The sequence below is a fragment of the Pseudorasbora parva genome, chromosome 4 (genome assembly GCF_024679245.1).
Source record: "Pseudorasbora parva isolate DD20220531a chromosome 4, ASM2467924v1, whole genome shotgun sequence".
Classification (NCBI taxonomy): Eukaryota; Metazoa; Chordata; class Actinopteri; order Cypriniformes; family Gobionidae; genus Pseudorasbora; species Pseudorasbora parva.
In genome coordinates this window covers 49,126,304-49,385,867 of record NC_090175.1, presented here as the reverse complement: position 1 = coordinate 49,385,867, position 259,564 = coordinate 49,126,304, and the positions used below count along the sequence as shown (strand labels likewise).

The window sequence follows — 259,564 nt, the reverse complement described above, 5'->3', positions numbered from 1 at the left end:
GTATCTATTGTATCCTACTGTATATATTCCTTTTGATTTCCTGGCTGCTGACTCAAGATGATTTAATTGCACTCTATGATGTCATTGACAATTTCCTTCATAACAATTTTCCGCCATATTTAATTTTCTAAAAAAAAAAAAAAAAAAAAAAAACTTTTTTCAAACTCCAATTTTTTTTTTTTTTTTACCAGATCATCTTCAGACTGTGCAGAACAAAAGTTATGAAATTCAAGTTGATTTGACGTGGAAAATATGCCTACTTTCAAAAAAATGTGGAATGTTCCTTTAAAGGATAATTCCGGTGAGAAATGAACCTAGGTGTAATTAACAGATGGTTACAGAGTAGATCGTTCTCTGGGATGCGTTTTCATGAAAATCGAATGTAAAGAGTTTTATCACTAAAAGCTTATAGCGCTATGGGGCACAGCGTGGTAAAATTAAATCGCTAATACCACTAACAAGGCTAAAAATAGCATCACACTATGGCAGCATAATGAGGGTCCCTACATGCAAACCGAAGCATTGAGAACTTTGTAAGTGTACAAACAGTTTAATAAGAAGATACTTTATAAAGACAGTACATTATGCGTTTACGGTCAGCAGCCATCTTGGAAAACAGTCTCGACTCATCGAGCTACGAGCACTGTTCTAAGTGATGAACTGTGACTTGGAATCTCATATGGTCCATTGTTTCCGGAAGAAAACACTGAACGCAACAGAGAAAATAAATAAATAAAACTAAAAATGTCCACGTTATTACATTTCACAAACTTAATTCCTATCGACCAGCTCACTTAGAACAGCGCTCGTGGATCGATTCGTCGAGAGTGTTTTCCAAGATGGCGCCTGTCCTTGAACGCGTAATGCCCTGTCTTTATAAAGTATCTTCTTATTAAACTGTTTGTACACTTACAAAGTTCTCAATGCTTCGGTTTGCATGTAGGGACCCTCATTATGCTACCGCGTTAGTGTGAGGCTATTTTGAGCCTTGTTAGTGGTATTAACTAGCGATTTAATTTTACCACCCTGTGTCTACCCTGTGCCCCATAGGCAAGCGCTATAAGCTAATCTGTTTTTAGAGATTAAACTCTTTACATTCGATTTTCATGAAAACGCTCTACTCTGTAACCATCTGTTAATTACCCCAAGGGTCATTTCTCACTGGAGTTGTCCTTTAAGGCCACTTAACATAAAGTGGGACCAATTTACTTACTTTTTTATATTCAAAAATTTATGGATTCTATGTTGATAGATAAAACCGTTTTCGTATACCGCATCAACAGAATTAACAGCATGATGCCAAAACGACTCTGAGGCTTTAACTCTGCAATGCTTTGGCATATTGACTCCAAACTTGGCATGTGTCATTGTCACCTCACTCTGACCACACCTTATCAATTTGGTCACAGTGCCACATTTTGGTCAAAAGTGATAAACCATTAAATCATTTATAGTGACAGTTTATGATTTTTCAGCCAATTTGTTTAAAATGATCTTAAAATGTCTTTAAATGCTCATTGTTGCAGTAAGCTGCCTAACTTATCATAATAATTGTAATATTTATTACAATTACAAAAAATAATTTGAATAGTTTTGGATAATAACAACAACACTGTACTGGACAGACCAAATGTAAACAAATGCATGATTTCCGCTATAGAGTTTTAGTCAAACATGATAATCATTTCATTATAAATCCACTTGCAGTTCACATACATCAGTTTGAATGGACATGGCTCTTCTTCGTATCGTAGTGAACTAAAATGAACTTCTACAATGGTGTGTTGTGTTGGATTGGCAGCGCTCATTCTTTTGGTTAGCGACAGAAGAAGCCTGCTGGTCTCTACACCCTCTTCCAACTGCCGTCAAGTTGCATATTACTCCCACGCATTCCCAGGCTCTTTGTCTTTTCTTCCATCCGAATGTCTCCAAAACCCCAAAGTAATCCCAAACCCCTTAATATATGTTTAATGAGTTAGCAAGACTGAACAACCTCTAACTATAGTACAGTAATTGCCCACTGCCAATTAAAGGAGGACAGGCTCCCCTTGGGTCTGATTCCTCACTAGGTTTCTGCTCGTTGCACTTCTCTATGGGAATCATTCCTCCCACAGGTCGCTTAAAGGTACCCTACGGCATCCTCTGAGGGTTTCAGACCCAGCATTCTGTGAAGTTTGCTCTCTGACAAGATCCATTTGAAGATGCATTGCAGTAGGAAGAAATTTAATAATGCATGCAGTTGAATTGTTGGAAACCATCAGTGTAAGCTGTTGTATAGAACTTGACATCCGTCTGAGATGGGGAAAGATCTATGATGGAGATGGAAAGCTGCTCATCTAGCATATCATGAGAGGAGAGTAACTAACTAAAGGTGGCATCCAACTGGCTGATTCGAAACAACTTGATTTATGCTAGGGGATGTCAGACATCCAAACTGTTTTTGCTGAAATCTTTCCCTGTTCTGTCGAAGTGACTTATCAGCTGCCTCTGACATTTCCCTGTCGCACAAAGCTGGCCGAAATGTGAATGGGAACACGGTGTGAACATAAGCAACTGTAATTCATGGAGTGACTTTTCACTGTGAACTAGTGTGATTATGTATTTGTCCCTTCGGGGCTGTTAAATGTTCATGTGCAGCTTCAGTGAGATGTTTTAGGCTACATTTAATAAATGGACTGCTCTGTCTCCACTTTCTTTTTTTATTAGTCATTTAAAGTAGGACAATCCCAGAAAATCATAAATCACAAAAGGGTGTTAGAGAAAAAGGTTTAAAGGATATCTGATCATGACACAGCAACAGTGGCTCAACCAATGACATGAACTTGGGGCGGGGACATCTATTTGCTGACCAATGGCAGACAGAAAAAGTGTGTTCAGAAAATTTCACAATTTTGAGTGATATTAACGGAGATTCATTCTGTTTTTGTGTCAAATGAATAGTAATCTGATTGCGCCCAAAAATCATTTTTTAAAAGGTGCCCTAGAATGATTTGAAACAATATGTTACATTTTTTCTCTAATGTCTAAATAGAGGGTATGTGGCTTATTTAAGGTAAAAAAAAATTGTCCAGAAACAGTTTTACAGGTCCATTTACACTGCTAGAAATTGTCCCTAGGATGTAATCCTCTGTTTTTGCCTTATTTGGAAGGGTCGTGAATATTAATGCAGAGTTCTGCTCTGATTGGCTGTTTCATTGCACTGCTGCTCAGTAACAGCTAACACATCTTTGTCCGTCACGGCAATGATTTTACAATGATAGCTTCTTAACTTTAAATCACAAACTGGACTGGGTAGCACGAAAATATGTTGTTTGCAGTAACGTTAAAGTTTGACAGTAGAGTACTGATTTAAAAGTCGATTTATCAAGCCAAACAAAGTAATGTAGATGCCACTCAAAATAGTCAGTGTAATGTTTACTACTCACCCGTTGCAAAATAATCATACTTCAGTTCTCAAAAATGTATATTTATTTAACAAAATGACTAAGTCTTGTCAAATGACTATCGTTACAACTTAGATGGTGAAGAAGGTGACGTTAGCTACAAGGCTCGACAGCGATCTGTAAGCAACTAAACAGTAGTAGTAAGCGTAGTTAGCTTCTGAGTTACATGTTAATGATGAAATATAGGCTAATTTAGATTTCAATCCGTCAAAAGGGATCGACATACACATCTACTGTTGTATTTTATAACACCACTGGCATGAAATAATATAAACCTTTGTCATTTGACAAACTGTTATGTGAGATACTTGGAGTTTCCAATTGTTACTTTAGCATCTTGTGTTAGATCTAGTAAACACAGGGTATATTATCGTAATGTTGTCTTACTAAGAAACGTTCAATTTAATCAGAGGGTTCGAGAGTCAAGAAGTGGATAAAATCACTACGGTTGGAATCGGCCCTTTCTTCAGTATTAGACGCTGGATGAGCGAATCCTGCTATATTGCCCCAGGTTAGAAAAACACTGCTTGGCGAAATGGGCCGAGCAAACAAATAACTTTGAATGAAATTATTGCGGTATCCGGTTGTGAATAAACATCAACCTTGACTGCTGACATTTTTTTATCTGTGGGAAGGCTACGAAGAGTCCTCACGTCCCCTGCACAGCCTGGAACATGACATTTATTTCCATGATCTGCCGTTTTCGCTATCCTCGCGTGACACTTGTTTATCTGACTGAACTCCCGACGGCTGCGCACCGCGTAGTTCCGCCTGACAATGAACATGGGCTGACATGCAAATGTACATATTAAGGATCCCAGCGATTGTGTCACGTGGCATTATGTTGAAAATAGGTTGTTTTTCCGTGGTGTTTTTCCACAAACAAGATTTACATATGAAGGAGGAGGCAAGGGTGTTTGAGACTCACAGTATGTGATGTCCATGTACTGAACTCTTATTGTTTCTCTATGGCAAGGTTAATTAAATTTTTCATTCTAGGGCACCTTTAAAGAATCATTACAATTACACCATTCAAATGTATATACTTTTCTTTTGAAAGAAGAGATTAAGTCTGTAATTTTAAAATAAAATTTTAAAATAACTGTTTTAATATATTTTAAAATGTATTTTATTCCTATAGTCTTTAGTATCACATGATCCTTCAGAAATCATTCTAATATGATGATTTGCTGCAAGAAACGTTTCTTATTATCAATATTGAAAACATTTGTACTGCTTATTTTTGGACACATTTTCAGAATTCTTTGATGAATAGAACGTTATAAATAGCATTTTTTTTTACAGAGATATTTTGTAATATTATAAACTCATTTTTATCAATGTGATAAAACCTAAATAAAAGTATTCAACAAAAAAGGAGAAAAAATCTTACTGACCTCAAACTTCTGAACAGTACTGTAGATTTTCAATTATAAGGATAGGAATTCCAAACTTGTGACAACATGGGACAGGGTTATAAATAACTATGGGTTCTGTTATCTATGTTAACTATGGGAAAATATTATCATTAACTCACTCTCATGTTGGTCCAAACTTGTATCATGATCTTTCTCCTGTAATTATATTTTGAAAAATGCAGGGGTCCCCACTGACTTTTATTATATGGAGAAAAAGAGAGAGAAATAAACATATATAAATAAATAAAATAACTAACTTTTGTGTTCCACAGAAGAAAGAAGGCCACAGCGGTTTGAACGACATGAAGGTGAGGAAATTACATTAGTGTGATTTATAGATGAAGTGTCCCTTTAATAGTTTAAGCATCAAAATATATTGTTAGCTTTTCTAATAGTTGACTTCAAGAATGTGTGATGCTATTTTTTAAACTAGCTTTGCCATCAAAGACGGCACATTAAATATGTTTATTACTGCACTGGAGTACCAAAGGCGTTCTTAGAAGACAAAGCCTGTATAAAACTGAAAAACCATGAAAAGCAAATAATTAAAGTTACAGACCTGTGCCTGTTCAAATACACATAAACACACACACACTCCCATTAAGGTCAACACCTGCCAAACTCGCAAAAATGTGCAGCAAAACTACCGGAGGTTGACAGCTTGAGTTGCAAGTGTGTGTGTTCTCATTTCGGGTCTGTCGTCAGGTTGCCCTACTTTAGTGTGTGTCTATGCGTGCGTGTTTATGGGCTACTGTTACAGACCAACTGGAAACTTTGGTCCATCTGTTACTAAAATGTGTTCTCTCCGCAATTAGGTCTAATGGAGATTCCCTAGTAGAGAAGTTCTAAGTGCCGACCTCGTCCCAAGCCTATTAAAACCTGCTAAAACACACACACACACACACACACACACACACACACACACACACACACACACACACACACACACACACACACACACACACACACACACACACACACACACACACACACACACACACACACACAGACCAACAGAGGTAATTAACTGTGACCAGTGCTTCATACTCTTCAAATTACTGATCGACCTTTATACCGTCCTGTGCCTGAGGAATGGATCCACTCGCAGTAGGTATAAGTCTACTAAGTGAAATGAAAGTAAAAATTATTCAAGGGTTAGACATCTGGCTCCCTGGAGAGCAATTAGAGAGACTTATATGGTATTTTAAGAAGATATCACAGGGCAAGTTTTTGAGAAAGATATAATCTGGATCAAAAGTGAATTACTTGACTGAATATTTCCAATTTACAGTGACATTTGAGGAAGTTAGAAAGTCACTTTTCTGCTTCCCACACACACAGTGTAATCAATTTGTAAATTATACAAATTATAATAAAAATATTTTTAGGACCTATTATGCTTTTTACATTTTCAACTTTCTTTAGTGTTTAAAGGTAATTTTCGGAGAGGTTGACAATAGCGATCTAGCTTTAAAAGCATGAGATTCCATCCTTCCTTCAAAGCGTCTCCAAAGCCACGCCTCCTCCAAAACACATGAACGCACACAGCAGGGAGCAAACAAAAGAGCCACGAGAATCGAAGTTAAACTACCTCATGTCTCAATGCACATAATTAGAATAATAATGAACATGAGCAACATAGAGAGCTCTGACATGTACCACCTGACTGCTGCAGATTCACTTTAGCCCTGATTAGTGTTGCCATTGAAATTCATAAATTCGAGTCCCAAACCCCTCACCAAATCGGCCCAATAGAATATATTAAAATAGAAAACAGTAATTTTAATTTGTAATGATATTTCATAATGTTAGTGTTTGTACTGTATTTTTGAATCAGTGCAGCCTGGGTAAGGATAAGACACTTTTTAGAAAAATCATAAATTACTTATGAGGATATGAATTTCAAATTTAAGACAAAATTAAAGATACAAGCAGCGGTGAAAGGGCCTTTGCACCCAGGACCACTGCAACCCGGTGGCCTTAGGAAAACAGTGAATAGTGGTGTGACATGCATTTGAGCAGGTATATAGGATAATTATGTCACTTCAACGTGCCACATTTCCTGCTTCCAGAAGGTGGCGTTATGACTGTAACTGAATATTGGCATGAAGATGTCTTCAGGCCAGGACTCTTATAATACATGTGAAGTTTGGGGCAGATCTGAGATGGTATACCTGACTTACAACATGTTTTATGGCGAAACATTGAACTTTGTGAGTCTGCCACGGACACGCCCTTCAGGAAAAATCAAGATCATGATGCAAAGGCGTTACATTAGACTGTGACAATATGATGATGATCTAATTAAGTCTCTAGGAGGAGTTTGTTAAAGTACAACATCTGGAAATGGCAAGAACTGCAACAATTTTGCTAAGAAAACTTCCTGTTGGGTTTTTAGATTTTTCACCCAGGGTCTTTATTGAAGGTATTGGGCTTTTACATGTGCCTACCAAATTTCATACTCGTACGTGAAACGTAGTTTGAACAGCGCTTAATTGAAATTTTGTAGGTGACACCATCGAGACATTTTGCCACGCCTAATTCTAAAACCCATATTAGAAGTAAATGTTCACCATTTTTGACGTATGTGGAAAGTTTTATGAGTTTTCCAGCATGTTCAGGCCCTCAAAAATGTGAGACATTAGGGAGAAGAACAATAATAGGCTAAGCAATATCAACAGGGTCCTCACACCATCAGTGTTCGGGCCCTAATGAGCCCAATGACTTCTATTGTATGGACCAAAAATAGCACTATAAAACACTGTTCAAAACATCTTTGTGTCCCATGGAAGAAAGACATAGAAGTTTACAACAACATAGAATTGACCACTGAAAACCCCATATTTAAATATTGGGCAGTCTATGGCAATCCCCCAATGTCCATGTATCAGTTCTAGCCCTGGTACTTCAGGTTTGAGGAGTAAAAATATGATTTTCGCAAGCTCAGCAGTAACCTTTTCAAAGGAAACTGAATTTCATGCACAAATGGCACAGTTTTTTGAGAACGACCCAATTGTTTCTTGTGACTGATAGGTACTGTGCGTGAAGTTGGCAGGACGTCATGTATTGTTAGGTATGATCTTGAACCTGGAGGGCTGGAAACAATCAAACAAAAGTTGTCAGCCATCAAACAGCAGCTTTTGTCCCAATGACCCAATATTTTTTTAATTGAGATGTTCTTTGTGTGTGTGTGTGTGTTGTTTCTGAAGTTTGCTCCACGGGTAGTCAAGATGTCAAGATGACATCATCGCTGCAGCCTACACGCTGACAAGTCAACACTCAGGAGATGCATATTAAATGTTGAGATATCACATTAAAAAATAAATATATAACACTCGCCATGAATTAAACATGTAGGGGGCCACCTGCGTAGTCTTCCAGACTTTCACTGTCTTGTCCCCATCCACATCTCTCTCTCTCTCTCTCTCTCTCTCTCTCTCTCTCTCTCTCTCTCTCTCTCTCTCTCTCTCTCTCTCTCTCTCTCTCTCTCTCTCTCTCTCTAACACACACACACACACATTTATGAGGGAAACTAGGTCTTTGCATCTACTGACAGCTACATGAAATGCTCAGCAAAACAGGAAATGGTTGCTTATTTATCCCCAAAAGGCCCAAGAGAGAAGCTAGAACAAGCAAGAGTAATGAAGTGTAGAAATTCTTTCCATTTTAATAATGATAGCTCTACAAACAAGAACTCATGCTTTTTTCCCATTATCCAATACACTAAAACTATGATGTACACTTTTTTTTTTTGTGAAATATTTTTACACAAACATATCGAGTACATTTTAAAGCTGTGAAATCCACAATTAATCATGCAACCCAGGCTCATTGGAAATACGTGACTCTGCCTACATTTTTGCAACACCCGAATTATGTAGCTCCAGGTACGTTTACCTGCACTTTTGGGGTAAAACGTCCACTGGAGGCGCTAAGTGGTAATATATTTTTTTCTCCATTCTAGATGCGCAACATGACATCATGACTTCGAGTAAACATACAAGCGCCAACCTGAACGAATATTAATCAGAATTAATATTTATAGCCTAATTTTATATTTTGGACCAACTAACTCCACTCCTACCCTAAACCTACCAACTCTCAACAATATAAAACACGTAACAGGCAAATAAATTTACAGTCACATGTATTTATTGCAAAAACTGACCAAAAAACTGTATGCCGCGATTGGTCACGAGACACACGAGAGCCAATGCTGTCAAAGCTGACGTGACGTTTCTTCCGGCGGCAATATTTGAAATGTATTAATATTCGGTGGATGGACTTGACGTTACTGATCGCTTTTGGGGATTTTCTTCACACAAATCAATCCTTTGGCCTCGGAACACTTGGAGTATTTGTACTTTCTGAATAAATTGTGCCTGCAGTCGTATCTGCCTGTTATCCTGTTTTTTTTATAATACACAAATGGGTAGGGCAGTGTGTGTGTCTGTGTGTGTGTGTATGTGTGTGTGTGTGAGCCTGTTTATGTGGTTTATGAGGACACAAATTTGTATAACTACATGGGTATTACACTATAAATGTGGTTTATGAGGACATATCAAATGTCCTCATAATTCAAATGGCCTTAAAAACATACTAAATGATGTTTTTTTGAGAAAGTAAAAATGCAGAATGTTTCCTGTGATGGGTAGGTTTAGGGGCAGGGGCAGTGTAAGGGGATAGAAAATACGGTTTGTACAGTATAAAAAAACATTACGCCTATGGAGAGTCCCTATAAACCACATAGACCAACATGTGTGTGTGTGTGTGTGTGTGTGTGTGTGTGTGTGTGTGAGATGGGTAGGTTTAGGGGTAGGGGCAGTGCAGGGGGATAGAATGAAACGGCATTGATAAACACACTAAAAAGCGATTATGCGCCTTGAATGGAGAAAAAATATTACCACTTAGTGCCTTCGGTGGACGTTTCACCCCAAAAGTGCCGGTAAACGTACCTGGAGGTACATATTTCGGGTGTTGCAAAAATGTAGGCAGAGTCACGTATTTCCATTGAGCCTGGGTTGTAATCATGGCTGAAGGGCATTGATAGGCACATACCTGGATCCACAGGCAGGGTTTAGACTAAGCCAGGAGTAAGCCTTTTAAATTAGGACATTTAAGCAGCCTAGTTTTTATAAACTTGCCTTAGAGAAAACATCACTGCTGTGTATCTTGAGATAAAACAATGGAACTGACATATTTTAAGAGATGTCAGAGCAAGTTGCTTTCAGTTAAAACCACTCAAACTTGCATTTTAGTCTGGTAGCTGAAACCTTGTCTGTGAGCCCAGGGGATGTGCTATATGCGCTGATAAACGCATTAGCTACGTATTTTGCCTTACAGCTGTTAGTGTTTTGTGTATTATTCACAACTGGAATTCTATATCGACCAATCAGCATCCAGGATATCTATATTTTAAAGGGCCCCTATTATGTTTTTTTTCCAGTATTCCCTTTCACGGAGTGTGTAATATAGCAGCTGTTTGTGAAAGTAAACGTTCTAAAGACAAAAAACAAAGTAAAAGTTGTAAAGTCTCCCAGAAGAAAGAATCAACTCCGAACTGCCTAAACAAGTCGTCTCTAATTGGAATCCCACTGTTAATGTCACGTTTCTGGTTCTGTTTTAAGCTGGACTCGTATTTTGAAATATATTCCCTATTGTTTATGTGTTCACCTCTTGTGATTAGTTCCTGTGTGCACTGGTGTGCAGTCATGTTGGAACAGGTAGGGCCATCCTCAAACTGTTCCCACAAATTTGGGAGCATGAATTTGTCCAAAATGTCTTAGTATGCTGAAGCAGAAATCTAGTTCCTTTCACTAGAACTAAGGGCCAAAAATAACCCCACACCATTCACTATAAAAAAAAATCCAACTTATGTTTTGTATGACAAAATCAGCTTTTAAAGTTTCAACTATTTACCATGAAAAAAGTTGAGATAACTCTACTAGATAAGTTTTTACGACTGTTGACCCTAAGTTGAGAAAACTCCAAAATGTTCTGCAGCTGGTTGCCTTAAACGTTTAAGTTTTCTCAATTTTTTTTTTTTTTTTTTACAGTGTACGCACTGTTCTTGAGCTAATCTGAAGGCCACCCTAAGTTTAGAGGTCTGTATAGCTATTGACTTCTGCACACTGTATGCCTCAGCATGCGTTGACCCCACCTGATTTTACATAGCCTACCAATTCATGGCTGAGTTGCTGTTGTTCCCAATTGCTTCCCCTTTGTTATAATACCACTAACAGTTGACCATATACAAAGGAAATTTCACAAATGGACTTACTGCACAGATGGCCTATTACGGTACCACGATTGAATTCACTGAGCTCCTGAGAGCAACACATTCTTTCACAAATGTTTGTAGAAGCGTCTGCATGCCTAGGTGCTTGATTTTTTTCACCTTTGGTCATGGAAGTGATTGAAACACCTGAAGTTAATGATTTGGAGGGGTTTCCCAATACTTTTGGCAATATAATGTAGCTCTACTGCGTTTTAGTCAGTCACCTTTGTTTTGGTATTCTTGTTCCCATTTAGGATTATGTTCCCATCCTTGGTTGGATTATCCTTGTTTCTGATTTTCTTTAATAAACTTTTGCTGAATACAACCAATTATTGATGTATATATTTCCTATCAGGTGTTGGAAATATGTAGATTTGTGTTTTATATTGTGTAAGTTACTCAAATAATAACACGTTATTACTGTCTCACTGAAATAGTTCTGCTAATCAGCTGTGGTCCACTATTACCTAAAACTGTGTCGATTAATGCAGATAGTAATTCTTACTATTTTAAGTAAAGATAATGGAGCAAGACTTGTTTAACAAACTTTAACGTTACATCAGTCATTCACATTAGTGCTCGGCTGTGCGCTGTTATTGATAGTTCCTGCACGTGCACTGCAATAAATTAGAAATATACTCGTGGGCTTGTTGATGGACGTACACTTGATAATGCTGATGGTGAGGAAATACAGCTGCCTGCAACATCTCATAATGTACCTCAAACTGAATAGCATATCACTAAGAAACATCCGGCTTAATTTGTCCTTACAATGGAGGTTCGGGTTAAATAACTAGTTCCTCCAATGTTTCATCAATGGTTTGTGCTTGGATTCATATGGTTAAATCGACGTTATCGTTACTGTCTTTACAGTGTGAATTTTCTCTGAGGTTTGAGGAAGCCTCGAGCTGAAGTTCAGTTATGGTAATAGCATTTAGCTTCCGACAAGCACTGTAAGCGGTAATCCAATCACAACAGACTGGCCCATCTGGCCAATCAGAACAGAGTAGCTTGAAGAAAGGAGGGATTTAGAGAGACTGATTCATCCAACAAGTCGTTTGAGAATCATTGAACAATGTGGTGTGCAATGTATATTATGAGAAAATGTGTTTTTTGACCTCTGATGCATGTAAACCTGCTGTAAGAGACCTCCAAAAAAAACCAAAAAAACTTTAAAATAGCATAATAGGGGCACTTTAAAATAAATAGCCTGAATTGAATTTTGGCTGATACAGAAAATATTTACAATGTTTATTTTTTTTAGAGTGTATAAGCAATTTATGGCTAAAAATATGTAAACAGCCGAACAGTTCACCGAAATGTGCTTGCTGAACATTTAACAGCTGCTATTCTTCTGGGAAGACTTTCTACATGATGTTGGAACATGGCTGCAGGGATTTACTCCCATTCAGATGTGAGGATCAGTGAGGTCAGATATTGATGTTGGGAAAATGTGTCTGGCACACAGCCGAATTCCTCCCAAAAGTGTTCAGTAGGATTCAGGTCTGTGCTTTGAGCAAGTTCTTCCACACTGGACTCAGTAAAATGCTTTGTGCATTGTCATGCTGGAACAGAACAGGCTTCATTCTGCCAAAACGATGATTGCATGACTGCACACTTGATTTTCTGCACCTGTTAATAATATGTGCAGCTGAAATATCTAAACCTGTTAATTATAAGTAGGTGTTCACATACCTTTGGCCATGTAATGTGTTTATTAGACACACTTCAGGCTTACCGTCTGATTATGCATCAATTGATGTCAATTTCATTCCACAGAATATTACTCTTTATTGTATAAAAATGCTATTTCATCACGTTCTGCTTGATAGAATGTCTAATGGCGTTATATTTAATCCAAACATTTTGACTTCTGCCTCCACCCGGGAACTCACCTAAAATAACACTAATTTGCGTGCATTTGAATAAACAGTTCCCATTTGGTGTTTTTTTGAATGCATAATTAGAGTCATAACTTATCTTTATTTGTGTGGTCTCTCTCCCAAGTGACTATGAATGAACATATTCTCATAGACTGACGCTCTCTGGGCGCATAAGAGTATTCGCACTCACACGCATTATTGGGTTCACATGCAATATATCAGATTTAATACTGATTCATTTTAAAAGGCTTCCAAATCTAACGTAAATAACTTGCACTGCACATGAAGCCAGTATGTATAATGCATTATGATGGGATTATTAATGCACTCATTATGCATAATAATAATCTGTATGTTATATAAAATTGAAATGATCTTTTGAATAATTGTGACCAGTCATAGTCATCATGAAAAATGCCCTGTTTATGCATCTTAAAGAGCGCATAACGTATTAAAACATGTTCAACCAACACGTATATACTTATAAGCTGTATTACAAGACATTATTAATGCATTAAGAAAGTCTTCATAATTAGTAATTTAATATAATGTATTACAATGTGTACTATAAAGCACTATGAAAATCTTTAAAATTGATGCAAACAGCCTATAATTATGAAGCTGGAGGTCATTGATAGGCACAACATGCAATATGCACTGATAAACACAGCTAAGTTAACAGATATTTTGCATTATAGCTGTTATTATTTGTTGTATTATTCACAACTGAAATGGACTGCATGGACTGCATTAAATGGACTGCATTTATATAGCGCTTTTATCCAAAGCGCTTTACATTTTGCCTCACATTCACCCATTCATACACCGACGGCGATGTCAGCCATGTAAGGCGCCATCCAGCTCGTCGGGAGCAGCTGGGGTTAGGTGTCTTGCTCATGGACACTTCGACACTTGGTCAGGTGGAACCGGGGATTGAACCACCAACCTTCTGGTTTGTAGACAACCTACATGAACCACTGAGCCACTGCCGCCCCAGATATATATATATATAGACCAATCAGCATCCAGGTTTATGTTGTAAAATACATTATTCATTTTAGGAATGCACTGATAAAATTCTGGCTGGTACAGAAAAGGAGATAATAGTTCTCATTTATGTCCAATGGCCGAGGCCATATCACCCTGAAGCTAAGCAGGGTTGAAAGCCAGGTCAGTACCTGGATGGAAGACCTTTTAGTAAAAACTAGGCTGCTGCTGGAAGAGGTATTAGTGAGCCTGTGAAGGTCCTAATGCCCCAGCATAGTGAAGGGGACACTATACTGTAGAAAAAAGGATGAGTATATTTTTTGGATCAGTTGAACCAAGGTCCTGACTCACTGTGGTCATTAAAAATCCCATGGCACTTCTTGAAAAACTGTAGGGGTCTATACCCAGCAGTGTCCTGGCTAAATGCCCTCCATTGGCCCTTATCAAATCATGGCCTCCCATGCTTTGAATTCTCTCTTTCACCCACCCTCTTCTCCATCTATAGCTGGTGTGTGGTGAGCGCACTGGTGCCGTTGTTCATCCAGGTGGAGGCTCCACACTGGGGGTGGGTGAGGAGAGACCCCTGATACGATTGTAAAGCCCTTTGGGTGTACAATAGTAAGTAATAAATCGCTGTATAAATGCTTCATTCATTCATTAACTGGATACACTTTACAGTAAGGTCTCATTTGTTAAAATTAGTTAATGTAGTAGTAACTAATATGAACTAACAATGCGCAATACATTTGTTACAGCATCTATTTAAGGGGTGATGAATTGAGAAATCAACTTTCCCTTTAGCTTTTGATATATAAAAGGTCATGGTAATATAAGAATATCCTCTAAGTTTCAGAGCTGAAAAACGTTCTTGTTAGTTAAAGAAATGCTTTTCTAGACACCACGCCCAAAAAACGATTGTGTGCTTCATCCTGACATAATTGAGTGACGAAACACTGGCTCTACAGATTAATAAGCACGTCTGATTCAGTAGCTCCGCCCACAGACTCATGAAGCTGTTTGGATTGGGCTAGCCAGCAGCAGTAAGTATGGCGAAGAAGATAGCAAGATATTGCGCTATTGCTGGTTGTGGAAGAACACAGTCATTGGATAAGCTTCCTTTAAATCCTAATATTATGAATGAATGGTTGAGTGAACTTTATTTTTAATGAAGTTCCAGTTCACGTGGGGAAGACGTTCGTGTGTTCATTTCATTTCACTTCGGAATCGTTCGTAAACAAGTCTCAGGTCGATGCTGGATTTGCAAATATATTGAGATTAAAACACTATGCTGTTTCTTCTATATTGGATCCGACAGGAATAGTGCAACACACTTATGTGAGTAAAATGTGTTTTTTAGATGTAATAGTATTGCATTCTTATAAATCTTTTTGATTATGTGTACGTGTCTAATTAAACACTATCACAGGGCTGGAGAATCCCTTATTTGTTGGTTCATTGCGAGAGTCATTCCGGTTGCCGCTTTCAAAACAATCCCTCATCTGAAATGACAGTGGAGCTGAAGCTTATTAAATATGCAAATTGTATCCAATCCTAGCCGTGGGGGTTTACTTCCAAGTCTTCAGTGCATCACGCCCATCAAAACCCAGCGTTTAGAAGAGAGTCTCAAAGCCAAAATGTATAAAGTCAGTTAATGACACCTTTAATCTTTGTTTATACCAGGGTCTGTCTGAATACTTGATTGTGATTGGCTCGAAGATGTTCAATAAAATCATCTAATGCACAGGTAGTTCCAAGTCAGTTTAATCACCGTTCTGTAATAACGTGCCGTTTTCATTGAAGCGCGCATGCGCATACACACACACACACACACACACACACACACACACACACACACACACACACACACAGAGGAGAACACAAAGACTTGTTATCAATGCTGCTCCACGACTTTATGTAATAAAATACCTTCACTACAGAATCGCAACCTTATATTTCTCAACAACAAGGGGGTCACACCACTTTTTTTGAAGTAATTAAAAACTTGTAGCTTCCTTGTTAATTGAGAGTGAGAGATGCTAAACAGGCGCAGGTACGAATCTCCCTCTCTTCTCTATAAGGTTAAGAGTAGCTCCTAACTTGCCGATTTAGGAGAAACTAAATAATGGCCGTGTAAGTCCAAATTTTAGGACTCCTAAGTTTTTGCTGTAAAAGTATTTCACAAAGCATTTTAGCACTAAAACTAGCTCCTAAATCTGCGAAACACTAGGAGTAGTAAAGAGGACTACTAAGTCACCAAGACCAAATCACAAACAATCATAATGGCTGTTGCAGACCTTTTTCCCCCTTTTCTCTCTCCCCATTAGTCAATCACTGTGGGCATAGTTACAACCCATTCTCACTACCAAGGCATCAAAATCTGAAGCAGGGTCAAGTGCCTTCCACGTCACAATGAAACGCAAAAGGTACCCCTAGGCGTCATTTTTTCAGTTTGCTGGGTGCTCCATTCATTTCAATGAGAGACCTTTGGCATCATACACAGACGCACTGGGTATAGGAACGTTATCGTCATGATGACATTTTATTGGTTTATGATTTTGCCATTATGACATGTTGGAGTGTGATTCTCAATTTAATCAGCAAGCATCATTTTATTTACATTTATTTTATTAATGCTTATAGACACGATTTAACATGTAACCCAACCCCATCCCAAAACCTACCCATTTGTGTGAACATGATAAAAAAACACAGGATATAACAGGGAGATACGACCGCATCCATAATTTATTCAAAAAGTACAAATAATCAAAGTTTTCCGAAGCCAAACAATTGATTTGTGTGCAGGAAATCTCCAAAAGCAATCAGCGTCTCCATCCGCCGAAGATCATGAACACATCATATTTCAAATATTGCCGCCCGTTATGTCCGTTTGGCTCTCATATGTCTCGTGACCAATTGCGTCATTATGTCAGCACTGATTGTGAAATGTCATTGGCTCTCTTGTGTCTTGTGACCGATTACGTCATGCTCAAGAGTCGTATGCATCATTTGAATGAGATATGAATGAGTGCATTCACGGAGCAACGGGATCATCATTTCAGAGAATAAAACATTAAGATCCACTCTGTTCTTTACATAAAGATATCGTATGACTTCAGAAGACTTGGAATGCAACATGAGTTAATAGTTTTATATTGTTTTTGGTCAGTTTTGCAATAAATACCTGTGACTGTAAATGTATTTGCCTGTTATGTGTTTTATATTGTTTAGATGTGGGTAGGTTTAGTGTAGGAGTTGGGTTAGTTGCGGCAAAATATAAAAGTAGCCTAAAAGTAACTATTAATAAAATAATGTCTGCATGCTTTTACAAATGCAAATAATTAAATGTGTTTGTATATGATGGAAAACGTTTTTCAATTAAAATGAATGGAGCACCCAGCACGTCAAAAAAATGACACCTCGGGGCACCTTTAGCGTCTTCATTGGGACATGGAAGGGACTTGACCATGCTTCGGATTTTGACGCCTTGGGAGTGAGAAAGGGTTGATAGTTAATAAGTGTGATGACATCATTTAAGCAATGAGGTCAACCCCGCCCTTACTCTTAGCTTAAGACTTCTCTCTGTTCCTTATTAAAAGTTGCTCTCAGGAGATTTGTGAATAGGTCTTAAGAGAAAACTCTTAACTAAAAACTTTTACTGCTATTTAGGAGAACTCTTAGTGTTAAGATAAAATGTTTTGTGAATACAGCCCCCGATTCAGAATGCTAGATCTAACGAGCCGTAACTGAACCAAATAACCGTAAGTTTTACCCTTCCAGTCAAATATTGTGCTGCAAACATCAATAACAGCTTTAAGTGGTCAATGCTGGCAAATGACCATGGTAATCCACAGCTAGCTGTGCATTAAACTATTTTATTTTGGAAGGTTCTTTGCCTCCATGTTAAAATCGCTGAACATCGTGTCCTAACTTCACACGACGTGATAAGATTCCAATGAAAAGCAACATGTCTGTCCACACCAGACAAGCTCAATCAAAGACTGCGAGATGTGACAAATCAATCAAAAACCACAGCCAATCAGAACAGTTCGTGGGCAGGCTCTCGTGGCAAGTGCACGGCACCGGAGATTAATCTTGACTGCACTCTCAAGAAAATGGATAAGTACATAATCATTTACAAGTATTACACCATTTAAACATTACTAAATATACATTTTTAGTACATTACATACATTACAGTTGCTAAAAGAATCTTTGTCATAGAATATACTTGTTTGTTCATAGTTTAAATGTTCTTGTTTCTGTTTGTTTAATTTCAGGATCTGAGGTGAATTATCCTTTGTTGCTTTTAGAGCAAAGCTGGGAGCACTAAATTATATTTAAAGTCACATTACACGCTTTTTACACTAAATAAAGCACATAAACACTACCTGAGATTATCATTGCCATGTTTTGTGTTGTTGTTCCAGCCGCGACTTTGTAGAAATAGAAACCCTCAACAGAGTCCTTCAATTGTCCTCAGTTTGAAAAGATGGCTCTCAAGATAATACAGTCTCTAAGGGTGCTTTCACACTCGGTTCGATTGCCTGGACTGAACTGGAGTTTGATTACTCCCCCCTGCCCCTGCTGGACTGTGTTCATATTAGGGATGTAACGGTATTGAATTTTCACGTCACGGTTATAGTGACCTAAATTATCACGGTTATCAATATATTATCACGGTTTTGTTCAAATTAGATAAAGTGTTAAAAAAAACAATGCACGCACTGAAAACATGTCAACAAGTTTTATATTTGAAAATCAACAAACAACAAATAAATCAAGTAGTTCTATGCACTTTTTAACATTTGCAACATTGTATTCTGTGGGATTTCCTTCCTTATATTGGCCGTCATCAATAGCACCACATGCATAAATAATCATTTGGTGTAAATAGAATCTCTAACATTATCTCTATAAATATGTTCAAGCAATATTCTCATCAGTGTCCTATCAGCTATGACACATTTAAATCTAGCATATTTTGAGCCCAAACAGTATCACAGGAAAATAAATCATATCCATATTTTAATATAATTTGACAGTTTATTTTATTAAATATCAAAAATCAAAAAGGTGTGCATTATACCCGACACCTATGAACACTTTACAGTCAGTTTTATTCAAACGCGCATAACCAATGTATGTATCTTTAGAGACGGTCCTTAAATGATCTCGAACGTCAAGCCAACTTTATGCCAGTCATATCAGATGCGCTATGGTTCTGCGGTGTTTGTTTTAAACTATTTTCGCTGCTGAAATAGAACAAAAACATTCAACCGTATGCTGAATGAATCTCCTGCGTAGATCGCTCTGGACAAAACTCTGTTAATCTGAACGCATCTGATTATTAGACATCGCATTCATAAACTCAATAGAAACACGTGATAGGTTATAATGCGCAACGCGGTTATAATATATGGCTTTAGAGAAGCCTATAATAAGTAGGTGACTATAGCAACAGCGACGTGAGTGACTGTGTTACACGCCACAGCCGAAATACACAAACAAACGGGGGGGTCCTGATTATTATTCCATAAATGTCACCCTAGTCGTGTCTGAACGTGTTCGTTCGTCTTCACGTTATTATTTCCCAGACCTAGGTTGGTATTGAGGTCAAAGCCCACTTGCCTTGCGTTCGCAAATCTTGGCAGATTTGAAGTGTTTCCCCTATTACAGCGACTTTCTTCTGGCATGTTCTGCTGCACAGGGTGACCAGAGCCTCTTTGATTAATTTTCCCCTTTAGGACTTTTGTAAAAGCCAAAATATGGCCACACCTCAGATTTTTTACTTTTAGAAGGCTGGAAAATCTCCCGGTACTGTCACTGCCTTTAGTTATTTCTTCTCATTTAGAAAACAGCGTTGCGTCACGTGCTGCGCGCGCAGACTGGACAGGATTTACCACGAGTTTTCAAAATCGTGATAATCACTGACGGTTTTCATGATAATTACATTTTAAACGATATTACTAACCGTCAGGACATTTTATCGTGGTTTATCGTGAAACTGGTATTCGTTACATCCCTAGTTCATATTATAATTACTTGGGTCCGAACCGGGGTTCGTTTGTGTCATCAAAGCAGCAGCTGTTTACCCGGTTGCTTAGTAACGACAGTGAACGTGAAGGCGGCGAAATGCATAGCGCTGCACCCGTCATTTGCATATTTTTGTTTTTGAACCGTTGGTTTTGTTACCAAAGCTTCAGTACGTAAAGGCACTTGCGTCTCTCTGCCGCAAATGCACTGCAAATGCTATAAAGACTTCTGAAAATGAGCAGAAATGAGATCTACGGCTCTCTGCTTGCAGTATGTCAGTGACGCTCGTCAGGTAAATGAATGAAACGCACACAAAACACACATTTTTACCAAATCATGTCATTAATAGCGGTTCACTTCTGCGATTTAGTATGATTACGTTCACATCAGCAGCAAACTGTACCAGATTTCACATAAATACTAACCCCAGACCACCTTTTTAAGCGGACTTGGGTACGGTTTGCGGGTGCGCACCCGAGTTTGAAAAACCGTGTTCACATCATTTAAACGAACCAAACTCTGACATCGAACCCAGGTGCGCACCAAAAGTGCTGGTGTGAAAGCACCCTAAAAGAAGACCTTCTGCTCAAGTGGAGTTTGAGGGACCTGGAAGATTTTACTGAAGAACATTTGATAGTTTAACTGCTCAGGACAAACAAGGGACTCAAGAACAACCATCAAAAAAAAAAAAAAGAGAAGAGAAGAGAAGAAAACATTTTATGTAAAATATCTTATTTAGGACAGTACTACATAAAAAATTTTTTTTTTTTAATGATCCCATTTTTTCATTAAAATTATATATATTTTTAATTAATTCACAGATTCTGCAAGGGGTTTGTAAACTTTCATGCAGCACTATATGCTACAAATTAATTTGATTTTACTGTAAAAAAATCCATTGTATACTGTATGACATTATAATATTGTGATTTCTAAAGTGAACTGCAGGATATATGAAAAATAATACAAAATAATAACGAATTTTAGTAAAGATATTGATTACTTGTTTCAAGATTGGCAAAAAATGACATTCGGCTTATTAAATTAATATTTAGTTTTAAATAGAAGAGTTTGATTTTAAGATAATCAATATCTAACTACAAGAGGGAATGCACAATTAAATATCCAATATGTGAAAAAAAAAAGTGAATCGTTACATATATGAATGTCACCAAAATAAATGTTTGCTAACTTTACGAAAAATTACTTGACATTTTAAAATATTAATATAGTTTTTAAATAACGAATTTGCACGACAACCCGTTCACAGAACCCAGAACTTAATTAGGGTAATTTATGATTTAATGTTGACTTTAAATGTGCACTGGCACCAATATCCTGTACTTTGATTCGCCACATAATGTGACGTGTAATTTTGCCTGGAAGGAAAGTCTCACACATCCATATCAAACATGGAAACGCACACACACACACACACACACACACACACACACACACACACACACACACACACACACACACACACACACACACACACACACACACACACACACACACACACAATCATTAAAGGTTGTGACTCTGAGAGTGGAATTTGAAAAGAGAAACCCTTGCATGGTGTGCCACGTGTGCAGCGCTCCCCTGCTCGCCGAACGTCATCCTCTTCCTCCTTCTCTCTCTCTCTCTCTCTTCCTCCCTCCCTCTTTTGCCTCAAACTATCTTCCTCTGTATTTTTAGTATTGGAGAGTAGGCGTCGCGCCCTTATGAATTTTCATGGGTTCTTCTATGTGTAGGCAGAGCGCGCTCTTCTGGCAAAAGCTCAGAAATACTCACTCACAAATGCACACACACACACACAAACATACACTCATTCTTTCAAAACTGCAACCCAGAAGAAACTCATCATCATCTCTGTTCCTCCTGTTTGGCACAAACACGCACACGTATACACCCACCACAAGAGCGAGATACAGTACACACCTAACACTACATGCACATTCAATGTCTCACAGTAGATTAAGCCAATAAGAAATGACTTCTATCTAAATATGGATAGATCTGGGTCTCTCTCTTTCCTCGCAAGCCCCCACGCAGACCTTCACAGGAAAAAAATCCCTCGACTTCTTTACAAGCTTCATGTTAGTGACATGATAATACAATGTTAATCGTGTTTGGCGGCAGGCACACTTCAGAGATTTATTCGGAGTCATTGACCTCTCAGTTTAAGCTCACACGTATGTGCACTCGCACACTCGCAGTCGTGCGACAAAGTGCACACGCGTGATTACACGCATCCTGAACTTCCGCAGTACTTACTGACAGCAATCCGGCATATGAAAGTCATGTGTGAGCGTAAATGCTAATCTGTGAGCATATTATAGCCGTTCTTTTGCTCAAGGGGACATCGCATATGTCCACATTAGGGCCTTAATTATGCTAATTCTTCAAATTTGATTCATTTAGTTGCATTACTTTATTTTTTTGACATGTGCTTGTATGTGTGTGAGTAATTAGTATCTCCAGATCCTCTCTCTCTGATATGCATCAATGTAAACACGTGTCGGGATGTGTGTGCAGTCATACTGTAGGCTATAATGTTGTGCATATGGATCATGTCACGATTAATTAGATTAGGATGAACTGACTGCAGATTAACGTCCTTGTATTTGAGGCTGTTTGTTTAAATGACGATAAGTTATTTGATAGACTCTCTTCTGCCCTCCACACTGACTCCTCTTAGGCTCACCACAATACATCTGGACCTTTTAGTGCCCAATGATGAGTAAAAGTAATGCTTTCACCCGTGTGCATCACTAAACACACTATGACACATGCATACGCGCTGAGAGAGACAGACTCCAGATTTCCGGAGTGGGAATGTATGGAGGCGTTTGGTCCTTGATGTACATTAAAACATAACAGATATTATAAATATAACTGTCAGAAAAAAATAATAATAAAATAAATAAATAAATAAATATATATATATATATATATATATATATATATATATATATATATAGAGAGAGAGAGAGAGAGAGAGAGAGAGAGAGTCATAAAAGTAAAATAGAATAGGTTTAAAATAATAAATACAATTAGAAAAGGGTTTTAAGCACCCCAGAAAATAACTTAATAAAACTCTTGGTAACATTTAAGTTTAGAGCCCAATTGTCAATATTAGCGGCCCCAGTTTATATTAGGTGGCCTTAACTACTACGAACTTACATCAAAAAATAAGTACAATGTACTTACCGTGTTCAAATTGTATTGCAACGCACTTTTGCTGATATTGAGGTGGGATACGGCTAGAGTTATGGACAGGTGTGGTGTTGTGAGTAAGTTTAAGGGTAGGGTTAGGTGTAAGGGAAGTGCCAACTGTGTAATTACAAATGTAACTACAGAAATTATTTCCAGATGTAATTACATGCAGGTATTTTTAAAATGTAAGTACAATGTAAAAACATGTAGGTACACAATAAGCGCATTGTATCAAATTATTAATTACAATGTTAGTACATAATAGTTAAGGCCACCTAATATAAAGTGGGTCCTTAGCTAGTTGCTTATTAGCATGCATATTTCTAGGATATTGGCTGTCTATTAGTACTTAAGTACATATTAATGCCTTATTCTGTATGGGCATATTCTACAACCATAATCCAACCAAATCCAAACCAATACCTAAATTTAACAACCTTACTAAAAATGAATAAGCAGTAATTAGGAATTTATTGAGGCAAAAGTAGGTAATAAATAATATTTTGGGCAATTTAAATAAAACTGAAATTACATGAAATATACATATTAGATGAAATACTGCTCCTGCAGCTCCTGAGATAAATAAACTGAAGTACTACAATTACTCAAACATAAACAGATTTTCTTTCAAATACATTTAAAATAAACAAAACTAATATAAATGACAAAAGCACATGCATTTAAATTACAACGGGTTTGACCATTTTAAAAACGGTACAAATAAAGGATAATTCAAAATAGTAATAAATACTATAATACACTGAAAAAATGTCTTCAATTGAAAATTTTCTAGTGACTGATCACATCTAAATTTTTCAGTTGGCTGAATTTAAATTCTGAATTGATGCAATTTAATTCACAGAAATTCAATTCGGCCAACTGAGACATTTAGATGTGATCAGTCACTAGAAAATTTCTAATTGGAGACCTGATATTTTTATTTTTTACAGTGTAGTAGATAACACTGGATTGCTATGAAAAGCGGTCAATATCGCATACTTATAAAAATACTGCAAGTAAAAATTCAACTGTCAAAAACAAAAATACATAAATAAATAATAAAAAAGAGAGATCAAATAAAATAAAAAACAGTAGTTTCAATTACTTCCAAGCCGAGGAATACTGATGCATATTTGTGTCCAGTTCATGTAGGCACAGTAGGTATGCTCTTCATTAGTTATATAGGCTAAAATCATATAATGCTGTAGTATGGCTTAAAGTGTGTCAAATGACAACCCAAGTCATTATAAATTATAGCACTGAAAAACAAACTGTAGTGCACTTACATCCTCCCATTGAAGTTCTCTCATGAAGTGCATTCCCTGCCATTAAAGTGCTCTCAAGAAATAGTAGGTCACAACTGGTTGAAATCTGTAAAGCATGCAAAGTGGTCTTTAAGCCTCCATGAAACCAGTGATAGAGAAATAAAACTAGAAATTACCACTGTCCTTTATTTCAGACCAAAGGGTCTTAATGAATACATAAAACATCATAAAGCATAAACATACTATGAATGACCATTATGGAGAAAAATGTTAAGAAATATGTCTGTACATGTATTAGGCTATGGTACTTTATACAGTACAATTAAGCCAAAGGCAAGTGAATGCTTGTTAAAACCTTCCAAAACTGCTAAACAAGTTTATTAGACATATTTGATTTTGGAAGAGAAAAAAAAACAACATCAAAAAAACATCAATTTGTATTTTGAGTAACATTCTGAATGTTTACTGAACGTCTGATTTTAAATAAAATGATTTTTTTTAAATTCAATTCAACTATATGACATTGTAAAACTCGGCATGACTGGATATTAAAATGCTAATAAAGAAATACATTTAAATCTGAAGTGTGTAATTTCTGCGCCAACAAATGATTATAAAAATAACTGTTCAAACAGGTTTCCTGAAAACTCCCACCATCTTCTATTGGATGGACAAACACCCACTGAGTGTGGAGTCAATGCTGGGGTGTCGAACGAACAAAGAGTAATGTTTTGAAAGCAATTTTAACATCTAATAAAGTAACACATTTCACATTTAACCAGGACAGTTGGACTGTTTAATTATATTAATCTGAAAGATTAATCAGAGACATACTAAGACACACTGTCTTATCTGCCCAAATAGTCACATATAGACTACAGTGTTCACACATACTAGTCTTGGACAGCTGAAGGAACAAGTGAACATAAACAGTATTTGTCTACTTCCAGCGCACACACGCACACGCACACACACACGCACAGTCAAAGTCTGCACTACAGCGCATTAGCCTACTTGTACTATAGTTTACCTTGCACAAATATTCTGACTCTTTTATATATATTATTATATATATTATATATATTGATTTGAATTTATGAATACTAGTTGTGCTGGATTCAGAGCAATTCTTACTTCTCTGAGCCATTTGTTATGCCATGAGATTTGTCAGGGTCTTTTGGCAACTGCATATTACAGAAAAAAAGAATAAAATTCAATCCAAAGTTGTTTTGAAAGATCTGCCAAAAGCCTATCATGTATCAACATCATTTTGTTTAGTTCAAATGGAATGGGCTATTTATATGTTTCTCTGCAACAACATGACCAGGCTTATGACAGAAAAATTATGTAGTGTTGGTAATATTTAGACAGAACAGAATTTTTTTTTTGCTGCAGATCTTCGGCCTTAAGTGTGAACATGGATCATAAAACCAGTCATAAGTCGCATAGGTACATTTGTGGCAATGGCCAACAATACATGGGTCAAAATTATAATTTTTTTTCTTTTATGCCAAAGTCATTCAAATATTAAGTAAAGATCATGCTCCATGGAGATATTTGTCGTACTGTAAAATATATAAAAAGATTAGTAGTAATGTGCCTTGCTAAGGACTTGACTTGGACAACTTTAAAGGCGATTTTCTAAAAAATATATATTTTTTGCACCCAGAGATTCCTGATTTTCAAATCTCAGCCAAATATCATCTTATCCTTTTGCATACAGAATCACAGTGGTCTTCCCCTTTCATTTATGTTATGGGCAAAATTATATACCTCAAATCATTTGATTTATTAAGGAGCTGAAAATATTTTTTTTTTTTCCGAATCGGTCATGCTTACAATTTTAATCAACTGGACGATATATTTGGAGAAAACTTCCCTTTGACTTGCACTGAAGAAGGGACCGAGCAAATCTACAGACATTAGTAGACTTGGGTCAGGAAGCAAGCACTCACAATACCCGTGGCACTGCTCTTTGCATGGATAAGCACCACACAAGATTTCCTGACAAGTGGTATTATAATTAGCAATTTTCCAGTGATTATACGTTAGCTGATTAACTTGACAAAAAACTGTGATTTCTGCAATTGAGTTCAAAGAAAATCCTCACTGCAATTTCATATTAAGCTTAATTTTATAAAGCAAATATCCACTGTTATTCCCATTTTACCAAGATATGTGGAAAAAACTACCTTTTCGCTTCACTAGCAGGGGACTAGTCGTCTGCCAACCTGTCACTTTGATCTTTTGATTTACTTTCAAAGTTAAATTTCACCTAAAAGAACAGAAACATGTTACTGGTCATTTAAAAATAACCTAAATAGCCTCAAGTGACAGTAAATACATATTTAAAGGGAAACTTTGAAAAAATGGAAGCGGTTACATCTCACCGTTACCATTTGACGTGAACATTTTCTTCTGCAGTACATAAATGACTTGCTGTCTGCTAAAAACCTGCTGAAAAAAATAAATAGAAAAATGAATATAATTTTCTCATCCTGTGAAAATAATGCAAACAATACAAATAATAAGACAAAATAATATGTTGCACTCAATAGGCTATTAGCAGGTCTTGTGGTTTTAACGCACATTTTTTTTTCAAAAGTTCAAAGTAAGAACTGTAGGAATACAGTGCACTGAAGATTATTATAATTTAACATTATTACACTATTTTAATATAATCAATTGTAGACAAGGGATGACGCAATTGTAAATTTGTCTAAATTTGCATAATGGAAGTGATGCAAATAATGTAAAACAGATCAATGTGCAAATAGATTTATTTAGACGAAGGTCAAATCTACTTGTAAATACAAACTCATACTGGTTGTTTAAACCACTACAATCTAACCACAACCCATCTACTCTTGACACTGAAATATCCTACGGTGTCTTGGATCTGGATGTTGTTGTCTACATTCAAGTGAGATGTTGATACACACAGACAAGGCCTTCTCCATGGAGGCAGATATGAAATATGAATATGCTAGTATTTCCGTAGACATTAATGAGGTTAAAAACAAACAGCTAATTTGAATATTTCTTGGGAGTGTAAACACAAGAACGCCAGTCCGGATACATCGGCGGAACCAAAATGGTTTGAGGCAAGCGTGTAGCATATGACAGAATGACCTTATGAAAAAGCCACAAAATATACTATTTATCATTTTCAAACCGTGTTCGTGTGGGAAGTCTGATACCCATATACCCTGAAATGTTAACCTCACTTGCTTCAGACACGGCTTTTACTGAAAACACAGCAAAGAAAGGTGATCCAGTTAACATTTGGTCATACGACAGTTTTATGTTTGTATTCAAATGAGAATCAAAATCACATCTGAGATGAATCCATATTTTCACATTCACTGTAAACATATACTCCCATTCACATCAAAATCAAAAAGAACAATTCTAAAAGTTTGACCATAGAGAAGATTAACATGCTGTTATCTTTTTTTCTTTTAAATATATACGCAATTAAATCACATTAATAAATGAATTCCACATGTATAACAATTCATAAAATGAAAGGAACTAATAATAAAACATATTAAAACTAGGAAATTTCATACATAAATATAATATTGCAACCTGATATTGTGCATATCTCTGGAACGACCATTATAATTCAAAACAACCAAAAATATTTGTGAAATATGAGTTTGTGGTTGGATTCTACAGGAAGTGATGTGTTTGTGTGTTCGAGGCAAACAGGAACTTTTTATATCTCGGTGGTTCTGTATTGACATCATTAGTTGGTGTGGGCTTTTATATTGTCTACGCCTTCTCAAGAGTCCCTTACGACCACAAAAGAGACTTTTTCTGTCACTTCCCTGCATTTCTTTTCCTCCTCCCACAATAAATACACTTTGCACACCCTTTTCACATATTTGGCAGTGTATAAAACGGTGTAAAAATTGACTATCACTTTTTCAATATTCTAGACAACTATAGAAATATGCTCAAGATGATAAAATTTAGATGAATGAACACTGACACTAACTACACTGTTGTGCTGTGAGCAGAGGAGTGTCTTCCTGCATTTGCGCTCTGCATGCAGGCAAGGTGCGGACAGATTCAAGGGCTGGGAGGGTCAAAGACTTTTTCCTCTCTGTGTCCTCAGAGACACGAATGAGTCACAGGCCTTGTGTGCACAGAGTTTTCCTTCTCTGAAATTCTCTAACATACTTTATTTCAGAGATTACACCCGAGTCTAACCGTTCAGGTAGTGCATTTTGTCACAGTTCAGGTTGGAATGGAAATCTAATCTTTGTACTATGAGCAGTCTTTGTGGACTGCCTTTTTTTCCTTCAATTTTTTTTTTAACATCGAAATGCATTCGTACATGCATCTATAAGCCGTTCAAACGGTGTAACAGATGTTTTGCCACCTTTCCAAAAACTCAATTAGGTTTGGATCTGCTAAGCAATTATTTATTTCAGAGTATGTAATTGTGTGCAAGAGCACACCTGTCATTTATCCTGTCACATGTGGTATTTGTTTTTTGGTCAAGAGAGATTCTATTACTATGCCTAGCATTGTCCTTTCAGTGGTTTGAGATCATGTATTGTTTGTGCCTCTTGTATGTGCATGTGTATTTTTGTTTGTGTAAAAGTGCAGAATGTGGATATTCACGTATGTGTTTTATTTATTCAATTTTTTGGTTGCTCATGTTGCGTGAAAAAGGAAACTCTTTGGAGCTGCCCCTGTACTTCCAAGCAGCTTTCGCTGCTCTTCCTTCGCTCAAAGGCGCGAGAGCGTCCTGCCCACCATTTCTGATGTTTTCTGGAAGACACAGAGCTGCCGCTCGACTAGAGGGGAGGACCTGATGTAAAGTTGAACTCTGGTTTCTGTTCAGACAGATAAGTCCAAGAAGGGAAACAAAATATATTCCAAACTTGCTTGCCTTATAGTCATAAAGCTTTACAATTCTGCCAAGAGTTCCACGGTTAAGCCATATCCTGGTGGAAATATCCATGCATGTCTTTTCATAGTATCTCAGACTTCTCTCTCTATCAGACATCAGACTCGATGCTCGGCATCCTCTTGTAGACACGCCGAGCGCCCCCAGCGCTCAATGCCCTGGGGGCAGTGTATGTGCCAACGGGGGGAGGGGCTACATAAGGCATCACATGCTCGGGGTAATAGAGGTCAGGGGTCACCATCCCCACGCCGAGCATATTGCCATCAGCCTGGCCTAATGTGAGTGGCACCAGCTGCTTATAAATGTCTGTAGAGCTGCGGCCGTGAGCTAGACGCTGGTCGTCACGGAGCGTCTGGAGAAAGGGGTTTTCCGTCGGGCGTGCTGGATACATCGATTTGCTGCGACGGCCAATCCCGAGTCCGCTGACCCCCACCCCCGCGAGCGTGTGGTTTAGATGCGCAGACTGATTTTTTAGGGGCTTGTCTGGCATCAAAGTGGCCGAGGGAATGTTGGCGTACGGCGTGTTGTCCTGCAGGCTGACCCGCCGCGAGGTACTCTTCTGCGGCAGGTTCTCATACGAGTGCTGGCGGATGATTACGCCCTCGTTCTGGTAGTGACTAATAAGACCGTCACCCTCTTGGTCACTCTGGGGAAGATAGGCTGTGAAGGAAGCATCAGGCTGGGGAAGAAAAGGAGAAAAGGCCCTGTCAACACTTCCGCCACCAGTGCCCCGTCCATCTGGATGGAGAAACTGGTCTTCACTTATGTCGTACAGGTTTCCAGAGTGAAGGCAGGCATCACAACGATACTGAGGGGACCGTACAGTGTAAAGCCCAGAGTAACTGGACACTTTCGACAGGCAGCTACGGCAGTGCGTCTGTCGTGGATCCTGAGTAGAAGCAGGCCCGCTGGCGATGCTCCCCGCCCCGCCGGGCTTTCCATACGTGTTGTATTTTTTATCCTTAGCAACGGCAGTTTGCATCACGTCCGGTTCATGAGCCTGGGAGAGCAGACTGCTGTTGAGCTGCAGAATTGGCTGCTGCTCAGAGGAAGAGGGGGGCCGGTGCTTGTTGTCACGGTGGTCGCTGAAGATATCCGGGTAGTGCAGGCCATGCTCCTGGTCAATGGAGTCGATGGTATAAATCTGACTCCCCTGGCTGCTCTGAGAGTAGATCTGAGCACTGTGGTTACTCTGCTGACTGGGCTGGCTCCGCAATGTTGAAAGCTCAACGTCGCTCAGGTCCCGCGGAAGGCGGTTCCGTTTTCGAAGTGTTTCTTTTAATTTGTGCTGCTTTTGCAATTCCACCCGACCAGAGCAATCTGACATATCCGAGCGGGCGGGGGCATCTTCAGGCAGGTAGCGCTGGCTCTTCATAGGTAGGGTCTCGGTAGGCTGCGGGGCAGATGGTGGGGAATTCTCCCCAGGCCCTTGGTTCTGCCGTAGGGTCTCCACAGACTTCTTCCACAGGGCACGTGGCTTGGAGGCAGGAGGTCGTATGGTCTCACCTCCACCTCCTGAGCCACCATTTCCAGCAACACCTGGCTGAGCATCCGTCAAGCTCAGGGCACGTTGTCCAGGCAACAGAGTGTTGTTAAGTGGCTCTTTGTGACGGTTGCTGAGCATGGTGCTGGTATTGCTATAGGGCATGTTTTTCTGGGCAAGGTTGTTTCCTTTTCCTCCAACCATAATTTCCAGCAAGCCCGGGGTAGGAGGGAGAATGCTACTCACAGGGCGTTTGGGTGAGGTAACTCCAAGGGTGGTGATCTCTTTAGCCGATTTCAGAAGGTGTAACATGTTGGCCTGAGGGCTGAAGCCCAACTCTGGGGCTTTCTTCATTTCGATATGGACACCGTGAATGCAACTCCAAATCCCCTATAAGTGGAATGAAGACAGAACGGTTAAGAGAAAGAAGTAGTAGGGGCTAACACTAAAAAGTATATATTAGCACAATATTTCTCAATATAGTCTCTATGTATTTTTTCTGGGTTCTGAAACTCTATAAACTGATGGAATAAAGTAATATATCCTGCTGTGACAAACAACCGCACCCTGTAACTTTATTGTAGAGATGGTTGCTGGTGCTATTATATTCTGTTATATAAGCTCTTTCTTATTTCACAGCAAAAAATTTGTTTGTCAGCACATAAGCAGCAATCCCTACCCTGATGATGCTTTAAGACGACCGTGGTAAACAGCCACCATGACATGTTAATATGTCAAGATTAAGCAGATAATGGTTGCCTTCAGCAACGGAATCTCTCTAGTTAATTTACCGTAGTGTTTCTGTGACATACCCTGCTGATAGTGAAGAGAATTCCTGGCCGACCAGAACAGAGACCAGTGAAACAATAACGTAGCCTCCAGTAGAAGAGGTGCTCCCAGACAAAAGTAATTAGCGACAGAGCCATGGCAGCCGCAAGCATATAGAACACACCAGCCATATTATCCACATCTAGCTGACTGCTCATCACTTCATTCTTCTCATTATGACAGATACCAGTCAGCCACTGAGCCTCCAGCTCCTCCATCTCACCTAATACACAACACAAAATCACAGTCAATGCTTATGCATGGAAAAACAGGCTGGCTCTGTTCCAAACATTAGTGAGCTGTTTACCTGGGCAGCATTTTTAAGTATTTCAGGCAAGTTCCCGACAGAGCGCTGTTAAATAGGCGGCAAAATAATGTTGCCTAATTAAATATCGTATGAAATAAATAAAAAATAAACGGAATTAAACAATGATCTTTTTTAGATAAAGCGGCATCTCTTACACATATGCTTTATGGATAATGCACTACAAGATTTATGAGATGTATCATGCAAAATAAGAAAATAGTACAATAGTTAAATCTAAACGGCCTACTATAACTATTATTTCACACCTGGAATTTAAAAATAAAAAATAGTTTCAACATTACTCCAGTCTTCAGTGTCACATAATCGAAAGTAAAAAAAAAAATACATTATATCCAAAATGCAAGCTTGTGTTTACATAATATGTGTGTACTGTGTATAATTATTATGTATATATAAATACATTCATTCATATATATATTTTATTTTATGTGTATATCAAATATTTATACATAATATAAAATATATATATATATATATATATATATATATATATATATATATATACATACATACAGTATATACATGCAAATATTTCTTAAATATATACATAAATGAGTATGTATTTATATATACATAATAATTATACACAGTACACACACATATAATATACAAACATAAACTTTTGGAATTTTCGATTTGACAGCACAAAAAAAAAATCGTTTACCTTCTGTAAAAAGGTCCGGAATAATCCTGTCTGAATGTGAATGTCTGTGATTGCTAATGTTGTATTACCCTAATGCTTCTCCTTGTGTGTTTTTTCACCTACCGGAGCTTCCTTTTGCACACCACTCTTCAGCATGCTTTCAATACATTTCAATATGGATGGTATCCGATGAAAAAAATAAAATTATGAATAAAAAAAATAGAGCCAAACCAAAAAATAAAATAATGAGAAGACTCATTTTATTATCTGTATCAGATAAGAATAAGATGCTTGTCTATATTTCACTGCTCACTTATGTTTTTTTTTATATTCAGCCACTTCTATAAACTCATGAATTTGACTTAAATAGGGTTTTTATAATACATTTAAATTATATCAATAAGTAATAACTTAAGACGTTTACATCATACATGATGCACACAAGCACAGCACACGACCTACTGTAACGCCCACGTCTAGAAAACACACACTCCCACTTATGTAATAAATGGAAATGTTAGTCCAGCTCAAATCGCTGCATGAAATCACAGATGTCAAGTGATAAGAATTGTAATTTAAATGTCGTTTAGAAAACTAGTCCCCTCCTAATACGGCTAACTGTACATTATCCCTTACATTATGTTAATAGTTATAGTAATAGTTTTAAAGTTAAAATATATTCAAATCATGCACTATGTAGTGTGTTGAAAATAAATTATTTATGGAATTCCATTTCATTTAGAGTGCTGCCAATGTAAAGAGCAAGGAGTCTCACTAAGGTTTGGTGAGGAACAGAGATAGTGTTTAATACGGAGGTCATGAAATATGTGAAATAACAAGAGAGAAATGCAGGATTTTTCTTTTATACCATCTCCAATGATCCCGAGGATAGCAAGGTCGACCAGCCGTTTCCAGTAGGATCCTTTCTGCAGGGCAATGCCATATCCTGTTGTGGCAAAGATGTAGCCACTGCCAATAGTTACTAGCTTACAGCCATCATCCCGCCCTGCCATATAGTTGAGCACAGCCGCATCATATATGAAAGCATCCAATTTCCTGTATAAAGCACAGATAAAGCACAATTATTGGTATATATACTGTATTTAAAGAAAAATCAACATTTTGTCTACCAAAAATAACCTTTTTGACCATGCAAGAAAATTGCATATCCCAGTCATACCCAGTCTTGAGGCTGACCAGTGCATCCTGAACTCCAGTTTGATGGTATTTCACCATGTACTGGTGCATGTCTGGGTAGTTTTTCCTGATGTTTCGCTCTGTGCTCCCGTTAGGCACAGTCCCAAAGCGAAACGGTGGTGAATAGGAATAGGGACTCTGAAACTACGAAAGAGAAAAAAATACATCAATTACATAGAGAACTGTGAGGGCAGCTTATAAAGATACATGGAGAGAATCAATACAAGCTCAAACACAGAAATAAATCCATGGAGATAAACCTAGTAACTGGTGTAGTTCAGACGCTTCATCTTGTAAATTTATAATGACATGCGGACGCTTTCTTAAAACCTAGTGAGCTGTCAACTAGACAGTGCACTGTAAAATATATTTTGTCAGGCAGCCTAAAAACTGTGCTTCATGCTGTAACATCTAAATCAACTAGCTTTATTAAGAGAAATTATTTATTTTCACTGAAACAATTGAAATACAGTAGGTTACACCAACAAATGTTATTTTTAATGTAGAAATCAGGTAGACCTAATGAATCTTTTTACAGCACAATTTTAAGCATGGGCCTAAGTGTGTGTCATCCATGGGAAAGGTAATCTCACAATGGAGCTCAGCAACAAATCATAGGCAAGATGGCTGACAGATCCAAAGATGTTATTTATAAATGTATCTATATGAAGAGTTTTCATTAGCAAAAACCGATTAACGGCATGTAAAAAAACAAAAAACAATTGAATGTCTTGCGTTATTGTCCACATATAGCACGTTCTGAGCCCGAAAAGCGTTTTTGTCAGGCATTGCGATTTCATGTTTTACAGCAGAAAATCGACAAGCACCCTTGTTGTTTGTGAACACAAGCCGATAAGTTGTAGCGAATCAGCGTGCAGTATTCCAGTCAGGTGACAAGGGTGCTAGTCACAAAAGACGTGCTAGCTGAAGGGAGTTTTATCAAAGCTGACTAAAAGTGGTTGAGGATTTATAAGACTCCTGCAAATCCTTGTGCACCATTACATGCTGAACGATTGGTTGTCCTTATGCGTTGCGTTTGTGTGTGCGAGTGAGAGCGCTTGTGTCTGTGTATGCCCATCTGTCAGTATGTGTGTGTGTGCACGTGTTTTAAAGGCAATTACAAAGCAATTACTTCATTATCTGTTTTTGCAAATTAACTCTTTATATGTAGTTCAAAAGTTGGACTCAGTAAAATATATGTTTTTAAAGAAATTAATACTTGTACTATGTATCAAACAGTTAAAGAAATTAAACTGACAAAAGACACATTCAGTTGATAAAATTGTTTTTAAAGACATTTATAATATTATAATGTTTGAACTTTCATCAAAGAAGTCCCCCAAAAAACACTATATTTCATGACACAAAAAATTACCTTTCTGTCACTGAGGCCTGTGACTTGGTCAACAAACTCCTCTTGGATCATAAAGGCCGCCAAGTTAGCAGTGTAGCTGGCCAGGAAGATCACAGCAAAAAAGGCCCATACGGATACAATAAATTTACTGGTAGTGCCTCTGGGGTTCTGTACTGGGACAGAGTTGTTGAACACCAGACCCCACAGCAGCCAGACTGCCTTACCAATGGTGAAGGAGGGTCCATGAGGGTCTACAGAAATGTATAACAGAAACAGGGAAAATTAGTGAGTAGAAGTGAGGGGTGAGTAGAAAGTTACAAAACAAATAGTGGATCTACAAGTAGTTAAAGTTCTTATTGTTTAAATGTTCAGATTTTTACCATGCATCCTGACTGTTTTAGATCATCTTAAAGCAGAGGTTGGTTGACTGTGTAGTTGATGTTGTGTATCATACCTTTGCCCTGTGCCAGGTTTCTATTGAAACCGAGCGGACTGATGAATTCAAAGAGGAAAACAGCGATTGCTGTGACGATGAGTAACATGACAAACATCATAACCCACACTGAAGCACTGAAGGGTTCTGAGGGAGGAGAGACAATTCAGAAAATGCATGGGGGAAGGCAGAAATAAAAAATAAAAAACACTGATTCCAGAGGGATTTGCAAAGATATTATTTAATCTAATACCTAGAAATGCAGAGGGCGACACTGTTCCATTACTACGTGACACCATCACGCTGATGCCCGTCTCGACAAATGGGACAGAGAAGTCTATGACCTCTGACCGCTCTTCATTTATGGTCAGTGAGCCCACGGCCATTACCGCCTTTTTATTGTATACCTACAGAGCAGGGAAAAGAAAACACCTCAAAAAAAGAAACCACTGAATGAAACAGAAATACAAAAAGATGGATGGATGGATGGATGGATGGATGGATGGATGGATGGATGGATGGATGGATGGATGGATGGATGGATGGATGGATGGATGGATAGATGGAATAAAGAGATAGATAGAGTGATAGATAGACAGACAGACAGAAACATTCACAGACATAACAATAGTACAATAGACATTGACAGACAGAATGATAGAACTATTGATAGAGAAATTAATAGATGGAGCGATAGACATAATTATAGATAGAACGACTGATAGAAAGAGAATAACACAGACAGACAAACAAACAGACAGATAAATAGATTAACACAGACAGACAGGCAGGCAGGCAGGCAGGCAGGCAGGCAGGCAGGCAGACAGACAGACAGACAGACAGACAGATAGACAGATAGACAGATAGACAGATAGATAGATAGATAGATAGATAGATAGATAGATAGATAGATATAATAGAGCGATATATAATTCGCTCATTGGGTCTTTTAGAGCGACTAACCTCCCCCACCATGCCGTTCCAAACATTATTGATCTTCTTGCCATGTTTGCCATTTGTGACCAGGTAAAGATCATAGGTGAACTTTACATTTCTGGCAATCTTCTTCAGGATGTCTATACAAAAGCCCTTGCAGCACTGCTTGATATAGGAGCCATCCGTGGAATTACTGCAGCATATACAGGCACAGAGATATAGAAACAGCTGATACTGAGAAAGATTGAAGATAGCTCAATCTAATACATTCTAAATATAACACACTTAAAAGTTCATAACCACATTAGAGACAACACAATTATTTCTGTATTCCCCAGGAAAAGAAAGCTCTCATGCTAAAGGCTAAGAAAGGATGTACAATGCCTGCAGAACCAGTTGTTTTATTCAAAACTGGTATTATCTGCTAAAGTTGTTTTTAAAGTTAAATAAATAAATAAAACATAACTCACTCTTTAATGCGTTTCCTGCAAGGTACAGAGTTACGCATACATGTGCCAGTAAGAATGTCCACATCATCCACTATAACAAAGGGTCTTTCCTCTAGAGTCACAATGCTCAAGTGGTTCTCATCAGCGTCCATGTCCCCAAATGAATTATAGCGCGGCCATACTGGAAACTTCAACCTCAGTGTGTGGTTTTCCCATCGTCCCATCTGTAGAAATACACAAACAAACATTGACTCACAAATAAACAATGTTTGAAAAGGTTCTTCTCAAGTGCCCTCCATTATTATGTTTGGGGACAAAATGTGATTTTCCGCTCTTCAAAGCAAACCTTAAAAATGTTATTAGAGAAACACTGCATATTTTATCCAGCAAGCAAGCAAGCCACATTCAAACACTGGGACCATGTCTATCTTTCCTCCAGGCTTCAGTCGTCTCATTTTCTCTTTATTTACTAGTTGCTTATGAGTAGTTGACATAAAACATGTCCAAGAATGTTTTTGTTGTTGTTGTTTTGTTTTACATTTAAATTGTAGTTTTTTCCACCTGTTATTTATTTATATCTTTGTATCTAATTAGGATTAGTTTAAAAGGATTTTGAATTTTTTGCAGTACATTTAAATCATTGGTTCTCAAATGGAGGTTTAAGACCCAGAAATGGGTTATAGGGCTTTTCTGATGGACAGGGTTTTACTTTCAACAACTTTTTTAATGTAAAATGCAAATAATCAAATATTAACCTAACCATGTTGTCCCCAGTCAGGATAGAACAATAATAATGTGCTTAAAAAGTTTTAAAAGGGTGGAGAAAATGCTTTCTATATATTTTGTTGATTACTTTAAAGGTCCTGTTCCTCGCAATTCCATCTTTTAAACTTTAGTTAGTGTGTAATGTTGCTTTTAGAGCATAAATAATACCTGTAAAATTATAAATCTCAAAGTTCAATGCCAAGCGAGATATTTTATTTAACAGAAGTTCCCTTTCAAAGCCTACAGCGAACGGCCGGTTTTGACTACACCCCTGCACTTCCTGCTTTAATGATGTCACTAGAACAGTTTGTTGACCAACCCTCCGCCCACAAGAATACGCAAAAAAGGGGGCGTGGTCTTGTTGCTCTCTCACGTGGAGAAGAGGAAGTGTTGCGTTTGTAGAGTGTGTTTGTCGCCATGTCATTGAGCACTTGCATCTCCCCGTTATGGTAAGAGACGTGACCTTTCTGAGCAATGTGCGCTAAGCTGCTGTCGAATCACTACACGGCACACTACGCTGGCACAATCAGAACTCGTTACGTATTTCTGAAGGAGGGACCTTATAGAACAAGGAAATCATCAGGCCGTTTTAGGACAGAGAAAACAGCGGTATACAGATAAGTAAATTGTGTGAAAAATACTGGGTTTTTTTACACGCGAAACATGCACTCATGTTATATTGCACACTGTGAACACAATCAAAGCTTCAAAAACACATGAAAAACGGGACCTTTAAAGGCAATCCAATCCAACTTTATGGTATTCATCTATCACTGGTAATATGACTAAATACCAATATTATATTTTGGACCAGTATTTTTTCCATGTGTTAGGCTGGTAAATCACTCTTATGTTGCTGTTTAAGTATTAGCAAAATTTTCAGTTTTCCTTATTCAGCCTATGTCATGTTAATAACTTTGCACATTTGGCCTCTGTGGTGCATGCAAATATTAAATCAATGTTAATGTTGGGTTTCAACAAAAAAATGTTGGTACTTCTGTACAATAAACAATTTTGGCTACAGCAAGATAATATTGGGGTCCTCATATGAAAACCGGTTTGGAACCACAGATCTAAATGGCCCTGCGGGTAAAAATACACATTTAGAAGTGTCTCAGAGGCACAATATGCAAGATTTATGCATTCAAATATATATAAAAAATTAAAAAACATTAGCACAGTGTTATATATTTAGTTCACTTGTGTATTTACACCTGTTACTTGTTCCTGTTTCTTTTCTCTCCTGTGTCTGCTCCTTGCTGTCAGTAAATCATTTCATGCTTTGTGTCATGTGTTTTGTGGCATTGTTCTGTGTATGAACTGTGTCTAACGTGCACGTCACGTGTGCAGCATGTCCAGTATTTCAGGCGAGTGCTCCAGCGGCTGCTTGAGTCATTTATTTGCCAAGGAATTGTGAGCTCCATACACGGTCGGTTCCGTTCCCGGGATTTATTCTTTTACCTGAGGGTATCTAAATGAATCCTGCCAAGGTAAAAGCTGTTGTTGATTAGCCCACCCTAGATAATCGTAGAGCATTCCAGCAATTTTTAGGGCTCGCCAATTTTAGGCAAAATTGCGCAAATTAAAGGCAATTCATTTTGAACTTTAGCCAGGTTGCCCTTCCTCTGACTTCTCACCTCCATGCGAAAGCCTTTCTGTTATTCACTGCAGGCTCAGACTACATTTACAAATTTAAAGAGTCCTTTTGTTTCGGCTCCCATCCTTGCTACACCTGACTGTCTCGTCAGTTTGTTGTAGAGGTGTATGCGTCAGGGGTGGGAGAGGGGGCAATTTTGTCTCAGAGATCACCTCCAGACAACAGAATACCTCTACGCACCTTTTTTCTCATTGTCTAACCTCTCGGAAACTGGGAGTCAGTGGCTGTTATGCTAGTGCTGTAGGAGTGGCGCTACTGGTTAGAGGGTGCAGGCGTCCTTTTTATAGTTTCACTGATGCACCGATCATAAAAACCTAGAGTACATCCACACCGCTAAAAGGCTAAATTCTTGACAGGCTCGCTGAGGACTGTTTTTCGGTCGTTTCAGGTTTAATATCTCCTACCGCCCGGGGTCCAAGAACTGTAAGCCCGACATACTTTTATGGATCTCTGAGGCTGAGGCTAGATCCACCCTCCTCAGGTGGTGACGATGGTCACCTAGGGGGTGGAGTCCAGAACTTGCATGGCACTGTGCAACATCACGCCTCCTGTAGGGTGCCCAGAGGGCCTGTTGTTTGTGCCTGAATGATCCAAAGTAACGTCGTACAGTGGGACCACTCATCCGAACTAGCTTGCCACCCAGGAGCGACTCATGTTTGTTAATCAAGCAGTTTTTCACGAAGTTTTTCAGTTTGTGTCATCCTGTCCAATTCGTGCTGCTGGCAAGTGCTCCAATCGATCCCCAGCAGGAATAACCCAACTGCGGCCTGTCCCTTGACCCTGGTCATAGCAGTGGACTTCGTCACAGGCCTACCCCCATATAGTGGCAACATGGTAATCCTCACTGTGCTGGACAGGTTCTCGAAGGCAGCCCATTTTATTCCCCTGCCCAAATTGTCTTCAGCGAGGGAGACAGCGATTGTCATCTTAGATCATGCTTTCCATATTCACGGCCTCCCCTGGTCTCTGACAGGGGTCCCCGATTTGGGGGTGACTGTGAGTCTCTGAGATACCTCCGAGTATCACCCTCAGACTAACAGTCAGGCCAAGCGGGTTAACCAGGACCTGGAGAGGGTCTTGCACTGTGTGGCGTCTGTGGAGTTCAAGATTAACCATGGTTGAGTATGCACATAATTCCCTCCTGGTCTTGTTCACAGCAACCGTTATTCCCCTCCCAATAATCCTACACTGTTGTTCCTTCCACGCTTGCATCTATTCAGAGATGCCTCCGTATGAAAAGGATCGGCAGAGAAGCCCTCACTCAGACTGCCGACAGGAACAGGGCGGCGGACCGTCACTGTACTAAGCCCCCACTTTACGTGTGTTTGTCTTCCCAGGACTTTACTCTCCGACTTCCCTCACATAAACTGCGACTTAAATGTATTGCACCATTTTCTATCTTTAAGGTGCTCAGTCCGGTGTCATTTCGACTCAAAATAACCCCCCACAGTTTAAGAATATCAACTCGGTTTTTCATGTCTCTAAGGGTGCTTTCATACTTGGTTCGATTGCCTGGACCGAACCAGAGTTCAATTGCTCCCCCCTCCCCCTGCTGGACTGTGTTCATATTATATTATTTGGGTCCGAACCGGGGTTCGTTTGCGTCATCAAAGCAGCAGCTGTTTACCCGGTTGCTTAGTAACGACAGTGAACGTGAAGGCGGCAAAATGCATAGTGTTGCACCCATCACTTTTATATTTTTGTTTTTGAACCAATACTTTTGTTACCAAAGCTTCAGTACGTAAAGACACTTGCGTCTCTCTGCCGCAAATGCACTGCAAATGCTATAAAAAATTCTGAAGACGTGCAGAAATTAGATACAGCTCTCTGCTTGCAGCATATCAGTGGCGCTCGTAAGGTAAATGAGTGAAACGCACACAAAACACACATTTTTATCAAATCATACACCATTAATAGCGGTTCACTTCCGCTATTTAGTATGATTGCATTCACATCAGCAGCAATGTGATCAACTATTCAGCCCCAGACCTCTGCACCGCCACCTTCTAGACTCCTTAAGGGGTCCCGGCTTATACGGCACGTTGGCTTGAAGGGGTAGTGGTCATCAATACCTGGTAGACTGGGAGGGCTATGGTCCGGAGGAGAGATGCTAGGTGATTCATGGTTCAGGGTGCATCATCAGCTTCCCACTTATGTTGTGTTTGTCATGTTATTTTCTGCAGCTCGGGACCTGGGCAATCAGCGCTGATTGTGCAGCATGGTTGCGCACGGATCAGAAGCTGATTTTCCTCACCTGTCGCTTGTTCCAGTTTCCCCTTTTAATCTCTGCTGTGTCTGCCACTTGTCTGTAATAATTTCTTGCTTCATGTCATGTGTTTTGGGACACTGTTCTGTTTGTGATCTGTGTCTAACCGCTGTTCGCTACTGTGCCCAGGACGCATAGAGTGACAGCTGATCATTGCCCTCGCTGTTCTCTCCGTCCCATCTTGTTCCCCTACCTGTGTGGGCACTGTAATCTTGGGTGGTCTCCACAGCCTGTGCTGCCTGCTGAACACTTTACGGACAGCTCTGGAGCTCCCAGGAAATTCCTCATATTTTGTTCTTGTCAATTCTCTGTAGGTTGTCATTTTCCCAAAGTCAATAAACTCTGTTCATGTATATCCTCAGCATTTGAGTTCTCTGTTCACCCCTTCTGACATCATGTCCGTGTTATCCATGGTTTCTGCTTTTACTGCCATAGAAACCATGGCAACTCAGTGAGTCTCATGAAAATGTGGAAGTAGTAGTTTCTAGCACACCACTCTGTTGTTTATTTCACATAGACCACAATTATTCGTTATCACTTGCAGCAGGTTCGGTCGCCGAAACGTAAACATATGGGTGAATCAAATGACCCAAGAAGAGTTTAGGACAAGAGGAAAAATAAAACAAGGATTAATATTAGTGTTGGATATTGTAGATGGAGAGAGCTTTGTGACAAACTTGGACTAGATAGAGACGCCGATCTTGCATTCGTTCTATTACTGTTTGGATAACTTTATAGACAGAACATTTTTTTTGTTATATACCTCAACAGGGTTTGTTTTTCATTGTTTGAAAGGCTTGTTTTGTTAATTTACCGCAAGTAACATGTATGTACAGTATATGTATTTATTGAAGAAGTAATAACCAAGTACAGATATTCTGACTGATTAGTAATTATTTTTTTGCTGATATATCTAGACATTCAGTATTATTGCACTTGGTTTGCGCTTAAGTAATTAACACAGTTTAACAAGTCTATGGCAGTGTAATTATGTGTTATACATAAATTGTAAGTCAGCCTTTTTGCAAACTATGTGGCTACATTCAAATGTACCTTGACGATGATTGTTTTGAACACGTAAAACTGCACTGCGTCCCCCCACCATTTAATTTGATGAATAAAGTGACATGTATGAGTAGTAATTTAGCATTACACATTGCGTTACTTGCAGCTAATTTATTAGAATTAAATAAAATCATGTGCTCAAACGTAACGGTTATAAATCTTTATTTCATTACCTCATCCATGTACATGATTTGTAAATCCCGTCGGATTGATTTCCATCAGCAGTGGAGGTGAAGACGACAACTCCCATCATTCCTCGCTCCTTCACAGCATCATCAAGCTACGCCTTTGTTATTGTTTTGAATATGTGACCTCTAGCGGCGAAAATTACATACTGTGCCTTTAAAACTGCATGTGTACTGATTACAACAAAAAAATGTTGTTTAAAGTAGTTTTAGACAGCACGCCTAACTGTTGTTGCTACTTGAAATGTCATGTCAGCTACCGATGTAACAGCATAATGTGTCAAGTTTGCCCCATGTATGTTCTCTGTACTCTTTGCACAATACTTATGTGTGCAGTCATGTGCGTGTGCTCGTCTATAAGCTCTGATAACACGATCGGCTCGCACCCTGTTCTAGCCCCGCTGCAGTGAGAAATGATTAGTGTCACACTTTTCACACAATCACTGTAGGGTTTTAATGTGAGTGTGTGTGTGTGTCTTCACACACACTGCAGGGCACTGTCAAAACACACAGCATCCAACACACCTCAGAGAAATAACAACTCATTAAAAGAACGCATGAGTGAGCAAACGATTACGAAAACTAGTGTGTGAAGCACAGAGATAGAATAGAAGAACATGTAAAGCTAATTAGAGAAAGAGAGCAAAGACAGAGAATAGATTACTGTACAAAAAAAGAAGCAAATTATATATGCTAATAGTTAAAATAGAGAGTGAAATGAAAAAGGGCAACAACCAGCATAATCGAACTGGATGGAGACACGTGCACTCTTCTTCACCTTATTACTGGAAATAATTTCACAATAAATCAATTATGAAATCATTGCGTTAATAAGGGCTATTTTTATTCTTTATGACTAAGCAAACCATGTTTGAAGTCATGTGCATGGAAAAACCCCAGGATGTGAAATGGGAAGTACAAATGAAATGTTCTTTTCTCTAATAGCAAAGTCCAGTGCATTTTCAGTCACAGTCACAAAAAGGCTTTGAGCTAGTAAACAGTATATTGATTGCTTATGATTCCTGAATCCCCTTAAAGGCAAAGCTAAAAGAAAAAAAATGAAGATTCGGGGGGATATAAAGATTAAAGTCTCTTTATCTTACCTTCTCCCATTCCCTCTGTGTGTTCAGAACAATGACAACCAGTTTGGGATTGACTTGGTAGCCATCGTCCATGAATGAATGATCTTTACCCCCTAGATTGACTCCCATCATATATCTGTAACACACATAGACACAAAAACCCCAAACAGTTTAAACTCAGCAAGGATATAAGATGCTTTAAGGTTTACTTGGTATATTGGGGATTGTTAAATTGTTTGTAGGGAGGCATGCAATTCATTTAATGAAATATAAATTAAAAGCTTAGAGGTAAACACTATAAATCTGATTGAATGACATTTGGTGTCTTATTTATTTAATGAAGACATTAAATTACCTTTGTGATCTTAAATAACTTAAACAAATCAATTTATCCCAGTTCCAAGTTTCTGTAGGCAAAATCCCATATTAAATGAGCAAGCACTCACATAAACAGTCTTCCAAATGCATTTAGACCTCCAACTAATTCATTTTAAATAGACAAATTATGCATAGTTTTTTTTTTCTATGCCGTTTCAAATTTTAATGTGAAATTAATGTACATATAAAAGAAAAAAAAAAACACAACGACAACAATAAAGTATTCAATCTCCACAATTTAATATTTTATAGAACCACCCTTTGCTTCAAAGACAAACACTTTTTGGGGTGTGTTGGTATGAGCTTCACACACTCTGCAGGTGTTAATTTGCCATTTAATTTAATTCTGGCGGATTTGCTCCACATTGTTCAGGTTAATAGGATGACACTTATGCCGTTTGCGAATTTAGTTTGACATCGTAGACATTCACCTTTATGTTCTGTGATCAACAACTGGCTTTTTTTTGGTGCATAAATAGGCTAACAGTGTTACTCTACAGCTTTCTACTGTATAAGTAACATACATTTCAGTTATTCACTCAAATTTCCTCTGCATGCACTCACATTACTTGGAGAATGGAGAAATTGCAACGTGCAATATGGCGTAATAAGTCGATAAGAGCCAATGCTCACAAACTGGTAAAGTCATCTCATCACACCGCTGCAGCCACAGTTAAAAGCTCAGATTGCCATACAGTCTATAGGACATGCGCATTGGCTGGTCTAGTCTGAAAACCTGCACTGTGTAAACGCAACTGGCCTAGACTAGTTGTCTTTCACATCATACAGTCAGAGAAAGCCGCTCTTCGCTGCACAATGTATTGCAGGGTTTCATGTGTGGTTTCAGTAACTTACAGTGACTACTGTAGATCTAAAACCTTCAAAATGACACAAAGATCAAAACTCCATCACTGTTAATAAAGATTTTACAGATAAACTTGCGTCATATATGGAATCTTGTCAAGTCAGAAGTGATACGATTTTTGAGTTCTATGGATTCTGCCATTTTTTTATATTACTTTGGTCACTTTCGCTATGTTACTGCTAAGAGGATATGGACTTGACTCCCATTGCACATTCATACACATGCTACTGTAAGTTGCTGTTTGAACAGAACATTTGGAGACTCACACCTGTAAGTAAATGTGGTTGTCAGTCTCAAAAAGTGACATTGTGAACATAGCCTTTGAGCTTATGAAACCTTTTATGGGACAGTTCATATCAGATTTTGTCAAATAACTGCAGACTGGAGATCTCCCAAATGGGGGATGAACTTTAAAACTTCAAACTTCAAAAATGAGTTTCAAAAGTGGGCAGAACTTCCAAAAGGGGGTGGGCTCCCCAAGTGCAAAGACTTTTGCACTTCATTGTCATTGATTTACATTTCAAAATAAATGTTTGTAAATTAAACATCTGGTCGATATTACCGGCAGCCATATCACATTGTAGTCCAAGACTGGTTTCCCATTGAAGTTAAGCAGGGCTGAACCTGGTCAGTACTTAGAAGGGAGACCAACTGGGAAACTAGGTAGCTGCTGCTGAAGGTGTTAGTGAGGCCAGCAGGGGGCGCTTTCGTTTACGTTTTACGTTCACAAACGTAAACGTGTCTATTTAAGTGAGTTTGTCATTGTGAGTTGTTGTGTTTTTCATTAAGAATAATAGGCTAATCCCACAAGTCAAGCAACCCGCCCCCGAATCGGCGCTAATTCTAAACCGAAACTAAAATCTGCTAGGCCTCACAGAGCACGCATTTACTGACGAGCTGTCATTCATGGTGTGCGTGCACTGGCACGGTTTCAGTTCATGGATATGGAAGCTTAAAGGGGGGGTGAAATGCTGTTTCATACTGAGCTTTTTACACCTTTAAAGACTTGGATTCCCATCCTAAACATAGACAAAGTTTCAAAAACTAATGTTGGACGTTTGATGGAGTATTTCTGTGTTAAAAATACTCCTTCCGGTTTCTCACAAGTTTCGGCGAGTTTTTTTCGAGTATGGATCTACTTGACGTTAAATAGATCGGAAGGTCCTTGTATGGGCTGTACGGGCTCTTCTCCCGGGTAGGGTGCGCGCGCGCGTAACTAGAGGGAGAGAGAGGAAATGCACGCTGTTAACAGACTCTCAGATGCAAATTCAGTCGTCCGTGAACACCGCGCTCCACTTTATTCCTATGGGTGACGTCGAGCGACTTCAACGCTTCAGCACAGCATTCCGGGAAGGCAGCGCTGCATTTGAACCGATTTGAACGCAGAAATGACAGGAAGCTTCAAGGCATCGCTTCAGTCGCGTCGCAAAGTGGATTTCCACGGTCACTGCTGTCACAGGACTTCACCAAATCATACCAAAGAAGTGTGTTTTTGACAGAGCGGTCCTAGCGATAAAGGTTCAGTCCTTCTTTGGAAGCAGCCGATGAGTAAATCAACTTCAAATGTCTCTGCTATTGGCTACCGTCGCATGAGTAAACATCAGTAAACGATACGATCGCGTGCTTCGTCATTCAAATGCGCTAACGGTTACTCCATTGTTGTTCTATGTATAACGTTACACTATTCTGACTCTGACGTGCAAAACCGTTTTGCTTGCTACCTCTAAGGTCTAGTCACATACAATAGTCCATAAACCGAATCATGTCCTCATAAACTGCGCGTAAAGACACACAAAGGCCCCTAAATACAGTCCATACCACAGAGACGGACATCCTGATGTTGCCGTTTCTCCTGTTCAATTTATTTCAGCCTCAGATTTGATTGTGGATCATTATCTGTATTAGCTGAGATAGCGATGGGTTTCTCCACGCTTGAGGACATCACCGCTTTGTGCACATTCGTCATTCTTTAGCTCCGCCCACACGATACGCCTCCAGGCGCTCGTTTTTTTCCGGAAAGACTCGGTACAGCCTATATTTCTTTTATAAATATGATAAAACTAAAGACTTTTCGGAGATATGAAGGATGCAATACTACTCTATAGTTAGTCAAGATTGACATGAGATTGACTGAAACTGAGTGTTTCACCCCCCCTTTAACTTTCATAGGAATTCATTGAAAGTACTCGCTTTGCTCCGCTCCGTTATTAATACCGGAGCAGCCGTGTGCATATGTTCCTTTCAGTTAGATAGAATTAGTGATTTAAAAGCCCAGTCGGTGATACCGGTATTACCGGTGTTGTCACACGTTGATTAACCAGTGGGAAAATGTCCACACGTCACATCTCTATGCGTACCAACTCGTTTCATTCATTCCAAACGAATATATATATATACACACGTCCTTCTCAAAAAATTACCATATGTGACAAAAGTTCATTATTTTCCATAATGTAATGATAAAAAATTTAACTTTCATATATTTTAGATTTATTGCACACCAACTGAAATATTTCAGGTCTTTTATTCTTTTAATACTGATGATTTTGGCATACAGCTCATGAAAACCCAAAATTCCTATCTCAAAAATTTTGCATATTTCATCCGACCAATAAAAGAAAAGTGTTTTTAATACAAAAAAAGTCAACCTTCAAATAATTAAGTTCAGTTATGCACTCAAAACTTGGTCGGGAATCCTTTTGCAGAAATGACTGCTTCAATGCGGCGTGGCATGGAGGCGATCAGCCTGTGGCACTGCTGAGGTGTTATGGAGGCCCAGGATGCTTCGATAGCGGCCTTAAGCTCATCCAGAGTGTTAGGTCTTGCGTCTCTCAACTTTCTCTTCACAATATCCCACAGATTCTCTATGGGGTTCAGGTCAGGAGAGTTGGCAGACCAATTGAGCACAGTAATACCATGGCCAGTAAACCATTTACCAGTGGTTTTGGCAATGTGAGCAGGTGCCAGGTCGTGCTGAAAAACCAAATCTTCATCTCCATAAAGCTTTTCAGCAGATGGAAGCATGAAGTGCTCCAAAACCTCCTGATAGCTAGCTGCATTGACCCTGCCCTTGATAAAACACAGTGGACCAACAGTGGACTTTGACACTGGACTTCTCCACAGTCTTCCTCTAGACTCTGGCACCTTGATTTTCGAATGACATGCAAAATTTGCTTTCATCCGAAAAAAGTACTTTGGACCACTGAGCAACAGTCCAGTGCTGCTTCTCTGTAGCACAAAAGTGGCTTGACCTGGGGAATGCGGCACCTGTAGCCCATTTCCTGGACACGCCTGTGCACGGTGGCTCTGGATGTTTCTTCTCCAGACTCAGTCCACTGCTTCCGCAGGTCCCCCAAGGTCTGGAATCGGTCCTTCTCCACAATCTTCCTCAGGGTCCGGTCACCTCTTCTCATTAAGCAGCATTTTTTGCCACACTTTTTCCTTCCCTTTCCTTTCCTTTTTCCTACAGAGGTGCCTTGATACAGCACTCTGGGAACAGCCTATTCGTTCAGAAATGCATTTCTTTGTCTTACCCTCTCGCTTGAGGTTGTCAATGATGGCCTTCTGGACAGCAGTCAGGTCGGCAGTCTTACCCATGATTGCGGTTTTGATTAATGAACCAGGCCGGGAGTTTTTAAAAGCCTCAGGAATCTTTTGCAGGTGTTTAGAGTTAATTAGTTGATTCAGATGATTAGGTTAATAGCTCGTTTAGAGAACCTTTTAATGATATCAATTTTTTGAGACAGAAATGTTGGGTTTTCATGAGCTGTATGCCAAAATCATCAGTATTAAAACAATAAAAGACCTGAAATATTTCAGTTGGTGTGCATTGAATCTAAATATATATGAAAGTTAATCCATGCCTGTCTGTCAATGGGAGGAAGCCACGCCCTATTTTGGAGCTTTTTGTAGTTTTCCACTCCCATTTGAAGATCTCCAGGCTGCAAAACCTTCTCGGTTTTGATCTGATTTAATTCTGAGTTGGGCAAGGAGTTTCTGAGATTTCAGAATTCAAAGCAGATATGACTTGGTCTTAGATTGCCTGAAATGGCTGTCTGGAGGCCACAAATATGGCCACAGAGTGCACCGAGACGTTCCTTGAAAGGGACTCTGCGGTATAATTTGCAGTAATGCATATATAAGAACAATTAGGCTAAAATATTAAGTATCAAAAGCAAGTAATCATATGGTTTATAACAACACTTAAAATACATAATATATAAACAATCATCTTAAATGCATTATGTATTATAACAAATGCCTGCAGTAGGTGCCAATGGCCTGGGGTTACACTGTACAGCAGATCGTATCCTAGCTTCATATCGGTCAAACAATTTCATTTAAAATCTTTCAGATTTGGCCACTTCTTTACGATATAAATGCTACCGCCACTGTAATTTCTTGAACAAGAATATGTGGACATCAAAACATGCAAACTCAGAGCGAGGGTTTAAACTTTTATTTTGAAATCACGATGAGCAGTTTGCATATTTAGAAACATACTGATGTATTCTCCTGTGTTGGCGTAGGTTTATAAATGATTTACCTTACAAAACTGATGAGATGGCGAACATTACGTTCTCAGATGAACATTATAAGCAACTCGAACTCAAAGCATATGCAGAGACGGTTTTTTTTGAAAATGTGCTTCACGCATGTAAATGATAACAGTTCATCTGGAGGAGTATTTACTACGAGCATGTAAATAATTAAAACACATATAAAATGCGCAGGGCATATATTTATTTAATTGAATCGCAGCCTATGTGAATTCACAATGGCAATATGCTATAAAGTATGTTTTTTAAATGGTTTTAATATATTGGAAGCCTCAGAAATTGGTCTACTAATACAGTTCATGAATTCTCGCCTGTGGAATGCGCCACCTCTGGTATTTTGCCTGTTACTCGACTTGGGATAAAATTGCAACCAAGGATTTTATTAAATGGAGTACTCAAAATGAAGAGGAATCGTGACAGCCCTACTATTTTTTTTTATTTTTTAAATCTAAAATGTACAGACACTAATGAAAACATTGCCTAAATATTCTAAAATCTGACAAATTGGTTTTGCAACACCACCCACCCATATGGCGCTATGATAATGCTCGACTGCCCATTCCATCTTTTACTTTGTTCTCAACTGCTGAACTTTGTAACTCTTTCAAAGTGATCACTGGCCTCTCTCACAAATCCACTTATTTGTGCAGAGTTTTGAGGAATGACCTTTTCTAGATGGCGTCTGGGGGGCTTGTGGTAGTTTCCACTTCTTCATAATTGAACCAACACCGCTGGGACATCCAAAGATTTGGACATTGTTTTCTAACCTTTTCCTAAAGCATTTTTCTAACATTATCTCTGACATATTTAGAATGCTCTTTGGTCTTCATTTTCACAGCTGTCCTTTCGATTAACAACCTGAATAATTATCCCACAACCGTGACAATTTTGTTTATCTAGGAAAGGTTATAATGACTCGCAGGTATAATCCAATTGTACCTGTTTAAATCCTCATCCAGGAAATTTGTTTTAACTTTTATGGAGGCTGTCAAGTGATTAAATATGATTATTTTTCATCAAATACAATGCTCAAACAAACTGCAATGTATTAACTAAAACTATTAAAATGGTAACATTTCACTAATTAACATGAACTAATAATGAACAGCATTTTTTCATCTTTGTTAATTTCAACATTTACTAATACATTATTGAAATCAAAAGTTGTATTTGTTAACATTAGTTAATGCACTGTGAACTAACATGAGCAAACAATGAAAGACAAAGATGAACAAATACAGTAACACATTTATTGTGCATAGTTAGTTTGTTAGTTAATACATTATATAATGTTAACAAATGAGACCTTATTGTAAAGTGTTACCATTAAAATTGTTTTAGCAACTGAAATAAAATCAAATATAAATATTGGATGAGAAATTTAAAAACAAAAATGAGAATTGTTGCCTTGTCAACTCTCTTATTTACATAAAGTACTAAAACAGCAAACTAAAAGTGAAATAAAAATAAGGCTAAATGGAAATATTAACAAAAAAATTATACAAATTACAAAAACACATCAAATTGCTAAAACAAACCAATTAAAATGAACACTGAAAAGATAAAAGCTCTTTCAAAACATTACAATGTTATATAAATAATACTAATTATTATTTATAATAGTTCACCCAAAAATGTCATTTTTTGTCATTAATGCTTAACCCTCATGTTGACCACCCTCACTAACCCTAACCCCCAAACCCATGTGAGTGTACATGTTCAATTCTCTCTATATCAACTAAACTAACTTCATAACTTTTACTTGCATTGACGTATACAGTTGTTCTTTAAGTTGTCCTCTTTCATAGATAGCTCTTTTCTTCTCAGTGTGTAAATTAGTTTAAAATCGTAATAGGTTTCAGTCATGTAATATTCTGCAGTAGAGAGAAATGAATCTTAGTTCCACTGATCTACAACGTGTGATTGGCTTTCCACTACTGATGTCACAGCGTGTGATTGGCTGTTCACTACTGGTGTCACAGCTAAACTCCTGGATCAAAGCCTGAGTTGACAGAGAAAACTGATGATCAGCATCATGGGACCAACAAAGCCTGAATACTTTGGTTTAGTTTTGTCAACACATAACTAATCCTGTAACCCTGAGTTTGTTAAATGTCATCATGGTTAGGGGTTAGGTGTCGTATTTTTTTTTTTACAAGTCCGGTGCCAAACCGGTACTTTTAAAACAGTACCGGTGCCTAAACCATGCCTGAACCGATACTTAAAAAAAAAACGACAGAAGACATTAAAGAATGATTTTTTTTTATAGATTTTTTTTTAATTCTTTAAATTGAACAATTTATTAAAAGTTTAAATATACTTAAATATACTTAGTGTTTTATACAAAACACTATTTACTTAAATTCACAGTAAAAGCTAAGCCTTCTAACCCAACTACAATAGGCCTAATTTAACAATAAATAACAGCACTAATACTAGTGATATAACAGCACTTATAACAGCAAAGTAGTCCATGTTCTTGGTCTGCTACAAACCAGCTTCAGTTCAGCATTATTTTGCATTAATATGACCATATTCTCTGGCTAAATATTTTAGAACGCATCGCCTTATTGTTCCCATGGCAACGCGTCGTGCTTCTCGCGACACACAGCAACCACAATATGTATTGTGCTGTATGTATTGTGGTTTATTTTTTTATTTATTTTTTTATTCAAAATATTCACAAACTTGTTACCCATGTCATGAGCTATCTGATACTCTAATTTTCAAATATGTGTCAGTGAATCTGTTTTGTCATAATGATCATGCTAGTTGATCTATAATGTACGATGGGCGTCGCCATGTTAGTTTGCACCTCAGAGAATCGGATCTGTCGGATTTACATCACGTAACTTCATCCTCGTCTCACGAAATACATGAAAGTTAGTGACCAGTAAACTCGGAGAAGAATAGAGTAAAAGTAACTTATATAATGTGTGTCTGATATGATTATGAAAACACAGTCAAATTATAACTGTCAGAAAGGGGTTATTGCCACTTCCATAGACATCAGCATGTTTTTGCTGCTAAACGCATTTAAATGTCTGAAACCTAACATAAACATGATGTGGTTGAAAACACTGAATCTCTGTGTTATGTGACGAGCGCTGAGCACGTCTGTCTCTGGCTCAGTGCCAGCCAAAGCGTGAAAGCACGTTTGATGGCACGGAAATGAGGAACCAAAATCTGCGTTCTGATTTGGTCTGGTACATAACGGTTATATAGGTACCGGTGATATATTGGCACCAAGTTTCGGTACCCAACCCTATTCCAAACCCATCAGACCTTTCTTTATATTCGGAACACAAATAAAGATATTTTTGATGAAATCCCAGAGCTTCCCGACCCTCCATAGTAGACAGCTATAAATTCACAAAGGCCCTGACAGGAAGTAAAGACATTGTTAAAATAGTCCATGTGATTCCAGTGGTTCAACCTTAATTTAATGAAGTGATGAGTTAATAACATCTTTATTCACCAATTTCATTCTAGCCTGTGCCAGTCTCCTATGCAGTTTTCATTGCAGCTCCCACGTGTTGTGGAGCTCACGTGAACAACATCAGCTGCCATAGATCATCATTGGAAACTGTAGGAGACTGACACAGGCTAGAACACAATTGTTGAATGAAGTCATTATCTTTCTGCACAAATGGTATTCTTGTCACTTCATAACATTAAGGCTGAACAACTGGAGTCACATGCACTATTTTAACAATGTCTTCCTTTCTGGGCCTTTAAATTGTTAATTAAATGGCAGTCTATGGAGGGGTCAAAAAGCTCTCGGATTTCATTAAAAATATCTTAATTTGTGTTCTGAAGATGAACAAAGGTCTTATGGGTTTGGAACGACATGAGGGAGAGAAATTAATGACAGAATTAACATTTTTGGGTGATCTAACCCTTAAACACTAGATTATATAATATCTGGATTATATAAAGATGTAATGTGTAGCGTACGGGTCAGGGACCATGATTAAAAGTGATTCCTTTCTTAATGCTGCTTCATAAAATTATTAATTGTACTAAATTGGCAACCATATAATTCTTGTGAACTTACAGCATCTCCAACCTAATGGTTAATGAACGCACATGCAGAATACTTTAATTTTATAAAGGAACAATGTCACATTGATTTATTTAAAAGTAAAAATGTCACAGATACTATATCACCACAATGATTTGTAGTGAAGTAAAAAGATGGTTTGTTTTAAGAACTTGATCTCTTAAAAAAGTCTGTTATTTAGTTACCCTCATGTCGCTCTACCTAATGTTCTTCCATCCGTGGAAAACAAAATGAAATTAAAATCTTGACATCTGCCCTTAATCTCCTGGAAAAACAATCAGCATCTTTTCAATTAAATGTTGATCCAGTTCACAAAACTATTCTGACTCAACAGTTCACAGGAGGGGGAGATTATCATTACACACAAAGCTAACATATGGCTTCAGAAAACTTGGAATACAAGTTGTATGGAATACTATAATACTTGAACAGTGCTTTTGCATCCTTTAAAGCTTGAACGCTTCAGTCCCCGTTCACTGTAAAGACATGGAAATGAACGTTATTCAAAACATCTCCATCTGTGTCACATGGAAGACAGTCACAGGGGTTTGGCTCAACATGAGGGCGAGTAAATAATGACAGAATTTACATTTTTGGGTGAAGTAATCCTTGAAGGGTCTGAATACTTTCACACTTTCCTGTTCAATCACACACACTCCACTGAACAACATAAGCTCGGTACTGCATCTCTGCCGTCTCCATGTAACTCACAATAAAGCTTAGCTCAGCTGTGCACTACTCAGATGGCACAAACATACACATACTCTCTTCAAAATTTAATTAAGAAACAGGAACATAACTAGGAAATGAGGTTTAGCTTCAGGCAGAAATGAAAAGAACGGGGTCAGAGCTACACCTGCTACTCAAATACAGCTTCTGTTGTGCGTGTTTGTTTGTAAGTGTGTCTTATTCTTATATTAGAGATTTCCAGAGCAGAAATTGGAAATTGATTTTTGTCATAGCTGTCACAAAGTATTGCCTTAAACAAACACATCATTCTGTGCATCTAATCTCACTGATTAAGAACTAGAGACAGGGTAATGAAATAGACACTACGGAAGGTGACCTTTATTTTCTATAGTCTTCTAGAAATTATCGAAAGCTTACGACTAATTATGTCACTGAGAGTAGGTGGTTTATGAAATGTCATTTCGAATGGCTTTGTACACAGAGCCTCTTTATAATTTGCATGATCTCAATTAACAGTGAAATGTTAGTCCGAGATTAGAGGTAGTTAAATGCATATTAGGTGATGATAGTTCCACATGGAGTCACAATTGCAATTAATCTTTCTCTGGTCAGGTCTTTGTTAGTGCTATGCTAATCGTAACACATTATTGCAATAGACTTCAGTATATTAAGGCTTTGTAATACAAGTATTACACAGGGGTATAAAATAAAATGAAATGAATGAAAATGATCCCATAATTTACTCACCCATCCTAGGTGAATATGACATTTTTCTTTCAGACGAATATAATCGGAGTTATATTAAAAAAAAACGTCCAGCTCTTCCAAGCTTTATAATGGCAATCCAAAATATTAAGACCAAAAAGTGTACCCATCCCTCCATTATACACACATGGCTCCACGTGGCTCTGGGGGGTTAATAAGTGCCTTCTGAAGCAAACTGATGTTTTAAAAAAACAGAAAATTATCCATATTTAACATGTTATAAAGTAAAATATTGGACCGCTTTCCATGCTTATGAATAAAGTGTAGTGCCTCTTGCAGTTCAAAAGAATTTACACTTCGTCCGACACCATCGTCGCACCAGTTATGCTTTTTCCATAAGTGGATTACAGAAGACGGTCCATCGAAAGCTAGATATTTTACTTTAAAATGTGTTAAATATGTATATTTTTCTTACAAAAACCTATCCATTTTTTTTCAGAAGGTCTTTATTAACACCCTATAGCCGTGTGGATTACTTTTGTAATGAATGGATGCACTTTTTTTGGGCTTCAAATTTTGTGCTGCCATTTACTGCCATTATAAAGCTATTGGAAGAGCCAGGACATTTTTTATTAATTTTTTTTTTTATTATAACTTTGAATGTATTCGTCTGAAAGATGAATGGCTGGCTTGAGGGTAAGTAAATCATGGGATAATTTAAATTTTGGGGCGAACTATCCCTTTAAATCCATAAGCCTTTATTTCACATGAAAGAAGAACTTTGATTTTTTGTGTGTACTTCATGATATCTTTTCAACATATTCTTCAATCTCTCATTCCCTTGGAAAAAGAGCAAGTGGTTTATCTCCTCAGTTTCATGGCGTGTCATTGACTTAAGTAATGCTGCAGCACTCCATGTTCACATTGCATGTTACACCTTTTAAATTTAAAGCATAGTTACTGCAAATATCTGTGATCAGGCATTTATGTAATAATCATGACAGACCAATCACAAACTAGGATTTGAAACCTAGAAACAACCATGATTACCCTAGCAACCACATTGAAACTCATGAGAATTCTTCAGATCAAAAACAACAAGAAATGATGAATTATTAACTGAATAACAGAGACCTTTAAATGGCATTTCGCTAGCACAGAACACAGGTTTGTCACTAATAATACACGGGCTGACATATCCAATGCAACCAAAGAACTGGCCCAGTAGTTATTATGTTGTTTTGTGTGCTGAAAGACAATAAATAGGAGGTCAACAACGAGGGAAAGCCACAACATAATGCTTCAGAATCGATTTTCAGAGATCTAGCCTTGCCTACAAGCGAAGCAAGTAAACAAGGCCAGAATCAAAGGACAGCAAGCACAGAGGAAAACGTCTGATGGAAAACAGATCGGTGCTCTCATAATACAGCACTGCTACCGCTAAGGTGTTTAATGTTTTAACAGTATATCAAGTGTGGAAAATACTCCCAGATGAAGCCGACTTTAAATCTGTACAGTGAGAAATACAGTACGTGTGACTACATTAAACCTGAGCGAGGGGGAAAAAACCAAAAACCAAAAAGTGGTACTCAAGATGAGCTGATTATAATCGATGCCATTTACAGTTAATGTGTCAGACTGTGAATAATTTGGAGTAAAGCAGTTTGCCAAAACTCTGGCAAAACAAAAAGCAGACACTTTTGCCTTAGGCTGTGAAATCACTCAAGCGCTTAAAACATGAGACTTGTCAGCCTCATGGCAGCGTCTTCTGTGTAAAGGTGATAATGTTGCAGGAGGTGCTTATGAAAGGAGTTGTTGTGTTCATGCTTGAGCAGATACAGCAGGTCTGGGTTGGGCTCACAACAAACAGTGAGATAAACACAAACACAAACTACAGACAGAGCTTACAGAACTCTCCAACTTACTAAAGTTTACCCATCATAACTAGGAAAGCATGATATAATGGAGGCAGTATTGACTACAGATGTACAAAACTACAAAATCTGTGTGATCCGATATCTGACAACATATGATACAAAAATAAAAACATACTAATTATGACTAAAGACTGATGTCTGTATATGATGCAGTCACAACTATTTAATAGGTTAAAATGTAATTTCACTAAATTGCTATAACTTTTAATGCACAAAAACTGTAATTAAATCACATTCAATCACATTTAAAAATCAAATCCCACAAAAAACCTCCAGCCTGCACACTTAATTTTTCCTTGTGTCTGCTTTACGTGTTTCACGGTTGAGCAGCCCACATGCGCATGCTCTTGCTTAATAGATCGGTAAGTTTTAAAGATCTAATTAGTATCAACAATTAATCGATCGTTGATTAATCAGTAGCATCCCTAGTAGAGGTAGACCGAGGTGTATTTTGCAAATACCGATGACCACTAAAATTGGAAAATATGGCAAATAACAATAATAACAATAATATAAATAAATGAAAACTTTCTACTTAATGAATGGTCTAAAGTCAACAGCGCAGTATTTTTGGTGTTATTTAAAGGCTCATTACTAATATGCACCTACAGGCGGGTGCAAAACGCACATGCTTATTACACACACAGGGATCCGCAGCAGCACACAAACATTTTTAAATAGTACAAATAAAAGGATTCTCTCTGGAGAAGCATTCAGTCTCTCTGCTTACAAAATTCACCATGTAAATATCTAATCCATCATGGTGCAAGTGCAACTGGCTTTTAAAGGGAAAGGGAGATGAGACGCCCCCCTTACTCATTAAGAGACTAGGTGCGCTGACCAGGTTTTTTTGTTTTGTTAAACTTGCAAAAGTGGATTAGGACTTGGCCTTAGTGCACCTGTGTCACGTGCTGCAGACAATGTTCTAAGATTGTTGAAATAGGGCCCATTGTCTGGAAATGAAGGTGAAGGAATGCTGTCTGACCAACCACATTCAAGAACTGAAACTCTATCAAAATCCAGTGTTCTGTATTTTGCGTACTTGAGTTTTTGTTGTAGGTGGCTATTGTAGATTGCTCTTACAGGTTGTTGGCCTTGTTTGTTTCGTTGCTTCTATTGCTCTCCCCTTTTTTGTAAGTCGCTTTGGATAAAAGTGTCTGCTAAATGATTAAATGTAAATGTAATGAAACTATTTGTTTTATATAACTTATAAACATTTTTACAGCACTTTTTTTCTTGTGTGATTTTGCTAAAACTTAATTTCAGCCATAACAAAAATAACGTCCATCTGTATTTGCCAAAGGCTCAACAGTATATTTCTACTCACTACTTTCGACAGTCTGTACTATAAGGAGTAATTGATGCCATTGCTATTCAAGTGTAGCATCATGTATACATTTGCATGTGTGCATGATAAAATGTACAGACTTAATTAAGACAACACATACAGAACATTTGTCAGAAACAGGTTTAGCCCCTGGGCAGACAGAAGGACTAGGGCCAGAACCACACCTGCTACTCAGATGCTGCATTTTGGGTTTTTATATATATATATATATATATATATATATATATATATATATATATATATATATATATATATATATATATATATATACACATACACAGTGCCTTGCGAAAGTATTCGGCCCTCTTGAACTTTGCGCCCTTTTGCCACATTTCAGGCTTCAAACATAATGATATGAAACTAATTTTTTGTGAAGAATCAACAAGTGGGACACAATCATGAAGTGGAACGAAATTTTTTGGATATTTCAAACTTTTTTAACAAATCAAAAAAAAAATAATATTCGGCCCCCTTAAATTAATACTTTGTAGCGCCACCTTTTGCTGCGATTACAGCTGTAAGTCTGTGGGGTGTGTCTCTATCAGTTTTGCACATCGAGAGACTGACATTTTTGCCCATTCCTCCTTGCAGAACAGCTCGAGCTCAGTGAGGTTGGATGGAGAGCGTTTGTGAACAGCAGTTTTCAGTTCTTTCCACAGATTCTCGATTGGATTCAGGTCTGGACTTTGACTTGGCCATTCTAACACCTGGATATGTTTATTTTTGAACCATTCCATTGTAGGTTTTGCTTTATGTTTTGGATCATTGTCTTGTTGGAAGACAAATCTCCGTCCCAGTCTCAGGTCTTTTGCAGACTCCATCAGGTTTTCTTCCAGAATGGTCCTGTATTTAGCTCCATCCATCTTCCCATCAATTTTAACCATCTTCCCTGTCCCTGCTGAAGAAAAACAGGCCCAAACCATGATGCTGCCACCACCATGTCTGACAGTGGGGATGGTGTGTTCAGGGGGATGAGCTGTGTTGCTTTTACGCCAAACATAACGTTTTGCATTGTTGCCAAAAAGTTCAATTTTGGTTTCATCTGACCAGAGCACCTTCTTCCACATGTTTGGTGTGTCTCCCAGGTGGCTTGTGGAAAACTTTAAACAACACTTTTTATGGATATCAATAAGAAATGGCTTTCTTCTTGCCACTCTTCCAGAAAGGCCAGATTTGTGCAGTATACGACTGTTCCCTATCTCGAGGGAACTTCGAGCTGCGTCGAAACGCTAGGGGACGCCTCTGCGTGCCATGTCATGAAGCACTTGTGTAATCAGTCCAATAGCGGGACGATACGTCACGGGCGGGTGACGTCATCGACCAGGAAGCTATAAAGCATGCCCGGACCAAACAGTCACTAGCTTCTGTGTCTTCACAAGCGCTCTGTGTGAATTGTATGTCCATTATTGTGTGTGTGTTCAAAAAAAAAAAAAAATATAGGTGTTGTGTTCCTCCCTGCCCACGTTACATCACGGGTTGGGATACACACGTCCTAATGTGTGATGTGTTTGGGGCTCGAGCATGCCCAGTCAGCTCTCGAGGGGGTCGGCTGCGAGCATTGCGAGAGACTCCCAATGCGCATATCACGCCGGGCACTCTTCGAGGAGAGTGCTTTGGCTCGCGGTCCTCAGGGCTCGGGTCCCGCTGTTGCCGAGGCGCAGCGAAGGCTCGCGTCCTGGGGATCACAGTTGGATCTAGTGGCGGGGTTAGAGACGGGTGATCCCCTATCTCTGCCTTTACCCGCTGGATCTCATGCCTCAGTTAGCGAGCTGGAAGCACGCTCTGCGGTTTTCTTCCGCTCGCGCTGAGGCACAAACGCAGCGCAGCACTCCAGCTCCGAGGAACTGGATGTTGTTAGCGCTGATGGTGATCTGCCAAAAGAAAACGACACACACACACACTCATAAAAAGAGGTGCTATTGGTGTAACTCGCGCTGTGTCCAGGTTAAGTTTAGACTGGCCGGCCGAGTGTCAAGAAGTTCGCCAAAAAATAAATAAATATATAAATAAAATAAGAAAGAGAAAGAACAATATAATGGCGAGCAGACAGCATGTTTGAGATTACGAGGGGCTGAATCTAGTGGCTCGGATCTCGCGTTTGCCGAGGCAGCGTGTAGATCACGGGTCTACAATATAGATTCTATGACTCGATCGCGGATCTCGCGCTTGCCGAGGCAGCGTGTAGATTACGGGGTTGAGTTTAGTGGCTCAGATCGCGTGTTTGCCGAGGCATCGCGTAGATTATGGGTCTGCATCTATCATTCAGAAAGGGCGACGATGTCTCGCGGGGAAGAGACGCTTGCGAGCTATCTCTCCCCCGAGTCCGCATCGTCACACAGCCCCACAGCTGCCCACAACAAGCCGGTAAAAAAAAAAAAAAAAAAAGTCGGCTTTGGGGGTAGGGCATATTCGGCAGCAGATCAGGCGGCCGCCGGTTTGTATACGGCGGTTGCCCTGCAAGCATTTAAAACAAGCAGACCTGCTGGGGGATATTGATATGTGAAATATAAATATATATATATATATATATAATAAATAAATAAATAAATAAAAATGTCCCTCTGGGGCTTTCGGGCGGGGCAGCCTCAGCCGAGTACATCCTTTCTCAAACCTACACCGAGCAAAACAAAGAGAGAGCGTGGCCGCTCCAGGGCATTCGCGTGCTCAACTATATCGACGATTGGAACTGGTGTTAGCATAGTCGAAACAGTGGGCGTTCAGCATCGAGATGCTGTTCTCGCCCATATGAGAGTGTTTGGGCTAAGGTTGAACGGAAAGAAATGTGTGCTGGCACCTATAAGCTGCAGAGCACTACTTTTCTGGCGGTAGTCTGGGACACAAAAATAATGTCGGCTCGGCTATCCCCTCCCAGGATAAAAACGATCCTGGATACCGTGAACCAGATAAAGCTAGGTCAGTCACTCACTGTGAAACACTTTCAGAGAGTGTTAGGGCTGATGACAGCAGCGTCCAACGGGGTACCTTTTGGCCTGCGGTACATGAGACCCTTACAGTGGTGGCTCAGGACCAAGGGGTTCTCCCTGAGGGGAAACCCTTTTTCGCTTGATCAAGGTCACGCGGCGCTGCCTACGTGCCTTAGTGAAGTGAAAAGATCCTTGGTTCCTGTCCCAAGGTCCAGTTCTGGGGGCTCCTTGTCGTCGCGTAACGCTAACGACGGATGCCTCCCTAACTGGCTGGGGAGCGGTCATGAGTGGCCGCTCGGCCCAAGGTCTGAGCGGCCGTCAGCTCTCCTGGCACATAAACCAGCTGGAGCTGATGGCTGTGTTTCAATCATATAAGATCAAACACTTCCTCTCAGACCTGCGGGGCCGCCATGTGTTAGTTCGGTCAGACAACACTTCGGTGGTCTCGTATATAAATCACCAGGGGGGGTTGAGATCGCGTCGGGTGTGGAAGCTGACGCATCATATGCTAACATGGGCCCAAGGCAAGATGCTCTCGCTCAGGGCGATGTACATCCCGGGGGTCCTGAATGTAGCGGCAGACTCCCTGTCGAGGCAGGGAGTGATGCCGGGAGAATGGAGACTCCACCCGAGGTGGTGGAGGAGCTGTGGATCCGCTTTGGGCGAGCCCAGGTGGATCTGTTTGCGTCTCGAGAGACGACACACTGTCCAGCATATTTCTCCCTCACGCATCCAGCCCTGCTGGGGCTGGACGCAATGGTACAGACGTGGCCGAGGCTGCGTCTGTACGCCTTCCCCCCTCTGGCATTGCTCCCAGGAGTGCTGGAGAGCGTCCGCCGGGACGGGGTTCAGCTTTTATTGGTAGCCCCGCTCTGGCCGGGCCAAGTATGGCTCGCCGACATTATGTCTCTCCTAGAAGGTCCTCCCTGGGAAATCCCAGTCAGGAGAGATCTTCTTTCGCAGGCCGGGGGGGTCAGTACTGCACCCGCGCCCGGAACTGTGGAAACGATGGGCTTGGCCCCTGAGGGGGCCCAGTTCATAAACACGGGTCTATCTACTGAGGTGATAGAGACCATGTTGCACTCCAGAGCACCATCCACAAGGAGACTTTACGCACTCAAATGGAGAGTTTTTGTCGCCTGGTGTACGCACCAGGCTTTGGACCCTGTTAACTGCCCGTTCGGTTCAGTTCTTGAGTTCCTACAAGAAAAATTCTCCGCAGGGTTATCTCCGTCAACACTGAAAGTATACGTGTCGGCGATATCTGCTTATCATATTCCATTAGATAATGCATCATTGGGGAAACACCCTTGGGTCATGCGTTTCCTTCGTGGTACTTTGAGGCGCAGACCTGCGGCACGCTCGAGGGTGCCTACTTAGGCAGTGGCACCCTCTTGTCTGGAGTTTGCACCAGGAATGGTAAAAGCATTTCTCTTCCCGAGGGAAGGATATGCTCCCAAGGTCCCGACTAATGTGCCGGGACCAGTAATGCTGCAGGCTTTCTGTCTGCCTCCGTTCACTAGTCAAGACCAAGAGAAGCTAAATCTGCTATGTCCGGTCAGGGCCCTAGATGCATATGTCCACAGGGCTGCCCTGTGGCCAAACTCAGAACAGTTGTTTGTGTGTTTTTGGGTCCCCGAGCAAGGGAAAACCGGCTTCAAAGCAGATGCTTAGCAAGTGGATAGTCGAGGCTATTTCGCTCGCTTATGAGTCGGCCGGACATCCTTCACCAATGAGGGTCCGCGCCCACTCCACTAGGAGTATGGCTGCCTCTATGGCTCTTATTTCGGGAGTTTCATTGTCAGAGGTATGTGATGCGGCTGGGTGGTCCTCTCCGCATACATTTGTGAGGTTTTACAATCTAGATGTAGCCTCTACACCGGGGTCCCGGGTGTTTCTGGGTTGATTCACACATACAGACATTTGGGACTCTGGCGGCGTGGGTATTGAGGTCCCCTAGCGTTTCGACGCAGCTCGAAGTTCCCTCGAGATAGGGAACGTCTCAGGTTACGTATGTAACCATGGTTCCCTGAGAGGGAACGAGACGCTGCGTCGAGATGCCATACTCCCAGCATGCCTGTGATCGATTTGTTCGACTTTTCCAGAAGCTAGTGACTGTTTGGTCCGGGCATGCTTTATAGCTTCCTGGTCGATGACGTCACCCGCCCGTGACGTATCGTCCCGCTATTGGACTGATTACACAAGTGCTTCATGACATGGCACGCAGAGGCGTCCCCTAGCGTTTCGACGCAGCGTCTCGTTCCCTCTCAGGGAACCATGGTTACATACGTAACCTGAGACGATTGTTCTCCTATGGACAGAGTCTCCCACCTCAGCTGTAGATCTCTCCAGTTCATCCAGAGTGATCATGAGCCTCTTGGCTGCATCTCTGATCAGTCTTCTCCTTGTATGAGCTGAAAGTTTAGAGGGACGGCCAGGTCTTGGTAGATTTGCAGTGGTCTGATACTCCTTCCATTTCAATATTATCGCTTGCACAGTGCTCCTTGGGATGTTTAAAGCTTGGGAAATCTTTTTGTATCCAAATCCGGCTTTAAACTTCTCCACAACAGTATCTCGGACCTGCCTGGTGTTCCTTGTTCTTCATGATGCTCTCTGCGCTTTAAGCCGGGTGCACACTGTGCGATTTTGCCCACGATTTAGCCATCTGAGACAAATTTAGCAAATCCTAAAAGATTCCTCAGATCCTAGGCTAAAATCTGACGTCTTTGGTCGTTAGTTTGACATGTTCACCGGCCGCCGATTAATGAGCGCTGCGATCAAATTTGACCTCTGACGAAATTCTGGCAGTGTCAGAAGATTTGGCACAGAATCCTGCAGTGTGACTTCTCCTACGACAACAGTCAAATATCCCGTTTTTTCAAGACAAACTATGACCAAAACGAGTGCTAGAGATTTCTTTGTAGCCAGCATTTCAGTCCTGTGTGTAATGCAGCTCACTGTCACCGAACGCGTCATTCATTGATGATATAAAACTCCAGATGAGTTTTCATGCGCACGTCCGTTTTTAGCGCACTGTCACTATCGTGCAGTCTGACATTAATGCCAACTGAGATCTTACAGTGTGACATGGCTTACATCGGGGATCATGTTCGTACAGTCTGACAAGGGACATTCGCAAAGGATTTTGAAAAATCGCAGTGTGCATTAAACGGACCTCTGAGACTATCACAGTGCAGGTGCATTTATACGGAGACTTGATTACACACAGGTGTAATCAAGGTGTAATCAAAAAATTGATTACACACAGGTGTAATCAATCACACAGGTGTAATTCTATTTATCATCATTAGTCATTTAGGTCAACATTGGATCAGAAATCCTTACTGAACTTCTGGAGAGAGTTGGCTGCACTGAAAGTAAAGGGGCCGAATAATTTTGCACGCCCAATTTTTCAGTTTTTGATTTGTTAAAAAAGTTTGAAATATCCAATAAATTTTGTTCCACTTCATGATGGTGTCCCACTTGTTGTTGATTCTTCAGAAAAATTACATTTTTGTATCATTATGTTTGAAGCCTGAAATGTGGCAAAAAGTCACAAAGTTCAAGGGGGCTGAATACTTTCGCAAGGCACTGTACACACATAATCATATATATATATATATATATATATATATATATATATATATATATATATATATATATATATATATATATATATATATATATATATATATGATTGCCTTAAGATAGACAGCCAACTGTTCTATATTTTTCAAACTTTAACGGTCATCTTACAGAACATTACAGCAGCATTTTCGATTACAACATGACCATTCTGTTATATAAAATACCCCTGTTCACATTATGTGTACACTTGGCTATAAACAATATCACAACACATCTATCCATCTTTCTCGGAGGCATTTTGAAGGTTAATTCTAGCTCTGTGGATGGTGGCGTCATACAAAATGTTCCCACATTGAAGAGTCTGCAGTGTCCCAGATACAGACAGCCTTAGCAACGAGGGAGAGATCAAAAGGAACACCTACTCGGAGCAGACGGATACCAACGCTGCAAACAGCTACTGATGGTAACCCATGGCAACTCCTGATAACTGTGCATTCTGGAAAAAAAAGGCCACAGCAAGTGCCTTCGCAATCTATACTAACAGTAGATTTCGTTTCCGACTACCATGTGCGATACAGACGTCTTCATGGCCAATGCAGACATCACAAGGATGTCCTTGCAGCTCAGAACGGAACTGAAAACCAATCCAATCATTGAGATATAAAAGGAATTGGGCAGGAGGAATTAAATGGGATCCAAAATAGCAATCTTTGTGCTTCCTTAAATATCCAGCACCTCTCAAATGGAGCAAGAAAATGTGTTGCTTGAAAAAACTCCTTGTTTGTCACTGCTTAGTAAGCTGAGACTCAGAAAGGGAAAAAAAATTGAGACCTAAAAGATGAGAAAAATAAGGAAATTAAAGCAACAGTATACAGGATATCTGCAGTTTCAATTTTAATTAAATTAAATTTGCTTTTTGAGACCTTTTTTATGACCTGCACAAATAGAACCAACCAAACCAGCCAAACAACTAGGGATGTCAATTTACATGTATTACCATAATATAGCATTGCTTAAATTAATAATCAATTAATTGATTGATCGTCAACCTTAACCTATTAAATTCAGAGCAGGGGGCACTACCAAGTTATCATGTTACTTAACAACTTGCTTTACCAACTCAAAATAGGTGTCATTTTAAAGCTTAAGCTTAGCTTTACAGTGAATATAGGGAATAACAGGTGCTTTAAAAATTGCTGACATATTAGAAGTACTCCATTTTCATAGTGTGAAAAAATAACTGCTGTAAAATCATAGTACATAACAGAAAGGTCTCAACCACCAGAATACAGCAGTTAGAGACACATGGTCACTACGCCGTGACCCACATTTTTAAGAATTTGAACCAGGCAAATGTATGTCTCAAAAATTTGAGCATGAAGCAACTAGAGTCATCAAAAATATCGAAAATTACATAAAGTAAAAATAAATGGAATTTGGGTAAAGATTACGGACATTACAGTTTCCATGGTAAATACACAATACTAACATGACGAACTGTTAATAAAAATTAAGGACACGGATTCTGATAAATAGAATGAACATCATACATTTATAAATCCTTCCCAGCTAACACACAACGTACTTCGTGTTGACCGGTAGGCTGATAGACACCTGTATTTAAACAATCTGTAAGCGCTCTGTGAAAAATGTAATTGATGCACATTTACAACATGTTTGTGAAGCGGTGATCGTTGTAGCCAATCACAGATTTGATGAGTGTGAGAGCACAATGGTTTATGATTCTGCTCAAAGCGTCACATTTTTTAAATTTCAGTACCGATTTGGTATCGCGATCAGTACTTTTGACAACACAATTTACTGGTTATATAATTTATTGGTATTGACAATTTCATGATTAACAACGCAACTACGATGTTGCCTGCTCGCAATTTGATTTGATCTTTATTTATTTATATATATATATATAAAAAAAAAAATAAAAAAAAAATATATATATATATATATATATATATATATATACACACACACACATACACACACACACCTTTTTTCTGAATGCGGAAGTCTCGCCTGACTCATAGCAGAATTATCCTTTCCATTTCTGGTCTTTGTGTATCTAGTCAAATTAGCATATCTTCTGAGCTGATAATGTATGGACAGCATCCAAAAGTAAGTTAGACCATCTTGGCGGCATTCATAGTTTGTTCAGTGAAAAACTTTATTGTCTATGGGAAAAAAATAGTGAAGTGATATACAGTCCGCAGTTAAAGGTGCCATGTGTAAAAATTGAGGTATCCAAAAAATGACCTACACGCATCAAAAGAATGAGAAGAAATAAGGGCGATGATGTCATTAAAAAAATGTCAAGTTATAGTGCTGCAGAGATATCAACCTTAATTAGCAGTAGCATTTCTAGCCCCAGCCCGTCAGGTATCGTAATACCAGTCTCTGCGACATAACCACCAGCCAACCTGGCGTACTTGAACCTGATGTCAATCGTGTGGAAAGTACAGCCCACTACTTCATTTCAGTTCAGGGAAGAGAGTGGACTGATGGCCGAAGCCCTTGGCCCCTTAAATGTATCTGATATGATAAAAATTGCTGTTTTTACCTGACCGGAAAAAGCGGAAGTGCGGGCACCCGGCGGCTGTGTTCCGTCCCGTCATAATAAAAGTCCCGGTACTCGCGAGCCGTTTAGAATAGGTGCCCTCCAGTGGACGAAAAGTTGCATAGTGCACCTTTAAATGTTTTAAACCTTTTACAATATGATACACAAATTAATGAAAACAGCACAGCACGAAACTTGTACAATGCTATAGGCTACATATTTCTCTGTCTCACTCTCTCTCGGAGATGGCAAGCATTTAGGCTCTGTATGCTCTCTAGAATTTGTTCAGATTTGAAATTTCTATCAAATTGTTTAGCAGTTTTCAAGTATCGATGACATAAGGATGAAGCACACCATTGTTTCCTGGGCCTGGTATCTATAAAAGCTTTTCTTTGACTAAAAAGGAGGTTTTCAGCTCTGAAACTTACAGGATAATCTTATTTTACCATGAACTTTTATATATCAAAAGCTCAAGGGAAAGCTGATTTCGCAATTCATCACTCTATGTGTTCCAAAAACTAAATGTTCTCTAATCAGTTATTTATGGAGTTCAACTCCTCTTATTGAGGCTGTTTGATGATTGCCCTGACATACCATAAAGTTCCTCTGGAAATTTCTATTTTTTCCTTTTATTTAACACTTAGAAGATATTTAAATATATATATTTATCGGGACCGGGAAAGGTCACAGAGTGCAAAGAATAACCGCACAACATCTCGAAGCACTGCCCACGAGGCCATCAGTTCGGACATTTAGAAGATATAAAAATGCTATAATTATAATAAACAATAATTATTTTGTGAGTTATACAAGGAATATTTGTTAATTGATTGTTAATTGGTCCCTGCGTCATCTACCATCTTGCTTGTGACCATCTGACCCACCTGTGTTGTTGTTTGTGTTACCGGTTTCTACCGTGAGTTGTTGGAAATAAAGACCATCTTTGTACTTGCATCCTGAGCCAGTCTTTGTTACAACATCCAGTTAAAGCCCCAACTACATCCGGTTTTAATCAACTATATTAATGATTTTGAGATTGTAACAGAGACAGATACAAATATTTCCTCCACTGCTCACCCTGACTTCGAGTCCCCTATGGTGAGCCACGAACCCCCTGGTTGAAAACAACTGATCTCGAGACCTAATACAAAATCAGTGAACGAAAATAAATGCCATTGGCTATTTCTTTTTATTGACCTTTATGTTTTGCTGGCTCTAGAACACACTAAAAGACTTGCTTGTCACCCTATTATGTTTTAAGTCCAAGAACATCATAGATGCTTAAAGCGTGTGCTCTTGTGACAAACTCAGAGTAGTCACAAACTTTTTTTAAATCTAGCCAAACGGTCAGATATGTGCATTGGTGCGTCTCTGAGCAGCAATGACCAACAGCCAATAAGATTTCCAGAAGAATGAGCAGCAATGACCAACAGCCAATAAGATTTCCAAGAGAAAGAGTGCTAGAGGAACCCTAAAAAACATGGCATTGCTAGTGGCAGAAAGCTACTGTCCACGTCTGCACCACCACGGTCTCATCCATATTGTTTGGCTCTTTTTTTCCTGTTCTGTGCAGACGTTGTCAAGAATGAACTTACTATGGGTTACCATTCGCACAAATTTGTGCCTTGCGAAGGGTGCTGAGTTTGTGTCTTGTAGTGCATAGAGGTCTGTAATGCCTGGAGAAAGCTGTCCGTTAGTATTCATCTCAATGCCAGTTGCTCGGTCTTCTCGGAAGTATGCAATTTGAATTCTGCCATCTTTGCTCACAGCCACTCAGTTCCGGACACAATTGTTTACGAGTCAATCAGGGGCTAACTGGACCATGTTAAACAGCCAAACCTTGACCCCTTAGTGCGTGCCTGTCCATATTTGTCTCTCAAAACATCCAATACAATGGCATTAGCCTCTCTGTTTCTCCCAAAACTCCCAAATGCGTTCATATTTTATGTATAAACATTTCTTTTTAGAGAATTTATAACTCAATAGAAGTTCTCTCAACATGACCGCAACCATGAAAGGGTCACTTATGTGCAAAAAAACCCAGCTTTTTCTAGGCCCCTCATATACTGAACATCATTTTGACACATTTGTCAAAAGTACTACTCGTTTCTTTAAGCACTATTCTCATTTCTAAGTGCACCAATTGTAGAGCGGAATAATGTTCTCTGGAAACCCATGTTAGCCACTTTGCTATGTTCAGTTACAAGAGACAGTACTGATAGTCAGTGAAGGACTAGCAAAGGAACAGCTTGCCCAAAGAAATAGGTGGCCGAGTTGTAGTCCAGATAGACAAGGCAAAAGAGTGTTTACATAAAGTAAGTATGTTGCGATTACAGAGTCTGAAGAAGATTATGCATTATCATGTTAAAGGTGCTGTATATAGGAATGGCAGCTAGAGGTTAAAATGGGTACTGCAGTCCAAATTCAAAATATTGTTTGTCACTCTTCCTCAGATGTGATGCTCATGCGGGTTGCCAGTTAGAGAACCCGCAGCAGGAACGAGCGCAATTGACACCGGAAGGCGAGGAGACTTACACACTGTAAATTGAGTTGATTTATCCGCGTTTTAACGTGCTTCCTTTCATAGAGATTTTATGATGGATGCCACTGCTTTTAGGTCAAGAAGAATCTAGGATCTCTGACCCAGTTTGTTTGCTGGCTTCCATGGCAATAAGATGCGTTTTCCAGCAACTGGCAACCTGTGGTGTCGAAATACTATTGGGTAAATTGGCAATGTGCGTTTTGACCAAACCTAAAACAGACATTCTGACACGGTACGCAAATTTCAAAGTAAAATAAATGGCTGTAGCATTGTTTTTCAGAGACATGAGTATGTGAACTCAGCATGTTTCCTAATTATCTGCAAAGATATGATGTTTTTTTTTTTTGCTTTAGTTCAGTAAAAAAAAAAAAACGGCACCTTTAACATTGATGTTGAAGTATAACTACCATTGCAAAGTACATTTACTTCAGTTTGCTTCTATATTTGTGCATGTATGTCTATTTCATTATGCAGACAGATGCTTACCTGCGCAGCGCACTTGCCGGCACCTCTGGCTTCTCAGATTGGCTGTAGCAGCTAGCTGTACCGTCGGGTATTCGACCTTCCTCTCTGAACATGGCAGCGGCCGCAGAACTGATAATTCCTACAGCATCCTGCACGCGTGTCTCCAGGGGATAATCCCATTCGTCGTACGCCACAGATATCATCCCTGTAGGAAAGGCTTCCGGGGTATGTTCGATATTTCCTGTCGTCAAACTAGGAACAATCCACACAAAGCCAGCCCCGGTGAGCCCTAGCGAACGGGCTTCATCCATAACCAGTGCTGCTTCGTCTTTGGAGCAGTAGAGAAGGATGACAGGCGACTGGATGCGTTTAAGCTGCACGTGGGCTCGGTCCTCGGGTTCGCCAACACCGTCCAGTGTCACTACGCCCTGAAGGTCCCAACGAATGAAGCTGTGGTCCACCGTGACACGTATGGTGGCTATGAACTCCTGGAAACCTGGGAATTTTGTGGTGACCACCGAGAATACATGCCAGTCATACTCCTCCATTATAGCAAGCATCAATAGCGCCTCTTGCTGGAGGGAGGCCCCAAACTGGAAAAACGAAGAACTGGCATCCTGGAGGATAGAGAGAGAAAGAAAGAGAGGCAGCAAGAGGGAGGGAGAGCCAGAAAGAACAGGTGGTGGAAAAGAAAAGGAGAAAGGGAAACATGAGTAGGAGTGAAGACAGAAAAGGAAAGTTAGATAAAGAAATGCAGGGAAATACAAACCATGTGTTGTCACATCCAACTCTGATAGTTGGGTAATTGTACTTCCACCTGCATTTTTGCCAATGGACAGTTGTCAGTTCTGATAAATCAACTAAAATACCATAGCTGAACCTTAACTTTAAAACAACAGTTTCTTATTTCGACATGGTAAGCCTTTCTGTAAGCCTGTTATTTCATGTCGTGGTAAATAGGGAGGTGATTCTCAGATGGTGTTACTGAAGAAAAAAAACAAGGGAATTTGAGAAAAAACTGAGCTGCACAGTGTGAGGATTTAATGTAGTCAACTCAAGTCCAAAGAGACGATTTTAATGTTACTCCTAATGTTTCACTGATGCTGTTGCAGCACATTATTCTCCTTTTTATTTCAAACCTAATGCAGAAATAATGTTTCCATCGTCGCTATTATTTACACTGCATACATCATTTACACCAAACTCACATCATTTATCTTGTTTTATACATTTGGTCATTATACAGTCATGTTCACTTGGTTAGGACTAGAAAGATCCCTTTATTTGATGGGTTTTTAAAATGTCCATGGAAGTATATGGACTAAAAAGAGCACAAAAACAATGGGAACATCATTGTACACAGTAAACAATTATATTGCACAGATAGAACCATTTTTACTCATAAATGTATGTTTTCTGTGGTGTTTGCCACTGCATTTATCTAATGTTGTTTAATGTGCTATATGTGGTCTTGCTTATTGTATTTTCTTTTTTCATTTCTTTTATAACAAAATATTTTTGAACCGCTGTTTTCACACATACATTGGCCTCACACTACCGCTCAAAGGTTTCAAAAGGTTTGCCATTGCAGTAATAAAATACATTTTAAAATATAAACGTTGTTTTATAAGAGAGATAAAACAATTTTTTTGAATGGTAGTGTACTTTGATATTTTTTATGTAATTCATTAGTGATATTCATTCATTTTTAAGTGTTTATTTTTGAGGCCACTGTATGTTCTCCCGTAAACCATAAAACATCTGCTTTCATCCAGTCGTATAAAATGGAATTATTTAGCTTTGATTCGTCAACCCTGAAAATTTTTTGAAAACAGTGACACGGGTGTTTCTCAGTGCCGCTGATAAAGCAGACGTTTCTTTACCCTACTGTTGAAGCCTTCAGCTTTACAAACGTGGAAGTGTGGAAAAGGTCTATAGAGGGAACAGGAATGAGCAAGAGAGAAGAGCATGGATCAGGAGCAGACAGTGAACTGATGAATACTAGAGAGGGGAGAAAGTCAGAAATTGCTGCACACTGTCACACCGGAGTCACTGACTGAGTTAAGAATAATGACTGCATCCTTGTGCGGTGACAGCTTGATATCTCAGAAAACACAAACACATAAACGAGCAACAATGGAGCTTATGAATATCATGGTTCAAGCGCTGTGCAAACACACAGACACTGATCTGTCCACCACAGTGCTGTGAAAGATTTAAAATACTGAGTTTAAGCAAACAGTGACACACAAATAAACAGGTAAGGAGGAGGTATTTGCCAGGGGGATTAGCACCATACTTGCAGGAAAAAAAAATAGGCCAAAGGCAATTGAATTTAAATGAGGTAAATGTATGCTCATCCAAACTGTACCTCACTGTAACTGAACCTACTGAGAAAATTGAATCTACGGCATGTAACTGAGTCACAAAGCAATACATCTCCACTGATCCAAAACTGAGCGAGCACCAAACTTCACATAAACCAGTTATGTCACATTCTAAAAATATATCACAAACAATTCAAGAGACATTAAAACTGTGTCCCAGATACACTGAGGAGTTAATAAATCAATGCAAATGTAGTGGCTGCACTTAATGATTTGGATGGTCCCTTTTGCACTGTGTATGCAGCACTTCATGGTTTAAGAGGCTCTAGGATGAAACTGGATTAGAGGTATGCTCACGGCTCGGGCACGCTCATATTCATGAACACACGTACGAATCTCAGGTGTAAACAAATATAGGCAAAGGTACTAATCAAAAATACCTGCTTTCAGACCAGGTTTTGAAAATTAATCAAAAATATTAAATAGAGACTCATGTATAAGAATAGGTGGGGTTTTTTTTTGGTACTTGAGGTGCTGAGAGGTTTTCCAGTTTGGCAGGATGTTGATAAGCATGTGAAGAGGGTTAGGATTTAGCCGCAGAGCTGGAGGTTTGCAGGTAGATGCACACACAAACAAACACACAAAAGATGTGTGCGCCTGGAAATTGCTTTAATCAGAGAGGGTATGAGGGTCAGAGCGTGAAAATATCTTTCCATTAAAGCACTTCTTCAATCTTGTCACCCATTTGTCCACACATCCTGACCTTGGAGCTGCCATTTTCTTGATGATCCTGCATACGAATGTTGCTTAATGAAAACACTGTTTGATTGCCACTATAGTTATACATTATAATCATTGCAAAACTCTTTAATCTTTATTCAAAAAATAATGTGTGCTTTTTTTGTTTAACTTTTTGTTTTTCAGCTCTGGAATGTCATGCAAATTTAATAATAGAAGAAATGGAAAAAATCATATTAATAATTCAACATCCTCATGGATCTTTTGAAGTAATCTCAAAGGATACTGACAGACTCCAGAGTTTATCCTGATCATCCACACATACTTACTGATGGTTACTAAACACACATACTGATTAGACACCAACAGCGCTGAAATGCTCATTCATATTTGTATTTCCAAAATACAGTTTATCAATGTTTTTTTTTATTTGTTTATGATGGCTGTTAGCATTATGATTTAGAAGATGACTTTTGGGAGTTTGATGTCCTTAGGTAATATATATTATATAATTATATTAAATATAGACGTTTAAAGACATTAGAGAGAAATGAGCTATTCGGGCATTAAAGACATTTGGAATAAATCTTTCTGAATTAATGCTATTTGTCCCAAAGCAATCCCGTTTTTTTAAAGTTGAAATGCCTGTTGTTCTCACTTCGTCAAAGTAAGTAGAAAAAATGCTCACTGTTTCCCTTTTACTCAGCAGAGACCGGCCAGGGTTTGAACAACTGTTTGACTGACACTCCAGAAGGAAAAATCTGACAAAAGGACGAGGAAAAAAACAAAAAAAGAGACCAGCATCCACCACCATTACTTTTGTATAAGAAGAATGATGGAGGTAGTAAGCAGTCTTGCAAATTCAGGGTTGACTTGCTTCTAAATATTTTAGTTAAAATGTAAAGACATGTGTCACATACATACATATACATTTAGCCTATGCACAAGGGATGACTTATTCATTTCAGCTATTTAGAGAGGGTAAAAGACAATCCATGATGTTTATTAATTTAGACAGTACTCAGCCAATTATCTCCTCCAGTCTAATTTAGACCCAACAACAAAACTTGCCTTTTTCGGTTGAACAACCCCTTTAGCATCCCCAGCTCTGATGTGCTCTGATGATCATTGAAGAATATAGTCATTAATGACAAGACAGACTGGGACTACTTCCTTTCTGGCATGAAAGTGGTACTACAGGCATTCTGCTGGAAGAACTATCTCTCCCTTCACCACTGTGAGGTTTCCCACCATTGACCTCTCAGATCAGATCAACAAAGGACACTCAGCAAAGATCACCGTTTGTACACTGACAGTCCACACATATAAGCCTTCATAAAGATATATTCATAAAGAGCCTGGGGGTCCATCAGTCAGAAACAGCCCCTTGCAAAGTCCAGGCACAAAGAGGTACATGAAGCCTTAGCAATCAAGTGTAATGTCCTGGAGCAGTGATAAAATCTAAGAAAGTCATAGAAAACCAGACTCACCTGAGCATGATTTCTTGTGCATGGAGCGACCAGACAACCCTTGACCTCACCAACTGCGCCACAGCCACTGACCTGGACGCTTTCCAACAAATCTTGCAATCTTTACCTGTACCACTTTAATGCACGACAAGAAACCCAATGGGAACACCAGTGACATGATTTCCAAACAACTCATGTACACTGACCTTAGTATCACTATCTGAAATAGCTGCATTGCCATTTTGTGTAAAGTTCAGAGGAAAATAAATCCTTTTTGTTATAATACCCTGGAGAAAAATAAATATGCTAAGTATATTACATTTTGGTATACTCATACAATATTTTATGGTATAAAGTTAAGCTGACATGTCAGGAAAAATGTAAAATGCCCATCCACATTGAAATCATGTGCAGATGGATTTTGACAGTACACAGAAAAACAATCCTAAAACAACCCATGCAATTTGGTATTCTAGTTTGAAAGTCTTCTTTTCTGCGTTCAAGATGCAACAAAGCAACAACAAAAACAACCAAAATCTCAATGTAATCTAATACTTGGATTACACTGCGCAAATTCAAAGATTTCAATGTGCATTGTATCACAACTCAACTGTAGCGATAATATTGTGTCTTGGGATTCTTTCTGAATCCTTCCTCTATAAAGACTTACTGGAAGCAGCAATGAAACATTTTAGCAGTATAAAATTACTCTTGCTCTGAGATGGTACAAACAAATGATGAAATCTCATGAGTAGGAGATAATGAGCCAGTTAAGATAGCAAAACTGAGATAAATGAGATAAAGGCAGACCTAGACAAATTGACAGAGAGGAAAAATGTGCAGCAAGAAAGAACCTGACAGTATCCAAACCACACAATTTCATGGCCCAAGGATCAATGGTATATGGGTACTGCTGTTTCTCTCTCATTTGTCACCGTTGGCGATTAGACTGTTGGCTCTTATCAAGTTGAATGCCTTAAAAATCATTGGATGGGACTTTATTTGGCAGCTTGACTCTGCTTAGGCACCCTATGAGCATTCAGGCACAAACAACAAAAAATGTTTAAAGCAATTGTTTAATCTGAATCCAACTGTGTGTATTTGATATTAGAATGACAGCAAACAAGGAGGCACTGAAGGTGGCAACAGTACAAGCCTGGCAGAGCATCACAAAGGAACATGTCCAATGTCTAGAGTATTAGTTGTTACAGTTATTACAGTTGTTAGCTTCAGGTAATGAATAACTGCAGCTAAAATACAGTAAGGCAGAACGGGTTTTTGCAGTGAGAGGTGCCTTTTTTTTAATAGATTACTGTTGGCAGAGAGCGTTATGAAGGGTTCTTATGTTCCCCGGGCGCCTTGCATTTTAACCGCCTGCTGAGCCTCGTGTTTTTGGAGCGTTCTGAGCGCATGAAGTTGAAAATTAATAAACTCTGAACAGAAAAACGACCCGACGTCATTGCATTTTTTTTCTATTGTCCAACCGAATGAATGGAGAGGTGGGTCTTCTGTTGTGGTGACCAACACCTTGATTAAACTGACAGCACAGCTGATTCGAGGGTTAAATTCGAGCAAAATAAAAAAAACCAAGCACTGCTATTTTCTAAATTAAAAAATGTCAACCTAAAAAGGCCATTTTCAAACCTGAAAAGCGTGTTCTGTTTGATTGGGGCCAAAGAATACTGCTTTCCACAGTTTTGTGCAAAATGCAACTTTGAAGAATTGTCTCCCTTTCAATTTGAGAGTGGGAATTACAAATTACCCCAAAAAAAAAAAAAAATTGTTTAACAAAATTTCATTGAATATAGATTATTAATTGAATACAGATTCATCTTTTTTAAAGCCAAATTAATAAATCAAGTTCAATGAGTCAATTTCTCTTTTTCTTTTGTTCTTTGACTTTGATTAACATTAATGAAAGTCATCACAGCAGCAGGTTTATTAGGCTGCTGCCAGTTTAACATCTGACGCACATGCCGCGGATCTGACATCCCAATTCTAACAACTGTTTATGTTCATTTAAGGCTTTGTTTATGTTTTTGTCCGTTCAAGCGCTGTCAGAAGCACCTTTCTGTGCACATATAGGAGATTCACAGATGAGTAGGGCTGTAACTAAAGATCATTTTGATAATCGATTAGTTGGCCGATTATTTCTTTGATTCATCAGATTTAAAATGTTTTATATATATATATATATATATATATATATATATATATATATATATATATATATATATATATATATATATATACTGTCCTTCAAACAAACGTGCAAATCGAATGCTATGAAAACATATATGCAAAAGAGCTGTGCAAAAGGACAGTTTAAATCCCAACATAAAAAAATTAAGATAATAATAAAGATAGGAAAGAAAAACAAACACCTATATTTGTTAATAGATAAGAGTAATGTTCTGCAGTCACTCATGGACTCTGTAACCTCTAACTGCCATTTCTTTATCCTGTAAATGTAAGAAATGTCTTACATTTATATTCAATTACAGATATTTCAGCAAAATAAATATTTTTGCATTGAATATAAATTTATTTCACTCTCTATTGTGTCCCGTCTGTTTGACGCGCATGCGGATGCTGGTGCTCGTTCAGTGAAGTTTGTATTTTAAAACAGGCTGTCAGGACGAGCCTTCATGCAAAATGGAAATACTGGCATGAATTTGTAAAACGTACAGATCAGGATATAACCGTAAAATGAAAGTTTTGCATTGAGGAAACCTATCACACATTAAACAGAACACGCATCTGTCAAAGCGCCTGACAGGGCAAGCCATGTTAAACATTACGCTAATACATTAGCTGGAAGCTTTAAAAAAAAAAAGAACTCATGTTTTGGACAGCTTTCCTCCACTTTTGTTATAGATGCTTTTTGTCCACAGAAATGAATTACTTAGTGCTGTAATTTGACGTGAATGGAAGGAGTTTTCAATGCAGACACTACTAAAGGATAATGGCATTTGTTGTCAATAATTTTCAGTATCGATTTTAACGATCAGTTGTTGCAGCCCTACAGACAAACATCTATTCATCTATCATCTTTTTGGGGCCACTATTTGACTGTAACCAAAGGGACCTAAATGTCTTTACTCATGCAATACTAATCATATACCGTTCCTTTAACTATAGGTGTCAAAATAACTTTTTTTATTCCTTTTTTATTTAAAAGTTGTCTTAATAAAGCGTTTATGGTCTCTCCTGTCACTTTTGAAAGAACTTTATTTCTTCCTCTGTCCTATTTTTTCAAACATTTTCTTTTTCATTTACGAATCAGAATGCTCTTTTATTTCTAACATCTTTCCATCTGAACATGCCTCCATGAAGTACGTTCCTTCCACCACTCTACCAAAACATCCTTTCATCAGAACACTGTACTTGTTTATTCCAACCATCCATCATCCACCTAACCATACTCTCAGCCATCAAAACGTAACGTTTCTCACTTCACACACACCTCCACCCTGACATCTCTCCATTCCTAAAGCCCTTTATCACAACAACCACTCATCCATCAAATACCACTATGATACACGTACACACACAGTGAGAGATATGGGCAGGGTTTATATTTTGCCACATGTGTCACTTATCACTTATGTGTTCACTCTTTTGGAAAAAAGCTGGATATATTATATAATTTATTATTCAGTCTTTATACAGAAATACATATGAGTGTGCGTTTACATTAGTATTCAGTGCCGTCTCTATCTCTTTTTGAGCGGAAACACATTATAGTTTCTGCTTGCAGAAACAATGCCTTTTTAATGTCTCTATTATTCTCCCCTTAGGCCATTCAAACCCCCAAATACTCAAAATCCCAGAATTCATTAGAACTTTATTACTGTGGAAAACTCAAAGTCCAATAAACTGGTAAGAGCAGAAGCATCCTGCGACTTAAGGAAGACTGAGTTCATACCGTGAGGTGCCATTCAACCAAAGTAAGCATTACTTCCAATCCCTGCCCTTATTAGATCATAAGTAATGAGAGCTCCATGAAAAAAAAAAAAATTCAAATCCCCTATTAACCACTACCTATGACTGGGCCCACACACAATTTTCATGCCTTTGCACATTTTCTGCTCTGATTGTGATGGAAAATCTGCGGAACAGATTTAAAGTCAACATGAAACAGTATTCACTTCCTATTTTACTTCAATAAAGTGGCACATTTGAAACACAATATTAGAGGGTTAAAGGAACACTCCACTTTTTTGGAAAAAGGCTAATTTTCCAACTCCCTTAGAGTTAAAGGAGAACTCCGGGGAATTTTTAAGTTGAAGGGTTAGTTCACCCAAAAATGAAATTAATGTCATTAATGACTCACCCTAATGTCTTTCCACACCCGTAAGACCTCCGTTCATCATCGGAACACAGTTTAAGATATTTTATATTTTAGTCCCAGAGCATAAAGCAGTCAATGCCCACTTCACTGTCCATGTCCAGAAAGGGAATTAAAAACATCATCAAAGTAGTCCATATGTGATATCAGTTGGTTGATTCGAGTCTCTTGAAGCATCGAAAATACATTTTGGTCCAAAAATATCAAAAACTACGATTTTATTCAGCATTGTCTTATCCTCCATGTGCCTCCAAAAAGAATCAAACGATTAATGAATCAGTGAATCGATCAAAGATTCGGGTCGCCAATGTCACGTGATTTCAGCAGCGAACTGCTGAAATCACGTGACATTGGCGACCCGACTGCATTATGCTCTGGGACTAAAATATAAAATATCTTAAACTGTGTTCCGATGATGAACGGAGGTCTTACGGGTGTGGAAAGACATTAGGGTGAGTCATTAATTGAGAACATCAATTTAATTTTTGGGTGAACTAACCCTTTAATCTTGATCATTATACCTTTGTGAGTACAGTCGATAGAAAAAAAAGGGAAAAAAACAAAACAAATTGATGCTTGCAACATGGAGCTATTACAGTTAATGCCCAGAGCCCCCACTCAGCTAAAACGGCAGTTATGGGGGCATTAACGTAAAGGGTGTATTTGTGCCTCTTAACAGACAACATGCAATTAAAATATCTGTCCGACATGAACAGGTCCCTTACATAACAACAAGATGCGTTTAGCCATTTAGCCATTGTTTAAATTCACCTAAATAGTGTTTTAGAAGGCTAGTTGTATCTCGCGCTGAAGACCCGTGGGAGCTCAGTTGTGGTCGGAAAAGGGCAAGTTAAATAGTCCAGTTGGGAGGAGCGTCGTGTGTGTAAAGCATGATGATTTTATTGCTGCACATCTTATAGTTTTTGTCAGTGTTTATTTAAACCTCCTCACCTGCAGGCAGAGGGGGGCAGTAGTGGAGCATTTTTATTTTCTACTCAAGTAAATTTTAAAGTATATATTTTATTAGTGTTTTTCTTTAGAAAACTTGTACTTTACTGCATTCAAGAGCATAATATACAGTGCCTTGCGAAAGTATTCGGCCCTCTTGAACTTTGCGAACTTTTGCCACATTTCAGGCTTCAAACATGATGATATGAAACTGTAATTTTTTGTGAAGAATCAACAACAAGTGGGACACCATCATGAAGTGGAACAAAATTTATTGGATATTTCAAATTTTGTAACAAATCAAAAACTGAAAAATTGGGCGTGCAAAATTATTCGGCCCCTTTACTTTCAGTGCAGCAAACTCTCTCCAGAAGTTCTGTGAGGATCTCTGAATGATCCAATGTTGACCTAAATGACTAATGATGATAAATAGAATCCACCTGTGTGTAATCAAGTCTCCGTATAAATGCACCTGCACTGTGATAGTCTCAGAGGTCCGTTTAAAGCGCAGAGAGCATCATGAAGAACAAGGAACACACCAGGCAGGTCCTAGATACTGTTGTGCAGAAGTTTAAAGCCGGATTTGGATACAAAAAGATTTCCCAAGCTTTAAACATCCCAAGGAGCACTGTGCAAGCGATAATATTGAAATGGAAGGAGTATCAGACCACTGCAAATCTACCAAGACCTGGCCGTCCCTCTAAACTTTAAGCTCATACAAGGAGAAGACTGATCAGAGATGCAGCCAAGAGGCCCATGATCAGTCTGGATGAACTGCAGAGATCTACAGCTGAGGTGGGAGACTCTGTCCATAGGACAACAATCAGTCGTATACTGCACAAATCTGGCCTTTATGGAAGAGTGGCAAGAAGAAAACCATTTCTTAAAGATTTCCATAAAAAGTGTTGTTTAAAGTTTTCCACAAGCCACCTGGGAGACACACCAAACATGTGGAAGAAGGTGCTCTGGTTAGATGAAACCAAAATTGAACTTTTTGGCAACAATGCAAAACGTTATGTTTGGTGTAAAATCTCATCCCCCTGCAGCTCATCCCCCTGAACACACCATCCCCACTGTCAGACATGGTGGTGGCAGCATCATGGTTTGAGCCTGTTTTTCTTCAGCAGGGACAGGGAAGATGGTTAAAATTGATGGGAAGATGGATGGAGCCAAATACAGGACCATTCTGGAAGAAAATCTGATGGAGTCTGCAAAAGACCTGAGACTGGGACAGAGATTTGTCTTCCAACAAGACAATGATCCAAAACATAAAGCAAAATCTACAATGGAATGGTTAAAAAATAAACACATCCAGGTGTTAGAATGGCCAAGTCAAAGTCCAGACCTGAATCCATTTGAGAATCTGTGGAAAGAACTGAAAACTGCTGTTCACAAACACTCTCCATCCAACCTCACTGAGCTCGAGCTGTTCTGCAAGGAGGAATGGGCAAAAATTTCAGTTTCTCGATGTGCAAAACTGATAGAGACATACCCCACAGACTTACAGCTGTAATCGCAGCAAAAGGTGGCGCTACAAAGTATTAACTTAAGAGGGCCGAATAATTTTGCACGCCCAATTTTTCAGTTTTTGATTTGTTAAAAAAGGTTTGAAATATCCAATAAATTTCGTTCCACTTCATGATTGTGTCCCACTTGTTGTTGATTCTTCACAAACAATTACAGTTTCATATCATTATGTTTGAAGCCTGAAATGTGGCAAAAGGGCGTAAAGTTCAAGGGGGCCGAATACTTTCGCAAGGCACTGTATAATGTCATACTTTTTACTGCACTACATTTCATAAATAAAAGTTGTCGTTTTCTTACTTTCAATGTTTAATTACACTAAACATTTTTATTTTCTTTCTTGTACTGAAGCACAACTTTGAATACTTTTACTTGAGTAAAAGTATACAGCACTGCATGTTTAATGTAATTAATCAGACAGACACACAGGTCAGAATATCCTTCAACCAATGTGTACAATTGTTTAATTTTTTTCTGTTGTTTATTACTTACAGTTGATTTATTAACCACCACTAAATTAAACTTTTAGTTTGTTTTTCATTTGTTACATGTTTTTTTTTTATGTCTGGAATTAACCAGACCGGCTTCTATTCGCATGAAGCTTTGTTTTTGTTATCCAGAGTTGCCTTTTTGCTTTCTTTTGTATGATATTCTGGGTCTGCTGCATGAATTTAATGTAGTTGGCCTACCTGGGAATACTGGGAAGGCTGCTTGGCATGCCAGTGCTCTACTGACAGAAACAGAAGAAAGAGCAGCAACACGGGTGCAGCCAGCCATAAATGGTGTTTCTGGCGCTGACAAGGGTTAAGGGCATAACAGCTGTGGTTATAGGTAGGTCTGCATGGAATTGGGACCAGCAGAAGCCTGGACGGATATCCACATAATTAGCATATTTTCCACATAAAAAGTGTATGCATCTACTCCTTGTTTTTGTTTTTTCCATTAAATATTTTGGCCAATAGAGGTTATGTGCGTGACGCCACCGTTGGACGAGTGTGTGCGGTTACGCCCACTGAGTGGCAGCATTGGTTTTCAGCGTGAATTGCACAAAACACACCTAAAATGGAAAAGAGTTTTGCAATTTGACTGTACAAATAGATTTGCCAAGAAATCTGAGGTATAATTTTACAGACTACCGAAAGCTACAGAAAAGAGAAGCAAACGGATCACTGCAAATCTCAGAAACAACTGAACATGGATTTGCGGTTATCGTTTTGTGTCAGTATGTTGAATTTTGAGGTAAAATCATACCCTATATATTGTATTGTTTTGAATTGTTTTGACAAACTCATCAATTAAATATGTACCATCTTATATTATGCATAATTGGATGTTTTTTAAGTATTAAATGATATTCAATATAAAAATGTATTTCTGTAAAAAGTACAATATTATGTTTTGGAATGTTGTGAAGTAAAAGTTTTACAAAGAAGACAACTGATAAAGTACATATACATGAAAAACAAAATTACTTACAAAGTAAAAATACTTGAGTACTGTCCGCCCGTTATCCAACAGCAGCCCGTATATACCCGACCTGACCCGCTTTACATAAAGGCCACGACCCGTCAGGTAGACAAAAATGATTTATTTTCTCATGCAACACAAACAATCAAACCAACATGTCATACAAAATTGATGCATTTATTTACATTTTAGTTATATGTGAACAATCTGCCCATACAGGCATTTGTTTTGTGTGCAAAAACAGGCTATATACTGATGCTTAGAGGTCTCCATAAATTAAAGGTGTCATGAACTGGCTTTTCTTTTTTATATATATTGTTCTTGTGACATTTGCGTGGTTTTTACATTCAAAAACATCATAATGAATAAGTAATAGGCTATTTTCTACACTGGTTTTGAGCCTCTTTCAAGACACGCTCGGCTTTAATAAGCATGCCACACTGAAGACTTGGAAGTAAACGCCCACACCTATGATTGGATAAGCTTTGCATATTTAATGAGCTTCGGCTAACCAGTGAGTACGCATAAGGCATTGTTTTAACGCTTGATTCCGGAATTAATCATTCCTCAGGGCTCGAAAATGTCTATCAAACAAACACAATGATTTATCCCTCATCCACCCGCAATTAATATGAATGTTATTTTACATAACTTGGCCCGTCTAGTCGGTGGGTATAAATGTGAACCGCGCATCACACACACACACACACACACACACACACACACACACACACACACACACACACACACACACACACACACACACACACACACACACACACACACACACACACACACACACACACACACACACACACACACACACACACACGATGTACATTGCCCACCAAGTACATTGCAGACAGCAAAAAATTCCGCAAATGTATTTTTCCTTCAAACATCAAGTCAAGAGAGTGAACAACGCACATCCCCAGGACGTTGGGCTTTGTGAGCCCTGTGACAGCGTGGTAAGTTGTAACAATGCAATACTATCACAAATAAAAATGTTTTACTCACATTAGTGTGTTGCTTCATTCAATTAATGTAATCTTATCCTGTGTGTAAATCCAGTCTCGTTTACAAACAAATCCGTGATCAGACATATGTGCAATGGCTTTCCCACAGATATTCATTAAAAATAAAGTTCAACCACACATTTCAGCATCCGAAGGAAGCTCATGCATTGACTGTTCTTCCACAAGCAGGCACAGAGCAATATCTTACTCTCTCCGGCATGTTTATTGCTCGGTAGCACGCGATCTGTTTAGCTCCACGAGTCAGTGGACGGGGCTACTGAAGCAAGCGTATATATTTATCTGTTAAGGCGCCGTTTCAGCATTCTATGACGTCAATGGTCGACATATTCTGAGACCGATCGTTTGCTGGGCCTGGTGTCAATAAAAGCTTTTCTTTGACTAACATGGAAGTGTCAGTTCGGAAATTTACAGGATATTCTTATATCACAATTAACTTGTATATATCAAAGGCTAAATGTATTTCTCAGTTCATCATCAAAAGAACATATAACCAAATGAGTCCTCTTAGCAGCATGAAAAATAAAACTTGCTTCAAATTGAGAATAAATGATATACAGAAGCAACAAGCACTCTGTCACTTCAGAGCACAAGAGTGCTGTCAATACCTTCAGTTGCAGCATGCAAACGCTGCTGTGCTCATCGCTGCAAACCACGTTGCATTTAGAAACCTTTGACGGTCTTCAGACTACAGAGCATGAACACAAATAAGCACGGACCGCTTGAAAGTAGCTGCCTATTAGTGGGCACTGGTTTGAGTCAAAATACTCTCTTGGCTGTTGGACCCACAATCTTTCCGTGCCAATTGATATCCCGACCCACACTGCAAAATGACAAATGAAATATTCCACCAGTTACATCAAAATTAGCAGTTCTCCCGTCAGATACACACCCACATACAGGACTCTGCCCTCCAGTGGCGATATGTGACAAATATATATATGTATGTATGTATGTATATATATATATATATATATATATATATATATATATATATATATATATATATATATATATAGTGTACATGTGTACATTGTAGAACAAAATGTCAAAGTAGTCAAGTTATGTTTACTATTTGCTTTATTTTACTCATAAATAAAAATAAATAAAAATAAAAATAAAAACAAACCTTATAAAAACCCCATAGGAAAATCTTAGAAGAACCAGCGGCGAATTAAACCTGGGTTCTGATGTCATACCTGCACCACTCTATGAAGGGGGCAAAGAAACCAGATGAATGATAGCTTTAATTATAATCAACAAAATTTCTACACTGCAAGCACAGTTTTGTTGATTATAAAGGGAGCAATTAAATGTTGTTGCATCTCAGCAATATCTTATAGTTTAGGTAAAAAAGAATTCATCAGAATTCTCCTGCACTTTAAGTGTATTTAAAAGTACATCTTAATTTTAAACTCAAATGTTTTGCTTGATTTAGAGGTAAACCACTGTGAATGTTCAGCTAATTCCCTCAGGAATAGGAATAGAAAATTGTGTCATTTACTCACCCTAGCCTCATGTCTTACTAAACCCATATGCTATAGCCTAAGGAACTAATACAGTACATTAGCCAACTATAATTACTAAGACTAAAGCCGTATTACTATGGGATTAGTTTTAAAAACTAAAGAAGAATCACATTTTTTCATATAGGAAATTAGTGATTACATGTTCTAATTTGCTTTTATTACTAATAATAAATACAATGCCTAGTGTCTGGATAAGCAATACAGAAGGGCATGTGCTCTGGATGTATGTATATAAAAAAAAGAAACAAAATGTAATAAAGGTAAATTATATAAATCACAAATGTATCAATTAAAGGATATAATTAAGGTTATACTGATGCCTAACGTTGCTACAGTGGCCATTCTGAGCAATTTTTCCTATTGGATTATTGATTTAATTTTATTTTAATCAGATGGGATACCAGCTAAAACCACTAACTTTTCCCAGAAAGTTGGGGAAAAAAGTCTTAACTTTACTTTTCAGCCTTAGTTCCGCTACATGCTTACGATAAAGGTCAAATTAAATGGGAAGCATTGTGAAAACAAATTTATACCACAATCACATACATTTCTAAACCCGAAAGGATTAGATTTCTCAGAGGACCAAAGTTAGCTCAAAAACAGTACATAATTTGCCAACGTTACGTGAGAAAAACACAAATGCATTTGCTTTGGATGGAATTCAAATCACATCGGTGAAAAAATATATACCTGTGAAAATATAGTCCTGAATAGGGCTTAAGATACAAAAGTGAAAAACTGTGTCTGTGAAAAAACTGAAACTAATTAAAATTTTGTAAACCTGACAATACAAAACAATTTAAAGTGTAAAACTATAATAACCTTAACACACACAGGTAAGAAGATAAGCACGCATTTCTTCACCACATTCTTATGCCGAAAGTAAAATCATTAGTTAGATCAAAGTTTCATGTATATTTAACCTTTGAGTAATGTTTTGTCAACATGCTGTCAAGAGACGTGTATGACAACCGGCTCCTATCCGGTTCAAACAAATACAGACACTTTAACACGATGGCTCACAGACTGAAGAAAAGGCTTCATTCTGATCTAATCTTAATCATTCCCACCCCCACACACATTTAGTTATGAGACACTTCCCAATCTCTTCATCACATCGCAATCGCACATAAACCAAACTCGACAGGCCAATTAATTAATTAGACCATCAAACAATGATTAAAACACAGGCTGCTAAAAGAAGTGAAAGGAACCTCTTCCTCCTTACTGGCGAATTCCTAAAAGAGCATCTGCATATTAAGTGTGTCTGCACATAGTAATGACATGTTATAGCTTCTGAAATCTAAAACGCATTCACTGAATCTATCTAAGTGCTGCTGGTGAGATTGCTGAGGGCTAAATAGTTTTTGCATCAGCAGCAATGTAAGCAAAATGTATATTAAGCTTGATTAAAAAAGCCCATTAGGAACCACTTCCACAAAACATCCAGGTCCAATATCTGAGGCACTTACAAGAGAGCCTTTCTTTTTCAAAGGAACACTTCCCGTAATTTAGCTATCTGACTACTATGCAAATGATTATTGAACTGTTATTTGCATATTTCAATACTAAGATATTAAGTAGAAGGCATCACGCTTTAATATGTTGAATAAAACTATACAGTGCAACAAGAGTTCAGTATTTGTATTTCTGTTTTTGTTCACAAAACACAAGTAGTTTTCCAAATGCAAACTATTAGGCTGTACTGATATTAAAATTCTAGACAACAGGATAAGCTGTCCAAGCAGCTTTTATTGAAACTAAGCTTAATGAACTTTATTTTTAACATGTATTACACTGCTCGTTTGTTCACTTAATTTTACTGCAGATTAGTTTTTTAACAAGACACTGCAGGCTTTTCAGAGAGACTGAAAATAAAAGATGATGCAGGGATGACTATATTGGATCCTACAGTAATGTTGCAACACACTAGTATGAGTAACATTGTTTTTAACATATGTCATTTTTACTTTGTCTGTTACAAATCATGTGATATGTACTGAGCATTTATACTGTAGCTCCGCAGTCAAATTGTGAAAAGTTGTGATTTGCTGTTCTTTGCTTTGGCATTTATGGGGTTAATGCGTTGGATTATCGGATATAGGAGAAAGCACGAGAGAAAGCGTATTTTCTTATTGTACTAAGCCATTCACTGTAAGCCTGAATGAAAAGCTTCAGTGAGCGAGATATGAAGTTTTGACGCCTGTTTTGCATATGGCGCAAGTGCATAGAACAGTATTTCAGCTGCCTCAAAATAGTAATGCGCCAACAATGCACCTGAACACACCTCGTTTTCAGACCAGCACGCTCATGGGCGAACAGATGGGCGCAAATGCATTTACCATTTAAACAACGTGGAGCAGGACGTGAAAATGATAACTGCGCCAAGCTGAAACTAGCAAAAATCACTTGTGCCATGCCTGCCGCCGCATTGCGCCATGATAGGGCCCATTAAGTTAGCATTTTTCAACAATAACTGGGATAAGTACTTAAACTTTATTTGCCATCGCCAAGACTTATAAAGCAATATATAAAATTGCTGTCTTAAAAATGAAACCAGAGTATTGAATATTCTATTCTATTCTCAAATATTGTCACGTTGTCATCTTTCGAGCTAGATCCAACAAACATCCACCTAGTAATATGAGGAGATTCTCTCAACACCGCATTGGAATAATTGATGATAAAGATTATTACGCGTAATGCTTCAGACTAAGTGGGATAAAAGGGCGGCTAGAAAGACTAAGCAAGGGTGTAGATGATTACAGCAATGGAGAAGCAGCTGGCTCAGTTCAAGCTTGAATAAACACATTGGAGAAGCAGGTGCATGAAATAGATCACAATGATATTTTGGAAAACTAAGAGGAGAAAGAATGCACCATTTGTTGGGGAGAATGCTGCCTAGACTGAAAAATATTTTGTCATAGTCTAGTTCCCAAGCTTAGATTGGGAAATTTCCCCGACTGAGAAAATTAGATTTAAGATGGGACTCGACGCTAAAATAGTCAGACTCCTGTGCTGCTATTTAAGTTACACTAACTAAATGTGACCATTGTACTTGACTCCTAAAAAAATGACTCTAAAGAAGAATCATGTGCATTTATGAATCACTCAGAGTTGTAACTGAATCAGACTCACAAATAATGTAAAAAATATATATTTAAAGGGTTAGTTAGTTCACCCCAAAATTACAATTCTGTCATTAATTCTTCACCCTCATGTCATTTCAAACCCGTAAGACCTTCGTTCATCTTCGGAACACAAATTAAGTTATTTCTAATGAAATCTGAGAGCTTTCTGACCCCTCCATAAGCCCTATTTGGACGGTAATTGTTTCTCACATTCCGTAAGTCTGTAAAAATCTAAGTGATAAAACTTGTGCATTCGGATGGTGATTTATTCACAGTGGAGGAGCGTGTTTGTGATCCTTTGCTCCTGGGAACACGCTGCATATTTAATATAATAATAGGAAAATAATATCCTAATTATTATTTAATTATTTAAATCTATTTAAAAATAGGAAGACATATAGATGCACATTATAGTTAAAATGGTTTCCTGTCTTGTATTTTATCTATAAAAAAAAGGATGTGATTTTATTCCACATGGAAATTAGCTGAAATAAGTTAATACAGCCTCTTATTTAAAATGCAGTGTATTTACTTACTTGCTCCCATATCATCACACGCATTCTCGTCGCGTCATAAAATGAAGGCGGAACCACTGGAGTCACAAGGACTATTTTAACAATGTCTTCCTTTTGGAGCCTTGGAAGTGTTAATTAAATAGCAGTCTATGGAGGGGTCAGAGAGCTCTCGGATTTCATTAAAAATAACTTCATTTGTGTTCCAAAGATGAACGAAGGTCTTACGGGTTTAGAACGACATGAGGGTGAGTGATTAATGACAGAATTTTCATTTGTGGGTGAACTAATCCTTTAATATGTCTGAATTAACCTGACTATATTGAGTTACCGTGTGAAGGCAATTTTTCAGGGTCAGATGAGGTAGAAATAAGTAACAACTGCACATTTCCAGTTTGGAATCAAACCTTTGAAAAAAACAACCAATAACAGAGACAGAAAAAGCCTGTGGCCTCCCTGGGTCCAAGAGGTTCTGGGGCATATGGTGAGAAATGAAAATTTCAAAGGTTATTTGAGTAATTAGTGGCAGATACAGACCCTAGTGGACACAGTTTATAAATGAAACCAACTGTTCAAACTAAAACATAAATTTGCACTGTATTTAAAGGGATAGATACCCAACAAATGATACATCTCACATAATCTACTCAGCCACAGGTCATCACTTTGCATAAAATCTTTCAATCAAAACACATTCATTCTACGAATTTAGAAGTCATATAGTTTTAATAGTTTGTTCTGCCATTTTTAGATATCTGAAGTTAATGCAGACTATGTGCGTAAAACAGAAGAATGGATATCCTGCTGAATCGAAATCTCCTTTTTGTGCACCTTTGAGAAATAACAATCACACATGCTGAGCAATATGAGCGTGACAGTCAATGAATATCCAATTTTAGGTGAATCTTATATATTTATATATAAGCGTATATCCACATGTGCACAAAAAGATCCATATTGAAGCTAGCTAATTTGGCATATATGAAACGCCTGCATAATTCTCCAGATTAAGCATCTCCCTCTTGTAATCAGTCCTGCCAAATCAGTGAGAACTCACTATACGCCACGGGGCCATAAGCAAACCATCCTGGGCTCTACCTTTCTGGAGATGAAATACAGCCATGGTGGAGAGTGCACATGCTCCATGTGTTTGCTTGCTTGGTCGTCCTACCAATATAAATCATTTTTTATATTTCTTCATAGTAGTATTGTACTAGTAGTATCATACTAGTAGTATTTTTATTATTATTATTTAAACAAACTTACTTTCACAAAACTTGGTTATGCGTTTTGCTGCTACACCTTTTTTTATCTTTTATGAGGAGAAGAAAACGATAGCAGAGTAGGGAGGGTGCACTAAGCCCCTTTTTCTCTCTGTATCTTTCTCTCCTTTTTCTTTGACCTTACTGGCGGCACTGTCTCTCTCTCTGTCTTCTGTCATTACTTTGTGCCTTGCTTTCACCAAGGGGTTGTCTAGAGTCCTGCTGTCCAAAATCTATGAAAGGCGCTCAGCTTATGCAGCCTATATCATTCATTCTACAGGGCAAAACAGTACGATTTTTTTCAGCTGCCCCAGTACTCTCTCCGCCAACATTTCAAATAGCCCCACCATAAATGAAAAGCTGTATATTTTGCATGTATTTTAATTTTGCCTTTTTGTTGACTTTTTGAAATGCTAAGTTTTATTTACAAAAAAAAAAGATATATATATATATATATATATATATATATATATATATATATATATATATATTGCAGGGCTTAAAACAAATGTGCACGATCATCAGGCATAAGATGTAGTGACAGTGCAGCGACAATTGTGTCAACTGGCCTAAAACTCTCTCACACTGCCCCCGGGCCAGCGAACCATAATTGTTGAGCTCTGCTCTATGAATCGCTCTTCCTCTCGAAGACTAACACATGGTCAGAGCTATGATTCAAATATACTGGGTTTGATTAATCAAAAAGGCAGTGCTAACCTTCAGGAGCCTAAATTCAATATTCCACGCCTTTGTGTCCACTTTTAAATGTAGATCGTAAATCATAATTACATTTATTCTAAAATGCTGATGTGGTGCTAAAAAGACATTTCTTTATCATAATTAATGTTGAAAACAGTTAGATATTTTGATAATTATATCAAAATTTTGATAATTTGTTGAAATTGTAATAAATTGTGTCAGAATACTTTGATGAGTAAAAAGTGCAAATGAACAGCATTTATTTGAAATCAGAAATCCTTTGTAACATTAAAAATGTCTTAACTGTCACTTTACTTGATGCACTCTTGCTGAACAAGTATTAAAGACCGGCTCTGGTGAAAATAAAGTTTCTAATGTTGTTAATATCTATGTGAAGGTTTTAATATGCTCTGAGTTAAAACCATTGCTGAGTATTTTCTTCTTAAAGGGATAGTTCACCCAAAAATGAAAATTAGCCCATAATTTACTCCCTCTCAATTCATCTTAGGTTTATATCACATTATTATTTCAGACGAATACAATCAAATACCTGGCTCTTCCAAGCTTGAAAGTGCATCTACTCATCAAAAGTGCTCCACACGTCTCCGGGATGTAAAGGACTTTAAATATCCATTTTTAAAACTTTGCCAACTGTAATCTCTAACTTCTGTTAACTGTCATATGTATTTTCACGAGAGACTGCTGTTCCAGTGCATGACTAAGCAGCAACTTCTCTTGAAGCCAATACAGAATTCATAAATTAAACTGCAATTCATCGACTGGCCACTAGGGACATGCTCCAGAACGGAGCAGAATCTCATTGAGACTCATGTTAAACTGCCCAACTTTACAGCAGAAAAAGACATCAGCCTGGTACAAATTTTACAACCTGTTACAGTTTAAAGCCTAGTACAAATTGTGGTTTTGGTCTATACAGCTAATTGTGTCCTTCATGACAACTGTGAGAGGGGTGAATTTTTTTAAATTACTCATTCGTTTACATTATATAAAGCCTTAAAGTTCTGCATAATTAAGGGCATGGTCACTTTGAGTGACAGGTGGATAGCCGTTTGTCTGCTGTCTGTTAGTCATCACGTCACCCCAGCTCCGCCCATCTCGACCCTACTTTACGCTTCAGAAATGCTCTTCAGAATCCTGTGGGTGATGTCATGGACACTACGTCCATATTTTTTATAGTCTATGACATAGGATGCTTTGGTGAGAATATGCTAGTTCTTGCAAGAACCAGATTTTGTTATGCTCCATCCTCTGCGCTTTCGTGTTCATCAATGAAACTTACGTTACGCCTGCGTCCTACATCGTACGCTGGAACGCCACTCTTGTGAATGCACATATGACAGTCCAGTATGTATATATGTGAAACAAAAATGTCTTATACACCTAGGATTACTTGAGGGTGAGTACATCTAATTTTAAGATCATTTTCATTTTTGGGCAAACTATCCCTTTAAAACTGCAGTGAAAAAGAACGTTTCTAATGTCACAAACTACCCTGCAGCCAGTCATGTCAACGTGCAGGCAAGCTTTTAACATATCATTACTATGGTGCTGTCACTGAGGGTTTTGGTGTTGGGTTCATGGTTCATGTTTTTAGGTTTTCATGTTCACTGGCATGTTTTGTCATGCACTTCCTGGTTTTGTCTTGTGGTCTATTGTCATGTGATTCCATGTTCCTTCCATGTTCCTGTGTCATTGGTTTATGGGTTGATCATTGTTCACAGGTCTCGTCTTGTCATTAGCCATTGTGTATTTAAGCCCTCATGTTGCCATGTGTATTTGTCTGATATTAATTGTTGTAACCCACTAGTTGGTGAGTCTTTGTGTTTATGTCAAGGCAAGTTATGTTTGTTTCAGTCAAGTCTTTTGTTTATTTCATTTCATTTTTTCCTTTCATTTTCTGCATTTAAGTTTGATTTAAATTAAACTGCATTTGGGTTGTAAACCTCTCCTCCCAGTGGATTATGTTACAGGTGCAAAGCAGGGGAGGCTCAAGAGAAGCCAGGTTATCCAAGTATACCCAGTTTACTATATTTTTCTGTTGATATGAAAAATCATGTATATTTAGCAATATAGTGGGTGAAACTATAAAAGTGACCGGTGAACATGTGAGAAGAACAAACTTTGTTTCATGCACAATTTGAATCTGATATGAATAAAACATTTATTTAAATTATAATTGAAAGCATTACTGCAGCTTCCATATATCTTAGTTTATGGAATTTAAATGTAACAAACAATTTTAATTATAGGCTATAATTCATTTAAATGTATATTTAAATGTCTGAAACTTTAAATTAATTATTTAAATGAACTTTAACAGTTCAGTTTATTCCCCTCACACTGACATTGGAATTAAAGGGAGGAATTAAAAAAAGGTGACCTCTGCTTTGTAAACATCAAAGGGAGAGATTTGTATTATTATTATTTTGTGCTGTATTATTTGGCTACTGCGTAGGGTAACAAAAAAAATAGTGTTCATGAGATTTTATGCATTGTTGTGAAATTAATAAATGCATGATAATTGTGAAAGCATGATTATTTCTCAGACTTTAATCGTTCTAACAAAATCTATAATCGTGGCATCCCTAATATGATGTATATTACCATGTTATGATTAACTATGTGCCTCTAATGATATTCTAAGTTGTTTAAAGCATTTGTAGGGATACTGATTTTTGAAAGCTACTGTCTGACTCTGAGGTGGTGAACGGGAACATGATTTGTGCACATTATTAGCCATTTGATAACGTAGTCAAGCAAAAGGCTAATCATAATAATTACCGTTATATGTCCGATGTTGTAGAGAGCGACACATAAAACACATTACCATTCTGACTCATTGACTTGTAGATGAGCCTGCATGAGTGAGTGGAGGCAGGGCTCATTTGCATATTCATGGCACTGTGTATAGGCCTACTAAATAAAGCAAGCTATTTCAAGGCATGAATAGTTTTTTTTTCTTTTATATGAACTTTTGGTGATCAAAGATGAGTTTTAAGGGATAACATTATTGACAACTGGGGGACTTTAATAAAAAACCTCTTTGAATGTGTGTATATCATTATAACCTTTAATAAATTATCTTAAGCATTAATTTACTATTAGCAACTATTGGCAAGGCTTTAGAAAGTCTGTTACTTACACTAGTAGCCTAATACCTAGAACCTATTTGGCTATTGGTTAATATTTTGTCTTGCCCACAAAGACATCATATTAAAAGAACATTCATTTAAAGAAAAGGGAAGTTGATCGCTGATCATACGCCCAAAACATGAATTAAAAAAATAAATGGGACAATTTTGATGTCACAATTCACCAGTGTGAGTGCCCGTGATCACCACCAGAGGGCACTCCACCCCGGACTGTCACTCCATCACAAACTACATTACCCATAATCCTTGGACTCATTAGCACTCACTGTTTACACCTGTGTCTCATCACCTCTGCCTATATATACCTTGTTCACTCTGTCATTCTTTGCGAAGTCTTGTTTAGTGTCACAACTGCATTTCTGAGCGTTTCCCTGTTTTCATGTATCTTGGTCTTTGATTTCTTGCCTTCTCTGTGGATTACCCTTTTGCCTGTTCCTTCTGTTTTGTTTGCCTTTTCGAACTGCCTACCTGTGTATGACCTTTTGCCTGTTTTATGGACTACGACTTTGGATTACCCTTTAATAAATACTGCGTGTGGATCTTCAACCTTCTGTCTCAGAGCGGTTCGTAACATTTGAATTCATGTTGAATGTACGCTGATACAGATGATAATGTGATCCTTTATTTTAACTTGGAGATGGTCATATACAGTGATGTTACACAACATACATCCCATAATATTAAAATGGAGAACAACATGTGTATTAACCATCTTTATTACACGGCTCTGTGAAATACTTGATTCTGATTGGTCAATCGCGCATTCCAGCGGTACGTCATTTCCAGATAACACCCGCTCATACGGGTACGAGTTATCTTGACCGGTACTATTTCTATGCTTAACGCTGGCGCCATCTTGTGGCTTAAACAGCCGTGGGTTACAATGGAAGACTTCAAGGCAGGTTTCCTTTATAATGTTTTTAATATAGATATTTTTCTTACACAAACGCATCGATTCGAATCAGAAGGCTCTATTAACCCATTGGAGTTGTGTGGAGCACGTTATTTGACGGACAGCTGCATTTTTTATGGACTTCAAACACAACTACAACAACTGCTTGGATTAACGTTAGCCTGGACTTTTTAAATATAACTCCGATTGTATTTGTCTGAAAGAAGAATTTCATATACACCTACGATAACTTGAGGGTGAGTAAATCATAGGCTTGGTTTCATTTTTGGGTGAACTAACCATTTCAGCATTCATTTTCAACATTTAGCAAGGGCATATGGCAAATCTTCAGCAATAGATAAAGGCTTAAAGCAGGTTGGAACTGTTTTCCTTCGCGGAAGCTCCGTTTCGTTTTGGGGTCCTGATCACTATGTCGGGGTTTATTCTGCGATAACAACCGGCTGGGTGTACATTATCCCTTACATATCCATTGATGGAGTGGAACTTATTAATGATCAGTCACAATTGTACTGTCTGTGAAAAAGAATTTCTCCATTCTTGTGAAGTACAAAATGTATGGTTTTTGTGCATGAACATGAGTATGTTATTCTTAGAGCATCAAAACTCGCTGATGGAGAGAAATAACTGCTGCAGGGTACTCATGAATAAAAGACCAAAGTTACTCAAGAGCATATCTATTCACACACACATGCACACATACTGAATCTAATGGGAGCTGCATGGCTTGATGGTTTACACACTTTTCACACAAATATGCCCACAAAGAGGGTGCAAAACTAACATAAAATTCTCAAATAACTACTAAGAGACAAAAAAGGCTTTGTCAGTACAAGTACCGTTTTTTGTCACTGCACGTTGAATTCTATCATAAAGTTTCATCTTGAATGGCTTCTGTGTGGTCTTGGCCCAATTATTTTGAATTTACTCTGGCTCTCTACTAGTGCAACATCATAATGTCTGGATGTCGGCCCTCACTAAGTGACCTCAAACTCACTAAATAATTCACTGGGCTCTGGGATGCATTGGAATGTTTTTGCAACTTGACAAATGTTGCCGCTGCAGCTTCAAAGACAAACTGACACACTTCATAACGAAGTGGACCAAAACATCAGAGGCCAAGATTTACGGTCACTCATTCCCTTTGACCAACACAATCACAGTGACAGGAAGTGACAGACATGGGCGTTTTGAAGGATTCACAGAAATGGGTCTCTGCACTGCAAATCATTTGGTTTATTCAGATTATCCAGAGCCCTTCAAGGTGCTCCAGAAATCCTATCCCTTTGGGTAAACTCCAAACGGATTAGAGCATTAAATTCATTATTTTCCAGCCATAATATCAAGTTGCATTGGAAAATTTAATCAGAGTCAAGTATAAAATTACAGATTGTCAAACACTGTTCATTTTAAACATTCTGCATGACATTAAACGCACATATGGGGCAAATAAATTAAAAGCTTTTCAAAAGGGCCACGTTTTTTTTGTGTGTGTGCTTGCCTAGTTTAAGTTGCTGTTATTGCATTATGAATTATGACTTCCATTTTATGCATTCGGACCCCTGCGCCTACACTAGGACTATGCATGAGATTTAGAAGCAGGACTGATGAATAATGAACAGTCCGCTTCCAACAACTCTAGTTTCCCGTCTGGACCAAATGTAGCAGCAAATGGGGATAAACTTCCCTCATTAAAGACCAAGTTCTGTCTTCTTTGCCATATCTCAAATCCGGAAATCAAATTTCTTCACCATTTAGTGCATACCCAAAGTTAAGTTTTTCCACTCAAGCACAAATTAGATTTGAAATATATAGGCACTACAAATCAGCTTCAAAAGGAATAATTACCTCTGTCAGCACTTCTTATTCACTTAATATTATGACTCACACTTCTTATGGATTAATCTACAGAGTTCGTTTGTTAGCAGAATTAAGCAGATAATAATATCTTTAAATTGCCTGCACAAATTGGTATTCTGAAAATAAAAAGACGCCATGCTGCAAGCCCCTCTGATGGCAGATTTGTAGAGGAATCTAACAGCCACATATAGGGTAACCCGACAGGTTCCTGCTTTGCTTTCATCCCATGTCACTAATGGCTTTAAAGCTTTCATCTTCCACCTTCTGACATATTGAGATTGGTGCACAATTTATGCAAAGGTTGTGCCCAAAAGACCTTAGTTCAGAGCTGACCAGCCAATAGCAGCACAAGATGAAAGCAGAGACCGGACTAATTTTTTTTAGGAATTATGATTTCCTTTGACTTCTTTTAGACCAAATTTAAAAGTACCCCATTGTGCAGAGGATTTTCAAAGTTAACATTATCTTTACACCAGGGATATATGCTCAAAAACGTTTTTAGTTCCACTCTCTTCATCTGGATACTTTGAATAAAGTTTGGAAAGCATTTTGAGTGTACTGACAACACATATAGAAAAGACAAAACTGAAATCTGACACTGAATTAATAAATACTAACTGAAGAAATAGTATATTGTTAACATTTTACAATATGGTTTAATTAGTTAATGCATTAGATATCACAAACTAACAATAAACAATTGTTTTTAAAACATTAATTAATCTACGTTAATGTTTTCATAAATACACTCTTAGAAAAAAAATGCCAAAAAGGTTCTATATACAGGGAGAAAAAATATTTAATGTTTAACATTTCTTTCTTTTTTTTTTCTTGTGTTTACTAGGCTTAATTTATTACATGTTATTAACATTAAAAATGAATTAAAATAGTTAAAACTAAATCCATCAAATGATCCAATGATGGGAACCCTTAAAAGGTTGTATCCTTATATGCAGCGTTTGACAGAACCCTTTAAAGTTCCATATAAGACCTTTTCTTCTAAGAGTGTATTTATTGTTCATTATTACACAACTGTGGAATACTTGATTCTGATTGGTCAACCGCACCATCCAGCATTATATTATTCGCTGATAACAACTGGTAAAAACTGAAAGCACAGGCTCATCCAGGTAAAGGCAGGGCTACACACTTTTCTATGTGGAAGGTTTGCATTTGATGAGCTAATAAAATATTAAAACTCAAATCAATATTATCTGGACAATTTTTTCTTTATGTCATCCGGGTATTGCGGACTCACTCTTGTTTTTTATACAAGCGCAGCGCCATTTTGCAGTTGTTGCAGTTTTGCTATTTTTTTGTACACTGAAATGGATAAGATTTAATCTCAAATCAATATCTCTTAACCCCATAATTATTTGTGTTGTGAAATGCCATTTATTTTAAGTGGTATGATTGTACCGTATCCCTTAAATGTCTCTCTAGTTTGAACTTGCCACTTGCTAGCAACTGCTTTCTTCACAGAAGCTTTGTGTTTAAAGACCTAATAAAACATTTAAACTCAAGTCAATATTTTTAATCTAATTATTTACTTGTGTGGCAAGTAGCCATGTAATAAGTGTGTTAATGTTCATCCAGTTGGTTGTTATCACAGAATAAACCCCTTCAGGCTGATGCAAGACCCGCTTTGCAGATGTACATTATCCCTTAATTGTTAAATCATGTTCATTCAGAAACCTTAATGCTAATTTATACATTAATCTACATTAGTAAATTCTGACAAAGTATTGTACATTGTAAGTTCATAATTCCTAACACAATAGCTAATATAAACAAAGCTTATATACATTTTGTTAACATTAAATAATATTAGTTCAATTAATATGAATTAACAAGAAATATATACTATATTGCCAAATGTTTTAGGATGCCAGCCTTTACATGCATATGAACCTATTGCTAATCCAAAGGGTTTAATATGGAGCTGGCCCACCCATTAAAGCTATAACAGCTTAAACTCTTATGGGAAGGATTTCCACAAGGTTAAGGACTGTGTTTGTGGGAATTTTTGACCATTCTTCTAGAAGCGCATTTGTGAGGTCAGACACTGATGTAGGACAAGAAGGCCTGGTCACAGTCTCCTCCCTAATTCATCCCAAAGGTGTTCTATCAGGTTGAGGTCAACACTTTGTTCAGTCAAGATCCTCCACACCAAACTTGCTCATCCATGTCTTTATGCACACTGTTGCACAGTCATGTTGTAACAGGAAGTGGCCATCCCCAAACTGTTCCCACAAAGTTGGGAGCATGAAATTGTTCAAAATGTCTTGGTATGCTTAAGCATTAAGAGTTCTTTTCATTGGAACTAAGGGACCAAGCCCAAGCCCCTCCATTAAACTTTACACTTGGTACAATGCAGTCAGGCATGTAGCGTTCTCCTGGTAACCCCCAAACCTAAACTTGCCCATCGAATTGCCAGACAGAGAAGTGTGATTGGTCACTCCAGAGTCCAGTGGTGGCGTGTTTTACGCCACTGCATCCAAAACTTTGCATTGCACTTGATGATGAAAGGCTTGGCTGCAGCTGCCCGGTCATGGAAACCCATTCCATAAAGCTCTCTACACACTGTTCTAGAGCTAATCTGAAGGCCACACAAAGTTTGGAGGTCTCTAGCTATCGATTCAGCAGAAAGTTGGTCTTCCACTTAGTTATAATACCCCTAACATTTGACCATATAATATTTAGTAGTAAGGAAATTTATTGCATAGATGGCCCTTCTTGATAACACGCTTAAATTGACTGAGCTCCTGAGAGTGACCCATTCTTTCAAAAATGTTTGTAAAAGCGTCTGTATACTTAGGTGCTTGATTTTATACACCTGTGGCTATGGAAGTTATTGGAACACCTGAATTCAATGATTTGAAGGTGTGTCCCAATACTTTTGGCAATATGTATATACAAGTATGTATGATATTATTTTGACCCATTTTACATTTGTTGGGCATGTTACATTGCAGTTTCATTGAAATGTTAGAAATCCAGTTTTTTTTTATAAGATTTTTTTTTTTTATAAGATTTTTTTTTTATAAGATTTTTTTTTTATATAAGACACCTTGAGGGAGTCAGATATTTAACAGAAACTGGAAATAAGCCAATTCTATCTGAACATAATTCATATTTCATTGAAATGTTAAGAAATCCAGATTTTTTTTCATATATCTGCTAGATAGCACCTTGAGGGGCAGAGATTTAGCATAAACTGGAAGACAGCCTATTCCATCAGCACGATTCATATACACCTTTTCTCCTTAAAACCAATATGAAGCACAGACATTGCATTTCATTTGACCTTTAAAATGTCCCATGCTTTCAAAATCTCAAATAACTCTGTTAACCTCCCATAAACATATTTAAATAGTAATGAAATTCAATCACTGTAAAACTATATTGACGCATTAGAAAACAGTCAGCACAGTGTAATAAACACATTTATCCATCAAATATATTTGGACAAGAGCAATGTCAGACTGACAGGGCTGAGTGTGTGACCTGAGCTAGTGATCAATATTTAATTGATTATTTTCGCAGTGACAGTAAGCATATCACTCTGGCACATGCTGCTGCCTTTCAATGTATTTGTATGGCATTGATAAGCACAGTGTGAACCCAGCTATTAGAACAAAGCCCTGCTGCTAAAACACACACTCCATTCTCTTTCTCTCAATCTTTTTTCTCCTCTTTTCTTCTTCTTTTACTATACAAACACACACACACACACACACACACACACACACACACACACACACACACACACACACACACAATGCCATGCCATTACTGCACTGCTGGTTGCTGTATTATGCCTAAACACACACAGCAGTGAGCCAAAGACTTATTCAAACAGTGTTAGCATGTTAGAGGAATCATTTATGTTCATTTTAGTACGATATATTTGTTTGTGTGCAAGAATAATTGAGCAAAACACAGTTTTCATGAGCTCTCTGCATATGAAATATCCTTTTTAAACTCATGCTATTCTGCAATAAAAAGAGGTCAGCTAGTGTTACCATCGACTGCATGATGCAGAGACATCACTGCTGACTGCACACCTGACAAATGTCAATCAAAAAAGGTTTTACCCTTCAGTGATTTGGATGGTTTGGAATCTGAATCTGAATAAATGTGAGCAGCCAAATCCCATAATGGTCTACAGCATGATTCCCATGCAGCGGGGTTCTGCCGCTGAGGGTCCATGGAAAGATTTCAATTTTACTTTAAAAAATAAATCTATCACAAAAAAACTGATTTATTCAGTTCCTTATAAAAATGACAAGTGACTTGGTGAGTCAGTTTTTCACTAATAAGGCTGTTCGGTTACAAAAAAAAGATTGAGAAAACCCATACAAATATTTTAGAATACAATGGAATACACTGTAATAATTAGGGGTGCACCAATGTATCAGACAATAATCGGTATCGGCTGTTAAAAGCAATTCTTTTCACTAATCGGCCATCGGCTGATTGTTTAAAAATGTCTAAAAAGTTGGTTATGCACTGTAAAAAAAAAAAAAAATCAGGTCTCCAATTGAAAATGTTCTAGTGACTGATCACATCTAAATTTTTCAGTTGGCCAAACTGAATTGCTGTGAATTAAATTACATCAATTCAATTTGGCCAAATGAACATTTTTGATGTGATCAGTCACTAGAACATTTTTAATTGGAGACCTGATTTTTTTATTTTTTTTACAGTGTGTTGTAAACAATCAAAAAAGAAAAAAGGATGCATATCATTTATATTAGGTCTGTGCATTCGTCTTAAAGGGACAGCAGCCTAATGTATAAGCTGTTTGTGTCACCAATGATGATTAAGAAAAGAGGAAGAGAGAGAGAGAGAGCGAGAGAGAGAGAGAGAGAGAGAATTACTTTGTAGCTTTAATAAAGATAAATTATGTTAATTATTTAATTAATGAATTATATTAGTTATATTTCTTTTATACAGGGAAGACTTATTTTACATTTCATTATTCACATTCTGTACCTGAATACTGTTAGATTTACATGAAAAACAAAGCACAGCTTATTTGAACTGTATCTATCTTCTGTTGTATTCATCTATGCAGATTTTGAATGTAAAAAAAGGCCCCCTCCCCGTTTAATTAAAAAATCCCTCCACAAGAGTCACCTAAGGAGGGGATTCCACCATTTTCAAAAAAGAAATGCAGGGCCTGAATGAATGCCTGTAAAAATCTTGATTGGAGCATCCACATTAATAATTCCACATGATAAAAAGAAAAGCTTCAAATAGATTTGAAGAGGCAGATACTGTTTCCTGTGATTGACTATTGGTGATCGGCTCCAAAAAATCCTTATCGGAGCAATATTGTCACACCATCTTTTATGGCGAATGTCTGGCAACCACAGCTGCCAGTTTTTCTGTTTGTTTGTGAATGTAATAGCATATTTTTACAGCGTAGAACTGAGAAACAAGAAAACAACACAGCATAAAGTAATGTAACATGACAGAACAACTCCCAAAACCAAATCGTTGCATTCTAGTGGCAATTTCAGAAAGGATTCAGAAAGGATTCCTGACAGAAAAATGTATTTGCTTAGACAATTTACTATAAAAATGTTCCTCAAACGTAAGCACTGCACATTTGGACCGTTGAACAGGTTTAACCGCCTTTGAGGATCGTCCGAAACATCCCTCATAAGATGATTATGTAATGTAAAGAGTATATGGTGCACTGCGCTGTAGAGGCATGATTGATACAGCTAGAAAAGTTCCCATGATGCCATGCGTGTTTGACTTGCCCCCATGGGGGCTTCATTAAAAGATCAAACTATCAAAATCAACAAATCTCTCTCCCTCACTCAATCCTTCTTTTTCAATACATCTCTAACCGTGTCTTTCCTCTGTGTGTGTGTATGTGCCCTTGTTTATATTACATTGTGGGGACCAAATGTCCCCATAAGGATAGTAACACCTGAGATTACCTACATTGTGGGAACCAGCCAGTGGTCCCCACTTTTCAAAAGGCTTATAAATCCTACAGGATGAGTTTTTTTGAGAAAGTAAAAATGCAAAATGTTTCCTGTGAGGGGTAGGTTTAGGGGCAGGGGCAGTGTAGGGGGACAGAATGTACAGTTTGTACGGTATAAAAACCATTATGTCTATTGGAGAGTCCCCACAAAGAGAGTGAACCAGATGTGTGTGTGTGTGTGTGTTTAACAGCTTTAAACAGAGAAGTTTCTCTGAGGTTTCTTGTCCTTTTTGGATACAAAAAATCTAATAAAGGAGGAACACGCAAGCAGCAGTGTACATCCTTTCTCCTGTGCATGTCGATTATGATCTCTCGTTTCTGAGAGCCCGTTGAGAGTAACTGTGTGATTGCAAGTGCACGCGTTTCAGGATATGGGTGCACATGTTGCATGTAATCCCTTTCCTGGGGAAAATTCCTCCACAATCTTCACAGTAACAGCTGGGGTTACCGTGACAACACCCCATTACTGTTGTGCTAACACTCCGGTAGCCTTGGCAACAACGTGGTGACACCATGGCAACGGAGTCTTTTGACAGAGATAAGAGAGGTGGTTAGTGCCGCAGACATGGAGCATTTAAATTCATCACCCTCTTCTTGCATCTCCCCTCTCATGTGCCACTGTTGGCGCATTACTTTTATATAAATTGGATTCAATTCATTTTCAACGCAATTGAAATGCTTTACTGTTGAAAAATGTGATCAACTCGAAATGTGGCCTTTGAGAGTCAATCCAATGCCGGGCAGTGTTATAAAGATGATGATTCTGCCACGCTCACTGCCCGTGTTTGGAGATCCTCTAATATTTATCATCTGGCCCTCAATCTATACGTCTTCATCTGCGTCTCTCCCTCACTCATGCGGAGGAGAGTTGAACAGTCAAGCTTTATTCTGTCAGGCTGTAATTAGCTTTCAGATTCGATGACACTTCTTTTGTTTATTCATCCTTTGCTGTGTCTTTTTCCTCATTGAAACATGGCTTGGAGGAGTAACATCCTTTATATCGGATGAGAAATAAAACCGTGTTTCATATTCTCAGAACACTCCCTCACTTCTCTCAGAATTCTCCCCGTTCCCTCACGCTATTCTTCTCAAAGACTAACTTTTACAACGCAGTCGTGTTTCCTTTCTTTTTTCCCCATCCCACTCTCCCTGTTGTCTTGTTCTCTAAACCCCTTCCTCCCTCCTTCCGTCCATGTTTGTTGTGCTTTTCCTCTAAACTCTTGTTCAGATCTTTCTCTCTCTCTCTCATGGCCTCACTTTACTGATACTAATGTGTGTTTGCTGTTTTTATATCTTCCTGTAACTGAAGCCAATCTCCTGCAGATGTAGGGCACTCAAGGAAATCAAGTCAACAATTTAAGTTGTCACTCTGAACTCAGGGGAGACGGTCAGCTCGCTAATGCTATACTCTGTGCTGCAATCAGACAATCGCTAATGCGTCTGACATTTGTTCCGTCTGACCCTGCATGCATAATTCCAGTACTGACTATAATCTGAAACTATGCCTTAAAATTAAAATAAACAACTAATGACTGTGATCATAGGGAATAAATATATACTTGAACTGAGAATTGCTAATCATCATTACTTTATTATTATTAAAGTAATTTTACAGCTTACAAAAACAAAGAGAATTCTCTTAAAAAATTTTTTAAAAAAAGTTGTTTTTCTTTACCATTTAACACACTTCAGTCACATCCCCAACACACCCTCATGAAATTAAACCGTTTTAAGCTGTCTCTGCTAACATCAAAAGTCAGGCTTGTTTTTTCCAAATACTTTATTCAATACTTTATCAACTCTTAGTAAACACACAGAAAAGACATGGCAGATGTGATGTCTGGTAACACCTAGGATCCATTTGCAAGAACTGAACATCCTGTCTAAACCAGTCATGACATGACAAGTTTCCAGTAATAAGTAATGTGTCTCTCCTCACTCGTGCAGTGAAATGTTGCACGACATGGCATAAATCACAGCCAATCAGAAATTTTTTTATGTTTAATATATGTGGAGAGAGATTCCGAATCTGTGAGATTTTACTGTGGGGCAGAGCAAAAAAAAAAATAGATACCAAATCACATGGTCAGGACAAAAACACAAAATAACAACAAATTATTAAATTCTTATAATATTAAATATAAATATGTAAAGCAAATTTAAATTATAATATTATTCATGTATTTGCTGATACTAATGTCTATTCACTCACCTAAAGGATTAGTACTATACTGTTATTATACTGTGTTTGAGCCCCTTTCGCCTTCAGAACTGCCTTAATTCTACGTGGCATTGATTCAACAAGGTGCTGAAAGCATTCTTTAGAAATGTTGGCCCATATTGATAGGATAGCATCTTGCAGTTGATGGAGATTTGTGGGATGCACATCCAGGGCAAAAAGCTCCCGTTCATTGGGTTGAGATCTGGTGACTGTGGGGGCCATTTTTAAAACAGTGAACTTATTGTCATGTTCAAGAAACCAGTTTGAAATGATTCGAGCTTTGTGAGATGGTGCATTATCCTGCTGGAAGTAGCCATCAGAGGATGGGTACATGGTGGTCATAAAGGGATGGACATGATCAGAAACAATGCTCAGGTAGGCCGTGGCATTTAAACAATGCACAATTGGCACTAAGGGCCCTAAAGTGTGCAAAGAAAACATCCCCACACCATTACACCACCACCAGCAGCCTGCACAGTAGTAACAAGGCATGATGGATCCATGCTCTCATTCTGTTTACGCCAAATTCTGACTCTACCATCTGAATGTCTCAACAGAAATCAAGAATCATCAGACTAAGCAACAGTTTTCCAGTCTTCAACTGTCCAATTTTGGTGAGCTTGTGCAAATTGTAGTCTCTTTTTCCTATTTGTAGTGGAGATGAGTGGTACCCGGTGGGCTCTTCTGCTGTTGTAGCCCATCCTCCTCAATGTTCTGTGTGTTGTGGCTTCACAAATGCTTTGCTGCACATCGGTTGTAACGAGTGATTATTTCAGTCAAAGTTGTTCTTCTATCAGCTTGAATCAGTCGGCCCATTCTCCTCTGACCTCTAGCATCAACAAGGCAGTTTCGCCCACTGGACTGAAACATACTGGATGTTTTTCCCTTTTCACACGATTCTTTGTAAACCCTAGAAATAGTTGTGCTTGAAAATCCCAGTAACTGAGTAGATTGTGAAATACTCAGACCGGCCAGTCTGGCACAAACAATCATGCCACGCTCAAAATGAATTGCTTAAAATCAATCTTTCTTTCCCATTCTGACATTCAGTTTGGAGTTCAGGAGACTGTCTTGACAAGGACCACACCCCTAAATGCATTGAAGCAACTGCCATGTGATTGGTTGATTAGATAATTGCATTAATGAGAAATTGAACAGGTGTTCCTAATAATCCTTTAGGTGAGTGTATATACATAAACACAATGATCGATCATAACATTATCGCCACCTTCCAAATATTGAGTGTTTTTTCTGCCAAAACAACCCTGTTACCAAAATGCTGTGGTATCTGGCACCAAGATGTTAGCAGCAGATCCTTTAAGTCCTGTAAGTTGTAAGGTAGAGCCTCCATGGAATGGATTTGTTTGTTCAGCACATCCCACAGATGCTCGATTGAATTGAGATCTGGGCAATTTTGGAGGTGAACTTAAACTTGTTGTTGTGCTCCTCAAACCACTTCTGAACCATTTTTGCTTTGTAACAGGGCACATTATCTTGCTGAAAGACGCCACAGCCAGCAGTAAATACCGTTTCCAGGAAAGGGTGTACATGGTCTGCAACAATGCTTAGATAGGTGGTATGTGTCAAAGTCACACCTTTCTATCAGAACCAGCATTCACTTCTTGAGTAATTTGAGCTACAGTAACTCACCTATTTGAGCTGAGCACACAGGCAAGCCTTTACTCCCCATGTGCATCAATGAGCCTTGGCTGCCCATGATCCTGTTGCTAGTTCACCACTGTTCCTTTCTTGGACCACCTTTGATAGATGCTAACCACTGCAGACCGGGAACACCCCACAAGAGCTGCAGTTTTGGAGACACTCTGACTGTCATCTAGCCATCACAATTTGGCCCTTGTCAAACTCGCTCTAATCCTTACACTTGCCCATTTTTCCTGCTTCTAACTCATCAACTTTGAGGAAAAAATGTTCACTTGCTGCCTAATATATCCCACCCACTAACAGGTGCTGTGATGAAGAGATAATCAGTGTTATTCACGGCACATATCAGTGGTCATAATGTTATGCCTGATCATTGTATGTTACATTGGCTATATAATAAACTTAAATATAATTATAACATTAGTATAAATGTATATTCCTGTGGGTAAGATGTGAGCTAAAATGTTACTAACAACAAAAACTAAAAGCACATAGTGTTCTTTAAACTGCCAGCACTAAAAACCATTTAACAGCAATATAATTTTGGTGGGTGTCAGGATCCCACGCATGAGAAGAAAAGCGATTGAGCAAGCCAGTGGTCAGCCATTAAAAATCCTTAAATGGTTGCTGTCTATGGCCTAAAAATCTGCAACAAGTGTTGTAAATGGACCAAAGATCAGTCACTAATGAACTGTGCAATATCGTTGAGCCACTCATCCATAAAGGGAACTACACTTACTTCCAGTAATTTGGTCTGAACATGAGTATTTTTCTTTTTCCTGTATTGCCTGGAGGAGTTGTTTAATTAGTTTAAAGAAGATGTACTTTTTCTGGGGCACAGCTGGCTATCAAAGAACATCTGACAGAACCATTTGACATTGTTCAAAATAAAGGTTCTTCAACTTGACTTAAACTACGTTGTAGGCTGTTTAAGCTTACAGCTTACAGATAGCAAGCACTGTGATTGGTCTGCTAGAACCCCTTCTTCAGCTGCGATAGCATTGCATTTCATCATATGCATTTCCGTTTGAAGATTAAAAATGAAGATCAACTCAAGCGGCAACAAAAGTTGCTGTCTATTTGCTGCCATCTCGGCTGATGCTCCTTCTTCTGCTTTTGTCTTAATACTGTGGGTTACACCATCAACATGCCCGTGCTTACTAGCGGTCTGCATGTGTAACTGCACTACACAATGCAAAACTATTCATGCGAAACTAATGCGTAGCCTTATGTGTTGAGGCTATGGCGTAGGTCCGATGCAGAAGCATATCAGCCTTTAGCATCACACTAGTTCCTTCGTCAAATTGAATTTATCAATAGGCTTTTGGATTATCATAAAAAAAAGCTCTGTGATAATCAAAAGTCTGATTCTTACACATTTTGTCCATCAAAATCATTTTCACATATGAACACAACTTTTTAAAATTTTGAAGCCTAAATGCAGTCGCCAGCCAAGCGATTTCAACCTAGCTTACGACAACTCATTCAGTTTTTTTTAAATCTAAAAACATTTTCCAAGAACGTTTGAGTTAGAATAGTGAAAGGAGCACAATTATAAACATAAGGCTGTAAAAGTCGACTGAGTGTACCTATTTAGTGTGACGAAGATCTCCTCGATAGGCCTGTTGCGATTGTCAATAAGTCAATTAATTGCATGCTAAAAAAAAATGAGCTCGATAATTTTTCTGGCTGCGATAATTTTCATTTGCATGCTTGTCTGTTCATTTTCCCCGTCTCTCTCACTGACTGCGCGCGCCTCGGTCGTTAGGGGAGGTGTTAATACTCGACGCGTAAACTGAGTGCAGCGTAATGAGACGTCATGCTCGGCCAGATTTGCCTGGAACTCGTGCTTCTTCGGTTGTGGAGCAGCACGCAAAGTTACAAATTTTGACGTGCAACCGCCAAGCGAAATGCATGGGGTCTCGCGCTCTCCACGTTGGGGTCATTTTTGCTGTAGGCTTAAAGGCCCACTAAAGTGGTTTGGAACATGCCGCATTATTCAATGTGTTGACGTAATTTCCCCTGAAACGGTTCCAGCTGTTAGCAGCTCCTCCCCTATTTTGAAACAGCCAATAGTGTTTTGTTAATAATACAGTTTGACTAGAGCCTTTCTGTTTGGTAAAGCCAGTTTCCTCTAACACTGTTTATTCACATAATTTCCTATGTTTGTTGTCTGTGCCGATTCGCGCATTTGATCCGGGCTGCTCTCTCGTCTGTAGAAGCCGTTGGTGTGTGTTCTGCTGCGGTGCGTGGAACTAACGTGAAAACAGACTTCATTCGCCTCAAATGAAAGCATATTTACACTGAATCGTTTCCTATCGCATATAGTGCGCTATGTGCCTTTCACCATGTAGAAATTTGTAAATGTGTGTTAACAAATGACCGATTTCAGCCACAGGCAGCTTCAGCAGTGTAGGGGGTGGGCTTTCGATTCTAGTGAGCATTTTGATTGGACAGAAGATTTGACGAGATGGTGAAGCCTGCGATGATGTCATTAAAATCTGACATTCGTTTTAACGGAAGTGAGAGACTAAATTTTGAATGCTTATATCACCTAAATGCAAATTTTGTCATTGTTTTGGAACATACCAGCTTATTCATAACTTTAAGGCTAACACAGTCATACTAAAAGCTAAAAAACTTCTATTTTGATTTCAGTGGGCCTTTAAAGTTACACTGATTTAGCAGTTTGATAAATGCAAGTTAATTCTTCAGTTCAATCTTTGTGTGCTAAAAAGTCACAAGTTCCTGTAGAGATAGCAATACACATTTTCCTTTTTTTGCCAAATAAATGAAAAGGATGTCATCAATGTCTTCTCTCTTGCTGTTTCAAAATCTCACCTTGCTTTCCTCAGAGATGGTCAAGTTCAGTTTGTGCATGATTACATTAGGGATGGCCAACAGTGGTCGAGTACTCGATTACTCGAACGTGACAGCGACGATCGATCATGAAAACGATGATCGCCCTGACTTTAAAAAATATATTTGTATATTTCTCGGATTGGTTATTGCGGCGTTTTGAATGGTAGCCGAGGTCTGATTGGTTAGCATTAGACAGCACGCCTTCCAGACCGCGGAAAAAAGTGAAACTAAGCGCGCAGTGATGCCTGACGCACTGAGAATGATCATGAAATACAGTGCAGGTTGTGCGGCAGCCAATCTGTCACATACACAGCATTATAATGAGAACATGATTGTCATATAATGTTGTATTCTCCGTGCTTTAGCTCCCCGTGGATCAGCGCGCGCTGTTAATAACAGAAATCCCCAACCAGAGTCAGAGCGCGGTCAAGTTCATCTGCGTATCCGCGTCCTTTTCCACAGATGCAAGTTGTAAGATTACTTGCTTAATACTTGATTATATGTTGTCTATATCTGATTAATCTCATACAGGACGGCGTTTGGTTAAGTTTAATAACCAAAAGCACTGCCGTTATTTCGGCTGGTGTTCATTCTCTTCAGCTTCAGCTCAAATGCAAACAGCCCGACATTATCGACTCTGGGTTATTTGAGACGGTCATATTATTTTTAGATAGGCTATTTCTTTTTCAAAATCATTGATGATATTGATAATGCAGCATTGTTACTCATTTTTTTAACAGTCGATCTGTTTTAATGTTTCTCATGGATTCAAAAACGCGCAGTGTTTTTGGAGTGTTAACGATTAAAAGAAAAAACAACGAGCCATATAGAACCGAAAAACGTGACCCTAAAACCGTGATACGAACCGAACCGTGGGTTTTGTGAACCGTGCCACCCCTAATATGCACCTAAAATACAATCATCCGTAGCAGTTTTCATCCATTTTATTTATTGTTTTTGGTAAATATTTAAATGCATTTTTTAAACAGACTGAGAGTCCATTGCTTTTATTATTTTTGGTTGTTTTGTTAATTTATTGTGGATATTTAAAATATTTTCTGTTTTCAGTGTTAAATAGTCTTTAGAAATAAAAGTTTATTGATCTTCGAAAAGGTGTACGTGCATTATTATGCATTATCATTATTTTACATGAAGTTGGTCTCAGAACGACAATATTATTGTTTATCACAATCATTTCTTGTCCAATTTCTTGTCCAGCAAAATTTGTTACCGTGACAAGCCTACTCCCCAACAGCCTCTGTAGTTCCATTACCCACTTGTTATCAACTGCCTTTTTTAAAACATGTAACAGCTTAAAAATGATGTATTTGTCATATAATAAAATGTGACTGTGTTCACCACAGACCTTATTTTAGGCATTTAACCAAATCACTTTTTTTTTTAAAAACCTTGACTTCAGGACTAGGGAACCAGAAGTGCTAAAATGCGAACTCGTTTCCGTGTTTTGGCCTATAAACTGATGTCATACCTGCACCACTCTATTGCTGTGAAGTAATGTAAGTGACAGGTTGTCACGCCCTTGTGCAAGTAAACATGTCAAAGAAAAAAGGGATGTCACTGCAAGAGTTTATTGTGAGGTTAGCTATTATAAACAATTTAAAATAAATTAATTATTCCGTAATTTTTTTTTTAAAAATAATAAAGAAAACACACTTTTAATTTTGATTTCATGGTGACAATTTTAACAACAGGGTGACATGTTTTGGCAGGCTACATAATGTTTGAAACTCAAACAAGCCACAAACTGTAATGCGACCAAATGTTGGTACAATGCAATGTTATTTGTCTTTCAAAAATTGTCTTTGTGTGGGGGTTTGACATTTTTAAAAAGCATTATTTTATTTTTTTATTTTATTTTTTTCACTTGCTCTCTGTATCTGTTTGGTAGAGGTCAAACCAATCATGCCAAACCAACTGTGAGATTGTAGGAGTGAAGACTGCAGAACTGACTCTTTTCATGAGTCATGCACTCTTAAATACAATAAATAAACTGACAACTGATTCATAATATTAACATACTTACCTATTTATTACACTAATGCTGCTATAGAAAATCAGAAGTAGCCAATCTGCTGTACTACTCAAACTATACACATTCACATTCAGAAATGAATCAAAACATGTGCACATATGCAAAGCATCACTACTAGTACCGAGCATACTTCAGGTTAGGGATTTTCAAAAGTATTAAAATCCGGTGTGTAATGTGTTGGTGCTACAGACATAAATGATACCACAAATCATGTTGGTTGCGGAGGAGAGGTGTGCTATTATATTTCTAAGTGATCAGATTTATGATTTCGCTTGGAGCATGTTAAAAGGGAGGAAAAAGTACCACAAACTTTCACTAAAGGAAGAACCCAAGACATATCTAGGAACTATAACATCAGAGATTTTGAAGCAGGCTCTTTAGATTAGCAAACACCATAGCAACTGCATAGCAGCACACTAAAGGCAAATTAGAACACATTCAACCACACAGCAACGTATTTTAAAGCAACCGTCCACCCAAAAATATATTCTGTCATCCTTTACTCACCCTCATGTCATTCCAAACTGGTATGTAGATAACCAAATTGACAAGCTAGAGAAAACCTCTTGGTTATTCACGTAATGTTCCCTGAGAATATTGCGTCGCTAGATGCTTAGGGGAAAAATCCTTTTCTCAAAATATTGTTAAAATGCAGTGCAGCTACACAGCTAGCATTATGCAAGCTAGTTGCTGGTTGGTTGGTTTGGCTGCAGGAACTGCACAAACCTATGGCGAGGCGGCATATCTGCACAAACCAATCGGGGAGCATCCTGCTGCCCACAAGCTGGAACCAGCAAAATGGGTGGAGCTACTATCTATAAAAGCAGCTCATTTTCAACATAGAAATCTGGTAAATTAACCTGTGACGCTTAAAAGCACGGCTGTCTACACAATACTCGTTCTCATTATTTGCAAGGAACTGAGGTTACGGGAGTAACAGAATGTCATTGCTTGATACACCACGGGACCAAGCCCATGAAGAAACCATGCCTCTTGTGGAATGAGTTCTGATGCCTATGAGGCTTACCCATACGTAAGCTATAGAGATAGCATCTACTATCTAACGTGATAATTTTTGCTTTGTGACCCGAAAACCTGTTGGTATATAAAAGAGCTGTGGCGACAGGAGCATGGGAAGCTGTTATGACCACCACATATACTTTGAGCGTGGAGAGGGTATGACCAGAAGCTCTTGTAAAAATGAAAGTACCAGTGGAACTTCAAATTAACAGGGTTCTTGGTTCCAGGCTAAGCACCATCTGGTGAACACTGACCATTTTTGGGTATAGAGGCATATAGTGTATGCTCCAACCTGAGCGATAATGTTTAGGACTTCTTCTGGAAGGACACTTGATATCGGTTATGGGGCCATACATGGAAGGCCCACAAGATAGGATGGAGATTGCAGATTGTCCTGTTTGCCTGAGTAAGCTTTTTAGGCCACTTTATCAACTCAGGGAACTATTTTTCAGTGGCTAGGGGTTGAATAAAGCTTAAAGGTGGGTTACCGTGGATCGGGGACCCGACTATTAACATATTTGGAAGAAAACTGTTTTTGTTGAAAATATTTGTGCTTTATTTTGTCTGCTGTAAAAACAGCGCTGGTTTGCAAGGGTGCATGAACTGGAATGGGCCCTTTGGTTGCAAACTAAACATTCCCAGCCATCTGAACTGAAGAGGAAGCTCGGGGGAAAACAAGCTCTTTTCAGGGGTGGTCAAGCCACCGCGAGACTTAACCCCTTTTTCTTCTTGTTGCATTTGAATCAGGAAGACTTCTGAGGCTCAAGGTCTAGCGTAATCCTAGTGAGTTTTGGCAAGAAGTGTTGCACGGCCTGTGAAGACTTCTGTGCCTCAGTGAAGTGCTCAGCGTAGAGCCGTTCATCACAGGACCGAAGAGACCAGTGGTAAAGATGGCGGAGTCAAGGAAGGCCGTCTTATCCGCGTCCTTGATCTCTAAGTTGAGTGCACAAGTGGCACTCTGACACTACCAGGCTGGCTATGCTTCTTCCAATAGCCTGTGCAGTGGTCTTAGTGGTGCACAGGGCCAGGTCAGTGGTGCTGCAGAGGTCGCGGAAGGCTGCCAGGTCTGGTCCAGACTCATCCATAAAGCAGAGAAAAACCTGAAGGACCGCCATAGTGTGCAGGGCTGAGGCAGCTTCAACGACAGAGGCATAAGCCCCGCTGGCGAACCTGCATGGCTTTGATGGATGCGCCACTTTGGCCTTCCATCCAATGGTGGTGGGCGGGCTGAGATACTGCTTCCTCTGGGAGGAGGGGCAGGGCTCCAGACTAACATTTTGCCTTGGTTGCACTGGTGCAACTAACATTTTTATTTAGATGCACCAGCAAAAAAATTTAGGTGCACCCCAAAATGTACCTAGTTCACGCCACCTTTAACACCAATTTCAAGGTCACCTTTTTATCACACTTTATTCATATTATGTAAATGACAACATAATATATGCAATTACACAGGAATTAAAATCAAGGAAAACAGTGCTTTGAACATTAGCCTACTATTTTAAACTATAGTTTTAACTAAGTGTTATAAATTAATTTAAAAAAGAGAAATGAAATGATATTTAAGAATGATATTTCTTAATAAAATTTTGCCAGCTGGAACAAATGCTATTATGAATTATTATGGTTAGATCACTGCAGGATTAAAAGTGGTTGAAAGTTTTCTCAAAGAGCCAGAAAGTAACATTGCAGCAGGCACAAACAAATTAACAATGATACTAAACAATAGCATCTCAGGAAGGATAGTAGATATATCAGCAAATATTCTCAAAGATGAAACCAAGGCCGAAAGCCGAATACTGAAAGAAATTTCAATTTATGGCTATGACTCTGAAACTTTACTAAAAATCAAGGCATTGCAATTGCATCAAATAATATTAAAGTTTCAAATAATAAATAAATTACAAATTATGCAAATATTTATTTAGCACATTGCAACAATGCACAGTATAAAATAATTCTTACTAACCTCACTCGTGTACATTAAATAATAATGCACAGGCCTGCTGGCCTGCAGAAAGGTACAGAAATTGAATAAAGTAATCAAATGTAAAATAGCTGCATATTTAACTGTTTAAATTAAAGATTAATCCTTATTAAACTTACAAAAGCTAATGAATGTGTGAGAGTGATGTCCTTATATATTGTTTGACATTAAACAGAGCAGTAAAGGCTACTGCCCCTTTAAGACCTAATGCAGGGATATGCATCGTCTTTCTCGACTGTAGAAATATACAGACTGTCTACTTGGACTTGAGTCCACTAGATGGAAATACTTCTTGTGTGAGTTTGTCCATTCAAGCGCAAGACTTGAAAGAGAACTCAATATTTGTGTGCTGCTAGACGTGTGCGCGCTTTTGGATGAGTGCACAGAGACAGATCTGGCACTACACGCGTGTGATGACAGTAAAAACGACTGGTCATATTCGAACATACAAGCAGTACTCGCATGCATTGAACAAAGTTTACAAAGAGATGAAAGAGTGTGCTATTTTTATTTACCCGCCACGGTGGCCAGTAGGTGAAGCGAGATTAGCAGTCACAACTCAAAATTACCCGCATTTGGCTGGTGGTGGGTGCTAATTTCCATCCCGGTCACACACACAGTAAAATGGACTCACAAACGTTGCGTTTAGTTTGCTGATGATGCTTGACTCTCTAATGTGGCTCAGGTCGCAATTTCAAATCACAGAGCACGGAGCAAGCTGAACCTGGACCACAGCCAAACAGAGGCAAAGTCCTGCCCCGTCTCTGTCTCTGATTTGTTTAGACCATGACATGACCCAACCATGAGCGTGTGAGATCCGTCAAAAGAGAGAAAAACGCTTCGTTCGTGGAGGCCGCTGAGAGGATGCAATAACATTAGGTGCACCGGAGCGACCTACGAAAAATTTTAGGTGCACACTTACAAATTTTGGGCCATTTTGGCGAATCCAGCTCGCAGGCGTTAGGATGCACCTCAATTGGTTCGCACAGATATGCCACCTCACCATAGGTTCATGTAGTTCCCGCAGCCCAACCAACCAGCACGCTTATAGCTTGCATAACATTGGCTGAGAAAGCTGCACAGTTTAAAAAACAATGCTTCAATATTTTGAGAAAAGGAGTTTTCCCATAAGTGTCTAGCTACGCAATACAAGAAACCGTTTTCAAAAGTGAACACTTCATGTAACAGTTCATGTTGTAACATGTAACATGTTGTACCGAAAAGTCATATAAAGGTTTGCATGTTAGAACTATCCCTTTCATTTTCACTCAAACATTTCTCAACGATAAGGTCCTACCCTTAATGCTACTAGTCATTTTAGAAAGACCCTGAGATAATGCAAATAACTCTAAATTAGTCTCCCTTTGCTTGTTCTGCCTAATGGTCATCTGTGGCATATTAATCATAAGGATAGCTGGGATTAAACCCTTTATGTAAGTTAAAGATATACACATTATAACCTTATATCTTGATGTTGATTAAAATATCTTAATGGGCACATTAGGAATTAACTACTTATAGGTTTTCTTGGCAAACGTTCATTAATAGCTGAGCATAAAATAATTACCATAGATAAAGTAAACTCAGCAGGAATGCTGGCAAAATGGCACCTCTAACTCTAACAAATTAAACATTTTCTTGTTCTGAAATGGAACAGAGCTACTGTATCTCCTTTCCCTTCCCTGATTTTTTGTTAGTGTGCGAGTATGTGTTTATACTGCACACTTCCCACGCGCAGTGAGCCTATGACTTGCATAAGAGAACCTCACCTCTTTAACTCCCTCTCTCAAATACACACAAAACACACACACACACACACACACACACACACACACACACACACACACACACACACACACACACACACACACAAATCAAGCTCTTCACTTACTAACCAGACAGATATTTCATTAAAACCAATAAAATAGGCAATTTTTCAAAATGTTGGAAGATGCTGGAAAGGCGATCACTGAAATTGCTGCACATAAATATCACAGCAATGTCAAAACCAAATCACAGGCAAAGGAAGATAAGCAAACCACAATAAGCTTTAAGTCCATAGTTCAATTCACTGATAGCAAATTTTTTGTGAATACAGATCAGATTCACTTTGACAAATACAAATATTAAAAAATATGTTTGGCCATTGCAAGTTACCTTATAAATGTAATGGAAACACCACAGAAGATTTGTTTTCTTTAGTAAAGATGACAGAATGAGAAGTGAGAGTTAAGCAAATCATAGTTGATCCGTACAGACGATTTGACACACGATTCACATAGCTGTAAAGTTTAACCATTATAGAGTGAAAGTTTATCATTGTTTCGTCTTGCCAATGTACACGTTCATATTAAATCATTCCATGGCAAACACAATTTTTTTTTTTTTTTTTTTTTTTTTTAAGACAATAGATGGCTGCAGAGGAGCACTTACTGGTTCATTAGCCATTTCCACTCCTTAACATTTTTTTCAGACATTTTTGCTTTTGAATTCATTTTTTAGAGATTATCAAAACACTATTATAACAACATACAATTAATTTCTAATTCTATTTTTGTCACATTTTGTACTCAAGTGTGAAGTATATATTCGTAGGAAAGGTCACAAAGTCTCATGAAAAAAAGTGCAAAAACTCAAAATGGATCTTATTTGTATTGTGTATCCACTTTGTTTGTTATCATGATTTGTTCATGTGTAAAACTTAATAAACTTGCGCTAAACAATTTCATTCAGTATTCTGAACAATACTGACTGAATTCTCACTACCAGTAACTTCAACGCCTTTCTAATTGGTCATTATTTTCAACAGAAATGCCTGTGATTGGCTACATTACTCAGCTCTGCAAAATCATGTTGTAAATAAACACATTTGCAGCATTGCTGAACCCATGTGACACGAATATAACTTATTCGTTTTTTTTTTTACGAACATGCTTTTCTATTTTAATAAACAAATACAAAATAAATGTTACCTATAATAATATAACTCTGTTAATCCTGCAATAAAAATATTACTTTGCATTGACCTGACCAGTCAGCCAAGGTATAGTAGCCGCCATACCTTGACAGACCCAATTGACGCCCCTGGGTGTGAATCTCAGAGTAGCCTGCATAGTATAACTGAAGCGGATCAAATACTGTCTGTCTGCTGTCAATCCCCTACTCTAGCTTGCAATAGTCTTAAGTAAACCTGCAACCACAGTGACAGTACATGGAAGCAAGCAATGAGACCTTTCATGGCATCTTTCAGATTCATTTGTATTCTAAACTGTTTGGCATTTTAGCCAACTCTGGCTGTTTTCGTCCTTTCAGATAAAATTCTGTGTAAAATGAACTGTTTGTGTGCAGCTCATCTTTTTTTCTACACTATATTCCCACCACGTAACAGTTTTATCTCACTCTCAAACACAATACCCCATTCTCTGCCATTTTTCATAACCAGAGAGATGCTGACAGCCCTAACGTCAGTGATTGACAGCAAAGAATAAACCACAAAGTGCATGCTAATGTCATGCATGTCAATGACTAGCTTACAGTGGTTCATACAGCCTTTTATCAATTGAAATTTCTAACAGATGTTGTTGTGACTGTTGAAAATTTAACCACTTACACCCTGAAGGCATTTTTTAATGACTTCACATTTCAAGTGGCATACTTAAAAGTAATGGCTTATAACTCTACAAAAAACAAGATATACACAAGTGCATGGTCTCATTTGATAAAAAACCTTTCAAATTTTGAAAAAAATATATTTTGACCATGTTTGGAAGTTCTTATTCTACATCACTGCTGAGAAAACCTCAGAAAAAGGAATGCAATTTATTGCTTTATTTTGTTATTATTGATAATTGACATGATGACTATTACAAAGTATACATGAATAGGGATAGATACCTCCATTATTTGCCAGATTGGGTATTGGTCAGACAGGACCTTATAAAGCATCCTCAATGCTTTGTGCACTATATTAAGTGTTATGAAGCCATTCTATAGTTGAATGTGTGGTACAGATGAATAGTTAAGTCATTAAATTCAAGTTCACGTGAATGGTTCTCTCTGCTGCGTCTGTCAGTCACTCTACAGTCAAACTGCATGTCGTGTTCAGTTATGACATTCAACGCGATGAAACTCTCCATGATGATTAAATGTCCCTTTTATTATACTTGATCTGTAGATATTAACACTCTATGGTTTCACATAAACCGACTTTATCTGGCTGGAGTTTATTGTGGTTTCTATATTCTGTAACCTTCTACCGGGTGTCTGTTAGATCACAACACTGGAATAGAGATTGTCTTGTTCTTCACAAGCACAGTAACTGAAATTTGAAACTGTTAAAAGCAAAGGCTCATAGAATAGTGCATAGATAGATACACTATGCATTGATATACCCTTTGTGTTTTGAACTTTTCAATGAGGATGGAGCGCTGCGTGCTGTGACTCCATGTTGATTCAAAGACATCATCCTGTGCACGAGATGTGTATATGCGTCTTGTGCCTCTCTATATTGAAACCTTTCGTATTATAACTAACTTTCGTATAAATACTTTTGCACAATGAAAGATTATTAATATCCTTTCTTGCTCTACCCTATCTATAATATGTTGCTTCCTCATTAAAAAGATACAATATATGTATTTAAAATAAATGTATTTGAATTTCTTAGTATAAGGGTCCAATTTCTATAAATATATTTACTTGTTTTTCCATGACTTTTTCCAATGGCATTTTACAACGTGTAACATTTTACCAGATTTAGTGCTACACTTAATTGTTCCCCACTAAATGTTTTTTTTCTTCTACAAAATGTTTAGATATTATACAATATACATCTAGTATACATTATATACATCTAGTTTATAATAGTATTTTTGACCTAAATTGTGATTATATATATATATATATAATTAAGGTTGTCTGTATTTAGCAGACTGTGTTTAATTCACAAAAGAGTGATTGTCAGTTCAACGCACAAGTAAATTTTAATTTTATTTATTTATTTATTTATTAAACAATTGGTATCAGATCGTTTCTGAAAAAATGGTATATGTGCATAAAAGCTCATAAAATCCAAATTGGACTCATGGACAATCATGTCAACTACATCCGTGCAGGATATCTTTTAAAAGGAGTTTAAAATTAAAGAAAGAATCAGAGTCGGCTGTTTTTGTCCTATTGTAAGTTTTGATTAAAAAAATTGTGACAAAAGACTCATTTAGTTATGGCACTTTTACAGACCACATTTCAAGTAAACATTCATTTTTCACACTATAAAAAATGGTGGTCCTCTAATATTATAGCAAATTTAAAAGCACTTATTAAGAGTTAGTCATATTCATTATATTTACTGTAAAGCCAAGCTTCTAAGCTAAAATGACACCCATTTTCTGTTGCCCTGTTTTATATTTTCTTTATCCTTCTCAAAGGACTCTAGTACATAATGTAGCTGGACCATCTGACCTTCTCCGTAAATTCAAGAGTACATTTTACCTTTTGATGTTAGTTGCTAAAATGTCCACTTGTCAATAAAAAAACTGATTTCTGCCTGAGCCATTTTGGGAGGACTGCATCTTTCTCTCGCTTCCTAAAGGTACTCCTAAAGGTCTTTAGAGGACACTCCAGTATGAAAAACATAAATAAATATATCCTGTAGCTAGAGCCTCTTAATTAAATTGTTAATTTGTGCTACACAAGACTCGTTTTAATTCTGTTTGATCAATTACAAACTAAGAAATTATTTATTTATAAGCAAATAAAAATTATTTTACTTATAAAGCCATTCTTTCAATGCTTTCACCTTCCACATTTATGTAATGTCTTTGAATTATCTTCATTTTGGGGGGTTTCTCAGCAAATATTGATATACACAATAAAATTGATTAGTTATTTCTTATATAAAATATGTAATTTATAAACAAAAAAAAGGATTAATTATTAACAACCTATAATGCTTTAAAAACATAACCTCAACTACCTGTAGAGAAACAACAGTGCGATTAACATGTGTGTTTGTTTATGCATTTATGTATGTATCCTTTGATGTGCTACAGGTCAGGCACGCGATGCACTAATACTGATTACATAATCATTATCTAAAACTTGTTGACAGTAACACACCAGCACACTGTTGGTTAATTAATAGTGAAAAACATTCCTTTTGAACATGCACTGAGCAAACATTTGATAAGATGATGAGGCAAAGGACGATAATGACGCTTAATAAACGTAATATGTACGAAATGTTCTATTTTGGTGAATCTCTGGCAGAGACGCAGACACATGCACACACAGACTGAGGATGGGGATGAGGCACAAGGTCAGCCAAACTGCAGCCTGCCCAGAGCAGACGGGGCTCAAGTGCCTTGCTCAAGGACACAATGGAGGAAGGTTGTACGGTGCAGGGCCTTTCAGATACACTCTTCAAAATAAAGGTCATCCAACGATTCTTCGATTAAGATCAATAGCTTTTCACTTTATAGGGGGTATTTAAGGCTATATGGTTCTTTATTACTGGTTTTTGATCTAATGAAAACATTGCTCATCTTCCGCTTCCAAAGCTTGTGAGACTTGGAGTTCTCAGATCGTCTGTACTCAGGGTGTTTCCTGCATTGAAAATTAATCTTTGTCCTGCCAAAGATTTATTTGATCATTTAATATCTGCTGTTCTGCTGTACAAGTACCCGCTGATAGCCATCTGCTTTAAAACGGTCCTGTGAGCGTTTCTTTAAACTCTCTTTGAAGAGCATCAAAGGTTTCTTCTTACAATGAGAGTTTGCACTGTTGAGCAAAGTAACCATACACAAACATATCTGTTGAGCATGTGAATGCTATAGCCAATCAGATGTGTTTCAATTCAGAACCAGCTCAACACCGCTCAAAATGGCAGGTTGTTTTTTTTTTAGGAAATTAAGGATTTAAGGAAAATAGAGTTACATTAAAAATAAATAAATAACATTTGTTTTCAGAAAACCAGTCTATAGGCCTATACAAAAGGAAAAAATATGCAAAATATATTTGACTTAAAGAATGAACAGATTAACAAAGGAAAGAAAAAACTGTGCTGCTAGGTTTGGTTAATTCCTAATTCCTAATTTAATTCCTCAAACAAGTTGGAACAGAACAAGGAAAACAGTAAGCACATTGTTTTCTTTATTTCACAATAGCACAATGTAAGAAAACACTTTGCAATTTTTAATTATGTCCGACTTTAGTGGCCCTTTACTTTATCTGTATGACCAAATGACAGAGTATTTTGTGTTTCCTCTGTTCGATTGCACCGGCGCCTCATATGTGCACACAGTTTGAATAGTCAGTAGTACAATTGGTGCCATTCAGTTTGCGGCTGTGGTGTCTCCAAGCACATTTTTGCACATGTGAAGAGGATGATTTTTTCCATCAATATTGGGATGCGAGTGAAGTACAAGGCCTATAATAAATAATGGTTTAGCATCCAAATACATTGCAAATATGGAAAAATTTGGATTCGAATGAGAGAGAGTTAGGCTACGTGAGCCTAATACTGGTTTACTTTCAGTTTCTCTATACAGCCAACTTATATTTTTTAATTCTTGATCTGTTCTGAATATTGTCCAATTTAAAGGATTTATTGTGGAGTGAGGGAAACTAAAATAGCCTATAACCTGTGTTTGTAGTGTTTATAATGTTTCTGGTAGGCTACATTATAATATTTTGCTTTATTTGATATTTCTGAATGCAATCAAATGCGACTTATACGTGACTTACCTTCTCACTCTCAAAAACAAATTATATAATTTTTGTAGTGCATTTTTAAGCATGCAGCAAATGATAAATTGGTAAAAAAAAAAATATATATATATATTGTTGGTTAACAGTTAACCAGTTAAATAGCGTACCACATATAGCTAGATCAAATTAATGCAAAATCCACTTTGCATTGCGAACGTGTCAAGGATCAAAAGAGGTTGTGTGGAAAAGTGCAGTGCTGAATTTTTGTGCCATCTAGCGGTTTAATGGAGAATACAGTCATATGGCCAATTGTATACAAGTATTCTTATGCTTGGGAAATAAATAGTTATCATTTTTTAATATTATGAATAAATCACGTGTTAATATTACAACCTGCTTCTTTGCATTTCTACTGGATTTATTGTCAGTACATATTGACAATAAATCTTGGGTAGGGTACTTTTTATTGTGTGCGTGGATGACCATGTTCATCCACCACCACCAAAAGACCATTTTTGACCCAGGAAAAATCCTGGTACTGTCTCAGATGTTTCTCTAAAAGGCATTACCTAAGGAAATGCAAGCAGAACAAAAAAGTCAATAGCCTCATTTCCACTGTCAGGCCGTGCTTGTGCATGCCAGGGACAGTCACACTTCCACTGTCACTTCCGGGGCTTCCTCTGGGCCAATGGCTAGCCAAACTCCTTTGCCCAAACCGGGCCAACTGGGGTTTGAGAACTGGTCATGTACAAAGGCCCAAGGCCCTGGTAATTTCCAACCTTGTTTATGATAATCCAAATGAAGTACATCAATGACTGTCATGCTGACCTTGTAAACAATCTTTGAAGTGTAGCCCGTCACACACGTTTTTTTGCCCTTTCTCTGTCGATTTAAGCAAGTCTTTGACTGATGGCATGGAAAGCTGTCGATTGCAGTACGAAACGTAAGTGTTGATTAGTGTTGAACTTGATGCACTTTGGGAGTTGTACTTTTTATTCCGATTGCATTTTACGTCCATTAATGAGAATCGATTGGGTAACTCGCACTGGTGTGGCTAAATATATTTTCACAGTTGCACTCAGTAATGTTAAGGGTTTAGAGCCCTGCTGTAGTATGAAGCAGGGTGGGATAGGAATGAGGCAGCTGGAGTAATGGCTGATGAGAGACAAGCGTGACATAACATGGCTCAAGAGCAGTGGAGCTTTTATTATGCCATAGATGACCGCTTCCGTTTCTTCCACTCATGCGCAAGTGGGGATAACACAGCGCTGTTTTATCATATTAGATACATTTGACCGTGTTAAAAGTTAAGTTATAAAGTCATGTTACTCTGTGCGTCCACTTAGCAGCTACTATGAAACTTGAAAATGTTTCCGTGTTTTCACTGTTCGATTCTAGGGGGCGCTATTGTGCATATTCTGAATGAGTACTGAATCTCCTGATAAAAACACGCAAGTAAGACGGAGTAAAACAAGCGATTATATGTAATCATATGCATATGAAAAATAACGTGATAAACATCATATGAATCGATATGAAACTTTCTTTGCTTTTTTTTCAAAATGTTGCATTTTTATGAAACTTACCCATATTCAGGTGTTGATAAAAAAGGAATGCAATTTTTTTTGTTTGTTTAAAAGAAAGGGTCAGCTCTTTCTTTTGATATAATGCATGAGACAAAATATTTTGTTTTCATAAAACAAAATATTCTATGGGCTATTAAATTTTGGTGAAAATGTTCAAAAACCCTGGCGGTGGCTGGCAACTTTTTTTTTTTTTTAAACAATGGCGGAGAAAGAGTTAGGCATGGTAAAACATGGTGCTCACCGTAAATCATTAAAAAAGAGATTTAAACAATAAAACTGTGTTGAGCTTTATAAAAATTATTAGTTTTATGTCTATGTATGTTTCCAAACAGTTGCTCACCTGTCAAATAAAACACGATGTATTAAAGTATCTTAGGTGTTTCGGAAATCGAAGGTAAAGCGTGTATGATGTCATTGGTAGGCAACACACAGACACTATCCATGTCCTGGTTAAAATTGCTTATTTCTCTGGATTTAAAATTCTTAGAATCATTTGGGATAATGCAAGTACACAAGTCAACAAAATATAACTATTCTAGAGGGGTTTTTCATGCCAAAATCTTACATATTTTGCCTTTAACAGGAACCTTTCCATGTAAGAGTATAGAATCTCACCAGGTTGTTTCTCAGCCTGATTAAAAAAGACTGAAGAATGATCATGCACTGACATACAGTTTGGTAACAGAAAAGTGAGAAATGCAATCCTGCCTGAACAGACAGAGTATGGAAGTGAATCATAAGGGGTGATCAGTCCCACACAGCTACTGTGGCCCAGCGCTTTGAACAGCTACACATTTCTGCATCTAATCCTACGCCAAGCAGTCTTTGATCATGCGATGACTGCTAGACCATTATGACCAAACATGGACATTCTCTAAAGTTAAGGCCGTTCTATGAAATAACACCTGAAACAAATAGAGACAGTATCTGGATTTATGTAATTTCAATGACAAATACTAAGCATTAAGGCACATTAAGCCATGCCCTGGTGCATGCTGACACATCGAGTGCGAGTTTGAAACCTGCTTGTGAATTGCACCGATACTGTTGCCGTGTTTCAGTCATCTGTGCATAACCAAAACATTCCTACTGTATGAAACTGTTTTTACCTTCAGTAGATTCCATCAAGCCATGGCAATTTCCAAATGTTTAATGATGCAAAATATGCTATGCCAATTCAAACTTTGACAGATTTAATCACAATAATTTTTTGCTTGAAAAAACATCTATAACCATCTATCTATTTTTGAATAAAGTCTTTTATGCTTACCAAGGCTGAATTTATTTGTTTAAAATATATTGTGTATATTGCAATAAAAAAAACTGTTCAACAGTTCATTCTAATATGCTGATTCAGTGCTCAATACAAAATGTTTTATTTTTATGTTGAAAACAGATGTGCTGCTTTATTTTTTGGATTAATTCAGGATTCTTTGGTGAATAGAAAGTAAAAAAATTTTTTTTTAAATATATATTTTTTTTGTGACATTATAAAGGTCTTAAGTGTCACTTTTGGTCCATTTCATCTTTGATGAACTAAAGGATTAATTGCTTTAAAAAAAAAAAATTAAATCGTACTGACCCACACTTTTTTTAACGATACTATATATAGCAGTGTTTTCAAAGGCAACTAGAGCTGATGCATGGAAAAGATCAGATTCAACATATTAGCATAATCTCCCAAACTTTCATTGTCTGTCTTTATAATTCAGTCTCATGCTCACACACTCACACTCACACAAACACAAACACAAACACACACACAAACACACACACAAACACACACACAAACACACACACACACACACACACACACACACACACACACACACACAGCCTCTGGCCTAAGACAAATCTGAAAAACAGTAGGAATTATGAGGTTAACGTTTCACTCTAAATGAATTAGCCCGTGTGTCTACTTCACTATACAATATTCATAAAGTTAGTGTCGCACAAAATGCAGAAGGCTGCGGAACAGGGAATCTAAACTTAGCCCTTAAAAGCTGCTTTCAAAGGTTTTTGAGTTGCTTCACCCGTTCTTCTTCTAAATAGACTGCCATTTCCAGTGAAGGCAGCACTAAGAGGGAAAATGACCTCATTCGGCCTGGAATACAACCACCAATCTCCACGTTAGCCGATTGTCCTTTACAACCCGCGGGAAAGAAGCAATGAGAGGAATAGGAAGAAAGAAAATAAGCGAGGACGAGAGAGACATGTTGGTGGTCTGCCAGGGAGAGGGATCCTTTGTGCAGACCCTCTCTTCTGATAAACCCTGAAGGAAGAAAGATGGAGAAAGAAAATAAAAGAGAACAAGAAAGAACTAGAAATGGGGGAAAGGAATGTTCACATATAGTAGGATTGCAGAGATTAAAAGAAGAAGAGACGGACTGAAACTCAACAAAGGTCTGAAAGCTTTATCTTCTAAGAAAAGACCTGTAAAGCTCTGTCTGATTCTATAGTTCAAAGAGCCACATACAGCATGGGAGCTTTCCTTTCACCCGACTTAAAATGACACCAACTTGGCTAGGGATTTGTTATCCGGTCTCCTATTGACACTAAACAACTGTACATTAATATCCACTATCAAATCTTTGAAATGTCCTTCTATGACAGCATCGAACTGCTGGAAGTCACTTTTGGTACAACCCATAATAACAAGGTGGCGGTACTGTTGGGAGAAAGCAGGATATATCGGAGTATTGAGCGATGGCAGATCGTTTGTCCACAGTGTACCATTCCGGAGTCTTTTAAAGCATCTTAAATTACATTCCAGCTTAGGTTCGCCATTGTAACTTTATTGTGGTGTCTGCTTGAAGCGCAGCCATAAATCACACAAAATAACGAAGGACAAGTTTATTTTGGCTTTTACAGGTCTTTCACTTAAGCTGTAGTGATCCCTCCTTGGGGTCATTTGGGAAAGCAAGAGCACAGGTAAAGTGTAAACAGGCGCTGGATCAGTATTTCCAAAATGACACAGAATGCTGTTCCAAGCTAAATTAAGACCGACAACTATTTGACGTATAAAAATCCAGACTATTTCCGTGCTATATATATATTTTAGTAATAGGTCAACTACCATTTAAACGTTTCGGGTCAGTAATATTTTTTTTACTTGATATGTTTAATTCAGCAAAAATGCATTATATCAATCAAAGCCATGACAGAAAAAACATTACCACAAAACCCCATTTCAAATACTGCAAATGCTGTTTTTTTTTACATTTTATTAATCAAAATAATCCTCCATGTGCTGGCAAAATGTGCATAGGTACTGCCTTACAAAATCCCCCCAATTATTCCAGAATGATTAATTATTTACAAATAGAGCTTATTCAGCTCATCTGGTGAAAATCTTTTTATATCGCAATATATATTGCAGAAAAACGAAATAATGCAATGCAAGTTTTTTTCCCAAGGAGGCGCAGCCTTCATTTATAATACTAAGAAATATTTCTTAAATGGTTAATTGATGTCATTATTGACTCACCTTAATGTCGTTCCACACCCGTAAGACCTCCGTTCATCTTCAGAACACAGTTTAGGATATTTTATATTTAGTCAGAGAGCATATCTAAGTGTATGCACACTATACTGTCCATGTCCAGAAAGCTAATAAAAAAATCATCAAAGTAATAATAATAATAGATTTTATTAATAACGCACTTTCATTCCAAAGAATCTCAAAGTCCAACAAAGGGGAAAAAAAATGAATAACAAGTAAAAATATAGAATAATACAAACAATCAACCAACACAGAAAACTGAACAGAAACAGAGCTGATGGTGAACCGAAAACAGAGCTGATGGTGAACAGAGCTGATGGTGAACAGAGCTGATGGTGAACAGAGCTGATGGTGAACAGGAAAACAGAGCTGATGGTGGACAGAAAACAGAGCTGATGGTGAACAGAGCTGATGGTGGACAGAAACAGAGCTGATGGTGGACAGAAAACAGAGCTGATGGTGGACAGAAACAGAGCTGATGGTGGACAGAAACAGAGCTGATGGTGGACAGAAAACAGAGCTGATGGTGAACAGAAAACAGAGCTGATGGTGAACAGGAAACAGAGCTGATGGTGAACAGAAACAGAGCTGATGGTGAACAGAAAACAGAGCTGATGGTGAACAGAAAACAGAGCTGATGGTGAACAGGAAACAGAGCTGATGGTGAACAGGAAACAGAGCTGATGGTGAACAGGAAACAGAGCTGATGGTGAACAGAAAACAGAGCTGATGGTGAACAGGAAACAGAGCTGATGGTGAACAGAAACAGAGCTGATGGTGGACAGAAAACAGAGCTGATGGTGGACAGGAAACAGAGCTGATGGTGAACAGGAAACAGAGCTGATGGTGAACAGAAAACAGAGCTGATGGTGAACAGAGCTGATGGTGAACAGAAAACAGAGCTGATGGTGAACAGAAAACAGAGCTGATGGTGAACAGAGCTGATGGTGAACAGAAACAGAGCTGATGGTGGACAGAAACAGAGCTGATGGTGAACAGAGCTGATGGTGGACAGAAACAGAGCTGATGGTGAACAGAAACAGAGCTGATGGTGGACAGAAACAGAGCTGATGGTGAACAGAAACAGAGCTGATGGTGAACAGAAACAGAGCTGATGGTGGACAGAAACAGAGCTGATGGTGGACAGAAACAGAGCTGATGGTGGACAGAAACAGAGCTGATGGTGGACAGAAACAGAGCTGATGGTGAACAGAAACAGAGCTGATGGTGAACAGAAAACAGAGCTGATGGTGAACAGAAACAGAGCTGATGGTGAACAGAAACAGAGCTGATGGTGAACAGAAACAGAGCTGATGGTGAACAGAAACAGAGCTGATGGTGGACAGAAACCAGAGCTGATGGTGGACAGAAAACAGAGCTGATGGTGAACAGAAAACAGAGCTGATGGTGGACAGAAAACAGAGCTGATGGTAAACAGAAACAGAGCTGATGGTGAACAGAAAACAGAGCTGATGGTGAACAGAAAACAGAGCTGATGGTGAACAGAAAACAGAGCTAATGCTGAACAGAAAACAGAGCTGATGGTGAACAGAAAACAGAGCTAATGCTGAACAGAAAACAGAGCTGATGGTGAACAGAAAACAGAGCTGATGGTGAACAGAAAACAGAGCTGATGGTAAACAGAAACAGAGCTGATGGTGAACAGAAAACAGAGCTGATGGTGAACAGAAAACAGAGCTAATGCTGAACAGAAAACAGAGCTGATGGTGAACAGAAAACAGAGCTAATGCTGAACAGAAAACAGAGCTGATGGTGAACAGAAACAGAGCTGATGGTGGACAGAAACAGAGCTGATGGTGAACAGAAACAGAGCTGATGGTGAACAGAAACAGAGCTGATGGTGGACAGAAACAGAGCTGATGGTGGACAGAAACAGAGCTGATGGTGGACAGAAACAGAGCTGATGGTGGACAGAAACAGAGCTGATGGTGAACAGAAACAGAGCTGATGGTGAACAGAAAACAGAGCTGATGGTGAACAGAAACAGAGCTGATGGTGAACAGAAACAGAGCTGATGGTGAACAGAAACAGAGCTGATGGTGAACAGAAACAGAGCTGATGGTGGACAGAAACCAGAGCTGATGGTGGACAGAAAACAGAGCTGATGGTGAACAGAAAACAGAGCTGATGGTGGACAGAAAACAGAGCTGATGGTAAACAGAAAACAGAGCTGATGGTGAACAGGAAACAGAGCTGATGGTGAACAGAAACAGAGCTGATGGTGGACAGAAAACAGAGCTGATGGTGGACAGGAAACAGAGCTGATGGTGAACAGGAAACAGAGCTGATGGTGAACAGAAAACAGAGCTGATGGTGAACAGAGCTGATGGTGAACAGAAAACAGAGCTGATGGTGAACAGAAAACAGAGCTGATGGTGAACAGAGCTGATGGTGAACAGAAACAGAGCTGATGGTGGACAGAAACAGAGCTGATGGTGAACAGAGCTGATGGTGGACAGAAACAGAGCTGATGGTGGACAGAAACAGAGCTGATGGTGAACAGAAACAGAGCTGATGGTGAACAGAAACAGAGCTGATGGTGGACAGAAACAGAGCTGATGGTGGACAGAAACAGAGCTGATGGTGGACAGAAACAGAGCTGATGGTGGACAGAAACAGAGCTGATGGTGAACAGAAACAGAGCTGATGGTGAACAGAAAACAGAGCTGATGGTGAACAGAAACAGAGCTGATGGTGAACAGAAACAGAGCTGATGGTGAACAGAAACAGAGCTGATGGTGAACAGAAACAGAGCTGATGGTGGACAGAAACCAGAGCTGATGGTGGACAGAAAACAGAGCTGATGGTGAACAGAAAACAGAGCTGATGGTGGACAGAAAACAGAGCTGATGGTAAACAGAAACAGAGCTGATGGTGAACAGAAAACAGAGCTGATGGTGAACAGAAAACAGAGCTGATGGTGAACAGAAAACAGAGCTAATGCTGAACAGAAAACAGAGCTGATGGTGAACAGAAAACAGAGCTAATGCTGAACAGAAAACAGAGCTGATGGTGAACAGAAAACAGAGCTGATGGTGAACAGAAAACAGAGCTGATGGTAAACAGAAACAGAGCTGATGGTGAACAGAAAACAGAGCTGATGGTGAACAGAAAACAGAGCTAATGCTGAACAGAAAACAGAGCTGATGGTGAACAGAAAACAGAGCTGATGGTGGAAGTCTCTGTAAGTTCCAGTACACTGTGGTTAATTCCATGTATTACATTTCTCCCAGCGCTAGAGGCTTTGTTGCCACATTACCAATTCGGCAGTGTCCTGATGACGTCATCGAGGCATGACAGCTGAAGACCAGATGATGGGTCTTCATGACGATTCAAACGATGGGGATCGCCGCAGCACCATGCAGGAGGCAAACTAAGCTCTCCGGGCACTTCTGTAAACACCGGGGTCGGTGCAGAAGTCCAAGCCGCTCCACGGCCGCAAATGCGGAACAGCAGCGCAGCCAAGACTCAGTAGCCGAGAAAAGGAGGATCCCAAAAACACCAGACGCTAGCCCGGTGCATGCTTCAGCCACCATGGAGCTCAAACCCGAGGGAGACCACCAGTGAGCAGCCTACACCCAGAACAGCCACAGCGAGCATCATCAAATGTCCTTCAAACCAGAAGCAATCGCAACAATTCAAACATAAACATCAGAGAAGCGGTGAAGAACGGCGAAGGGCGAACAACGTCCTCTCAGTCAGTGGCTGCCAGCAATCAGCAACAGTCCCAATTGAAGCTCTGACTGTTAGACTAGTCACAAACATAAAATAAAATAAAATCTAATCTAATAGTACAGTTAACGATTTGTGAGTGGAGAAGCGGCAATCAGACAATGGCAGCGTCCTCTCCCCCACGTTCAAAGTAGTCCATATGTGACATCAGTTGGTTGATTCGAATATCTTGAAGCATCGAAAATATATTTTGGTCCAAAAAAAAAAAAAAAAAAAATTGTGCCAAACTGCTGAAATCATGTGACATTGGCGATCTGAATCACTGATCGATTCACTGATTCATGGCCATTTGAATCTTTATTTGAGGAACACGGAAGAGAAGACAATGCTGAATAAAGTCATAGTTTTGGTTAATTTTGTTATTCTAATTAACTAACTGATATCACATATGGACTACTTTGATGATGTTTTATTCCCTTTCTGGACATGGACAGTGCAGTGTGCATAGACTGCATATGCTCTGGGACTAAAAGATAAAATATCTCCGAAAATGAATGGAGATCTTACGGGTATGGAACAACATTAGGGTGAGTCATTAATGACATCAATTTTTGGGTGAACTAACCCTTTAAGGATTAAATCAGCATATTTCCATGCTTTCTGAAGAAGAAGTAATGAACTGAGCCAGTGCAGTTTTATTGTAGCTGACATCATCAAACTAATGTCACGGTGACATCAGCAAAGTGTCCTATAAGCTGGTTGGAGATGAGTTGGCTTTCACCCTTCAAGTGGGTTTTCTGTGCGTTACTGTCTTTTTTTATAGGCACTTGTATGGCACTGCTGATGACATCATATGATCTAATGTGCCAGTGCAACCTCAGTCTATTGTTAAATGAATAACAAGAAAATTTGATGGAGCATGTGTGGGAGATGGATAAGTGAAAAAGAATAGTGTGTGTGTGTGTGTGTGTGTGTGTGTGTGTGTGTGTGTGTGTGTGTGTGTGTGTGTGCACATCCACTTCTAAGTGAATGTTACATATTTAATTTATGTCAGCCCCTATATTTTGTTCTCTTCTCCCATAAGGCACCTCTCTAATACAGATGGGATAAAAGCAGCTTCAATGGGGCAGAAAACCGCTTTTCCTCCTGTTTTTTTCCTTCCATCTTATCCACCTCATATAGACCCTAAACACATATGCCCAGACCTCATTCCAGAAGCTGAACATGCGAACCACATAAAGCAGCTCATAGAATATTCAGTCCTGCCCCCTTGGTGAGCGTTAGTGCCTGTGTACGAGTGCTCCCTGCCCTTTCTTTCCCACATGGAAGGCGGAAACATGGTTAAAAAGATGCGTCCCCGTGCCTTCATTTTTAATAAAGCGCGAGAAGGAAAACCTGGGTGAAGCATCCTCAAGGAACCTCACATACACGCTCTCAAAACACACTTACGCACCCCCATGAGGGCAACACAAAAAGACATGCAGTTGAACTTGATCAAAGAGAGGCAAGAGACACAGAGGAACAAGAGCGAAAGGATGTATATAACTGTAGAGATAAAGGCCATTCTGAAACTTTTTAAAGGGATGGTTCACTCACAAAATAAATTCTGGTATTATTTTTACGTCAATTCAACTTGGATCAAAAAAAGAACACAATTTGAATAATCTTTACATGGTTCTGTCCAACTCCTACTCGCTCAAATCTCTCCTTTTGTGTTTCATGGGGAAAAAACAGCAGCATACAAGTTAAGAGGGTGAGAACATTTTAAGTGTGGGTAACTAATCCGGGTGAATGAAAATTCTGTCATCATTTACTCACCCTCATATATCCAACATGCAAGCCTATGACTCTTTCTTCTGTAGAAGAGAAGATATTTTAATAAATGTTTATGTTTACACAATGGAAGTTAAACTGTTTGGTTACAACATTTTTCAAAATATCTTTTATGTTCTGCACAAGTAAGAAATGCTTACGGGCCTCAAAGTATAATTGACTTTGAGAATTGATATAATACCTGCTGCAGTTAGAGATTAACTGTTAATCCTGTGATGGGTCTACTGATAATGGTATACAGCCAGCGTTTTGAACAAAATCCACTTTCACTCTCGACAGTATAGTAACATTATAAATATTTGCCTAATTTTCACCATCAAGTACAATTTGTGAAAAAAAATTACTCTTGACAAGACAAAAATTATATGTAGACTCAAATGTAGGGCAAAAGGTTCATGCATGCAAAAATTACAATTTAGGATGCCAAACATTATTGTGTTATACAGTACTTTGAGATCACCATTACATATATCTAACACAATTAAATTTAACACAGTTGACACATTTACCTATATTGACACTGAAGCCGTTTCATTCTGATCAGTCTGATGCAAAAAAAAACAGAAGCTTCCCAAGCTGACCTTAATGTAATGGTCAGAGGATAAATAAATTGTTTACAAATACCATTTGGCTTGATATTTTGAAGCCAATGTGAATGTGAATTATGCTTTTCGTGCCAATGTAAATTACCACTCAAAAGTAAATGAAAAAAAAAATGAAAGAAATGTATAACTTTATTCAGCAAAGATGCATTAAACTCATGAAAACGTTATAAAAGATAAAAGATTTCCAATCCAAAAACGCATTTTTTGTTTGTTTGTTATTTTCCATTCTTTAAAATATTTTATTATCAGGACCCCACAAATATTCCCTCCTTGCATTATTATACATCATATTCAACATTATATAGTAGTTTAATGCAGTGATGTCACTCAAACGCTTTGAATAATCATACTACGAACTGGTGATTTAAATGAGGTTTGTGCCATTCCAGTGCGTATGTGCTTCAGATGATCAATGCAATTGCAAGACAGCATGTCAAAATGACTAGGCCTATTTCCAAACTGGAAATGGTTAGTTCATCCCCCAAAAAAATTATTCAGCATTTACTCACTCATGTCTTTGCGGATCACTTAACTTTTGAAGGACCATGGTACAGTATATGCACGATTGCACATTGCTGTAAATCTGTTCAACATAGAAATCACTCAATTGATTATTTTTTATGATGTCTTTATAATATTTTTTTGGATCTTTTAAGTTTTAGAGGAATGACCTTTAAAATGAGAAACAGAAATCTCAGGTTTAAATTTTTTTTTTAAATCTTCACTTGTGTTTGGACATTAAGCCAAGTCTTAAATAAAACTAACTCTATATTGCAAATCATATTGTTTACATCAAGGATACATATCGCATTTTTATATTGCGATGTATCAGCTAAATAACAAAATTAGCTTGTTAACATGCAATTCATTTTTCCAATTTAACACATTAAAAATATTTAATGCAATTAACGCAGCATCCATTTTTTTCTGTCATCCTTTGGTTAGTGTGCCATTTAATGGCCATGCTCTTATTTATGCAAATGCTTTTAAACCATTCAAGCGCGACAAGACAAGAGAATGTGCTGTCTGTGAATGTGTGATACACAACGTGCAGAAAGACACACACCAGTCAGACAGACAGCAACTTATTTGAATAATGTTAAAGGGGTGATGAATTAAGAAATCATCTTTCCCTTAAGCCTTTGCTATATAAAATGTCTTGGTAATATAAGAATATCCTGTAGGTTTCGGAGCTGAAAACTTCCTTGTTAGTAAAAAAATAAATAAAGTTTTTATAGACACCAGGCCCAGAAGACGAGGCTCTCAAATCAATGGCGTAATAGAAGGGGGAAAACAACGCCTCTACAGATAAATGTGTACGCCTGCTTCTGTAGCGCCACCCACCGACTCGTGCAGCCAAACTAGCAATAAACATGCCGAAGATAGCAAGATAATCGATTTGCAGACATATTGATATTAAAACACGATGCTGTTTCTTCTAAATTGGATACGACAGGAATGGTGCAACACACTTATGTGAGTAAAACATGTTTTATATATATATATATATATATATATATATATATATATATATATATATATATATATATATATATATATATATATATATATAAGTAATAGTATTGCATTGTTACAGATCGTTTTGATTATGTGTAATTGTCTAAAATGACATACCATAGCAAGCTTTCACAGGGCTGGAGAATTCCTTATTTGTTGGTTCATTGTGATTCGGGATCAGACTGCCAGGGCTTGCAAAGCCCAACGTCCCGGGTCTATGTGTTTTCCAGACGGGCTACCAAAACGCAAGCACGTCGGTTGCGTTTCAGTCTTTTAAGAAAGTAAAAATGCACAATGTTTCCTGTGATGGGTAGGTTTAGGGGCAGGGGCAGTGTAAGGGAATAGAAAATACGGTACAGTATAAAATCCATTACGCCTATGGAAAGTCCCCATAAAACATGGAAACACTACGTGTGTGTGTGTGTGTGTGTGTGTGTGTGTGTGTGTGTGTGTGTGTGTGTGCGTTCAACTTCATTTCTAAAAAATACACCTTATAATTGTGAAAAGGATCTGATCATTGTGATATTGCGATATCTGATGGTGACTGTGTCTTTATATTTCTGTTTATTTCAGACTTGGAAATGCATTGTGCTTGACAGGTTACTGCACAGCTGATACAGCAATGGCTATATCAGCCTGAGTATCAAAAGGAACTCTGGTGGATGATTTAAAGAAGGGATGAAAAGCGTTATGGGAAATAGCAAGCAGGGGGCCTCTTAATGTTTGAGTTTCATTCACATCAGCCCCAACATTTGACTCCCTAAGCAGCGCTTCCCTCCTGAAGAGTCTCTTCAATTATTACCCTCCAAGCTCAACAGCAGCACCGGGGCCTAATGTGTCAAAACGAAGTTGGATGTCGCTCCGAGGAAATTAGATAATGAAAAATCAGAACCTTATGAATTCTAAGCACCTTTCAATACTTTCCATCACAAACAACTCGTCATATATAGAAAGAGAGGATACCATTTCAGGGTTTTTGCTGGGTCAGAAATGTCTTTTGGTGGTGGACAAACATGGTCAACCACACACAAAGTAAAAAGTATCCTGCGCGCCCAGTACTGACAATAAATCCAAAATAAAATGCGAAGAAATGTTTGAAATATTAAAGGTAGGGTAGGCTGTGTCATTTTTAGAGAGGCTAGCAATATCAGGCTAGCTTTGAAATCATAAGATATCACCCTTACTTCAGAGTGTCTCTAATACAGCAGGGAGCCAACAAACAAAAGATGATTTTAAACGAGAGATGACGTTAAACTACCTCATGTCTCAAAGCACAAAAAATTAGAATAATAATGAACAGTAACCTAAACAGCACTGATATGTACCACCTGACTGCTGCAGATTCACTTCGGCTGAGATAGTGTTGCTATGAAACACAAATTTGAGTCACAAACTACTTCTAACAACACAGGTACCATATCTTCTAAATTACAGTAGTGAGAGCAGCATAAGCTTGTTGTTTTGGTTCAGGAGGAACTCTAAAAGGTTACAGACGTCGGTCTACTCTTCCTAGCATGAAATCGCACTGTACAAATAAAACCATAAAATGTTCGTCCAATTACATCATCAAACTTCCAAATCATTGGATTCAGGTGTTCCAGTCACTTGCATGACCACAGGTGTATAAAATCAAGCACCTTGGCATGCAGACGCTTCAACAAACATTTGTGAAAGAATGGGTCACTTTCAGGAGCTCAGTGAATTCAGTTGCCACCTGTGCTCAAGAACAGTGCATAGAGCGCTTCATGGAATGGGTTTCCGTGGCCGAGCAGCTGCATCCAAGCTTTATTTCATCAAGTGCAATGCAAAGTGTCAGATGCAGTGGTGTAAAGCAGTTTTTTCCAGACCTTTCCTGGAGGACCCCCAACCTTACACATTTTATATGTCTCCCATATTTGACACACCCACTTCTGGTCTTGCAGTCTCTAATAATGAGCTTATGAGATAAATCAGGCGTGTTAGATGAGGGACATACAAAATGTGCAGTGCTGGGGGTCCTCCAGGACAGGTTTGAAAACCACTGGTGTAAAGCACGCCGCCACTGGACTCTACAGCAGTGGAGATGTGTTCTCTGGAGCGAAGAATCACATTTATCTGTCTGGCAATCCAATGGACGAGTCTGGGTTTGGCAGTTGCCAGGAGAACGGTACTTGCCTGACTGCACTGTGCCAAGTGTAAAGTTTGGTGAAATCATGCTCCCAACTTTATGGGAACAGTTTGGGGATGGCCCCTACCTGTTCCAACATGACTGTGCACCAGTGCACAAAGTAAGGTTTCAGGAGCATTTTAAAGCAAGCGGCTATCAGCAGGTACCGGTACTGCAGAATGGCAGATATTGATGTCATTAAATCATCAATAAATCTTTGGCGGGACAAAGATTTATCTTGGCAATTTATATTTGCAATGCAGGAAACATCCTGTGTTTAACAGCAGCTCTTAAATAGTACCTATTAACTTTACAAAAATAAATGCACATAGCATAAAAATTAAAATATCCTAAACATTGTCTGGTTTAAGCAAGAAACGTTCCTAAGCATGACAGAATAGCACAAATCTACTTTGTAGTTATTTCATCACAGTTAAAAGAGATTGTGCATTCGCCTAAAATTATCAAATCACTTTTTGGAAGGGTAGTTTGAAGTGAACTCAGCCAGATGATGCAATGGGATGACATGGCCGCCTACAAGAAGTTTCTACAGTTTATGTGGATGAACAATATGTAGTAATAGCCCAATAGTCAAACGTATCCATTTGATAATATGAACATTAAAACATAAAACATCAAGATGTATACTGTAAAAATGACAGCATCAATGAATCAATGTGCAATCATAAACTTTTTCAGCTTTAACACTAAACTCTTTGTGGCAGATTTGTCACTAACCCAGCCACAGGTTTCTGTCACACCCACACAACTGCAACCGATTTTGCTATAAACACAGCTTATTGCCAACTTTGCAAAAACAAACAGACAGATAGAGGGACAGTGACAGAAAGACTGGCAATTTGTCAGGCTTTATCTGATGCAGATGGCATGACTGATAAAGAAAATCTGCCAGGTATCTGAATTATGTCTCATTTAATGCCAAACAGCTAGAGTTGAAAACATGGCATTGAATATTTGAAATCAAGCTTTCTGTTTAGGCCTTGGTGGAAAACACCTGACTGATGCCAGATATGATGAAATATTCTGCGGTGGGTTGCTGTATATGCCTAAGCGAAATAAGATGGCAAATAAGGTGCAAACAGGCAGCCAGGAAGGAATGCATGCTTACCTTTTCAGCCATAGTCATGGCAGAGCCGCCATGGATTCCCAGTATGGGCATGGAAGTCTGAGAGGAAACAAAGTCTAGCATTTGTGCTACGGCTTCTTGGTCCGTGCCGTCTCCATAGACCAGCCCGTGCAGTCTCTGTCGGGACATGAGTTCACACAGGTGTGTGAGCATGCTTCCTGGGTCCGTCTGGTTCACCTGGACGCTGAGTACGGTCACATCCAGAGGCGCACCAATCCCACGAACTGGACGCAGGGCTGATTCGGATACAGTTGGGGTCTGGCCCAGGATCACAGCTACACTCAGGGTTGGAGGCTTCTCTGCAGCATGCGACCAACCCAGCAAAGCCCATAAGACCATCAACCAGACTACAGCTCCCATCATTCCTGGCTTCAGCCCCTGTCAAGATAAGAAGCTTTAAAAGGATGCAAAACATGCTCAGGTACCCATAACATCTTAACAAATCAGGCATACTAGACCTAAACTAGACCAAAATCAGGTAACACACAGACATAAATAACATCCGGCCTATTACTCTGCACGCAATGATTCAGAGAGGGGGTCTGGGATTGAATGGAAAGTGAAAACGAAGACAAGGTTACGATGGCATGGTACTCTGTTCAACTATTCAATCATTCAAGTCAATACTTTTTAATTAGTCTAAAAAGTTAAATGGAACAGTGGTTCACTTATTAGCAATTAACTGTGATGTACTGTCTTACAATATGTCAGCGTGGTTGCATTTAAATGGCCTGTCTAATTGTTAGGACTCTTCAATAGTTTATTACGATTCTAGGCTGAATTTGATGCCTGAATGATTCCAGATGGCTAGTGTAGCTGTCTCTTAAATTATAGTAATAATTGATGAAACCATGCACTAACTGGAGTGCATTATAACTTCATGAGAGAAAGAACAGCTTACACATGGTTAAATTTAAGTGCGCTGATGTCAGCGGTTCAAAGATGGTTCAGTCTCAGGAGATTGAATGTAAAAGTCAACTTCATAATGGAGGAATTCCATACCACGTTCTTTTTTTCTGTGGAACACAAAATTACATGTATTCCTCAACAGCAGCTCTATTCCATAAAACATAATGGTAAGTCCATACATACTCACTGGTAAGTCAATCAGCACCCATTCCTTTTCATTTTCACTGTATGGAAAACAGCAGTGTGAACAGTTCCTGAAAACATCTCCTTTTGTGTTACACAGAAGAAAACCATACTGGTTTGATATAACAGGGAGAGTCACTGACTGATGATATTCCTTTTAGTAAATAAATAGATTTTTTAATTTGGCCTCTTTTATCCAGGTAGAGATACTTGCTATCAATTGCTTTGATAGCAAGATTGATCAAATTCACTCTGAACTTTTCACTCTCAGAAATGTCACTGGATACACCTGCTTCCTCCCTAGAGTTCAGTCATCAGTCATATTTGCACCTCCATTTTATTCACTGACTACCATTGGGACACAGCCACCAAACACAGATGAAAAAGTACTCTGATGTTGAGAATTATCTGAGCATTAGTCAAATATTCTGTTTCTTATTCAAGTCTGGTTGAGGATGTCATTGGTAACACACTGACATAAACAGGACATATACTGTATAGCATCATAAAATAGTCAGTTCGTCTCTTAATGTATGTGCCAGGGCATGTAATTTGAAATCAATACCCATCATGACACACAAATCAATAAAATGTAATGAACCCCAGTCTCCACAGCTTAAAATTTGGGAGTTTGTTTTGGGTGCGCAGGAATGAACAATATGATAAGAATGTGCTGCCATCAGCTTCTGCAAATACTACCATTTTATATCACCAGTCCTCAACAAAGGACAACGCTAAATGCAGAAGCTCATATGCACAGCTTAACAGAAAAAGTATTACCCTGCAATGTCAGACACTGAATATATTGCACATGCATATGGGTAGTTGCGATTTAATATGGACATGAACTTTGTTTTCAACTTAAACGCAAACGTATAAAATGTATATTTAAATAAGATATTATATGTTTATACAAAAATACAATTATATATATATATATATATATATATATACATATATATATATATATATATATATAATTGTATTTTTATATATTATATGTATATATATACATATATATATTATATATATATATACATACATATATATACATACATACATACATATATATATATATATATATATATAATTTTTTTAATCACCTACATGTGACAAACGAAACTCTCATATTAGATGGCGTATATCATGACACTGCATGACAGGACTGCTGTTATACAGCATGTGTGTGTGTGTGTGTGTGTGTGTGTGTGTGTGTGTGTGTGTGTGTGTGTGTGTGTGTGTGTGTGTGTGTGTGTGTGTGTGTGTGTAATTAAATTGACATTACTGATATTTATTACTAATATTTTAAAATCACAACATTAGTACATCATTGCGGGAACAGAAAATAAGTGGATAACGGTTATCGGGTGATGTATTATATAATTCCTCCTACAATATCATTTTTAACTAAATGAAGCAAGACTTGTTTAACACTCAACAAACTAATAATTTATTGATGCGTTTTAAATTGTTGGCAAACACTTACTGCAGAGAGTAAGAGGGTTTAGCTTCTGACAGCTAAAACATTTAGCTGTATTGTGAAGCATACTAATTAGTGCCAATCACATAATTGCTTAATTGCTTTTTTGATGGTTGCACTGGTAGTTTGTGAAGGTCCAAAAGTGTTGCGTGCATCAATGACTGCATTACAGATTCCAGAGGCTGGCAATTGTGCTCTGTTGCCCCTGTAACTCTCTCATTTAGTATACTCGCTAACATTCATAATTTGCATGCTCACTGAGCTACCCCAGAAAAGCATCCATGCCCTTAAGCCTAACCCAGAGTAGCACTTAGTGTTTGTGAATGTAGTGCATCAATCTGCATCTCGTTCACTCCTTCTGCATGTGCATCTGTCAGATTTGTTGGACATTTTACAAGTAAACGGTGTGTAATGTTTTCAGTCACATTAGACAATCACCTTCACCCTAAGCTTGCAGGATACAACTGAAGAGCAGCCAAGGTTCAAAATAAAGACTGTTCGTTTCACTCGCATACAAAAACAGACCCGTGGCTTTTTACGCATCAAAATTTAAGCAACGCTGCCAAAAAACATCTTGCCAATAGGAGTGTTTGTACGAGTGAGGTTTGAATATATGCCTAGAAGTACCAACCATAGTTTTGATGGTCTGTCACAGCTCATATTTCATAATTCAAGACCACAGTGTAAAGTGCGAAGTGCAGATCGGCTCCTCCGTAAGCAGAATACCACTGCTGAGATCACTTCTCTACGCAGGCGAATGGGGAGGTTGTGGGTGGATTTCTGAGTTTGACTGTGTGGAAAGGTTGAGGGGTCAACAGTTATGAGTACTCTCAAAATAAGCACCTGCACTAGGTCCTCCTCCCCCATCTATCCGTTTCTCTGACCAACAACACGTATGCTCGTTTATTCTTCTGTTTAAGACCTAAACATGTTCTACCCAAGTATGTGAACGCAGACACTTCTAGCCATGCAAAGCTTATGATGTGTGTGGAAAACTGGTATCGCTGACATTACTGTGCTTTTTTATGGTTAGTTTTCTCTCTTAACTACTGTCATGGCAAAAGCAACAGTTTGGAGAGAATCTTGCCATGCAAGTTTAAAGTCACTGTGTTTACAGAAACTTTATTAATTTTTAATTGCACAAAATTTTGCTGCTAACTCCATTACCCCTTGAGTCCTGAGGTTTGTTACCAGCAAGAGAATGTTCAACAGGGCTTTGCATTGGCCAAGTGCTCAAGTCTGTGTTTGCATACTTGTGTAAATAATTTGTCTAGCCTAAAGTGTAACAAGAGTTCTCTCAATATAGCAAACCTAAGAATGCATTGCTGTATATCTGGGTGTTCAGTTAAGGTCATTTTTTCAAGGCATGCATAAGTGTCTCTATACATGAATGTGTGGGTAGGGAGGGGGCGGTTTTGAAATATTTCAGCTCCTAAATTTGCATCCTCCATTACAGGAAAGACTATTTCAGGCCTGGTCCTGTAAGCAAGAGGAAAACATCAAAAATGTGCTTGGACAACGTGACTGCACCCAAATCTGCAAGTCCCTCATTCCCCATTTAGACTGAACCCGCGAAACAACGGCGCCCCCTGTCGGATATCCCTGTCCGCCGCTTCACACCTATTACTAAGCGTTCAATATTTAAAACGTATCTTACCTTGCGTGTCACGAGGTGTCGGTGAAGAAGACTCGCCGTGGTTGAAATGTGCCATCTGTGAAACTGACCGATGTCTTGTGAATGTTATCCACGAAGATTTCCTCAAAGAGAAGGCGCGTTTCTCGGCGCATTTTTTTTTCAGACCTTCGGTGAACCACCTTAACAGGAGCTTAAGTATGCAATGTTCTGAAAGAAAGTCAACCAAAATCCTTATACTAGGTTAGCAAAAATGACAAAACTCATTATTTAGTGTATTTCTACAACTTCACGCTCGTGTTCATAAAGAAAAGCCACACCAAAAGGTTTCTTGAGTGGGCAAACTGATCTGCGTGGAAGCGTTACGGTTCCCCCGCACAGAACCAAGTAACCTCAGAGTCTGACTACAATACCACATAGGCGTGTTTTGAAGAATACCCATCAGTGCGCTTCGACAGTTTTGTCAGTGATGCAATAAGGTGTGTGTGAGAGACCTGGTGTGTTTAAATAACGGCCGGTGTGGTATTCCCCTCACGCGCGCGCGGGGTTTGTCTATGTAGGGCGCTCGCTCGCGCAGCAGGTGTTGCGCATCAAGGCGGTTGAAATAATTTCTCCCGTCACGAAAATAAGCCGACGATTTAGTCAACGGGAGGATCCGACGACTCCCATTTGAATGAGAGAGCGAACCCACATTTGCTAAGGACAATAATATGTGAGTCTTTGTTGTTTTATTGAAAGTAAAAAGAGAACAACTTACCTAATATCCCGGTCATACATTTCCAATATACCAGTCAGGAATTTAATTACACCGTGTCCTCATTAGTCATCGTATAACCTTGCTGTTTCTTTATAAACAAACAAATCCGTCAAGTTCAGCGCTCTTAACGGCGTAATTCCACCAGTGTCCTTGTGGTTTCCGTGTCCATTCCTGACAGAGGTTCACCAGAAAAGGGGAAGGGAAATACGTTCAATGATTCAGTCGACATTAAACGACCACATGGCTTTTTCACCCTAATATTTGTGTTATTTATTTCTGAGTCTCGGGCGCTTTCCGCAGTGGAGCTTGTGGAACAGGTCCGCGTGCCTCCACTGAGGGGATTCCGTCAATATCGCATCCTTTTGGAGAAAACTGCAACACGCCGTATTCAGACGTTAAAACGCCAATAACGGGAATTAGATCTATTTCGGATATAGATTCCTCTGCGACACCATCGACTGAACTCGAGACATCATGGCAAACTGTCGAGCGCGTGTACGCTCCTTAACATCTCAGCGCGGAATTGAGACTATACTGGCCAATGCCTCCCACGCGCTCCGCGCCAAATTCAACTCAGTTCTCTTCCACCTATAATTAAACATAAACATATACGTTTTAGAGAGGTATATTTTCTGTATGTAAAGGCAGATGGACTAGTCTTATCTCTTATCTGAGAAAAATAATTTGGTTATGCCACCCAACTTTACAGACCATTGCTCTCAGACGCACACTCCATGAATCAAGTAGATGTTAGATTGAGAGTCTCTCTCTCTCTCTCTCTCTCTCTCTCTCTCTCTCTCTCTCTCTCTCTCTCTCTCTCTCTCTCTCTCTCTCTCTCTCTCTCTCATCACACACATGAATACAGTCAAATGATAATGAGCGCCATTAACAGTCCCTGCGCATGATGGGCGCGTCAAAACTGAGGAAAATTCTCAATCACACGACGCCTCAGTAAACAACCAATTTTCCCTCTCGATGTTGTAAAACCACGTCCCATCCACTGTCGCCTCCACGTGTTAAAGAGAGCAAACAGTTCAACGAACCGACTCCTGTCTGTCTCAATGCAAACGGGGATTTTGGACTTGCTCCGTTTGCGCCAAAATTGGTGGTTCTTTATGAGTCAGATTCTCCCAGCTGTGTAATTTCCCTGTAGGAAATCCACGGAAGCCGCTATGATCCCCAACTCATGCAATTAAATCAAATGATTTTATGCTTTAAGATCATTCACCCAGTCAAATGAAAACTGCTTGACGAATCTATTTAAAGACTTTTAAACTTCAGATTATGACAGCTCGGTGTCGTGTCCCCTTATATTTTTTATACAAGTGGATTTTAAAATGCAAATATTTGTATGCTGCACCATTACTGTGGTGGGTGTAAAAATATGTTTGTGGTCTGCCAAAAACTTCCCATTTTAATTCTTGATTTAAGATTCGAAAAAGTTATGAAGTTACCATGGTTACTAAACAAACTGAACAGGATTCTGAGGATGTTTCTGTCATACAGCTCCTGGTCATGTCTAACCCCACAAAACCTGTGCCAGCACCACAGAAAGTTCAGCAGATTTCCACAGAATCCATAGTTTTACACATTCCGCACCAAAGCCAGTTGTTTATTTGGCCTATTTTCATTATTCATTTGTAATCTCTAAATACTATAAGCAATGTTACAGCACATTATACCATATTGAAATTCATTTTGCAGCTTCTCCCCCCCAAAAATAGCGCACAAAATAATTATTTAAACCACAGATTCCACCAGGGCTTAGTCATGTCTTATATCGCCTATGGGTAGTGAGTGAGTCAGGACTGCCACTGGTACCCCCTGAAAAAACTATAGGTACATAATGTCCCTGTATATAGACACATTTAGAGTAATGACACCAATGCTATTCCAAAAGAGATAGCTGAATCTTATTTCAAATGTCAGTTTGAAATGGTCAGTTTAACATATTTTTGAAAGCATTGGTAGCACTTTATACTGCTATATTCAACAACACAGACCACACAGAAAACTACATTTTGAATATGATGGAACACTACAAAACCATTTAACACATACAAACACATACATGCATACAGAAGTTATATGCCTCAGGAACATTCTTTGTCTTGCTGTTTATCCTTACAAGCATTATAATGACTCATAGCCTGACCTTTATATACTAATTCCTATTTTAAAAACGACCCATCTTGACAACCTGCATTGATTACATTGATTTTGATGTGAAGCAATTACAGCATTGCAAACCTCCACAAAGTAGTTTTGATGCATCTAAACTTAAACAAACACTCACATATCATAATGCATTGCTGCCTTTTGTTACCCCCAGCGTTTTTTGTCTTCCTCAGCTGGCCAATCATGTTTCAGAATAGGCAGGAAAAGGACGTTTTACAGTCCACTGGACAAATTTCAAGATGATAAACTTTACCATTTGTAACAGCAGGTCCATTGTGATTATCCATGTCTGTGTGTCTAAGTTTGGAAACCTATGCCCATTATCTGCTTGCTTGAGCAAATAATGCAAATTCATGGCTCAAAGGGAACTCTGATTTGCTTTGGCAAGAAATATTTTCCTTTAGTTTTTTCAGTTTATATGTGATCTCGTCTAGAAAACACATCAAAACTGCTAAAAGTTGTTAACGATTTTGCAGCAGCAAAATCTAACATCTGAACATTCCCATGGCTCAAACAGAAGAGAATAGCACTAGCCGTGCTAGCATAGATAAAAAAGTACAACAAAATACAACAAAGATATAAAAGTATGGAAGATATTTCTAATTAGAAAACACAGGTTTATGTATAAGTGTGTGTATGGAAGCAGCACTGAAGCTCCAGAGAATCTAACAGTTATTAAGAAATCTTTGAAATAGTGTGTGAATCACTCAAAGATAAGCACTAATTTGTGTGTATATTAATGCAGTGTTAAACTGGGTCAAATTAGGAGTTGTTTACTTAATAAATTAAAGCCCAGAACTGACTTGAAAGGAATCGCATGCAATTATCCAGAAAGCTCATAATGAAACTATTTAACTACTGAAAACAGATAATACATTTGAGACATTTTTTTTTAAGGAGAGAGCTTTGACAATTTCTTACACATTGACTAAAGAAGATTCCCCCATTTCCTTGACCTGTTTAGATTAACGAAACACATCATTGCATTTCCCTCATCTCACATCCACAAACACATATATCTGCTTACAACTAAATAAACCAAGTTAGTGCACAATACAGTAAGTCAACATCAGCATCAAAAAAATATATATATATGTGCACAACTTTAAGAATAAAAGCAATTAAGAAATAAAAGAGTACAGATGAAATGGAAGAGAGGTTAGCATGAGTCTGTCATGAGCACAAAAAAGTGGGAAAATTCTGTCTCCATGGTAACCCAATTTTCAGTGTCACCACTTTTGTTACCAAACAGACCATGCTACATTACATAAAACACACACTCACACCCCCCTTCACACACAGACAAATCTGCGCACACACTTACATGCATTCACTCAATAGAACAGCAGTGCTTCCATGACAGTTTTAGCTTTGACTTTTATACACCATCTTGTCTAATTAGACTTTTCTTTTATAAAACTACTCCTAGAGCAAACTTTTCATTTTTAACACACCACTATCCCGCAAACATGTTAGTGAGTGATTAAAAACAAAACTCAAAGACTGTTTACTCTGTTAACTAATAATTATGCAATCATGAAAATTTGCATTTGCAATTAGAATAAATTAACCCTAATCTTAGTCCTAATGCATCCATTTAGATCTGTCTTTACACACAACATTGCACAAACACGAGCCCTGATGCATGCTTTTGCACATGCTGTAACATGAACATTATATATTGCACATAAGCTAGGGGTAATGAGTTTATCATTTATATGAAAAATGCAGAAACAGCATTTTCAAGTCCTTCTCAAACACAGAGATCCAATCACTACATAGAGTTTTAAAACGTCTTTGCCATGCAATTTTGTATTTAACAGTTAAATTTATTACATGCAGTCTGATACAGTATATATGTGGAAATTAGGTTGAATAATAAATGCAGTACTTTTACAATGCAACGTGTAGTCTGTCAAAACAAAAAACAAGCAAAAATATATATTTAACTTAGAGGTCATCTCAGGCCAACAACAAACACATACTGTACTACATATAATGACAATATGACTTCTATGCATTCAATATCCAGGATATGGTCATTACATGAATCTGAATTCTCATTCTGTATTCAAAAACAGTGGGCTATTGCAGATGAGCGGGGGGGGGAAATCAAATTTAAACTGAAAGCATACTTTATGTATAGCACATGATATATTTTTCCGGGTCAGTGACATATTTGAGACCCTTATCTCATTTCAGGATTTGCCTGAATTTTGTCCCACATATAAAACATCATCTTTATGATAGGCCTGCTGTTCTGCCAATAAAAAAATGTGACAGCTGGTCAACATACAGGATAATTTCCTTTTTGACTGTGGTAATTTCAATCAGATGATCTGGTTAATGAGATGAATGAGGAGAGAATTTGAAGGTTCTTCTGAATACCAATGAGCGGGATGTACGCTATTGCAAAAACTCATAGAGCTGAAAAATGTTATGCTCATATTTCCAGCAAAGAAACTCCATAACATCAATCTTACAGAAGAGAATTAAGCAATGGATAATAACACTGCTAACCTCTTACCCTGTTGTGATTTGGTATCTTACTATTTTAGATTTAAGTGATTTATTTATGCTAATGGACATTTCAATTTGTTCCCACCTTGTTACACAGCCAGCCACAGTATAAGAATGCAGAGAAACGCCAAGGTAGTAGCAGAGTCTAAAGCAATTACAGAAGGCAAACAAATCAAAATAAGGTAAAAACAAGAATACAACAAACTAATATGCCATTGAAGCAAATCAAAATTTCGTAATAACAATATCATTACTTACCGATGACCGTAGAGCCAAGCTACGCAAGCAGTAAACAAAACACAGGTGCGTTCAATTAAACTGTCGCATTAATTTTAGACAGTGGAGACCTCTGGCGGCTGGTGGAGAAAGAACTGTCTGCAGGGTGTGACAACGGTTTTATGGAATGGTGGGATTGACAGCGGACAAGAAAAGGCGTTGATAGCGGCCAAGAGATGAAGACGGGTGAAAAAGGTTGGGCAGTTCTCAAGTTTATGCAAATATCAAGCGAAAAACCAGGCACCAGCCAATCGCTGTGAAGCCTTGTTCACACCTTTTGCAGTGCGTACGGAGCAGCACCGACGACCACAAACATAACATTTATTCATTATTATTTATTTAAAATCAAAAAGTTATCAGTAACTTTTATTTTTTTGAAAAAATCTTTCATAGACATATTAACGTTTAAACAATGTAGCCTATTATTAGTTCATTACTTCAATCCATATAAAATATCCACACATTATTCACTAATTTAGATTTAAATTATATAATTTTCATTCTACTTTTGATCCATTTGGGTGATAACAATTATTATAATTTGATAATAATTATAAATTATGTTTGTGTCCGATAACTCAAATGTAATCTTTAATCTAAAACTTTAATATATCTTTTGTTCTTTATTTATCTCGCTTAAAGGTGATGTGTGTGATTTTTTTCAATGTTAAAATACTTTATCCTTTCCCCATTTAATGTTCAGAGACAGCTATAAATAAGCCATCCAAGCAAGTGTCAAACTGCTGAAATCATGTGACATTGGCTATCCGAACCATGAATCAATCCGCTGATTCATGACTGTTTGAATCTTTATTTGAGGTTTGAAAACAAACGCGGAAGAGAAGACAATGCTGAATAGTTTTCATAGTTTTTGTTATTTTTGGACCAAAATGTATTTTTGATGCTTCAAGAGATTCTAATTAACAGCCAATCACATGCTGTGACATCAGTAGTGGACAGCCAATCACACGCTGTGGATCAGTGGAACTGAGATTCACTTCTGGCCAAGAAAAGCAGTGAGATAAATTTTTCTCTTCTGCAGAATATTACATGATTGAAAAAATATTAAGAATTTAAACAACTTTACGCTGTCTATGAAAGAGGACCATTTAAAGAAAAAACATACGTCAATGCAAGTAAAAGTTATGAAGTTAGTTTAGTTGATATATATAGATTTGAACATTTAAGCTCAGTAAGCGTCTTTTTAATAGCTTTATTTATTGATTTTAAAGCTCATTTGTATGACCTTTATGTAGGCTATTTATGTTAATTTTAACAAAGTGCCTATTAATGATTGATTAACTAAAATGATAAATGTGTAATGGATTAAGGGTATAAAAAGTACATAAATGATATCTAAATCATTCAAAATTATTATTATTATAAGCATTGTTAAAAGCCAGACACTAGTCTTTAAAAACCATTTGTTATGTAGTGACCTTTAATTTGGAGTGCAAACTGGGAAAGTGACTTTATTACATCAGAAGTATGTCACTTTACTCACAGCTGATTGGTCCAAATTCAGTTTGAGATCTCTTATCCAGAACAAAACCTGCCCTGGAGCAGGGGCCTATACAATGAAGCAGGTTTAGCTGGCTAGCCAGATATGTTTAAGCTTAGTTTGTGCCAATCCTGGGTTTTAGGTACCATTAAAATGGTTTGGCTTTTAGCTGTGTTCATCTCTAGAAACGTATGCTCCGTGGCTAACCTGCTCCAGGGCAGGTTTTGTTCTGCATAAGAGATCTCAAACTGAAATTGGAACAATCAGCTGTGAGCAAAGTGACACACCTCTGATGCAGTAAAGTCACTCCCCCAGTTTCTACTCCAAATGTCACTACATAGCAAAGGAAAGGGTTTTTAAAGACTAAAGCATCTGGCTTTTAACAATGTTTATTTATAATAATAATAATAATAATAATAATTTTGAATGATTTAGATATCATTTATGGAACTATTATACCATTAATTAATTACATGTCATTTTTGTTAACCAATCATTAATATGCACTTTGTTAAAATTAATATAAATAGCCTATATAAAGATCATACAAATAAGCTTTAAAATCAATAAGTAAAGCTATAAATATTACGCAAAATGTTCAGTTCTTTCTATTTATCAACTAAACTAACTAAATAACTTTTACTTGCATTTTTCTTTAAGCTGTCCTCTTTCATAGACTGCTCTTTTCTTCTTTTTTGCGTAAATTTGCTTAAATTCTTAATCTTTTTCAGTCATCTAGCCTAATATTCTGCATAAGAGAGAAATTAATCTCAGCTCCACTGATTCACAGCGTGTGATTGGCCTCCTGTTAGCCATGGAATGTAAGTTACTATGGCGATGAACACAGCTAAAAGCCAAACCACTTTAATGGTACCTAAAACCCAGGATTGGCACAAATTAAGCTTAAACATATCTGGCTAGCTAGCTAAACCTGCTTCATGGAATAATCCCCTGGTAGACGGGGAGAGTTTGGAAGTCTGGTTTGATAACAGTTATTAATTAATGTATTCATTCATTCATTCATTCATTCATTCATTCATTTTATTCGATTCTGTTTGTGACACTAAAACTTGTGACACTAAAACATAAAGTTTTAAATAATATTATATGGTATTAAGGCATTTTACAAAACTCAATTGACTTTTTTCTCCAGAGAGAAACATTACGTTGGCTCCACAGCTCACGTTACATAACATCGACACTGGAAGTTCCCGGTTCTTTAATAACTGTTGTCAAGGTCATTGGAAGCCAATACAACATATTTTAGCACATGACATGCAACACAAAAGTCAGTTCATTAAAGCTTAAACGGATTCCCTCTACGGGTGTAAATCACTGAAGTGTGTGACACTAACTTGAATGATTTACAGTCCCGCAACCCCAGTGTCACTGCACTTTAGCCATTAGGAGAGAGAATGTACAGGGGGACATTTGTAAAAGTCAGCTGGCCATTAAAATGAGGGAGGAGATGCACTGTCCTGTCTGATAATGATTTATTAAGATGAATTCCGATCTAATGGGCAGTTTGTGTGATGGCTAGTGTGTGTGTATGTTTTCATCTAAGTGTAATATGCTAATTTAGGGTTGCATGCTAATCAAGCTAATCAAGGATCAAGCTGAATGGTTCACTGTAGTGAGCATGTGCTTTGCTCCACAGTTTCTGTACTGACAGTTTTACTCTGAGCCAATATCTGGAGCACGCGTGGGCCTAACACATACTCTGACGCAACACACACATGGTGTCCTGGATACGCCACAGATCCGACAACAGCCAGAAACCACACACATTTTGACACACAGGCTATTATTCCACCATTTAACTTTATATGTTCCCATTTATGTATCTTGGTGTGTCTGTTGAAGTGTACATGACAGGGAATCTTCTTGCATGGCTTTTATCTGTGTGTGCGTATATTAAAGCTTTTACTTTCTGTCTTTTTTTCATTTTATGATTTGAAAATGGTCCAAAAACCATCTTGTGCTTGGATGCAAGAGATGATCAATGATTCTATACCTGAGAAAAAATAGTTTACTCCCAAGTTTAAATGTAAAAAAAAAAATGACCAAAAAAATATAAAAAAATCTTTGGGATTCACGGTTTTACTTTATAACCTACTTTGGATTTCTGAGTGGGACAGTCGTTTTCCCCAAAGTCCTGTGCCCCTTCTCTAGCTTAAGTATCTCTAACAAAGTCCACGTTTGTTGCGTTACATATCTACACCTGACTTGCAATACAAAGTGCCTTGATTATACCAAAATACACCAGAGGCATTGCATTAAATGTAAAGTTCATATAATAACCACCCCACACTCGTAAAGCCATGTCTCAAGTATTATTGTTGGAAAAAAAGGCTTATTTGTATTATCCTATGGAAATCAACCCTTGACCTTTTATCTTAGGCCTCATTAGACTGCATAGACACTTTAGTCTAGGTGTTATAACTTGGTGTCTTGGTCTGGATCTGGGTCGCTGCTTACAGTCTCAGACAACAGACACAGTCTATTTCCAGTGTTTGGCACAGTATATTTTCAAAACCCTACACGGAGAAAGATATCTCCCCAGCTCCTAACCTCTTAGATCTCAAATGAAAGAATTTTTGTTTTCAACAAAGCCAGACCAGAGAATAGTGAGGGATATTTACACTCACCTAAAGGATTATTAGGGACACCATACTAAACCAATTTGAAATGATTCAAGCTTTGTGACATGGTGCATTATCCTGCTGGAAGTAGCCATCAGAGGATGGGTACATGGTGGTCATAAAGGGATGGACATGGTCAGAAACAATGCTCAGGTAGGCCGTGGCATTTAAACAATGCTCACTAAGGGGCCAAAAGAGTGCAAAGAAAACATCCCCCACACCATTACACTACCACCACCAGCCTGCACAGTGGTAACAAGGCATGATGGATCCATGTTCTCATTCTGTTTATGCCAAACACTGACTCTACCATCGGAATGTCTCAACAGAAATTGAGACTCATCAGACCAGACAACATTCGAATATACTCCAACTCCAGGGTTCCTACTGATACAAAGCCATATGCTAATTGCTGAAGTAACCCTTTAAATCACCTTAATGGTGATTAATCACCCCTAAATGCAATGAACCAACTGCCATGTGATTGGTTGATTAGATAATTGCTGTGAATAATTAGTAGATAATTAATGTGAAATTAATTATTTAATTTCTAGGTGTTCCTTATAATCCTTTAGGTGAGTGTATACAGAGAGACTTATGACAAATGAGGAACACCTGTAAACAATCAAGACAATGACCCAATCACAAAACAGAACTGAGAAACCACATGACTAAATGTAACCCCTCTTGTTTGAATGCATGCTCCAAGCCGGACTCGTACAACATAGGTGGGAATAATAATTTGGTTGTTATGTGGGAACTCAAGGTAATGATGAAGCAGACAAAATAGCTAAAGAATCGTTAAAAATGAAGGAACAAAATATAAAATAAAATATATATTCTCGTTGATCTATCTGCTGCCTTTGACACTGTGAATCATCATATCCTTCTATCCACTCTTTCATCGGCATCCCAGGAAATCCTCTTTTTTTCAACTCTTCAGGTCATTCAGGGTTGCCTAAAGAGGAGAGGTATCCAAATCCACTGACCACAGGGTTCCTCAGGATTCAGTTCTTGTACCTCTCCTCTTCTCCACATACATTACATAACTGAGAGCCATTATAAAGGCACATGGTTTCTCTTACCATTGATATGCTGATGACACACAGCTCTACCTTTCATTACAAACGATCCCACAGTAGCTGCACAAATCTCAAGCTGTCTGGCGGACATCTCGGCATGGATGAAAGAACAGCAAAAACGGAAGCTCTCATGACACATGCCATGTTTAGGCTGTGCAGGAGACTTGAGGACTTTTTCATATGTCAACAGTCATGGTTGAGGTGTATTTTAATCAGATACCACAACAAATCGTTCATTTGCTCGGCCCATTTCAAGCAAGCTTCGCTCAGCGTCTTAATTTAAGATATGGGCTTGGGCCACTTGACTCCAATAACACCTGCAAGTATTTGCAATACCTTGACAAATATTAGAATACCTGGGACTCAGACTAGAGGTGAGTCATACCTTTACAGACTAAACATTGAGTTTTTACAGTCCAAAAAATCGGTAACAAAAGAAATCAGGTACAGTTTGGCTCATATTATAAAGTCCCCATGAAATCAAAAGGAAAGTTTTTTTTTACTTTAAGTTAACCTTATTGTTTAGAAGATATGAGCATTTAACAGTTACAGTCTTCGATGAGATCACCCTGCACTTCAGCTTCTCATCAGGTTTTCTCAACGGCTCTTGCCAAGGTGTGATATAAACTAAACTGATCGATACGTCTTCCTGTTTCAGTAGAAATGACATCAACACATTGAATAATGCTGCACCTCTCAAGGCACTTCAGTGGGTCACATGTGGGAGAGAGTTGGCATCAAGACCAAGACCCACACCAAGAGACCTCTTGTTGCCCAGATCCAAACCAAAAAGCAGTCTAAGCTGTCACATTATTTTGTATAAAGTGTAAGTGTATTTTGTATCTGTTCACATTCTAAATAAACTGCAAAATAAACTTGCCTTCAGTGGACTTCATTACAGAAAGCTCACAATGTACCCAGCAGTTGCCTTGTTACAGCTTTTTCAGGGGAATCAATCATTGAAGATTATCTAGAGAAGTTTGTGGACTTTCTTGCCAGGTGGGGTTTAAAGATACACTGTGTCACTTTTTTAGTTCATTCTTAGCTAAAAAAAAACGTAGTTCTTTCAAAAATATATGTGCTCATTAATGTATATTTACTTCGTTCAAGTAATAAAGTATTCTCGTAAGTTTATAATATGCCATTAAAAATACATACGGGTGAGGGGTTTGAACGCCGGTCGTCATGTTGGGCATGTTGAGAAACAAGGGACATACCCGTAAATTCAAGCTTTGCTTTTCATGTTTTTACACTCGATGGCACTCATGGACGAGGTCGAACTGGAAGCCATAGTAATCTTGGACTAAATTGGCCACCGTAGGAGTTAAAACGAAATCGGAATTGAGAGGAACAGAAACTAATATTCACTGGATTGTCATATACCTTTACACCGCTAGATGGGGGAAAATATAACACAGTGTAGCTTTAATGATGTTGGTTTGAATGACCCTATTTTTTCACAGATTCCTGGAGGAATATGCCTTGTTGTTAAAGGTGCCCTAGAATGATTTGAAACAATATGTTACATTGTTCTCTGATATCTACATAGAGGGTATGTGGCTTATTGAAGGGCAAAAATTGTCCAGATACAGTTTTACATGTCACTTTAACAACCCTATAAATAGGATGTAATGATCTGTCTTTGCCTTATTTGGAAGAGTCATGAATATTAATGTTGAGCTCTGCTCTGATTGGCTTATTTCAGCTGCTCACAGCTCACAGCAGGTCAGCTTTTCAGCGAAGTGGCTCGTGAGTCCTGACCGTCCTGACAGAACACAGACCGACTAAATGACACTTTAAGCAGAACATCTCAAATGGAGATTGATAAAATGGAGATTGATAAAATGCAGCTTACTTGTTTATTGGTGTTTTCAGATCATCCACGTGCAAGAAAGAGCTTGTGTTAGTGCGGTTGGCAGAATCCAGTCATTTAAATCCCCCAAACAGATCTTTTCTGTGAAAAGAACGCATCCGAAACATTTTTACCTAAACATGACCAATCTGGCAACCATATGCACGCAAGTTCTCTCTCGCACGGACGATCTGAAAACACCACTAAACAAGTGGGCTGCATTTCAGCAATCTCCATTTGAGATGTTCTGCTTAAAGTGTCATTCAGTCTACATTTTAGACTTGTCTTTTTTCGTCAACGATATTGCATGTTTATATAACGTTAATCACAATGTAGGCTACACAGTGACTGTTATGTACTCAATACAAGCATGCAAAACATTATAGGCCAACTTCAGTTCTCAAAAATATAAATACATAACTTACATTTTTACAAAATGAATAGCCTTGTCAAATGACTGTCGTTTTAACTTATATGATGGAAAAGGGGACGTTTGCTAGAAGGATCGAGTTAACGATTTGTAAGCAATGTATCTACCGGTGTATTTTGTAATACAAAATAATATTAACCGTTGTCATTAGACACACTATTTAGTTTTGTATGGTACTTGGAGTTTCCTATTGTTACTGTACAAGCATCTTGCGTCATCTAGACAATGCGGTCTTCTCTAAGAAACTGTTTAAAATGTTTAAAATGAGAATGGATTGAACCCATAACCTTACCAGTCTGACTTTCTAACCATTATGACTGCCCTAAACTGTTGCTTGTAATCAATACTGAGAAAATCCCCCCAAAAAACTATGCCCATTTTTTTTTTTTTTTTTTTTTTAAATAGTGAAAAATGTTCCTTGAGTGCATTTAGGTTCCTATCATGGATATAGGAATCGTTCATAAAATAGAACAAAAACCCAAGTAGATTAAGTACATCCATAATACTGTACTATCCACCAGAGGGCATCAGGTAACCTTATTAAAAGAGGGCATCTTACTGGGTTTTTAAAGAATGCAGATTTGTTCTCAACATGACTCCTCTGGGTCAAATCAAAACATTATCAGTGTTCATCTCCTACATAAAACAAACAAAAAACAAAAATGTATTGGTTCTAAATGTTCAGAGTTTTTAGAACATTAGCTATCAGAACGGAACTAAAATTAGAAAGATTAATTGAGACTTTCTATCTCTCTAATCTGAGAGAAACAGACTTTTAAGTCCAAGAGCAAGGTGATTTAAAACCAAGCACACTGATCCACTGAAATTTTGCAATAACAATGTAAAAGGATTGTTCGCCCTAAAATTCAAATTCTGTCATCAAATACTCACTCTTAAGTTGCTCTAAATCTGTATAAAATCTTTGTGCTATTAAACACAAAAGAAGATATTTCGAAGAATGTTTGGTAACCATACATTTGCAGGTCTCCATGCATTGACTTTCTTGAGGGTGCGTAAATGATGACAGCATTTGGTGGCAAATATTCATTTTGAGGTGAATTTTCCTTTAAATGTGAAAGCTGTGTGCCGCAGATATTTTTGAACCATAACAGAGTTTAAAATACTGTGGGTAAGATCGATCAGATATGTTTATAATATCTACAAGTAGATCACACTGTCTGCAAACATACAGCTGGAAGTTTATTTATATAGACAAATATTGTGTGATGTTTATGCAAATTAAATGGCGTAATGTTCTCTGCTCTGGGAAAACCCTAAGGTGTCTCTCCAACCATTGACAAGATAAAATCTCTGCAACAGAAACACGCAGCCTAAAGCAATCATGCTTGTCATATGAAAAAGATCACAATGTACCACAAAATACTCCAGTTAAGTCTAAGTGTCCATTCTAATTGAATTGCTGTTGGCTTAGTAGCTTTGAAAACCTGCCTGGTTAAATTAGCATCATTTAAGAACAGGAATCCTCAATAGCTGTCGTTCAGTTGTATAAACGTTCCTATTGTATGTCGCTCCTATAAAATAATAGGTGCTAATTTATTTCCTTGAGCTTAATGATTTCTGGGAAATCAGTATTCCGGTGGAACCAGTCCTAGAGTTGTTTGACAATGTGACACAGTTGCTTTTTTTTGTTGGTATAGATCTTATTATTTTTCTTTGAAAAAGCTATGCAAGAGAGTGATCATTTCGAACCATGTAGGCCACAGACAAACACACAATACCTATTTGGTAAATATTAGAATTAGAATATTTTTGTTTTGGTGTATTTACAGTTTTTGTTTTTTTAATAGTCGATTTGTGAGATTATTAGTCTATTTATCAAGATTTTTCTGTCAAGGGCCTTTGCACATGCCCCTAAGTAAATGTGCTACAGTGTGATCAGGCCAACAGGCATGAAATAAAAAATAAAAAAATAACAAAAAACTCATTACACTTGATTTTCATTAAGCTGTACAAACTCTTCCTAACCAGAACTGCAAATGGTCAGGTCATACTTCACTAAAATCTGTCATACTGCAACATATCTATTCCTTTCTCCTGTTTTTGCTTAAGAGCTGTTCTTGTTCATTCTGCTCCTAAATGTATGTGTTCAGAATCGGATTTCTTTGTTAACTGGGACCTTACATTGGATTCTTGAGCTAATCCCAATGTAATAAAGAATGATGTGTGTAATGAAACTACAATATAATAAATATCTATATATAAGGGTATAGCATCTGCAATGATCACTTCCCAACAAGACACAAAAAAAGTCTAAGAAATGACAGATAACTTGATAGATCAACAATGTAAAGGGAAGCCTGCCTCCTTGTGGCCAATATGCATTTACAAAGTAACAATCCTAAGATTCTCATTGAACATATCAGATGTATTCAGTATAAACAAATATCACACACACACACACACACACACACACACACACACACACACACACACACACACACACACACACACACACACACACACACACACACACACACACACACACACACACACAGCCAAAAATATTTAGTCATCTAACCATTTTAATCGCAAATCACTGGTCAGGAAATTAGGGAGATACTGTAGATAAAGTCACTTTGCAGACAGCTTTTGTTTCACTCAGTTTTAATTGGCTTCAAACAGTTCATGAGTAGTTGAAATGTGTACATGAGTATGTCTCCCAGTTAGTTTGGGTTTAATGTGAGACCAAATATTCATAATCGAGTTCAAATTTGAGTCGCATGGACTTGATCTCAAGTCACTTATCGGTTGTCGTTGCAGTTTGGACAGGGGCTTTTTTGAAAAAGTCATTAGACAACAACTTTTTATTTGTGGGAAGTAAGCCATTTTGCAATATTCTTCTGTACTCTAAAGCAGTAAATTACTTTTCAGAGTGAAGGAGAAGTGACGTAGCTGTTGAAAAGGCTCCCAACATAATGAAACTTTCCTCAATGCTTCACTGTGACAGAGAGATGCATTTATTGATATATTTCTCAACAGATTTATGTATATTAAATGAACCCCAGATTTAACTGTATAGTATCTGAATGAAGCCAACAATTCTTGTTCTCCCTTTTAAATTAAGTCAACAGAAAAATACATGATTCACTGATGCACATTACTCCTCTTAAAATAAAATGTTTGTCTTCATGTTTTTGTTCTCCTCTGACACTACTTCTTTTTGCACAAATTGCTTTCACTTTTTCACTCTCTTCCCTCCAATCACCTGACTCTCTGTTGTCATGGTTCAATCCATTTCCGATAGATAACATGTTTGCCAAATTACAGGTTGCATAGTTACCATGCTGCTTCAGTGCCACACAAGCATGTCAGATACTAAAAAGAACAGACAGGCCATAAGAACAAAACCTGACATTTGAATGTACAGTCATGTTTAAGATACAAAGAAGCACGTGTATGCAAGAAGGGCATGTTGGTTTAAGCATTCAAGAGCTATTTATCTTGCTGCCTTTGTCTTTCAGGTTTGTTTGTGTTGTAAGTTCAGCAATAACACACAACACAAAGAAAGTTTTGTGGAATAACTTTCTGATTAATGGACCTGAAAGTGAGAGCTGATGCAAAGGCATGCAGAAAGAATACTTTGGCCAGTGACAAGGTTTCCAGTCACCACAGTGGTAAAACTCATTGAAATGTCTGGTTGAACCTTGTGTAATGTTGCTGTCAGTAAATTGGCATCTGATGAGAGACTAGCTCCTAGAAGGGCATCCACCTGAATCTCAACTGAATCCCAAGAGTCGTTAAAGAGGAGATAATATGTTGGCTTATATGGCTGCCTGTAAATCACAAAAAAAAAACAATATACAGAATTTATTGATGAGAATGGAATTTACATAGGCTTAAGTTCCCTTCACACCAAGACACGATAACAATAAAGATAACGATAAAGAGTTCTAAAAATTGTTCTCAATAATAATGAATACCAGAGTTAAAACCACATCTATAACAATAATGGCACAGAGAAACAATATAGTTGGAATCTCTTTCAGAAATAAAAATGTCCAGGTGATGAATGATAAATTCAGAATCCATCCTGCTGTAACAAAGTGTTTAAAACGGCAGAAATGCACACGCTTACAATAAACAGAACAATATCATCCACTGGTGTGGAGGCTAATATATTTATCTTTAAAGTTATCGTTCTTGGTGTGAACAGGCCTTTAGTCTTGGCAGACTAGATATACTATGCTGTTGCTAGTGAGTGAAGGCTACTATATGCACATAAATATGGTGAATAGAATGTGAGCTGCTGAGAGGAAAGAAGCGGGAACTGTCTAGCAGATCTAGGCAGGTGGTGCTGGGGAAGTTGGAGGGCTAGAGATCCCATGGTGCGCCGCCCTAAGTTGATATAATTTTGCTAATTTCTTGGGCACATTCCCTTCACAAATTAAACAAATCCACTGTTCCTCAGTGGCTTAGATGCCAGGAGTTTATTATTACAGTCAAAAACAGAACAGTTATAATGTTTAGATGAGACATTTTATGAACAGCTGTTCTGGTCTAGCCATGGTGTTAGAACTTGTACATTGTTGTCTCTTGCAAAAATGGAATGGTTGCACCGTGGGTGGAAACGTGCAGATTAAGGGGCGGTAATATTATAATCTCCTTCCTACATCTCTGAGGGAGCAAAATCTGTGCAGGCAAAAAATCTTTCACATGCTTGAAAAGAAATGCTTACCCAAACAAAGTTACTGGGTTGTTATTTTTTGTCATGGTTTCTGGGTTGGTGGATGCACCGGGGACCTGATTATAGCACTTAAACACAGGAAAAAGTCTTTCATTATACAAACCTGATTCCAAAAAAGTTAGGACTATACAAATTGTGAATAAAAACTGAATGCAATGATGTGGAAGTTTCAAATTTCAACATTTTATTCAGAATACAACATAGATGACATATCAAATGTTTAAACTGAGAAAATGTATCATTTTAAGGGGGAAATAAGTTGATTTCAAATGTCATGGCATCAACACATCTCAAAAAAGTTGGGACAAGGCCATGTTTACTGTGTGGCATTCCCTCTTCTTTTTATAACAGTCTGCAAACGTCTGGGGACTGAGGAGACAATTTGCTCAAGTTTAGGAATTGGAATGTTTTCCCATTCTTGTCTAACACAGGCTTCTAGTTGCTCAACGTTCTTGGGTCTTCTTTGTCGCATCTTCCTCTTTATTTTGCACCAAATGTTTTCTATGGGTGAAAGATCTGGACTGCAGGCTGGCCATTTTAGTACCTGGATCCTTCATCGACACAGCCATGATGATGTAATTGATGCAGTATGTGGTCTGGCATTGTCATGTTGGAAAATGCAAGGTCTTCCCTGAAAGAGACGACGTCTGGATGAGTGCATATGTTGTTCTAGAACTTGGATTTACCTTTCAGCGTCGATGGTGCCTTTCCAGATGTGTAAGCGGCCCATGCCACACGCACTCATGGAACTCCATACCATCAGAGATGCAGACTTCTGAACTGATAACAACTTGGGTTGTCCTTGTCCTCGTCCTCTTCAGTATGGATGACATGGCGTCCCAGTTCTCATCAGAAAACGCCTGTGCTTCTGGATCATGTTTAGATATGGCTTCTTTTTTGACCTATAGAGTTTTAGCCGGTAACGGCGAATGGCACGGTAAATTGTTTTGGCCGACAATGTTTTCTGGAAGTACTCCTGAGCTGTGTGTTTTTCCATTACAGTAGCATGTATGCATGTGATGCAGTCTGGGCCCAAAGATCACGGGCATCAAGTATAGTTTTACGGCCTTGACCCCTACACACAGAGATAAGAGAGGCACAACCAGTCTCCTGTCCACAATGTGAGTGGATACTCCAATTTGAAGAACTGGCCTCCCTCCGCCAACAGACTTATTAAATTATGTGCTTGATGAGCCGATGGACAGGCTGATTCGAAGTGTTTTTGATGGGGTCAGTTTTCAGGCTATGGTGGAGGGTCTTGTTTGCCATCAGGAGAGAACTATGAGGAGGGTGGTCCTGGCTCCGGTGAACCCTGCTCAGGTGGTCCCGATTTTGATGGTCCAGAAACGGAGGAGGAGAAATATTCTGGTGGATCTACTTCTGGTGGTCCCAGTTCCGGTTAATCGTTCTGGTGGTGCCAGTGAACGCTGCTGGGCCAGAAATGCCACCCAGGTTCCTGGCTCTCACTACGCCTCCCTGGCCGCCTGGACTCTGCAGGCCGCCCTGGCCTCCTGAACTTTTTGTTTCCCCTGTTCCTCCCTTTCCCCGTCCTAGTGTGGTGGAGCGTCTGGTAGCTGCACCGTAGGGAGGGGGTAATGTCACATGCCTGTCCTGTCTTGTGTAGGGAGTTTTGTTATTTTGGACATGTGCTAGTGTCTGTCTGATCCCGCCCACTTGTTATCTGATTAGTGTTTAATTTCACCCACATGTTTCCTCTTGATTTTTTACCCTTTATAGGCTCCTTGTGTTTGTTAGTCTTGGTCGGATCGTTGTATTGTCTTCGTCTCCTGGTTCCCCGTTATCTCTGGTTTGTTTAAGTTTGTTTTATTTTTTTATTCTGATGTTTGTTTTTCCCTGGTGGGTTTTGTTTTGAGTTTGTTTATTGTTATAATAAATGATCCTCTTTACTGCACTTGAGTCCTCGCACCAGTTTTCTGTGTTCCCGACCATGACAATGTTGAAGCCCCTCGGGTTGCCATTTTCACCCTATTCACACTATAGTTAAAAAAGTGTTTTCAGGAAATGCGTGTACTCCTTCTGCTTCTCATAAATACTATCATGTAGTATTTGCACATTACTTTTGGCAGACACTAATGTTGTAATACTCAAATGAGGTTTATTTGAAACCAGGTCATAAGGTAATAATTAGCCAGCAAGTATTCAGTGAAGTGATTGAGCCCTCAATATTTTTTTGTTTTAATATTCCAACTATTTTCAACAATATTCATCATAACTGAAATGCACTAATGTAGACATTATCTTCTGTATAAGGTATGTGAGGTATTCAGTATAATCACAATGGATGTCTTTGTTTCAGTTTCTGCCCTAAATATTTTTCTCAAGAACAAAATCCGTCTTCCTGTTTTATTGTGCTATGGAATTGTCAAAGGAATGTGCAGATACAGAGAAAAATTAATGTTTGTTGATGTATATGTGTATGTATGGGTGTTTATGGTTTGTGCTTTTAATAATTCCACATAAACAACATGGACAGTTTTGCTCGGCCTGACAAGCACATATTCATGACATGCAGTATTGGTGAATTGTAAAAGATAGAGTGTAAGCATATGTAGTTATAAAAAAAATCAGAAGCACATGTATATGTACGTGATATTTTCCCCTAGATGGGGCCATTTCTGTAAAGTTACGTGAGAGGTTTCTGATTCTTTCTTTTTTTTATGTGTGTGTGTGTAAAACCAAAGTGAAAGGGAAGAGCGAGAGAGAAATGACGGTGAAACTAATTGTAAATCACATTAAATAATTTATCTTTATTAATAAAAAGCAATCCTAAACAAAAACGAAAACCATTGTCTCATTAGGTGAAATGCATATTTCTGCATAGCAGATATTGGTATACAATACTATAGATTATATAGTCAACGTATTGTATATATATATATGTACCCATATATAAAATTATTAAATGTTTATACTGATATCCCCACTGCGATGTAATCCGTGGTTTACATTCATATATAAATACAATACTATATCAAAGTAACTTAGTTGTCAAATCAATAATTTTACACAAATACAAACTGACGCAGTACCAGTGTGACTGTTTTAACACAATCGAAGGCCAGTGTTGGTATTGTGCCAAACTGCATGTCAAATAAAACATTTTGTAGTGCTTTTTTATGGGAGAATAGTCCAAACAATCACTACATACATAAATAGTAAATAAATGTTTTAGTTGGGTCAATGAAGAGCACTGTATCCTATGAAATGATCAAAAAAATGGTGCCATGTTAAAGAGCTGCAACATCTGTAACTACATCTTCAACTAAACAACAGACATTCATATACTAAAAGGGTACAACAACAGAAATTCTTTAAGTTTCTTGCTCACAGGCAATTGGTGAATACTATCTTTCCCATAACTCTGCACCACAGCTCTTCTTGCCAGCTCTTGTAGGCTCTGCGCCGCTTCTCCACGATATGGCATACTCAGACTCTTTTTTGGGGATGCAATATAATATCCTAGCAGATGAAAAAGGCAAGCGAAAGTATGTTTACTCCCTGCTAAACTGAATCCTCCTCCTTTTAGGAGCACCCGCACGCTGGTCGGGCCCTCAGGAGCCCGATAGCTGAGAGTGAAGAAAACATTTGCCTGCATGCTGTCCCGGATCAGGAACGTCCCAAGAGGGAGTTTGGCCAGTCTTTCATGAGCTTCATCTGCTTCCATGGGACCCCAGTAAAATCCACTGTGGTTCAAGTAATCCACAGCCTGGGAGATCAGGTCACATTCCTGCTGGTGCCGAAAGGGGAGAAAGTGTGTTGGTGGGTCGGAAGAGGTTTTAGGGGGCTCGGCCGGCTTCGATGGGTCCTGTGGCGCAACTGTATGGTCAGAGTCATTATGCTGGACCATTCTGAATCGGGGCCCACTCATACCATTCCTCCATGGTCCCAATGCATAAATGAATGATTCTGCAGCCTGTACAAATGAACAAAGAGTTCAAACATCAAGAGGTGGGAAGAGCTCATTCAAAGGGCAAATTCTAAATATCTTCGGAATGGTACAAAACTTGGTAAAGGTGCTAGCTATGCAAACACAAAAAAAAATCATGTACATGATTCAAAAAGGTTAAATAGTCCTGAAAAAAATAGTCAAACTTGTACTGATCGTGATCAAAAATGACAGAATTGGAAACGAATGGGAAGTGAATTTCATCTAGTAGAAACGTTTGGTACCAAACAAAATCTTACTGAATTTTTTTTTTCTTTTTTTCTTTTTTTTGAGATATCAACCTCAAATTTGGAACACAACTTAATGTATAGCTTTGATTTTCTATAGCTTTTGATATTTTGGAAAATATATATTTCATATAAAATCTAAATTAGTATTTTTATGGATTTTTCATAACAAACTTAAATAACTTTTTTTAGCTTCACTTTTGTTTAAGCAATTTTTTTTGGTTTTTTTGGTTTTTAACTTCAGAAATAATCTTCTTTTAAAAGAGACCAAACCTAAGTCTGTGCTCCAAATCATTCAATATTTACAACTAAGCTGCATTTTAATTTTAATAATTAGTAATAAATGGTAATAAACAAGGTAGCAAACTATAAATAAATGGGTAACATAATAAATGGGTCATAACTATTAAATAAATATAATTTACTAGCCTACCATAAAATCCCTCCAAAATACAACATATTTAAAACAACAACAACAAAAAACATTCAGTACATTCATTTAACTGAAATAAAACATAAAAAAACAACAAAAAACAACAGTATTTTTTACCGCCACACAAGCAGCACCAGAGGGTTCAATTCTTGGAAACAGAAAGCAAAAAGAATTTGACTATTTAGATGATGCTCAAGACAATTAAAAATAATAATAATAATAATAATAATAATAATAATAATAATAATAAAGAAAATATAGTTTTAAAACATTACTTATGTACTTGTGTGAGTCAGTATGGTATAACTAACAAACATACAAGATGCAAATTTGCTGTTATGACAGAAATGCTACAATAGAAAAATAGACCACTCATGTCACAACTTTTTGATGTTTTTTTGAAAAGTAAAATGTTGTTGGTCAAATGTGGTAACCTTTAGAAAACCATTTTGATATTAATAAAATATGTTTATATCTTGAAAACTATTATTATACACTATGTGTGTACTGCACCCAAAGTGAAAGTATTTTAGAACTTTTCACTTGATGGACCACATTTGTAAATCAAAAAACGTGTAGAAATGGTACAAACATTTTAAGAAAACATACGAAATTAACATGAATACAACTATTTCATTTAAGAAGAACATATAGGCTATACTTGTTTTAAACTAGATTTTAAAACTATTTCTCACTTTTCTTTATATTTAGCCTATATTCTATTTATTTATATTTCACTCACTGGTATTATCTCTAATAGAGCCTAATATCAAAACAATATTCAAGTCATAGCCTACTTTTTTAATGTAGGCTATATCAATACAAAAAAAAAAAAAAAAAAATCAGGCCCCAATTGAACATTTTTCTAGTGACTGATCACATCTAAATTTTTCAGTTGGCCAAATTGAATTTCTGTAAATTAAATTGGCCAACTGAAAAATTTAGATGTGATCAGTCACTAGAAAAATTTCAATTAGAGACATTATTTTTTTTACAGTGTACATTTTATATTTTTAAACATTTTTCTATGTAGTTTTCTTTGGTTGGCTACATAATTATTCGAATGTCTTGGTGTTCTTTATACAAACGCGTTGATTGTAACCGTTAGCAAAGGAAAAGCGAAGCCCCCTGCCATTTATCCGAAAAACAAGTAGCCTAGCCTAAATACATCGTTTTCTTGACAGAACTGCTGAAGAAGGTTCTTCTGTAAAACCAAGCAAAATATTTTCAATTTTCGAATAGACTACCGATCACCTAGATGTTTCAGAATAACCAATAAGATAGGCCTATATAATAAGCTGTATACAGAACATTTTCATAAAACGGTGTCTAATAGCCTTCATTGAGAACGTCTCAGTGAAATAAAAGGTGAAAGAAACACCTCCATGCAGTCCGGTCTCACAGAAAAAAACACTATAGCCAACTTACCGCAAATGCAGTCAGATGTTGACCAACCCCGACTTCTCCAGAACTGTGTAAAGATTTCCTGCGATGCTACATGTTTAGTTGTAACACGATTCTTAGGCTGACCATTACAAAAGATAGGCTATCGAAAGCGAAAGTTCGCACACACACACACACACACACACACACACACACACACACGCACACAAAAGGCGTTCTCGCCTGTGGCACATCAATGCCTGGAACATTTCTTCCAAGAAATGTTTGGATGAAGGGTAGGCTATGTCTCAATGTATCCAACTGTGTCTAATTTACATCACTCTCTCTACTCAGTGGGTGATGTGCAAAACGAAATCCTAGCTGTAGGAATGCGGTTGAATTCTGGCTGCACTCTCTTTCAATGCAGGCTATGCCTTAAAATGTCGAATGTAAGCAAAGAATGCATATACAAAGTCTGATAAAAGCGAACAGTAGTGCAGTACTGCAGAATAATCAATGAATAAAATGAGTGTGCATGCCAGTTTATTATTTTGCATGTTATTAAATCTGCACGATTGTTTCACTTTCACTTTGTGCGCGCTGGTTTACTTTAAATCACGTGATCTTCTCCAACCCCTGTTCAGATTAGGACAGGTTAAAGTATTATGTTTTAGCCCCGTCTTTCTTTTATTGTTTAAGACTGTGGCTTACATGACAGGTAAATATAAGCCACGCATACGAAATGCACTGTTGTTTTAATTAGACTCGGATAACGGCAGAAATTACACTATAAATGAAATAAAATAGCACAGATCATTTTAAGTGCAAATGCAAGTCAATATTATATAGCATATAATTATTCTAATTACTGTTATATATTTCATATGATATTTTAAGACTATTCCTCAAACAGAAATACTGATTTGAATGTGAAGTAAAATATGAACAATATTACAGTGTCCAGTTAGTTTTTTGTAGGCTATGCAACTAATGCACAATAAAGCAGTATTCACTAATAACTGGATTTACATTTCGGATTGTAAACAGATGCTCTATGGTTAACTGCTCATTCTGTAGATGTCTTTAAGATTACTTCTGACTCCTCAATTAGACCATCTCTAAAAACATCTGATAAATATCCTGACAGGCAAGGCAGAACGTTACGATTCATCACTATAGTTCAAGGCATTTAGAAAACATCTTTAACAATAATTTATGACAACATATGTTTTTACATTGCTTTAGAAATAAGTTTGAAATAAAGTTAAGCAATTTTCAACCTTTTTAATAAGTTACACAAGATTAAACTATTTATTTCAGTCAGTTTAATGTAATTTAAGTTGAAATGACTTAAAAGTACAAGTTGATTGAACTTCAAAATTTAAGGCAACCTTTTTTTCTTTTTCTTTTTACAGCCAATCATTATAATTTAATATTTGCTATTATTTTTCACATTTTGTTAGCAAATTTTGCAAAAAAAAGAAAAGAAAAACCTTGCAATGTTCTGCTGATGAATCCAAAGATGACTTTTCTCTTGAAGCAGTTTCACCTTTGCAATGTCCTAAATTCCAAAAAGTTAAACTCATCATCTGATGTACCAGAGCATCTGCACATTCACCTACAGAGAATTTACTATGGCTGTGTAATATTTACAGGGGGGGGAACTACCCCCCCCCCCCCCCCCCCCCCACACACACACACAGACTTGTACTCAGGTGCTCTTTCATTTCAGTTTCACTTTGGCTGATCACGTCATATGTAAATATCTGAAAATGTCTAAAATTCAAAGAGACATGGATACAAATTGTATAATATACCAGAGGAAAACAATAATACGGCAGCCATTTGGATTATTAAAGGAAAGCGGTAGTTTTTCAGTTACGGGATGATTGGCATAATAATGGAATATTGTAGGCTAATGAAATCAATGGGATTTAAATTAAGCTTCACTTTCACAATGATGCCCAATCATGATTAACTGAAATGATCATCCCGAAACAAAAAGCAGAAAAAACATATTACAACGGTACTGTTAATTTGGAAATAATTTCTGAACATTTCATTTTACAGGAAAACGTCCCATCTGCACTCATAGTTTCACTAACCTAAAATCAACAGCCGAAAATAACCACCCAATTTGCCTTTAGAACAGATAAAGCAAAGCGCTTCCAAGAAATATACTTGACAATAAGCTTGCACTGCACTCTACTGGCAAATGACTAATGCATTTAAACAACATTGCAATTTAATATCTTTTAAAATGACAATCTGTTTGCATGCTAAAGAAAGAAGACATCTGGCCGGTGCATGTAGAGAAGCATAAGCTTCATTAACCACAGTCCTTGCATATAGTGATCATAAATAATTTATTGTATTTTTAACCCCCCCCCTCCTCCAAACTTTCCATTTGTAGTTCATGAGGAGGCAGATGCTGTTTCATGTTCATCCTTCCTGCTGCTGCGTCTCAGCATGTAGGCAGCAGCTGTAAGTGCAAGAATACCATATGTGGCAAGAACAAACTGGAAAAGGGAATAAGTGGGAGAGAAAAAAATGACACAATGAGATAGGGGTGACATGAGCCGGAGACGTTACTGATGTAACTGTTGTCTTTGATCAATCGGCCATCTGACATGCTCTTAAAGGCATTACTGTAATTTTTCAAAACATGACCTTACATTTCTGCGTCCTTGTATTGTGTAGCTGTTAAAATGTTTCCTCCATCCTGTCAGTTCTGTTGGGCTTGGTGCTTCAATCCCAAAGAGCTGTCTCTGTCATAAAAATATACAATACAAAATATCAAGATTATGTCCACAAAAAAAAAAAAAATCTAACAAAAATACACTAATTGCAGTATAATATAATACTGTTCTATCTATGTATACTGAAAATACTTAATATGCATATGGGATTTTCTTTACACTGAATTTATTGTAGGGCTACATGCATTTGTAAGCAACTCTTGATATGAAAGTAGTAACGTTAGAGCTCTTTCTCACGAGAGGACGTATTTTATAACTATATATTTTATTTATATATTTTTATTAATATTTGTATTTATTTGATATGAAGCATGCATCGATATGTTGAATGAATTGTGAATGCTTATTTGTCTACCTTCACTTCGCTTATAAGATGACCAAAACTTGTCAGCGGAATCCGTGTCTTCACGGGGGAGGTCGGCATGTCTGTAGCACAAAAACATATATATCTAAAATTTACACAAATGACCATGGAAATATTAGTATGTCAGTCTTGAAATGTATATTAGCTACCTCGGCTGTATCTACGAGGGCATGCGTCGATTATCAGCTGCGTTTAGTTCCGGGCTTTTTAAATGCCAGGTTTAGCATCCAATCAAAACTTCCCTAACGTTGACTTTGAGCCGCTTTGAGCCAATGTCTGCAGGTCTGAGGCGGGACATAGATGTGGTTACGCAAACGAGTTAAAGCGCCCGCGTTTGAATTTATGGTCAACCTTGCAACCTAAACGTAGCCTACGTGCTAACCGAGGTCAGATGAAGTTATCTAGGCAGTGGGGTAATGCATATGTGTTTTTAAACCGCTTTCATTTAACTTACTCTAACGCGAAATTAATGTAAATTAGTTAGCCTTCATAAATGTAAGCAGTTCCCTCTGGAAAAGTGTCTTCCCCATGGATACAATTAAATTTTTACCTCTATTACTCTCAATTTCCCAGATCTAGAATATATTTTGTGTAAGGTTTAGCCTGCAATACTGTGTGGTGGTAACATCATCATTAAGCCTATCCCATGGTTAAAGTAAAATCACGTACTCACCCTCTTGTTGTTCCAAACCTGTAGGCCTATTAGTTTCTTTAACACAAAAGAAAATATTTTAAAGAATATTGGTAACCAGACAGTTTCCATAGTATGTTTTTTTTTTTCTTACTATGGAAGTCAATGGCTAGCTACTGTCAATTGTATTTTATTACCAACATAATATATGTTCAACAGAACAAAGAATAAACATAAGGGTGAGTGATGACAGAATTTACATTTTTGAGTGAACTAACCCATTAGTGACCCTTGTCATTTAGTGGTGCTGCCAGTACTGCAGAACATGAGATCCAGGGGGCAGGGTTGGATCAGATCCAGGGGGTGGAGTTGGGGTAAATTTAGGGTTGGGGTATAGGTGTATAGTCTCAGCCTAAAACGTCACACACATGGACCGTTGGCTGAATGTCATATGAAAACTGTCATCATAAAGATGTCTGGGAGACGTGTGTCACGTTCTTTAACGGTCTGCCTGGAAACAAATGCTGTGAGCATTTACCGGGATCAACTAAATGCTGCATTTTCAAAAATATGTGAGGTTAATGGCTCCATTGTTGAAGTAATATAGCAAAGTAATATAGCAAAGTATAAAGAGGGAGGAGTTGGATCTGGATCATCACCCCCACCCCCACCCATGTTCTCATGTTCTGCAGTGAAGACCAGCTCTGAGAAGTTTAAAAACTGCAGACATAAAAACCCCTTGTTTTATGTGGAAGCAAGATGCACTTTTCTAAGTAATCAGACTTTGGGGTTTTGCCTGGTAGCAGATAAAATCCCATAGATGTGATTTATCATGATTTATCATTATTTAGATTATCATGATTTTCAGCATAAACTGCTTGCAAGGTTTCCTTTCTGACCCATTAGGGTAAAACAGGTCCTATACTTATAAGTAGACCATAAAAAATGAGAGTTGTAAAAAAAAAAACTATATATGTCTGCACTTCTCCTTTTGACTGATTGTTATAGGAGTCAGCGTGTTTACACTAAATGTGACACATTCATTTTACCAATGTACATATATCTAAAACTGAAACAGTACAGAAAGGGCTGTTGTGTTGTCAACATTTCAAATCAACTGAAGCAGAAATAGAAAAGTAGACATGATGCATCCCAAGTGAATTGAGTAAGTTGTTTGTGCCGATATGGGCTTATGCCTCTTTTCACCTGTCATTTGACAAAAGGGAGGAGTCCTTTTGCAATTTTAGATGGTCTTTTACCAGAGGAATGGCTAAAGTCAAAAAGAGAAGACTTTATGGAATCAAATATCCTTAAAAAAATATTTTAAAAAACTCTTATCATGATATTGCAATTTTTTGCAACCAAAGTACTCAACATCTACTCCTAAATATAAGAATTGAAAGGATTTCCTGTAAAATGACACCTAAATTTTAATTTTATATATGGGAAGCTTTTAAATTTGGGTAGGCCAAATCCAGGCGGAAATCCCAAAAAATGGCCCTGGAGGGTAAGAGGTTAAGTAATTTGTTTATTAATAGGTAATTGCAACTATTAACTGCTTTCTATCTCAGGTTTCTGACATTTTTCCTTGCAATTCTGACTTAATTTTGTATTTGTATATTTAGTGGCGGAAACAAGCTTCCACAAAACACAATGCATTAAGAGCAGGGGGTGAAATCTTTTGAACAAGATGTGTAAATGTTTCTTATTTTATTTAAATATCATATTTTTATATTATATTCAGTACTGCCCTTCAGAAGCTATTACCTAGCCTTTATGTTTCCTAGAAGACAAAATAAGTACAACTCTGTTCATCCGATTCAAAAAGTTTACACACTCCAGATCTTAATGCATTGTCCTCTTCTTGTGTAACAAATATACACTGAAGGGCAAGGTTGATGAACCCAAATCCAGCTTTATTTGAACAACTTAAATCCAAAACATAAAACAGACTTGGCAAAATAAACGAAAGACTCTGCTTAACATGACCTCCCCAACAGTGGATACAATACTTCCAATAACAGACAAATACTATGGCAAACATGAGGGCTTATATACACAAGGGCTAATGACAAGACAATGGACACCTGTGAACAATGATCAACCCATAAACCAATGACAACATGACACAGGAACACATGAGGGCATGGAATCACATGACAAAAGACTACAAGACAAAACCAGGAAATGCATGACAAAACATGCCAGTGAACATGAAAACCTAAAAACATGAAACATGAACCCAACACCAAAACACCCTGTGACATCTTGAGTATATATATATTTTTTTCTAAGCATGATGTTAACACAATTAGCATGTTGCTAGCATTATGCTTACACAATTAGTATGATGCTAAGCCAAATGCCAACATAATTAGCATGTTGTTAGCATTATACTAAGCCAGATACAAACATGATTAGCATGTTGTTATCATTATGTTAACATGATTAGCATGTGACTAGCATTATGCTAACAAGATGCTAACACAATTTAACATGTTGTTAGTATAATGCCAACATGATTAACATGTTTTTAGCATGGTGCTAATGCTGCGTTGGAGGCAACCTGTAACCCGTGTTTTTCAACCTTCTACCCGTGAAAGTGCACTGGAACGGCAGTCAAACCCGTGACTTCCACCCTGAACTCGTGCTAGATCGATGTTCTCCCAGTTACGAGATCTGACGTCACATAGCCCAAAAAACAACAATGGCAGCCTCTATGTATGCGGTGTTTATAAAATTTGTACTCGGTGCATCTAGCTACCACAGTTCCTAGCGCTCAGGCAGTTTGGTGTGACTTTGTCTGGAATGCTACAAAGCCATGAGTTGTGGTTTGAAGTCATAACTTACGGGCTCAAAAACGTATCAATTACATGATAAACATCTTTATCTTAGTTAGTATTTTTATATTTTTTTTAACACTTAGCTAATCACTATTAGCATGTAGCTATTTACTGTTTGCATGTAGGCCTATAGTATGTCGGGAGTCTTGTTTGCTAAACATGCAAAAAAAATTGTCTCAAGAACATGCACTTTGAACTTGCGTCTTTTTTTGCCACTGTTTGAACGCAAGAGGATCTCCAGATATAGTGCTGAATAGAACATAGGTATCAATAAGTCTGCCTAGTAACTGATGATGAGCCAAGGGCGAACTGCACACTTTGCAGAGAAGCATTTCAGTTGCTCAGACTAACGGTTGGAGGGGTGGGGTGAACAAGCGGCAACCTCCTTGTCAACCTCCTTGGCAAGTCTCTCTTGAAGCCAATATGGAAGTAATTTAAACAGGCTCCAGAAGGGAGCAGAATCTCATAGAGCTGCATATTACAATTCCCACCTTTACAGCAGAAAAAACATGTTTACAGCCTGGTACAAATTGTGGTTTTGGTCTATATGCCTAATTTTGCCCTTCATGACAACTGTGAGGGGGATGATTTTTTTTTTAACACATTCATCTACATTATATAAAACCTTAACCCTTTAACTCTCACCCCTAGAAGGAGCCAATGGAAAAAATATTTTTTTTAAAAATTCTTATTATTGAACATATGAAAAATGACCTCAGGCTGTTTTTTGTATAAAAAAAAAATATTTTTAACTAAAAGACAACTCTACCGTACGGTTGAGATGTCAGTTTATGGTAAATCTTGTTTTACATTTACAGTAGTTTATGATGTTTTTTGAACGTTGAATGAAACTTGTAACAATGTTAGTACAGTATACATTTATTGTACATTTATTTTACTATATATACAACCAATCAGGCATAACATTATGACAACATTCCTATATTGTGTTGGTCCCCATTTTGCTGCCAAAACAGCCCTGACCCGTCGAGCCATGGACTCCACTAGACCCCTGAAGGTGTGCTGTGGTATCTGGCACCAAGATGCTAGCAGCAGATCCTTTAAGCCCTGTAAGTTGCACTGTTGTGTCTCTATGGGTCAGACTTGTTAGTTCAGCACATCCCCCAGATGCGTAGTTAGATTGAGATCTGTGGAATTTAAAGGCCAAGTCAACACCTCAAACTCATTGTTGTGCTCCTCAAACCATCCCTGAAGCATTTGTGCTTTGTGTCAGGAGCATTATCCTGCTGGAAGAGCCACAGCCACCAGGGAATACCGTTTCCATGAAAGGCTGAACATGGTCTGCAACAATGCTTAGGTAGGTGGTGCATGTCAAAGTAACATCCAAATGGATGTAGGACCCAATGTTTCCCAGCAGAACATTGCCCAAAGCATCACACTGCCTCTGCCCGCTCGCCTTCTTCCTATAGTGCATCCTGTGATGTAAAAGAAAACGTGATTCATCAGACCAGGCCACCGTCTTCCATTGCTCCGTGGTCTAGTTTTGATGCTCATGTGCCACTGTTGGAGCTTTTGGCGGGGTCAGGGGTCAGCATGGGCACCCTGACTGGTCAGCGGCTGTGCAGCCCCATACGCAACAAACTGAGATGCACTGTGTATTCTGACACCTTTCTATCAGAACCAGAACCAGAAATCAGAACTTCTTGAGCAATTTGATCTTCAGTAGCTCGTCTGTTTGAACGGACCACACGGAACAGCCTTCGCTCCCCACGTGCATCAATGAGCCTTGGCCACCCATTACCCTGTGGCCGGTTCTCCACTGTTCTTTCCTTGGAGCACTTTTGATAGATACTGACCACTGCAGACCAGAACAGCCCACAAGAGCTGCAGTTTTGGAAATGCTCTGACCCAGTGGCCCTTGTCAAACTTGCTTAAATCCTTGCTTGCTACAAATGCCAATTTTTCCTGCTTCTAATGCATCAACTTTGAGGACAAAATGTCACTTGCTGCCTAATATATCCCACCCACAAATAGGTGCTGTGATGAAGAGATAATCAGTTTTATTCATTTCACCTGTCAGTGGTCATAATGTTATGCCTGATCAGTGTATGTGTGAGTAATATTATTGATATTGTCACACTTCAGTCTGTCCTACTATCTGGCTATTTTATCCCTTTACAGACATATCAACCGTACGGTCACGCATACTTTTGGAAAATTATGGCAAACAGGTGTTTATGTATTTTCTTATATTTTGCTATATTTTTATTGTTTGGACTCCACACTAACTACATAATTATGGTTTGATTCCCTACTTAACTTATATCGAATTTGACCCTATAATTTGATGACCAATCAGCAACTTCATTCTTTTGTGTGACCAACTGAAGTGTGCAAACTGATACTGTCACCTGGAAGCTGAAAAGTCCCATCCCTCCATGCCAAAATCAGACAGGGGGGTGGAGCAATAGAGCTGTAGAAGAATTTTGTCTCATCTCCTTCTTTTGACTGCATTTTTTAACACTCAGAGTAAGGTCTACCATGCGGTTGAGAAATCAGTTTTAAAGTTCTGCATAATTAAGGGTCTGGTTATTTTGAGTGGCAGGTGAATAGCCAGTTATCCGCCGTCTATAGTCATTGCGTCACCTAAGCTCCGCCCACATCCCGCCTCTTTGCCCATTTTCTGTTATTCGGGAGTGACACGCGATGACGTGCTGCCAAGTTGGCAACGCCCAGCTCGCCCCTACTTTAAGCTTCAGAACGGCTTATCGGAATCCTATGGGTGACGTCACGGACACTACGTCCATATTTTTTACAGTCTATGGTGGTGAAGCATTTTCAAACTAAAGCTGTCAAACTGACATCATCTGAGAAGGAACGCCGTTTCCAGACCAGAAGTAACTTCAGATTTTGATTAAAGATTACAGTGACAAACTATTTTTTTCTGTGTATTAACTTGTATGGATTAATTGTTCACCCCAAGACCTGTAATATGTGCTAACAAAGTAAATAGGGTAAATTTTTATTTCATGAGGACTTTAAAGTGCACCAAATAAGCTTCTAAACAGTTCTTTAGAAATAAATAAAATAATCAAATGTAAAATAATATAAAATGTGTTCTGTTGCCAGATCACATACTTGATCTCCTGCTTTCTTATGGTTTATAGTTCTTTATTTGTGTCCTTGAAGTCTTTGATGCAATTGTTTTTGACAAGACCAACCAAGACAACCAAGAAGTGGCTTGATAACAAATCCATCAGACTCAGTTTTGGCCTGGTCAGAGGTCAGATTTGAACTCTATAGTGAATATTTGGTCTCATGTTAAACTCAAACGAACTAGGAGACATTTTTCAACTACTCATGAACTGTTTGAAGCCATTAACACTGAGTGGAACAACTCTTACTCTTCCTGTAAAAGATCTCTGCAAGTTGGGGAAGGCTATTCCATGCCAAGTGACTTATTTGTGCAATTCTCCCTAATTTCCTGACCAGTGATTTGTGAAGGCGATTAAATATTTTGTCCTTGTTGGCTTGACCTGTTGTTATTGCCCAGTGGTGTACAATATCCGTCTGTCTTGAATTAAAGCTGCTATGTGGAGCACTGGGTGTGTCCTGCAAAAACCACAAGCCATGTGAAGTGGTGCTTTAGCGGTGTAAAAAATTCACGCCTTAATCAAAAGGCTGACTTCCTCTTTCCGTATCCATAATTGTAATGCAGTGTTTAGTGAAGCAAACGAAAAAAATAAAAAAATAATAATAATTCTGAAATAGATTTACAAAAAACTATTTGCATAAAAGCTGTGTAAGACATTTTGAGACACTCAAAAAAGCTTAATTAAATTAAGGAAAACACATTTTCCAAACAGAATCAAATTGGTTTGAAATGATTTGTTGGAATCTTGTTGTGTGAACTTAAATTACTGTAGCCGTCCGTACTATATAAGTAGGAGTAGAATGGATGACCATATATGCGCTGTAAAAAATTATTTATAAAAAAAGTTCAAATCAAGTTCAAATTTTGAGTTCATTGAAATAATAATAATAATAATAATAATAATTCTTTCCATTTATATAGCGCTTTCTAGACACCCAAAGCGCTTTACATATAAGGGGGAATCTCCTCAACCACCACCAATGTGCAGCATCCACCTGGATGATGCGACGGCAGCCATATTGCGCCAGAACGCTCACCACACACCAGCTGATTGGTGGAGAGGAGACCGAGTGATGAAGCCAATTAATGAAATTAATATTATTAAAAGATTTTGTAAGCATATTGGGTAATTGTGAGTGTTTTATTTCTGATGATGCAGTGAAACATGCCAAAAGTGCTATTTTCATGATTTATCAATTTTTTTATGTGGTTCAGATACAAAAATATTTTGAGTTTCTATTTATTAAACAAATTTCCTTCATTGTATCAACTCAAAGTTTTAATTTCAATAAACTCACAATTTTAAGGCAACCAGGTTACTTACTTTTTTAAGTTAAACCAACAAAAACCAACCAAATTTTTTTACAGTGTGTAGACTGTGGGAACTGTGTCAAACAAATGTATTTTAATAATTTCTATTAAAACAAATAGTCAATGCAACACTTGTTCACATGCTAAGTGTAACATTTGAGCAAGCAAGTAATGATCAAGTGAAAAACTTTTAATCACAGGCATTAGCACAGTTACAACCCATTGAAAACAGCATACAGTTCACATAGGACCCACAGCCTAACCACAAGGTGTACACTTCCTCAAAACTCAACACAAAAAAACATAACTTTTAAATGTCAAATATAACATCAAATTTAAAGGGTTAGTTCACCCAAAAATGAAAATTCCGTTCCAGACCTGTAAGACCTTCGGAACACAAATTAAGATATTTTTGTTGAAATCTTTGTTGAAAATTGTTGACATTTTTGTAGAATGACACTTCCTCTCTCAAGACCCATAAAAGGTACTAAAGCCATTGTTTAAAAGCCCATCTCAATACAGTGGTTCTAACAATAATTCTATAAAGCGATGAGAGGAGTTTTTGTGCACAAAAAAACAACAACTAAATAACGACTTTTATAGTGATGGCCACTTTCAAAACAAAGCTTCCCTAAGCTTCGGAGCATCATGAATCAGTGTATCGAATCAGCCGTTCAGAAAGTCACGTGATTTCAGCAGTTTGGCGGTTTGACACGCGATCTGAATCATGAATCGATACGCTGATTCATTAAGCTTTGAGGCTTCAGGAAGCAGTGTCTTTCAATCGGCTATCACTATATAACTCATTATTTCGTTTTTTTGTGTGTGTTTTTTGCACACTAAAACTATTCTCGTTGCTTCAGAAAAATGATTGTAGAACCACTGGAGTGAGATGGGCTTTGTAACGAAGTCTTTAGTGCCTTTTTTGGGTCTTGAGAGAGGAAATGTCACAATGGAAGCATTTCTGAGCCATCGGATTTCCACACAAATATCTTTGTTTTCCGAAGATGAACAAAGATCTTACAGGTGTTGAACAACATGAGGGTGAGTAATTAATGACAGAATTTTAATTCTTGGGTGAACTAACCCTTTTACTACCCTTTGAACTCATTTACTACAAGTAACCCATTTACTAAAAAAACCATTAAACAGCACCTCATTTCAACATTTACTCTCCTGATCCATCCCTATGCAATGCATGCTGGAAACTAATAAACTGCCTAGTTCAGTCAGCACAACATAAATGACTCATGTAGTCCCAACACAAATGGTTTAGATTAACTAAACATTTTACAAATTGTACATGACATTTAACATGATGACATTTTGTGCAAATGGCAATTAAGTTAAAAAAAATAAGATTTTATGTTGTTTCAGCTTATTTTATTTAAATAAACTGAGCAAATAACTAGAATATTTTTTTGAGAAAATGTATTACTTAACTACAACTACAAATGCAGCATGTAAATCTACACATGCTGGTTGGTAAGGATGGTTCACTGATCTCATGCTGCTGAAAAAAAAGAGATGTGGTTTTGTAAGTTTCAATCAGGCTATTCAGTTTCACTACCCCCTGTGACTCACACCATGTTTGCATGATTGAAATCTGTTTGTTTTTCTTTATTATGACTACAGCCAAACTGCAGTTTGCATACAAAAGAGAGCAGAAAAAGAACAGACACAATAATAGCAGTCAGGTAATCCGATTATTTTTTCTTCTTTTTTTCTTAAAATATATGCAGGACTGGTAGTATTTTAATATTTGACTGCAAACGGTCCGCTTGCTATTGTACGCAATGTGGTAGAGGTTTGATATAACAAGAATGCATTGACTGAGTTGATATTTTTGGCCTATTTTTGGACTACTTCTGTTTTCTGTTTTTCTGCTTTTGTGTTTGCTTTATAATACATCGTTTTCAAGATTCTATGATGATTATAACGTTCAAAAGTACAGCATTTATTGTTAATAGAATTTTGTAAAAGGGATGTAAAAGTCTTCACTATCAATTTTGATTAATGCATCCTTACTGAATAAAAGTATACATATTTTTTAATCTTTCTCTTTTTACAGGATGAGACTTTTGGGAGCAAAGGAGTCCATAGTTCTTTTCATGTTGATTTTAGCTCAAGCCTTTGAGTACTCCATGACAACATGTAAATGTGATCAGCAATATTTTTGCAATTGCTCCTCAGATCATCTCCAACAGGTCCCAAAGGTTCCAGCGAATGCTCTTGGCCTTGACCTATCTTTCAATCAGATTGAGTCTATTGACATGAATGATCTCAGCCCTTATAGTGAGCTGACAACCCTAAACTTGCATAAGAACAAGCTCAGGCTTATAGACAAGGGGGCATTCAAATCTCAAAGTAATCTGAAAGTTCTTGATCTGTCCTTAAACAACCTGAAAAAACTGCTTTCGTCTTGGTTCCATGAGCTAAAATCCCTTCAGCAACTGAACCTTGAAGGAAACCCATACTCCACCTTGGGACCTGCTTCCATCTTCCAGTCTCTCGTTAACTTGAGGACGCTACGATTTGGTAGTCCTTCGCTGAGGAAGGTACACAAGAATGGTTTAGATCAGCTCCCTCATCTGGACGAGATGACATTTATTGGCAGTAATCTGAGGTCGTATGAGAGCGGGAGCTTGAAAGCAGCCCGTCCCATTGGTTTAGTCTCTTTGAGCCTTCAGAATCTGTTTCAGAACGATCCAGAACTTGTCTCTAAGGTTCTTGAAGATGTCTCCCACCCTGAAACTCTGCTAACTATCAAAGATGTCACACTCAGAACAGAAAAATCAGCAAAACCCTTCAACGCAACAAGAGAAGGTGGGACTAAAAGCTTGAGAATCCAAAATAGCACCACAACTGATGAAGCTATGACCTCTCTATTGCAGGTCATGGATAGATCTTCTTTGTTCAATATTGGTCTCATAGATATACATTTAGTTGGTAAAGGGTGGTGGCAGAATGCTTCGTACACGCACTATGAAAACTTACATACGGCCTACATATGTAATCTTGACATCCAAGGGTTCTTTGGATTTAGTAGCATGATCCAGTTGGGATTTCTCCTGGGACATCTCCATAAGGTGTCTATAATCAACAGCACAGTGTTTGTCATTCCTCGGGAAACTACTTGCTTATTGAAAAATCTTGAATACTTGGACCTTAGTCAAAATCTCCTGTCAGACCTGACAATTGAACCGACCTTATTTACAGGCTGTGGCGCTTATCAAAACCTCAACACCCTTAACGTGAGCCAGAACGTATTAAAATCTCTTGAGCTGATGTCTCGGTTGGTAACTAATCTTAAGAGCCTCATATATTTAGACTTAAGTTATAATAGTTTTGTTTCTATGCCAGAAAAGTGTAGCTGGCCAGCAACTCTCAGGTTTCTGAACCTTTCCAGCACAAAGCTACATAGGATGACCACTTGCCTTCCTTCAACCTTGACGGTTCTAGATCTAAGCGAAAATAATCTTATGGCTTTCCACCAAAGATTTCCTCAGCTAACTACACTTATATTGACAGGCAACCGATTTATGAAACTGCCACAAGGGGAATTATTTCCGAGGCTACATTCGCTGCTTATCCAAAGGAATGCCTTGCGGATGTTCAACAGGAGCTCTTTGAGTCAGTTTAAATACCTGCAATACTTGGAGGCGGGTAACAACAATTTTGTGTGCTCCTGCGAGTTTGTTTCTTTCTTCAAACAAGATGTTGACCGTTTCATCACACTACGGGATGGTCGTTCCAATTATGTGTGCGACACTCCATTCACTCTCAGAGGCGAAGCTATTGAAAGTGTCAGACTGTCAATCTTCGAGTGTTATATGATCCCTGCTGTCTCAGTGCTTTGTTCTGTGATTATAATAGTGCTTGGACTTATTGTTGTCACCTGCCATAAGCTTCACATTGTATGGTACCTGCAGATGACTAAAGCATGGATACAAGCCAAACGAAAACCTGCAGTTAGTCGACTGGCCGAAGAGCTCCGCTATGACGCTTTTGTATCCTACAGTCAACATGACGCTGAGTGGGTCGAGGAGATCCTTGTTCCAGAGCTGGAGAGCGCTCAGCCTTCTTTCGCCCTGTGTTTGCACAAACGGGACTTCAGGCCCGGCCGTTGGATCGTGGACAACATCATCGACTCGATTGAAAAGAGTCATAGGACTCTTTTTGTTCTGTCTGAGCACTTTGTTACCAGCGAATGGTGTCGCTACGAGTTGGACTTCTCGCATTTCCGCATAATCGATGAACACAATGATTCTGCTGTCCTAGTACTTCTGGAGCCAATAGAGAAGGAGACCATTCCCAAGCGTTTCTGCAAGCTGCGGAAGATTATGAACTCCAGGACGTATCTGGAGTGGCCCGAGGATGAGGAAAAGAGAAGCGAGTTCTGGAGCAATCTGAGAGCTGCCCTGCAGAGAAATGAATGAATGTTGGTGCCTCGTGAAGGCATATTAGATTTGTGTAATACATACAGCCTGCTCAAAACTCTGACACTGACCAATAAAACTGGCCTATTACACTGGGGGGGAAACCCTAATAAGTAACATTTACTTAATTTTTAAAAAGTAAATTGAAATATGGTATTGATCTAAATCTACCTAAGTAAAATTAACAAAGAATAGTTTGATGATGCAAAGTTTGAGCGCAGCATCTTGGGACATGAGGTCTTCACCTCACAGCCGGTGAAAAATAGGACTCGGGCAGAAATCACGTTAATGCATGCGGTTATTAACGTTACTGTAGTGTAAAGCAGAGCAGGACCGAGTGTTGTGGAGATGAGCACGGCTGCTGGAGCAATTGTTAAATAAATACCCACCCGCTCTTCCATGATTATGAGATAATGCAGCTCTGTTTATCATATTAGATACATTTAAGTGTGTTGAAAATGATGCTATGACGTTACTCCGTGCGTTCACTTGTTCACACTGCTAAGAGTAAAGCGCTCCTGCCAAATAAAACCCGAAAACCGAGGGTAGCGCAGATATGACGCAATTGACAGGCGACTCCATCAAACGCTATGCTGAAACGTCCCGGTCATTGGTTAAAATAGCAATTTTCTCACAATTTACAAATAGTTGGAAACATTTGGGATATTAGGTACTCAACTGAACAAAATATATAACACTGGCCTAGTGGTTTTTGGATATTTTACTGCAAAAATACTACATAGTGCACATTTAAAGTTTGTTGAGTAATTTATGCTTAGTTGACGTTTACTTTGCATTACTACTGTTTTAAGTACATTTTATTCAAACAATATAAGACTGAAATAAGCCATTCAATAATGTTTTACACATTTAATAAAAATAAATAATAGATTAATAATTTAAGTAGGAGTAACATGATTAAATAGGGGTAGGATTACTTTTTATACTAAGGTAACTAAATAAAATGTATTTAGCTTAAATAAATGTGTTTGTTTAAATTTATATTAAATTAGTTGATTGCAACCACTTAAATTAAAACAATTGAGTAACGTCAACAAATCATTTTTTTCAGTGTTAAAGTGTTAATAACTAAGTAACACTAATATAACTCATTAGTATTATATTACTTCATTGACATGCTGAAATAGATATAAATATTAGATAGAAAAAAAAGACACTTACAAATCTTAAATGAAGAAAAAACTATTGAAACTAAAAATACACTGCTGTATAAATATAACATTTATGAAGTTTAAAGCACATTCATTAAAACATCAACATGGATAAGAGGATGCTAAATGCTTAAAATGTATAGAATTTACAGAATTTATTAAGTGACAAAATGCAATGCCTGACAGCTGAGGCTTTAGTTTTTTTTTTTTTTTTTTTTTTAATACAAAAGCAGACAGTCCTGCTTTTACTTCATAAATTGTAACTTGAAAGACTATTTCACATGATGTGATCAGACCACAGTGAATACATGGTTTTAGGAACCAGTTAGCACAACAAACAATAAAATTCCTGTGCGGTTTTTGTGCAACATGAGCTTTGACAATGGGAGGTTATTCAAATGTTTTTAATGTACTGTAATGACTAACTGTTTATCTCAAATATCAGATATGATCAGTTCAGCCATTTTCTGTTACTTAAGGAAATCATTTGGGATTGAATCATAAACGAATGTATATATGAGATTGAGCCTTTGCAGTGAAAGTTATATGATAATAATAATGAAATGTATCTTCTGATGATTTCCTTTTATTCACATCATGATATTTTTATTGAGAAGTTGGGACATTTTGTCATATTTAATGTTCAGCTGTCTTGTGTCAGGCAAGAATTTGCAAAAATTCCTCTTTGCAAAACTGCAACAATTATTATCCTTACAAGTATTTCCACATGGTGGTAAACATGCCTCTCTCCCAACTCTTAATGGTACCTTCACACATATACAGTAGTCACCCATGCCGTTTTCGCTGATGGACCCACATGTCATGACAGATGTTTGCTTTTGCACCTGTCACTAATGAAAATCTGGATGGCCCTTTCATGGATTGAGAACTCAATGTCTGTTTCCCCCCCCCCAAAAAAGGTGAAAGGTGGACTCTAACCGCAGCACACATTTCCTCTGTCTTTTAGACCATCTGAGATTCACCGCAGCATCTCTGCATTGAACAAATGTAGCTTTCTCCTTGCATAACAGAGATTTGAGTTGCAATTCTTAATGCGGTAGTAAACCGTGTTAAGTGACAGCATGCTTTCCAAAGTACTGCCGAACCAATGTGGCTATATTTAACACCGTAGCAGGATGGTTTTTCATGGCAATGCTATCTGAGGGCTTGAAGGACACACACATTCAACAGAGGTCTCCTGCCTGGCCTGAGATTTCTGTAGATTCCCTGAATCCTTTCACAATATTATGTATGGTAGATGGTGAAAGACCTAAATACTTCTTGCTTTGAGAAATGTGATTTGTTTTATTCGTTTGACCATTCTCTCATGAAATTTGGTTTCAAAAAACTGTTTCAAAACTGTTTAAGGATATTCTGTAATCTTTTCACTTTAATTTTGCCTCTGTCCCGACTCCCAACTCTTTTTGGAGTGTGTTGCAGCCATAAAATAAATGTGTTCATATTTACAAAATATAATTAAGTTAGTCAGTGAAAACAATTGTCAGTTAAGTTGCAACCAAAGGTTGAAGAGTACTAACGAATCACAGATTTGTTATTTTTATTGTATTTTACAAAACTAATGTTTTTGGAAATCGGGATGTTAATATGATATTTTCAAATAAATGATTTATATTGATCTTTTTTTTTTATTTAAAGCTGCTAAATAACAGTCTATCAAATGATTGTCTATAGGTTATGGAGAAAACATTTCATATTAGTTCCTTTAACATGTTTTTGTAATATATGTATGTTATTGAAACAATTATACATCAATAAAAACCATGCCATAAAAAGTTCTGAAATTAAGCTTTTCAATTGTACAGTCATTGCTTTTAAGGGTACATGTTTGTGTGTGTGTGTGTGTGTGTGGGGGGGGGGGGGTCTATTATTAAACAATGTGTTTTTCAGATCTCTTTTTCAAGAAATCTCATGATTTACTATCAAAAATGACAGCTTTCAAATAGCATTTTATGGTTTTTGGCGCCATCTTTTGGGTGTTTTAAGATTTTAATTTAAGATGGAGTTTATATTTTGGAGCAACTCATCTCCTAGCCAACCCTCATATCCGATCAGTATAAATACTTGTAAGGTGGTAAAGACCAGATCAGAATGTGTTTCTTTCACTATTTATCTAAGGTTCTCATAAAAAAAATATCTGTTCTCAAAATGAAACCAAAACCAGGGCAAATTTGCAATGATTTGTAAGTGTAGAAATCACAAGATCTCCATCTTGTACCAGTGTGGAGCTCAGCAGATGGTGAATGACTGTATCAAATGCTTTTTTGCCAATTCAAGTGATTCAAAGGAGATGGTGTTAGGACAGTGGTGAAGGTCTTACATATTTCTGTCAAAGAATAAAACTAAGTTTTGACTTAATATTTCACGTTTAAATAATGTATCACAACCTGTGTTCTAATCAGTAAACTCACCTTTTTTACACACAAACATGACATGCCCACACACACACACACACACACACATGTCGTGTTTCCATGTTTTATGGGGACTTTCCATAGGCGTAATGGATTTCATACTGTACAAACTGTACATCCTATCCCCCTACACTGCCCCTAAACCTACCCATCACAGAAAAACATTCTGCATTTTTACTTTTTCAAAAAAACTCCTTCTGTATGATTTATAAGATGTTTTCCTCATGGGGACCTAAAATGTCCCCACGAGGACAAGGATTTCGGATATTGCCATCTTTGTGGGGACATTTTGTCCCCATAACGTAGGGATTACCAGGCCACCCACCCACACACACACACACACACACACACGAACACACACACACACACACACACACACACACACACACGAACACACACACACACACACACACACACACACACACACACACACACACACACACACACACACACACACACACAACACACACACACACACACACACACACACACACACACACACACTTGTCGTGTTTCCATGTTTTATGGGGACTTTACATAGGCGTAATGGATTTCATACTGTACAAACTGTACATCCTATCCCCCTACACTGCCCCTGCCCCTAAACCTACCCATCACAGGAGACATTCTGCATTTTTACTTTCTCAAAAAAACTCCTTCTGTGTGATTTATAAGATGTTTTCCTCATGGGGACCTAAAAATGTCCCCACAAGGACAAGGATTTCGGATATTGCCATCTTTGTGGGGACATTTTGTCCCCATAACGTAGGGATTACCAGGTCTCTCTCACATACACACACACACACACACACACACACACACACACACACACACACACACACACACACACACACACACACACACACACACACACACACACACACACACATATTGGATCTCTGACTCAAATCAAGTGATAACTAGACTCAGTAACCTCTGTTTTTCCTTTTAAGGATTACTCTCTTGTTATAGCATCTGCTTAGTGGCAGATTTGATGTAGATGAGAAGAGGAACTTGTTACCACAATGAAAGAAGTGGGAGGTCACAACTGTTCCTCTCATTCAGTCATTTTATGTTTTGCTCTCGAACATTAATTGCAAGGACGGTCCTTGCAGTCATTGACTGTAGGTTAAGTATCTTACTCAAGGGAACAATGGTGATTTTACTGAGCTTTTATTCATAAATCACTATAGGGATTGAATCAGTTCGGATCATACACTGTAAAAAAAATTGTGGTGCTTTTTGTTGGTTTAACTGAAAAAAGTAAGTAACCTCGTTGCCTTAAAATTTTGAGTTTATTGAAATTAAAAATTTGAGTTGATACAATGAAGGAAATTAGTTTAATAAATAGAAACTCAAAATATTTTTGTATCTGAACCACATAAAAAATTTAATAAATCTTGAAAATAGCACAATTTGGCATGTTTCACTGCGTCATCAGAAATAACACACACATTATTACTAAATATGCTTACAAAATCTTTTAATAATCTTTTAATAAAGGTTGTCGAATCTCAAAAAATGTTCATTGTATTAACTCAAAATTTTAAGTTCAATGAACTCAAAATTTTAAGGCAACCAGGTAACTTTTTTTCGAAATAATTTTTTACAGTGTAGACCTCTCGGCTTCCACCACAATGTTTGCATCAAATGCTGCTGGAAAGAGATCTGAAAAATTATATTCTTATGTGTCATACTTCTTTAGAAAGAATTTAAGTGAACATAAAAGTACTTGGTCTAAGAAAAACAAACAAAGTCATTAGTTTAAAAACCAAATGAATACCAAATGTCCTCAGGCATGAAAATGACTACTTGTGTAAAACAGATAATACTGGTATGAGTGCCAAAAGTTTTCAAAAAACATTTCTCACTACATAACACAGTTAAAAAGAAAAGATACTTGAGCTGCCATTTGGGGCTCATTAGATTGCTGCACTGAACCATTTGGAGAGCCCTTTCAAACAAGACTATCTTTGAATAACTTATAGGGTTTCCTAAGATTTCATCATGACTTCAGAATCCTAAAGCTGAAGCTTCATGCACAATGGAATCCTTAATTTCCTCAAGAAGTTAAAAGACAGTCTGCCGGTCCATCATAAGGGGAAGGGTTTTTGAGGCACCTATAATGTATACACTGAAGTTTCTTGACTTCTTAAATAGTTAGTTCGCCCAAAAATGAAATTTCTGTCATTAATCACTCACCCTCATGTCTTTTGAAACTTAAGGCCTTTGTTCATCTTCGGAACACAGATTAAGATATTTTTAATGAAGGTCTCTGATGCGCCGTGGTGCTCACGTGAACAGCGTCGGCAAATGTTAACGCTTGACTGTATTTACCACATCAACAGCATAGGAGACTGACACAGATGAGAAGAGGTTGTTGAATAAAGCCATTATTTTTGTTTTGTTTTGTTTTTTGCACAAAAAGTATTCTCATCACTTCATAAAATTAAGGTTGAACCACTGCAGTCACATGGACTATTTTAATGATGTCTTTCCTACCATTCTGGCCATTGAAAGTGGTAATTAAAGAGCTGTCTAAGAGTCAGAGAGCTCTCAGATTTCAACAAAATATCTGTATTTGTGTTCTCTTACAGATTTGGAACAACATTAGAGTAATTAATGACAGGATTTAAGTATTTTCACACACTGCACTGTAAAAGGTGATCAGTTGACCTAACTTTAAAAAAGGTAGGAAACCTTGTGTGTAATTGAAAAAAATAAGTTATGTGGAATTGTCAAGTCTTTTTCTATTACACATGGTGTATTACTTTAAAATGAAAGCATTGGGTTTCCTCACTTTATTAAGCTAACTGATCACTTTCTACAGAGCTGTTAGGACAACATGTTTTTACATTATAAGTTAACTCAATTATTTTAAGTCTATTTATTGTAATTTAAGTTGCAATGACCTGAACATCCAAGTTGATAAAAATTTAAGGCAGCAATTTTTTTTAAAAATATATATATATTTTTTTTACAGTGCAGTTTTTGTAATATCTTAAACTATAGAACTGTGAATTATTGTGGTATTAATTGTTAATATATAACAGAACTCCAGTTGGTGATTCTCGTGCTTTAATATACAACACTCACAAAAAAGTTGAAAAGTTTTGACCAGACTGGGAGAGTTGTAACTTTACTTTCACATCTTCTTCTTTTGAACCCACAAATATTGCACAAAATGGGACAGTATATGCACTTATGCAGACATCTGACATAATTGAAAAGTGACTAATGTGCATTCACACACTATGTGTAATGCTTTAGAGTTAGTCTAGGTTTTATGTCTTAGTTGTATATTTGTTTTCTATTTCTGTTGCTGTTTTGAATTCAATATCTCCTAGACAGCATTTCAAATGAAAATGAAATGAGGGACAATTTACTTGTAGGTCTGAAAACAGCTACTCTACTCAAGAGCAATTGCATTTAGACCTACAAGTAAATTTGATTATTCCAATAAATTAATCCACAACATTGTGGATATCCATGCTTTAATCAAGTGTCCATGCTTTAGTGTTACAGCTCAATCTAGTAGTGGTATTATAACAACAACAGTGCTTATTGTATACTTGCCATTAATTTACACAATTTTGGGATGAGCAGAAGAATTTAAAAACACATTTACATTTATGCATTTGGCAAAAGATTTCATCCAAAGGTCGGCACGATATCATTTCGTGCTTTCCATGACCTTGAGGTTGCTCTGTAGGAATGTTTAAAACATTTAGTAAAAGATTTCTGCCAGAATACTAGTTGTTTTTACTGTACTACACTGGATACAAAATAAATATAAAGAGCTGACAGCTGAAAAATACTTAAATGATTTCAAGTTTACTGAAACAAACTCTTCAGTACAATTCCATAGAGGTACAATTCCATTAGGGAAATTATTGCCTATATATTAACGCCAATTGATAACAAAAATAAGAAATCCACATGTTAGTTCAGGGACGTCTGGGAATGGCAGACTTTAATTTTTATTTTATTTTATTTTTATGAAGTGTTGCATAAGTATTGGTAATTTATGGGAACTCCTTCAGTGGGTGTAGAAAGCTTTCCAGAAAGCTTTCCCAGCGTTATGTTTTTTATGGCTAATGGGAATAACTAATTACCACAATTCCAATGCAATAGCTACACATATTTAAGCATCTTGGCAGAAAGCTACCGTTACCATGATAAATGCGCCAAATCAACAAGTGCTGTGCATCTGGCGCTCGATCACACACTCACAATTATTGACAGGTTCCACGGAAATTATTTTTAAACAGGTTTCTCAATCAGGACCCATGACAAAGTGTTCTCTCAACCGCAATAGTCATTCAAAACGTCTGCTAGAAGGGGGCGTGGTTACAGTATCACTGAAGCACCGCTGCCCGCGCGCTCCACCACCACAACAGTCAGCTGGGGAGAGGCAGGCGTGTGCGCGCGCGCGTGCCGACCAACCGGGAAGCGAAGCGCGAGCTGAGCAAGAGCCCGTCCAACGGCGCAGGCTACAAGTCGAGGAGATTTCTACCCACTACATCCATTCCGTCCCCATCATGGCCGACCCAGCGGCTGCTGAGGGCGAGGGGGGCGCGCGAGGCTTCGCCAGGCAGGGCGCGCTGAGGCAGAAGAACGTGCACGAAGTGAAGAACCACAAGTTCATCGCGCGCTTCTTCAAGCAACCGACCTTCTGCAGCCACTGCACCGACTTCATCTGGTGAGTATGCTGGAGGACGTTGAGCTGTTTTTGTATACCCGCACGGCTGCGAAGGGCACAGGTGACTCACTTGATGCTCGTGAAAGGAAAAACACCAAAGCGTTTGAATGCTCTCAGACATCCGCAGTGGTGTCAACACTGAACAAAGACGCCGAGTGCAGACGGAAAAGACAAGCGCTTCGCGCAACGAGTCCAACGCTATGCTGCACCTCTACAATATATGTCAGTGCACTTGTATGTTTGCGCATTTGTGTAATTTATAGCACATTTATTTAGGCTCTTCTATTACTTTAGTATGGATACATGTTAAAGTGTTTATCACGAGAATGAAATTCCTCATGCTATGATTAAGCCATCATCATCATCATCCTAGAGATGGATTTGGCGATTTTGCGGAATATGGCGTGCGCCTGCGCGTCTTGCCTCTGCACGCAGAGGAATGCGTCCAGATTTGGTTTCTGTGCTGTAATCTCACACAGTCTCGCCTCTTTTGCAGGGGTTTCGGCAAGCAAGGCTTCCAGTGTCAAGGTAAGACTCTGGCCCCCTATAGAGAAATTTGAGTCTTCTACATTTTCAGTGACTGCAACTGTTTATGTTCTGTTACATTACTGCTGCTTTCATTTTTAAGGCTAGCAGTGTGTCAAACATGAGTTCATGGTGCTTTCATTTCATTTGCGTGTGTTTGAGGAAGAAATACAGAGAAGCTTTTTTGGTTTCTGGTGGTGGGTTGAAGAAATTACTAGTGACAGTACAGTGTAGCTGTACTCCAGGAGGGGAGGTTGGGGTTAGTTGTCACTACAGCACAAATTCATCTCATACATAACTATTTTACATTCAGTTTACAATTGGTTCCTATGAATTCATAAAATTTAATTTCTACAATTTCAGCACAATCTGACAGTTAAGTTTAAGGGTGGAATATATTTGTACAAAATCATATGAACTACAAATTCATTCAGAAATAGTAACGTTTTCTCATGAGATTTGCTTGTCACAGCTTTTACGCCTATAAATATTTCCTAGGATACCGGTAGTTTAATTCTGTATAGGCTCTTGCCTTGAAGTTTTCGCTACAAACGGTGTTGTGCAATTACACCATTATATGAGGAAATGCTGCGAGAGAAAACCATGTGTAGTTGAATTTAGTGTTAGCATTTGGTGTCATTGAGTACAGCGCTTGGTGTCAACTTCCCTGTGAACATTCAGATATGAAATACAATATTGGGGCATTGTTGCCACGATTGTCAAAGCCTGAACTGCCATTATACTGGCATTTGGCAGCATTGTCTTGAACACATCACCTCCTACTCAGATCATTAATGGGCTGTTAAAAATGCATCATCCGCAAATACTTACTAAGACACTGAATAGTTGCGGAAACAAGGGCTAGTTGTCACACATTTTACAACAATGAACTTTTCTTATTGATTAAAATGACACAAACTTATTTCAGCCAAACAACAAACACCAGCTAGTACTGTGTAATGAACTGCTTTGTACACATGGGTGAAACTAAATAAGATCCAGAGGATTTAGACCAATCAAATATGATTTAATTGGGGACTATAGGCAATTAGCTTCAAGGTAATTAATGAATGAAGATACCCCACCACTGCACACATCTTTTAGAAAAAGGGGGAAAAAAAGAAACCTGAAATCCTGCTGTGGGTTTTCTCCATTTAGTGTATGAAAATGTGTACTTTCAGCAAATTATTCAGTTAAAATCTAAGGTAAAACTTTCTAAAATGATCCAAATTCTAAATGTTCAAATTGTCCTATGATGATCGGTAAGGATCTCACCGGTTTGTGGCTCATTTTATGAATAATTTTTGATATTTAAGCTCAGATCTTAGTAGTGACAGTTCTATTAAACATTACACCACAATTAATACACTGAAATTGTCATCTGCGTTGCTTTAGCACAATGAGTTCTGTACAAATGGCCTGCTTGGCTTGTCTGCGGAGATAACGCCTCGTTTCCATGTTTCCTGCCTCCACATGGTCTCCAACAAATTCTAAATTTATGGAATTGATTAGCATAAATTATCACACTCAGGGAGACATCTCTCTTGCATGGCTCTTCATATTTGCAGTCTCCAATGTTGAGGACCAAAGTGAATTTGTTTATTAGTTTTTTACTTGGGCAAAGTCATTTCTTAATTTTCTGATAGTTCATCACAGCTTGTCAACAATAAATCTGTTTTATGCCATCTCATGCCATTTTGTAAAGTACATTTGGCATTATACCAATATTACATATTTGCTGTATTGCATAGCCATACAAAAACTGCATTCATTTTGGTCGTTTTATGTTTACCAAGCAAAAGGCCATATTCGCTGTGTTGATATATTTATAGTACTCTGTGAGGGCCAGCCAGGGCTGTTGCTGATGCAGCGATATGTTAATAGTCAATGTTGATCATTTACTTTGTGGACACATACACAGTCACACATATAAATTCAGCTGTAAAAGAAATACAAAGCATAGATCTGGCCTCATCTTGTTAATGTTCCTTCTATGCACATGTGCAGATTGAGCAGAGTGAGATAGAACAGCTTGCACTTTTCCTTGTGCCAAAAATACATTTCTCTATTCACGCAAGACTCATTATCAATCATTTAGTTGTTCATGTGGGCATTTAGTTGATTTTTAGATACACTGTGAAATCAAATTTTGCTGCCTGTTAGCTTGGAGACCAACCATTATAGTGTACTCCTAAAAACTCACCAAATCAATATTTTTATTCGGAAAAACATCAAGAAATGGACAGAAAACAATGTTTGTCTAGTGATTTAATGGGTTATTTAAATCAGCACTAGGTAACTTTTGCTCTCGGGGTCCCCCTACAGTTGGGAAACAGTACCTCTACTACTGTCGTAAACTCTGTCATCCTACATCAGGGGATGCGCTCGTGCATTTGTTGACATGAAAACCATGATAGCCCTGAGTGATGCGCGGGTCGTCTCATAACCCGCAGACCCCGGGTGAAATCCGCGGGTCGGGTTGGAGCGGGTAAAAAAATGGTCAATTTATTTGCAGGGCGGGTCATTAAAAACTAAAATTAAAATCTGTGTATGTTGCATGCAATTCCCTATAGCCTATATTAAATATTTGGGAATATCTATTTCATATTTGATTAGGTTCTTTGATAAGGTTACAATACGACGGCCGTAGCAATGTAACTTAAGTGATGTCCCCAAACCTTTGGCGTCACATGACTCGTCACGAAAGCGGCTAGCCAATCAGCTCCTGCCAGCCAGCTGAGCGAGTCAAAGATAATTGAGTTTAGTGAGTGGGAGAATGATAGTGAAGAAATTGCCGAGAGAGAGAGACGGGGTTCATGCTTTGTAAATGTTAAAAATGTTTATCATTATCTTTTTATTAGTGTGACCTGATTTATCGTTCATATTTGTTTACAGGGCAATGTTTCCAAGCACTTTCAGGCTTAAAGGCAGTTTTCATGGTCAGTTTTTAATGGTCGTGGGTGGGGGCGGGGCAGGTTGTAAATATATATGCAGTGGTGCGGGCCGGGCTGGGGCGGGCCAAATAATTTCATAAAAGCGGGACCCACGGGTTGGAAAAAAAGCCGACCCGCACATCACTACCGGAGTTCCTACACTACAGGAGTTCACATGCAGTTGTTCTGCTTGCATCGCGTGTGAAATGTCTTCATCCCAGTTATATGTTTTTAGCATGTCATATGAATATAATTTTATGGATTTTTATTTATTTATTCAAAAGCCAAAAGATGCTCACGTTTACAAGCCAGCGTCATTATAGTAGCCTAGTCTATTGGTTACTGTTTTACGGAATCTATATGATACTTCAATTCAATGTTTGAGTGGTAGGTAATAATAACCATATATCGTCAATATCATATATCAATATCAATATCAAGCTACCATAGATGAATCTGCAAATTTGAAAAATCGATTTGCATTATAGCTTGAGGCAAGACAAATAAACAAATATCACAGACATGTTAGGTATCCTAAAATATGATATGATTTTGTACGTCTTATGTATTTACTTGTGTTTATGTGGGGGTGGTGGTGGAAGTGACGTATATGCCGTAAAGCAGTCGAATTTTGTAGTTCTTTTTGTTCTCGGGTTACTACCCAAAACCCGTAGCCTAGAAATCTAGACGCACCTTAGCGGCAGCAAATCTAATCTGCCCGCGAGTGTCGTCTAGCAACTCTCAATACCCTTCTCCGCTGTAAACGCCAAACTATTGCCAGGCCAATCACATCGTGTATAGAGTCGGTGGGCGGGGCAATAATGACGACAGCCGAGTTGCGTAGAGTTCTAGTAAACTCAGAAACTGGCAAACGGCGGTCTTTCGAATCAGCTTTGACCACGACTCTGGAAGACTTGGAGTTGAGCTTTTCTCTGAGAAAAGAACAAAGAACGGCACTGAAGTCATTCTTAAAAAGGGAAGATGTGTTCGGAGTTTTGCTGACCGGATACGGCGAATGTTTAATCTGTCAACAAGCTCTGCTTCACCTTCATTGCTCGGGTTGGTTGTAGCGATTATCCTATCTCGTGCAGAGGGAGTTTGAAAGACAACCGTTTATCCCGCCCATCAGAGCCCTGTCAATGGTGAGTTTCCAAACCAAACATCTTGATGTGGGTCTGGCTTGTCAGGCTACAAAACCCGCAGTTTAAAAGTACAATTAAAAATTATACAGACCCCATCAGGCTATGGCAGACGTGTCATTCAACCTCGAATCGATGTATCATCACAAGAGTCTTGAAAATGTATTATGAAGGTTGAAAAGTTACCTAGTGCTGATTTAAATTCATAATGCAAATGCTAACAGGTAAAATGTACATAAGAGATAAACATAAGATTCATGCTCCATCTCTCAAAATATTTAATTTATTTTTGCATTTGTAAGGAGTGAAAAATAGAAGGTAAGAGAGGAGGTCAGAGCTGTTTGTCCCTGACCTGCTTCAGTAACAAAGGGATGTGTTTGATACCAGCACAACAGCTATTTTTACCATTTCATTTAACTGGCAAATACTTGCAGACTGAGACTCCAGTAAAGAGAGAAAGAGAGGGAGAGAATGCAAACAAGAGGTTGAATTGAAAGCTACTGTTCATTTAACCAAGGCATGCTTGACATGCTTTTATTAATGCCTTTTATTACAGCTGCAGCCAAATACAATGCTTTTTTAAATAATGGCAGCACATTAATTCATTCATTATAACATCATTGATCTTTTTTTACCGCTGCAAAACGTGTACTTATGTGCACCTACATATATGCAAATCTGTAAACCCAGGTTCATATTAAATTACATAGACATGAGCATGATGGAACCATGCCAAAATGTCATGTTAGAAAAAAAGAACAGTTGCTGTCATTGTTATTCATTTAAGTTATCAATCCAATACTTATCTTTTATATGCAAGTTTGGGGTTTGAAAATATGCATATACTTTGAGTAGAGTAAAAAGCTGTCTTCTATGTAAATGATCCGTTAGCAAAAAACAAGTGCAAGCTAAAACCAAAAAAGTTGGGCAATCAGAAACATTAGGTCTTTATTGCCATCCCATGAAGTCCCTGTGATGTTATAGTAACTTCTGAAAAATATTACCACTAGACAGACAATGATTATGAAGTAAACAGTAACATTATAATAAATACATGTGCACAACTAATGTGACACTGGATGCAATGTTTGGAAATGTTATGATAGCAACTACATGGACACTAAGATTGCTTTAAAGGGACAGACAAACTGATAGCAGGTCTTTGCTACACAACCCTGTCATCACTGACTGCATGAATCTTCTGTAATCACAGCTGTATTGACTGGAGGGCAATAATTGAACGCGAAGATATAATTAATAAGGACCCTGACTTTAATTAAGATGCATGTAGCTGTGGGATTTAAGAGATTCCATAATGAATGTGTGTAAAGTCCTATTTTTGCCTATTTCTGAATGCTGTTTACATACACTGTAATTCTTTTTATTGGTAGTGATTGCTATTGGACAAGAATCACAAGATATTTTAATAAACCACTAACCCTAAAGTTAGAGGTTCTTAATACATTTTAAAGGGTTAGTTCACCCAAAAATGAAAATTATTTCATTAATTACTCACCCTTATGTCGTTGGACACCCGTAAGACCTTCGTTCATCTTCGGAACACAAATGAAGATATATTTGTTGAAAGCTGATGGCTGAGAAAGGCTTCAGAAAGGCCTCCAATGGCATTCAGTACATGTCCACTGACCCACTCACAAGACCCATAAAGACACTAAAGACAACATTACAAAGTCCATCTCACTGCAGTGGCTGTACAATAATTTTACAAGGCGAAGAAAATAGTTATTGTGCGCACAAAAATCAAAATAAAGACTTAATTCACCAAGTTATTGACGTGAACTCGACGCATGTGTGAGAATATGATGTTCAGATACATGACCCAGAAGAGGAGAAGCGCCGCTATCACGTGAGTTCACGTCCGAGACCTACATGGAAGACAATAACTTGGCGGATAAAGTCATCATTTAGATTTTTTTTGTGTGCACAAAAACTATTCTTGTCGCTTCCTAAAATTATTGTACAGCCACTATAGTGAGATGGACTTTGTAATGCCGTCTTTAGTGCCTTTATGGGTCTTGTGAGTGGGTCAGTGGGAATGTACTGAATGCCAATGGAGGCTTTTTGAAGCCTTTCTCAGCCACCAGCTTTCAACAAATATATCTTCATTTGTGTTCCGAAGATAAACGAGGGTCTTACGGGTGTCCAACGACATGAGGGTGAGTAATTAATGAAATAATTTTCATTTTTGGGTTAGCTAACCCTTTAAATATGAGTTTAAAGTAGGCATATATTTCATCACATCTTCAAATGAAATGTATGCAAAGAACGCACATAGCCTACAACCGTACGTCTGATCACGACAGCAAGGACACCATAGACGGAAGACAATGATGTAAGTTAATAAACAGACTGAAAATTAAAGGGTTAGTTCACCCAAAAATGAAATTGATGTCATTAATGACTCACCCTAATGTCGTTCCCCACCCATAACCTCCGTTCATCTTCAGAACAGTTTAAGATATTTTATATTTAGTCCGAGAGTGTATCTAAGTGTATGCACACTATACTGTCCATGTCCAGAAAGGGAATAAAAAAACATCATCAAAGTAGTCCATATGTGACATCAGTGGGTTAATTAGAATCTCTTGAAGCATCGAAAATACATTTTGGTCCAAAAATAACAAAAACTACGACTTTATTCAGCATTGTCTTCTCTTCCGTGTTTGTTTTCAAACCTCAAATAAAGATTCAAACATGAATCAACTTATTGATTCGCCAATGTCACGTGATTTTAGCAGTTTGACACGCGATCCAAATCATGGATGAATCAATAGCTGATTCATGACCATTTGAATCTTTATTTGAGATTTGAAAACAAACGCGGAAAAACGTGTTTTTATATGTGATGGTATTGCATTGTTATAGATCGTTTTGCTTATGTGTACGTGTCTATCAGAACATACATTTAGCACGCTGGACTATGTCTGGAGACATGTAGGGCCAGGGCTCACAAAGCCCGGCAGGCCAATGAATCTTATAATATTCTGTTCTTGATCTGTGCTGTTGTCTCTCTCAAGTCTCATTTGAACTTGACATTTGAAGGGCAGTTCGCGCTTATATCGACCAATCGTGTAGGCTATGTGTAATATAAAAATAATAGTCCAATCAATCGCAGGTAGATTAGAAATAAATCATTGTTTGTTTGATAAAGACATTTACGAGCCCTGTGATCGAGAAAATCATTCTGGTTGCTGCTTCTCCCTCAATCTCTCCTCTCCCTTAAGCTCATTAAATATGCAAATCTTATCCAATCCTTGCCGTTGGCGTTATCAAAGTACAGTCTATCACTGTACTTCAGTGATACAAAGATTGAACTCTTTGCCCTGAATGGCAAGTGACATGTCTGGATGAAACAGGCATCGCTCATCACCTGATCAATATCATCCTTACATTGAAGCATGTTGATGGTGGCAGCCAAGATAACAAAGGAGAGGCTATGGGTCAACTCTGTGAATGTCCTTGAGTGGCCCAGCCAGAGCCCAGACTTGAACCCAATTGAAAATCTCTGAAGAGATCTGAAAATGGCTGTGCACCGATGCTCCCCATCCAACCTGATGGAGCTTAAGAGGTCCTGCAAAAAAGAAAAAATGGGAGAAACTGCCCAAAAATAGGTGTGCCACACTTATAGCATCAGACTCAAAAAGACTTGAGGCTGTAATTGGTGCCAAAGCTGCTTCAACAAAGTATTGAGCAAAGACTACAGAGTTATGTATGTGATTTTTGTTTTATTATTTTTAATACATTTGCAAAGATTTCAAACAAACTTCTTCCACATTGTCATTAGGGGGTATTGTTTGTAGAGTTGAGGGATTTTTTATTTTATTTAATCTATTTTTGAATAAGGCGGTAACATAACAAAATGTGGAAAAACAGAAGCGCTGTGAATTCTTTCCCGGAAGCACTGTACATAACCACTGCAATAATGATCCGATTAATGTCCAATGTAAAATCTCTCTTAAATAAAAAACAGTTTCTAAATGATCAACTTACATTGTCCTGCCAGCAGCATGATAAACAAACCTGTTATGTAAATATTGAATATATTATATGCCGAAAACAATACTAGAGTACTCCGAACTAGTTTAAATCACTGAAGCTGTCAGTGCAAGTTTACGATGTTTGAGCTCACTGCCTGCGTGAGCAGAGTTATGGACTTTGAAAGTTTCCATTATAATCAATGAAGCTGTCTGCATTGCAATACATTTTTAACTCTGCATTCTTGTTGCTGATATTTTGTGTGTGTCACGAACTCAAGACTCTTTGGTATGCTTCTGGTGTCAGGTGATGTTTCTTTAGTACTTGTTTTCACGTACCAGTGCAAACACTATTTATTGATTTATTTGTGCAGCTCTACTAGTATTTCATGTACTCACACAATCTGTTAATGCTCAGATCTACCTAAGTTGGCTTGCTTCTACCAAACAACATTTATGTTGTTAATTTATGTTGTTAATTTGCACCAACATACAATAGTTTGGTTTGATTTGATTGAATCCATAGCCATTGACGTCAACAAGAAAGGATATGGGAAGCATTTCTCTTGTCTTTTTGAACTTTGCCTATTTATTTCTTATATCCTAACAATGCATAAATATATAAGCATTCTATTATTTTCATTTAGCATTGTATTGTCAGAGTGGAGCTCCAACCTACTTTTGGGTCATGACACACATTGAACTTGCATTGAAGGAGTGATCTGAGAACATCGACCATTTGAAAAACACCCTCTAGCAAACACATAAGCACAATGTTCATTCTCTTTAGTTGACTTTACTTTGTTTTATTTAAACACAGGGTCCATGTATTCCAAGAAGCTCGTGAGCAGTCTAAGGTCAATTGACAAACTTGAGGCTGCAATGGTGTTCATGATTTTCTTGGTGGTGACCATACACCTAGTTAGTCTGCCTATGCAAGACCATCTGCTCTTTCACTGCTATACAATATTTTAGGGTTTGGATGAACTTGAAAACTTTTAAATTCATGCAGGTTCAAACTTGCTTAGCTACCGAAGAAAACATTTCAAAGACGTCATGGCTGAAAAGTGTGTCTTATCATAACAGTACACAAATGCGTAGGTGTGACCTGGCTAAGCTATGTCACTTAAGTTGTCTCTGGTTAAGATGAAAGATTGAGAAAACGAATTATATTGCAAGATGTGTGTAACATAGGACAGTACTAGAAATTGAAGTTCTATAAAAAGTTTTTCAAGTTTAAAAAAAAGAAAAGAAAAATATATTATCCCTTAATTTACTCACCCTCAAGCCATCATAGGTGAAAATGGCCGAACACAAACCAAATTATATTAAATAATATTACCCTTCTCAGCTTTGTAATGGCATTGAATAGCATTTTTGAAGCTCCAAGAAGTGCATCCATTCATCATAAAAGTAATCCATAACACTCCAGTTGGTTAATATGTATATTTTCATACAAAAACCCATTGCTTATTTAAGAAGGCATTTATTAACCCACTGGAGTCACATTAATTATTTTTTATAATGGATGGATGCGCTTTTTTGTAGTTTAAAAAAAACTTGAGCACTATTCAATGCCATTACAAAGCTGAGAAGAGCCAGGATATTATTTCATATAATCTGTTCGGCTGAAAAAATTAAGTCATATACACCTAGGATAGCTTGAGGGTGAGTAAGTTATGGGACAATTTAATTTAAAATTTTGGGTGAATTCCTTTAAGGCCCTTTTTACAGGGCTTATAATAGCAATAACTATATTCATATCCACACCAAAGCACATACTAAGCATGCACTGCAGTTTTGTCGTTTGCCACTTAAAATAGTCAAGCTCATGGATTCTGATTGACTGTGAAGGTCTTTATCATCATCAGCTAAAATAATGTTCTGAAAGTGATTCCAACAATATCTTTAGTCTGTGTTGTTATTGTTATAGTTGTGATGAGGATTTGTGATGCTATTCATTTAAGGCAGTGGCAATAAATGCTATTTACAGTGAGTGCAATTAACGATGGGTGCTATTTACAAATAGCAGCATTTTCTTAGCAATATGTTATTTACACCAAGTGAAAAAGACGACCCACTATTATGCTATTCATAAATAGTGGCAGCTATTTGTACCTCAGTGGTGTTGTACATTACATGGTATGAAATAATAACTGTAAATTATTATATGTATTAATATTTTTAAATGGATGCCAACGTATTGGGACAATAAAGCCCTCCCTACAGACCTAACACTTTATTATTAAACACACGTTAGACACTTTATATCCCTTTTTGAATATTTTCTTTATTTTTATTGAAAATAAATGCCTTTTCCAATCTGATGTGTGATGGGAAAAGGGAGTAAAGCGAGTTCGACAAATGGTAGATTTGAACTTGCGTCAACTTTGTTGCACGCCTTACCCCTACACTATTGCTACTGTAAACACCCTGTTCATACTCTACATGCTCCCCCTTGGCCGTCTCATCAACCGGCATGGGATTTCTTTTCACTGCTATGCTGATGACACTCAACTTTACTTTAGGACAAGTTCATCTCCCTCTGCTGACCTCACACCATCCACTTTGATCACTTGCCTGGATGAGATAAAGGCGTGGATGAAGCAAAACTTTCTGCAGCTAAACAGCTCCAAAACTGAAGCTATCCTAGTCGGCACTCCACTTCAGGTCCAGAAGTCCGTTATCACCAGCATTGCTTTCTCTGATCAGGTCATTCCTCTTTCCACTTCAGTCACGAATCTGGGGGTCAGAATGGAATCACAGCTTACTTTTGAAGCGCACATCAAACACCTGTGTAAGACCTCCTTCTTCCACCTCAGAAACATTGCCAAACTTCGTCCCATTCTATCACTGGCTGATGCGGAGAAGCTTGTCCATGCCTTTATCTCCTCCAGGCTGGACTACTGCAATGCGCTCCTTATTGGCATCCCTAGCAAAAATCTCCAGAGGCTGCAGTGTATTCAGAACAGCGCTGCTAGGATCCTCATGAGGGTGCGCAAATACGACCATATCACCCCCATTCTAAAATCACTCCACTGGCTTCCTGTGTCGTTCAGGATCGAGTACAAGATCTCTCTCCTTACCCACCAGTGCATCCATGGTGATGCTCCCTCCTATCTCAAGGAACTCCTCACCACACAAACAGCCACTCGTAACCTCCGCTCTGTTTCCCTGTATCGCCTCAAAACTCCCACAGCCAATCTCCATACTATGGGGGATCGGGCATTCTGCTCTTCAGCCCCCAGTCTGTGGAATGCTCTCCCTGACCACCTGCGGACTCCACAGACTATAGATACTTTTAAGCGTGGTCTTAAAACCCACCTTTTTAGCAGAGCTTTTAATTGACTTTTAATTGACTTGCTACTTGTTTAATTTATTTTATTTTATTTTTCGGTTTTATTTATTTATTGTTGTTGATTGTTTTGTTTTTGTTTTTAAATTCTGTAGCACTTTGAGATTTTGTTTAATATAAAGTGCATTATAAATAAAATTTATTATTATTATTATTATTAAACAATCCGGCATCTTCCTTAATTTGAAGTCAGTGCGGAGTTAGTGTAAATGGCATCTGCCAGCCAAATCTTTTCTTAAATTCAAAAATCAAATTGTTATTTTTATAGTTATCATCCTTAGTGTGAACAGGCCTTTAAACTGAGGCAGACTATAAACTTGACATTTAGTGGAGAGAACCGTTCCACCCTCTTTAACCCTTAAGTCTTGTTGCTAGGCAACAACTGACAAATTAGAGAGGGAATGTCCTGGAATGCTTCTCTGGAAAAGGGGAAGGGTGTGCCGAATAGAGTAGACTGTTTACATGTAGAGGGGAGATCATTTTAGCTTCAGTCTAAACGCTGTAAACGCAACCATCCCTGCCTACTCCTTTATGTAACTAACCAAGAATTCCAGTTGCTGGAATGTGTGTTTGTAGCTACATATACCTTGCGTGTGTGTGTGTGTGTGTGTTTTTTTGTGTGTGTGTGTGTGTGTGTGGTGGTGGGGGGGGGGGGTCCCTCCCTCCCATCACTTCTTTATCTTTACCTGGTCTGTCAAGTTCAACCAGGTATTCAGAAGGGTAAAATGCGCATAAAGAAAAAATGTTTTCGTGAAACAGATTTGCAGTTAAATCACAGATCGCAACAGTTGCCATTTAGTTATCAACCTCATAAATAATTTTCATAACAATGCATATTTAATAGTCTGGTTAATAATGAATGCTAGATCCCAGTGATTAAAGTCCTGTAATTATTTGTTGTTGTGGTGGTGGGTTTCTTTATGGTTGTCAATCCATTTTTATTTGTCAGACACTGTCACAGTTTAAATTGCATATTTACTAAAAAAGTATACTTTAATATAGGCATTAGGCAAGATGTATACAAGTTTATGTTACTTAAATTGTTTAAAAAAATAAAAGCATCTAACATTTTCTAAATATATTTCCTATTTTGGTAACACATTACAAAATGGTTACATTAGTTAACTATATTAGTTAACATGACCTAATAATGAACTCTACTTCCACACTTCCATTTATAAATCTTTATAATTCTCAGTATTTACTAATTCAATTAAAATCAAAGTTGTATTTGTTCATTAGTTAAAAGTTAGTTCAATATGTCATTTTCTAGAATTAAATAAATAAATAAAAACACTAGAACAAAGTTATGTTTTGCAGAGATGGAAACTCGAGTCTGCGACGTTGACTCTAGTCGCACTTAAAGGTAGGATAGGTAGGAATTGGTTAAAAAACTTTTTTTCCAAATTTGTTTAGACCTTCTTTATATATCAATACATAATTAAAAGGTAAGTACTCTGAAAAAGAAAGTATAAAAAATGAGTGTCTTTAGACCTCTGTTTTAAAGACGGCTCATTATTTCCATTCACTCCACCTTCTCCCTTCTGGGCTCTTTCCAAAGCCACGCCCCTAAAACACATGAACGCGCTACACCGACCGCTCAGCTGGAAGAAGCATTATTTACCTCAGACGAGCAGTGTGCATGTAGAGACATCATGTCAGAATCACATGTAATAAAAAAATTGAACTTTATCAGTATGAATATAAACAAATAAGATGTATTTTAGTACTCACTATCAAGCTAGAATACCGGTACTGGTAAAGTTTAAAATATATTTTTGTTTGATTTGGTAACGAGCTAGTTATATTTATAAGGCAAAGGTAACAGGTAGCATCATGTTTTTCCAATAACATCAGTTATACTGTAATGAAGATGAATTTCGTGTAAGATTCATAACATACAGTGTTTTGCATGTAAGAGTTTCCATGATAAAAGCATTGTTGATTAGTAGCAGCTAAAGCTAGCTTACTTCTGAAAAAAAGTTCCTGGATGCGGTGTACTAGCTTTTACACATGCATTTTGTTATCTAAAGTTACATTTTGCGAAATTCAACACAACAGCGATCAACTTGAGCTAAGCATATTGAGTATTTATCATCTCTACTAATGGCAAAGTGTATAACATTGTAACTTTATGCTAAGTAATGTTATGTTAGCTATATAAGGCAGCTTCATGTGCTCTTGATACATGCTTCATGAAAACATAAACCAAAAAAAATGTATAATCAAAATGAAAGATTACCTGTCCAGCAGAAATACAGCCAGCAATGAGTCGTTTTTCAGGTCCCTCAGTTCGCACCATCGTTGAAAAGCCACGCAGATATTTACTCGCGTTTGATTTCTTTGTTTATCCAAAGACTTTCTGTGCATTGCCTTTTCTCGTACTGTCTTCCTTTTTTACATTGTTTGCCTTCGCTGACTGTAAAACCCTGCACTGTGCACATTTTGAATGCTCTTTCCCTGCCATTATTTTGCCTAGGTTTCTTGCCTCTTGAACTGCACAAATCAAACGAGCACGCGCATGTGTGCAGATCCTGTAGCGAAAGCGGTGGTCGCCATGGTAGCGAAAGAGAGTGACGGTCGCCCAAGCCAATCATTTGTTTCGTCCCGAACGAAAATAATGAGCGGTGTTTATTGCAGATTAAAAAGTCTAGAGTCACTCGATTTTTATACTCTCCTTTTCAGAGTACTTACATTTTAATTATGTATTGACATATAAAGAAAGTTTAAACAAATTTGGACAAAAGTGTTTTAGATCAGTCCTACCTATCCCACCTTTAAGTCGCAAAAAAAAATTACTTGTGACTTAACTTGGATTCGCAAACAACTGACCATAGACTCAACTTGAGACTTGACTTGTGGAAAAAATACAAGTGTTCTGGCATGGCATTCCCAATTACATTCTCTATTTACTACCCCACATGACCGCACGAAGCGCCACCTTTTCAAGTGAAATGGAATGGACTTGAGACTTGACTTGAGACTCAAGTCAATTAACATTACCCGTGCTGTAACGCGTGCAGTGAGTCATAGGGTATCATCTGAGTGTGCAGAGGGGCCAAAATTTAAGTTATCTGGGTTATCTGTTCTTTGCCCCATTACTGGTAGTGAATTAGTAGCTGCACAGTGAAATGATCCTGTTCTACAAGCTCTATTTGCTGTTGTAGTGCTCACTGAGGAGGTGGAGAGTGTGGCAACTGGCTACTTTGTTCAGGAGGAGCTGCTGTTGAGGAAGTGGAGTCATCAGAAGGAGGATTCAGGTGGTGAGGCAATAATTCAGGTAGTGGTGCCTTGTCAGTTTAAGGAACTTGTGTTAGGTGCTGCCCATGGGGATGTGGTAGGCCATATGGGAGTAAAAAAAACCTATCACCGGGTTTTGCGGCAATTTTATTGGCCTCGTCTTAAGAGAGATGGGAAAGCCCAGTTTTAAAACCTGTGCCATTGTGTCCGAAACCAGTCATAAATCAACCTTTTAAACACATAATGATTGACTGTGTTGGGCCGTTACTGCCGCCTAAATCGGGTAACTCCTATTTGCTTACAGTCATGTGTCAGACAACTCTTTATCCAGCGGCCTATCCCCTGCGTAAAATCACTACTAAAGCATTGACACACTTTATATCTATTTTTGGTATACCTAAGATTGTTCAGAGCGATCGGGGGACCAATTTTATGTCTGGAATGTTTGCAGAGATTTTGAAACAGCTTGGTGTGAAACACAACCAGTCAAGCACGTATCACCCTCAGAGTGAAGGCACATTAGCGTAGTCATTGTTGCGCGCTTACTGTGTTGAATTGAACAGAGATTGGGAAGAGGGGCTTCCGTGGTTAATGCTTGCTGCCTGGGAGGTGACACGAGAGTTTGGGGTTTAGCCCTAATGAATTAGTGTTTGGCCACACTGTTCGGGGACCACTTACAGTTTTGCAGGGCGAATTAAAGGGTAAGGAACCGCCTAAAAAATTGTCCTATGTTAGTGGGTTTCGTAGGTGTCTGTTCCTTGCGGGACATAAAGCACGAAAACGTCTTGGGAAGGTGCAAGTAAAAATGAAAAGATTGTTTGATCGCCGTACGGAGGATCGTGTTTTCAGTCCGGGCGATCAAGTATTGGTGTTGTTGCCTCACCCAGGATCTCCGTTTTGTGCAAGGTTTTCTGGACCATATACTGTTGTAAGGAGGGTTTCAGAACAGGATTATATTATTGCTAATCCTGATCGAAAGAAAACTAACCAGCTGTGTCATGCTAATTTGCTTAAACCATATTTCTCACGCAGTTCTGATGTAAGCATAAGTCTTGTCTCTGTTGCTGCCACAGTACTTGAGGAGCCTCATCCTACTGAGGAAGGTGAAGATGTGAAGGCACTTGGTAACGGTGAGTTGTTACCACGTCTAAGGAATTCTGAAACACATGGGAAATTTGAGAGCATGTTAGGCCATTTGTGTGATAAGCGTAGATCAGAGGTTATTTGTTTAGTGGGGGAATTTCCCAGTTTGTTTGGAGACGTGGCATCGCGCACGCATCTGATATGATTTTTATCGAGCCCCAATGGAGAAACGAAAAGTGTTAGATTCTGAGGTCCAGTATATGCTGGAGAATGGCATAGCCCGACATTCTTTTTCTAGCTGGGCATCACCCTGCTTGTTAGTGAAAAAATCAGATGGTACACATAGATTCTGTACTGACTATCGGAAGTTGAATAAGATAACCAAGCCTGATGCTTTTCCTCTTCCCCGTATGGAGGACTGCGTTGACCAAGTTGGCGCATCTAAGTTCGTGAGTAAGCTGGACCTCATAAAAGGGTACTAGCAAGTGCCGTTAACAACACGTGCCCAAGAGGTAACTTCTTTTATTGCACCCTCAGGATTATACTCGTATTTAGTGATGAGTTTTGGGTTGCGAAATGCACCAGCGACCTTCCAGAGATTAATGAATCAGGTGATTCTGGGGATGGAGGGTTATGCTGTTTATTTGGATGATGTCATTATTGTAAGTGACACTTGGGAGCAGCATCTTCAGCGTTTACGGACACTTTGATCGTCTTGTTGAAGCGCGTCTTACAGTCAATTTGTCAAAATGCGAATTTGCACAGGCCACCGTGAAGTACTTGAGGACAAGGCCAGGTACGTCCGCTCCAAGCAAAAATTTCTGCTGTTGAAGGTTTTCCTTCTCCGTCATCTAAAAAGGAGTTGATGCGGTTTTTAGGGCTCGTTGGCTACTATCGAAGCTTTTGTCCTAATTTTTCCACTGTTGTCTCTCCATTGACCGATCTTTTGAAGGGTTCAACGAAATTTGAATGGACCTCTAATTGTCAGAGGGCTTTTAACAATGTGAAACTCTTACTGACTATGGCCCCAGTCCTGGCAGCACCCAAATTTGATCGACCTTTGTTACAATCGGATCAGGACAGTATGTTTCTTTTCGCAAAAGTTTAATGTACATCAGAGGAATTATTCCGTGATCGAAAAAGAGGCTTTGGCTATGATCTGGGCGCTCCAATATTTTGATGTGTATGTTGGGGGAGGCACAGAGGTGTTGGTGTACTCGGATCATTACCCGTTGACATTTTTACATTCATTCCAAAGTCCAAATCAACGGTTGATGCGATGGGTTTTATTTGTACAACCATATAACTTGAAGCATATCAGAGGGGTTGATAACATTATGGCTGACGCATTGTCTCGAACTTTTGATGTGGCAATTTAATTGTTGAATACTATGTTGTCGACTATTCCTTTGCTCTCTACTCTGTTTCTTTTGATTGCCTTAAAATCAATGTTTTATTAGGATTTGACGCGCCTGGTTTCCTTCTTTGTTGCAGCCTGAGAGCCGGCTGTAAGACTTGGGACTTGACTTGGGACTTGACTTGGGACTTGACTTGGGACTTGACTTGACTTGAGTTGACTTTATTACATTCAATGTCATGCCCCCAACTTTGTGGTAACAGTTTGGGGATGGCCCTTCCTGTTCCAATAGGACTGCACACCAGTGCACAAAGCAAGGGCCATAAAGACAGGGATGAGCGAGTTTGGTATGGCTTGACTGGCCTGCACAGAGTCCTGACCTCAGCTTGATAGAACACATTTGGGGTGAATTAGAGCAGAGACTGCGAGCAGGCCTTCTCGTCCAACATCAGTGCCTGACCTCACAAATGTGCTTCTAGAAGAATGGTCAAAATTCTCATAAACACACTCCTAAACCTTATGGAAGTCCTTCACAGAAGAGTTGAATCTGTTATAGCTGCAAAGGGTTAAAAAAAGTTAATGTGCATATAAAGGCAGGCGTCCTAAAACTTTTGGCAATATAGTGTACATTTATCAACAGAAACAAATTACTGTTATACAACGCAAGACGGTTAGTCTTATTTTCACTTGTTAATCGTTCTTAATTATTTTTTTATTTATTTTATTTGCACTGCACCCTCAGATTTTGTTTAATTTTCTATAACTTGTTTTCCTGAAAATACTGAGGGGAAAAACTATCAGTGCAGTAAGACATTACACATTAAATATATGTGAATTATTTCATACAGTGTTGCTTCTCAAGTAATTTTATCTTGATTTTAAATATTATATAGATATTTTAACCAGGCAAATTGTCTTTTCGTATATAGACATATCGATAGATGCATTCTTTACTGATGTCCATATATCTACATTGGCAGACATTCTGAAGTGATTTTACTGAGACTTCAATGTGAACATTTATAATTGTGTAATTGTTTGGCTAATTTTATTTATTCTAAAACAATTTGTTTTAATTTTTTGCAGAATTTTCCTCTAAAATCAGCACAGAAAATATATCTTCTTTTGTTTGGACCTACATGAACTCCATGGGATCCCTAATGGGAATGGTTTGGGGCTCTTTTAGCATTTGATACATAGTCATAGTTGCACCTAACGCTAGTTTAACAGACGTGAATGTCACCCTTTATTTGTTTTTGTTCATCAAGATGGACATGTTCACTCACTGCTCTTAATTGAATTGCTTGTGTAAGTTTAGTAAGGATTAATTTTTAATTTAAGAAGTGAAATATGCAATTATTTTACATTTGATTACTTTATTCATAACAAACAAAACATAACATGAATAATATGACAACAGAATGTTTTTTTTTTTTTTTTTTTACTAAAAATTCACTTGGCCAGCATGTTCCTGCCCTGCTTTTTGCCCATTCCCTCCTCTTATTGCTATAATAACTACATGCCAGTGCAAACATCCTTATAGAAATCACATTATCAATCATGTTATCATTCACTAACCTTTCACTTCTCAACAGGTTGGGATGACCAAAATCTTTTCATGATACAATAATTTAATATTTTTTAAGTGTAATTTTATAATTATAATACAGATTTTTAATTGTATCTTTTTTTTTTAAATAAGCAAAAAATGGCAATTACAAACAATATGAAAAAATAGTGCTTTATTTTTCAGTTACATTAGGTCTATTTAACAGTAGCAAGTCAAGAAAGAAATTAAATAATCAAATATAAAACTGCTTACTTAGTCTTCACTCTATAATTTAACAATACCCTGATTATTAATAAATATATTTTAGTTATTTAGCCAAGCTTGTGGTGGTTTTCTATTTTTCATTGGTGTTTGATTAACATTAATCATATTTTTGACCATTCAAACCCAAACAATAATCCACGAAAGAACTGAATGGCGATTGCATGTTGTCTGAAAGGCGTGTGCGCCCGCGCACTTCAGGTCAGAGTCCGGCAGCGCAAGCTCGTCCCATGCCACGCTTTTTCTTCTTATGCACGCATATTTCTGTTGCTTTCTTTATCATGCGCTGCGCGTATATATTTAACTCGTATATAATATAACTTTATATATTTAACAATGTTTAGTGAACGGTGGAAGCAGAGCTGAGAATGTAAGAGAATGTATGGCGGAATAGCATTTCTGGGAGTACTTCGACTCGGCGCAGTAAAAAGTCCCGGCTGAAACATCCTCCCTCACATCTCCCCCTCACTCTCTCATTTCTGTCAATGGGGGGGAGGGGAGATGTGAGGGAGGACTTTTTACTGCGCCGAGTCAAAGTACTCTCAGAAGTGCTATTCCTCCATACATTATAGTTCTCCTTTTTAATCCGCTTAGAAAAGCGCCACGTTTTATTTTGTGTCATCATACTTGATCGTTCAACTATTCTTGTAACTGTATTTAAATAGGGAAAACGTGGAGGTGTTTGGTCACTTCTAACTTGATCTCTGATTGGTACCATAGTGAATGAACTGGGCTTAGTGGGCTAAGCTAAATGCTATCTGATCGTCACCGCGCGTCAGAGAGATTAAGTGCACACACTCAGACGAGAGAGGTATGTATCAACTCGTTTTAGTTAAGGGAATAACAGTTTAATATGAAAAAGCGGTGAAGTATCCCTTTAATGTTCTTTAATTGGTCTTAAAAAGGACCAAAGTTACCTTTATAAAAGCTGCAGAAACCTGTGTTGGTAACAAACTGAAATCAAATGAGTTGAAGTACTGAAATAAAAATCTAAATAGAAATATCTAAGATAAAACTAATAAAAATGCCACAACTTTACTCAGAACTAACAGAGCATTTACTAACATTTGACAACCAGAAAGTTTCCAAATCCTTTGTTTTCATTCTGGACTGTGTACTTTGTTTTGTCTTTTTATAAAGAACGGTGCTTGCACTTTCTTTCTGTAAACTAAATGCAACTTGCTTTGATGTTTTTATATTGAATATAATAGAAAAAATGTTTTTTGTTCTCTCTCCCCCAGTGTGCGGTTTCGTGGTCCACAAACGCTGCCATGAATTTGTTGCTTTTTCTTGCCCAGGGGCCGACAAGGGCCCTGCATCAGATGTAAGTGAAGCCTTACAAACAGCTCCCTCACCCACCTCCCTTTCATCCGTCAGCTTCTCTTGCAACATCTTTTCTGATAGTGAACTGCACTTCCTTTTCATTTGAAAGAAACTACTTCCGGTGACTAAGCAGTACACACACACACACACACACACACACACACACACACACACTTATTCATGTAAACACACTGCTTGGTGAGCAGTTTAAATATTTATTCAGTGGTAACTGATTACGTACTGTTTAATGAAGCCTAACACTAATCATGTTCCTCATGTTTTTGCTTGCACTATAGCCTATAATCACGTGCACACAGGCAGACACATCAGTTTTCTCTTCTCTTCTCTAATCTCTATTTATAACCGCGCTTCCTCCCTATGTGTAAAAGCAGGCGCACATATGTGTGCACTTCCTGTGTTGTGCTTTGTTTATGCATTGCAGCCAATTATATTTGTTTTCCTTTGAATGATACTGTACATGAAAAGTGATGTTTGTTGTATCTCCATTGTGTGATGCAGCTGTGTAGAAAAGCTATGATTCTTGACCTTTACACCACTGACTCCTGTACAAAAGCTTGCGTATACCAGAGGACGTGTTAAATAATTAGACCCTTAACTTGCTTTTGTGTGGTTTAACTTGCTCTTGCTGGCATCATCTTAATGAAGGAAAGGCAGCCATCAAAATTCTGCTTCATTATAGCTGCACTTTATTTTTATAGTATAATTTGCAGCATTTTATTTCTTGGGTTTCTATATTGGCGCCCTCTAGCTGTAGGAATTTAGCATATTGTTTCATATGGTGCCTCAATATCCACTGAATTTTAGATTCTTCCTTGTATATCTTGCTGCAATTGACCCTTTGCTAAGCTCTGTCCTTAATTCAACTTGATGTACTAAAATGACTCAAAAGTAAACCTGAAAATAAATAAAAAACAATTTAGACATACTTAAAACACATAACCATGACAAAACACCTAGCAAAATTCTAAATGTCAATAAAAACTACATAGTATCTCAATGTTGTTAATATAAATTGTATAAATAAAATGAATAAATCGTAAATCAAAATGTAATATAAATTACATTTGTTAACTTAAGCAACGTTGGAGCAGATGTAGCTGTTCCTTCTGATGTTCTACATATTCAATTGGGAATAATGGCTGAAACATAGTTTAATCCATACGACAGACAGCAATAGTTGCTATGGCCAAATTGGTCAGTAGCATACACACACACAGCATACAAATATTTCTTAAACATATACATGCATGTGTATTTGTGTGTGTGTATATATATATATATTTATATTTTGATATAATTATAATTATAATAATTTGATTGAATTAAATATAACAAATATAATCTATATATATATATATATATATCTATATATATATAATATTCCACAGCTTCAGTATATAAATTATATTTTCCCGTTAAAACGGGCTTTGTAACTTTGGTTTGCCTCTGATTTATTGTAACCTATAAAGGAGGTTAACCTAGTAACCTAGATCTGAGTTATTGTAACCTGTAAGTTTAGTAATATTACTTTCCTGTTGAGGTAGTTTCTTTCTTTGATAAGAAATCATTGTGTTTTTGTGCCACAGGATCCTCGCAGTAAGCACAAATTCAAGGTACACACGTACTCCAGCCCCACATTCTGTGACCACTGTGGATCTCTACTGTACGGGCTCATACACCAGGGGATGAAATGTGACAGTGAGTTTAAACCTGCACACACACACACACACACACACACACACACACACACACACACACACACACACACACACACACACACACACACACACACACACACACACACACACACACACACACACACACACACACACACACACACACACACACACACACACACACACACACACACACACACACACACACACACACACACAAACACTGAACCAATGAATCCCTCCATACAGTGACCTCTGCTGTTTATGATGATGCATTACATGATATACTGTGTGATCTACTGTTGAAAGAGATAAACTGTTATTTGGAAAGGATTCATTAAAATGCATATGTAAAAAAAATTTGTTTTTGAATCTTTTAAATATGTAAATTATTTTGGTGTGTGGTACAAATGTAAATACAGCTGTTTATCAAGTGTTCTGTATATGTTTTTGCTTGTGTGTGTGTGTGTGTGTGTGTGTGTGTGTGTGTGTGTGTGTGTGTGTGTGTGTGTGTGTGTGTGTGTGTGTGTGTGTGTGTGTGTGTGTGTGTGTGTGTGTGTGTGTGTGTGTGTGTGTGTGTGTGTAACTGTGGGTGTTTTTGTGTGTGCATGTGTAAGTCTTGGTGTCTGCGGTGTTTGTGTGGGCATTTCTTAGTAAGTCGTGAAAAACCAAACGCTACATGTGTAATGCTGTCAATCTAATTATATGTGGTTTTCTTTAGCTTGTATGATGAATATTCATAAACGATGCGTGGAAAATGTCCCCAGCCTGTGTGGAACAGACCACACCGAGAGGAGAGGACGCCTGTATATCACTGCTAGTATCACAAATTATGTACTCAACGTGACCAGTGAGTAAACACACACACACACACACACACACACACACACACACACACACACACACACATAAAAAATAAATATATATATATATATATATATATATATATATATATATATATATATATATATATATATATATATATATATATATATATATATATATATATATATATATATATATAATGATCTTTATCATTATTATGTTACATAAATAAACTAATTTAGCAAATTAGACCGCACCCCCCACAAAACTCAGAACTAGGAACTATCTGAAATACCCTAGTAACCACAAAGCACACATAGTAAGCCGAACACAACAGATCAGCAATCGCATGGCAATGTCCTAACACCCAAATCAGCCTCAAAGCAATGTCTTGGTTTGCTGGTCTCTTTTATCAATTAAATAGAGATTTGGTGAGCATAAGAGACTTCTTTCAAAAAAAATTAAAATCTTATTAACTCTTATAAAAAAAATTATCAGTTTTTTTTTTTTTAAAGGAAAAAAACAACTTTTCAACTGGTCAGGCTAATCTAGCTGAACTCAAGTTTAAACCCAGTTTAAAATCACTTTGACCAGAAAAAATATCACGTTTGGTTATCTGATATTTCTTTATACTTTTTAAATCAGACACTACAATGTAGTTTTTTAGGTTGCACTACCAGTGTTTGAATATTTGGTCCTGGCATGATAGATCAAGATTTTACTGTTTTCGAGTTAACCCTTTACTACAAGGTCCCATTAGCTAATGCGTTAATTGACAATGAGCAATACATTTGTTTCAGTATTAATTCATCTTTGTTAAGATTAGTTCATAAAAAAACATAATGTTAATTGTTAGTTCATGTCAGCTCAGTTCCATTTAAATAATATACAACGTTTGATTTTAATGTATTAGTAAATGTTAAAATTAACATGAGCTAAGATTAATAAATGCTTTAGAATTATTTTCCATTATTAGTTCATGTTAACTAATGTAATAAACAAGCGTTATTGAATCGTGTTACCAGTTTAGATGAGAGATACAGCTAAAAAAATACACTGTATTTTTATGTCATTTGTGCTTATTTTTATTGGGCAGGTGCTTCTCCAAACAAATGCTCTGATAAAAATGTACTCCTCTTTATAGACTGGATAGTATAGCAAACAGACTGGAGTTACTGAGGAAGGGAAAGGGACTTTGGGAAGGGACTTTGTTCAGAAATTAGAAAACCCACAGCTGTGCTGGTTTTAAATATGGAATATTATAAGCAAATATGGTGAGTGCTGTTGGGGCTCATATGAGCAGGGCAGAAAGCAAACTACTTTACTAGCTTACATTTTCAAGCAAGCATGCAAATCAGTAGAACAAAAGAAGAGAACAGAATGGAAATTTAGCAATAATGGTCAAATGTTTATGTTTTTAGCTTATGTTTTTTGATTACAGTTCTTGCTACAAAAAAATGTAAATGGAGAAATTATTTTCATATAAAATATTCCAAATACTTGATTTAAAAAAACACAACTCGGCAGCAAAGTGTTGTAAATGAGTCTGTGTGTTTTTCTCAGGTCTTTTTGCCTTGGGCAGAAACCGCATCCTCTGGAAAACATGTGATCAATCCACCAACGATCGCCCCACATCCCATTCACAGCAGCTCACCCACCCATAAGCTATATACAGCTACATTTAGAGGGCTGGGTATATAGATAGCTGAAGTTTCACAAACTGTTATGCCTATTATTTATAGCATTCGTACATCTTTAGTGTGAAAAGCTGTGCTGCAGATGACATTATAACACCCTGCTCGGACAAAGTAAAAGTCGCTGTTTGGATTTAAGGAGACAAATGCTTAAGAGTCTATGATTGGATCATTATTGCAGTGATTATTATGTTTCTAGCATGCTACATATTTGGCAAAAGGTTTTTCTAATCCTAATTGATGGAATGTTAGTGTAGCTTTTAATTTCTTAAACAACCATGTAAGAAGACACAGGGCCGTTTTTAGGCATAGACGAACTAGGCGGGCGCCTAGGGTGCCATCAGACGACGGGGCGCCAGTGAGCGCATATCTGACTGGCATTGCATTTTTGCAGGGGCGTTTGTAAAGATGAAATATGATTGCTGCCCCCACTGGTTCCCCCTACTGGGCTAGAGTACTGTCAATCAGACGATTCCTATATTAGATCAGAGTACTGTCAATTACTGTCTGACTGTTGCATGTGACGTTTGCATTTGGAGCACTCAACACCATTAGATCAAAGAGCTCGGTCATTGCTTTTTCAAGGTAACATTTTTTTTTACCACACAATAAAGCTCAATTCAAAGGCCAATTAAAAAAAATAATAAATAATAATACAAATACTTATAATAAAAAGTGCACAAATTTGTATTTTTTGGCATTTGTGGCGCTGTGAAATCACGCTGTGAAATGGGCAGATAGGAATATTTGGAAACATTTATAAACTTATATATATTTGTTAATAAGGATTAAAATTAATACCTGTAATCCCATGCTGGGGGTGGGGGGTTACTAATAAGGATTTCGCCTAGGGCGTCAAAATGGCTAGAAATGGCCCCGAAGACACATCATGGCCATATTCCAGGATGACAATGTCAAGATTTTACATAGTGCTGTACTCTCGCATTGTCAATACAAGATCTTGACCAAAAAGTTGCACTTAATAACATTACAACATTTATTTCCATCAAGAGGTGCATTCATTGGTTTTCACATTATTATTATTATTATTTTTTTATAGTCAAGGAGGCTCGTAACTTGGTGCCAATGGATCCAAACGGTCTGTCAGATCCATACGTGAAGCTTAAATTAATTCCAGACCCAAAGAGCGAGAGCAAGCAGAAGACCAAAACCATCAAGTGCTCCCTCAATCCTACCTGGGATGAACACTTCAGCTTGTGAGTGAAAAAAAATCAACCAATCTGCAATCAAGTGCATGCATTTGTGTGGATGTTTTACATGTGTGCAATGTCTGTTTCCATCTGAATGCTACCATAGTAACCTCAAAGATACAGATAAAGACAGGCGTTTGTCAGTGGAGGTGTGGGATTGGGATCTGACCAGCAGAAATGACTTCATGGGATCCATGTCTTTTGGCATCTCTGAGCTGCAGAAACAAGGTGTCGATGGATGGTAAGCACTACCATGATGTGATAGATCCGACCTCGGTGCTCGAGGTTTGAGACCATCGTCTTGACCATCTGTTTGGATTGCAGGTTTAAGTGTCTGGGCCAAGAGGAAGGGGAATATTTCAATGTTCCAGTTCCGCCAGATGGAGAGGAGGGCAATGAAGAACTGAGGCAGAAATTTGAGGTGGAATCCACCTTCCCATTTTGTAAACACATTTTTTATCTAGCTTTCCTCCCTTTTTTGACAATATTCAGAAATGTTGTTTTCTTTTCTTTTTTACTCTAGAGAGCCAAGATTGGCCCTGGCACTAAGAATATAGATGGCTCTTCAAAGAATGACATCTCCAAATATGATGCCAATGGCAACCAAGACCGCATGAAGCTCACAGACTTCAACTTCATCATGGTGCTGGGCAAAGGCAGCTTTGGCAAGGTAGAAACACATTGTTTTATATATTATTTTATACTTTTGTTTTTAAGAAATTAATACTTTTAGCAAGGACTCATTGAATTAATAAAAAAAATAGTTTTCTCTTTTTCCTCTACAAAGAGTAAATTAAATAACATAATTTACTTACTGTAGGGTTAGGGTTTGGTCTAGTGTTATTTACATGTAATTATGCATAATTCACTGTTATTACTACAGTGAGTATAACGTGTAAGAAGGACACTGTAAAATAAAAAATACAAAATAAAAAGCATTTGAATGCATTTAAGCATTTAAACAGCTGTACGTTTAGTAGGGCTGTCCTCGACTAAGGATTTAGACAATCGAATCAGAATTGCCGAATCTCTCTATGGTCGACTGATAGTCGAATCATCTGTGTGTGTGAATGGGTTGGGAGGGGCACGACACTGTCAGCAGAAGGGTCAAACTATTTTTATTTTCCTTTACACACTGCACACAGCAACAACTTTTAATAAAGCGACCAAAACTGCCTGCCAACTGACAGACGAACTGACAATGGCTTTCTTTTTCAGGTATAGCCTAAAAGGTAATGTGGTGGATAAACATTAATAAACCGTTTTCTCATAACATGTTAAAGCTGCGATCGAAATACAGAACATCACACAAATATATAAAAGAACATTTTGATAAATAAACCTAAAAAAAATACCTGCCTAGAGAGGAAAAGAACACTTTGGGTGCGTTTACATACAAGCGGGTGAAGACGTAAGCGAAGCTCAGCCCCGCGCGCCTCAGGATCTCACTCACACCGCCACCTGACGCGCACATTATATACACGTGAGCTCAATTTTGAATTGACTGACAGATGAGCTGCACAAAAGCGCTCTGTGGTGCAGCAGGATTTTAAACAACTTCCCGAGTGGCCGCGGACAGGCGCTGAATGCTGCCGCCGGTGTGTGTACACTCATTGAACGTGTTCTAATTTTAAAGGCGCGGTGCGAAGCTCAGCGCCCTTAAAGGGGTCGCACACCGATGCTCAGCTCAGCACCGCGACATGTCTTTAAAATATTGAGCACCCCCATATTGCCAAAATGGTATGATCCTCGTTTCATAACACCCGCGAAGATTCGACCGTGAGATCGGTAGTCGAATCAGGCTCCGCATATCGATGCATCGAATCTTCGACTATTCGGGGTCAGCCCTAATGTTTAGTATAAAAGTATTTCAAAATCTGTTCTTTTAAAGTCTGGTTGAATAGTCAGAAATGTAAAATATTTTTTTTTAAGCAATACATTGTATCACATACTTATCGATAAATATTTTAGGACAGCAAATGTATTTATAACTCAATCAATTATTAGTCAGTTATACATAATTACTCGATATATTTACGCATTTATTTAACGTTTAAATAAACTATACATTATTTTAATCACCGTCTCAGTCAATGTCAATGTCTCAGTATTCCTGCTCTGTCCTCCTCCAGGTGATGCTTGCCGAGCGTAAAGGCTCAGATGAGCTGTACGCAGTAAAGATCTTGAAGAAGGATGTGGTCATTCAGGATGATGATGTGGAATGCACTATGGTGGAGAAGAGAGTTCTCGCTCTCTCTGGGAAACCGCCCTTCCTCACCCAGCTCCACTCGTGCTTTCAGACCATGGTACACATCACACACACAAAACACGACAAACACTTTACATAATCTTATGCTCAGTTTTGTTGTTGTTTTTTGTAGGACCGGCTTTACTTCGTGATGGAGTATATCAATGGTGGAGATTTGATGTATCAGATACAACAAGTGGGAAAATTTAAGGAACCCCATGCTGTGTATGTATTTACTCACAAACACAGAAAACACGTAAATAATGACAAAATGAATGAGATAATTATGTATTGAACAAAGTAGTATTTTTATTTTTTTAAGACAGCTAATATATATTTAAGATTTTAATGGCTGCTGAAAGATTCAGCATTCAATCAATAATATTGATTGGTTTGGTTAAAATGTATTATTTTGAATTGCAATAATGTTTCACAATATTACTGTTTTTACTGTATTTTTGATCAAAAGCATTAAAAAAATCATACCAATGCTAACAGTTTAGTATGCATTTTAAAATTAAGAAAAATATGTACAGTCCCTGACAAAAGTCTTGTCGCTTATCTATTTTCTAGAAATATCTGATATTAACCTGACTTTTAATTAATTCATTGGTGTTAGAAATAGCTCATATGAAAAGCTAAAACCCTCCCAAATGATGTTTAATGCACTGAAATAAATAATGTTCACAGAAAAAATATTTATCATTTAATCAAGACAGAAAGGTCAAATTTTGGCAAGACAAAAGTTTTGTCGCCTATACAGAAATGGAACAAATTTACTGTAAATACAAAAATATGTCAGCAAATTAAGTTGTGGTGCTGTGAGATCCAAATTTAATATCTTGTATGACTTCCATGAGCTTGAAGGACTGCATCAATGCGGTTTGGCAAGGATTCATACAATTTATTGATGAAGTCATCAGGAATAGATAAGAAAGCAGTCTTGCATGCCTCCCAGGGTTCATCAATATTCTTTGGTTTCGTCTTCCATGCGTCCTCTTTCATCCTACCCCACATATGCTCAATGTTCATGTCTGGTGACTGGGCTGGCCAATCATGGAGCATCTTGATCTTCTTTGCCTTGAGGAACTTTGATGTGGAGATGGAAGTATGCGATGGAGCACCGTCCTGCTGCAGAATTTGGCCTCTTTTATGGTTGGGAATATAAGAGGTAGCTAACATTTCTTGGTATTTTAGACTATTGATGTTGCCTTCCACCCTGCAGATCTCTCGCACACCCCCATACTGGATGTAACCCCAGACCATGATTTTTCCGCCACCAAACTTCACTGTTTTCTGGGTGAATCTCGGATCCATTCTGGCTCCAGTAGGTCTCCTGCAATATTTGCGGCGACTGTGGTGTAATTCAACTGAAGATTCATCTGAAAATCCACCTTCTGCCACCTTTCCAGCATCCATCCTTTTAGCAGGCTGTGGGCCTTGGCAAATGCCACATGGTTTTTCAATTGTCTTTTGTTTAGTGCTGGCTTCTGGGCACTGATTCGACCATGGAGGCCATTTCGAGACAGAATCCGACAAACTGTTCTGGTTGACACAGGGACTTCAGGTGACCAGGTCTCGTGGAGCTCTGCTGCAGTGGAAAATGGGCTGGCCTTGGATTTTCGAGCCAACAAACGGTCCTCTCGAGCAGTTGTCTTGCGGGGTCTGCCTGACCTGGGCTTGTCAAAAACGTCTCCAGTCTCTTCAAATCTTTTTTTTATCCTCTGTACTTGACGCTGAGACACATTAAAGGTGTCTGCCACATCAGCAGTAGATCTGGTCTTCAGCCTCTTGATAATCAAAACTTTAGTCTCAGGGTGAATCTTAGGCATGTTTGCAGAGGTCTAGTTGCAGTTGATGTGAAGGTCTAGCGTACTGGGGTTCTTTTTATACACACTTGAGACCTAATTGATCCATTATAAGTCACAGGTGAAGGTCATATGACAAGGTGACAACACTGGGCTTTACCAAGCTGTGAATATTAGAATACTTTTTGAAAGTTTAGTTTTTCACTAAAACATTATCACAAAAGCTGGTGGGATTAAAATGAGCCATTTTTTGTAAAAATATCTTGATTAGAAATATATTTCAGCGGCACTTTAGGTCAATTTGTACACAAGCGACAAGACTTTTGTCAGGGACTGTATAGTAAAAATGTTGTTACTGTTGTCGCCATTCATTAAAAGCATTCATCATAGTTGTTGATTTGTGGTATGGCTAATTTTGAATATTAATGTTAATGCCAACCAACAAAACTACTGTTATTTAGATTTATTCATACATTGGATGATCAATAATTTAACTGTTTTTAATTCTAGTTTTTGTTTACCATCAGGTTCTATGCTGCAGAAATTGCCATCGGCCTGTTCTTCCTTCATTCTAAGGGCATTATTTACAGGTGACATGTTTGTTTGTTTGTTTGTTTGAGAGTGTACTCTGAATGCACATGGGTTTGTCATGGTGAAATTAATTTTGAACAGTGGAATTGAAGCATAAAAGTTGAATAATAATACACAGTGTACGTAAGTAATAAGGTACGAGAGGCTGTGCTGTATGGTGAATGAGTCACGGCTATGACTGCTTCACCCTTAGCAACCACTCTTAGGTCAGGTCTATATTCATAATTAAAAATCTGTTGAATGTCTGCTGCAATATCTTGTCTTTTTAACAGTAAAGGGGTTTTCATGTGTCCTGACAGTGACGGCGCTCATTTATCAGTGGTGTCTTGTTCCTTTGTTCACACAAGAAGTTTTAGTCTTTTTAATATAAAGTCGTCACTATTGAGGGACTCACTCATTAAGTCGTTGCCGACACCTAATGACGTAATAGTGTAACTTCTGGTGCTGTTATATAGATAATAAATAATAATAATAGATTTTATTTATAACGCACCTTTCATTCTGAAGAATTTCAAAGTGCAATAATGGAAAAAGGGAAAAATAACAAAAATGAATAAAAAGTAAAAATGTAGAATAATACAAACAATCAACACATAAAAGCCTTTCTGAACAGAAAAGTCTTCAGTTCAGCTTTAAACTGGCCCAGGCTCTGTACTGCTCTCATCTCACTGTGGAGGAGGTTCCAAAGCCGCGGTGCGGTCCCCCTCGATCCCCCTCGATCCCCCATGGTACGATGCCTGGTGATGGGGACTTGAAGAAGCAGGGGGCCTGATGATCTGAGGTGGTGCAGGTGGAGGATTTCAGACTGATGAGTTCCTGTAGATATGGAGGTGCATGTCCGGTGATGCATTTATGTGTGAGCAGGAGGATTTTGTAGTCGATCTGGAATGAAACAGGGAGCCAGTGCAATGAGTGTAGGATGGGAGTTATGTGATCATATTTACGGACTTGCATAAGAACTCTGGCAGCACTGTTCTGGATGTATTGAAGCATCTGGATATTTCTGCCAGAAATCCCACGGAAGAGTCCGTTGCAGTAGTCCAGCCTGGTGGAGGCAAAGGCATGGACAAGTTTCTCTGCATCTGGAAAGGTTAAAAGGGGACAGAGTTTGGAGATGTTTCGAAGGTGGTGGAAGGAGGTTTTGCCGATGTTTAATATGGTCATTGAAGGTCAGCTGGGGGTCAAACCGAACCCCTAGGTTAGTGACTGAGAAGCAGAAAGTGATGACTTGGTCGTCAAAGATGAGCTGGGATAAGGGAGATCAGTGTTCGCTGTTCACGGTCAGGAACAGCTTTGCGTTGTGCCTAAAAATGCCACACTCAGCTTTTATAAATACACTGTAAACCAAGGCTTCTCGGGGCTTATTGCTTTAATCTAAATGCAGGTATACACACACACACACACACTCTCTCTCAGCTTCAATTAACAATGGACCGTTTTCACAGACTGACGCGTTTTAACAGTAATCAATATCATAAATCCTGCAACTTTTTTTTGTATTGTCATTTTTTTTAAATGTTATATACATTTATAACACTAATAGTTTTTATTATATTACTTTGCATCTAATTACAAAAACAACTTAGTGCTGCTGTGAGGTCGTTTCTAATACAGCGCCTGTGGGAGCGATAGTAATAATTAACATATTTGTTGTTTATCTGGACTGCCTTTATCAATCTCACTCTATTTTTACCTCTTTTTGAATGTTGTGAAATCACTATTGTTGCTGGGTTTTTTCGTGCTATTTGAGCAAATGGGGACACAAAATATATTTAACGTATTTTCTCATTCACCGCTATAAAAGTTAACCCAACTATGACGACTTCCGCTCTGTGAAGCTCGGAAATGTGAAATAGGTCTATACAAATGATAACAAACATGATGCTAAAGGTGTTGTGTATACATAAAACCGTAGGGAAGGCTATTTAACAATCAGAATCAAGGACCTGAACTAACTGTTTTATAAAATGCATTATCTTTTTGTCATTATACCACTGTGGTGTAAATTGCCAATTTGTTATATTTTTCATACTAAATTATGAATAGTAATACCATAATGGAATCAAATTTCTCATATTTGGTTTCTGTAGAGATCTGAAGCTGGATAATGTGATGTTGGACGCTGAAGGCCACATTAAGATCGCTGATTTTGGCATGTGCAAAGAGAACATGTTTGATGGGGCCACAACCAAAACCTTCTGTGGCACTCCAGACTACATTGCCCCAGAGGTGTGTATGAATATATGAGTGTATTATGTAAATTAGAGCAAGTGTACACAAGGCACATAAATGCTCTTCTGTGTTACAGATCATTGCATATCAGCCGTATGGGAAGTCTGTTGATTGGTGGGCTTATGGAGTTCTCCTGTATGAAATGCTGGCCGGACAGGTAAACTAATATTATGTTCTGGATCTATTCTATTCTGGGTCTAAATTCAGATTGGATTAGCCATTTACAAAAGTAATTTTGTATTTATGATAGATACTAATGTTTTTCCACCTCTTTAGCCTCCTTTTGATGGTGAGGATGAAGACGAGCTATTCCAGTCCATCATGGAGCATCATGTATCTTACCCGAAATCCATGTCAAAAGAAGCAGTGGCCATTTGCAAGGGGGTAGGCGACAGACACAAGCACACGCTTTATACATTTCTCTCTATGCTTGCACACACTAACAGTCATTCTGACGTGTTTGTAGCTGATGACAAAGCACCCAGGGAAGCGTCTGGGTTGTGGACCCGAGGGAGAACGAGACATTAAGGAACATGCTTTCTTCCGCTACATGGACTGGGAAAAGCTGCAAAATAAAGAAGTTCAACCCCCCTTCAAACCCAAAGCAGTAAGTAATTGTGTGTGCGCACGTTTGTGCGTGCGTTTGGTGTGTGTGTGCGCGTGCGCACATTACACTTTATTTCGATAGTCCACATTTCAGACATTCTGCTGACTATAATTATCTTTGCTGGTACATGTAAACTTATTCTACTGACCCAAGCCCTAACTTAAAAGTCTACTAATACACTATTTAAAGGCCCCTGTCTGGTTTTAAAGGGACATAGTTGGTAGAATGTCTACAGTGGGCCATCAAAAAAGTGTAACTGTGTTTGGCAAAAAAAGTACATTGGGATCCTTTTTCCACTTCTCTTTCTCCTAGGACACATGCCCTCTTAGTGTAGTGAAAGAGCATATCTCTGTTATTTAAGTGCCTAATTTTCAGAGAAGTGCATGCATTTTGTGTCAAGATGCTGTGGTTCAACCTGCTCCGTGCAGGAAGTAAACAGTCACAGTTCATGCTTTCACTGTTAAACCACAAAGATTGAGCACAAAATATGTGAAGGTTTGCTTTCAGAATTCAGACTCGCAAATGCTGTAGAAAACAATTATGGAGCATTTAAAGATTGTAAGCATTTTGAATCTGCAGATTTTATGGGTTTGTTGTTTGGTGTGGTCTGACTCAGGATGTAGTGATACAGAGTGACCCCAAAATATGTTTGGACACTTAAACCACATGAACATGTATGAATGGCATTCATTTTAAGTATAGCACACTTAAAAAGTTATTCATAATAAAACTCTATATCCTGTTTCAAAGCCAACCAGTTGCTTTGGCTGTATAATGTGCAAGTGATTCATGGTACTCCACACATGCACTCATACTACTGTTTGGTGAGATTTTGTAATGTTTGTGCTCACCAAGGCAGTATTGATTTTAATAAAAATAAAACAATAACTGTTTTCTACGTAAATATATTTTAAAATTTAATTTATATTCCTGTGAGGGCAAATCTGAATGTTTCATTACTCCAGTCTTCAGTGTCACATGATCCTTCAGAAATCATTCTAAAATGCTGTTTTGCTGCTCAAGAAACTTTTTTTTATTATCAATAATCAATGTTGAAAACGGTTGTGCTGATAATATTTTTGTAAAAATGGTGATACAATATTTTTCAGGATTCTTTGATGAACAGAAAGTTTAAGGGAATGGCCTTTATTTGAAATAGAAATCTTTTGTTACAAAGTCTTTACTGTCACTTTTGAACAATGTATGCATCCTTGTTGTTTAATGGTATTTCTTAACGGTAAATCTTACTGACCCAAACCTTTGAACAGTGTTTATATGCAATTTTATATTCATAGCTGTTTCAACAAAGTTTAGTTCTAATTAATAAAGTGACAATAATGCTAAAGTAATTGCCAAAGTTTTATTTTTAAGCTTTCAAATGGCAACTAGACATATGTTGTAAAAGTTATAATATAATGAGATTTTTAATGCATCTCTCCCACTTTTCAGATCATTCCTAAACAACCCCTGGCCTTATTTGTTACATTTACTAGAAATTGCGTTGAGTATTTTAATACTCATGTTCATGTTTAATTATATTATTTGGTTCATTTTGTGACTTCTTTGTGATGAGTCTTTTTGTAGAGATGCCCATATGACAGTGATGCCAGAGTCAGGTTAATGTTAGATTGTCATTTTATTCAAAGTCTAAGCGTATATGTCTAATAATGCATTTGGTTGTGGCCTGATTGGCCCCCAAATATTGAATTAAAATGATTGCATCCATTCGCAGGTAAGTGATTTGGATACAGATCCCTTATTATTTTCTCACTATCCCTCTTCACTCTTTCACTTCTTTTTAAATACTTGGAATTGTCTAATTCCACAGATGTCATTTTTCTGAATGCTGCACCTTCATCAGCTGAAACTGAAAGTGTCTTTTAACATGTGCTGACTTAAATAAATAGATAGCAGCATCAGAAATGTTTCCAACACAGAAAATGATGTGCATGAAATGTTTTGCAGGAAGGTGATTGTAATAATTTGACCGCCAATATGTGCATTCATATATTTAAGTTATGCAAAACAGATGTGTGCTTATCATTTTCTGTCATGACGCATTCCCTCAGTCAAAACTGAAGTATTGCTGTTATTATTATCACACTTTTGGATCAATTATTTCCCATTTTTTCCACATTTGAGGCTTCCATTTGTCATTAATTCCTCGTTTGGTTGCTCATGCCGTATCATTTTCCCATCCCATATCTCTCTTCTCTCGTCTTCTCCACAGTGCGGTCGAGACGCAGAGAACTTTGATCGTTTTTTCACCCGCCATCCTCCCATCCTGACCCCTCCTGACCAAGAAGTGATTCAAAACCTGGACCAAGAAGAATTTCAGGGCTTCTCATATATTAATCCAACTTTTGCATCTGTGAAATCCAAGTAGCCAGTTTTAGCCAAGCACAAAATAGGGACCAATGAGATTACAGATCTTGAAATTACATAGTTTGAATGAGCCAATGAGAACGTTCAAGCAGATTGGAGGAGGAATGGAGGTAATTTCAATCTATATTGCTTATTATATCTTGTTTGATTCAAAGGATCAAGAGAGAGATTGACTAACTTTGTAAATGAACTAAAGAGTGAGTGTGTGGCAGCTTCGCAAGATTTTGACTATTTGATGCTTGTATATCATGGACTTTAGTGTTACGGGTCTCAAAAAACAAAAAAAATATCTGGGTGAATCCAGTGTCCAGGTCCCATTTCACCCCAATATATTGACATATGACATATAAAACAGGCTTTATTTACTTTATTCTTACAGAGGCCCGTAAATGAAACGTGGGGTTCACAATTGACAAAAACAAGAGTAGAAACTTAATTTGTGGGCACTATATATATATATATATATATATATATATATATATATATATATATATATATATATATATATATATATGTCTGCATGTCCTGCCCCAGGGGCGCCATTTATTCCAAATGTTTCTTCTTTTTCAGTTTGGTGTGAAATGTGACCTGGACACATTCTTGACTGGTTTTATGAGATTTATTCATTGCCTCTGATGTAACATATCTTTAGAATTTTAAACATAGCTGCCAAATCTATCCTTTTCCCCATAACATAGACGCACTCTTAACCATGAGCCTCAGAATGAACCATTTACCACTTATTGATCAGGATGTTTACTGGGTCACCCCATTTTAGTGCTTTTTCAGTTGGGTGTCGTACGTGTGTTTGTGTGAAACCGTGCCAAGTCAGAGATTAAAGTTTAGGAACTGGTCATGCAACGTGTAGTTTTCCAACCAGTGCTGCTTGGATACTCATAACCACATCCTTAAACCAACTGGAAATGATAGTGATGTAACTACAACAACTTATTTCCAGACATGATGATCATGATGTTGTTACTACTTATGAGAACATATCTTTTTATGTCATTTATTCTGCCAAATCTGTGATGTATGACATTTTATGACTTGTTACCTGTGCCTGGCAGTGTTTGGATCAAATTACTGTGAAACTGTGGACAGACTGTTTATATAGAGGAAAATATATGAATATGTATTTGGAATATATTAATGATCTCTCTATGTCTGTATATTTTCCTCCTTTGCATGTTATTCTTGCACACACAAACCGTGCCAAAACAAAGTATCTGGATAATGATATTTTAGTTATGAAAGTTAAACTATAGTCTATTATATGTACCATGATTTTTAGATGACAACATTACATTTTCATAGCTAAATTTACAATTTAAAGAGATTTTTGTAAGATTCCTGAATGTTTTTGAGTGTAAGAGTTTTGTTAATGTTTTTTGGGGGAAACAACTCTTATTTTCACCAAGGGTGCATTTATTTGATTAAAAATATATAAACAAATAAAATAATATTTTATAAAAATTCTATTTTAAAATATTTTAAAATGTCATTTATTCCTGTGATGTTAAAGCTGAATTTTTCAAAATTCAAAAATTCAAATTTGAATTTATTCTTCTGCTGATGTGGTGCTCAAGAAACATTTTATTTTTGTGGAAACCTGGTCTTTTTTTTTTTTTAGGATTCTTTGATGAATAGAACGTTTAAAAGAACAACATTTATTTAAAATCTAATTTTATCTTTTGATCAATTGAATGCATCCTTGCTGAATAAATGTTAATTTCTTTCTATCAAAAAAATCTTTTGAATGATAGTTTAATATCCATTTTGAGTTAAGAAAATAAATGCATGCGAGTTTCCAGGAATGAAATATGATTATAGATTATGAAACAAAAAATGTGATAAATGTTCATAATGTGAATAGTTAATAAATAATTCCCCACAATGCAAGTACACTTTCACTAATTGACTAGTCTTAAAAATATGCTCTCACCTCTTCTGATCTCGCACACGTTTAATTATCATAGCAGACCAATAACACATGCAAAATAACCATCAGCGAATAGCAGATCAATGTGAGAACAAAAGGAGTGTTTTGTATAAATTGTGCATTTGGTCACATGATGGCACAGTTATTGAGTCGGTACAGGGACCAGACTCTCGAGAAGTACTTCTCTCCAAGGGCCCTTATTCTTGAGCTGGTTTGGGCCTCTAGCAGAAGGTAGGACCTTGTTGATTGTCCTGTCTTGACTGAAAGGGGGTTTGGTGTCTCTGTCCCTGGTTTATGTGTTTAGCCGAACTTTCTTGCGCTGTTTGTCTCCAGTTGGTGGCTGGACTTGATGTCCAAACGTTCATCTCATTCTCATGGGTGTTTATGGTCAGATGTTAATGGTCCAGTCTGCTCTCCCCTGTGCTGTCCCTCTATGTTTTTTGTGGTTTGATTCTGCCTATTCCCGACTGACTCTCAAAGGTCTGTTGGTCTTTTTTGTCTTGAGTTTTCTGTAACAAGCTGTGGACTTCCTTCATCAGTTTCCTCTTGGTCTCTTTGTGTTGTCTTACAGATATGCTTTCCTAATGATAGATGTTAGCATACATAAAACCAAAATGGTCCCTATTTGCTTTCTTAATACACGGTCTTGGTGTTGTGGCTTTTCCCTCCTTTTTTTCCTAAGTGCCTAAATTATCAATTGCCAAGGCCTTGTGGACTATTGGAAAACGTTAACCAATTAGCATTTTCATGAGCAAAGTTTTTCTTGTTGAATATCCTGTTTAAGTCAGAAACACACTGCATTGTCGAAGTAAAAAAACTGTTGTGTGTGTGTGACCATTTTGTAGAGATGGAAAAATCAGACAGTATATCTAATATAAAAAGTAAAAATTACTTTTTACAACATATGTTAATGTTATTCATTTATAAATATACATGTTCATTGTTCTTTCATTATACAGATTAACTAATGTTAATTTATGCAACTTCAAAAGTTTGGGGGTCAGTAAAAACAAAAAATAAACAACAACAACAACAAAAAATATATATATATATATATATTTTTTTTTTTAAATAAATTAATACTTTTGTTCAGCAAGGATCCATTAAGTTTCATTTAAATCAAAAGTGAAAGTACAATTTTTTTTTTTTTTTTTTAAAGCAATTTATTTGAAAATGCTGCTGTTCTGAACGGTCCATTCATCTAACAATCCTGGGGACAAAAAAAAATGTTTCATGGTTTCCACAAAACATTAAGCAGCACATTTGTTTTCTACATTGATAATAATAAGAAATGTTTCTTGGTCAGCAAATCGGCATATTAAAATGATTTCTGAAGGATCATGAGACACTGAAGACTATACAATTTATTTAGCATTACAGAAAGAAATTACTTTTTAAATTATGTTCAGATTGAAAACTGTTATGTATGCCACATTGGTGCGCTTCAAAAATGTTACAAATCTCACTGACCCCAAACTTTTGCACAGTAGTTCTTACCTAAACAATATGATAAACGTTATGATCAGTTTCATGATCACATTCATAGCTCCCTCTCTCTCTCTCTCTCTCTCTCTCTTTCAGAAAAATCGACGTGACACCGGGAATTTCGACAAGGAGTTCACCAAGATGGTGGTGGAGCTGACACCAACCGATAAACTCTTCATTATGAATCTGGACCAAAATGAATTCCAAGGCTTCTCCTACACCAACCCTGAGTTTGTTATTCAGGTTTAACACCAAACTCCAGTCGTTTGCTCCTTTAGGTCGTACCGTACAGGTGAGAGAGAAGGAGACGGTCTCATTATTTTGTCCCTGTGCATCTTGATTGTCCTCTCTCTTCACTTAAAAAGGCACAAAACCAGCAGGATCAAACAACCAAACCAGGATTATACTCAGTTTTTCAACCAAGGCCTCAGAAACTCTTGAAATTTCATTTGACAGAGGAGAGAGAACGGTTAAAAAAGAGTGTATTCATAGTCTCCATGAGAATGTCTTGTCTTTTCATCTCCAAGAGAATTATCCTACCTCTTTCTTTTATACATTCTCTCCATGCATTCAGCCTTTTACTGCAGCCCCTCGTTCCCAAATGAATTAGCCTGACGACATGCAGCACTAATGGCTTTTTTTCTTTTTTCACCAGAGCTAATTAAGCCTTACGCAACCTTGAACCTTTTAAGTGAAAATCCGGTTTAAATTAGTAAAACGTTTTGGCATCAGTTCAAAGCAAAGTTCTAGTAAATGATAGACAAGCAAATATCCTCAAGCAGGTTTGTTTAAATGGTTGATATTTTTCAGTTTGCTCTAAAAATCCCAGCATTACCATATCATCAGATGCAAAGCAGTCAAATAATGATGTCCATATGGCCTTTGCTACTGGCATAATGGCTTCTGTTCATGAGATGCTCTTAAAAATGTATTATTTATGTCATAGGAGCTGGAGGGAATAACATCGGCCATCAGATTTCATTGAAATTTACATGCAACTTTGAAAATCAACACTTTCACATTAAATCAGATAACTTTAGTTTAGTGGCAAAAATGTTGATTGTTTACCTTTGTTTTACATATCATTTGGTATTATGTTTTTTTAAAATAAATAAAAATCTGATATTAAAACGGTCTTAAAGGTGCAGTAAGCGATTTCTGAGAAACTGTTGATCTTTGGAATCAATGCAGATAAACACACCCCTCGCTTCATTGCTCCGCCCCCAAATTGCAAGAGTGGATGTCTTTTAATCATAGCGGAAGCGAAGCAAAATAATGCTTTGCGAAAAATAAAGCACATGGGTAACAAAGAGGAACAAAATAATTCACATGCAGTAAACAAGAATATGTACAAGCAAGACTTCATTGTTAGTCACGTTCTTTGAAACAACAAAACTGTTATTCAAGTATGGAGCAGAAACAACACAACCTTAGCGTCTGTTTTCAGGTCCCACTTAGGTCTCTCCAGCGCTGGAAATCTTTTATAGTATAAATGCCAGTCCTAAAGCTCTTGTCTGATCATAACCCTTCTTTTTCCAGGGATATTCATTTGGCATTTTTTATCTTTTTAAAATGTCTCTCAGCTATCTCTCTTTCTACAGTCTTCCTTCAAATCTCTCCTCACCCATCATGAGTGGACACACCCCCTACCGCTGATTGGCTACAAGTGTGTTGTGGCGCTCTGATCCACTTTTACCAGTGTTTCCCAGAAATCACTTACTGCACCTTTAAAATGCAGTGTGTAGTATTTATGAGGATCTATTGACAGAAATGAAATATAAGATACATTAATGTTCTCAGATGACAGTTTTCAGTGGTGTATGAAGACCTTACATAATGATCCAGTATGTGTTTTTTTTTTACCTTTGAATGAGCCATTTCTATCTTCATACACCGCGGGACCCCTCACAGTAAAGTCGCCATTTTGCACCGTCATGTTTCTACAGTAGCCTAAACGGAAAATGGCAAAATGGTGACTTCACTGTGAGGGGACTCGCGGTATATGACGATAGAAATGGCTTATTCTAAGGTAATAAAAACATAATGGCTCATTGTGTAGGTCTTTATACACCACTTAAAACATACACTGTAAAAAAATGGTGTAGGTTTTTGTTGGTTTAACTTAAAAAATTAAGTAACCTGGTTGCCTTAAAATTTTGAGTTTATTGAAATAAAAAATTTGATTGATACAATGAAGGAAATTCGTTTAATAAATAGAAACTCAAAATATTATTGTATCTGAGCCACATAAAAAAATTATAAAGCATGAAAATAGCATTATTTAGCATGTTTCACTGTGTCATCAGAAATAAAACACTCACAATTACCCAATATGCTTATAAAATCTTTTAATAATATTTTAATAAAGGTTGTCGACTCTCAAAAAAATTTCATTGTAATAACTCAAAAGTTTTATTTCAATGAACTCAAAATTAAGGCAACCAGGTAAGTTTTTTTCTAAATAATTATTACAGTGTAGTTATGTATATGGTATTGCATTTTGTCAATATATCCTCATAAATATTACACAGTGGATTTTTTAATAAATTCATTTTGAAATTAATTTTACATTAGTTAAGATGAATGGTCACTATGGCCTTTCTTACACAAGTTAAAATTGACATATTAAGTCACAATAACAAAATGTTGAAATTATTGCATAAAAAGTTGAATTTGTTTGTACATTTATGATTTTTATAATTAGATTTTTTTCTGTCATATTTATGGTTTTTAATGCAATCGTTTCTCATCATTATTTTTTTTATTTTAATTAATTAAGTTATTTTTAATCCAAAGCATGATGATTTTCCTTACTGAGAAGTTTACACAATGCCCATTTTAGGGTTTAAGATAAAGAGTTTCTGGAAGCATGACAAAAAGAAAATGCAAAAAGCAGCGACTGTAGCATCAAGGAATACAAAACAAATAGATGAAAATAACCCTGCCGATTTGCAAAATGATGAGAACTACAAAAACTGAGCCCTGCTGTACTGGTAAATGTTATAATGCACTTTCAACCTTTACTGTGTTTTTGATCAATTATTTTCAGTCGATTTACAAACAGATGACGGGTGCATGCGGTTGCAATCCTTGATAAAGTGCGTTAGTGCTGTTAATTGAATTGGCATCAGAGGTTGTTCCATGCATAATATCACTGGCTGCTGAGAATGTGATTCATACAGTATAAGCTGAAAAACTACAACTCTCACTACCAGTCTTGATGGAAACCCTAATGTGCCATATATTTTGTTGGGGAATCTGCAGTGTTTAGGGAGCTCATTATGTGCCATGTGTCTGTGTTAAACAGACTCCATAAGGAGTTTTAGTCTACCCTATGCATGCCTGGTAGAGCCCTTGCTCTTTAACTCTGTGTTTACTTATTAACCAAGTGTGTCAGTAATGGTTGGATCTGTTGTAGCATAGATCCTTATAAGGGTGGTGGTGTGTAAACATTTATATATTTATTAATGTTTCATTTTGTAATTAGATATATGAAATAGAAATATAAGTATTCTAGTCTTCCAAATGAAAACACATCGTGTGATCATGTAAACAGTGACAATATAAGTATAATCTGCTTTTCTTGAGGCAAGAAATGGAAAAGTGAGGATATGTAAAGATATTGTATAATATTTATTGTATAGTGTATATGGAATGATAGATGTTCATGAGGGACCTATAGCCTGAACTACAAAGATGTGAAAGCCAGAACAGACGACAGGAAAGCTGTTTTCTTAACTGGATGTTTTATGAGAAAGTGCAGATAAAATAAGAGCATATACAAACTGACAGCCTTACTACCGTTCCTGTCCTGAACTATTAAACCGCTTTGGCATGTGCACAACTGTAAATTAATGATGTGGCCTTTACGTGATCAAAGTAAGTGTCACACCTCTGGAAAAAAAAAAACATTTTAGCATTGTAAACCCCTGGCCCTGGTTCATTTTTTTTTTTAGTTTTTTTTTTTTTAGTTTTTCTATCATGTTTTAATGATGAAGACTTTAAAGGGCTTCCTATACAAGAGTCGATCCCCCAAAATGAGTTTTTATACTATGCAAGACAGATGCATGTCAACAACGACACATTAACATTAACATCCAGACAGCAGCAGTGGTTGGCTATGGGGGAGGGCTATCGCTGGTGATTGCAGAGATATTTTGCATGTTATTTATTTATGCTATGTGGATTATTAAAGCTGATGTTTTCAAATGCCGATCTGTGTATTCATTACTTTAGTAAGATTTTGTTATAAGGATGGGTTATGAGTCCTTTTAGTTCTGCTGGGCACCCACTCAAACTCACTCTTTTTTTAAGTCACTGCTTAACTTTTGCCACAGACATTGTCGGATTACAATAGGGAGGCACATCTTCCCTAATATGCATTGTGTGTGTGTGGAACCGGATATTTCCTATTTTATGGGGACCAGATGTCCCTACAAGGATTGTAATACCAGTATATTTTGACCTTATGGGGACTTTTTTTCACAGCGTATAAATCACATTAAATTAAGTGTTTTGAAAAATGCAGAAAGGGTTGGGGTTTTTTTTTGGGGGGGGGGGGTAGAATATATATCTATATATTAGTTTGTACAGAATAAAAATCTTTTAATCTAAGTCCACATAAAACATGGAAACCAGTGTGTGTGGGGTGGTCCTGGTAAAAACCTATATAATGGTGTATGCAGGTTTTATATATATATATTTACTCCACAAAGATGGCAATGTTCAATATCCTTGTCCTTGTGGAGGAATATTTTGGTCCCCATGCGGAAAACAGCTTGTAAATCTTACTAAGTTGTGTTTTTTGAACATGTAAAAATGCAGAAAGGTTTCCGCGAAGGGTAGGTTTAGTGTAAGGGGATAGAATATAACGTTTTTACAGCATAAAAACCATTGATATGGAGAGCCCCCATAAAGAACCAGGTGTGTGTGTGTGTGTGTGTGTGTACACTATGTTAAGCTGAAAAAGAGGGGCAAAATTGTGTAAATCTCAGTTAAACCTTTTTTTTAAATTATTTTTTTTATTTTTTTTTATGTATCCTTGTTTTTTTCTTTGCTAAATATATAGGCTAAGTCAATGTCATTTGTCATCATTGGGGCACAGTTTCCAGAGAATGGCACTATGAAACATACAGCCAGACTTAACATTATCGTTCATGTTACATTCAACATGAACAACAGAACATTTACATAAGCATCGCCTACTGAATAATAGGCTACAATGTAACTTAATATTGTATTCTGTAAAGAAATAAAAATAATACCATAATACCATCAGTGCACATCTATTTATATTGTTACAATAATTTTATACACTTTCATAATTTTTCATTAGCCTACATTTTATAAGATTTTAGTATTTCAACGCAAATTTAAAGTGGTCTAAAAGGAGCAATAAATTAAACCAATTAAACATGCGCTACAATTAATCGAGTTGCTGGTATATTAATTAATCGTGTAGCCTCTTACGCAATTTAAAGTCCCGCCTCACTTTTAAAGTTTTAAAATAGTGTTAAGTTAATTTGTTAGCTTGTGAATTGTACAGAATTTTATATTGCGTAACTTTGCACTATCGAGCGCAAAGTAAGAGGCGGTGCTTTACATTCCCAAGCACGAGCAGAGAGACCCATCAGAGACTCAACCAAAACCACCTCAGCATGTTCCACGGGAATGCGCACAGTTCAGTCATGGGCATACTTCACTTATCTGAGGGAATACCGAGAAACCCTGACGCCACAGCAATGACTTTTGGAAGAAAGTTGATTTTTGATGTATAAGGTAAGTTTAGAGCGTCAAAATGAGGATTTACCTACTTGGAGGAGATAAACCCGAATTCTCTCTCCCACGTAACGCGTAAAGCGCCTCACAGCATGAGGGGACGCGTGCCAAAACTTCACGAAAACTTCGCTGATATGGTCGCTGGCATGTGAGAGTTCATTAACACCAATGAATTTCCTCGTGGACAAGCCGGTCGTGGCCCTCGCAAGTGTTCACTGATGCCAGAGAGCCGCGTGCAGGATGAAGGTGTGTAACCGTGGAATGCAGATGCTCCTCACCACGGCGGGGGCTTTCGCGGCCTTCAGTCTGATGACCATCGCGGTGGGCACCGACTACTGGTTGTACTCGCGTGGCGTCTGCAGAACCAAAAGTGTGAATGACAATGACACGAACCGAAAGAATGAAGAGGTACTGACGCACTCAGGGCTCTGGAGACAGTGCTGCATGGAAGGTACATTATTTTCAAAACGCTGATAAACTTTCCCTGCATGATTATGTAGACGACATGATATAATTATTATACATATTTATGTTCTCCTAATCACTTACCTTACCACTTTAGACATTGTTGCAATAAAACTGGTATTGAAAACATCTAATAAATGAATGAAATGTCAAAAAAATTCAGTGTCAATTTCATTCAATGATTTAATGTACTGAATAATTGAAATATTAATACTCAAAAGTATCCTAGCTACTTTTTTAACTGCAGTTTTGCCATGTTTTTATATGTTCCATGCTAGTATTTTGGATTACTCGTTAATATAGTGAACACTATTCAATATTCACTATTATAAATCATTACTATTATCGGTAACACTTTACAGTAAGGTCTCATTTGTTAATATTAGTTAATGTGTTGACAAACATGAACTAACAACGAACACATTTTTTACTGTATTTGTCAATCTTTGTTAATTTTAGTTGATAAAAATACAGCTTTTTATTGTTTCATGTTAGTTCACAATGCATCCACTAATGGTAACAAAAACAACTGTTCAATTTTAATAATGTATAAGCAAATGTTCAAATTAGCAAAGATAAATAGATGCTGTAGACACGCAGTTCGTTATCATTATAACTAACGAAACCTTATTGTAAAGTGTTACCCTATTATCTTATACCTCACTTACCAAGACTGTCATTTTACCACATCACTTTTTTGGTAGTTGTGTTTACTATAAATGTATCAAAGTTGATGCCGAAACAAGCCCCTTTCCTGCTGTGGGATGATTTATTTATTTAATTATTGATTGAATTATTTTTACTTTCTCGCACGATACACGTTCCTCTAGTTTCGACCCATCTTTCACACCCTACTCTCTGACCTATATCAGTTCAACGTCAATTCTTTTAATGGAATGTGTAATGAAGCGTTCACTCTGTTAAAAGGGCATCAAAGTGGCAGCGTTCACTTTACGTGTGTGAATGCGAGAGTGAGTATGAGATATTTATGTTATGATGAGTAGGCAGTTATGAAAGATGGTTGGCACAGACCATACACGTTCTCTACAAATGTCAATAATGCACACAAAAAGACACATCAAGCTCCTAATCATGCAGAGACATGTCCATGTAAGGTGCACCTATCTCACAGACTAACATGTATCATCTAGTGACCACTTTGTTGATTTAATATTGCACTTAACAACCAAAAAGAGCAACAGAGGCCCAATATTTAAATGGATACCAGTTTAATTAGCTTCTATATTTTGATAAAAGCTGTGGTTCATGATATGTGGAATGACACTATAAGAGAAAATGTTTTGTCCATTGAAAAGAGAAATAGAGGGCTGCCTGTCTGTGTTTGAGAATGACTAATTAGATTGGTTGATATTGATATTGTTAATGATTTGATAGCTTTAGTCCAATCATGTGGAAAATGGCATTGGCCATTAACTGATGCATGTGTGACTGTGAAGGAGTCTGGATGTGTGTGTGTTTCTTACAGGCACATTTAAGGGGGTTTGTAAGAGCATTGATCATTTCCCAGAGGACGCCGATTATGAACAAGATGCTGCGGAATATCTACTGCGTGAGTATCTACAAATGCTTGACATTCAGTTAAAGGTCAAACACATGCAATACACACAAGCACACAATAAAAATAGCACTTAACTCTATAGTGCCCAATTAATTATAAAAATAATGGATTCTGAAGACATTTATCATATTCACTGTAAAAATCCCATATCGAGTCATTATGATTTTACATTACTTAAATAAAACAACACTTTCAATAAATAAAACAATTGAAGTTTCAGTATAATTATTTAGATCAATCACAGCCAATACTGACTTTATTAGAGACTTGTGTGTGAAAATAAATAATATACCAAAATATGAATGCAATAATAGAAGTCATTTATTAATTTTTGGTGTGCGTGTGTGCGTGCGTGTGGCAGGTGCTGTGCGCGCCTCTAGTCTTTTCCCTATAATGAGTGTGGGACTGCTGTTCATTGGTGGAGTGTGTGTCGCCGCCAGCGAGTTCTACAAGAGCAGGCACAATGTCATCCTGTGTGCAGGCATCTTTTTCGTCTCAGCTGGTATGTACACACACACACATTTAGACTTTGACCTTAATGTTATTTTCAAAAACATCTAAATATGAATATATCTTTAGACTTCAGACTTTGACCATTAGGTGGCACTCTAACCATTTTGTTTGTTTGTTTTGTAACCTATTTTATGGCAATGATATGGAAGTCAATTTCTGCCACATACAAAAAAAATCATGCTTTGGTAAATTATAACTCACCCTTCGCTGAGGCCCTTGGTGCTTAGGCAAGCCATGGGGCTCTCACGCCACACATTCTCAAGCAGTGAAAAATATATCGTGGAGCAATGACAATTTTTTTTTACTCTTTTCCCCACCATTGACAGAATTTTCTGTAATTTACGAGACAGTGCTTCTCAGATGCATATGTAAAATAACACGATCATCAACAATATATAACACATGTATATCAAAACAGCCTTATATTACCAAATGAATGTTGATCCAGGATGAGGTATAGGACTGTGAAGCATTAGGGGTGTTGATGGACTCTATTTATGTTTTGATGGACTCTATAATCTGCGCTATTTATGTTTTGATCATTCTTCTGAATCCAATCTGGATGTTATCTTTGAAAAAAACGCATTTTTTCCCCCTTCTCAAAAGTTTGCTTTTTTATGAAACTTACCCACATTCAAGTTTTGATAATAAAAAAAAAAGCATGAAGCTAGAATAACGTTGTTGTTGTTGTTTAAAAGCAGAGGGTCTGTTCTTTCTTTTGATATATAATGCAGATATTCATACAACAAAATATTCTTGGGGCCATGACATTTTTGTGAAAATGTAAAAAAAAATGCTGGTCTGACTGGCCAACTTTTTTTTACCTTGTTAAGAGTATTCAAACAATAAATACAGTTTGTGGCTCTTTAACGTGTCGTGACTAATCGTTGTAGTGCGTCAGTTCAAGCGGCACATGAACCAATCATTTCTTTCTACTAGTTAGAGTACGAAATAAATGCGTTTTTTTTAAACGAGGATCGGGAGGAACATGATTCAGCTAATTGACACAGGTGGAGAGTACTCAGCTAATCAATAAAAGAGGCGTGTGTGTGTATATATATATATATATATATATACACAGCCGTCTTCCTCTAGAGGTACTTTAGGTTCGGGCCAAAAATCCGAGCTCGAAGCTCTAACCCGGACAGCACACCAAATACCATTTAAATTTACTCTCCATAAATTATATTTAAGTGTGAACACATGAAACATGTATGAACATCAGAAGACATGTTGTTTTTTAACTGTGGAAAGATACATACCATTTTTTCAAGTTCAAGTCCACCGACATTAATCTACTTACTCCCCAGTCTGGTTTTCTTTGTCGGGGAAAAAAACGATGGATTCGCCGTTATGATTGGTCAGATCACCTGTTAATCAAGCTCTCAGCGAAGGGTGAATTATGACAGAAAAGTCATAATTATGACATAAAGAGTAGAAATTATGAGATAAAAAGTCAAAATTATAAGAAAGGTCATTATTATAGCAAAACCAATTATGATTAAAAAAGTTGTAATTGTGTCATAAAATTTTGACTTTTCATTCCATAATTATGGAAGTTTCCACAATTTTTACTTTTATCTCATAATTACTAATTTCTACTCTGCATATGATTTACTAAAGCATGATTTGGGTGTGGGACCCCCCTCTGTAGAAATCCTGTTCTGGACCCTCTCTCTGAAAATGACCCCTGTAATCATCCTAACACGATAACTTCTACAGACATTTTTTAGCAAATTTGTCCCCAACGTATGACTAGGTTTGAAACAGAGATGTGGTTTGCAGCAAAAGAAGGAACATTTATCTATTTAATCCATTTATCATTTTTTTCAGGTCTCAGTAACATCATTGGCATTATCGTGTACATCTCGTCCAACGCTGGCGACCCCAACCAGAGCGAGTCCAAGCGCAGTCACTGGTACGGCTGGAGCTTCTACTGCGGCGCTCTTTCCTTCATCATAGCAGAGACTGTTGGGGTCCTGACCGTGCACCTGTTCATCGATACGCACCGCGTGTTGAGAGCACGTTCACACCGAACACTCCAATCCAGCACACATTCCCTGCAGTATCGCCGCTCGACCAGCTACCGTTCCCGCTACCGCTGGAGGCAGGGTCAAAACCGCTCGTCTGACACCCGATCTCGTGAACCCTCCCCTGCCCGTCACGGGAACGACCTCAGGCTGTACGCCCTGGGACGCGGGCTTCCGTCCACAGCTACTCATGCGCTCGCACACAACTCCCTCAGCGCTGGCCAAGGATTTGCGCATTTTCATAACTCTGTCATTGCTAATAACAGCTTTGCAAATCGTCATGTTGTCACCATGCAGAACTCTGTGAAATCGCTTCAGCACATACAGAACTCTCTGAGCACTGAAAAAGGGTTTGAGTTTACAAATGCACATGGACAAAATTCAGTCAAGCCGGAAAATGGAGTCATGCTGTCCCAGAACTATAAACTCAACTCAGTAAATCCCAATAAAAGCCCAGTGCACGTGCAAAATTCTGGGAATGAATGTCCACACATGCAAAATGTTGTAAAAGAGCCCTCATATGTGTCTCAAAGTGGCACTGGGACAAGAAAAACAACTCCAGTGTGAAAAGAAATGCTGCTGCTATTTGAAAAGCTATATGCTTTTTAATGAAAGGTCTGAGAGAAGATTAGCCATTTACCTTCACTGAATGTGCATATTGTTTGCTTTTATCTTTATGCGCTAAATGAAGTGGACTGACTGAAACAACCGGTGCTGTTTATTGTCCCTATGCTGTCTTTATGCAGAAGTGAACATGCTACCCTTGTTCTTGGATGTTTTATTTTCAGGTGCAATACTCATAATGGCCACATGAGCAGCAAAGTATCATGTCAAAAATAGAACCTCTCAGTATTGCTTCATCCACAATTTCTAGATCTGTATTAATCATAAAATCAATCCGGCCAAAAAACAGTTGATGTAATGATATTTTAAAATGGTGCCATATATCTTTGGCTCAGTGACAAAAATAAAATATAAAAAAACGTTTTAGCTGATAATGTATGCCGGTTTTTAGTAACTGCATAAATTATTATCCTCCTCAAAAGGGAAATTTTCAGTGCTGTATAGTAGCAAAATGCGTTCTGTCTTTGGTGTAGCCTACATTTTATGTGAGTCTATTGGATTGGGTGATTTAACAGACAATTTTATACATTTCAATTGATAGGACAGATGGCCTGGAGCAACGGGGGTTAAGTGGATTGATTTTAGACTCAATGAGGACAGAACATGATGGTGACATTAGTGTCTGGGTCATACATGACTATGACTGAACCTTGAACCCTTGTTTTAGCATATTAGCCAATCGGAAACGTAGAGTCGTCTCACTGCCTTGGTCATTTGGCACATTCAGGTTCTGTAACACCAGGTTTGTTGTCTCAGAGCGGAAGTGATGCAAAATATTTTTAAAAACAAATTTTGTTTCAAGATTTTAGTCTTTTATTATAAAAAAAACAGTGTTATGTCTTTACGAGATAAGTACCGCATTTTATTTAAATTGGCACTTACATGTCCTGTACACTACCGCTCAAAATTTTGGGGTTGGTAGAATTATTTATGTTTTTAAAGAATTCTCTTATGCACATCAAGGCTGCATTTATTTGATAAATATATTTATATTAGTACAATTTAAAAATCATTGTTTAATAACTGTAATTTATTTGTGTGGTGTCAAAGCTGAATTTTCAGCATCTTTACACCAGTCTTCAGTGTCACCAATCATTGTAATATCATGATTTTCTGCTCAAGAACCATTTCTTATTTCCAGTGTTAAAAACAATTGTGCTGCTTAATTTTTGTGTGGAAACTGTGATTCATTAGAAAGTTCAAAAGAACCATTTAATGTGTCCTTGATGAATAAAAGTATGAACTTACTTAAAAACAAAAAAATTACTGACCCCAACATTTTGCTGAGTACACTGTAAGCAGATCAAAAAAGTATTATTTATTTTTTTAGATAAAAGAGATTTTATTAAGATGGATCTATATCAGTTTGGTACAACAGTGGTGTTCCTTAAACCGCTGAAATATTCTCACACTTGGCCCGAAGTTGTACAGTTTTTCTGAATCTCCATTAAGCTGTCCAGCTCTTCTCTAAATCTACAAGTTCCATGCCTTCACAGTAAGAGCGAGGACGAGATGCTTTCACCTGGATAAGCAAAACAGTAACATGTCATTCAATTACAACAATATACATAGAGGCTGCGTCCAAAATCACACACTCTCGCTCTCTTATTTTGAATAAGTCATTTCTTCAAGAACGCTAAAAAAAGTATGTTCTATATAGTATGAACGTGTTTAGTATAAAATGTAATCTGGAGGTATTCATGCACTGTAAAAATCATTAAAAAAATAAGTTACCTTGTTGCCTTAAAAGTTTGAGTTCATTGAAATAAATTTGAGTTAATACAATGAAAATTTTTGACAATCGACAACCTTTATTAAAATATTATTAAAATATTTTGTAAGCATATTCGGCAATTGTGTGTTTTATTTGTGATGGTGCAATGAAACATGCTAAACTGTGCTTTCATTTTTTTTATCACATTTTTTTTGTGGTTCAAATACAAAAATATTTTGAGTTTCTATTTATTAAACCAATTTCCTTCATTGTATCAACTCAATTTTTTATTTCAATAAACTCAAAATTAAGGCAACCAGGTTACTTACTTTAAGTTAAACCAACAAAAAAATGTTTTACTGTGTGTGAACCCACTACAATCATGTGACCTACCAGCATCACTGCATTCATAAATGGTAAATGTCCATCTACACCATATATGCGCTCTATGGGTATGACATCACTTTGTAGGCCAAAATGCGGAAGCGAGTTAGCATTTTAGCACTTCCGGTTCCATCGCCCTAAAGTCAATGGTTATTTTTAATTTTAATTTTGGTTAAAGGGCTGAAATAAGGTCTGTGGTGAACACAAGCTCAATACACTTTCACATTTTATTCTATGGCATAAAATACATCAGTATTAACCCACCCGTGATATTTTTAAGCTGTTTTAAAAAAGGTGGTTGATAACAAGTGGCTAAATGGAACTACATTCATACTGAATAGGTAAACTCTCGGTTTTTACAGCTTTGTTGCACTCATAATTGTGCTCTTATAAACTATTCAAACTCAAACGTTCTTGGAAAATGTTTTAGATGAAAACTGAATGAGTTGTCGTAACCTTAGGGATGGTGACATTGAAATTGCTGGGCCGTGGTGTTATTTGTTTATAGCCTACCTTTCGCCTATTACTTCTGGTGACTGCATTTATGCTTCAAAATTCATAAAAGTTGTGTTTATCTGTGAAAATTAACTTGATGGATATATTTTACGTTAATCCAAATATGTGAAAATCCTATTGGGTTTTTATCGAGGGAACCAGTGTGATGCAAACTCCCAATGTCATACCGGCACCACTCTGTTTGGACATACTTCTTTTGTCACATACTGTTTTTTGCTTATTATATAGTAGGAGAGTATGCTATTTCGGATGCAGTCAGAGTCTGTGTTTGTGTCTTACTGTAGTTGTATTCCTGGTGAGCTGCTGTAGTAAAGGGAATGGTGTCCACTGAATCGGCTCGATCGGCCAGCTACAGACCGACAGGTCACTAGCCTTCCCAGAATCCACCACACCATCCGCCAAGCTGCAGTTGCTGAGATCCCAACCATACTGAGAACTGTAAGCCCAGACGTACACAGAAAAATCAAGTAAACAACGTACTCTATTTATGGTACTTTGGAATATTCACTAACGATCAAATGATTGGGAAAATTCAGAATTGCATCACAGGAATCAAATACATGCAGTCTACGTATAAGATTTCTTTCAAAAACAATAAAAAAATCTTACCAGAAATTGACAGTGTACTTTCAAGAGTGCTATCATATTACCATGGCGCCATAATAAACCATTGTTTATACAATAATATGCAAATAATCTTACGGTACCCGTGAGGATATATGGTGTTGAGGTGTGTTCCACTTCCGTGGTATGTGGATACCACAGAAAGAGTGTCATCGTGGTAACAGCAGGTACGATCAAGTGCTCTCAGATGCAGTAATTCATCTGAGCGGGTGAAGGCAGGGTTATCCAATGAGTCCTCAGAGCCAGGCCAGGACCTTCCCCAAAAACGAGCCGAAAGCTCATCAAAGTGATTGAATCTGCGATAACTGTATCCACACATACAGAAGACAAAACAATATTACTAAAATTCACATATAAGAGTGTCTGTGTGTGTTCACCTGACCCCGTCCCCCCGTGTCACTTTCAGTGGTGCTATCAAAACCTTATGGTTTGTTTTAACTAGCCAATGATTTCCTGCAAACTATTTCCAATAACAAAACCAGGCTGCTACAGATTACTTTATGGGAGTGAGTTTGTGTGGGGAGTGCACATGTGATAACCTGCTGCGTGTTTGTTCCACTTTGGCTTGCATAAGCTTGCTTTTAAAACGGCGCACTGTGAGATAAGACAGAAGAGCCATGATGGCAGCGACAGCGACCAGTACCCCGAAACACACGCCCACCAAACGCGGATGGGTCATGCGGAGGTCACAGCGCTGCCCCATAAACCAGTAATCCTCCCCAACAGGACACCTATAGAAAGAGAGAGTTTAGTCAATCCTACTGGTCATCTTAGCAAGTATTTTTTAATTAGTTCTACTGGAAAGTCGCATTCACAAGCTGAAGGTTTTGAACTTGACTTGTATTGAGTATTATATTTTATGCCGCAAGTCAAACTACACTGCATGTAACTACATGTAACTTACTGGCAGATAGGCTGTTGCCCGAGGCGATGGACACAGATGCCCTGATGATTACAGTATTCGGAGTGGCACACGGATGTACAGGTGCCATTGCCCTTGGATGAAACACACTGGAACCCAGATGGACATTCAAACAACCATTCACAAACATCCGTCTGCAAGCCTGAGAAAAAAAGAAAAAAGGTTCAAGCAAGATTGCTTGAGATAATATTGACATAAAAAGAGACATGGTGATGGACATGGTAAAAAAATAATTATTTTTCAATGCATTTGCATTCTCTTGCAAAAGTATTGCTTCCCCCAGTGAAATTGCATTCGCTTGCAAAACCTTTGCATTCTCTTGCATAACAATTGTTTTACTCGACAAATGCAATACTTTTGCAAGAGAATGCAAATGTTTTGTGAGAGAACACACAAGCGTTCAAAATATGTATTTTTCACCCATATCATATTGTTTTTCAACCACCATCCCAGTAGGGTCCGTAAGATACAAATAAATGCGAGAGATATTAAAACAAGTAATTGCTTAAGATGTAGTTGTTCAACACTCACCTCCCACAGTAATATTTTTCACTCTAACTCCTCCCACAAATAGTCCTTTCTTCGGTAGTGGGTTTAACCCCGCCTCCTGTAATAGAGACTTCACCCTTCCCAGCCAGGAGAGCGCTTCCACTGTTTGGAATTGAGCTACTGTTTGCAGAACGTGACCACTGATGAAAACACACATGACAGAGTCAATCAAAGCACTTAATTAACACATCATCGACCTCTTAGATATTTTAGATCAGGATTTTACAATCTTTTGTCTGTTGAAACACTTTTATTGATTTTTCACTAAATTACTTATATGCTCCCTGATATTTTAAATTTAAAATTTTGACTGTTTTAATAATTTATATTTAATAATATTTTATATAGCCTAATAACAATGTATATTATAATGTATATATAATGTTTTTATTTATCCTCATTTTGCATCAATCTCATGGACACTTTGCAGTTCATTTATAATAGGGGTTACATATACTTAGGGTATGTTTCCACAACAACAATGTACTGTAAACTGAATAGTTTTCCTTTGCATTTTTCACATACAAACTAAATTGTCAAAGATCCACGGAAATTACAAAAAACTGCATGCATGCCAGGCCATAGCTGGTCATGTCACTTTTGGGGAAAAAAGCACTACATGCCTATAGACTGAACGCGTAACATGCATGTGCACATCACCGTTCTTGTAGTTTACACTGAGATAATAGTCTTTTTCAATAACTCGCACTCGCTTTTCAAAAGTTTGCATTTCCAGGCCCCCAAAACGTAAATGAATGGCCAAAACACATAAAAAGTTTTACATTTTTTGTTGAAATGGTGTTGTGAAAATGGCCCCTAATGTTTAGATAATCAGTCAAAAAGCTCAAATTGCATTAAATAATTGACTCAATGAATGATCAGTTTCATCAATAATTGCAGCAAAATCTAGTCTCTAAGCTATTTCGCAGTGACTTTGATGCACATCTCTAAACCGATGAATTGCAATTAAGCTTTTTACCTGTGCCATGTCACATGTTGATTCTGAAATCCAGAAAGTCTCTGAAGAAATGTCTCCACCTGCAGGAGTGGATGAATCACCAAACATCACTGAAGTGCCAATCAAATGACATCAAGCATCTGATATGAGTGTGCATGCACTCAAAAGCTTGATGTTAGTAAGATTTTTTTTACAGAAATTACAATTCAGAAAGAAAGCATTAATTTGATCAAAAATAACAGTAAAGACATTTATAATGTTTCACAAAATATATAGTTCAGTATTCTGTTCATAAATTCTGTTCTTTCCATATTCTAATCCGCAAAGAATCCTTTTCAACATGAGCACCAAATCTGCAAATTAGAATGATTTATGAAGGATCAAGTGACACTGAATTCTGGATATTAAAACAATTGTAATAAAATGTAACAATATTGCTGTTTTCATTGTATTTTTGATTACATAAAAGCAGTCTTTTTTCAAAAAAATAAATAAAAACCTTTAGAATGGTAGCGTATATAAAGTCATTCAAATGGTTTCACCTCAAACAGTCTCATACTCGGGGTAAAATCCCCTTCCAGGATGATTTGTAAGAGTACTTGAAATGTTTTCTCTGAAAAACAGAACAAATGTTCTTCATTAAAACAAAAAAAAAACTCCCTTTTTACTGAGAAATGTGGAAAAGTGATAAATTAGGAGTCTCAGAGAACGCAAAATTGACAGAAATGTTACTCACCCTTGATGATAGCCGGCTGGTCCTCCACTATGAAATAATGGCGTCCATGTGGCCACTTCCTGTCAAAGCTGGATGCAGTAGAATGGATCCGAGATGTTTGGGTGATTGCTTGTGTAGATATTGTGCGTGCTTTTGTTTGAGTAAGATAAGAGCTTGTGGTCATATGTTGGGAGGGTCTGACAGTGCTGGGTTGAGGCACAGAAATGTGCGTATGGACCCGGGCTGAAGTCGTTTCTGTAGACGTGGCATGTGGATTCATCTGCAGTGTAGTTATTGAAGGTGGGTGAACCGCAGAGGTCTGACTGGTTTCCCAATGTGTAGTAGTTGTACTAACTGGTGTGCTTGTCTGAAAAGCACGATCAGTTGTACTGACCTGAGAGATGTAGGAAGCTGTGATGTCAGATGATGAAGTACTCAATGTTATGGTAGTGTGGGCAGTAAAGCCATTAGTGTTTTGTGTTGATCCAGTATGAATGTCATTAAATGAAGATAATCCCAGTGTTGTCTTCAAACTTGTCGCACTAGTATGAGTAGGGATGAAGTGACTTTTACCCACTGTTTGACCACTGCTCATCTCGTTGATGTCAGTTGCATCAGAAAATCCCACATTGCTCTGTGTGCTTTCAGAAGATGGATTTGTATACTGAGGTGTAACTGTGTAGTTAGGGAATTCAGTATGCAAACTTGATTTTGTGTTGGTATTCTGGACTTGTGATGGGGACACTTCAGGTTCCTCTACATCTGTGCGGTTCTCAGAGGTTGAAGTCACGTTAGGACTAATCGGAGGACTTTCTGAACTCGACAAAGAGATTGATGGAGGGCTGGTAATTGGGTTTTCTTGTTCTCCTCGTACTGTAGATGTTAAATACGAGGTGCATGCAAGACCGAGACAATCTCTTCCAGATGGTGACAGACCTTCGTCCTCTTCTGGAGTACTAGGATTTTCAGTAGGAGTCAAGTTTGGAGGGATAGTAGTTGGGAAAGTGATTTTGTTATTGTTGTCTGTTGTCAGATCAGACATTGCTGCTGATGTGGAGATGGTTTCTTGGGTGCTTTTATTGTGCTGACTTTGGATGGTGTGTGAGATGTGAGTGGTTGATTCTTCCGAAAAAGTTAAAGTTGGAGTTGCAAGTGTGTTTCGTGAAGTGTGCATGAACTCGCTTGAGGCTGTTGGCTCAATCTCAGTGTTAAGATTTATTGGCGGCTCACTTATTCCACTTGGAGATGTGGAGTAACCTGAGTATTCAGTCGTGTCACTATCAAAAAATGCTAATGAGTTGGTTTGACTAACATTTGGAAACTTTGATACTGTAGCAGGCGTACTACGAGTGAGTACTGAATCATCGTAGATTGTTTGATTTTGATTAGTTGACCTTGGAGAGCGATCTGTCCTGTCCATTTTCGATGCTATAGGCTGGTCGTCATCTGTGACTGTTGCATGAAATTCACTTGTTCCAACATTCTCTGATATTGTAAATGCATTCGTATTTGGGACCGTCACTGTTATATCTTTAGCCTTGTTAACAGTGTCATGAAGGAAGTCTTTATTTTTAGAAGTTGTGTCCAATGGCTGAATATTTTGTGGACTTGCTATAATAAAGCTGGAAGTTGGAAACATTGAACTTTGATGACCTCTTTTAGCCATTTTGGACTGAATTTCGGTAAATGCATGTGTATGTGTATTCTGTGAACTTCCTCTATGCAATTTAGTGTGTGAAACATCAGTGATGGCTAAAAGTGAACTTGTTTTTGTTGCAACGTCAGTTGCCTGTCTGGGTGTAGTTTGGACAGACAGCAATGGTGATTGGATTTCAGTGGAGGCCAAAGAAGGTTCATGGGACGACCCGATGAGCGTGTTCACGTGTGTGTCAAGGGCAGAGTTGGTGTGAGTATCAAAATAAGAATTTGTGCCAGTGAGTGTGAGGTCGGAGATCCAGGCTCCAGCCGTTTCCTGTCCATTGTTGGTGATTTCCTGCGGAAAGAGGGGTCTGTGCTTATCGGCCAGGTCAGACACACCTCCGCCCTGCCATGTAATCTCGCCCCTGAGAGTGTGTGTTTTGGGGGCTGTGTTGCTGCTCACTGGAATGTCTGTGGTGTAGGTTATATCGTTTGAGCCACTCAGAGAGGGAGACACTGGGTCAGCATCAAAGTGGGTGTGAGGAATCAAAGCAACATTGGGACTGTCCTCTGACGTGTTCCATTCTGAGGAAAACACACACACACACATACACACACACACAGATGAATGGAAACAGGAATTAGGAGATTATTCAAGACACAATATTTTAACACTAAGAAAAATCTTTTCTGATGTTTGCATATAAAAAATGTGTTTCTTTTCTGATGTGCTTACAAGAATAGCAGATTATAGGTGCTAAAAGTACCATGTTACTTCAATTGTGTTGGTACCACTTACCAAGAAGCTACTGAACCATGTTCTTACAAAAAAGTACCGTTGCAATATTGTGGTATAGTGATGGTAATACTAGGGTACTTTCCATGGAATTCATGCATTATGGGATATGGGATGTACTGTACATCCCATATCCCATAATGCATGAATGCACATCATGTACAAAGTTTTTATATACTTAATATTTGATACATGTACATAAAGCAAATATGGTATTACCTACGTACAGTCTAAAACATGCTATTGACATAGTACTGGCATGAAAGAGACTTCATTACACTTACTCAGATGTAATGTGGCAAATGGTTTGTCAGTCCTTCTCAAGCTCCATTCAATGATGGTTCTCCCAGTGCCAGAGAATAACGCCCTCTCCTCTTTTTCATAAGTCTGTGTATCGCCATTCCCAAAATGAATCCCAATAGCACCTTTCCCGACAGAAATTACATCTATCCAAACAGTCTGGTTTTTATGTGCATCAATAATCCAAGTGCAGGTAACATCCAACAGTTTTTCTGTGCTTTCGTTGGTTACTCTGTTTGGGTGTAAATACCGGATTGAGCCGCTCCTCTCTCCAAGAATTTCACCGCCACAGTCGGTAAAATGCCTCAAGTTTAACAACGTGTTACCTACAGAGAAACATCATTATTGTTATCATCACATTTAATAATTAAGCATTGCATATTTGTATCTAAAAAAAAATAGGCAAATTTCAGTACCATATTTCAAAGTACCATATAGTGTCAACATCTGATATACCAGCACTATTGGCGGTACAGCACAGCACGTTTTGTAAGGGCTGCCTGTCACTGTGGTACTTTGATAAATACCATGGTACTGAGCTCAGGTACCATGGTATTTAAATGTACCTACATAGTACTACCATGGTACATAGTAAAGTAAAAAAAAACTAAAAAAAAAAACAATTTCTGTGATGCATAACAGTTCAGTTAGTTGAGATATTATTTAATAACTATATGAAATAGTTAAATAATAGTATTTAAATATGTCATCGTCTATTAATGAAATAATTGTCTTACCTGGAGCGAAAATAAATAACAAAATATAGACAAAACGACACATTTTGCGAGCCAAAACATTCCAGGAAGGAATCTGTCCACACAGTTAATTCCATAAAGAATATTTTACTGTTCTAAAATATAACGTAGACAGCACTTAAAGTTATCGAAAAGTGTGTGTGTAACGAGGATCAATAGCGGGTTTCGATCTCTTTCTTTAAAAAAAAAAAAAAGGCTTTATAGAAGAGTCAAGTTTATCCTTCAGTCCGCTTGGGAAACCCTTGTGTGTAGAACTGACCGCGTCTCACTTTAACGAAGCGCGCGCGTGCGTTTCTGTGAGCGCGCGAACTCGGGGGTGTTGAAAACGGCGTCCTCCAAACATATGATTACGATTAGGCATCTTTTTAAGGGGGGAAATTGGACGGAAGCGGTTAAAAGTTAAGGGGACAGACAGAGATTTCAAGATTAAGTTAATTACCCAGGTTGTGTGTTTGTGTGAGAGCAAACAGAGAGAGTGTTTGTTTGTTTGTTCCCCTGACGAGCTTGTGCTGTCAATTCAAACTAGAAAATAGATTAACATAGAAGGTCATTCAGAGATCATTGTCAATGTTGACTCAGTGGCTGCGTGTCCAAATCAAGATATGTTATTTTAGACAGCCGTTTTGGGTGATTGGATGCACCTAAAACAAAAAAGGAATACCGTTGTATTTTCACATTATCTTTGTGTGTGTGGGGGATATAGACCTATATTGGTTTTAAACACGTCCAAATCAGTTTCAGTAACTACATCTTTAAAACTAGAGCTGCATTTGTGAACCCAAATGAAAACTAAAACTATGCTAAAACATATTTCAAACTCTAATACATCCGTATTGCATTAAAAACTTTGCTTAACCATTCCCAAATGCACAGAAATTCTGACACACACAAAAAGAAGGAAATGCCTGAAGCGTCCCTCCCTGGCTTCTCATCATCACAGCGAGAGGTATGTTCACAGACATCCACTGACATACTAACACACACATAAACACAGAGGGAGGGAGAAGGGTTTACTACACCTGAGGGAAACTTGGGCTTATTTAGGTTCATAAGTGGAAGATAAGAGTGTCTTTTAAATCTAAACCCTTTTGAACTTAACAACAACTGAAGTTTTTCTGTTTCTTTAATTTAAATATAAACCCTAAGTCTGAATAAAACATGCATGATTTTATGACAATGGCATATTGCTTATTTATTAAGTGTAGATTGGGGGGGGGGGTGTTCAAATTTCATATTGTGCTGTAATCCTACATTTTATATAGATTTTTTTGTTCTCTACATTTTTCTTTATTTTGTGTGATATTTAATATTTTGAAAGAAATGAAAGGTTGAGAGAGACAGACATTAGTATTAGTACACACATTACGTTCAAGAGCAAATCCTGGAATACACAAACTTTAGAAATGGCATTAAAGGAATCCATGTGCAAATGTGAAAAAGAATGTGAAAGTACTATTTTAAGCCACACTGCATAAAATGTTAATATCTTGATATTATTTAGGGTGAGTTAAGTGTTATAGTGGAAGATTGAATTAGTTTTAATTAGCATTTACTTCAGGGGGTGAAGATGAAGTACTGGACAAGAAATGTTTCCTAATATAACCCGTTTAATTCTTGGCTCCAACTCTGGAAATTCTTTGGGTAAACTTTTAGACATTTCCAGTAGGTGGTGCTGTAACATTTTAAATACAACCACTCCTTAATTGAAATGTGAGCTCTTGCATTTTCTTGTTTTATACATTTAACATTCAAAGGTTTGCAGTCAGTAAGATTTTTTAATGTTATGAAGGAAATTAAATACTTGTATTATTCAGTAAGAATGCATTGAACTGGTCAAAAGAGAAAGTAAAGACATTTCTAATCTAACAAAAGATTTATATTTTAAATGCTGTTCTTTAGAAAAATGTATCACGTTCCTCAAAAAAATTAAGCAGCACAAATGTTTTCAACATAGATAATAATAATGTTTCTTGAGCAGCAAATCATATCAGAATTTTTTCTCAAGGATCATGTGACACTGAAGACTGGCGTAATGATGCTGAAAATTCAGCTTTGCCATCACAGAAATAAATTATATTGGAATCAAATATATGCAGCCTCTTTGAGAATAAAGGTTAAACATTAAAAAAATTGGTTACACTTTATTTTAAGGTGACAATGTTACAGTGTCATTATATATTTAAGTACTGAGTAATATTAATTAACTACTTACTTTAGAGTTAGGGTAGGATTAGGGTTTCTTACCTGTAATTATGCATAATTTACTGTTATTACTATGGTAAGTACATGTAATATATGTAACAAGGACACTGTAAAATAAAGTGTTAACAAAAAGTCTTACCAACCCCAAACATTTGAAGGCAAGTGTGCTTCACAATGCTACCGAATTCTTATACTTAGTGATTTTGTGTTAGTACATAATAAGAATTGTGTCAAAAACAAAACTAACAAACCTATTAATGGCCGAACCAATCACACTGATTCACAACGTACATCCGAAGACATAAATAATGTCCTTTAAACTGATTTAAAGCCTTTATTATTGTAATATTCATATGAATTATTCACATAATTTGCAAGCTCTTTTGTATGAATAAGGAGCTTGTGCACGTGTCTAGCATAGACTGGTGCAGATCTGCAAATCACACGCAGCCATAAGCAAAATTATGAACATCGATTTAAACATGTATCTAAATAAAAAAAGAAAGAATAAAGAGTGAAGTAGAACAGCAGAAACATAAACAGTTTGTGACAAAACCTCCATGGTCTTTGTCATCTCACAGGATGATGTTTATCTGGATGAAAAAGAACAAACAAACATTCATAAGCATAAGCTCCACCAGTGGTTGTGAATTTTCAGAAGATGTGAATAGTGACTAAACTCACAATGAATATTTATGCTCATTCATAGACATCCTTCTTGTCTGCGATGTACTGAACAATCTCATGTGGTGTCATCAACTTCTCTGCCTCGCCATCAGGTATCTCAAAACCTGTACACGTGAGAAAACTGAATCAGCTGCTGGGTTAAATACTCATCCATAACCTTCAAGTGGAAGCATCAGATTCTATGAATCCTTATGCACCAACAATGCATACATTCAAAGATTGCACAAATACATCACATTGGTCATAATATGCTACCAGGGAGAATAGATCTGTGAAATGTAATAAATGAAATTAGATTATACAAACCAAATTCATCTTCCATAGCCATGATGATCTCCACCTGGTCTAAACTGTCCAAACCCAAATCCTTCATGAAGTGGGACGTGGCCTGAAGCTATAAAGATTTGATTATCAAACAGTTAATCTGGAAAAGTGCAATATATTTGAAATATTTCAGACAAACATGATCAAACAGATGGAGTATTTACCTTCTCGGGGTTGATCTTGTCATAGAGCTTCAGGACGTAGAGGACACGGTCACGGATAGTCTCTAGGGTCAATGGGGGCAAGTCACTGTACGTCCTCCACTGAAAGACCTGAAATGAACTGCCAGAGATCTACAAAACAAAACATTTTAGAAAATATATTTTAAACAAAAATAATAATAATTCAAAACAACTTGAGCAGTGGTTTTAATATTACATATTTTAGCAATTTTATATATATTCTACTTTTATATTCCTATTTATTTAGCTTTATTTTAATTTTTAGTAACGTTAGTACTTCAACTTTCAGTTGCACTGTGCAAGTTTCTCAAGATTCATTTTTTAATCTCGAGAAATATCTAATATTTTATTTCAAGTAAAAAAAGTTTTAGTCTAAGTCAACAATAACAACACTAAACTGTTTAGTTCAATATTTCGCAGAATATCAATGTAAAAGAATCAAAGAATGAATATTGCGGCCAATATATTATACACACATTTTTAAACTTTTAAACATTCATAAAGGTTCACGTAAAATCTTATAATGCATACTTTAGAATAACTGATTACAGTAGAATATACAAAAAAGAAATAAAACATAACACCTGTTTAATTATCTGTTATTATGCCACATAAAGATAACACATTAAATATGAAACATTATCGTTGCCTGCGTTCAGCTCATTAGGTTGGGTTCAAACCTTTTTAGTTGCTGCACACCGTACATAAACTGAAATTAAATACAGAGGCTGTTTGTCCATCATGTTGAAGTCATTATGACTAAAGACACGGGTAGGTCATTGGATGTCATCAGTCAATCACTAACACACACACCTGCGCCAGCGGAGACTTGTGTCCATTAGTCAGATGTGAAAATGTTCGGCCATGGGTGAGTGGAGCAGCTGTTAATGTCGCGGCAGTATTTACACGGTTAAAATTTATAGAACGGTGGTTCAGGGATCGGACACACCGGGCAATGATGCGCGCCGCCATGTTTATCAATCCGCTCCCACAATGCACGAGTCTGCACTGCGCATGCGCAACACTTTGTCCTTACGGAACACCAAAAAAATAGTTTTTTTTTCTTCCTTTAAAATCCGTAAATTTAATTTATATAAAAATTCGAATTTTAATCTAATCGCAAATACTATAAAAGGCTACATTATGACATTTATGACACTGAGAGCGTCAACCTTAATTTGTTGTTGGGTTGTGACCTGTATAAAAAAGAAGAAGAAAAAAATAGTATGGTTCAACATTCTCTCCACTAAAACCTTAAAAAGTAACATTAAAGACATACACATATGCCTGGTTTCACATAGCCTATGGCTTGGGCCTTAGTGTAATTAGGACATTTAAGTAGCTTTTATAAACGTGCTTTAGAAAAAAACATTACTGGTGTGCATCTTGAGACAATTCAATACGTATACAAAAAATATAAACCATCTTTCAAATCAAAAAGTATGTAAAAAGTTCAAATCTATTGAACAATAAACCTAAAAGAAAAGGAAGCAGAGAGAAGAGGGAAAAAAAGATAAGAAAGAAGAGGGCAGAAATAAAGAAATAAGTATTAAGGAAGAATATTAAACATGGCACAAATTCTTGTTGTTTTCATTGCTTTCTCATTAACAGAAGTTGAAATTGTATTTAAATACATCTTCAATTCTTCTTTAAAGAGGTTAAAGTGGGGTTTACTTTTCAAAAATTCACATTCATAGACGTGAAACTTTCCAATAAATAAAAGGTTTATATAAAAACTAGCATCAATTTGATTATTGTCTTTGACATAAAAGCAAAAAAGAATGTGTCTAAATGATAAAGAAATGTTGTAAAAAATATTTTGGACAGTCAGAGCATCAATATTATTCAAGAAAGATCTAGTAAAAGGACATTCCCAAAACAAATAATCAAGTTTCAGAAGAGGCTTCAAAAAGGAGCAGGAAGTATCAATATCACTTCTAAATTTCTTTAAGAAGTACCTCACTGGATAAAATATTTGAATAATTTTAAAGGATATTTCTTTTAACTTTACTTGTTAGAAAGATTTTCTGAGGAAGTGAGCAAATATATGCCCATTTAATGTCATCAAAAATGTCAAAAATGTTTTTTAGTCCGGGACTAGCTTAAGCCTTGTCTTTGAAACCGGAAGAAAAGTGGTTTAATCTTTCACAGAAAAAAAGCCCATTCACAGAATCATTTTATTTTGTAAAATATATCTTTTACACATCACATCCAAAAAATACAAATATTTGGCTGGTTATGCATATATTAACTAGCAAATAGCTGTGCCAGTATTGAGAGATTCTATCTTGTATAATCTTGGTATTATTTTAATGTTCTTTACATGTTTTTATTGTTTTTGTTGTAAGATTTTTAATTTAGAATTATTTAACAATGGTGTTAACACTTTTAACAAGTAATAAGTGATTGACAAACATGAACTGGGATGTGTGATCTGTTTATGCAGATTCATAATGAAACACACTAACATCCCCATTTAGATATCCAGTCAGCAGAGTGTTTGGCCCTGCCCATCGAGCTAGTCGACACAACTCATCGGGCACACCAACAACTTTAGCCACGCTTCCTCTGAGATCCCAAACAGCAAGATGACCAGATTGAAAAACGCCAACAAGCCCAGAGCCCAAGACATCACCATCTATTAACCTAGAGAAAGAGAGTAATACTGATTCAAATTTAATGCTAACATTGTGTACTAATATCAAAACATTTATGGCTTCTAGTCTTACTGCTGTTTGTGTTGATCAGGATTGTTTATAGAAGTCAGTGTTATGTGTTTGCCAGTGAGAGGGTTTGTGGCAATCAGAGTAAAAAGGGATGCGTTTCTCTCTTCATCACACACATTTGCTGAGTTTTGAAGCAATACACACAGCACACCCTGCAGGAATGAAAGCACAATATAGTTATTACTGACATATTAATTCTAATACCACAAGAACAATACACTCACTTACTCTGTAAGAATATCCCTTCATGCAGTTTGTCATGGTTAAAGTCTTTTCTAGGTATATAGTCTGAAGCAACTGGCCTGAATTTATGTTCCTGAAACACACAATTATGACAAAAGAGATAATCATTTATAAAATTATAATACCAACAAAACAAGATATAAGAAGTACTAAAAGTCATTAAGAGATAACATGCTCAAAAATATTAACTCAAAATTCAACCCAGCCCTTAGAATCAAATCAGAAAATAATTGATTCGGAAGACAATAAAAAAAAATTCTCAATGAGCAGGATGGATACAGTTAAAAAAGTAGTTTGAAAGTAGTTTAAGACTTAATGTGGTCCAATTCATCACCATATGAGGAGGGTTTTACATTCTGTCCAACCAATCAGAGCATCTTTTTCACCCTCTACAACTGCAAGGGTCCGAATGTTCTGCTTAGCAGAGACCAAGGGAAGAGTGTCCACTACCCTGTTTAACAAAGCAAATGAATAATGCATAGCTTTGCAGCCATATTTCAAGTGAATGATATATTAAAATGGTTTCAGGTCTTCAATATACACATGATGGTTTATTACCTTCCCTCTTCTTGAGTCACTGTTAACACATTGACTCTTTGTTGATCTCCAGGGGCGGAGCAACACACAAGCCGACAGTTAGACACACCCACCACTGCTTGCAGTGTGTCCTTGCAAACCACGTTCTGAGAAAACGTCCCATCCACACTTGGACAGCAGAGCACTCTGCACTCAAGAACAGAGTGAATTAGCTTAGTGTTTAAGTTTATTGAACTCTAAACACATCTTGGTTTTTGAGCGCAGTCCTCCTAGGGTTAGAGTGCAGTGAGAATGTTTTTAAAGGAGGAATTAAACATTTTTTGTGCAATTTTTATTACCTTGCCTCTGTGATTTCCAAGTGACCCAGAGTCACACAAAGCAAGCCCGAAGAGTCAGGAATCACTTGCAAAGACATGACGGGCTACAAATACAAACACAGGAGTCAAATCAGAGGGAAGCAGACATATTTTAAAAATTATATTATGATAAAAGAGTTAGGCAACCACAACTGTAAATTCTGTCACCATTTAACATCATCTCACCCTCAAGTCATTCCAAACCCATAAGACATAATCTTCAAAACACAAAGTAAGATATTTTGAATGAAACAAGTTTCAGTCCCTTCATTGAAATTCCAGGTAACTAAAACTTTTATTTACATCTAAACAATGGTCAACACACATACATAGAGCATATCACATGACGTAAACACAAAATCTCGAAGCGCTTGCGTGTTTCACAAGACTCCGTGAGACTTGTTCTAGTGTATGACGCATACACGTGATGCACGCACAAGCTGCCGTGTTTATCATATGTGATGCGCTCGATGCATGCGTGTTTATATATGAACAAAAGCTTAAAACAAATCTGTGCATTATATATAATCATATCTCTTCACAAGATATCGATTAAACCACTCGATTCATATGGATTCGTTTTATAACGCCTTTGTGACCTTTTTAGTTTTTCTAAGTTTTGGTTATTTGACCTTTCAATGGAGGTAAAGAAACTTCAGGATTCATTCAAAATATTGTGTTTTGAAAATTAAACAAAGTCTTGTGGGTTTGGAACAGCATGAGGGCGAGAATGACCGAATTTTCATTTCTGGGTGAACTATCCCTTTAAAGTTGGC

The 259,564-nt window shown here is 37.7% G+C and overlaps 8 protein-coding genes and 1 long non-coding RNA gene across 12 annotated transcripts in view; 3 read left to right on the top strand and 6 right to left on the bottom strand.

Annotated features, from left to right (window-relative positions):
- Positions 1-24,694: 24,694 nt before the first annotated feature.
- On the bottom strand, positions 24,695-144,983 carry grin2ab (glutamate receptor, ionotropic, N-methyl D-aspartate 2A, b). Its single transcript, XM_067442122.1, has 15 exons — positions 144,913-144,983; positions 144,202-144,789; positions 143,469-143,654; positions 139,222-139,617; positions 70,781-71,376; positions 44,145-44,259; positions 37,125-37,327; positions 36,682-36,847; positions 35,972-36,125; positions 35,740-35,865; positions 35,307-35,536; positions 33,915-34,075; positions 33,603-33,790; positions 31,748-31,986; positions 24,695-31,325 (listed from the first exon to the last, which is right to left on the bottom strand). Exons 4-15 carry the CDS (start codon positions 139,600-139,602, stop codon positions 29,544-29,546), a joined length of 4,341 nt encoding a protein of 1,446 aa, XP_067298223.1. The 5' UTR covers positions 139,603-139,617; positions 143,469-143,654; positions 144,202-144,789; positions 144,913-144,983; the 3' UTR covers positions 24,695-29,543.
- Positions 144,984-164,184: 19,201 nt separating this feature from the next.
- On the bottom strand, positions 164,185-169,042 carry socs1b (suppressor of cytokine signaling 1b). Of its 2 annotated transcripts, none has more exons than XM_067442833.1 (2): positions 168,891-169,042; positions 164,185-165,321 (listed from the first exon to the last, which is right to left on the bottom strand). In XM_067442833.1, the coding sequence occupies exons 1-2, from the start codon at positions 168,984-168,986 to the stop codon at positions 164,686-164,688; spliced, it is 732 nt and encodes a 243-aa protein (XP_067298934.1). In that variant the 5' UTR covers positions 168,987-169,042; the 3' UTR covers positions 164,185-164,685. The 2 variants fall into 2 exon arrangements, with proteins under 2 accessions (XP_067298934.1, XP_067298935.1); XM_067442834.1 differs by lacking the exon at positions 168,891-169,042 and adding an exon at positions 167,443-168,832 and having other exon boundaries at positions 164,186-165,321.
- A 704-nt stretch (positions 169,043-169,746) lies between these two features.
- On the bottom strand, positions 169,747-170,671 carry LOC137074141 (uncharacterized). Its single transcript, XR_010904923.1, has 3 exons — positions 170,512-170,671; positions 170,073-170,165; positions 169,747-169,916 (listed from the first exon to the last, which is right to left on the bottom strand). It is a non-coding gene; the product is annotated as an uncharacterized lncRNA (long non-coding RNA).
- Positions 170,672-180,024: 9,353 nt separating this feature from the next.
- Positions 180,025-185,806, top strand: tlr2 (toll-like receptor 2). Its single transcript, XM_067442121.1, is given in 3 exon segments — positions 180,025-180,084; positions 180,086-180,117; positions 180,492-185,806. Coding segments are annotated over 3 exon segments (2,439 nt in total). The 5' UTR covers positions 180,025-180,045; the 3' UTR covers positions 182,860-185,806.
- Positions 185,807-190,737: 4,931 nt separating this feature from the next.
- On the top strand, positions 190,738-234,883 carry prkcba (protein kinase C, beta a). 2 transcript variants are annotated; one of them, XM_067442120.1, is made up of 17 exons: positions 190,738-191,165; positions 191,662-191,693; positions 211,865-211,947; positions 213,554-213,665; positions 214,365-214,493; positions 217,223-217,379; positions 217,480-217,614; positions 217,698-217,794; positions 217,897-218,043; positions 219,506-219,679; positions 219,755-219,846; positions 221,957-222,019; positions 224,111-224,249; positions 224,329-224,409; positions 224,529-224,636; positions 224,719-224,859; positions 230,768-234,883. In XM_067442120.1, the coding sequence occupies exons 1-17, from the start codon at positions 190,753-190,755 to the stop codon at positions 230,918-230,920; spliced, it is 2,256 nt and encodes a 751-aa protein (XP_067298221.1). In that variant the 5' UTR covers positions 190,738-190,752; the 3' UTR covers positions 230,921-234,883. The 2 variants fall into 2 exon arrangements, with proteins under 2 accessions (XP_067298221.1, XP_067298220.1); XM_067442119.1 differs by lacking the exon at positions 230,768-234,883 and adding an exon at positions 227,090-227,708.
- A 900-nt stretch (positions 234,884-235,783) lies between these two features.
- Positions 235,784-242,553, top strand: cacng3a (calcium channel, voltage-dependent, gamma subunit 3a). Its single transcript, XM_067442118.1, has 5 exons — positions 235,784-236,449; positions 236,531-236,900; positions 238,401-238,484; positions 238,855-238,995; positions 240,840-242,553. The coding sequence occupies exons 2-5, from the start codon at positions 236,690-236,692 to the stop codon at positions 241,601-241,603; spliced, it is 1,200 nt and encodes a 399-aa protein (XP_067298219.1). The 5' UTR covers positions 235,784-236,449; positions 236,531-236,689; the 3' UTR covers positions 241,604-242,553.
- A 200-nt stretch (positions 242,554-242,753) lies between these two features.
- On the bottom strand, positions 242,754-251,955 carry si:ch211-14k19.8 (uncharacterized). Its single transcript, XM_067442117.1, has 11 exons — positions 251,514-251,955; positions 250,761-251,102; positions 248,064-250,265; positions 247,870-247,940; positions 247,349-247,407; positions 246,352-246,509; positions 245,803-245,962; positions 245,438-245,629; positions 244,982-245,203; positions 244,554-244,710; positions 242,754-243,182 (listed from the first exon to the last, which is right to left on the bottom strand). Exons 1-11 carry the CDS (start codon positions 251,554-251,556, stop codon positions 243,108-243,110), a joined length of 3,681 nt encoding a protein of 1,226 aa, XP_067298218.1. The 5' UTR covers positions 251,557-251,955; the 3' UTR covers positions 242,754-243,107.
- A 2,098-nt stretch (positions 251,956-254,053) lies between these two features.
- On the bottom strand, positions 254,054-255,942 carry ndufab1a (NADH:ubiquinone oxidoreductase subunit AB1a). The gene is made up of 5 exons (XM_067442831.1): positions 255,740-255,942; positions 254,909-255,037; positions 254,727-254,814; positions 254,418-254,524; positions 254,054-254,326 (listed from the first exon to the last, which is right to left on the bottom strand). The coding sequence occupies exons 1-4, from the start codon at positions 255,896-255,898 to the stop codon at positions 254,433-254,435; spliced, it is 468 nt and encodes a 155-aa protein (XP_067298932.1). The 5' UTR covers positions 255,899-255,942; the 3' UTR covers positions 254,054-254,326; positions 254,418-254,432.
- Positions 255,943-257,097: 1,155 nt separating this feature from the next.
- Positions 257,098-259,564, bottom strand: part of palb2 (partner and localizer of BRCA2) — an 11,058-nt gene continuing 8,591 nt past the window's right edge. For both annotated transcript variants that reach the window (XM_067442116.1, XM_067442114.1), the window contains exons 8-13: positions 258,771-258,853; positions 258,454-258,618; positions 258,230-258,346; positions 257,881-257,968; positions 257,656-257,804; positions 257,098-257,572 (exon numbers count right to left, since the gene is read on the bottom strand). In XM_067442116.1, coding sequence (XP_067298217.1) covers positions 257,365-257,572; positions 257,656-257,804; positions 257,881-257,968; positions 258,230-258,346; positions 258,454-258,618; positions 258,771-258,853 — 810 coding nt within the window. In that variant the 3' untranslated portion in view covers positions 257,098-257,364. The remainder of the gene's footprint in view (positions 257,573-257,655; positions 257,805-257,880; positions 257,969-258,229; positions 258,347-258,453; positions 258,619-258,770; positions 258,854-259,564) is intronic.

Bases quoted from the DNA above. Each gene is read 5' to 3' on its own strand.
- grin2ab (XM_067442122.1), bottom strand. From the start codon at position 139,602: ATGATGGGAGCTGTAGTCTGGTTGATGGTCTTATGGGCTTTGCTGGGT. The intron at 71,377-139,221 runs GTAAGCATGCAT...TCTATCCTCCAG, and splicing joins CCATGACTATGGCTGAAAAG to GATGCCAGTTCTTCGTTTTT. The intron at 31,326-31,747 runs GTATGTCACAGA...TTCCACTTATAG, and splicing joins TTCTCTTCACTATCAGCAGG to GGGATTTGGAGTTGCATTCA.
- socs1b (XM_067442833.1), bottom strand. From the start codon at position 168,986: ATGATGAGTTTAACTTTTTGGAATTTAGGACATTGCAAAGGTGAAACT. The intron at 165,322-168,890 runs GTTTTTCTTTTC...TCATTTGTACAG, and splicing joins CATCAGCAGAACATTGCAAG to GCTGCAGAATCATTCATTTA.
- prkcba (XM_067442119.1), top strand. From the start codon at position 190,753: ATGACAAAGTGTTCTCTCAACCGCAATAGTCATTCAAAACGTCTGCTA. The intron at 211,948-213,553 runs GTAAGTGAAGCC...TTTGTGCCACAG, and splicing joins ACAAGGGCCCTGCATCAGAT to GATCCTCGCAGTAAGCACAA. The intron at 224,250-224,328 runs GTGTGTATGAAT...TCTGTGTTACAG, and splicing joins CAGACTACATTGCCCCAGAG to ATCATTGCATATCAGCCGTA.
- cacng3a (XM_067442118.1), top strand. From the start codon at position 236,690: ATGAAGGTGTGTAACCGTGGAATGCAGATGCTCCTCACCACGGCGGGG. The intron at 236,901-238,400 runs GTACATTATTTT...TGTTTCTTACAG, and splicing joins GAGACAGTGCTGCATGGAAG to GCACATTTAAGGGGGTTTGT. The intron at 238,485-238,854 runs GTGAGTATCTAC...TGCGTGTGGCAG, and splicing joins TGCTGCGGAATATCTACTGC to GTGCTGTGCGCGCCTCTAGT.
- si:ch211-14k19.8 (XM_067442117.1), bottom strand. From the start codon at position 251,556: ATGTGTCGTTTTGTCTATATTTTGTTATTTATTTTCGCTCCAG. The intron at 250,266-250,760 runs GTAAGTGTAATG...TGTTTTCCTCAG, and splicing joins ATTTGCCACATTACATCTGA to AATGGAACACGTCAGAGGAC. The intron at 244,711-244,981 runs GTACCGTAAGAT...CTGGGCTTACAG, and splicing joins AACACCATATATCCTCACGG to TTCTCAGTATGGTTGGGATC.
- ndufab1a (XM_067442831.1), bottom strand. From the start codon at position 255,898: ATGGCGGCGCGCATCATTGCCCGGTGTGTCCGATCCCTGAACCACCGT. The intron at 255,038-255,739 runs GTGTGTGTGTTA...TTTGTTTTGTAG, and splicing joins ACAAGTCTCCGCTGGCGCAG to ATCTCTGGCAGTTCATTTCA. The intron at 254,815-254,908 runs GTAAATACTCCA...AAATCTTTATAG, and splicing joins ACAAGATCAACCCCGAGAAG to CTTCAGGCCACGTCCCACTT.